At 49.1% G+C, this 281686-nt stretch overlaps 2 protein-coding genes across 38 annotated transcripts; both read right to left on the reverse strand.

The window, feature by feature from the left end:
• Positions 1-30994: 30994 nt before the first annotated feature.
• Positions 30995-55369, reverse strand: aebp2 (AE binding protein 2). 2 transcript variants are annotated; one of them, XM_072715147.1, is made up of 9 exons: positions 54305-55369; positions 45358-45559; positions 44807-44914; positions 44465-44651; positions 43828-43952; positions 38411-38478; positions 34105-34218; positions 32245-32274; positions 30995-31770 (listed from the first exon to the last, which is right to left on the reverse strand). In XM_072715147.1, exons 1-9 carry the CDS (start codon positions 55012-55014, stop codon positions 31758-31760), a joined length of 1557 nt encoding a protein of 518 aa, XP_072571248.1. In that variant the 5' UTR covers positions 55015-55369; the 3' UTR covers positions 30995-31757. The 2 variants fall into 2 exon arrangements, with proteins under 2 accessions (XP_072571248.1, XP_072571226.1); XM_072715125.1 differs by having other exon boundaries at positions 45358-45568; positions 54305-55368.
• Positions 55370-61047: 5678 nt separating this feature from the next.
• Positions 61048-181279, reverse strand: plekha5 (pleckstrin homology domain containing, family A member 5). Of its 36 annotated transcripts, none has more exons than XM_072714219.1 (31): positions 181155-181279; positions 180965-181041; positions 180122-180179; positions 114230-114313; positions 110126-110164; positions 106536-106656; positions 106337-106441; positions 104544-104616; positions 101426-101526; positions 98771-98886; positions 96852-97298; positions 94691-95165; positions 93442-93525; positions 91653-91772; positions 90139-90192; positions 88492-88572; positions 85669-85731; positions 84305-84385; positions 81203-81352; positions 78800-78901; positions 76143-76254; positions 73172-73215; positions 72695-72874; positions 71963-72083; positions 71787-71887; positions 71341-71523; positions 70131-70256; positions 68775-68890; positions 68142-68284; positions 63990-64092; positions 61048-62144 (listed from the first exon to the last, which is right to left on the reverse strand). In XM_072714219.1, exons 1-30 carry the CDS (start codon positions 181244-181246, stop codon positions 63998-64000), a joined length of 3744 nt encoding a protein of 1247 aa, XP_072570320.1. In that variant the 5' UTR covers positions 181247-181279; the 3' UTR covers positions 61048-62144; positions 63990-63997. The 36 variants fall into 36 exon arrangements, 31 of the variants coding, with proteins under 31 accessions (XP_072570320.1, XP_072570295.1, XP_072570339.1 ...); XM_072714194.1 differs by having other exon boundaries at positions 71341-71526; XM_072714238.1 differs by lacking the exon at positions 110126-110164.
• Positions 181280-281686: the final 100407 nt, after the last annotated feature.

The raw sequence follows: 281686 nt of genomic DNA on the forward strand, positions 1-281686 counted from the left end.
CTACCTCCCCTGGCCCAAAACTGTAATGCAGTACAGTTCCTGAGCATTTGGGACACAGTAGGGCTATGGATTCCCTGACAGATTCAGATTCAGGGGCCTTGAATATGTACAATTATTAAATTTGGGGGGTCGGGAGGCCCAGAATTTCCAGCTATATCCCTGCTAAACATACCCTGGCTTAAGTATGATGCAGATTCTGCCTGCAGCTGGACAGATTTTTAGGGTGAGCTCCACCCCGTACACCGGGGGGTCCATGGGAGCCTGCCGAATAGCAGAGAGAATGCACTCTCTGTTCAGTGACCCAGCACCAAAACGGTATGCATGGGGGGAGCTTGCAGATGTGAAGGAGGCTGACACTGTTACACTCAAATCCTACACTCCCATTGTTATACTTGCACTGCTACACTCACAATCTACACTCCCATTGCTATACTTGCACTGCTACACTCACACCGCTACACTCATAGTCTACACTCCCATTGCTATACTTGCACTGCTACACTCACAATCTACACTCCCATTGCTATACTTGCACTGCTACACTCCCATTGCTATACTTGCACTGCGACACTCACACTGCTACACTCACAGTCTACACTCCCATTGCTATACTTGCACTACTACACTCACAATCTACACTCCCATTGCTATACTTGCACTGCTACACTCACACTGCTACACTCACAGTCTACACTCCCATTGCTATACTTGTACTGCTACACTCATTTATCACACTGTGGGGGGGGGGGGGGGGGACTCAAAAGAATTCAAAGGTGGCTTTTATGTGACTATTTTTTTCCTTTCATAAGCATAGGCTGGGGGAGGACACAAAAGAATTCAAAGGTGGCTTTTATGTGACTATTTTTTTCCTTTCATAAGCATAGGCTGGGCGATATTACCTCAAATCAATACCACCATTAATTGAACATTTTACCTCGAATATGATGAACAATTATTGTTTTTTTGTTTGTTTTATTGCAGTCATATTTCACTGACAAGGTCTGTACTGTAAAAAAAGCTGGGATATTTTTTCTAATGAAAAACTGTAGATCTTTATTATTTTAAACTAATTGTTGGAAACACAGAGATGAACCATTTGTGGTTATTTATTGCAAATTTTAAACAACTGAAATCAAAGCATAATTCGCTTGAAAAGAAAACATCTTATGAAAAAGGTCACATTTTAGTTTTACTGTAAAAAGCAAGTTCCCTAAAAAAGTCGAAAATAAAGTTTGCATTTCTTGCAAATAAAATAAACTGCAGTGGAAACAGCTTATAGTGATCACGTCTGTCAAATTACTTAACTGTGTATAATTCAAATACGCTATAACACAGCACAGTACTGTATAGTATACATAAAATACAGCTTAATTTAGTTTCGCTGCTGCAACTGGGTGGCTCGTTTTTGGCAGTTTATCATAAGTTTTTTTGTTTTTTGAGTTATTTAAACAGTTTTTGTACAGGAATGATTCTGTACCGCGGTAGCTTTATCATCCATATATATTTATCATTCGTCAGTATGACCGCGGTCACTATAAGTGCTATTACCTCTGATCGCTGAAATTGTTTTTCGCAGTGTTTACATCTGACCGCTTTTTGTTCGGTGTCGCCTTCACTAAAGCCACAATGTGTCCAAACGAACTACACGGCATTTTTTATTGGTACAAGCTGCTGGATTGTTCAGTCGTCTCGGTGTTTGAGTTCGCCTCCATGTTGCGTCCATGTGACTGGACGGGACGGAGCCACGTGACAGCACAGGCGGTAGTATGTTTTTATGGGGCTAGGCAATTAATCGAAAGTTAATCAAAAATGTCATTCAAAACCTCTAATCGACGTAATCTTGCCCATGTACTGTAGGTTACGTGGTTTTTTTTTAATTTAATTCTGCTAATATTTACCCCAGTGTGTGTTCATGTACTGTCTCAATCAGCTCATTAAATTTCCTGGATTGTTGCAGAGATCCAAAGCTACCTGAAAAGGGGAGTTTGGAAAGGAGATCACCAGTGGTAGTATGTGTGTTTTTTTTCCCTGTTAAACAAAGCTACACGAGAATAAAGGCAGTATAACAGATTACGCGGTTTGCAGGTTTGACACGGTAAAAGTAGGAACAGTTCTTGGAACAGGGGGCTACGTTTTTTTCAATGGAGAGCATGGTCTTCAAAAGATGGTACTAACAGGGTTGTTGAAAACATATTTTGCTGGAATTCTCAAACTGGTGGTGTGGGGTGCCCCCTGTCATGAGCCAGGGTTCCTGGGGTAGACTGCAGGTGCACCGTGAACCAGCGTCAGATCACTGCTTTATGGATTATGGATGAATTGAAGGACAGACAGCTGAAATTTCTGAAGCAAAATATATTTTTTTAAAAATGACTACTACAAAAACAACCTAATTCCTCAGCTGTGTTTTTGTTCAAGAGCAACAGCCCACACAGGTGTACCAAGCACTCAGTGCACGTTAATCATTAACCAGGTTAATTAACCCACACAGGTGTACCAAGCACTCAGTGCACGTTAATCATTAACCAGGTTAATTAACCCACACAGGTGTACCAAGCACTCAGTGCACGTTAATCATTAACCAGGTTAATTAACCCACACAGGTGTACCAAGCACTCAGTGCAAGTTAATCATTAACCAGGTTAATTAACCCACACAGGTGTACCAAGCACTCAGTGCACGTTAATCATTAACCAGGTTAATTAACCCACGCAGGTGTACCAAGCACTCAGTGCACGTTAATCATTAACCAGGTTAATTAAACAGTTTCACTCCATATCCCTGAAAAAAAAAATGTGTTGGAGTCATTTTCAGTTCTACTGACAATGACAGGGTATGTTTCACAAAGGAAAAGCATCTATGTTACAGAAAATGCCGAATTTAATGCATCCTGTTAGGCTGACAGACAGAGGACAAGCTGCTCTGTCTCAAAGAGACATGTCCATTTTCTGTCATTATCTCAGCTTTGGACAAGTGTCCATGATCAGACACAAACTCACACGCTTGGCACTAGCTTTGCTTTAGCCGTCGTCCCCCAGTGTTGGCACCTCTGGGTCGGTGCCGGGAAGCATGTCATGTGACAGACTGCAGTACTGGTGTTTAGTACCACTCAGGCCGTGCAGCTGCGTGGGACCCCTAAAGTCTGAGGGCCCCCTGTTGGCCACCAACAGTTACTACACCAGCAGCCCCAGAACAACAATCGGCAGGATCTGCTTGTCCCACTCATTCTGGCCTGTGTCCTTCATAACAAGCCTGCTAGCCAAACGTCATCAAATGACAGTCACAAGGTGACACTTCCCGTGTTTGAGCAAATCAGCCTCAACCTGCAGCCACTGTGAATCGACCCGTCCTTCACACATCTTTGTGACACCGTCATAACACCCCCATCACCACACAGGACCCCATCAGGCATGCAAGGTCAGCCCCAGAACATCTTCTCAATAAATAAAGGCTTTTAAAAGACACCAAAAATATGAGCTTGGGCATGTTTCTGAAGATCAGCTGGCTGATTTGAGTGTCATGGTCTTCCTGTGGAGACTTATGGAAAATAACTGAGACACAATCAACTACACACTAGAGGAGCAGCGGAAGATGTCAAAGAACAGTTAAAACATCATCAGAAAAAATATCCCCAATTCTGGGTCAAGATATTAAATATCACCATTAGGCTATAATTTTTATGTCCAGCAGAAAATGCAGCTGTGAAGCCACTTCCATTCATCATGGCAGGCTGCTTCTGAATAAATCATCTCATGGAAAGTTTGCTCTTTTCCCCAAAATTGTGACTAACCGGCCCAGCAGTCACTACTCTGCCCATCACCTTTTTATTCATCTTAGTAATTTAAGTTTCATTCCTACCGAACACGGTGCCATTCATTAACGAGCAGGCAAGTGAGCGGGCAGCCTTTCAGCAGGGTCCTCGCCGTTGGGCACAGAGAGACGCTGTGCCAAATTCACCTCGAATTGCCCGTTACTAGAGAATGGCAAGGACTCAAAAAACACGGAGTGCAACATCCCAAATCGTACATTAGGGGGAAGTAAGGATGGACATTCAGCAGTAGAACTGAAAGACAATCCATTCGCTGCATCCTCAACTGATTCAGGTGACAGCTCTGTGTTTATGAGTAATTCAAAATCAATAAAAAGCCTTATATAACTTTCAAAACCTTATACAACAACTGACCAAGAACAGAATCTCAAATCAACAGTATATGTTGTGTTTTAACCTTAAAATTAGAAAATGTCACATTATTGCAGGTGATGAATCAAAGACAGAAAATACAAGCAAAAACCTTTGAATGGTGGGTTTGTCCTCTGCACCCCTGAAGCTGGTTGCTGAACTCAACCCAGTTCATTCGGAGCTTCACCAAGAAGCAGGCTAACACTGGGACACTTAACAGCTTTAGCAAATGATTCGTTTGGATTCTCTTAGCTACTCAAACTCAAGAACAAAGAACAGGTCCCCCCTGCCCTTCACATTCATTCGCCGAAAATCTTCTGACTGTGATGTTTTGCACGATTTTCCACTTGGAATATAGTCATGCAAGTTGTCCAGAAACAATGTCACGTCAACGTTCAGCGATTCAAAGAGGAGGGCAAAAACATGCATGCGGACAAAAAAATTATAATAAATGTTCCGCCCTCTTTGCATATCCTTCAAAATGGAAAATATTACGCTTACAGATCCAGTACTTAGCAGGGTGTGACCACAGAGAGAGAGAGCTTCAAGTCTTTAAAGGGAAGCCAGGAGATCCAGACGTGTGTCATGGCAGAGAGAAGAGTTAGGACAACAGGACAGGATGGAGGAATGGAAGCAGGCAGCAACCCTACCTTATAGACCCTACAAGTCATCCTGTAGGGCTATTGGGCTCCAGTTCACACCATCATTTCCCACTCTGTCAGTACTGGTCAGTGTCTTGGGATAAGTGAGGGCAGGGTCACCATCTGCATGGTTTGGGCTGGCCACTCTGTACGCTATGCATCCGCAGGTGAACAGACCGCCTTACAAGGCCCGCGCTTCACTATGCCGGTCCGATGACAGCTGGACAGCTCTACCAGATGGCAAGCAGCCATATGCTGTGAATCTCTTGATGTCGGAGAGGAGCGCTGGCATGGAGCTCTCTCTCCCTATGCTGCTTTGGACCTGCAGCATCAACCTCACATGGGACCTCATCCTCTGAACTTCATCAGTGACCCCTGGAAGACCACCCCCGAGACGCACGGCTTGGCTCTCCTGGAGAAGCAGGCGCATGCACCTCCAAGAAGATTCCCTGCCAGACTCTCAAAAGGCCTCGTGAAAAATGGCCAAAAACCCGACAGCATCAACAAACAAAGAGACCTTTCACCTCATGGTGAAGGATAACAGCTTCGGTGCCTGAGTGCAAAAACAGAAAGACATGACATCACCTTCCATCTCCAGGAGAAATTATGTCCGGGACTTCAAAGAGGAGCCCTGTTTCTAGAATAAGGCTGGGAGCCATAAAGACTGGAACTCAGGACTAAAAACGACTGGATGCATTAACCAGGCGATTCATTCAGAGCCTGGCGGAGGAGACCAGTGACGCTGACTCTGTTCATGCTGCTGCATGGCTGGCCAGTCCACTACCGACAGGTGCTGTGCTTTCCATTGGCGGAAAAAATTAAAATGAAATACAAGCACGTTTTCAGCTCTGCCTCACCATGTTTTCTTCTGTTTTACAGTATGCAGCAGTTCAGTATTGTTTCCATGTTTTGCTCATTGCAAAAGCCAGTGCCAGTCATATGAGACAACAATACTTTTGAACACATAAGAAATGTGTAGCTTTTTGAAAGGACATGCAGACTCTGGGTAAACATTGTACATGCCAAGAAACAGCAGCCATTTTTGTTTAATAAGGAACAGTAAATTCTGTGAACCTGAATAGGATAAATGGTTGGAAGATGGACTGATGGATGCAGGAAATAGAGACAATGGATGTTAAGGAATAGAGGCAAACTGGGCAACAGCCCAAACCCACATCCATCCGCTGGGGTGTGTTTGTCACTAGACCGACATGGTGTGAGAGTTCTCATCAGAAGCACCAGAGGTGAACAGGCATTTCATCCCCTCAAGTAAGATCCAGAAACACCAGAGAAGGTGAGAAATTAAGCATTTATCCTGGATCTACTGTCCAGAGGAACACCAAAGTTTTATCATCAGTCAGCACCAAGGGCCAAGGTAACCACCACATGGATACATGCACTCCAGCATTGTGGTTCTAGCTGTCTGCTGGCTATTCTTGGTGTACATGCAGTGACTGTCCAGGCCCCTGAAGAAATTACACTATAACACACAATGTACATCTGTCTAGGCTGTTAGCTAAGTGTATACAGCATAATGTAAATTGTAAATAGAGACAGATCCAGAGGAAAGGCCATCAAGCTGCCTCATAATGGCCCAGCAAAACGGTGGTGCTCTTCGCTGACAGCAAAGACCCTCCAGAGCACCTTACCTTTCTCTGCTAAACAGAGGACTAGCGCCCCCCGGCTCCTACCCCTGACCCTGACCCTATCACAGCTCCGGAGCAATGGAAGGTGGGACTATGCAATACATGAAGATCAAATTTGTTCAAAGCACTACGGGGCAGTGCTCAATAAATGGTAAATTAAACTGATTTATACCGCGGCTATGGTAAATACTATATTCTTTCTTCTCTCTCTGTCTCTCACACTCTCTCTGTCTCTCTTTCTCTCTCTAGCTATCATTCTCTGGAATAACATTTTTTTTTTCCACTTTGTTCACATGAACCATTTGATCAGTCCAGAGATGTCACATGGCTGTTGATTGTTTCAATGGTAAGTTAACGGGCTTGGCACTTCCAGAGAGTAGCCTGACAAGACATGCTATCCTTATATCCTTATATCCTATAACGAATTGCAACATTATTAAATTCTAATTGAAATAAATTAACTGTGAGTAGTTTATTCTATTGTTATTTTTTCATTAGTCATGGTACAAGTGGGATAAACCACTTTGAGGTGTGCAGTTGTACGAACTCCAACTTTAGCCTAGTGGCCTGATTCTTAATTGTCGTTACTTATTTTCATTTAACTGCACACCTTGTCGTGGTTTACCCTGTACCTAAATTGGTAGATATACTGATCAGTTGGTTCATGTGAACAAAGCGAAAAAAAAAATCCAAAATGTTATTCCAGAGAATGAGAGAGAGAAAGAGAGACAGAGAGTGAGAGACAGAGGGAGATGAAAGAGCACACAAAAGAGAAAGAAAGAGAAAATGGTGTTGGAATGAATTCTTTGGAAAGAATGCCACACCATTGTTCAAAGGCCTTGTGCTGATTATGTACAGATATTATTTTCATGCGATAACAATAAACGCTTTATCTCTGATGTCCATAACTGATGGAGTAAATGGGCATGTTAGCGATTAACAGCCCCTTCTTCCCTGTGAAGGCCAGTGAAAAGATGGAGCCCTCAGCTCTCACTGCCAGTGTCCAAAGTGCTGTTATTTACGAGCATCTGACTGAGTGTTAGCACCGGTCAAGTAGGGCTGGGGGGTGAGCCGACCTAACCCAGGAAGAGGGGGTGGGACCAATACGGGGCAGCTGGCTTTTTATTGGTCTGTTCACAGGCAATCATTTTTGCATCTGCACTTACTCGGAACAATAGAGGCCAGAGCAGGAGTGTACCACTTCAGAAAGAGAGAACAGATACACAGAACACGGAACGATACAGGCCAGAGCAGGAGTGTACCACTTCAGAAACAGAGAACAAATACACAGAACACGGAACGATACAGGCCAGAGCAGGAGTGTACCACTTCAGAAAGAGAGAACAGATACACAGGACCCGGAACGATACAGGCCAGAGCAGGAGTGTACCACTTCAGAAAGAGAGAACAGATACACCGGACCCGGAACGATACAGGCCAGAGCAGGAGTGTACCACTTCAGAAAGAGAGAACAGATACACCGGACCCGGAACGATACAGGCCAGAGCAGGAGTGTACCACTTCAGAAAGAGAGAACAGATACACAGGACCCGGAACGATACAGGCCAGAGCAGGAGTGTACCACTTCAGAAAGAGAGACCAGATACACAGGACCCGGAACGATACAGGCCAGAGCAGGAGTGTACCACTTCAGAAAGAGAGAACAGATACACCGGACCCGGAACGATACAGGCCAGAGCAGGAGTGTACCACTTCAGAAAGAGAGAACAGATGCACAGGCTTAGTGAGAACAAAAATGAGCACCAGGAACAGGAAAAACACTCAGCATGTGACAAGAAAAGCTTGTTCCTCCCTCTTTTCACACCACCTTGTATATAAGTATTTAAGAAAATAAGTTCAGTATATAAGTATGGTCATACCAGGGCCAGTGTGCATGACTGTTAGGCCCGGGACATTACTACCATGTGCCCCCCCTTGGACCTAGGCCTGGTATAACAGCACCAGCTGCCCAGCTGCATATATATATATATATATATATATATATATATATATATATATATATATCCAATCAAAATGATTCATATTTAAAAATATTATTTTTGAAATGTACAAGCTTATTTTGCAAAATATTTTCCTGATGACAAGCTTCTGTTAATATTATCACAGCAACATAATGGGACACGAACAGAATGATCAGCTGAATTTGTTTGGCTATCTTATAAAGATAATCAGTATTTAAAAAACAAAAAACAAACAAGCTACGTTAGCAGGGATCTGTGGGAGTATTTGCCACTTAGTGCAGCGTTAAACACAGCATTTGCGCATATCGCATATAAGCAAACAGCCACGTAATGAATTACAAACCTCACCCACGCTGTGAGAGAGTTTACAAAAGGGAAGGGGACTGAAAAAGGCAGGAACTGCATGTCAGCGCAATGGCAGCACGTTCGGCAAGGCTGGTGTAACCACGGACACAGGACCAGGCAGTGCTGACATCACCGGGCGTCCAGGCTCACTGCCAGGCCTGAATCCTGCTCCCTCCCACACAGCAGGGAAACTGCGTCACTGGAGCCGGGGGCGCTGGTTTGGCTGCCAGCAGAGCAGACAGACACGCTTGGACGCCGCCCAAGGCCAATTTACTATAGGACTGAGTCAGGTGTTTGGTAATCCTATAGGATGTTTTTGCTGGGGGCGAGGAGCAAGCAGATAAAGGATAGAATGCCAGATAGTGAGTCGGAGGAGAGAAGAAGTGTAAGAGAGATAGAGAAAAAAGAGAGGGAATAAAGGACGGCAGAAGGGGCAGCGTGGTGAGCCAAGGCCAGAGGGGTCTTCTCTAACATCAGCCATTATTTCATGGGACCTGGGATGTGGCTCAGTGGTTTAGGACACTGTACCTGATCACAGGAGGTTGGTGGTTTGAATCCCAGGGTCTGCAGAGTGATTTTGGTATTGGGCTCCTGAATGAGGCCCTTACCCTACAATCGCTACAAGGACTGTTTGGCCCTGCTTTCGGAACTGTACATTTCTTTGGATAGTAGTGTCTGCTAAAAATAAATTTAAAATATTCATTGTCAAGTTCTACTCTGGGGGTTGGTGTGTAATGGCAGGCAGAACAGTCACATAAACATCCACCCTGTGAGTAGGGGATGGGTAACCACTGAAATGACATGCAATCAGAGCACATCCCTCTTTCGGACTGATGGCATTCACCCAAACTGGGTGGGTAGCCGAATGCTATCAGCTAGCATGCAGTACTCTGTTCAGACTGCACCATGAGATTGAATACTTACATCCAGAGATAGTTGCGAGAACTCAATAACTCCAGTTATTATTACTACCAGACTTAGGGACAGTCAAGATAACACTCAACAAATTTATGGGGTGAATTATAATAATCTTAGATTCATACACACAAAAATCACCAGCTGCTACCCTAACCCTAACCCTAACCCTAACCCCTGCACATTGAGTATGACACCCTTGAATGCGAGATCTCTTATAAACAAGACATTTCTTATTAATGACCTGATTTTAGACAATAATCTTGATTGCATGTTTTTGACTGATACATGGCTTAGTACTGATGGACCAGCCATCCTTCTGGAAGCCTCACCGCCAAGTTACAGCTTGTTGTACTTCACCAGGAAAGGAAAAAGGGAGGGGGTACGGCAACCAACCCTCAGCCTCACTTGTTTTTAAAGTCATTACATTTAAAACATCTTTGGAACGTCATTCTGCAGCTCTCCTATACTATATATGACGATTTACAGACCACCCAAACAATGCACCTCATTCGTCTCAGATTTCTCTCAATTAATTTCAATTATTCATGTCAACTATGACAGAATTATCATTTTAGATGATTTTAACTTGCACGTGTACAATCAGTCAGACTCGTTTGCTACAGAATTCTTAGGTTTGTATGGATTTTATTTAGCACGTTACTCAGCCCACTCATAATAGAGGACTCACATTTAGATCTTGTAATAACCCTTGGCCTGTCTTCTGCTGTGGATGTAGGCTTGTCTGATCACACATGTGTCTTTTTTTACTGTAAATAGTTCTATACAAAAAAATTTCAAAAATTAGGAAGTGCTACTGAAGTGGCTGTAGATTTTATTGACCTTTTACAGGACACTCCTGCAAACATTTACTCTCCTCTTGTGATTTTATTGTGGATAGGTTTAACAGTAGACTACGGTCAACCCTTGACAAGGTTGCCCCACTAACTTAAAAAGATAAGAGTCAATCCGACACCCCCATGGAGAAATGAAGAAATTGAGGACAATAGAACATAAGATGTGGAATAGCAGAAAGAAGATAGAGAGAACAAAATAAATTAACAGTCAGTTACCAAATTTACCAAGAACAGCTGAGTATTTACAGTAAGGCAATTAAACACGGTAGACAAGCTCACTTCTCAAAATTGATAACCAACCACCAGAACAATCCTAATATCCTCAACCATTGACCGTTGAATTAATCATGTTCTTACAAAGTCTAGCAGTATGTCTACCAACTCCAAATGCTAATATTTTGCAGTTCACTTCAGTAGTAAAATGGACACTATTACGTTGAATCTAACACCCTGTCAGTATAAGAACTTTAAGATCCCAGAACCTTTGTCTTTGCATGAGGAAACACTGCTGGAACTTGTCCTGGGTGATGCTGAGATGCTTGGCAAAGTCACATCACAACTGAAATCAGCAACCTGCTCTATGGATCCTATTCCCACAACTTAAAGACATCTAACGGCTATTTTACCGAAGATTTACTTACCATTGTTCATCATTCTATTCAGATGGGTGTCTTCCCTAATGCCTGTGAAACCTTCATGGTTAAACCCCTTCTGAAGAGAAACAATTTACAGTTGCAAGAAAAAGTATGTGAACCCTTTGGGATTACGTGGAGTTTTGCATGAATTGGTCATAAAATGTGCTCTGATCTTCATCTAAGTCACAACAATAGAAAAACACAGTCTACTTAAAATAATACTACACAAACATGTGTTTTCATGTTTTTATTGAACATAACATGTAAACATTCACAGTGCAGGGTGGAAAAAGTATGTGAACCTTTGGACTTAATAACTGGTTGACCCTCCTTTGGCAGCAATAACCTCAACCAAACGTTTCCTGTAGTTGCAGATCAGACCTGCACAACGATCTGGAGTAATTTTGGACCACTTCTCTTCACAAAACTGTTTCAGTGTAGCAATATTCTTGGGATGTCTGGTGTGAATCGCTCTCTTAAGGTCATGCCACAGCATTTCAATCGGGTTGAGGTTAGGACTCTGACTGGGCCACTCCAGAAGGCATATTTTGTTCTGTTGAAGCCATTCTTTTGTTGAATTACTTGTATGCTTTGGGTCATTGTCCTGTTGCATCACCCATCCTCTGCGGAGCTTCAGTTGGCGGACAGATGGTCTTACGTTTTCCTGCAAAATGTCTTGATAAACTCTGGAATTCATTTTTCCATCAATGACAACAATCCGTCCAGGCCCTGAGGCAGCAAAGCAGCCCCAAACCATGATGCTCCCTCCGCCATGTTTTACAGTGGGGATGAGGTCTTGATGTTGGTGTGCTGAGCCTTTTTTTCTCCACACATAGTGTTGTGTGTTTTTTCCAAACAACTCAATTTTGGTTTCATCTGTCCACTGAATATTTTGCCAGTAGTGCTGTGGAACATCCAGGTGCTCTTTTGCAAACTTCAAACGTGCTGCAATATTTTTTTTGGACAGCAATGGCTTCCTCCGCGGTGTCCTCCCATGTACTCCATTCTTGTTTAATGTTTTCCTTATTGTAGATGTGTCAACAAAAATGCTAGCATGTGCCAGAGATTTCTGTAAGCCTTTAGCTGACACTCTGGGATTCTTCTTCACCTCATTAAGCATTCTGCGCTGTGCTCTCGCAGTCATCTTTACAGGATGACCACGCCTAGGGAGAGTAGCAACAGTGCTGAACTTCTTCCATTTGTAGACAGTCTGTCTTACCGTGGACACATGAACATCAAGGCTTTTGGAGATACTTTTGTAACCCTTTCCAGCTTCATGCAAGTCAACAATTCTTGATCGTAGGTCTTCTGAGAGCACTTTTCTGCGAGGCATGGTCAGGCAGGGCTTCTTGACACCAGTAAACCCAAAACTGGTGTGTGTGTTTTAAAGGGCAGGACAGCTTTCAGCAACACATCCAATATCATCACACTGATTGGATTCAAGGTTGGTTTACTCCTGCCTCCAATTAGCTCTTGGAGAAGGCATTAGGCTAGGGGTTCACATACTTTTTCCACCCTGCACTGTGAATGTTTACATGTTATGTTCAATAAAAACATGAAAACATATAATGTTTGTGTAGTATTATTTTAAGCAGACTGTGTTTTTCTATTGTTCTGACTTAGATGAAGATCAGAGCACATTTTATGACCAATTCATGAAAAAACTCCACGTAATCCCAAAGGGTTCACATACTTTTTCTTGCAATTGTAGATGCCACATGTCTTAATAACTACAGACCGGTATCCAATCTGCCATTTTAAAGTAAAATTTTAGAGAAGTTTACTTTTTAAAATTTTATGAATTCTCACAATATTTATGAAAAATACCAATCTGGTTTTCAGACCAGTCATGGTACATAGACAGCACTAGTCAAGACTGTAAATGACCTTTGGTCCAATATGGATACTGGAATAATCTGAGTACTAGTACTACTTGATTTTAGTGCAACCTTGGAAACAGTAGTCATTGGATTCTTTTAGATAGACTTAACAAAATGATTGTTTACATCGCTAAGCCAGGACCAAGAGATGTCCTTTTTTAACAACATTTTAGATACTAAGTCATGGATGGCCAAGAACTTTGCCAAGAGCTCCTCTTTGGATTGCCACCTTATCGTGGTGGAGGGGTTTGCGTGCCTCCGTGAACCTGGGGGCTAGGTTGTCGGGGGCAATAGCCCCTGGTAGGGTCTCCCAAGGCAAAAAGGTCCCAGGGGAGGGGCCAGACAAAGAGCAATCCAAAAGAACCCCATGAAAAAGTCAAAAACTAAAGTCCCGTTTCCCTCGCCCGGACTAGGGTCACCGGGGCCCCACCCTGGAGCCAGGCCTGGGGGAGGGGCCCGTTGGCGAGCGCCTGGTGGCCGGGCCTTGGCCCGTGGGGCCCGGCCGGGCACAGCCCGAAAGAGGCACGCGGGACTGTCCCCAGGTGGGCCCACCACCCGCAAGGGGAATGTCAGGGGTTCGGTGCATTGTGGATCAGGTGGCGACCAAGGGAGGCCCTGGCGGTCCGATCCCCGGCTGACAAAACTGGCTTTCGGGACATGGAATGTCACCTCTCTGGTGGGGAAGGATCCTGAGCTTGTGCGTGAGGTTGAGAGGTATCGACTAGATATAGTCGGGCTCACCTCAATGCATAGCTTGGATTCTGGAACCAATCTCCTGGAGAGGGGCTGGACGCTCTTTTACTCTGGAGTTGCGGCGGGTGAGCGACGGCGGGCTGGGGTAGGGCTATTGGTGGCCCCACAGCTCGGTGCATTAACATCGGAGTTTACCCCGGTGAACGAGAGGGCTGTTTCCCTGCGCCTTCGGGTCGGGGATAGATCTCTGACTGTCATCTGCGCTTATGCGCCGAATGTCAGTTCGGAGTACCCGGCCTTCTTGGATTCCCTTAGCTGTATGCTATTTGGTGTGCCGCGGGGGGATTCCATCGTTTTGCTGGGGGACTTCAACGCTCACGTGGGCAATGACAGTGTGACCTGGAAGGGGGTGATTGGGAGGAACGGCCTCCCTTATCTGAATCCGAGTGGTGTTCTGTTATTGGACTTCTGTGCAATGCATGGTTTGTCCATAACGAACACCATGTTCGAGCATAAGGGTGTCCATAAGTGGACATGGTACGAACATGCCCGGGGCTACAGGTCGATGATCGATTTTATAATCGTATCAACTGATCTGCGGCCTTCCGTCTTGGACACTCGGGTAAAGAGAGGGGCAGAGCTGTCAACTGATCACCACCTGGTGATGAGTTGGCTCAGGTGGCGGGGGAGGAAGCCGGTCAGACCTGGTAGGCCCAAGCGTATAGTGAGGGTCTGCTGGGAACGTCTGGCAGAGGCTCCTGTTCGCTGGAGCTTTAACTCGTGCCTCCGGCAGAATTCCGACTGCATGCCGGGGGAGGTAGGGGACATTGAGTCTGAATGGACATTGTTCCGGACCTCCATTGTGGAAGCGGCCGTACGGAGCTGTGGCTGCAGGGTGGTCGGTGCCTGTCGTGGCGGTAACCCCCGTACCCGATGGTGGACACCAGAGGTGAGGGGGGCCGTGAAGCTGAAGAAGGAGGCTTACCGGGAATTATTAGCCCGGGGGTCTCCGGAGGCAGCTGACGGGTACCGGCGGGCCAGGCGGAACGCGGCTCGGGCGGTCGCAGAAGCAAAAACCCGGGCGTGGGAGGAGTTCAGTGAGGCCATGGAAAGTGACTTTCGGTCGGCCTCAAAAAGGTTCTGGCAAACCATACGGAGTATCAGGAGGGGGAAGCAGCTACTGGTTCCTACTATTTATACTGGGGGGGGGGGGCTGTTGACCTCACCTGGGGACATCATCCGGAGGTGGAAGGAATACTTTGAGGACCTCCTCAACCCTGCCTCAGATACATCTACGCATACTGCCTTTGAGACATCTGAGGGCGCAGAGCTCGAGGGTGCTGGGGGGGGCTTGCCCATCACTGAGGCTGAGGTGGCCGCGGCGGTTAAACAACTCCGTGGTGGCCGGGCCCCGGGGTTGGACGAGATCCGCCCGGAGTACCTGAAGGCTCTGGATGTTGTGGGGCTGTCGTGGCTGACATGCCTTCTCAACAGTGCGTGGAGGTCAGGGACAGTGCCGCTGGATTGGCAGACCGGAGTGGTGGTCCCCTTATTTAAGAAAGGGGACCGGAGGGTGTGTTCCAACTACAGGGGGATCACACTTCTCAGCCTCCCTGGGAAGGTCTATTCCAGGGTACTGGAGAGGAGGGTGAGATCGATAGTCGAATTTCGGATTCAGGAGGAACAATGCGGTTTTCGTCCTGGTCGTGGAACACTGGACCAGCCTTATACCCTTGCAGGGGTACTGGAGGGGGCCTGGGAGTTTGCCTATCCAGTCTACATGTGTTTTGTGGATTTGGAAAAGGCTTACGACCGGGTTCCCCGAGGTGCTCTGTGGGGGGTGCTTCGAGAGTATGGGGTCCGGGGTCCACTGTTGTGGGTGATCCGGTCCCTGTATGAACGGAGCAGAAGCTTGGTCCGCATTGCCGGCAATAAGTCGGACGTGTTCCAGGTGCGTGTTGGGCTCCGCCAGGGCTGCCCTTTGTCATCGGTCCTGTTTATCATATTTATGGACAGGATTTCTAGGCGCAGCCAAGGCGTCGAGGGTGTCCAGTTTGGTGACCTCAGGATTGCCTCGCTGCTTTTTGCAGACGATGTCGTCCTGTTGGCTTCATCTGCTGGGGATATTTACTTATTTAACTATTTACTTGATTATTCTTTATTTACTTATTTGTAACTGTCTTTCATGTCTTTTGTCCCTTTATTTTACATAGTTTGGTGAGGCTGGCAGTGAGGGTGGGTTGATATTGTTTGTATCATGTAAAGCACTTTGAGTTGCATTGTGTTTGTAGGAAAAATGTTATATAAATAACGTCTGACTGATTGATTGATTGATTATCTGCATTGAAACTCTGATGTTTCTGGTGTTGAATTATGCAAAACTTTCACAGATGCTTCTTTAAAGAGTAAAAAACCATCAACATGCAATTAGTAGCTAAAATAATTCATTTCATATTCTTGGGAGAAACATTTATGGGCATTAAAATGTAATATTCAGAGACATAGTTTTGTTGTACATCCAGGCCAATGAGTCAGTTGTTAGAAGAAGGTTGTAAAGAATGTTCCCCGAATGTGAACCCAGGGAAGGAGGCATGAGAAAGCCTGCAGACAGCGCTGTTCATCCGCAGATAACACGGGGCATCCTGTGACGACACAGGTGGGCACAGCCTGGGGAAGGGGCTTTACAGCTCGCTGCTGACCACAAAGTGAAAAATGCGGTCAGTCACCTTCACAATACTGGATACGAGTGCTATGTCTGTTCACCTTTGACCCCTGTGACACTCATGATGAATCACACGAATTTGTGTGTTGGGGCACTGTTCCCTGGGTGTCGTTTAGGGAGAGAATAGCTTCTGTAACATGGCACAGCCCCTGGTGGCCAACAGACCCTCCTGAAATGCCCTTTGAAGTATGACATCATTCACGGCATCAAGTAGAGGTCGTCGTCTTTCACCCCAAAAGCCAGCAGGGGGCCTCAATTCTGCAAGTAGCTAATAGACCACATGCAAAAATGTGAGTGAGTGATTCAAAACTTTTTAATCTCACATGAAGAGCATGCATGCTAGAAGATCAACCTTCCGGAAGGTTCACTCAGCACATAGAGAAGCTCCATGTGCTCTGATCCATTCTTCTGACTGCCATCCAGCAGGGGATGAGCGATTTGTGCACAGGCAGCAGAGTCGAGTCCTCTGCCCTCACACCACACGCACGTCAACATACCTGCACATAGGGGGCACTGCAGCGCTGATACGGCTAATGACAGATTTGGACCAGAACAGAACTGAGCTGGGATTTTTGGTCCTTCCATTCAAACTTCTGTCCACTGGGCTTTCTCATGCACAGTATAAGCTGACAGACACACAGTGCAGGGGGCTGTAAGAGTGAGACTAAACTCCACAAGTGTAAATATGTACAGCTCAAAGCCGTAGAAGAAAAGCAAACACTTTTGAAAAAGACAACGGCTTGCTTTGCACAAAAGCATGATATGTCCCAAAATTTATGCCTTAATAGCCTCTTAATTTTTTTTCTAAAAATCACCAAAAAAACCTCTGAAAATGAAAATAAATGACTTGGGGTTGGACCGGAGAGAGACGGATGCCCTGAGGGGACGGTGTGGCCCCCCTTCTATTCCTGCGAATTCCGTGTTTACCAGAGCAAGACGCAGGCTGAGGGGGGGGTGGGGGCGCGTCCCGATGAAAAGTGGTCTGTTTCTCCCCCCACCTCCTGCACACATTGGGTTCCACGGCACCCTGCGTCACAGCAGCTGCTGCCCGGATTATAATAAACAGAGCTGTGCGGGTAGGAGCCGTGGCTCCTGTTTTATTTGGACACACATCAGTCGGGCCTGCCTCATTAGGATGGGGGTGTCATTTGAAATCCATCCCCCACCCCCATGCTTTTTGAGGAGCTGGTGGCAGCTTTGGCTCCCAGGATCAGGGCATGATGGCAGAGTGAGACCCTCATGTGTCCTATTCACACTCCATCAGTCTCCTTTTTCTGTTTTTATAAAACTCATCCTCATATTTTCATCCCTCTCATAAGGTCTTCTCCCTCCCGTCTTCTCTAGAACTGTGCAGACGGTGCTAACAGACTCGATTTCCCCCACCCTCGCCGAGACATAATGGCAGAAGATTGTGCCACATTTCCTGCCCCCCACAGCAAGAGGCCTTCGTCACACTGCCGCTTTGCCGCTGGCGCCGTGACTCTGACATTCCGCACACTTTCCTAGATCAGCAGAACTGTCGCCGTGGCGACCAGATTCTAGAGCACAGGACAGTGAATGGAGAGCTCCGGGCCCCAAAAAACATGGAGTGGGCTTTCCCGTAAAGCTCCGCTCCCTGGGGAAATGGGCCATTTTTTCTAATCCAGTGTAAACAAACACACTGCACTGCGTGTCATTAGCCCCGGCCTCGTCGCACTTCTGGCCCAGCTCTTTGCAGGAGATGCTTCTATCTCCACTGTGATTCGAGCATCACGGCTTGCGTGAATGTTAATGAGGAGCAGCATGGGAAATCCGTCGCTCAGATACGCTCACGGCCCTTCGTGGCCCATCAGCTTCACCATCAATGTGGGGTCGACCCAGACAACAGGTCACCGTTACATCGGAAAGCATGTTTGTTTTGGTCCATAACAAGAAGCTAAATGATGAATCTCGTTCCGAAGGGCTGGTGTCAAAATGAGCCATGTTTATGTGGTTGGGGGGTTGGTGGTAATTATGATCAGTGGGGAGGAAATAGCCACCAGGGGGCAGTGTGTACTCTAAAGAGGGGGGGATGAGTGATGGGGTCCACAGGGGGCAGGATGGGTCCGCACAGAGCCATGAACACAGAGACATGGCACAAAGTCAAGCAGAGAGACACAGACATACTGTATAGCCATGCACATAGACACAGACAAGAGCCACAGCACAGAGACATGGACAGAGAGACACAGACACAGAGCCATGCACTCGGCCATGCACACAGAGCCACGTACAGAGACACAGACACAGAGCCATGGCACAGTGATATGGACACAGCTCAGGGGCTCAACACTAGTCACACAGGCGGGCTGAGGGCAGTCAGCTCAGGGGCTCAACACCAGTCACACAGGGACCTGAGGGCGGTCAGCTCAGGGGCTCAACACCAGTCACACAGGGACCTGAGGGCGGTCAGCTGTGGGACTCAAGAGTGGTCTCCGAAATGTTTCCTAATGTTTTTCAGCATAGAACTGCTACAGTAACCTTTCCAAATATATTAAGAATTTAAAGAATGAACAACTTGCTGTTAAAGGAGCTATACATTGCCAGAAATGAGTACGATATTCAGCGATGTTGCTAGAGCTTGCAGTGAATCCATATCACAGCACAAAATTGGAAACATGTACAGTTTCCTGCTTCCTGTGAGATTCTGCTGGCTTAGACCCTCCGTGACGTCATCAGGCCAGTATTAGAAAGCTTAATGTGAAATAGCATGTTACTCCTTGGCCTCCTCCATACACTCAGTTGATCTTCTGACTGCAGAACAGCCAGAGACCCAGACGGACTAAACAGACACGACTGCTTAACAATCGCTGCTAAAAGCCAAGGTCGCTTTTTGAAACCCCTTGCACTGATGACACGTCCCTCGAGCGTGCCTAGTCTCCTGCTTTTTCAACCCTGGGACCAGCCTTTATAAAGCAAATGACAGCTGTCATTTTTAATCTAAAGTAAACACCTGCCGTTCAGAAATGGGCCTGAGCAGTCACCATGACAGAGACATTTTTATATTTTGTCTGCGCTGCAGGATTGGGGCCAGCCGTACATTTTCTTTAATGTTTTATGAAGGAGGCAAGAATCCCAATGTGAGCATCAGAAAAGAGGCAAAGGCAGGGAAGATGTTCTGTCATCAATTTTGGGGTAAAGAAATGCACACAGAGGAGACCTGAAGGCATAGATGAGTGTCGTACATAAACAAGGAGCACACACATGCAGACGAGATCACCCGCTGCACCACGAACACACGCTGCATACGGTGAGGATCACAGCAAACTGGACCGTAACATCAGAGCCACAACCCCCAAAAAAAGGACAGAAAATTGCAACTGATACATCAAATGTCTTCAGGAAGGGAAACATCGGTGCTAAAATTATTACAGAGACAACGCTTTTTGGTTCAAATGTCATTTCCTTTCCAATATACTTTTTTTCCCACCACTTTCCGAGTTTCTTCATATCGTCAGACGAATGGGGGCTCTCTCACGCAGCCTGGGTGTCTAATCCTCAGGCAGAAGAAGCTGGCCGACTAAAATGGTGCATGTGTTGGCATTTACGAAACCCCTCTAGGACTTGGACAGACGCATGTGGTGACGTCATCCAAGTGCAGATGCACTTCTTGATAAGTAACAGAGGGCTAAGTGATCATGGCGGCATGGCCGTTTTCTGAGATGGGATGTCTGAAATGGACAGGAACAGGAACAGCGCCCTCCCTAACACCGCTGTGGCTCTTTTGGGGATGTGACAGTGATCCAAGGTTCAAAACAGTAAGCAAAGTGTGGGCATAAAATGACATTATACTGTCCAATCAGCTACCAACATGCATGCCTTCTTCTCAAAGTTAAAAATATAACGCAAAAACCATCAGGCATCAGTGTTAGTCACATGAAAGAGAATTCTACAACCATTAGATACATGGAAGCATAAGAACAAATTGTGGTGCAGTGGCCTACTCTTACCAACAAACAAATGCAGTGCACACAAAGGGGTTTATGGGTATTGTAGTTCTTCACACACTCAGAGGTCTGCATGCTGCAACCGTGACAATCAGACCCCCCCCCACACCGGTGGCCCACATACTCACATGCCTGTGGCACTCATATAATCAGAATCAGCTCAGCAAGGTCCCCTGTGATGTATGCGCATGTACGTGACCACACACACACAGACACACACACACACAGAGTTCAAGGTGAATACCCCCTTCTCCCCGCCGTCTCTGACAGCAGGCTCCCTTTGCATGCGAGCGCTGCATCACTGCCTGCGTCAGACCCACTGCAGCAGTGGAGGTGGGGCTCAGCCTGCGGCAGTGTCGCAGGACGCATTCCACAGCCCACTGAACATGCACCAAAAGCATAACCGGGAACAGGCTTGCGAGCCACAGAGACACGCCAGGAGTCCGAGATAGAGGAGGTCATCTTTGCCAGGATTCCCCCGCGTTACCCAGATGGGGGTGGTGTAAGATGGGGGATGCTCCCCAAGCCGAGTCCAATCTCACGCCTTCCGGAACGTGACCCAGGTACTCAGCCATTCCTGCTCCAACACACAAACAGCCGTCAGACGCGCTCTGGCAGCCAGCGTGTCACAGGGGACAGAACACAGCACTAGCAGCTGGAATCGTTTATTAAAATGACACACGTGTCCAATTACTCATCCGACAGCCCCCAGCTCATCCACGCCGGGGCTCTGTTTGCTGTTTATGGCTCTAGCTGTTAAGCTTTCACCATCCAGCACCTTATTTCACACGTTCACCAGCTACGACCTTAATGCTTCTCAGATGGAACTGTATCATCAGGTCTGGCTTGTCGTCTTTTAGCAAGAAATAAGTGTTTCTTATTTCTTAGTGTTTCTTAAGAACGGCTGTGTCTTTACCACGCTGAGCTGTAAGAACTACGGTAAGAGCTCTAAAAAGTGAAAAGTGTCCTTTTAGACGCTGTTCTTTATTTTCATTAATCGTTTTCATCCAATCACATTTTATCTCATTTGTCAAGAATAAGTACGAAGTACAACATTCATCCAAAGAGTAAAAGCTGCTCACACAACTATGTCCCTAAATTGAAAATGTTATTTTTTAAATATTTTATGTAGACTCATTGCACCACCTAAATACTGCGAAGAGGAAGGGCAGCCCCGCATCACCAGTACTTCATGCTATTTGCTGTGCCTGCTGTGGCTAATGCCTTGTTAAATGGATTAAACCTTTTCAGCATTAGTTTTGCATCAGGGAGGATGCAGACGCTGACGGACACAACGCGCCTCTGCTGGATCCTGCTCCCCGGGGCCCTCAGGAGCCGCACTCATGTTTGCGATTTCATATCAACTATTCTACATGGATCTAAGCAGGGGAAGGGATCTGTATCACATCACCTTTATAGCTGCAGAAACCCTTCTTCCTCAGAGAGGCTTCGACAAGACTGCACAGGCTATCCCACTGCTACACAGGCTATGCCACTGCTACACAGGCCATCCCACTGCTACACAGGCTATGCCACTGCTACACAGGCCATCCCACTGCTACACAGGCTATGCCACTGCTACACATGCCATGCCACTGCTACACAGGCCATCCCACTGCTACACAGGCTATGCCACTGCTACACAGGCCATCCCACTGCTACACAGGCCATCCCACTGCTACACAGGCTATCACACAATTATACTACACAGAGTGCACAAATTTGATGCAGCCTTGCCAGGCTTTTCACGGTTCTCCCATCAGGGATTCCTTTGTGTCAGGAGATACGAGGGCAGTTAAAAAAGTAACTCCTGGATCTGAAAATCTTTATAGGTCTGAAACAAAAGCTCTGTTTCTTATTTCAGCCATGTGGAGCTAAGTGTTACATCTGTTTCTAAAACCACTATGGAAAAACTTGACATTGTCGTCTGATGTTTTGCTTGGATGCACCTTGCTAAAATTACCCAAATGGTTGCTCTGTTGTTATTTTGAGCTTTCCTGTTTTACCGTAATTCGCCCGAAAAATAGTAAAACACTAATCTTGACCAAATTTTCAGATACGGAAATATGCTGACGTTTTAAACAAACATCCTAAAAGGTCTTGCCTTCAGTCATTTGAACAACTGTTTACAAGTTTATTTATAATTTTGAGCAGTCCTTGTGCTGGTGGCAGGACACACCGATTGTACTCAACCATAATATGCCCCCAGTACTGTACGTGGTTCCTTTTAATACATCAGTGAGGGCATTTCTCACCTTTGACCTTTAAGCATAGATGTACACAATGCTCACTAGATCTGCTGCAACCATAATCTGTAAGGAATCTACAAATATTTGTTGAAAACTGTGCATGTGTATATCTGTTAGAAAGTTTTATGTACACTGTCACCCATTGTTCACTTAAGTTATTGGGTACCAGTCATTTTTAAAATTGGGGTGCGGGGGAGGGATTAACAGATTGGTAGTAAATTTCAAGCGTAACACTTTTCCCGTATGCTGTGTATGCTGTTGTCTTTCAGACTGTTACAAACCTGAGAAACGTGCATGCCGGTAATCACAGCACATCCTGACTTTCAGACAGTGAGGAGGATGGGAAACGGAAAAATAGTAACACAAATGGAAATGAAGGGTTATACATTTTTTTTGCTGAATGCAAAATATCCCACATAGAATTCTGTGGCTGCCTTCCAACTGTGTGCAGCGATGCCTCACACCTTGAGGGCCGGGGGCTCGGCTCCGCGTTGGGTCCGCATGCACTTCCTGGATCGTGCAGGTTCCCTCCTGCAGTCCAAAGACACACGGTCAGGTTAATCGGAGTCTTAAAAGAGCCTGTAGTGTATGACTGTGTATCTATATGTGCTGGACTGTATCTGCTGCCTTGTGCCCTGTGTTTCCTGGAACAGTCCAGGAACTGTGACCCTCAACTGGAGATACGTTTTATGCAAGAAGGACATACATTTTTTGGTACAGAGAGTATTAGTCTATCCAGAACCGGTCCTCCATCCACTAAGATGCACTGTGATTAGCAGTATGCATGCTTGTCAGGCCTATAACTGTCTGAAATACATTTCCCAACAAAGGGAATGTTCAGTGCGAAGTACCACAGTACACAAGAAGAACACTTCCATGTGTAAACACTGAACAAACCCGGCTTCGCACAAAACGAAATGCGTGCCACCTGGCACAAGTGTGTTGTGTATTTCAACCGCTGAGCACATCCAGCAAAGAGGCTGCCCCTCGTCATGGAAACGTGCAAACCCTGACCCCAACAGCAAGACGGATTAGCATAACACACATCATAATTAGCCAAGGCCTGTCACCTGGCTTGCAGGGAAAACAGGAAAGGACAAATTACGGAACAGACCGCAGGGCAGGACTGTCAGACCTTTGGAACGGGCAGCACAGACAGCAGAGGCAGCGATAATGATGCTGCTCAGCTGTATCCACAAGCCGCGGGGCTTAGAGCAGGGATGAGCAAATACGACACGGAAAAACTGCATTGTGGTGATGATGACAGGCAGACAGATGTACAGAAAACAGGGGACATGCTCACACACGAAAGCGCAGCCTGGGGCAGACGCTGGCCAGACATGTGCACTGCTGACCACGGCGCTCGTTAACGGGGCAAAGCGAGGGTATGATAAAGCTGCCTGCCAGGGATGCCAGCAGGAATAAAGCCACAGAACTGGCACAGAGGAGGGCATCACAGAGGAGGAGAGCACAGAGGAGGAGAGCACAGAGGAGAGCAGCACAGAGGAGAGCAGCACAGAGGAGGGGCATCACAGAGGAGAGCAGCACAGAGGAGGAGGGCAGCACAGAGGAGGAGAGCAGCCCAGAGGAGGGCATCACAGAGGAGGAGAGCACAGAGGAGGGGCATCACAGAGGAAGGCATCACAGAGGAGGGCATCACAGAGGAGGAGAACACAGAGGAGAGCAGCACAGAGGAGGAGAGCACAGAGGAGGAGAGCAGCACAGAGGAGGGCATCACAGAGAAGGGCATCACAGAGGAGGGCATCACAGAGGAGGAGAGCACAGAGGAGGACAATGCCAATGAGTGTGTGTGTGGAAAATTAAGCCATTATACAAGGAGACAGAACACTCACAACAAAGAGGTGTCAGGGATGAGGATGATGTAGATGTTTGTACCTCTCTCTCTCTCTCCCTGGTCCTGCCCCAGAAGAGAGGAAACACTGAGAAGGTGGCTGCAGGTGAAATGATGAGGGATCACACCAGACCGGCTTGTGCCAAAGTGTCAGTTGACCCTGTGACGCGTGTAAATGAGGGAAATGCAGGCAGCACCCTGGAACATGTCCATACCTGACATGGTTTTGTGAACGAAGGGTCAAATAAATCCCTGCAGGAATTGGGTGTTAGGGTCCTTCAGGGACCCAATGCTGCCCACTCTGCCCACTCCAGCATGTGAACCATGGCCTTCTGATGACAAGCAGGACACAAGGCCAGGACCGTGGACTGAAGAGCTCCTCTCATGTGGAGATGGATCATTGGGATCATTGATGTGCACCCGGCTTGTCAGATTGGTGTGTCTTCATGCTTTAGCACTTCAGTCAGTGTGGGGGTGTGGAGGGGGTGGGTGAGTATAGTGTAGTATGGAGTATGGCGGAGATCACCCTGAGCCCTAACTTTCTGGTTTAGTGTGCTGGGCAGATTTACCTGTGAGACACATGGCCTGCAGTCACAGTGAGAATTAGGGGCATTAGGGGGCACCTAAGAGAGGCGCTGTCTGGCGATGGGTCTCGCCCCAATAAAGCCCTCACAGAACCGTGAGCTGGTATTTCCGACATGCCGACAACCCCAGTCAGCACTACAGCAAACATGAAGATGCATGTTTTTCGTTGAAGTTATTAAAAAAAACATTCAGGACAGTGGGAAACTCCTTAATGAAAAGCAGGGACAGACCCACAGTAATAACAATTAATCAGTGTAGAAGAGCACCCCTAGAGGTCAGCTAAGAGGGAAATTCTGGCTCGTGTTGTCGTGGCAACAGATTCCTTACTTTCTTAGCTGGATGCATTTGAAGCTGTATTACATAATGAACATTTCTCAAAACAAGGGATTAAATCCATCATGTATTAATAAAACAGCATATTTATCACTTGGCAAGGCTAACATCCATTTGACAAGGTTAACGTCCATTATGAACCCAAGAATCTTGTCAGGGTTTGTCGTCGTCTTGACGGTCAGGATCAGGTGACAGCTGTATGGCTAACCGCCTACACACACACTCTCAGACTTGCGTAAACAAAGAAAGATTTTCATAGGGGAAGAAAAACGATTGTTTATAGCATATACCGTGAACTGATGCCAGAGCTTTCAGTCCACATTGAAGGATGGTTCTGCCCTGCTTGCTTTGGAAAGGCCCCATGGGAATGAGAGGCCCAAAGATACTTTTCCCCGGCCCGAGTAGAGCTCCTTCACTAACCATGTTCCCCATGGACCCGATTCCTGTCCGTCACATACGCTGACCATTCAGTGAACGTCTCCAACATTGCAATGAAAGAGCATTAAGAGAGGCCTTGTATGGTTTCATGCGACGGATGAGAATGGGGACACGGATGTTTGAGGAAGGATCCTGGGGCGGTCTCATTCTCAAACAAGTGCCCATAAAATCAAATAAATAAAATGCAAGTCTTGTGGTTTAAGTGCAGGCAACACATAGATTTTGCCGCCATTCTTCCTGTCTTCTGGGACGTGACCACTGATCCCAGCTACAATGCAACACAGATGAGAACCAGCACTGACCCCTCTGACGGTCGGCTGGGGGGCCGCAAACCCATTCCGTGCTGGGACATGGGGGCGACCCAAGAGGCATATGAGAGCTGACAGCGAGTGCAGTTTCACTCCAGCACATCCGGAACATATTTGTTCCCATTTTTTGGTCCAAACGCTGGACGTGTACCAGGGGGATTAAGTGAGCAGGACTGAACGAGTGACAGATGGCTCCATGGCTGGACGAGGATGTGGCACCTGTCCACGGCTCATGACAGGCGGGTATGTCCCCCTTGCCCCAAGGGACAGCTGGCCATTGGAGCCACGTTACTCTGACTCACGTTCGCCCCCTGGAACACAAACACGGGTTGCGAGCAGATTCCCATTTAAGGCACCCGATCTCATAATGAACTATCACCATCGATCTGACAGCTGTTTTCAGCAAATATGAGCCGATAGATCAAGAGCGTGAGAATGGAGTCTCTCCACTTTATTTATTTATTTTCCCTGTCTCCGGAGCCCAGGGCGGAGAGCAGCGTAACGCGGACGCATGAAGGATGAGTGACGTACAAAGTTTACCATCCAAAATACCACCCTTGACATGTGTGCCAGCTTGCAGTTACCTGCTGGAGAGAGAGAGCAGTGCAGACAGCCGACAGCATGCCTTAATAAACACAATCGAATCACTGGCAAAGGAACGACAGCTGCAATTCATCAATTTGCCATCACTTAATGGACGCAAATGGTCCCTTAAGGGAGGAATATGAACACAGGTGCACACAACCTATATGTATATAAAAATACCTGACATCCTCTTCCCGAAGTGCAGGAACAAATGAGACCTGAACAATGCTTTACCTAATGGCAAAGTTCTGTATAAACATTTGAGAAACCCCTGATTTAGACAAACTGTTGACACTCTGGAAATAAGGTTTTCGAAATGCAGGTGCGGTGACAGTGTTCCAGGCTGGTTGAGCGTGATTTATGACTGAGTAACTCTTCAAAGATCCCTGCCATTGCTCATGGTGCAGTAATTCCTCACAGACCCCAACTCTAAATAAGAGACTGATGGGGGTGTGGGGACCACACAGGATGGTGGGGAGGGGTGTCGCTTTCAGGTGAACAAGGCCACAACAGAAGACGTGACGTCACCACTCGCCTGACAGCGAAAGAACATCCAGGCTGATTGTTCGCTGTCTGAGACACTGGTAAAATTGTGGTCTGAACACAGCATCCTGTACAGTTCATGTATGCAGGGACATGCTTAAGAAATGCTTGGACATTTGCAAACTGTGCCGATTAGGTCACGGTAAAAGCTGGTTTTATCACACACGAACGCACGCGGATAGCGCAAGACCGACCGGATGTGTGGACCTGTGCCGTATGGATGAACAACACGGGCAGCACCACAGACACGAAAGTTACAGCCAGGCAACGTCACAGTGGAATAGGTGGGGGACCTTCTCACAGTCCTCTCTTGTGCTGCCCCAGGGAATTGTGGGATTGCCTGCAGCCTTGCTCCTCTGACTTCTTTGGCTCTCGAGAGAATTGGACCCTTCTGTTTCAGATTGAGACGGCTATTATTGGGCTGCTTCCTGAGAATGATGCCAGCACTGTCTGTCTATTTCTGAGATCAACAGCAGCAATCCTACAGTTTTCCCATCTCGCAGCAGGGTCACATCAGCTCTGTGTTTATTTGCGGTTGTTAATTTAATCACTAGGAAGGAAGCTCTCTTGTTAAGCACATACATGCAAAGCAGTGTTTAACAATTCACATTGTAATGTACACACCTCGCAACATTGAAAAATGTGTTCTTCAAAACAGGGCCGCAATAATCAGAACCATAAACAGAGGTTACACATTTATATTTTGTTTCATTTTAGCTTGTTTTAGTTTGTTAGATAGATTGAAATCAACAGGTCAAAAGCGACATACCAGAGGGCTTGTTATGGCTTCCTAGAAAATTTGCAAACACGAATAAACTGGCTTAGTTCAGACTCAATCCACAAAATAAACTGAGTGGCAGAATTAAAGAGGCGGAACGGCAAACTCCTCAATGTCAAGTTTAATCAATGATTTAAACTCCAGTTAGCTGAATGCACACATAACCATTATCACGCATCGAATAACCAAACCACATTTAATCAATGGTTTGGCCACTTTATCATTTATTCCCAGAAGCAGATGTGCTCTTTCTGAGTGGTAAGCAGCCAGCAGCAAAGTCCACTCGCCAGCCAATCAGCTTCTGCAGAACAGGTGTATTAAAAGGACAGGACACTTAAACCTACAGCTTTGAAAACAAGGCTGAATAAGGCCTTGGGCCCGCGGGCCATGAAGAGGGGTCACCATCCATCTGTCAGCCTCTCCTCCACTATTCACCATGATTCTGAAGCTCCTGGTTCCCCATATGACAGCTCATCTTTACACTAGAACCACAGCAATGGGAAGGAAAAAAATGACGTGGAGGAAAGTGGAGGAACAGGAAAACAGGCCGAGGCTGGCATGGGCGAAGCAGAGCCCTGTGCTGCACAACCACACCAGGGAGCCCGAGAGACCCTCGGCCTTCCTGCAGGTCTGAAAGGGGACGCACACGACCGCACTCAGCACGCTTCAAAGGCTCAGTGTGACCTCAGGGTGGCGATACATTTAATCTGTTTCATCTGAGCCATTACCCTGAGCTGCCCGCTGGGACTATTCTCAGCGCATTATGAGCGCGGCTCTTATGCTTTTGCTTACTCTGTACATGCTTTCATGTCACATGACCGCCCCAGCAGGTAGCTCAACGTGACAGGGTCCCCGTGAATCAGTTTGTGTGGGGGGGTCTTCTTCAGTCCTAAGAGCTTTGGCCAGATGTTTCCTTAAAAAGACTAGTCTTGTTTATATAGCATTGGTGCCCGGAGCTGTCAGAGCAGTTACTCACCCCGAGTAATGGGGTCTTCACTCACCCCGAACCCGCGATGGGGTCCTCACTCACCCCGAACCTGCGATGGGGTCCTACAAGATCATTTACGCCGGAACACAAACATACAAACTGAAACAGCACGTCCAGCACACATGCAGAGACTCACGCAGTCAGTCAGAGCTCATGCATACATACACAAGAAGGCATTTAGCAGACATGTTAATCCAAAGTGAGAAAGCAGAGTCAGACAATCCCTGGAGCAATCAGGGGTCAAGGGCCTCGCTCTGGGGCCAAAAGGCGACATCCATGGGATTCGCACCAGCGACCTTCTGATTACAGACCCAGCACCCTAATCCGCAAAGCCACACACCAGCTGCATGAAGAGACACACGCGTCAGGCTCTTACATATTTATCTTTTTAACTTATTTTTCTGATGAGCATAAATCCACAGGACCTCAAACATTTGGACCTGACCTACCAAAAAACCCTGGATTATGTAAATGATGGGGGCCCTGCACGGAGACAGCGATGGAACCACACTCAGCATGCCGGCCGGCTCTACATGCTTCCAGGTGCGTTTCAGAGCCTCCTGCTACCTGCCCCCACATAATCACATCCAAATTTGCCTTTAAACACACCATCGGTACAAGTTTTATATGAAAACAGCATTGTTGTATAGTAGTCTGCCTGTTCTCAGTAATAGCTCAGCAACTGGAAGTCACTGTTAACCACAGGCTGTGTAAGCACCAGCCAAGGAAGTCAAGAAGCTATTTAAACAAATGTATATATAGCCAATTTTCCCCTTTTAAAGAATTTTGCCTCTATGTGCCATGTAGCACTTATTAAGCTAGCACTCATATTCCGAGAACTTGGAACGGGACAAGGAAGTGCAAAGCCAGAGATGGACTTATTATCTCTGCTCTTGACAGAAGAGCTGAATGTCTGACAGACGGCCACAGGGTCGGCTGACTGGCCAGCGGGGGAAGGCCCATGTTTTTGTAAGCGGTGAGAATGGGCCGCGATTCCGATTCTGCACACGAGCCCCCCTGGAGAGAGCGGCTGGGATCCAGGTACCCGTCAGGAAACGGGGGGGAACAGCAGCGCCGGACTGGAGGCCAAAGCCACCCTATTGCCAGATTTCATGCTTGTGCAGTGTACCGACAGTCAAGCAGAGGCAGACAAAATGGTCCTGCTGGCAAATAGGGACATACATGTATTTTTAACACCTCCCTTCAGGGCTGTTCTTTGCATATTAACAAATGAAGGGCTGGTGCCAAAACACAGGAGTTTGCAGTTGTTAGGGTCTAAAGGGCAGCTAACCTGGAGCAGAGGTGTTAATCCATCCTTTCCGGAAGTCTCCGTCCCTAGAGGAAGCATGCGGGTGGGGCGTCGGCCACTGCAGGCCGCTCTCTGACCGGAGCGCAGGTGCCTTCCGAACACATGGACCCTGTTTTCAGAGGCAGCCCTGCCTTCACACGTGGTTTTCAGAGTCCTGCCTCTGAGTCGGAGCCGCTGGCTCACGCCGTTCTCCGGGCCACATCATGCAGTCAGACTGGCCCGCAGCGAGCGGGAAGTCAACACATTTCAAGATTATATTTGAGAAGTATCTACTGAGCCTGGAATCTAGACAGTTTGTAGGGGTACACTGCCTATATTGAAGCTAAAAAATGAGAAAGCCAAACAAGGACATCAAAGAAGGCTTATGGTTAGCAGAACAGGAAGTGCCTGAAGATCTTCCCGTACATCCCATTCAGGAGATTGCCTATGAAAAGCTAATTCTGATGCCTTTTCATCAAAGCCCCCCTGACACCTGGACCTCCATACACCAGGGTTCCCCTGGGTCCCAAACCCCAATTTCACTCAAGTGACACTTACTGGACTCAGAGAAACAGAGGCGGCAGAAAGGTCAAAGGGAATACACAGTTTATTGTTTTTAACCATTATTACTATGCTTTTTTATGCCATTCCAAGTAAATGAGGCCAGGGAGCCTGAACTTAAAGTCAAGCAAATTAATACTGTTCATTCGGGAAAGTCGTCTCGGAGGCGGAGATGACAGACGAGGCGTTCGCACGGAGACGGCGGCGCGGGGGGATCCAGCGCCAAGCACCACTGCCAGCCACAACACAGCACAGTCGCCAAATAAAGGGCACCTCTGACTCATCGCTTTGTTTAGACATCTAGTCCGAAACTAATGAAGACTTAACCCCGTCCCTAACACATTATATACAATTAAACGTCGCTTCCTAAGTGGAGAGAAGGAAAAGACCAAATCTACAGTACAGTTTCATTGTATAAAAATATATATTACAAATTTGCAAAATATTTACAAGCACTACTGTCTGTAAACGTGTCTATAGATTCCTACAGGACCGACGTGTCACACACTTGTGAAAGGGGGACACTTTACACCTAGCAGTAGTAACATAAACAACAACGAACCGACCCTAAACATCGCCCTCTAGTTCAACAATTAAGACTTTGATAAATGTGTCATCAATCTCAAGAACAAATCAAACTGCAAACTTTGCTGCAATTCAGGAATTGTGAAGGAAGAGATGTGAGGATGAAGCACATTTTCTGGGTCTCAGTTCCAATTGGCTGCCCTCGTCTCCTCCAGACACTCTGGGAACAGCATGGGGGGGGGCGGGGCGGGGGCCTTCTTCGGAGTCTAGAAAAACATTCTAAAAGAAGAGAGGGTCACTTTAGTTCCTCATTCAGGAAGCCATTCCTTAGAAAAATGAATACAAATTAAGAAATTCCAAACGGCTGATGCTCATAATCATGGGGGGCGGGGGGGTGGTTTAAACATTTACTCAAGCCCAAAATTTGGTGAACAGATTAATATTTTAATAATTAATATTTTAGGCATACCACTACTAATGAGGGGCATATTGTGACACCCAACAGTTGGTGATCTGTATAAATTCGACATATCCTTATGCCTTATAAACATGTCGGACTTTAAACTGCAAAACAAAATAGTCGCATCGTGTGTACTCCGCTATTCGAATTTAATAAACACGAGGACATGCTAACTGTGTTCAGGCCCTTCCCTGCTCCGGAAGCTGTATATACAGCGCAGCTAATGCAGTGTGATGCAGTGAAGGAGGAGGCCACGCCCACCGCTGCTACTTAAACTCCCAGCAATGGCTTACCTCCGGTTCAGCCGCTTCTGTGGCAGCGTTCTGGGGAAACACAACAAAGAGGGAGCATGAAGGGACCATCGGATGCAAGACGAACATCATCGTGCAACCGGAACAGACGGCGGCATTTTGCTGATTAACAAGAGAACCTTCCTGTCAACAGGTCAAGAAAATCAAAAAGCTCTAGTGCTTCGGGAGGAGCCACAATAGCAAAAAGGTTGGTCTCGCCCATGGCAGGAAGAGAGGTTGACGGCCTGCTGTCGTCTAAACTGCCCTCCAGGATGGGGAGCCTCCACACAGACAGCCCCCTCTGTAGCGCTTCCATTGGGTCAGTGCCTCCTAAACTAGCCAGAATCTCCCTCCTGCTTATTCATCCCCATGTGATTATGTTTAGCAGACCATCCTGGCTGGTGCTCTCCGGTAACACGCCTACATCACATGAGCTCATTCCGCTAACCAATCTACAGGTTCTAACATGCAAATGTAGGAGGAACATGGTGCCAAGATCATGAACGGCCTGAGCATGAGCCCAAGACCTCCTCCCCAGCAGGAGAGACCTCCTCCCCAGCAGGAGAGACCTCCTCCCCAGCAGGAGTGGCCTGATCAGGCTGTGGAATGGAAGAACATGGTCTGCTAGGGAAAGCTGGAGAGAGATAGTGGTGTGTGACAAAGAGCCTCCCCCTCTCACACAGGGACACTGTTCCTGTTCCGGACACTGAACCATCCAAAACTGTGGCACACATGGTTTTGCCACATTACTCCCACAGATTACGTCGCTTTCCCATTACGACCTTCGCATGGACATTTTCTCAATTTGCTTCCACTCTGCTAGAGGGCCCCCAAAGGCACAGTCCTCCCACTCAGACCTACAGCGCTGCTCTTTTAGGAACTTCCCAAATCACCAGGATGCAGAAACAAACCAAACCAGCCGGGCCCAACATGCAAGTATAAAGGTGCCCAGTGCATTTATCAAGTCCAGCAGAACCTACACTGAGGGCACGTACAAGAATGAGCTTCATCTCTGTCATAGTTAGAGATCCCAACGTCATAATGAAGAAAAGCACACGAAGACGGCAGCCAAAGGCGCATCACTCATCAATCTGAAGTCAAATTGTTTGTCAAGTAAAGGTCATCCAGGGCTCACCGGAGCCCAGGAATGCTGGGAGAGCTGGGATGGGCTCCGCGTCACAGGCGGGCACTAGCAGGGAGTCTGAGGTGTGTTATTCATTAGCTGCTGTTCTGTATTAGCCAGACCTCACCGGGAAGCGGCGGGACACAGCAAAGGTCATGGGGGGGGGGGGGGGGGGGGGGGACTGTTTTCATTGGCCTCCTGCTCCAGAAAGATCCGCCTGCAGGTGACAAAGGCCCAGATTCAGCCCACACAACTCTCCTTGGGTGCAGGGGCGGGGGGGGGGCATCCGACGTCAGCATAGGAAAGGAGGGCAGAGGACTTAACTGGCCCATTAACGCTGTGAGGAGCGGCAGTCAGATACACACACCTACCTACCCAGCAGGGGCACGGCCGTCCTCATAGCACTTCTATTACTAGACTAACAGAAGGGCCAATAGAGACATTCCTCACACATGCCAGCAAAGGACTGGAGGCTGTGTACTGGGAATACTGGGCATGAAAAGAATTCTGACTCTTGACCTTAGCAGAGAGCAGTAATAGGAAAGTTTGGGAAGCGTGAGCAGCCCGACGATGCCCATCAAGTACTGGCTGGTTCACCATCGGGGCATTCAGCCACAGCCCAGGAGCTGCAGAGAACCTCACCAGTTTTGGTCCCTTCCCCATGCTCCGCCCCCCCCCCCCACGTCGGTCCTGGCAAAATGCAGCCTCACTGCACATGCGCTCAGGCGGCCGGCACTCACCTATAGATGTTGGGGTCCAGCAGCACGGCCGTGTCGTGTGGAAGCTGAGATAAGTGCACCACCTTCGTCTTCAGCTGCGGCCTGTCAGTCTCACTCACCCACACGTCTGGCAAACTAAAGGGAGAGGGAGAGAATCATGGCATGGTCAGACCAGAGCCTCTCGGACGCCCGAAAGTATGTCACGGATCCTGCTGGCCAAGTCTGACCCGGACACAGAGAAAGTTGCCCGCTTTGGGCACACATGCGTTAGGGTTTATATGTGTACGATGGTGACTGCGAATCATGTGAGCAGCACCCCCCACTGGTAAATCCCTGTCACAGAGAGCCCCCAGGTACTGTCTACAGATCTTAAAGTACAAATTAAGCTACCATTCCCTGGGGGGGTGGGGGACTTGGGGGGTGGGGGGGGGACAGTGTAAAACAGTGTCTGTCCAAGAGGGAGATCGACAAGTAAACATTTAATTCCTGTTCCTGCACAGCCAGCGGAGAAAATCAAAATAATCCATGGAGAAAGTATCTCTAAGTGCAGGGAGCGCAGAGGCAGTGGGTGGCCCATCTCAGCATGACAATGTGCAGGAGCAAAACACACACAGGGCCTGTGGAGACAGGGTAAGGTGAGGAGACTAAACAGAGGCAGCACTGGAGAGAAGGAGTCCGGACTCACACCTCCACTCACAGGGAAAAAAGAATGATGATTTACAGCAGGCCAAACCAGGGTCTGAGCGCGAACACGGCGTAGACGACGACCGAGTCTGGTCACGTTCCAAAAACAACGCCGAGCGACGTCAAGACACATGCGTCCGCACAAAAGCTGGCGTGTTCAGTCGTAGGAAAAGCGGACAGACTCCAGGCCAGGACACGCTTGGGGGTGAGCGCTGTGCACCGGCCAGAACGCGGACAGGCTAACAGAACAGCGCCACACCTGGGTGGAATGACGTACTCAAACAAGAGAAGGCTAACCTAAGAGAACCAGGAGAGGCATAAAATAAACAGCCCCCCAGGAACTGAAGAACCCCCTGGGGGCTGCAATAACTGCACACAAATCAGACCTTCTCAGGACTTGCCATAACAACTGTGCTATCGACTAATGACCCACTGAAACAAGATCTTCTGGTATAAAGGATGCGCGTGCATGTGTGTTTGCACGGACTGATGAGAATTAAACCATGTGCAGGCAGGGGGAGGAACTTCTGAAGGAGCATCGTACCCAACACCAGCTGAGGAATGATCCTTGCAGGAGGGAGATTCTGTCCTTGGGTTCTGCCTCTTAGTGCGATACATTCAACAGACTGGCTGTGAGGGGCCACAGGCCCAGCCCGCCACTACAAGCCACAGTGCTGTTTGGCTGGATTTTTTCTCTGACCCATTTATAAAATTATATTAAAAATGAAGTCTCCAGAGAGAAAAACCTTTCCACATTATTGTCGAGCACACTTCCTGCATTCCTCTGGCTCGGATCGACGGTTGACAAGGGCTGTAATCCCAGGAAGCGCTACACCAAAGGAAGAATCCCCTTGCCTGTCCAACACCACTAGGGGAACCAACACAAACCAGCTCATTTGAAAATCAATCAATTCTAATTAAGGCAATGAGGGTCGGATTGCTAAAGCAGTCTGTCCGTCAGCAGGCCTGCCCATCCAAACTGTAAGACTGGTTTACGGAACAGCTTCTGCAGAGTGTCAGTGGGATCACCATTCTGCCTTCACATCCAATTAGAAACCATTTAAATCTATACTAATAATTAAATAGCCCATATGTCTGTCTTAATCACATGAACAGTATCTACCTTCTTAAATTACCGTATAACCATGAGGGCACTGCAGTTTTCACACAAGTCCGTGTTGACGTTAATGTATTTGCTCTTTATACAAACACCTTGAGTCACCTTTCTTAGGAAGGTTATGGCCTGAAATCTGCAGTCTAATTCCTCCTACAGTACAGACTTGCTGTGGTGGTGGGACTGCATTAATCACATGACTGATATCACACTGCTTGCCTCCTCAAAGCTGGTTGTATGAGCAATCAACACGTACTGCTTTGTTTCACAAATGGGTGTTGCTCCGTGACACCAGGGCTGGTACAGTGCTGCCCATCGTCAGGCTCTCAGCCCTGTCTGCTTCCGGGACCGACTGATCCAGCTCTTGATCCTCACTTATACGTCACTTTGGACAAACATGTCTACTAAATGAGTAAATGTAATATAAATCCGGCATTCACCTTAAGTGGGACTCTTCTCGTGGGAAAATATCGCAGGATCCTCTTGCAGAGTAATTTCATGTTAAATCAACCTCAGCTACCACATCAGAATCAAAAATCAGCGTAAAATTTTGAACCAGCAGGCTTAAAGAATGTCACCCAGACATTTCCTAAAAATGAACGATTCTGGACTGAAATGTGAATGTTCAATCTGAAGAGGACGTTCTGCAGATGTTCACCAGCACGGTACCGAAGCCCCTCTACCTCAGTGCCGCACAGCCTCCCCAGGTGACGTCAAAAGGGCTCTAGAATTCCAGCCGCCCGCGGCTCCAACGTCAGCCAGCGGTGTCGGGTTCCGCATCCAGCTGACGACTGAAGACGAGCAAACCTCATTTTCCTCTGTCTCGAATGACTGAGCACCATCAGGGTCATCCTGCCTGCCTCAAGGGGCCTGCAGCACAGTGCATGAAGCAGCTAGCTATCTTCTCATGCTGCTTTATGACTAGGAAGGCCAGTTGGCTAAAGGGACAGAGAGAAAGAGAGAGAGACAGAGAGAGGGAGACAGAGAGAGGGAGAGGGAGACAGACGGAGAGGGAGACAGAGACAGACGGAGAGGGAGACAGAGACAGACGGAGAGGGAGACAGAGACAGACGGAGAGGGAGACAGAGACAGACGGAGAGGGAGACAGAGACAGAGAGAGAGAGGGAGACAGAGAAAGAGAGGGAGACAGAGAAAGAGAGGGAGACAGAGAAAGAGAGGGAGACAGAGAAAGAGAGGGAGACAGAGAAAGAGAGGGAGACAGAGAAAGAGAGAGGGAGACGGAGACAGAGAGAGGGAGACAGAGACAGAAAGAGGGAGACAGAGACAGAAAGAGGGAGACAGAGACAGAAAGAGGGAGACAGAGACAAAGAGAGAGAGACGGAGAAAGAGACAGACAGAGTGCCTGTCCATCTATCCATCAATGAAACAGGCCTCATTGCTACCCCCCCCCCCCCAAAGGGAAAAAAAAAAACAGGGAGCTGCCATCATGTGGACACAAGCTGACAAAGGCTCAGACTAATCACTGCTACCTCTGCGTGACCTTTGCCGTTCACTTCAATAAGACCAAAGTTTAGCATGCAGAGTTGAATCAGGTGTGGCACAAAACACAAAACAGCAGCACCCCCCCCTGAAGGGTCTGGCCGCCTGACGAGAGGCAGTATCCGCATTTATCCTGTTTCCAGGTTGCTGAAATTACACTTAACTATCAAATTTACTCTGCTGCCTCTACAGGGGACACGCTGGTATCATCTGCTGGGATCATCTGCTAAGCCCCCCACCCTGCGCCACCCCCCGGCCCCCACTACCAGCCTCATTAAAAAAATTTAAAAAAACCACAAGGACCAATCCGTCTCAGCTATATGTGTATATGGTCGTATATGAGGCCATAGAAGTCATGTGATCAACGTTACACGCTGCCCCACCATCACAGAGTCTCAAAGAAAACCAAAGATGTGGAAATTTAATTCACACAGATGCCTGAGTAACTGCGTTACTTTGCTGCCAAGTAATTAAAAACACACACACACACACACACACACACACACACACACACACACAAAATGAAAAATATTAAAAAAAGGTCTGCACTGGGAGTATAATCCGGGATGTGCCATGCTAAATATTTCGGATGTCCCCCCCATGCCCATTCACTCCCCCTTGCGCCTCCCACGATCAGAAGCTGGAAAGGGGTGTGGCCTCACCAGCCTCTACGTTGCCTCAGTCACCAGAACTGACCAATCGTGTGCTGAAAATTTTAACAGACTAATCAGACCATTTGTTCAAAATACAGCAGGACTTAGAGGACCTGCGCTGAAATACACATCATCTCCTTAAACTGAAAGTGAAACTTCGAAATGTAAACCAGCAGCCCTAACTTTGTGGAGAGGTGACAGGGCGTACGGAGATGGACAAACAGGCTGCAAACTGCACAAAACCACACACCTGAACCACTACCGTTCATGAACGAGCAGTAATGTCAGTGATGAGGTCACCATCTCGCGACTAACGCAGGGTAAACAGCGCCGACGCCGGTAGGGGGCGCGGCCAGTGTAGGCGGGCAGTACTCACATGTCTTCTGGAGTCCAATGAAGGAGGACCTTGACCTTCCCAGAATCCTCCTTTCGCCTCGCTATTACCTGGGAGAGAGAGGGGGTTCAATCAAAGCCATTTCCCAGGATGCATAACAGAATGACAGACACACTTCAGCTTCTCTATTTGACACCTAATATATTTAGTAGTCAGTTTTATCCAAAGCAACACACAATCGAGAAAGCAGGGTCACTAGCACTTAAGGGCCTCACTCAGGGGCCCAATAGTGACATCATTCTACCGACCCCGTGATTCAAACCGGTGACCTTCCGATGACAGGCACAGCACCCTAGCCCAGGAGACACACGCCAATCCACATCACATGTGAGAGTCCAGAGCCCGACCCATTAAGCGCACAGGTGGGATATACCCCAGCCACTCTTTATAGCCAGGGCCCGGTCCGCACGGCACACGGGGTTTCTGATAAGAGCGCCGACGTGAGGGGGAACAGCAGACCCGGCAAGGAAAAGCGCCACATAAACCAGTGCCGAAGCCGCAGGCCAAGCAAGTGCAGACATGTTAGGAGAACATCTCCCAAAGGGCGAGATCCTACACCAGCAGCTTAAAGAATGTGCTTCACATTTTACATTTACATTTATTTGGCAGATGCTGTTAATCCCAAAAGACACTTTCTTTTGAGAAAGCAGCGTCAGACAGTTCCTGGAGCAACTGCGGATTAAGGGCCTCGCTCAGGAGCCCAATGGTGACATCACTCTGATGAGTCTGGGACTTGAACCCATGACCTTCTGACACTGTGCTCTAACCCAAACACAGCCCCCGTTTTATGTTCGGATATTATCAAGGTTTATCATTAAAAGTAGGGATGTACTGATTGCAATTTTCTTGGCCAATCCCGATTACCGATTTTTTGGTATGTGCGATTGGCCGACACCAATTTTTCCAATACTGATTTTTGCCCCGAGAACAGCAAATACATACAAAAATCACATTTTCTTCACCTCAAAACTTTATTTTCATAAACTCTTATTAAACTTTACAATTTCAAATAAATTAAACTAAAACAAACTACAACTAAAGTAGTGGACACCCCTGGCTTATACCAACGAACGACAGCACAGACTGCTGGCTTATACCAGCACAGACTGCTGGCTTATACCAACGAAAGACAGCACAGACTGCTGGCTCCTAGATGGCTTCCAACATGCTTTTCTTTGCTAGCTTCTACAAACTCAGCGTGTTCACTGGGGTGATGTGTTTTTAAATGTCTAATTAAATTTGCTGTGTTAAATGTCTTTGTGTTGGTTTCCCCAGGGTGTACCTGGCCCTTACACTTGCTGCAGATAGCGAATTTTGATTTATTGTGCATGCGCAAGATCGGTTCGTAATCGGAAATACGTGAGACTGATCGGCCGACCACCGATCAGGCCGATCAGGCTGAAAATTGGCCCATTCCGATCACTGGCCGATTGATCTGTTCCCTAATTCAAAGTGTAACAACACAACCCAGACCTGAACTGCTTGTGTCAGCCATGTTCGGTGGAGCCCGGAGGACCCGCCTGAGGTAAGCGCTACCCATCTGGACACAAGGCAGACACCCAGCCAGGCTGTCCTAACACACAATGGAAGGCACACACAAGCCAGCCGTGACGGAGCACAGTGTATCCCTCTCTGGGCCGTTCCATTCTTACTGGGTGAAATGGTTTGACACCACTGGACCACCGCTTACTGGAAAAACAGTCATTTCGGGGGCCGCGTTTCCTGCTGTTTCAACTCACAGCACAGGCGATAAAGCAGAAATCCTCTTTCACTGAAAAGAGGTGGGGGGGAGGGGGAGCAAATCCCACGTCAGAGTTTTATTTTAACGCACCTATTTATACTGCAGCCGCGCCAAAGCTCGCGAAGCATGCTTCTTACGCACATGAACTATAAAAATAAAACTCACTCAGGAGACTTAAAAGGCATTCATGAAAAGTGGCTGAAGGACAGTAATCTGTTTGGTGATGAGGGGGGAGTGAGGAGCTTTCAGCTGGGGAAAGTTATTTCATCTGAACATGAAAAACAATCACTTTCTATTGCAGTCCAGCTGCAGCTGAGATGATCAATGCACTGCAGGCTGGGGGCAAATTGGGAGAAATTTGGGGAAACCATGTCGCAAGTGGGAGATGGGCCCAAGCTGCTCGGGTGCCTCTCATTGGCTGGAGAACCCAGACCAACGTCAGGCTGGTTCTCACTGGAGCTCTGCACACCGCTGGCCCCGCCCCCTGCTCCCACCCAGCCACTCACTGATGTCTGACCCAAACATGGCAGCTTCCTGGCCGCCTCTGCAGAACCCTTTAAACACACAGGGCCCGCCATCAGTGGGCCATCAGCAGTTTGTACTCGGGTACCAGTGCAGTGGTGTGGAGGCTCTCTCCACGGCTGCACTACCAGCAGCCCTGCTGGCGTCTCCCTGGGAAACCGTGATACGGGCCACAATTAGCGAGGCTCGTGCGCGCATGGGGCTGGGGGGCGGGGGGGGGCCAGGAGGAGCCGGGAGATAGAGTGGTTTTCCACATTAGTGCTCTGACGTCTGTCCAGCTAACCAGTTTTTTTTTCTTTTTTTAATAAAAGCCACAGCACACGACTTTGCAGCTGCTGCCTGAACAGGAACGCAGCAACACTTGGGGTGTGCTGAACAGAGCTGCTCGAAAGGGGGGGGGACTGCATTAACCCCCCCCTCACACTTAGTCTGGCCCAAACTTAACTCACGCGGCCCAGCCACACTCCCCTCATGCCCCTTGGAGGAGTCCTGCCCTGCCCCCACACTCCTGTTTGTTATGCTACCGGCAGAGGAACTCCAGTTATTTGCGGGGGGGGGGATGTTCTCCGTAATTAAGGGACCTGAGGGCTTGGCACACCAAAGGGGGCCACGATGGCGCCACAGCGCCACCAACAGACAATGGGCTGCATCTCTAAGGGACGGGAGAGGACTGCAAACAGCATGGAGTGTTTTACACACAAGGCAACCTGGGCCAGTTCAACATGCTGGAAATAACAATAACGGGCAACCAGAATGCAGCCAGCAAGGCAGCTTTCAGAGCACCTGAGCCCTAACAGCAAGTCGGAAGCGTGCGATGTGTTTAACCAGCACGACGACAGTGATCTGCATGCCCCGAAGCCAACCAGGCCCAGCCAATGAGAGAGCCTGATGGGGGGGGGGGTGTTTGTTGATGAAAGAAGTTTCAGATCAGAGAAGCGCAGACAAGAGAAAGAGCAGCATGTCTAATTTAGAAGCCCCTGACTTTGACGTGCCAGAGGTGAGCAATGACGCACTTTGGAAGTAAAACAAAAACATTTAAATCGGCACTCGGCTCGGACGTCTAGAGGAGCCCGCGAGCAGTGTCTGTGCTGCAGCCCGGGCTTCCTTCACCTGCGTGTGGAGGACGTGCTCCCCTGGTCTATTTTACCCACCACCTCCTGCTGGTGAAGAGAGCCTCGGAAGTTGGGCTAAGTTTTTGCCTGCAGTTCAATCAATGCCACCCAGGCTCCTCCTGCTCATCTCCATCATGCCCGGACTGACACCATCCTGCCTGTGTTTGTCTCCTGATTCTCCCAGGAATCTCTCAAGCGGCGGGAGAGGCCCAGTGCAGCTTCGGCGACATACCTCGACCCGCCACACCACTAACACACAGGGCCTCCATGTCTAAAACATGCTGGTCTGCTGGGCTAGCTGGCCAGTACTGCTAACATGCTAATGCGCGAGTCACACAGGCCCACAGCAGCCTGCCCAGGTAAATGCCCCCCCCCCTTCCACGTGAGGCGGATCATCCTTTCGAAACCCAGCTGCACATCATCTCTGCATATTTCACTTGACGTGCACTGACAGACAAAAACAGGGTCTCTCTCAACAGAACAGAGCTCTTCGCAGATGAATCCCAGCATGAATTTGACATGCCTATGCAGCAGCCTCTGAGAAGGCTGTGTACATGCTCGTTTACCATACTGCGAGACAAAGCCCCACTATTACATCACAGAAATCAAAGATCTGTCATTCTGCCTCATAACCATCGCTACGGTCCTGCAGAAATAATCGGAGCTCTCTGCACAGGTACAAGAAGGCCCTCTTAAGTCCTGCCAAACTCAAGAAAAACACTCTGGTAGCTTTTAACATTCTAGACCAACAGAAAGTAAACTCACTACAGTTCTCAAACACGGGCAGGTAACCACAATGTAAAATGTAAAGTTAGAAAGGCATCAACACTAATGCGCTGATCATGCACACAACATGATGGGGATATGTCCAGAATCCGGTAACACTAGTCTTAGCAGGGACACAAAGCAGACTTAAAGCAGAAAGATGGATGACCTGTTCTTCTTCCTCAACAATAGAAAAAGAAATCTTCTACTTTAAAACACTCACAAGGGACCACACTGCCCTCTAATGTACAACCAAGTGAACTGCAGGAACTGAATGCAGAATGTATTCCATTTATACCAGGCTTAAAAAAAATTGGCAAGGACTAATTGGAGAATAAGAACATAAGAAATTTACAAACGAGAGGAGGCCTTTTGGCCCATCAAGCTCGTTTGGGGAGAACTTAGCTAATATCTCAGAGTTGTTAAAATCTTATCTAGCTCTGATTTAAAGGAACCCCGGGTTTTAGCTTCCGCTACACTAGCAGGAAGACTATTCCATACTCTAACTACACGCTGTGTAAAGAAGTGCTTCCTCAAGTTCGTTTTAAAATGTTCTCCCGCTATGCTGGTCTCTCTTTTAAATTAAGAAAGAAACTACCTTACAATGAAAGTATGCATCCATTGGACAGGGACTATGAGAAGCTGGATATTTATGAATGAGGTGTGACAGGCCATGGATAATGCAATCTCACGGGTCCATGTGAGTCCATGCACAAAACCCCTCCAGAGTGGCTTTAAAATGCCCCCCCCCCTCCCAAAAATGATGCCTTCAGCACTAATCAGAGTGCTCTCATTCAGAAACGCGGCTGTACAGTGGATTAGGCTTTTAGATTACGGCGGGGGTGGGAACCCACATGTTGTACACTCAAGATAGAGCACTTTACATATTAAAGAAGTCATCCAAAAAAAAATCCAAAACACTGCCCCCATCTCCAAAAAAAAAACCACCCAGCAAACATTATGAATGGTGCTGCAGCGCCATTAATAAAACTAACTCTGCTGCCACCTGCAGGCTGGACTGGGAACACAGTGATTCTCCTCCAAATCACTGACCCTCACCCTCCAAGTGCCTCAGCTCACAGGCAGATAAACAGATGAGGGTGACGACAGACGGCTGTAGCAGGTTAGTTTCAATTGCTATAGCAAGATGAGCAGAAGACAGAAACATTCACTGCAAACATTTTCAGATACAGCCATTCAGAAAAAAAGGGCACGTCTCCAGACTGCGGGGAGCCCCCCCAAGGGGCCCAGCACCTCACCGTGCTGTGAAAGACCACGCTGTGACCGCTGCCCAGGCTCTCGATGTGCGTGGCCAGGTTCAGGCAGATGGCTCGGTGCCTAATGGCGTCCATGGTCTGGGCGTCGAAGAAGTCATGTGGTCGTGCTGTGGGGGGGGGGGGGGTAGAGGGGCCATCATCACACACAGGAACATGCCTCCTCAAAGCCCCAGATGGAGCTATAGCAGAGACGCGGAGACGCAGACAGCACACCTCACGCACACCCTCAGCACGGGAGAGAGCTGACAGACCATCAGACACACAGGGACGCACACGGGGCCTGACAGGACAGGCGGCTTTACAGAGATGGCAGGCAGAAAACCAACCACTCGGCCAGGCTACAAAGGGTCATGTGACAGACAGCCATGTCACACACGGGGAGGGCAAGGACGGCAGATATGGAGGATGACATCGCCGTCTTCCGCAGGCCCAATGCAACAGCCAAGACAGGCTGCGGAGCTCAGCCCAGAGGACAGTGGGACACCTCAGGGCAAAAGTGCATGTGCTTGAGGAAAGTACTTCAAAAGATATGGTTAAATCTCACAAAAGGGGAGGGGCTGAAACTATGGAGCACCCAATCGGCATGACAGCGATAGCGGCGGTAAAAGCGGCTGCGTACGCAGGGAGCGTCGGCGCTTGTTCCTCAGCTTCTTCCTCTTGTTGATGCCCGCTTTGGAGGGCGACTCCTCCTTGCCCTTGGGCTGGCTGGACACCTTGGAGGAGTTCTGTTGGCTGAAGTGGGTGGGTACGTGGCGCGCCAGCCCCCCCTGGGAGGCGAAGCTGGCATTGCAGCCGCCGACCACGCACTGTGGGGGGAGGGGAGGGAGACTGGGGGTCAGGAGTCAATCCCGCACCAACAGACGGGGGCGTGAGTATCAGCATGACACAGTGAGGAGCTGCACTGACACCGAGGCCACGCGAGGGAACCCCAAGAGCGCGGGGGGGGACACGGACGGCGTACCTTAAAGGGCTTGTCGCCGCTGTGTGTCAGCATGTGCCGCTGGAGCCAGCTCTGGCTGGTGGAGGGAGTGTTGTACACCTTGCAGCCCTTCCAGAGGCAAACGAAGACCTGGGGAAGAGACAGAGTCAGGCGGGCAGGTTCGTGAAAATCCTCCTGACAGCAGCAAAATGCTTCAAACAGACCCCCCCCCCCCCCCCCCTCCCCTATAGCAACAGGGATACTCAGCTGGCATCTTCAAAGCAAACCTCTACAATGAGGACACACACTTTCTGCTGCAGTCAATACTCAAACACTAGTAACAAACTGCAAACTTACTCATGCCAGACACTAGTTTAATGCTACGAATGCAAGAGACTTGCTCCTTCTTCCTAAGGGTAACCCAAAGGTTACAGGGAGTTTAGCTGCTTAGACAAGAAAAATGCCCCCACTAATGACTGGCGAAAGGAACATGCAGGCTCTCTCTACACTCCAGGGTCCTCAGGAACACGGAGACGGGGGAAAGCGAGTGTGTGACAGACACATGAAGAGGGAAGGGGGCGAGCAGGACTGACCCCCCCACGCTGGCCATCGACGTGCACACCACGGATGTGCTCTGCCAGGTCGGGGCTGGAGCTGAAGCAGGCGGGGCAGCGGTCCCAGCAGCAGGCATAGGCCACACCCTTAGTGGAGGAGGGGGCGGTCCCGCCCTGGCCGTTCATCATGGCCGGCGTGGATCGTCCGCTGGACGCCGTGCTGTCCATGTCCATCAGGGTGCTGCTGATGCTGCCCAGGGGGGGGGGGGGGGGGGGGGGGGAGAGGAACAGAGCTGCGTGAGACGACTGTCACACCCTCCCTAACCCACTCTACACCAAGGCAGCCTGTGAGCCAGAAAATACGCCCACACCCTGCAAATGAGCCAGTTTGGAAGCCGCAGACATATCAATGAGCCAGAAAGAAGTCCAGCTTCCTCAAGCAGCATGAGGCTTTGTGCTGTGGGATTATTCAGCATTGCTCTGAATGTGCCCCCTCTGCTTATGTCCCCATGGATGACAGTCACACTCAGACACGCCATAGCATCACACCAGCTTTCATTACTGCACCTGACGGTTCTATCACCAAACCACAGAAGCCACTGTGGAGCCGAAGCCAAGACCAAACCCCAGAGTATAATTTTCAGCCACTACTTCCTTTGCTGCCTTGTTTCCCCACATCACAGGAAATGTACGGCCCAAAGCATGTAACTAGGTACCACTATGTTTCTGAAGAACAAAGAAATAGAAGTTTGTATATTTCAAAAGAACTCTCTAAAACACGATACAAACAATTTCTGAGCTTAAACGTACTAATTAGTTTCTGGACATGCATCTTTTCTTGAGAAGTACATAACAAACTGACAGTCTACCTGCCAACCTGGCACCTTGCTACTGAGTCAGTAGTACTGACACACCTAATGAGTTTCACTGATGAAGATCAGAGGCAATACTGATAGTAGGAACCCTGGAGAATGATTGTTATATAGAATTTTCCTAAAATACTGGAAGATCCAGAAAGTTTCCAGATTTTAGCTTGAAGATATGAGCGTTTCTGGCAAATGTCAGTCGTTACTTTCCTATAGATATTTGTACAGCCCACTTCAAAGTCAGAAAACCTCTTTAAAATATTGTGCTGGTCTCATCAAACATCCATAACAATATTTAGCCGTGTTCCATGAATGGCTTTGAGCCAGTGTATGCTTGAAGCTGAAGTCATTCAAGCTAGTAAACCGGAGAATTATACAATTACCATTTTGTCATATTTTATGGCACGCAGTTAGCATTACTGCCTGCAACTCCTTTTAGAAGAGTAGACCGAACCAGATTGGAGGCATTGTCCCGCTTATCCACAGACTTGAAAGCCTCTTGCAAGTTGCACACAATTTTACCAGCCTCAGGATTGGTAACAAGACCTGCTGTTTGAAAGTGTTTTTTAGTGTTTGGAGATGCCGAACTGATCATCTTTGAAACAGTCTTTGACCTTGTCCCTGGGGACATTTTGTTCAAATTGCTGAACACTCCATGTTGAAGAGGCCATTTGTATGAACGAGATGAAAACTGATTTGGTACAGGCAGAGGTTGTTGGGGTGTGCTTTGGGTTTCACCAGTAGGGGACAGTCCACTTGGAAATGGCATCGATTGATCGTTAGCTGTCATGATCGATACAGATTCACTGGTCAAAATTTCAGGCCCAGCATTTTGGGGGAACCCATTTGACGGCACCGGTTGATTGTCCAGTGGCTGTTCACTTATATCGATTCCTTTCTCAAACCAGTAGGCCTTCTTTTTTCTTTCCCGGTCTTTTTTCCGAATAGCCTGCTTCTTTTGCCAACTTTGCTCTTTTCTATGCTTTGAATGCCATCGTTTGTATTGTTTGTTTAATGCTTGCTTTCCCTCGGGTGACTTGCGTTTCTTTTCTCGCAGCGCATTAATTCGAAGCCGTTCACTTTCTAAGTGTTCTTTTCGTTCTGCTACTGACATTGCCTGCTTCTGCCCCTGTCTCTGGAGACGCTTCCGTGCTGCCGGGATCATTGGTTCCTTTTTTTTCCTTGACCTTTCCCTCAGTCTGAGCTTTTGCAGCCCTTAATTTCACCCTCAGACCATACTTTTTTGGTGCCATGGTGCTGAAAAAATAAACAAATAGTATGAACATCTTCAAGGCAAGAGTAGAATCAAAGGCATGAGTACAATTAGTGCCCTTTTTAGTTTGGAATTTGTCTGCCCCTTTTTCAGCGTAGTTCTACCGCTCTTGAAATACTCACTGACTTTGTCTGAAAATGCTACATGCAACTGTAGGGCTTTGTGTACATTGCAACACATCATGCAAACGTGGCCGAGGCTTGTGGTTCAATTACCTTATAAGTGACTCAAACATTGCTCTGGCACAAAAATGACCTTTTCAGAAAGTTAGATGTAAACATTTGTGATGCTTTTCTATAGTCACAGGGTCATTTTAACACAAATTTTGTTGACACCTTGATTGGTATAAAAAACAATAGACCTTGATTATCAAGGTCATGGATAGATGGCAGCACTACCTTGAGACCCTCATGTGGTGACCCCTAACACCAAAGACAGTAACTTAATTGATTATGGATGTGGAAGAACCATGTATATTGGTCAAACTAACCCCTTGCAGCTGTTAAAAAAATGTGACGTACAGCCGGAGAAATTGGTTTATGCCTATTTCACATATTTTTCCAAACTTGTAATTAAAACTCAGGTGATATGTAACCTTTGGTATAATCAATACTAGGCATAAGTAAAATTAGATTTTGAACACTTACCAGACCAGAGAGACATTGAAACATAAAACGTGACGTACATGACCAGCCATTTTTCAGTTAGGCGTTGAAGAAAAACTTCTGCCCTCGGTACATTGATTGTTGTATCCATAAAAAAGGTACAGGCACATGGTCTATTTCCAATTAAAACAAGTACCCGAGTGCTTACCTGTTCTAAACCAATATGCCAGGAAATAAGATCACTGTTAATGAAGGAAAAACCTGGAAATCAATTAGTGTAACCTTATTGGCTAGTATATTTCTACTTGATTGACAAAAGCAAGAAAATTGCCAAATTTCAAACACACATATATCTGAAGGAATTAAGATGAAAAAGGACTGTCTTTTGATGACTAGAGTAAAATTAGCCAGAAACACTGAAATTCCAGGCACAATATCTTGGCTCTCCTTGATCAGAACATGAGAAAAGTATACATTTTAAGATTCAGTATCATGTTTTCTAAAACCTCAAAGTAATTACAACAGTGTTTAATCATTTAGAAAGGAACTGCAGCTTGAAAGCTAGAACCAACCCCTCAAAATACTGGTGGTACCTAGTTACATGCTTTTAGCCGTGTGTTCTGCATGCGATCAACTGACCCGTCCACCGGATCGGGACAACGGCCTGGCATCCGCCTGAACAAACCTGCGAACAATATTTTCTAAATCATTAGGAATGAAGAATCGACCTGGAAGCCCTATATTCTGACAGCCCAGACAACAGGAGAGAGGGAGACAGTCAGCGGCACCAGGAGAGCATGGGAGACAGAAGCAAGCAGCACAGCGTCACAGCAGAGGCCTCTGTCCTCCCTCCACAAGAGGCATCAGTCCTCACATCCAGAGCAAAACACAGCAGCCAGCTTTCAAAATTGCCCCTACAGCTGGGCGGACCCACCCAGGCAGCCAATCAGGAAGCGGCAGCGCTTGCGACCAGACAGCGGCCTGCAGCACTTAGCCGACACCGTAAATAGACTTTCTCCAGTCTTACAAGACCCAGTTTTGCGATGTGCATAAGGGGGGTGATGGGGGTCTGCTGGGACTCCCAATGGGAAGAGGCCGGAAGGCAAGGCCAGCTGCGTTAAACTGCGAGCTGCCCAGATCTCTGCTTGGGCACAGTCACGCGCTTCCCTGGGGAAAAGAGGGGCCTGTTCACTTCTGAGCCTGTTAGTCACGTAAGCAGGAGGGCACTATGCGAGTCCTGCGAGGGGCAAGCCGTCCATGACAGAGACGCTGAACGCGGCTCTGAATCAGCTACTCATCTGAGCTACCAGTTTAAGTGTCAAATTAAATTAATAAAAAAAACGCTAACTTGTATTTCTGCTGATGGGTGGCACAACAGAGAGCCGATCATTCTGAATCGAGATTATTTTGCTCAATTTTTCTGCCACCAAGGTTCCCAGATGCTGCTGCCCAGCGGGGAGGGGGGGGAACGAGCAGCCCTACAGCTTCAGGTCGGAACATTAAAAGATGCATCTCTCTTGGTGGTCTCAAGCATCTGTGTGGTGTTTCAGAGGAACAACAAGTTCCACTGCCCATACAGCCAGATCACCCAGATATGATTTTTAAAGTGAGCCTCTCATGGGAAATGTTTGTCATGGCTCATAAAAACCGGCGATTATTACACTACGTTTCCACTATCACACAAGGGCATGGAGCATTTCAAAACCCACTCATGAAAACTGGAAAGAACAGTGACAAGTAAATTGAAGAAATGGGACTTTTACCCACTACGAAAATCTAAAACTGAGGTGGCAGAGGCTTCAAAAAGAAAAAAGAAAGAAAAAGAAAAAAAAACTGCTGAGCTAAAATAATATCAGGGCTGAGAGGTGATTCAGCTCGACTAGGAAAGTACCTCCAGATGACATGGAGCAAACCTTTACCAAAACCAAAAACATCTTCATGAGGTTTCTGTCATCTTCTCGTCCTCATTGCCCATCCCCATGAACACTCCCACTTTATGAAGCAGACAAGGGTATGAACCGCGCACGCACACACACACACACACACGCACACAGACTTCTAAAAAACAATGAGCCAAAAGCCTGATTCCATTTGGCCTTACAGTGTTGGAGGCCACTGTAGTCAAACACTAACTGTAAGCACTGGGTGACAAGGAGGCTCCACTTACACTGAAACTGATCTGCACCATCGCCCAAGCTGGTCCGACCCCCAGAGTCCAGTTCGTTTGAATAGCGTGATGGGTCTGTAACATGCATGGGTGCGGTACGCTTAACCATACCCTGACCCACTTGGAGAGGTGGGCCAGAGCACGATCAGTCAGACTTGGGCCCAGTACGGATGAAGTGTGATTGCTAACCATGCTCAGGTACAGAACACAGTGATGCATGGAAACATGTACACTATACATGAACCAGAAGGAATGAATCAGGCAGGCTGTACAGACCGGGGCTTTTTTTTTCCATGTAAAACTGCAGTGGCAATGATTAGTGTGTAAAGAGATCACTGGGGGCTCGGGGAGAAGGGGGTCAGAATGGATACGATTCGCTACACGGATTTTGGGAGGGCTCTGTGCTGAAGGAAGGAAAAAAAACACATGGAAACAAAACTGTCAAACGTACTTCTTCCATGATCAAACTCATCACCATTACACTCTACTGTAAAAAAAAACGTGAACAGTATAAGTGCCTACGAAGGTTACAGCTTTTTTTGCTTTCTTCTGTTCATCTGCTCAATGTACAAAAAAAAATCCCATGCAGCGCATGCAATTCTGACATAGGATATAATCTGCAATTGCAGTTCCTGCAATGATTCAGATATATTTAGTCTGTGGTTCTGATTCAGTGATTACCAATACATTGCATAAGTATTGGCTGTAATAGTGTAATTAGTACCAGTACTAAAAAGCGTACCATGGTACCACATTTATAAAGCCGTTTGGTATTACATCTTTAGTACCGGTATTTCCGTGCAACACTAGTTCTGCACTAACAGATATTTGGTAAAAAGTGGGACTGTTTTCTTATTGGTGCACCATGAGTAAATAAAAATTACTGCTTTGCATACTTGAGAAGTCTGTGTGTCTCATTGTGCAAAAAATGACTCCAAATTAGCCACAAAATAAGGACATTAATGATGAATTCCATTCTGCTGTGAAATTATAACGCTCTGGCACGGTACAAAACAACTAGGCTAAGTGAGAGTGTGAGTGCCCACTTACAGGGAGGGGAGGGCCCCAAACAGCCACTGTCAGTCTCACTCTCGCCTGGGCAAACATACCCGGGGTGTGAAGCCTGTTCAAGAGGAATGAGGATTGCCGCAAAGACACAGTGCAGTGACACACTTAGTCAAACTGGTTAAGAACACCGATGACATCACACTGAAAGCTGGAGCGCGCGCACGCGCACACACACACACACACACACACACATGGCCCTGGGTCAATTACTCCTCTAAAAAAGTGCAGAGATTCAATATACAAACCGGGGGAAAATCAATGTCACATCCTGAACGCATTCCACACAAGAGCTCTTAGCGCCGCCCCCCCCCCACCCACTAAACAAGGAACGGGGGCCCAACACATTAAAGACATTAAATGTCTCTTTCCTTTTGACACAAATTGCCCCCTAAGGACAGTTAATGAGTATGACAACAGCAGTGGAAGAAGGCTGCTTTTCCACTGACGCTAGTGGGGTTTCCCGCAAGCGTCAGGCCCGACTGAGCCACAGCTCACCCTCCTGACGGCTCTGAAGGAGTAGCCCCCTGGAGGCGAGATGATGCCTGCCCCCCCTCCCAGACCCCGGGAGACCGGGCCTTTGGCTGTTACAGCAGGCCCACGGTTCAAAAAGCCGCTCTACAGAGTCATCTGCCTTAAAAGGGATGTTTGCAAAGAGAGCTGCTGAACCTAAACCACAATGAAGAAAAAATATATAATGCATAGAAGTCAGGCCAAACTGATCACTGACTAAATTAATATCTAATGGGGGGGGGGTGCTTCACTTGTCTGACAGGGTTTGCACTGAAAAAACACTGAAGCCATTTTATTCAGCTCAAAACTACAGCATGAGGCTTATCTTATACCTTGTACACGACTGGGGGGGGGGGGGGGGGGGGGAAGAGAAGCAAAGATCCTGGGGACATAATGAATGAGGCTTCACGCTGCCCGATGGCCATTTGCTGTCTCTCTCTAGGCACATGCAGACATGGAGCTGCACTGCAGACTGCCGCTTTCGATACCACACCGGTGTATCAGGGGTCTTTCCAAGTGGGGTATCAATTTCACTCCAAAAAAAGCATGTGGGCTTCCGACACAACACTGAGCGGTCATATCTTTAAGCATCTTACAAACGTAAGCAAACTTAGTAGATAAAATCTCAAGTGTAACACGCCGACATTCATTTGTATTAAACATAACGTCAGATTTTATCATAAATCAGTTGGGTTCCCTTCAGGAACGCTGTTCTGTGAGCCACACAGAAGCACGCCAGGGCACCCGCGGTCTACTGGCCCCTGAGGAGCAGACTACAGTCGCCTGGTGGTGTTGTGGGTGCATGCAGTCAAGCTTGCCTCCACTGAGGACTGATGTCGTCCTTCCTTCAACTTGTCACAGCTTTAAGACGTTGGCGTTAATGTGTACCAAAAAAAAAAAAACTTTCAAAAGAACTTTCAACATCTTTCAGTGGAAAAGACGTTCCTAGAACATCTTTGGTGTTACTTAAATAGAAAGAAGAAGAATCCATTCTATTTAAAAATAATTAATATCTTGGAATATCTTTTGGTGGTACCTAAATAGAACAGATAAAGATCAAATCATTTAACTGTCACAGTTGCTCTTGATTCCAATATTCAGATCTCACTCTTCTTGGTAGGAACATCTGTTCTTTAGTCATTTCTTCAAATCTATGCTTAAGAGAAATGTTTTGCCTTCTTTCAAAAACAGCATCATTAAATCAGTTCACTGTGCATGATTTTTTTTTCTCTACAATATACATAAAAAAAAAACTTTAAAGTACAGGCATCGCAACTGTAAGGATAAATCATTCTAATAATCTTTTTAAATCATCCAAACCACAATATAATTAAGGTTAACCGCTTCATAACCATATGATTTTCACAACAATATGTTTACAACATTGGAGATGCTGTGTTTTAAAATCACTTTCTTGTCCTGATCTTTATATAATTATGTTACTACTGCTAAAGTTAAAATACCACAAAACTGTACATTTTTCAAGGAGAAAGCCTGCTATCACTCTGATTAAGATGCGCTATTTGGGAGGAAAGTCACAGTGAGACCACAGTGAAACACAATGGATATTCAGCTGTGGGATAAGGCAGAAGAGCCTTGTGGCCAGACTCGAGTCCAGGTTCTCAGCCACACGGCAGCTGCCATGCGTCTGACGCCAGCCCCTGCATGCCCCTCCTGCTTCCCCGGCGAGCCAGCAACAAGCGGGTGAGACATAAGGGCAATGCCAAGGAAAAGTGCATTCATTCATTCTGCAAAGTGTCATTCATATGTACTTACAAGGTTGAATAGCTGCTTCACACATGAATGAATGTTTGAGTTCACGTTTGAGTCATTGCAAGAATCACCCCACCACCAGTTTTCTTTGTACACCTTATAAATTTCTTTAAATGCACACACAATCTCTTACACATTACTGCAATACTATACTTAAAAGCACAACTTTAACCTGCACGCGGGATACATTTCATGGTCTAAGCAGTATATACAATATAGTCGTAACAATGTTCCATAATATCAGCCAGAAAGCCAGTTAAACAACAAAACTGGTAGGAGGGCAGCTTCCCGTAGCCCATTTGACACCAAACCGTAATTGGGGCCAAAGCAGGTCGCAACTTACAACTGAGGGCTGTGTGCTTATACTGACGAGATAACTATGCAATAACAACCAGATCATAGAAGTACTAACATTAAAAAACATCACTGAAAGGTGAGAAGGTGAGACCTGCTTGTAACACGCTGGATCTACCGTCCACGTCCGTCCGCCCGGGCGCTGTCAGACCTGCCGGTGAGCCGAGGCTCTTTGGGGCTTCCTGCGCTCTCATTCAGACCGGGGGTCGAGGCGCTGACCTCTCCCTCCATTTGTCATGTTAAACTGGTGACAGTGATGAAAAGCCGGGACCCCCCCCACCTCCCCCGTGGTGACACGACGAGACTGGGGGGCCCACCGGCGAGCGGAGCGACCCTAGCAACTGGGGATATGGCGGTTCCCCGCACTGACCTGTCCTCGGAGTCCATGCGGCTGAGAGGCTCCCCGTCCGATGATGACATCTCCACGCTGGCTCGCCTCTTGTCACCGCCAGCACGGTGGCTCCCTCCCCCGGCGCTTTTCCCCGCCGTATCGTCGCCTTTGCCCTTAACGCGGTCGCCCGGCGAGGACTCGCTCTCATCTCTTTGTTCCCTCTTCGGCTCCTTCTCCGTCCCGTCCCCGGCGTCGCTGCAGCTAGCCGGACTCTGCTGCTCCGGGCTCTCCCCGGCTCCCGTGAGCTCGCACACCATTTCCTCCTCTTCCTCCTCCTCGTCGTCGTCGCCGGCTCCCATCGCTCTGACTGCGGCTACCACCTCGCCGGCGTCGGGCGCGACCAAAGCCCGGTCGTCCCTTCCCTCGGAGTCTTTCTCGACATCTCCTTCCATTTTTACAGCTTCACTGTCACCAGACCCTCGCTCTGTGTCCCGCAAGCCCCCCTTCTCTTCCTGGGCCTCCATTTTCAGCGGCGTCTCGTCACGGGTACTCGGCTGCGGAGAGCCCTGTCGGACACTATCGGTCGCAATGGCAGCCATCTTTGAGCGTCCTGTGGCTCGCGGAGCTCTTTCAGACACACGCGCACGAACCGCCCCCCACCCCACGCGGGTTCGCACGCCGACGCGGTGGAGGGGAGGGGAGGGGTCGAGCCTGGCCGTGACGTAGTGTCCCTGTCGTGTCGAACGCATGCACGTGTCCTGGGAGGCGGCAGCAAGGCGGTCGCTTTGAAATCGCAAAGTATTTTTATAGATACGAATCGTTGTCTACGTCGAGACCATAAAGCATCATGGATGTACTTTAAGCGCTGAAACTAAAGCGAATTTTCGTTTTCCACGACAATCATGACACGTAACTATATGTTGTAAAAAAATAGCGCGCACTATACACACAACATTCCTTTAAATCCTGTCACCGAGCGTGATCAAACCCAAGTCGTATTAATCATACGCGTGGTTATGCAGGTGATGATGGTTGTGCGCTGAAAAACACTCAAACAGCGAAACCATTGCAGTACTCATTCCCCTCAGCTCTGTACGTGCCTGTAATCACGTTGTTTCAGCGTGATGCACCAATGCATTGTGGTCCTTGAAGTCCACCATCACAGACTGGGAAACTAGGAGGCACATTTCGTTCTCTAGACCCAGGTTGCGGGTCATTTCTTAGTCAAAATGAACCTTACACATTTCAGTTACTTTTAATTAATAATCAATAAATAATTATGTTCCACAGGACTTTCCGTAATGAACTAATGGAATCTATGTGGAATTAGGCTACCTAACATCTGACAAATATGGGATGTCCAGATAGGATTTCTACAGTCAGCAATGTGCCATGCATAGATATTTAAAATATATCAACATAATTTTAGAAAATTAAGCTTCCGAACTGGCTCCAAATGGACCCAGTGATGTTTTATGTTTAAACGCGGCCTAACGCAGCGTTAAGAAGCCGCTTTCAAAGAGCACTGTACTCAGAAAACAAACAGCAGAGGGCGCTGTAACTCCTGCATCAAGACCCTCCTGTTTATGACGACCAATTTTCGTTCGTGATACTAATTACATAATTTAATAATTACATATTTAGGGTGCTAAATATGCTGAACATGCAGAACGCAGGTATAGATTAAAGTAATTTGAAAACAAAACAACAAAAATTCTTCATGCCTTTACCATATTACAGCCTCTCTGTTTCTTTGCCTGTGATAGGTCGGCTCACATCCAGGGTTGTTCCCTGCCTTGCGCCTGTAGTCTGCAGGATAGGCTCTGGACCCCCTGCGACTGTGGATAACCAGTTACAGACAATGGATGGATGGATTTTTTTCCCAATTGGAGCAATCATATAGTTTTGCCTAAAAACCACTCAAATTTTGTAATCGGAGTCTATAGAAGTCTTTCAGCCCAGAGCTCATGTCTATAGGAGCCAGACTTCCCACTGGGTTGTTCAGCTTTTGGTTTCTATGGTTTCTCGACTGCTATTTTCTGAGGCAGAGGGCACATTCAAAGCCCCAGGCTCCAGTAAGAGTAATGTGGAGCAGACAGTGCAACAAGGTAAAAACATATATTTTAATGACAGCTATTAACAGAAGAGTGACAGTCTCGTAGTGTGATTCAAAGGCCTAATGACAGCAAAGGAGAAGTCACTGCTCAAGGTAATTTCGAGGAAATTTCAGTAGAACTGTTTGAGCCAACCTTATCTACACAGACCACAGCATATTTTAAAGTCAAATAAAAGGTACTATCCATAAAGAATATGTAGTTATCCTTATGTATAACTTGTCTGTAGTTTTGCCTGTGGGATTAAAATATTCCTTGAACATTATTTGAATGCACATTTGCTTACAAATACAATTCCTTTTCCATTTTTAGCCCTGGTCTCTTCTGGACTCTTCTGGACTGAAGCAATAAGGGAGTGTTTGTTTTTAATTAATTGTTTACATTCATCAAGTAAATCCAAGTGGGCTTCAGTACGATACCATCCATATACAGGTATAGAGCGGCCAAGTGGGCTTTATTATGATACCACCCATGTACAGGTATAGAGCGGCCAAGTTGGCTTTATTATGATACCTCCCATGTACAGGTATAGAGCGGCCAAGTGGGCTTTATTATGATACCGCCCATGTACAGGTATAGAGCGGCCAAGTGGGCTTTATTATGATACCTCCCATGTACAGGTATAGAGCGGCCAAGTGGGCTTTATTATGATACCGCCCATGTACAGGTATAGAGCGGCCAAGTGGGCTTTATTATGATACCGCCCATGTACAGGTATAGAGCGGCCAAGTTGGCTTTATTATGATACCTCCCATGTACAGGTATAGAGCGGCCAAGTGGGCTTTATTATGATACCGCCCATGTACAGGTATAGAGCGGCCAAGTGGGCTTTATTATGATACCTCCCATGTACAGGTATAGAGCGGCCAAGTGGGCTTTATTATGATACCGCCCATGTACTGGGTGGCATGAAATAACTTTTCCCCCAGGACCACAGTGTGACATACAGACACTGAGGGCTTCACAGTGCTTCAAAGTGCAAAAACACAGGACAGGGTGATGCAGGGGGGCTGCACACAGGGGCTTATATACACAGTGCCTCAAAAGTTGTATGTGAACAATAAAAAATTATGTAGAAGCAAAAACACTAGAAGAGTATCAGATGACTGACAGTAATAAATAAATAATAATAAGGTAAAGTGACAGGTGTATGGGGGAGGCGTGGGTGGTGGGGGGGGGGGGGGTGTTGAGTGCTGAGTGCTGAACAGTGCCCAGCAGTTATGCAAAGTCTTCCTATGTCAGTTAGTGCTTAGAATGAGAACATAAGGAAACTAAATCTTCTACCAATTATGTGCCTCGTTGCACAGACATTTTTTTTTGCACCAAATTCCTGATATGGAGTAGACTTTCCTAACAAGAAATGCACATTTTAAAACAGTCTAGGACAGAACAAATAATCAAACAAAGAGACACAAACATCTTTATAAGATGCAAAAATATACAATTTTTATGACTGTTTTTAGAAATTAGTTTTAAAACGTCATTTTCAAACAAAGACCTCTGTAGCGGCTTACGATAAAATCTGAATGACATCGAGTAAGAGTTTTCGGCACTGAAATGGCACAGATCTGACCCCGACCCAGGAACTGACTCAGTCAGCACCCACACATCAACAAGCGGAGGCTCCCCTTGTCACTTCACCTAAGGACCTTATTGTGCCCCCCTCTAGCGCCCTCCACAGGTTACATCCTCAGTCATCTGAATATTTTATAGCTGTGTGTCTGAATGTGGAGGACGGCGCCTCCTGGGATAACCATGTCTCACCAAAAATGGGCAGACGGAGCCAGAGGACGCTTCAGTCCCCTCTGCACTTCAAAGCCAGACCCCCCAGAGAGACACCCGACAGCCTTTTAGCACCAGTGACAACGCAGGCATTGTTTTTCACGGCCAGATTCGATTCTGTTAGGGTGGCTCTCATTCTGATCTGGAAGCTGTGTTGGGTGCTTTGATGTTCAGTTAGATGAACATGCTAATCTCCAGTTTCCCTACACCCAACCCCTAAAGAGGCTGATACATGGAAATAAATAAGATTTAGGCATCACCATGCTCTCACCAGGTTTTTCAGTTGACAGATTTAACTACTGACAACAACAAAGGTCTGTCTGCCTTGTTTGCCATGTATAAAGGAAGAAAAGAAACTTACAGCCAGCTGTGCTTCAAAGACACGTGAAGTTCAAAGCAAGAGGTTTCTGGACTTTTGCTCTAAGGAAGAATCTGAAGAGCCCCCTCCCTCCCCCCAAACTGAACCCTCACTTGCCATTTGCACAATTTTATCTGCACCTTATATCTGCTGTGTTTACCATGCACTGCTCAGCTCCATTTCAGTATCTCAGTAGACGCGGTCTCATCTATGGAGACATGCTGATATCTGTATGTATATGTTAAAATGCGTATCTGTTTCTAGCCTGTACTTTTAATTCATGTACATCTGGACAACTTACATATAATTTGGATGACGTATGTCTAATTTATGTATAACGCTGGTATAGTGATTTTGGTGCCAACAATGTCTGAACAGTTTTAGTTTATGGTACTGATTAAGAATATGACTTCGGTTTTGCCAGATTGGCTCTAGTTTCTGAGATATTTAATAGTTAATAAATTAATTAATGCAACACATTTGAAAAGCATTCAGAATTGCAAGAATATTTTTATTTTAGTTACAACTAGTAAGTAAACAGTCTAACATCATATAAAAAAGAAATTAAAAATATCTAACAGTGACAGGAGAAAGTTATGATTTGATTAATACAAAATTAGTTATTGTTACTAATGTCAATGCTTCAAAAAACGCTGTTTATGTGATTTCCTTGTATGTGTCATCAGGACAATCACGTAGGAGACCCCAACAGTAGTCTGCCATCATGTGTATGTCCCAACTGCCTTGATATCTCTCCTCCATCACCTTCATATCCTGGTGGAACCTCTCACCTTGTTCCTCGCTGAAGTCTCCAAGGTTATCTGGAAATCTGTTTAAATGGCTATGGAGATCATGCTCATGTTAACTCCCAAATATCTGAAATTAGCAAGCATATCTTGCACCAATTCTTCATTATTGTCTGCTCTGTGATTACCCAAGTAGTTCTTCACAACAGAGACAAAACTCTTCCAGACCGAAGCCTGTGTCATTCATGCATTTGGTAAAATTGGATTGTTGATGCAGGCTCTTCTTGATGAAGTCATAATTTTTACATGTACAGTATTTATATATTTATTAAGACAGAACTTTTTGGGTATAAACCATGATTGGGTTGATAAACTTATACTGTAGCAGACTTCTTTCCTCTGCAAATTCACAGATGAATTCTGGCTTCAAAAAGTCGCTTTTGTAGCATTGTAGGCCTACAAATTGAAATACAAAATAATTATATGGGATATTTCATTACCTTAGACACTGTTAGAGAGTCAAAAGAGACCAAAAGCTATTGCATTTGTCATCACACACAAGTCGCATTGGGGGAATGCATTATTTTCATGGATATCCATTATCTCAAAAACTAGAACCAATTCAGCACTCTAAAAATACCCTAAATCTATTCAAAAAACCTTGGCACCTTAATTTTTTTTTTCATGTAGACCTGTGTAATTTATATAACCCCCCCCCATCCTCCACGTCTCGCATGTCCTGGTGAAGTCGCATTTCTCTTTTCATTTACCAATGTGCCCACATGTGTTCATGACCATAACAATTGAATCGATCTCACAGCCCTCATTCCTTGTGTTCCTCTGCCTACTTCTGAAGTTAAATTATAGGCAATTTCAGTGGGATTGATGGTCTTGGCATCCCTGGTATGTCTGGGCCACGGTGCTGGTACCAGAAGGCACCACGGCCTCGCCCAGAGCCAAGCCGTCTTCGGCAGATCATCGCTGACTGTTCCTCTCTGTATTGAGCACATACATAGTAAGAAGTCATTACAACAGACAAAAGGGAGATTGATTTTTTTATCCTGATTCCATGTTGGTAAACAGTCTATGTTTGCAAATGGGCTCATTAGACCACTGTGGGTGTTTTGCACAAGGTGCTAAATCCTCAGCAGATGCAGTTTGTCCAGGAACTGTGAGGTCTCTGCTGCTCGATTGGCCACCCCTTAGCCTCCAAGTCTTGACAAATCCACAAACATACTGAATGGCATCTATTGAATTGTTTTCAGCTCAGAACAATGAAAGACTGATCGCCGTGGTGACCAGAGGGAGACCTGCTGATGTCACCACACATCATTTACATGCATTTAGGTGGCTTTGATGAAGATTTCCTTTGTTTTCCCTTACACCCTGAATTTGGTGGCACAGAAATAAAATGTCATTTGCATTTCCTACCAAAGTCATCTATAAAAACAGCGGGTTTAAGGTGAAAGGCAGACCACCCTCACATACATTGAACTGTAATCCAACTAGTGGCCAGCCACTCTGCCCATATAACAGGGGTAATGATGAGTAGTTACTGCACTCAGGAGTGGAGCGAGACCACAGTGCCAAGCAGGCTGGAAGGACAGAGGAGACCCCAGATTTAAACCCTCTGCTTACCTCGGCAGTTTGAAGCTCAGAATCAGTCCTGCGAATGAATTAAATGCGGGAAGCAGGATTTATCATTTGCTGCGGCACTGCAGAAGAGCCTGATCTGGCTCCGGACCTTCACAGCAAACAGCAGGAACTGGTACCACACCAGAGTAAGAAGGGCAACATTTATTTAACATGATATAAAACAGATGCGGTTATGAACATTTGCATATGCACTCTAATAATTAGCCTCTTACAGTTACAGCAGCTTTGTTGTTGTTGCACGGTATACAGTTTATACACAATGGGCTCTCTGTAATTACACTTTGTACACAAAACCAAAGTCTTGCATAAGCAAACCTTGGGTATTGCTTTTACATGTGCTATTCTCCTCTCCGATTCCAAGTCTCCCCCAGCTGGTAGGAAATGGAACTGCGACAGAAACTCTGGAAAGTGGTGTCTCACTCTATCCAAGCACATCTCAGCCATTGAAGATGCAGAGAAGCGGGTTCGATGCCGTGACATTCGTGTGTGTCGGCTACAGTGTGGTCGAGACTGCAGGTGATCCCACATATACATACTAGTAACCCGAAAAAATATTACAAATCTGTCTATCTGCAGCAATAAAGTGGCACCTTATTGAATTAAAAATCAACTATATATTTATATATATACTTTTAATATATAAAAAACAAAAAGGTGGTTTACAAAACAAGGCAGTAAAAGTCCAAAGTGTGACAAATAAAAAATAAAAAAAAGGATTAAACTTGTAAAAATGAACACTGGCTGGATTAAAATAAGAAATTAAATACAAAGCAGAGAATCACTATTGCTGCTTGGCTGAAGTACAGTTGGCATAGTGTCAGTGTCAGAGTGAATCTGGTCTCCAAATCAGGAGTGACCTGCACTGGGAAAGATCACTACTGTCCTTCAACTCAACTGCCGGAAACTGGTAAAACTCATTAACAACAGTAATAATAATAATAATAATAATAATAATAATAATATGATGATGATGATGTTGGTGACAGAATAAGGTCCTCTCCTTTCCATGCTGCCCCCTGCTGGCACAGAGTCTCAGGTGGGAGCTGGAAGATGCCAGAGGTCAGTCAGAGGAGCCCGTCTGCCTGGCGGTAGGCTCCCTAAAGTGCGTGTCATGGATGCGCTGTGCAGGTTGCCCTGGGGCCAGGAAGCGCGATGGGGGAGGGCCTGTCACCTCCGTCCCAGAAGCCCTCATGTGTATGTCTTACCGGAGGCCAGGGCTTGGACTGTGGGGGGAGGGACAGTCACAGGATGCACATTAAAATAACGACCCCGGATGTAAAAGGTAGACGTGGCCATTAAGTCTGTTAAACACCACGAGGCTGGAGGTCTGATTATGAGCAGACGATCGCTGATACGTCATGGCCACTGTCAACATGGACAGAATACAGATCTGCTAAAAAAACAAACAAAAAAACACACTATCTACCACAACTCATGAGTGTTTTTACTGATAAGAGAAGCCAAAGATCATGCAAAGTTCTGTTCTCTGTTAAGTTTGTCATCCTCTGTGTCTTAAAAACTTGAAAATTATGGAACTTTGCCTGTTTCTTGGAGAAAATCATATCTGTAACTGCCAATCTGAACAACAGAAACTCAAACTCTGATGTCAAAGGGAGAAGCAGAGGAGAGGAACTTCCAGGAAGAGCCCAGGGACCAGCTGATGTTTCGCAGGGTAACTGAGCTGCCTGTTGCCAGGCTCACTGGTGGCACCCTCAGAGCTCGCTGTGACTTTATGGGCTAACAGCTGCACTGCTCCTTGTTCTCAGGCAGACATCAGCAGCGGCCTGCTTTGCAAACCCAAACCATGCAGACCCCTAACATACAGACCCCTACCATGACTTCAGAGCAGTTAAGAAGGGGCCTAAGCCCCCAGTCACCCCGACGCAACACTTAGAAAATCACGCTGGCATGAGGCCTGCCAGCACTCCTTACCGGCGTACATCCTGAGCACACGCCGGCCACGAGGCCTGCCAGCACTCCTTACCGGCGTACATCCTGAGCACACACCGGCCACATGAGGCCTGCCAGCACTCCTTACCGGCGTACACCCTGAGCACACACTGGCCACATGAGGCCAGCCAGCACTCCTTACCGGCGTACACCCTGAGCACACGCTGGCCACATAAGGCCTGCCAGCACTCCTTACCGGCGTACACCCCGAGCACACGCCGGCCACGAGGCCTGCCAGCACTCCTTACCGGCAGTACACCCCGAGCACACGCCGGCCACATGAGGCCTGCCAGCACTCCTTACCGGCAGTACACCCCGAGCACACGCCGGCCACATGAGGCCTGCCAGCACTCCTTACCGGCAGTACACCCCGAGCACACGCCGGCCACATGAGGCCTGCCAGCACTCCTTACCGGCAGTACACCCCGAGCACACGCCGGCCACATGAGGCCTGCCAGCACTCCTTACCGGCGTACACCCCGAGCACACGCCGGCCACGAGGCCTGCCAGCACTCCTTACCGGCAGTACACCCCGAGCACACGCCGGCCACATGAGGCCTGCCAGCACTCCTTACCGGCGTACACCCCGAGCACACGCCGGCCACGCATCTCTGTTGGCCTGTGCTGGACAGAGCTGCTTGGCCCCCGTCCTGAGGCACCTTCCTGGGCCTTTCTGACCTCCCTATTCTGCTCTGAAGATGCCTCTACCACAATGACAATTCGTTGCTGCAGTTGCTGGCCCGGGAAAAGGCTGCCTTTGGCTTGGCAAGTTAAAAGCTCGATTAATCTGGACCTCCTGGCTTGCAGGAGGAATCACGGACACCCTCTCTGGGTTGGAAATGTACATACACTGGGTCCGATCCGGCCAGTTGTCCCGACAGATATGCCCTGCAGACCATGTCTCTTCATAGCATATAAACGGATGAGAAGACTCTAGCTACCCTGCGACTGGATGAGTAGATACTATGTGTGTGGTCACATAAAGGCAAGCGGACCCCTTAAAATGGACCTCTTAAGAAAAAAAGCAGCAGAGCAGGTATTAGCAGGTTTGCTACTAGAGGCTAAAACACATGCAAAGCTATGGAACGGTTTTTTGTTTAAAAAAAAAAAGTGCTTACTGTTGCCACTACACACACATGAAGTGGGAACCATCAGCCAGCAGGGGGGGTGGCGGAGGAGATGGAGATGTTGGGGACTGAGGCGGAGAGGACAGGCTTTTCGCTGCAAACAGCCAAACACACAGAGATAAACAAGCATGTCAGTAATTAACCTTCTCACTCCAGAGATGGGCTAAAAACAAGTAATTATGGTAGGAAACAGGAGGCTGTTGGTTCGAGTCCCAGATTGAAAAAGCAGAATCAGATAGTCTTTGGAGCAATTACGGGTTAGGGGCCTTGATAAAGGGTTCAACATAAAATGACTCTGCAGACCCTGGGGTTAGAACCGGCAACCTTCCGATCGCAGGCACAGCACCATAACCTGCGGAACCACATACTGCCCTCCACATTTAACATTTGTCTTCAACATATTCCAGTAATAGTGTAAAAGCCCCCTGAGGCTGAGGGACATGGCTCCATAACCCTGGTTTGACAGGACGGATAACAGAGCAGAACAATCACAGCATCGCTAAAGACCGCAGCTGATGGCGCGGGGGGACGCCTTCACTGGCGGCGTAAAGCCGGCCCGCATCTCCGATGCAGCAGGGCTAAGGACCGCAGCTGATGGTGCGGGGGGACGCCTTCACTGGTGGCGTAAAGCCGGTCCGCATTTGCGATGCAGCAGGGCTAAAGACCGCAGCTGATGGCGTGGGGGGACGCCTTCACTGGTGGCCGAAAGCCGGTCCGCATCTCCGATGCAGCAGGGCTAAAGACCGCAGCTGATGGCGCGGGGGGACGCCTTCACTGGTGGCCGAAAGCCGGCCCGCATCTCCGATGCAGCAGGGCTAAAGACCGCAGCTGATGGCGCGGGGGGACGCCTTCACTGGCGGCGTAAAGCCGGCCCGCATCTCCGATGCAGCAGGGCTAAAGACCGCAGCTGATGGCGCGGGGGGACGCCTTCACTGGTGGCGTAAAGCCGGTCCGCATTTGCGATGCAGCAGGGCTAAAGACCGCAGCTGATGGCGTGTGGGGACACCTTCACTCACGGCTGAAAGCCGGCCCACATCTGCGATGCAGAAGGGCTAAAGACCGCAGCTGATGGCGCGGGGGGACGCCTTCACTGGCGGCCGAAAGCCGGCCCGCATCTCCGATGCAGCAGGGCTAAAGACCGCAGTTGATGGCGTGGGGGGACGCCTTCACTGGCGGCCGAAAGCCGGCCCGCATCTCCGATGCAGCAGGGCTAAAGACCGCAGCTGATGGCGCGGGGGGACGCCTTCACTGGCGGCGTAAAGCCGGCCCGCATCTCCGATGCAGCAGGGCTAAAGACCGCAGCTGATGGCGCGGGGGGACGCCTTCACTGGCGGCGTAAAGCCGGCCCGCATCTCTGATGCAGCAGGGCTAAAGACCGCAGTTGATGGCGTGTGGGGACGCCTTCACTGGCGGAGTAAAGCCGGCCTGCATCTCTGATGCAGCAGGGCTAAAGACCGCAGCTGATGGCGTGTGGGGATGCCTTCACTGGCGGAGTAAAGCCGGACCGCATCTGCGATGCAGCAGGGCTAAAGACCGCAGCTGATGGCGCGGGGGGACGCCTTCACTGGCGGCGTAAAGCCGGCCCGCATCTCCGATGCAGCAGGGCTAAAGACCGCAGCTGATGGCGCGGGGGGACGCCTTCACTGGTGGCGTAAAGCCGGTCCGCATTTGCGATGCAGCAGGGCTAAAGACCGCAGCTGATGGCGTGGGGGGACGCCTTCACTGGTGGCCGAAAGCCGGTCCGCATCTCCGATGCAGCAGGGCTAAAGACCGCAGCTGATGGCGCGGGGGGACGCCTTCACTGGCGGCGTAAAGCCGGCCCGCATCTCCGATGCAGCAGGGCTAAAGACCGCAGTTGATGGCGTGTGGGGATGCCTTCACTGGCTCTCACACATGTAAAAAAAAAAATGAGAGAAAAAAAAAAAAAACAGGTCAGGCAGCGGACGACGAAGGAGGAGAGGCAACCGGGCAAAAGGTGGAAATTGGCACTGGACAGCGCAGAAGGATGAGCACATGGCACAAGGCAAGATGAGCTATTCTGGGCTGGGAAGGCAGGATCCTTCTTCAGTTAGTAAGTTTACATGCACAGCTAAGTTGACTTATGGTTATAGCTACGCCATTTAATTGGAATGCTGTCCTTGGCCCAGCATACATATACGGGAGGGGAATCGATTTATTGACCGAAGTATGACTCCGCTACAGTAGGTGGCGATATGGCTCCTTTCAGCTGGTTAGTATTGGGCTTTTTCTGGTCAGCCTATTACGCTACAGATATAAAAAAATAAATAGATGAATAATGGATGCAAGGACAAATTAAGTAAGACAAGTTTTAATTTCGATCTGGTCAGAAGAACGGATACAAGATCAGGGTAGCATAAGAAAAAAAGTATTTTGTAGAATATACTATGATATACTACATAATCTTGAAAAGGAATAATTATTTAAATCGCAAAGCTTGCTATGCTTTTTTTTCCCTATGACAGAGTAAAAATGTTTTAGCGAGACAAACTGATACCAAGGACTTAAAAATTGTACCAAACTGAAGGTAAGAAAAAGCCTGATCTTAATCTAGCTAGAATCGGACGTGCATAACATACGATGTTGGTATTAATACTGTACGTCGTCCAGTCCTACTGCAGCCATTTTTCTAATTTAGTACAAAATACTTGCCTTGCGTTGTAATGTCATTTGACGCCGGTACCAGTTTTTACAGCAGTAGAAAACCAACAACTTGAAGTACCGTCCTTTTGGTACCTTCTTGAAGTACTAAAAGTACGGTACCTGTTGTGGTGGAAAAGTGCCCTTTAGTTGAGCGGTGAATTGGACAGCTTTACAGCGCTGTACATCTGGAACGTGCTCTGCTATGCTCCAAGCTTCTTCTGCTACTTCCGGGTCAAAATCGGAGGGGGAAACTGTGGAGCACGATGCAGAGCGCCTAGGCCAGCTTGGGTCCGATTGAAGGTATGCATGCAGGAGTAAATCGAGTCCCATGCAGTAGCGTTATCTGGGTGTCTTTGTCCGACAGAGAAATTTGATTTAGTATGATTTCAGACTAACATGTTTTAGTCGGACTAACACAATAATTTGGTATTCTTAGTGTGCATGTAAACGTACTGACTTACCATGGTAAGGAGGACAAACTCAAGGATAAACGGACCCACACTCAAGGAAGTTTTACAGACCACTGGGCGGAGGGGGGTGGAGCTGGGGTGCAGTGAGCCGTATGATTTGGGGAATTATTTTAGCTTTTATTTGAATTTTTAGCAAGGACTGTTCAAGAACACCAAGTTGAAAGGATTTATTTGGATAAAAAAGGAAATTAAAAATCTTTGAAAAGTAATGAATTTCAGGCTGGTTAACAATGCATTCAAAATGGGGATTATGGCTTTTGGGGAGAGTTAAATCTTACCAAATCTTCAAGAGACAGTAAAAATGTGTTTTGGACCTGATGGGTTTCAGAAATGCATTGGAGTGCGACTGGGTACAGTTTGATCCTGACTAAGACTCCATCCTGCAATGTAACTACCACATTTTTCAAGCTGGAACATTTAACTACATGATAAGTTTTTGGGTTTCAAACATACATCTATAGACTATAAAATTATATCTATATCTTCATCTCTGAAGCTCCTCTAAACCCTAATCATGCCTGGCTGCTGTATTGGCATTGTCACCTCTCCTACCTACCAGCAACATGCTAGTTTAAATGCCTCTATATAAGCTTAGTCCTGATTGGTAGCAGCACCTGAACCATTCCCTCCCCACCTGCCACTAGGTTAAATGACTCAAAATAAGGCTGTCCCTGATTGGTTGTTGTACTGGCACCACCCCCTGCCCACCTGCCACTAATTTACTAGTTTAAATGCCTCTATATCAGCTTATTTCTGATTAACTGCTGCACCTGCACTGCTCCCTCCCCACCTGCCACTAGGTTAAATGATTCGAAATAAAGCTGTCCCCGATTGGTTGCTGTATTGGCACCGCCCCCTGCCCACCTGCCACTAGGTTAAATGATTCGAAATAAGGCTGTCCCCGATTGGTTGCTGTATTGGCACCGCCCCCTGCCCACCTGCCACTAGGTTAAATGATTCGAAATAAGGCTGTCCCCGATTGGTTGCTGTATTGGCACCGCCCCCTGCCCACCTGCCACCAGCTTGCTGCGTTTCGAGGCCTCGGCTGCCAGCTCGTAGCTGATGTTGATCATCTTCTCCTGCTCCAGCGTGCCGGCTTCTCCCTCCGTCTCGTCCTCGGGACTTAGGGACATGGGCGGCAGTGCGTTCTGCAGGCTGGCAAGAGGACATCGGGACGGTGGGAACAGGAGACTGTGTACCAGTGTACTAAAATGTCAGCAGGTCCCTAAAACCGTCTGGACGGGGCTCCCTGTGATATTGTCTCTGGACAGGCAGACGATGCAGGCTGCGTTAAACAATGAGAGGCGGATGCCAGGCAGCCTTTAAAGAAATCACTCCTAGGCTGGCATTCAGACTCAAATGTCACCCCACAATCAGGCAGGGATGCGGAGTGCTTTATGTGGAAGGCCTCACCGAGGGCCCCCTCCCCCCGCCCCCTCCCTAAAAGGCCGTTTGAGTGACATGTGGGGTGGCTTCCGCTGCACTGATCTCTACCACTGATCTCGCAAGCAGTGTCTCGTCTTCCAGCTTATTTTCCTGGTGCAGAAAATGCCATGTCGTTTGGCTGCATTTGCGTGAAGAGACACAGAAACGAGCACAGGCTTTCCCTCCCCAGGTCCCCGCCCCCCAGGACAGCGAGCCTTGCCTGGTCTTGGCAATGAGCGCTTTGATTCTCTCCACTTTCTCCTGCCTTTCAGCTTCCTCCTCCGGGCTGGACTCTGGGCACTGCTCTCGGATCAGCACCTTTTCTGGCTCACAGAGCTGTGGCATGGGAACACAAGGCCGGAGGCACAGGGAAAGGAAACGGAGTGTGAGAGTAACACAGTGTCAGACTGTGTCAAAGTGAGACACGGTATCAAACTGTGACAATGTCCATAGCGTTAAACTGCACAAAACTGACTCAGACTATTATAGAGTGGCACACTATCCAGCTATGTCAAACTGTGACAGTGCCCATAATGTCAAAATGTGTGCAAAACAGTGGCTAAATGACTTCCGCTAAAGCAGAACCGATAGTGTTTTCTGGCATCACGGATCCCAGGAAGACGACTGAGCGGTCCCCTGGACCAGCCACTGCAATTCACTGGAACACCGCACCAAATGCTCAGGAGTGACAGGCAGAATGAAGGAATCTCACTCACACAGAAAAGATTGGAATAAACATAGTTACGGACGTAAGTTTTTATTTTTATTTATGTATTACCTTTAAAAACAAACACCAGCAAATTAACTATGTAGCCAGATATGGATTGTGCAAATATAGTTATAGATAATTTATGTATTTAGGTGTATCTTTGTTGGGCTAAATTTTGATCAAATATCCCCACAGAAACAGTCGTTTTGGGGAGGAGCTTGCACAATGTAAACGTGCTCCTGTATGTCTGCGGACATCCCAATTCAGGGAGGCGAATGAAGGATAGCCCGGGGCTGGGCGTGGCTTTTAAAAATACAGCAGAAATACCTGATAGAGTAGTATAATGTCTAGACAGTATGACAGCAGAAATACCTGATAGAGTAGTATAATGTCTAGACAGTATGACAGCAGAAAGCGGCGGTAACATTTGTCGACCAGGACTCGAAGGCAGCGTGTGGCTCAGTAAACTAAGCCTGTGATCAGCAGGTCGCCAGTTCGAGCCCAGCCTCAGCACGTCTGCATGTCCTTGAGCAAGGCCCTCAAACCCCAGCTCCCTGGGCGCCGTTACAGGTGGCTGCCCTTCATGGCCAGCTTGCTCTCACCTACAGAGAGCAAGTTGGGGGAGACATATGGGCGATCAATGAAGTATCAATTATTATTATTAGAGAGCGACTGTGAAATTTGCCAGCAGAGAGATGGAAGTAAGACTTCTTGCTAGCTGCTGAATGGTGGAACGACAGACCTGAGACACTGCGCATCATTCCTGTGTCAGGAAGCTGCTGTCAGCTTATGGGAGACTGGGAACTGCAGGACAGGTGAGATATCCGCCGCTATGTGTGAGCACGTACATATGCGGAGACGTCGTACCTCTGGTCCCGCCTCGGTGTCCTCGGGCCTTCCCACTTCCCTGTGGCGTGCTGTCTCCTCCACTGGAGGCTCCTGCTCCTTCAGCTCCAGGGTGTCTCTGCACTGCAACTCGTCCTTCTTACGGCTCTGGCAGAGTGAGAGAATGGTCAGTGACAAGCAAAGCCACTCATATTTATTCATTTAGCTTAAACTAAATAATGCAAAGATGATATACATCTGGAGAAAGCAGGGTCAGCCAGTTCCTGGAGTGACTGGGGGTTAAGGGCCCTGCTCAAGGTCCTAACTGTAACATCACTGTGCCGACCCTGGGATCTGAACCAGTGCCAACCTTCAAATTACAAGTACAGCGTCCTACCCTGCTAAGCCACGCAACACTGCCAATGAGCCCCTTTAACTACTGACAGCAGCCACACAATTTCTGCTCACTCAGAGCATTGGACTGATGGTAAACAACTATGAAACACTTTGCAATGAACCGGAACTGCTCCGGATACAGTGTTTCAAGAAGCCAGAACCGCTCCGGATACAGTGTTGCAAGGAGCCGGAACTATTCCCGATACGGTGCTGCAAGGATCAGGAACCGCTCTCGATACAGTGCTGCAAGGAGCCGGAACCGCTCCCGATACAGTGCTGCAAGGAGCCAGAACTGCTCCCGATACAGTGCTGCAAGGAGCCAGAACTGCTCCCGATACAGTGCTGCAAGGAGCCAGAACTGCTCCCGATACAGTGCTGCAAGGAGCCAGAACTGCTCCTGATACAATGCCTTAAAAACTGAGCCGTCCCGACCCCTGAGAGGCTATAACCACAGAGGCACCAAAGCCAGGACGTAAACATCGCTTGCTGTGCACGGCAGACAGCCGGGGCGAAACCTTCCATCCTCTGCGTAATTAAATTATCCAGACGCTCTGCACGCGTGTTCCTGCCAATCAGTGGCGAGACGGCATAGCCGAAGCCGCCCTCCCCATCCGTGATGAGGCGCCGGACTGGACAGCTGAGGGATGCGCAGAGGCATCTTACAGGGCTGAAGGTCACCCAGGGCAGCCCTATCATATTGCCAAGATTAATTATTCTATTCCGTTTTCAGAGGCCTTGTCATTTTTATTGTTGTTTTGCAGTTTTATCCATCCATCCATTCCAGTCACTGAGGTCCCTGACGTCCTGCACAGGGTATATGCCCCCCACCGTCACAGTCTGCCATCTGGGGCAGTACCTGCAGGGTGATGGGAGGTGTGTGGGAGGGGGCGGAGTCCTCCTGGCCCACCACGCCCTTCTTCTTGTCCCTGAGCAGGGCCTGCTGGTGCCTCCGGATCCGCTCCAGCTGCTCCTCCAGGCTCATGCGAGGTCGCGTGCACTCTGACCCCCCCGGCTGCTCCACAGCACTCTGGGGGCGATCCTGCTGCGGGTGGGAGGGGAAAGGGCGGAGCTCATCATTGGCTGAGAACTGACATGCCCACACTCTGGACTGCACTGAGCATGGACATGCAGAAGCGGCTGATGCTGGAACATTCCACACCGCCTGCTCACCCTGTTAGATATATTATTTAATTGTGTTAAATCAGTTGTCAAGGAGCCACAGAAAGCAGAATTAAGGCAGCAGAGAGGCCAGCAGGGGGCAGCACACAGTTAGCCAGCATGACCAGTAGAGGGCAGCCTTACCGTTTTGGAGTCAGGCTTCTTGCTCTTCCTCAGGGTGACGTAGGATGCGATGGTGGCCGATTCAGGCATGGGGGACACTATGCCGACAGGGTAGGGGATTCCTGAGAGAGGCGACAGGTGATCACCCGGGCCGTTATAGCCAAGGCTCCCCGTGTGCGGGCCCCTGGGGGCCTCACCTTTGGGGTTGGTCGGCTCTGCTTCCGCCACCTGCTCGGCCTTCTCCTCCCCGTTGGTCTCGTCCACCTCGGCCACCGTTGTCAGCTCCGGCTCGCTCTTGTACAGCCTGTAGTCCGGACCCTGATGGGCGGGAAGCTGACTGAGCACAGATGGACACCCCCTACAGGGTGGCAAAAGCAGGATGTGTACAGCGGCGGGGCCACAGGGACACTGGCCCCAGCGGATTGGCCCCCAAAGTGCCCCCTTGTCCTGTCACTCACTGATTCAAAGCATAATACTGCCTAATGATAAGGCTGGACCCCCTGTGCAAATTATGGCTGGGCGAGAGACTCTGAGACCTAGTTAAGATAATCAAGTATGTCTGCTTCAAAACACGGGGAGACAGACTGAATCTGAGCAAGAGAACAACACAGGTCTCATTGTTGGTTCAATGCAGTGATTTCTAATGAATTTTATGCAAATATTCACAGCCACTCAAATATGGTCACGGCGTTTGCATCCACTTGTATAGATGACGGGAAAATGGTCAGGGGGAGAAATGGAAGAAATATGGAACGATAAATGAGGACGTGGTGGAATCATGAACTCAGAGGAGGCTTGGAGATGATCGTGTGAGCCATCGAGGTCAAGGGTGGGGGGGGTCACATGACGAGGCGGCAGTGAGAGAGGGGGGCTGAGGGGAGGAGATGGAAACCGCCGGGCAGTGGGGGGGGGTCAGCGTGAGCGCTTACGCCATGCGCCCCGTTCCTCTGGCCTGCCTTGCGCTCCTCCGGCCGGTGCAGAGGCTGTCGTGTCACGTGCAGCTGTCCGCCGCCCGGGTTGGGGGGGGGCGGCGGCGCCACCGCACATGGCCTCTCGCTGATGTCATAGGACTGGGGGAGGGGCGGCCGCGGCGGCACGCCATCCTCTTCCTAAAGGCGACAGAGAGGTTCGGTGTAACGGCTCCCCCTGCCTGATGAGGCCGCCACTGCACCCTGGCAATGTGGCCGCCTGAAGCGATCCAGGAAGCCGCTCGCGTCGAGATCTCAGGGGTCCTCACATTAGTGACACGTTTGGGGGGGGGGGGGGGCGTTACGCGATGGCTGATCCCGTCTCTCCTCCTGCCTGTTGTGCCCCCTGCGATTCGTGCGTGTGAGAGTGCACCACAACACTATTTTACCACCAGAACCAAATCATTTCTCAGAATCGATCATCACGAAGAGACTCACCTCGCTCTTATATTTACTGGAGACAGGTTTCGAACCCAGGGCACCTAAAATGAAAAAAGTTCTTGAACATGCTGAACATACTTGTCAAGATCATCTGAATTATTATAACAGAAAACCATATTAAAAAGTTTTCAGAATTTTATAAAAAGGTGTACTGAATGAACATATACCTGGTTAGACTATTACATTAATAAATACATAAGGCTGTTCGAAAGGCCACCAGAATTTGGAGCTGTCTGGGTAATTAATATATTAAAGTTAATTTACACAAACTGCTAATTTGTAAGAGTAACACAGAGGACAGTAAATCAGGAACCATGACAGCATTTTGTGCCTCTGCACAGGTGGGGGGTAACAATCAGCCAACCTTAAGATTCTGTGCTTTAAAACACTGGACAGATGCAGTGTTTGGCTACTATGGCGAAGCTGAAGAATCACTGACTCGGAGACAGAGGCGGTATCGGGGGACACTGAGCAGGAGCCTCGGTGACGGAGGCTGCGGATCACGCCGCGTGACGATGACATGATGCCTGCATGGAGCACTGGAGGTGCAGGAACATGAGGGAACGTGCAAGAAAACGTCAATGAGCTGACTGCAGTCGTCAAGCCAAGGCCTGAGCCGGCAGGACCGTCAGCTAGAGTTTGTGAGGAACTTCACAAAGGGGGTCACTGTGGTGACATTGCAGTGCATGACCCCTTCTTACATCTAACACTGAATCTTTGCGAAGCAACAGAAAGATCACACAAGGTGGTCTACTGAGCTGTGGGGAACGGCCTGATGATTCACTGAGCCACCCAATATCCTATTATAACAGATGGACAAGCAAGTCCTCCCTGCTGGGAAAAGCACTGCTCACTCTTTCATGGTGTGGACTGCATTGTTCCAGCATGATCTAGGCTCACACGGCGATTTCGAAGGCAAAGTAATTGCCAATAGGTATGAAGCTATCTTGAGTGATTCACCCATGACTAAAGCTACATTTACATTGATTTACCAGAAGTTTTTTCCAAAGCTACACGGAGCTTGGGGGCAGAGAAGAGGGCGAGCCGGCATCCGGGCCCAGCAGTCAGGTGATTAGAGTGCCAGTCATGGGATGTGAACCCATGAACTTCCGGGGGCACAGACTCCAAACCCAAAGTTCCAAGCCCCCCACACAGAACAGAGCCTCTAACCATGCGTCATCACAGAGCAGATCAATGAGCATCAATACAACGTTCTAGGACCATCTCAGTCACCTGACCTCTACCCAACACGCACAGCTGCCTGGGAGGCGGAGCATGAGACTGCCCTCAGCACCAGGATATCCAGAGTATCCTGACTGAGGAGAGCATCACTGCAGCCGAGTATCCTGACTGAGGAGAGCATCACTGCAGCCGAGTATCCTGACTGAGGAGAGCATCACTGCAGCCGAGTATCCTGACTGAGGAGAGCATCACTGCAGCCGAATATCCTGACTGAGGAGAGCATCACTGCAGCCGAGAATCCTGACTGAGGAGAGCATCACTGCAGCCGAGTATCCTGACTGAGGAGAGCATCACTGCAGCCGAGTATCCTGACTGAGGAGAGCATCACTGCAGCCGAGAATCCTGACTGAGGAGCATCACTGCAGCCGAGTATCCTGACTGAGGAGAGCATCACTGCAGCCGAGTATCCTGACTGAGGAGAGCATCACTGCAGCCGAGTATCCTGACTGAGGAGAGCATCACTGCAGCCGAGTATCCTGACTGAGGAGAGCATCACTGCAGCCGAGTATCCTGACTGAGGAGAGCATCAGAACTCCTAAGTCTGCAATTACATCAGGCTAAACTGCTTCGCCAAGGCCAAACACTGTAAGTGCGTATTATATCAAAACTGAGGTATGGCCGAAATCGAGTCTCAGACTCTCTTTTATCTTGGTATTAAAGAAAACAAACTCATTTATCTACCCAAGACTCACACGGGACCCTTTTTCTCAGTTTCAGTGTCAGCGTGGTGACTGTGTTTCGCCTTTATGGGACAGGAGAGGTGACTGGGCAGAGCGTGTGTGTGTTTATGTACACAGGCAGAGCGTGTGTGTGTGTATGTACACAGGCAGAGCGTGTGTGTGTGTGTGTATGTACACAGGCAGAGCGTGTGTGTGTATGTACACAGGCAGAGCGTGTGTGTGTTTATGTACACAGGCAGAGCGTGTGTGTCTGTTTATGTACACAGGCAGAGCGTGTGTGTGTGTGTATGTACACAGGCAGAGCGTGTGTGTGTGTGTATGTACACAGGCAGAGCGTGTGTGTCTGTTTATGTACACAGGCAGAGCGTGTGTGTGTGTGTATGTACACAGGCAGAGCGTGTGTGTGTGTTTATGTGCACAGGCAGAGCGTGTGTGTGTGTTTATGTACACAGGCAGAGCGTGTGTGTCTGTTTATGTACACAGGCAGAGCGTGTGTGTCTGTTTATGTACACAGGCAGAGCGTGTGTGTGTTTATGTACACAGGCAGAGCATGTGTGTGTGTTTATGTACACAGGCAGAGCGTGTGTGTGTGTTTATGTACACAGGCAGAGCGTGTGTGTGTGTGTATGTACACAGGCAGAGCGTGTGCGTGTGTGTTTATGTACACAGGCAGAGCGTGTGCGTGTGTGTTTATGTACACAGGCAGAGCGTGTGTGTGTGTGTTTATGTACACAGGCAGAGCGTGTGTGTGTGTTTATGTACACAGGCAGAGCGTGTGTGTGTGTTTATGTACACAGGCAGAGCGTGTGTGTGTGTGTTTATGTACACAGGCAGAGCGTGTGTGTGTGTTTATGTACACAGGCAGAGCGTGTGTGTGTGTTTATGTACACAGGCAGAGCGTGTGTGTGTGTGTATGTACACAGGCAGAGCGTGTGCGTGTGTGTTTATGTACACAGGCAGAGCGTGTGTGTGTGTGTTTATGTACACAGGCAGAGCGTGTGTGTGTGTGTTTATGTACACAGGCTGCTGCTCCAGCCGACACACACCTGTGCTGTCCACACTCCTCTGAGGTTTGCTCTTGCTCAAGGCCTCCATCACATCCTGGATCCTCCACAGCTCCTTCTGGATCTGCCCGTGTTGCTGGCTGGGGGTGTCTGTCTGTGAGCACACACACGCACACACACGCACACGCACGCACGCACACACACAGACCAAGGTCACTCTCTAATACAAAATGACTCAAATTATTCCTTAGCAAAGTGCTCTGAAAAAGCAATATGCCTTAAAATAAACAGTTAAGTGGCTCTTATTTTCTTTTCCATAAAGTCCAGACCAGTAGGAGTAGAAGCGAAAACACCTCTGATCTCATGGCTGCACTGCAATTTACTCTACAGGCTAGAAACTAGGGCCCCTTCTTCGGGCCCCTGATCTGATCCACTGCATATTCATATCTGCCGATTCAGAGTCCCGAGCAGATCTTTTAATAAATATGCAAATATACTGTACATACACATACAGTAGGTGTTCGTGAATTCCTCGTCTGAGTAAGCCAGGCCATTTCGCAATATTTTCCCTTACAATGTTTCAGTAAGTGCCTGATTAGATTCGCTATATTAAATGACGGTCTGTCACAACCTTCTCTCGGAATTATGGCATTGCAAACATCTCAGGTAGCTGTCGGGCTACTTTGAGTTGCCAATTTAAAGAGTTTCCACATGACTGACATCCCGATAGTTTGTAGTTTCAAGATACGTGCCTGAGGCTTACTGCACCATGTGACGGAACCTTACAATCTGTGCAACTGACATAAATTAGGTGGACTAGAGAAATTAAATGGATCAGGGTTTGGTAGCAGATACCATCAAAAAAAAAAATGCCTGGATCAGTCCTGATTGCAAACTTTATTGGCTCAGAACATTACTGCTTGAAATCATATAGGATGCAAATAGTCAAATACAGACTCGTTGCAAATGCTGTCTAAATTCCTTGTTCTCTGGGGCCACCCAAATCTCCAGGGCTCTGTGATCTGCACCACAATGCTGGCTATGAATGGCAGCCTACATCTGATCAGTATTCTGCAGACCTCAATAAGCTCTGCTGCCTTCATTCTGGTTTCCCTCGCACCCGTGCGGGTCCGCAGACTCTCCACAAAGCCACGCCCCCTCAAGTCCCAGAATAATCCCTGCTGAGTTGACCTTCACTCTCTTAACCTGTTAATTAATTTTACGCGCCTGGAAGCACTTTTAATCCAGCCAGCCTGAACCACGCCACGGTCGCCGTCTCAAACTGGCGGAGGATGCAGGAAGAGACCAAATTTTCCCCTCTTTTAATTATCAACTCTTGTGAAGAGAAAAATCCCCAAGAAACAGAAGAGCGGGTGGGAGTGACTGACTCATTCAGGTGTGAAGGCAGCAGAGGCGCTTTAAATCTGCCTCTCTGAGAAGTGCATCACTGCAGCCGAGTATCCTGACTGAGGAGAGCATCACTGCAGCCGAGTATCCTGACTGAGGAGAGCATCACTGCAGCCGAGAATCCTGACTGAGGAGAGCATCACTGCAGCCGAGAATCCTGACTGAGGAGAGCATCACTGCAGCCGAGAATCCTGACTGAGGAGAGCATCACTGCAGTCGAGTATCCTGACTGAGGAGAGCATCACTGCAGCCGAGTATCCTGACTGAGGAGAGCATCACTGCAGCCGAGTATCCTGACTGAGGAGAGCATCACTGCAGCCGAGTATCCTGACTGAGGAGAGCATCACTGCAGCCGAGTATCCTGACTGAGGAGAGCATCACTGCAGCCGAGAATCCTGACTGAGGAGCATTACTGCAGCAGAGTATCCTGACTGAGGAGAGCATCACTGCAGCCGAGTATCCTGACTGAGGAGAACATCACTGCAGCCGAGTATTCTGACTGAGGAGAGCATCACTGCAGCCGAGTATCCTGACTGAGGAGAGCATCACTGCAGCCGAGAATCCTGACTGAGGAGCATTACTGCAGCCGAGTATCCTGACTGAGGAGAGCATCACTGCAGCCGAATATCTTGACTGAGGAGCATTATTGCAGCCGAGTATCCTGACTGAGGAGCATCACTGCAGCCGAGTATCCTGACTGAGGAGAGCATCACTGCAGCCGAGTATCCTGACTGAGGAGAGCATTACTGATGATGCATTCCTCTGGGGTCTTGGGCATAATTGCCCGCATCGTTTCCAAGACGGGCCCCTTCTGAAGGACACAGAGGGCTTCGGTGCTCTCGTAGCCTAAGGCGCGAACCCGAGCTCCAGCCAATGGGCTGCATGAGGAACACCATGGAGGTTCTTCCTCACAAAAAATGCTTCTACCTAAGACTGGTATTCTCTTACAATGGTTGCCAGTCATTGTGATTTTAACATCCCACTTTCCCTTTTGATTCTAATTCACATAACGCATTATTAAATATCTATGACACGTTCCCAAGTGTCACACGACGCCACACTTATAATGACACACACAAGCGGCCGGTTACCATTTGTAAAGGGAGCATTCACCTGAAATCAGCACTGAAATCCCAAGTGCTTCCTATAGCCATTTCTACAGCAAAATGCTTCCACTTCTGGGATTCATAAGCAGCTACAGTGAAAGTGAAGAGACCTGGAATGTTCTCGCTTCCATTCCTCCTCAGACTCTGATCATGCCAGAATGTTCCAGCAGTGAGGGGGTGGAGTACCTGCAGCCCCCCCAGGGCCTCCAGCTGCTCCGTCAGGCGACTCTTGGAGAGCGAGACGTCCCCCTCCAGCCGCTCATACTCCCTCCACGAGCGCTCCAGCTCCTGAAGGGCGTCACCACGTCTAGTGAGCCACTGTCCCCAACTAACAGTGTCTGATAACGACACCAGGATGCCGGCTCTCCTGCAACGCGCTGGTCTCACTTAGCCGGAGGTATAAATAAAAGCAGCTTTAGTTATGCCCTGTTTGCACCCTGATACTGTGGTCATGTGACATGGCATTTATTTGGTGATGTTCCTTCAGTAGCAGATCAGATAGTAACAGAATGCTTTGTGCGCTACACATAAACCATTGGCAGAAATAAAACGTACCAATATACCTGTAAAAATATGTTTTAGCATCTGTATTTGTCATATTTGGGATAGATAAAACATACTGCTTGTCCTGACTGGTATCGGAAACCGTGGTCTGACTAAAGGCTGGGTCATACTTCTCCGTGTGTGTACCAGCGGACGTGTCCATTCGAGGATCTATGACGTTTGACGTCATTGTGGGCCTTCGCGGACGAACACCTGCTGCACTCCAAATTTGTGTCTGCACAGCGATGTACGTGTGGCTCTGGACACACTGTGCACGATCGATTCGCTAGTGTCCGCATTAAATACCAACATGGATGCTTCTGACAAGCGCTGGGGTAGTTTGCAAACTCTACAGACTAATTTGCAAGGTAATAAATACACGTAAAGCTGAAACTCTCTGATTTTTTAAAGCATAGAGAAACTGACACAAACCTCACTGCTGTGGTGTGTGTGCAGGGAATATCAGAATAATAATGAATATTATTATTAAAAATATAAATACAATATGTTGTGTGCATGTGCAAAGTATGCGGCTTGACCAGAGAACTATGCCAGGTGTATGAGGGCGCGGAGTGAGCAGAGTATGGTGTATGCCAGGTGTGTGTGGGGTGTGGAGTGAGCGGAGTATGGTGTATACCAGGTGTGTGAGGGCGTGGAGTGAGCAGAGTATGGTGTATGCCAGGTGTGTGAGGGCGCGGAGTGAGCAGAGTATGGTGTATGCCAGCTGTGTGCGGGGCGTGGAGTGAGCGGAGTATGGTGTATGCCAGGTGTGTGCGGGGCGTGGAGCGAGCGGAGTATGGTGTATACCAGGTGTGTGAGGGCGTGGAGTGAGCAGAGTATGGTGTATGCCAGGTGTGTGAGGGCGCGGAGTGAGCAGAGTATGGTGTATGCCAGCTGTGTGCGGGGCGTGGAGTGAGCGGAGTATGGTGTATGCCAGGTGTGTGCGGGGCGTGGAGCGAGCGGAGTATGGTGTATGCCAGGTGTGTGCGGGGCGTGCAGCGAGCGGAGTATGGTGTATGCCAGGTGTGTGCGGGGCGTGCAGTGAGCGGAGTATGGTGTATGCCAGGTGTGTGCGGGGCGTGGAGTGAGCGGAGTATGGTGTATGCCAGGTGTGTGCGGGGCGTGCAGCGAGCGGAGTATGGTGTATGCCAGGTGTGTGCGGGGCGTGCAGCGAGCGGAGTATGGTGTATGCCAGGTGTGTGAGGGCGTGGAGTGAGCGGAGTATGGTGTATGCCAGGTGTGTGCGGGGCGTGCAGTGAGCGGAGTATGGTGTATGCCAGGTGTGTGCGGGGCGTGCAGTGAGCGGAGTATGGTGTATGCCAGGTGTGTGAGGGCGTGGAGTGAGCGGAGTATGGTGTATGCTAGGTGTGTGCGGGGCGTGCAGTGAGCGGAGTATGGTGTATGCCAGGTGTGTGAGGGCGTGGAGTGAGCGGAGTATGGTGTATGCCAGGTGTGTGCGGGGCGTGCAGCGAGCGGAGTATGGTGTATGCCAGGTGTGTGAGGGCGTGGAGTGAGCGGAGTATGGTGTATGCCAGGTGTGTGCGGGGCGTGCAGCGAGCGGAGTATGGTGTATGCCAGGTGTGTGAGGGCGTGGAGTGAGCGGAGTATGGTGTATGCCAGGTGTGTGCGGGGCGTGCAGCGAGCGGAGTATGGTGTATGCCAGGTGTGTGAGGGCGTGGAGTGAGCGGAGTATGGTGTATGCCAGGTGTGTGCGGGGCGTGCAGTGAGCGGAGTATGGTGTATGCCAGGTGTGTGCGGGGCGTGCAGTGAGCGGAGTATGGTGTATGCCAGGTGTGTGAGGGCGTGGAGTGAGCGGAGTATGGTGTATGCCAGGTGTGTGCGGGGCGTGCAGTGAGCGGAGTATGGTGTATGCCAGGTGTGTGAGGGCGTGGAGTGAGCGGAGTATGGTGTATGCCAGGTGTGTGCGGGGCGTGCAGTGAGCGGAGTATGGTGTATGCCAGGTGTGTGTGGGGTGAGGTGTGTGTAAAGCGTGGCGTGGCATATGCCAGGTGTGAGCAGGGTGTGGCGTGGGCAGGGGTCACTCACTGTGGTGACGCGTGACAGCTCTCGGCAGGTGCTGAGCAGGCCGCTCTGTAGCACGTCTCGCTGCTGCACCACACTCTGCACCGCAGCCGGATTCTCTGCACTCATCTCGATCTCCTGGCTGGCGGACAGCAGCGCCGTCTCCAGGGTGTGCTGAGGGCGACATAGAGGCCCCACCCTGTCAGGTGGCACACATGTCCTCCCCAGGAGCACTCAGCTAGGCCGGTGTGAGTCTACACCGGGGCACTGATGCAGAAATTTTGACTAATACTGATAACTGATATTTTTATCTCATATCCCCGATATGATACCCTGAGATCCACAAATACGTAGCGAGACTGATGTGCAAGACGTTGCCTGTGTTATACACTCACCTAAAGGATTATTAGGAACACCTGTTCAATTTCTCATTAATGCAATTATCTAATCAACCAATCACATGGCAGTTGCTTCAATGCATTTAAGACAATCTCCTGAACTCCAAACTGAATGTCAGAATGGGAAAGAAAGGTGATTTAAGCAATTTTGAGCGTGGCATGGTTGTTGGTGCCAGACGGGCCGGTCTGAGTATTTCACAATCTGCTCAGTTACTGGGATTTTCATGCACAACCATTTCTAGGGTTTACAAAGAATGGTGTGCAAAGGGAAAAACATCCAGTATGCGGCAGTCCTGTGGGCGACAATGCCTTGTTGATGCTAGAGGTCAAAGGAGAATGGGCCGACTGATTCAAGCTGATAGAAGAGCAACTTTGACTGAAATAACCACTCGTTACAACCGAGGTATGCAGCAAAGCATTTGTGAAGCCACAACACGCACAACCTTGAGGCGGATGGGCTACAACAGCAGAAGACCCCACCGGGTACCACTCATCTCCACTACAAATAGGAAAAAGAGGCTACAATTTGCACGAGCTCACCAAAATTGGACAGTTGAAGACTGGAAAAATGTTGCCTGGTCTGATGAGTCTCGATTTCTGTTGAGACATTCAAATGGTAGAGTCAGAATTTGGCGTAAACAGAATGAGAACATGGATCCATCATGCCTTGTTACCACTGTGCAGGCTGGTGGTGGTGGTGTAATGGTGTGGGGTATGTTTTCTTGGCACACTTTAGGCCCCTTAGTGCCAATTGGGCATCGTTTAAAACTCTGGGGTCGAGTATGTCGTCGGCGACATCGCGTACTTTTCGCGTCTATTTCAGTTTATATCTCGCTGAAATCTTAATGTAGAATCATGAAAAAAACGCTGGATAAATCCGTAATCTGTCTTCTTTTCAAAACGTCCATTGTCGGAAGTATTAAAGTTTTTTTAATTAGGTTAAATCGGCAAAAAAGTAAACCTTGTCATCTTACTTTGTTTTACCTGCATCGGGGGCGTGTATACCGCTCTCACCTGAAGATCGCTATTCACATTCTAAATAGCCGCATTAGCGCGTATTCAAATCGCATTCGCATGGTAATTTGATTAACAGCGCAACGGTGAAACGCGATCCAGATACATCCCCTTCAGCGCCATAAAAGGGGGTTGGGGACGTGGCCAGGTGACAATGGCTCATTCATACACATGAAAGTTGCTACATATTCAATGAAAGGAGCCAAAAATAGTTACATGAGTTAGGTTTTTCTTATTTATTTATCCAAATGAATGTTGCAACTACACCATTTAGTCATCTTCATGTAGCCAAGACTTTGGTGATCAGATATCTGGGATCAAAACAAACTGCCAGCATTGCTTACTATGTACTTTTATAATGTTTCTGCAAGTGTTCCAAACTGCATTTTGCAATGTCTATACTTTGAATGTCAAATTACAAACTTCACATAAATTTGACATATTTACAAAGTACACTAAGATTAAGATGAGTTTGTTGCCAAACCAAATATATAAGAAATAATTTATTTGTCATGAATTATGATATTTTATGATATTTGAAGAAATGTGTGATCATGCCCCAGTCAGTGAAAGTGTGTTTCCTACCGCTAGGCTCCAGAGGGTTAAATGCCACGGCCTACCTGAGCATTGTTTCTGACCATGTCCATCCCTTTATGACCACCATGTACCCATCCTCTGATGGCTACTTCCAGTAGGATAATGCACCATAAAAGCTCGAATCATTTCAAATTGGTTTCTTGAACATGACAATGAGTTCACTGTACTAAAATGGCCCCCACAGTCACCAGATCTCAACCCAATAGAGCATCTTTGGGATGTGGTGGAACGGGAGCTTCGTGCCCTGGATGTGCATCCCACAAATCTCCATCAACTGCAAGATGCTATCCTATCAATATGGGCCAACATTTCTAAAGAATGCTTTCAGCACCTTGTTGAATCAATGCCACGTAGAATTAAGGCAGTTCTGAAGGCGAAAGGGGGTCAAACACCGTATTAGTATGGTGTTCCTAATAATCCTTTAGGTGAGTATATGTTGCTTCACACATTCATGGGATCTTTAGAGGTAGTGAAACATCAGCGAAGTAGAGCCGACTTGGGGGTCTGTAGCGAGTGTCTAAGTGGGGAAGGAGTCGACTAAAACCCTCATTTCCTCTGCACAGAAAATGACTGATCGCCCAATGCAATCATCACCATTATTTTAGTAGTTATGTCTTTAGCTCTTGAGCTGTTAACATTTAATATTGACTAAAGTCTAAATATCAGCTGGCATTATAGATCAAGACTGACACACACTCACACATGTTTGTACTCATATCTTTGTGGGGACTCTCCATTCATTTCTATAGGAAAATCGCTTATACCAGCCCTAACCTTAACCATAAGTAACCAAACAAAATAAGACTTTTGGCATTTTTACTTTTTTGATTGCATTCACAGATCTTTGTGGGGACCTGGAAAATGGTCCCCACAATGTAAAAAAACAGGTTTTTAATCACATTGTGAGGGCCATTTGGTCCCCACAATGTAATATAAACATAATCCACACACACACACACACACATGTGCACACACAGGCACCGAGAATGGAGAATTTATACGTAGACCTGATGTCATGTAGACCTGATGTCATGTAGACCTGATCCAGAAGGAGCAGGTCCGCATACAAATAAGCGCATGGCAGCGACTGCTGCTAACAGCAGGGACAGACGCGCACCTTCTCCCTGTGAAGCTGCCGCAGCTTCTCCTCCTGGGTCCTCAGCACCTTGTCCTGCTCACACAGTCTGCTCAACTTTGCCTGGAAGCAGACAGGTCAGAGGTCGGGGGGGGGGGGGGGTACAGCAGGTTTTATGGATCATAATTCACTGATGAAAATAGACATAGACAAACAGTCACACACCACCAGGAAGTCAGGAGACACCTTCTTGGTTTTTTACTTAATTTATTCTATGATTATAATCATGTGCAGATGACAGCAGCATACCAGATCAGATCCCAGATCAGATCCCAGATCAGATCCCAGATCAGATCCCAGACCGCAAGCCAGTATATTATTGTAGTGACACAGGCCAAGACGACCATCTTCAGGAGAGCAACTTGATGATGATAAATAATAAATAATAATAATAATAATAATATCAACAACAACACTTTATTGATCCTCATGGGGAAATTCTCTTCTGGCCTGCCCCATTCTGCTCTCCATGACACACATGTAGGTGAGATTGAGCTTGGCAGCGAAGGGCAGCCACCGGCGGTGCCCATGGCGTTGGGGGTAAAGGTCTTTCTCCAAGGCCCACAGACATGTGGCTACTCTGCCGAGGCCGGGGCTCGAACCAGCGACCTTCTGATCACAGAGGCTTAGGCTGCCTGTCCCGCATGCGTCCCATGGCTCTGAGCAGCATGGTGACATCAGCTCCCAACGCATGGGATTCGCAAGCTGAGCATCAAGAATCAAGCCGAACTGGGAGATAAGAGCCGCATTCACTGGCTTTGACAGAGGAGGAGAGCTGGGATGAGCTGGGCCTCCTAAAAAATTAGTACATGAAAGCAGTGCGACTTTTAAAAGATCCATTTTCTTTTCTTCTTTGAAGGGGTTTAATTGCTTGGAACAGCTTATTAAAACTGCGAAAGGGGAGCGAAGCTGGAAATGTTTTCTCATCTCCTATTACTTTCCCAATTAACTTTAAATGTCAACAGCGCTGCTCCATCATTAAGGAGCCGACCGCGCCACAGCCGGCCACTTCAGTAATGGGCTGCTCTGGCTTGTCCTTAGCATGTCAACGCGCTCTGCGGGGAAAGAGTCGCAAACCAGATAATCGGTTACTTTCCAAAGCCAGATTCTCTGCGGCCATGACATTCTGTCTGTTTTCACAAACCGCCTTCCCCAGCGGCATTACAGACAGCAGGAATCCCATCCGGCTGCCACTGACCATCACTGCAGGCTTTTTCCTATAAGGTCTCCATACACCCCATAATACACAAGACATCTGTACTACTTTCTTCCTTTAAATTCAGGAACAGATACTGAACAATCCAGATCACACTATGAAATACTGATTCTGGCTTTGAACAACTTACATCGACGTCGGGTTCCTCGGATCTGTAAATAAAAGCGTTTTCTCTGTAGGCCTCCGGGTTCATCTGCGGAAACATAAACCCAGTTAGAGATTTTCACACCCACTAAGGGAAAACAGGGGTCTTTCACAAGCCATACTTAATCCCCATGTATGAATTTATACATTTTTCACTTAAATTGGGTCCCAATTTCCCCCAGTTTTGGGTCAGATGGCATTTTTCTGGATAATCTGGCCTGAACCGCCACGCGAGCTTGATGGTGCTGTAGTCAGCGTTTAGGGGCCACGGGAGCCAGGAGCCCCGAATGACTGCAGCACGTTATTGATTAGAGACCTTTCCTGCGGTAAACAACGGCTGTCGTCCTGGGCCCACTCAGGCCAAGGCTCACCCACACAGCACTAATGAGGGAGCCGCAGGCCCGAGGGGTGGGGGGGCACCGTAATGGCGTATGGCAAACAGCTTTAGGGGCAGACGGGGCTCAAGATATCAAAGCTGCGCCTACGACCGGGACCAATATAACATGTAACGGGAGGGGAGACAGTCATAAGAGTCTGATTCGATTTACAGGGGGCAAGAAGACTAAAACGCCAATTTATACCTTTAGCTACAAATGAGAGATAGACAGAGCCAATCAACACGCGTAACCCGGGTCACCTGACTCTCCCCCCTGAGATGGCCCCACCCCCTCCTTTTGACGATCACCATCATTACACCAATTAGCTGGAGTGTAAAACTAAAGCACATAAAAACGGAGTGAAAATCTCCATTACTGGAAGATGGCAATTAGGGCACATTAATTAGTCAGCACTCTGTGTCCACAGTGGTTAACGGAGCATTTGTCCACTTAGAGTCCTTAGACCCTAGAGCTGGAAGATTCATAAACCAAATGTTTTTGGTAGTGGGAGTATTTCTAAATCATTTAACAATTCAGGCTAAAAGGGCAAAAGTTTGATTACATATCTAAAAGATGTCTTCCTCCCAGCGAACCTGCAGCAGTTCTGAGGGCACACAGTAAGCTGGTATCAGAGGACATCCGTCCCCCTGTAGCTCTGCTGTGCCTTTCAGTGCCAAAAAGACCCCCGATTCCACCCCCCCCATCTCATTTACTCAGGAAACTGGTGTCTTCATCAAAAACATTCCGGCGAAACTCTGCGATGACCACATAAATATATGAACCCTGAATGGTCAGAAATGTGTGTAAACACACACACACACACACACACACACACACACACACACAGATGCCCGCAGACATTATTAACAGCATAATACATTTGCACAGCACAAAGCGCGTCAACATGCTGAAGGGGCATGTCGTGGCGTTCTGCTGAGCATGCAGATGTAGTCTGGTGGGGGGGTGGGTTTGGTGCAAATGGAGGCACAGCTGGTGCTGTGTCACATGTCACAGAAGTGAGCAGCAACCCTATTTAAACCACAGGCAGAAAAGCAGCAAAGTTTGTGGCCCCCTCATTAGCCATCACTCACAGAGGGGGGCGGAGAAAGAGTGCGGCCAGGGCCAATGAGCTGCCATTTCACAGAAATACCCACCTCCAATTGGTGGAAATCTACTGGCTGTGATCTCACCTCTCCCTTGGTGTGAATGGGCCCTGACAGCAAAGGACAGATGAAGCTTCCTGTCCTGTTAAGGCCCCTTTTTGCGAGTCCATGGCCACAATCGCTGGAATCGTGCCATCGCTCTTTCCATTGGCGTCTCATCCTTCTTTCAGGCCTTTTAGTGAAATCATTACCACAGACTTTTCATCATCTCAGAGGCTAAGGCAGACAGAGCTGCTCTGTGCTTCGGCGATGGTTTTGGATAGTGTATCAGCGGCATTTAAAGGGCGGGGTAAACATTATTGGCCAAACAGGGCCCTACTTCTGGGGTTTGTTATGAAGTACAGCGAGCCGCCCGGTCATTAGTCTCTCATCAGGGGGGCTGGACGGCCAGCTGCCAGACAGGACAGCGAGGACCTGCTTCGGAATGGGGGGGCGCAGCCTTCTTAACACTGCTCATTTATCCCACTCGTTTCCTTTTCATTATTTATGTTTGACGATAATTTCACAGCTCTGGGGGAGGGGGGATACCCACATAATTACAGCCCACCCGGTAATGGCCTCGGCAGCCTGATTAATGAAACCTGCCACAGCGCTCTGGGCAAATGACGCTTTCATACATTTACGGGTGCAAGCCGGGGGGGGGTCTGCCCCCATTACAGGCCGGATGTGACATCACAGCCGCGGCTGGATGCCAGGCTGCAGGCACGAGTGGCTGTCCATCTAACACCCACTTCAGGGGGTCTCTAAAGGTACAGGCTTGCTTGCCAGCCATGTATCATTTCACCACTCCATCCATCCATCCATCCCACTTTTCCCCTACAGGCTCGTGCCAATAACACGTAATCTGGATAGGAAACCAGACACAATCCCATAATTCCTATTTAACGCAATTTACTTATGCCTGCTGACAGTTGATCTCTTTTGAGGCGTGACCATCAGAGCTGCGACGCTGATCCTCACTCATGCGAGCATGATGCGGCCTTTATAAACTACAGCGCCCCCCAGTGGCCACACGATGGCGACCCCAATCGGCGAAGTGGAGCTGGAGCGTGCAGCACACAGAGCAAGCCATGCCCACGTGGACACAACCTCCTCCGCCAAGAAGCCGTGGAATGGGATGTGCTCCGACAAACACCATACAGGAGGTAGAATGCCATGGTAACGGCTGGTGGACTGAACCACTGATATAACAGGGAGGGGGGTTCTGAGTTTCATGACAAGGATGGGGAAGCGGGGGGGGGGGTAAGGAGTCACTTGCCAGGCCCTTACTTGTTGGTATAGTTGAGGTCGTGGTGCAGAGTTCTCGATCATAGTGTGAATCATGATGATTAATGGTTCGTTCTCTTTCATCTAGTTCAAATCGGGAGGAGCAATTGTCAGTCATATCAGTTAAAAGATGAAAAGAAAAAAAAAAACAAGAACCATTATTCTAGGTTGAGAAGGCAAGGCTGGCGAACATCTAAGCGAACATCTAAGCATTAAGCCTGAAGCAGACATGTTGAGAGGCCAACCTGCACTGGAGTGATGGCAGTCACTCTAAGGCAAGTACAAAAGGTCAAAGGTCAGGCTCTTCACCTCAAACCCGGAGGACCTTTCTGTGGCAGGTTGGTCAGGGGACACAAACAACCCCAAAACACCTCCAGTGGCCAAATCACTTTGATGGAACTGAGATAATTTAGCAAATGTTATTAAACGACCTGCGAGTGCAAAAACTGATTACAGAATCTAAAAACAACAGCGGTGAAGTACCTGGCACGGCCCACAAGCCCAACATACATTTTGCAATCGCAGAAGAAAGGAAGGAAAAGGTACCGACTTGTTTATCCAGTGACCTTGTGCGACAGAAGGACATAGGCCAACAGAAAGCAGGGTGAAGCTGCATTCCTCCAGATGTGCTTTTTAAACCCTGAAACGGTCGTCGTGAATGCCAGGCGTCTGACATAAGGCCTAATTTCAGCAGAGCAGCACAGACGCCCGCTTGTATAATAACGGCGTAATAAAAACTGCCTGTTCCTCTAAAGTAGGGGTTCTCGAAGTCCAGACTGTGGACTGAACCGCAAGTTGATCTGGACCCAGCTGATAATGCATGTTATGAATCCATATGGTTAACGTATATAACTGGTTCTTTAGCACACAAATACAGTGCAGAACCACCAACCCCCCCCCCCCCCCATCATAATCGTCATAGTCGAAATAATCAGTGGGGGTTATAAAGTTCCCCTTATTGTTAGATATTAATGCTGAGTTCATGAAATGCCGTTTTGTTCTTGAGAACCGTTCCGGACCTCTGATTTTGAACAAAAATCTGATGTGGACCTTTGATCAAAAAGTTTGAGAACCCCTGCCCTAAGGGACGTGCCACATGTTATATTCTCACATACAGTTTTTTTTATGAGCCGTGTTTGCTATTCAGCCCCTCACAGAAACACCAAGACGTGGCTCTCGCCCAACATCAGATAATCCTCCTGGGGATTAAAAGAGTTTTTGATGTAGTGGAGGCACGCTGTCCTGTTACGCCAGGATCTCCGGGGGCACGGGCAAAACACTCGCATCGATCTTTTTAGCCGAAGCCCCAGCATAACTCAACACCGTCTGACAGAACAAGCAGGAATGGAGGTAGGTCTGCAGATGGAGGGTGGAGACCGTATTTTACAATGTGATCATATCACCTTTGGTCAGAAAAAACGTGGGAATGCAAACAAAATCTGAGAGATGGCAGAAATGACAGTGAGCAGATCAAATTTTCACCACAATTTTCTCTGGTCCAGACGGGGTAAAACAGACACTCAGCTGGCAGGGTGGGAGGGGGGTTTAAAAATCAACCTCAAAACGTATCTTCCACAGAGACACCATCACACTGGACACTCAGAGCAGCCAATCAGGGCTCAGAAGCCAACAGAGAAGAACGTCCCCCACCTGGCTGTCCAGATACATGAGGCTCCTTTGAAGGTGACGGGAGAGAATCTCATTCTAGCAGCAGGAGCAGTGAGGAGAGGCACGGTGGAGAGGAGCCAGGAAAAGGGGAGCAAGGAGAGGCAAGAAAACAGAGCAGGAGCAAGAAAAGAAGCAGAGAATCAGTTCAGGTGGTGTGCTTATCATTCTGGCCCAGGGGTCACAGCAGATCTGCTTAACCAGCAGCGGCTAATGCCCCATGGTCACTGCAGACCTGCCCAACCAGTGGTGGCTAATGCCCCATGGTCACTGCAGACCTGCCCAACCAGTGGTGGCTAATGCCCCATGGTCACTGCAGACCTGCCCAACCAGTGGTGGCTAATGCCCCATGGTCACTGCAGACCTGCCCAACCAGTGGTGGCTAATGCCCCATGGTCACTGCAGACCTGCCCAACCAGTGGTGGCTAATGCCCCATGGTCACAGCAGACCTGCCCAACCAGTGGCGGCAAATGCCCAGGGGTTACAGCAGACCTGCCCAACCAGTGGCGGCAAATGCCCAGGGGTTACAGCAGACCTGCCCAACCAGTGGCGGCTAATGCCCCATGGTCACAGCAGATCTGCCCAACCAGTGGTGGCTAATGCCCCATGGTCACAGCATATCTGCCCAACCAGTGGTGGCTAATGCCCAGGGGTTACAGCAGATCTGCCCAACCAGTGGCGGCTAATGCCCCATGGTCACAGCAGATCTGCCCAACCAGTGGTGGCTAATGCCCCATGGTCACAGCAGATCTGCCCAACCAGTGGTGGCTAATGCCCCATGGTCACTGCAGACCTGCCCAACCAGTGGCGGCTTATGCCCCGGAGTCACAGCAGATCAGACCAATCAGCAACGACTAATGCTCTGGGGTCACAGCAAGTGCAGACAGAATCTGTGGATACGGGGCAGTGCAGCAAAGAACCAAGGAGAGAACTGGCCAAATGAAAGTGAAAGTAAAGCGACAGAAGCAACACACCGGAAGCGGACCGTGCTGCAACAGAAAGGGGGGGGAACGGCACATGCAGCAGGACATCACTGTGACAGGAATCACCGTTAACCCCTGAACACCTGAGAGTGCCGGTGATGGCCGGCACAGCCAGTGACGTCTAGAGGCAATTGGAAGGTGGTTGCGATCACCATGGCTTCCCTGGTAAAGCAAGCCCCCCAACACAATTCCACAATCGACAAATAGCCTGGTTATCCCATCCTGTAAGCTGGTGGCACTGCCTCGTCATGGCCTCATGCTCCATGTCTCAGTGACTCATGATTCAAGGGTTAATAGCAATTAATTGACCATGAAGAAAAAAGCGTGGGATCTGCCGTCATTACAAAAAATAAACAAACAAGCAAACAAGAATACAAACAAAAGGCAAGACGGAAGCCACCCAATCAGCAAGCTCATCATCATCGTAATTATCATCACCACCAGCATCATCAGGGCAACAGCAGCATCCAAACAGGCTCTGGAGCACAGAGGGCCCCCGGAGGCCAGTGGCTGACCTTGGGCGCGGCGCCGTCAAGGCCGAGCTGCATGAGCTGGGCCAGTGTGTGCTCCCGGAGGCTGCTCAGCTCCGCCTGCTGCCTCCGCAGCTTGATCAGAAGCAGCGTCAGCTCCTCGGGCTGCGGGGGCGTGGCGGGGACAGCGAGTTAGCCGGGGGCATACTCCCCCTGCAGGCCCGGAGGACTCTCTGCGCTCAGCTGATGGTATCCCTGTTATTATGCAGCTGCTCCTTTTTTGGGATCAGAATACATCCTGCTTGTCACATTCCCTTCAGAGGTGATAGAAGTCACATTCCATGAGGCCACGCCCCCCAAAAAGTGGAGCATCAATGACTGGTGCCGTTAATCAACACCATCAGCACACGGTGACCGCAAGCCGCTTATCAATACCCTTCCGGGAACTACAGAGACCAGTACGACCAGGTCCGGCTGCCTGCGTGTCTGTGAGCCTCATAATTACATCTCTGTTATAGCTACACAGGGACTCGTGCAGATGTCAATCTCCTGCCAGTTCTCTTACACATGTTAGTTAATTCTAGGCTATCTGCCTTATTCTCCTGTCTTCGTACATCGACAAGGACATAATGGATGCTTAAGTACAGAGCTGAAGGGCTCCTTCAGGGCACTCACACTTTTAGACACCCTAACAATTTTCTTATTACGGAAAAAAAAGACCCATATACACCATATATGGGCATATAGCGTGTGACCCTGGGACACACGGCCCACACACGCAGCTCTCCAAAAGCTAAAGCCATAAAGCCTTTTCACTTCAGCAGCAGGACATGTACAGAAATGACACAGACAGCAGCAGTAAGTGCAGGCTAGCTGTGTCACCGGCAGCAGGGCTCTGTCAAAAGCAGTCTGTACCGGCACTCTGGACCATTCACAATGCGGCTTGATTACATCACAGTGTTCAGCTTTTAAAGACATCACCAAGGGGCCCTTTTGCTTTGAAAAACACTTAATCGGACATTAGCTCAACTCGGAGACGCGAATCTGATATTCCCATAGAGCACTGCTCCTTTGAAAAGTGGAATTCGCAGAGGTTGACATGGTGCCCTCATTCAGTGCCGGACATCTTCACTAGGTTAGTATATAGACCCCACTCAGCAAAAGCTGTGCACATCATCCTTGGCGTAGGTTCCATTTATACCGCACAGATTTCATTTGCTGGTTATTGTTGAGAAGTATACTTTTTTTTAAAAAAGGTGAAATTTACACAAAAGGGCCAAGTGTGTACATCCTTTGGTAGAGTGGATTAGCCCAGAGCTGAACACATTTCTCTTACACTCCTCTGTGGGATGCTGGGCTGGCGAATGGCAGACACACAGACAATAGGGGGAAAAAAAGACTTAATGTATGTAAAAATAGAGCCCGCTAAGACATTGGGGAGATTAATCGGTCAGATTGCCCACAATGCACTTGGGGATGCCACAGTTCAACACTGATTAGTCATTAGTACTAGCAGAACAGATGAGGCCTTATAAGAAGGAGGAGACAATCTGCTTATAGTAAAGAGGAAAGCCTGGGCCGACTCCCCACAGCCCCCTCTAATCTCCTAGCTGTCCCTCTTATGGCTCACAGAATAACGGCGTATTCCCCCAACTACAGACACGGGACAAACTAAACCGCGGTGTTTTTGGGTAGGAAGTGGATTTAGAAGATGACATGAATTCATTTTTATTTTTTTAAACTGTGGGGTGGTTGTGGTGATAGAGGACCCCTCCCTTCTCAAGATGGGAAGAGACAGCTGGGGGGGGGGGGGGGGGGGGAGGACTACACTCACCGTCTTGCCCTGCAGGGACTGTGAAGTGATGGTCGGTATGTGGACACCGGCCGGTCCTGGTCTCCTGTCTGGGGGGTAGGCATACTGGGGTGGGGGGGGGGGGGGGGGTTGTCAGAAAATTAGAGCCCTCTCACTGCAATAAAGGAAAAGCTGACAGCATGGGAGGGTTAGGAACCTGAGGGGGCAAAGAAGAGGATTCAGAATAGTTTATTCCTTAATCACAAAGACTACAGCTCAGCACTGACCAAAGAACACTCACAGAAAAAAAATAAATAAAAATCACAGAAATACCTTGATAATGGTTTAATTAAAACTATTTAAAATAAAGTCCTAAAGTACTTTACTATAATGTTCCTTTCTGCTCTGGATAGAATGAAACAGAAAGTGTCACAAACAGGAACCGAATTATCAGAAAGGTCGTCCGTAATCAGCACATACAATCCAGAGAATGACAACATATAATCCAGGGCAGCTGATTGGATAATTGGTGTGTCACTCAGAGAACGAGCCAGAGCCATTTCAGGCAGTCTGTCGTGAGAGGCATCCGTAAGCCTCACGCACAAAGCAAGCCGCTTGTTTCCGCTGCAGCAGGTAGCAAGGGCTTTCCGAGGGGACGCCCCGCTTAGCCGACAGACACCCGCGACACGGCTGTAAACACCAAGGTCTTCTATCCTTTCCGGTTTTAGGACGAGGCAACAGACCACAGGATGGGGGCTTTTAGCCAAGAAACGGCACAATTACACCAACAGAGAACTACGTTTGGCAAAACTCCCGAGCTTGTATTATCCGCTGGTCTAGTGTGAGAAAACGAGGCGGGGGAAGATGCAGACGTTAGCCTGCAGCCGTTTATTGCAGGGATTTCAGGGCTTTAAGAGTACTTCTGTATTAGCAAGAACAATCTGAACTGGGTATCTGGTAAGTGAATCCATTTAAAGGGACACGTGCAAAAACATTTAGTGCTATCCAGTAGGTTTCAGCGGTATCTAATTTTTCATATGGTATTTTGACAGTATTTTCAAACACAATGTTATTCTATTAATTTGAAATCTTGGGTTCCCCCACAGTATAATTTGCCCAAAACACAGCAGTATATCTTAAATACTGGTATTTTAGATGAACTGCACAGTATAACATATAACCGTAATATACCATATTACCACAACATACCGTAATGTACTGCATTACCGTAATATACCACATCTCAGGAAGAGAGAGGGCCGGCCCGACCCACCCCGAGGCCCGCTGGTACCTTGGTGAGGTGCGCCCGGTGGTGCCGCTCGATGGTCAGGTCCCCCCGGTAGCTGGGCGAGGACACCTCGGAGCGGGAGCCCACGTTGAAGGAGCGCAGTGGCGAGTAGCCCTGGTAGACGGCCAGCGAGCCATGTGAGGGCGATGGCGGGATGGAGTGGCCAGTGTGCTCCGACAGGTTCACCATGGTGCGGGGGGAGGGCAGCGTGCCGTAGGGGGCCACCGTGGGGAGGGGCACCCGACCGTAGGCCTGCCGCTGCTGCCACTCGTACAGCTGCCACATGGTGTCGTCACGCATGGAGCGGCGCTTATCTGCCGCTGGGGGGCGCTCGTACAGCGACGCCGACATGCCGCATACACTGTCGGGCCGCGCCACACTGTTCCGGGGCAGTGTGCGGTAGCCCTCAGGGTAGCGGGGGGTTGCTGGGGCCCGGTGGCTGGGCATGTTGCGCGGGAGCGTCTGGTATGATGTGATGCTGTGGGGGGGGGGGAGGTTTGGGGCATTACGACTGGACTGCACTCTCAGAAAAGGCCATAGCTCATCAGGAAGCTCTCCAGCTAATTACAGGTATTATATTTCTGCTTAAAGAGACATGCTAATTTAATTATCAAGAGAAAATGAATGAGCTTCAGTGGCTTAATATCCCCGAAGAGGGATGCTGCCCTTCCGGAGCACAGGTGCTGTAAACACATTACATTATATTTATTTAGCAGACGCTTTCATCCAAAGTGACGTACGATTTTGACAAAGCAGGGTCAGACAGCCCCTGGAGCAACTGGCATTTAAGAGCCTCGCTCAACTGAAGGGTGACATCATTCTGCTGACCCTGGGATTCGAACCAGTGACCTTCTAATCACAACCCGCTGAGCCACATGCTGCCCTCTTTTTCAACAAAATGTGGTATTTTCAGAGGTACGAGCTTCAAATACTCATCAGGGGTGTGAACACAAACAGTATGATGCTGAAACTCCTGGGTAGTTTGAAGGGGTGAGTTTGCGACGGGCTAAAGACACCCCAAGGACAAGACGGAGCAGAGTCGATCTCCAAGCCGGCGGCCCAGAAAATGGGGCCAAACTCCCTGATAACGATCGAGGGAAGACAGCACTGGGCTGAGAATCCCAAGCGGGTCATTTGACAATTGGATCAGCGAGAGGCAGGCAGAGGGGCGATGCGGATTTAGGCTGTTTAGGTGCAAGTCTCACAGTTAATGTTTTTTACGCCTTCATTAATCCCTGGGGCAGGGGCAAGAAAAACAAGACGAATGTGGAGGGAGTGAAGCTGTTAAGCTCTGAGAGGCAAGCATCAGGCGGGTGGGGGTTTGAGAGGGAGGGAAATCGATAGAGTGCCAGTGGCGGCTAAAGCTCACCCGCAGATGGGAGGCACACTGCGCCTGGCCACGGACTCTCCAGCTAACCGCACAACGCCCTGGAGACGGGCATCTTTACACGCTGCTCCTGGGCCCACCCCGGCCACCACGCTGGCGAGGAGGGGAGCGGTATTGATGGCCTGGGGGGTTTCTTCCTTTCATGGGAATGACACTTTGATCCCGCTGTGTTTCCCCCCTTCCTTGGGTGCCCCCAAAAATATTACCCACAGGCATTCCTGAACGGGCTTCCCGACGAATCCCAGACTGGCTGCTCCCCCCAGTGTATCTGTGCGTGTCCAAGATCGTGAGCATGCCCCCCCCCCCCCGTAAATGTCAGGCTCACAAGTCTATCTGCGCAAACGCTATGCTGGGAGCCGAACCCTCGCAGGAGCTGCAACCAGGAGGGAAAAGGGAAGAAGCAGGGGTCTGGAAAATACAACGCTGCAGCAATCAGTCTGGCAGAGCAGCCGAGGCCGTCATTAAGCATCATAACAGATGGCAAGCCTGTACTTATTCACAAGCTGGGAGAGGCGTCAGGAAGTGGTGGAGACATGAGACCCTGTGCCGCTCAGACAAACATGGCGGGTCAGCCACACATAGCCATCCTGACAGATGCGCACACACAGCAGCGTTCTGACAGAATGGCCCAACCTTATTAGCCAATGACACATTTTGAATCTAAGTGACAGGGGAGGGGACACTATGGGGGCCAATCAGCTCTGAGCAGGGGTCTGGCCCTGTATACATGCCTGTGGGGATGAGACACACACACACACACACACACACACGTCCCACCTCCTCGTCTCCTCCTCTTGGCTCCTCCCCCTCTGGGTTCTGACCCACTGCTCCAGCTGCTGCATGGAGTTGGTCCTTTGCAGGACTTGCTGTGGCTCGTGCTGGGGGTCCTGGCTGCACCCCCTTTGTGTCGGCCCATCGCCCAGCTCCCCTGTGCCGCAGTCCACAGTCCTGTCCCCAGAGCCGTTCACCTGTGGTGCCCTCTGCTGTCTGCCGCCATCAGCCAGGAGGGGCTGCAGCCTGACGCTGTTGATCTTGGTCAGAGCCCGCTCTGCCTGCTCCTTCTGGAAGCCATAGCGCTCGGCGTCACACCTTCGCTGCTCCTCGGGCCGCTCTACCTCGCGGTTCCGCTCATTGTTGTGTGCCTCGGGTCGGGTCAGCAGCCGGTGGTTCAGCACGTTATTCATGTCCTGCGGGTGGCGCTGCTCCAGTTTCAGCTTCTCCAGCCTGGGGGGTTGGGGATGAGGGGCAGGAGTTACCACTTAACTGATGGTACTGTGCGAGTCTGACGCTGTCTGGTATGACACACATGGGAAAGTCATCAGGCACTGCAGGAATCCAACCCCGTCTGGTATGACACACATGGGAACATCAACAGGCACTGCATAAGTCTGACCCCATACGGTATCACACTCGTGGGATAGTCATCGGGCACTGTGTGAGTCCGAACCCATACGGTATCACACATGCGGGATAATCACCTGGCACTGCAGGAATCCGACCTCGTCCGGTATGACACATGCAGGATAGTCATCCGGCACTGTGTGAGTCCGAACCCATACGGTATCACACATGCGGGATAATCACCTGGCACTGCAGGAATCCGACCCCGTCCGGTATGACACATGCAGGATAGTCATCCGGCACTGCGCGAGTCTGACCCAATTCCCTATCACACAGGCGGGACAGTTATCCGGTACTCCCTGGGTCTGACCCCATTCGCTATCACAGACACGGGACAGTCATCCGGTACTCCCTGGGTCTGACCCCATTCGCTATCACAGACACGGGACAGTCATCCGGTACTCCCCGAGTCTGACCCCATTCCCTATCACACAGGTGGGACAGTCATCAAGCATTCCAAGCATCAAAGCCTGTCCTGTATCACACAAGCAAGACAGTCTCAGGCCTCCTGAAAGAGCGGGGCAACACAAGCCACTCTTCCAACCTGAATAACTGCTTCCAAGCCGGGTTTGGACCCAACAGCAGACTGTAAATCCAGCAGAAAACATGCTCTGTTCATTAGCCTAGAGAGCGTGTATACACACACACACATGCAGACACCAACACCAACACACACACACACACACACACACAACACATACATGACCGAGGGGGCGCCCAAGACTGGAGACAAGGTTATCCCCCACCACTCGCCACACAGAAATGGGTCACATATTGCAATCCACGTCACTTAATGGAGTTCCCAGTCTGCGGTCACAGCAGCCAAACCAGAACCAGAACCTCAGGCATTACCTCATCATCTTACCAGGGGCTACACACCCCACACTAAGTGAAGTGGCAGAACTGTGCTGCAGTAGTGTTTTCTGTGGGGGGGGGGGGGGTAGGTAACGTTGCTTGGGGACCAGCAACAAGATGACTAAGTGTATTGAGCCGAAATAGAGCTCCGCTGAAAATTACTGACCCCACAACAAAGCGGGATTAAAAATATCATTGTGGCGGATGTGGGATGTTTTCCACTTGTGCCTGTGTAAGTCAGGCAGTGCTGAGAGGTTCTGCAGCGTACTGGGGATTATTCCAGAAAGCGAGACGTCAAGGATGGCATGGCCCCCAGTGTCCCTGGGGCGAACTCCTCGTGACTGACGTTTCCAGGACATTCTCGATGCACTCTGCAAGCGTACAGCCCAGGGCCCTGGGAGAAAGGCCAGCGCCCCCCAGAGGGAGAGGGAAGCACGTACCTCCGGACTGGTTCCGTGTGCACCAGGGCAGCATCCGTCATCACCTTCATCCATGACTCCATGTCTTTGGCCGTATCCGTGCAGAAGTAATAGGTCCGCATGTTGGGGTGCGTGGCCTGGGAGGAGAGAGCAGCCCTGTGGAACCGGGGGGAGTGAGGAGGACTCCGGTTAACACACTCTCACACCCAGTCAGACCCCTTATGTTCACAACAGTTGCTGGTCTTATTACAGCTGAGTCCCACGGAGGTCTTTATGGTAAATTAAATCCTGGATGGACAGATCTACAGACAGACAAACGAAGAGCACATTTCCAAAACTCACTCGGTCCATTTTTGTTGTTTTTTTTTGTTGCCAAAGGACTAAAGTCAGGGTTCCTCATCATATGCTACAACAGCCCTATTCAATAGGCGGCCCACGGGCCAAAACCGGCCCATCAGTCATTTTGGACCGGCCTGCTGACTACCTCTTATTTATTAAATAGCTGCAATTTAACTGTAAGCGCAACAGTTTATAACATTTTACGGGACGTCGCACAGCTGTTTACGCTCTTGATTGAAGGTTTATGACAGTTTACAACAGCGGGAACATGTCGCATTCAAAAGAGAAAAGACGTAAGGTTGACAGCGAAAATAGAAAATTTAACAACGAGTGGACTGATAAGTATGCACACATACAAAATGCTGAGGGAAAACCCATGTGCCTTGTCTGTCTTGTCATATGCTCGGTAAATAAAGAATACAATGTGCAGAGGCACTTCAAGACGACTCACACTAACTTTGATAATGAATATCCCCCGGGCTCAGAGGCTCGACGGACAAAAATAAAGACACTGACACAAAACTACCAGCAAAGTTGTGTGGTTTTCACCCGAACCTGCACTTTGCAGCAGAAAGCTACAACAGCATCTCTCCGAATTGCATGGATACTGACTAAAAATAAAAGACCATTTACAGATGCTGAAACAGTAAAAGAATGCATACAAGCTGCTGTCGAGGAGGTGGTAACGGATGAAAAAGTGAAAGAGCAAGTTATATCTTCGATTAAATCAATCCCGCTGTCCGATACAACAGCTGCGAGAAGGGTGGACGTTTTAGCTACGGATGTTTTTGACACTCTTTTTAATCAACTGAGGAAGGCTGATTTCATATCCCTGGCTGTGGATGAATCCACAGACAACACGGATGTAGCTCAACTTTGTATGTTTGTGCGATTTTTCGATGGTCACTGTTTCAAAGAGGACATATTGGGATTAATACCACTGGAAGGGAATACAACAGGAGAAATACTCTTCCAGAAGATTGTTGATTTTTTTCAAGAGAACGGACTGGACTTGGAGTGAGTTTATGACTGTGACATTTGCTCTTATTTGCACAAAATTGTAATTATTGTTTTCTAGACTTTATTTTATTTAAGCAAAAGCAAATACTGTCACTGTGAGTTTGTGACTCAGATGTCTGTTAAAATTAAAGCTGGCTATGTTTTGCAGTTTTTATTATTTGCACTAGAAGCCAGTGGTTAATGCTATTTGACTCATTTAAATAAAATGTTGAAAATGCAGTGGTGCTTTGTATTAATGGGGTACAATACAAGAAATACAGAGAAATGTGCGGCCCACTGGCAAAAGCCGTATGACAATTTGGCCCAATGAAAAATCTAATTGAATACCCCTGTGCTACAAGGTCGGGAATCAAATCTCACTCAGTTCTCTGATGAAGAACTTTCGTTAAATTTTCCACTCTCACTAAGTCCACCAAAACTTTCTCGAAAACTTATCACATGGAATGAGTGAGTTTTGGAAAGTTGCCCACCAGTTGGTTATGCAGTATCAGCCTTTGGGCTGTTTTCTCTGAGGTGAATAATCCAACTGTAAAACATGTATGTACACGCACAAGCACACATACTGTACATGAACATACACACACATGCACGCACATGGAATGTTAAAAGGCTCAGGTATGTAGCCAAAATCTTTTTAAAAATCATTTCCACATGAATATATTCAAAAACTTATTCAGCCATGAAACAAGAAACAAAACAATCAAAAGTTATTCACAGAAAGCTGCGAGAAGCCAGAGCATCTATATTCATGAGTGTCTTGCGGTCTGTAAGACAGAGAGGCGAGATCCATCCTATCTGATTGGACTTACAATGACGGTGCGGCGATCGTCAGGAAGACGGGTCAAATACGGCCCGATTCGGCCTCGTGGAAGACGGATCCGAGTGTGGCGGGTGGGGATGGGGAGAGAGAAAATAACAGTTGAATTCACACGTTAGCAAATCCAAACTTGGCATGGCCGACGGGCAGAGCCTGCTCTGGGGGCAGAGCACCTCCAGCTTTCTGTAACACATAGCCCCTTGGCCCCAGGTCAGTGATGGGGCGCCTTTCTCTCGTGTTTCTCTTTGTGTTTCCCAGCCGTGCAGACTGTTCTGCTGTCACCAATTACAGAGTGTGAATTATACCCGAAGGAGCTGCTCAAAGCTCCCCCTTACATTTCTACACCACACCACCCTTGGGGCTCTTAAGGGGGGGCAGCGCATACGGCCAGAACGCGGGAGCTAAGAAGAGCCACCGGATGGCTGCTCCCGCCCCCCCAGTGGCCCGACCAAAAACACCCCATGCTGAACAAGGGAGAGGAGCAGCGAGAGGGGGCTGACCTTGAAGCCGTATTTCCTGCTGATGTGGTCCTCCACAGACAGCATGGATATGTGGAAACTGGGCAGAAGGATGCTTCCCAGGATTCCCTCTTCCTTGTCATCTACAAGAAAACCGACACATATGGACACGCCATACACACCATAAACAGCACGACAAACTCAAGGCTGTGTGTGTAAACACTATGTTCAGGAGCAGTCAGCCACATTAATGCCTGTATCACTGTTCATTTCATTGGGGGGGGGGAAATCGCAGCCTTGGCTTTTTCTGACACCCATCTGTCTTTCACCCTCTAATTGGCAAAAACCGCAGCGCCACACAAACAGCAGAATATCTATTTTGACGTGACGGCTGATTCAGAAGGTTTACTCAGGAAGTATCTGAATCCTCAGCTTTCATAGGAGCCATCTGTGCCATCCCATAATAACAGAGACACACACAGTGAAAAACACAAACAGCAGCGCAGCCCAGCACCTCCTACCAGCAGCCACAGGGGAGCCGTCCACTTCCAAACCGGCATGTTACTATGTGATAAACAGGAGCCATCCAGCTGAACGAGCTGGTGACGTGTGGCTGCCATTGAGATGCAGGGGGTCTGGCACCAGGTGCGAGTAACTTGCTGGGAGTTGGAGCCCAGGCTGATCTGGGCCACTCGTTGGGTTTATCTCCAGGCCCTACCATGATTAATTCATCTGGTGAGAGATGGCAGGCGTCTCCGGGCAAGCTCCAACTTTATGGGGGTAGCTACTCCAGCTTTATGGGGGTAGCTACTCCAGCTTTATGGGGGTAGCTACTCCAGCTTTATGGGGGTAGCTACTCCATCTGTATAGGAGTGGTGGTGGCTACTCCAGCTTTATAGGAGTGGTGGTGGCTACTCCAGCTTTATAGGAGTGGTGGTGGCTACTCCAGCTTTATAGGGGTGGTGGTGGCTTCTCCAGCTTTATAGGGGTGGTGGTGGCTTCTCCAGCTTTATGGGGTAGCTACTCCAGCTTTATGGGGGTGGCTACTCCAGCTTTCCAGAACAGATTAACCAGAAGAGCTCACAACCCAAACATCAAGGCACAGAGTAAATCACACGAAGCCCCATCCGCATGGGCTGATCAGTCACCAGCCTCACGATCAGAGACACAGGAGGCAACGAAGCCGGCCATCCCATAATAACCGAGGGGGCCCTGCTAGAGGGCTGCTAGAGGCGCCACCCAGAGAAGCGCTTCAGGCAGGACGCGGCAGGGGGCAGAGACCGTTGCTTACGGCCATGGTTACAATCACCGGGGTTAGTCTACACCCATAACCAGATTCCTCAATATTCTCCATGAACCAGAGACACCCAACCGACAAGTAAGGAGGGGGAACCAGGGGATAGAAGGAAAGAGAGAGAAAGAGTTAGCAAATGAAAGATAGGAAAGCAAAATTAGGAACAATACAGTGAGAGGAAGCGAGTGATGAAGAGGACAGAGAGAGAGGGAAAAATCCAGCTGTCCTCATGATCCCTGGCAGAGGAAAGCTTCACCATCTTCTGGGTGGCCTTCAGCCCGAGATGGACATACGGAGCGGCTTACTGAGGCGCGGACTTGACTTAATGGCAGGAGTCATGGGAATGAAAGGACTGCAGCAGAAGGGGGCCCTGAGACGGCCATTTCCCGTCCCCCCCTCACGGCCAAGGGGCTTGCAGGTCAGCTGCCTCAGAGGGCTTAAGAGGAGGACCTACAGGAAAACAGCCCAAACCAAGCCCTGACTTTAGAAGTTTCCCGCTATAAAAGATTCATGTGATTTATTCCTTTTAGGTTCCAAACACAGGCTCTCCTTTCCTGGGTGAGGGACCTCCTGGGATGACCTCTGACCCGATGGGCCCCTGGAGCAAGATCATCGCAGGTCACGGTGCGGTTTGGACATGGACCTCCTAACAACATCCACCGACAGCCACATTTTCGTTACTTTCCCATGTCTCATAATCGGGATGTATTCTTCAACTGGAAGACGTAACTTCGGAGAAGTCATAAACCCTGAAGAGCAGTTTGTCACTCATTATACGTGAAAAATTTGTGCGACCATATCAAGAATGAATCTTTATAGTCATGGTGAAATTCCTAACTGCAATTTAGGCCGGAAAAATTCTAAAGAAATTGGATATTCACACAATAAAAAACAGCAGAGAAATGGCAGCACCCTCTGCATTAAGATAACACCATGTAACGTGGCCATATTAACGAACGTAAAGGCCAGACATATTCTCTGCTTCAGGCCTGGTTCTGAAAAGGTTAACTGGAGAGCTACAGTGACAGACTGTCAGGAGATGTTCCACGCTGATGACAGTGAAATGGGGGGGGGGGGGGGGGGGCTGCTGGCACTAATTATTTATTGGACAGAGCTAATAGGGCTCCAAGAATGGAATGATCATTAGATGATTCACACGGCCGAATGGAAAGCGGGGAGAAAGGCGGCATGACGCCTTGGTGTGAGCGGCTGGGCAGAGCACAGGAACCCAAACAGAGCATCCAAAGCTAAATATGAACATTCAGGTTACTTAGCATGTCCCAGCTGCAGTCCCACTGACCGGTGCTACGCTAACATACAGACCGGAATGGCTCATTTGCAAAGGCAGAGCGCCTGTGATCGGAAGCCCTGTCACCAAGAATCATTTATTCATCGTTTTATTTATTTTGAAAATGCTTTTATCCAAAGTGACTTTTTTTGTGAAGGCGGGGTCAGACTGACCCTGGGCCAGCTGGGGTTAAGCACCTCGCTCAGGGGCTCACTGGTGAAACTACTATTGCAACCCTGGGATATGAAGAGGCGACCTTCCGATCACAGGCGCAGCGCCCTCACCCGCTGAGCCTTCTGCCAGGAGAGGATGTGTGAATCTGGGCACGGCGGGGTGCACGTCACCAGGGCTAACGGGCACCGTTTCACACCTCTGCAAAGCTGTGAACTGCAGCTACACACAAAGTGCAATTTTTTAACGGAAAGACCCCCCTGGGAAAGCGAGGCTGATGGAAACGGCTAGGAAGTCTCGCACTTTGGCTGGGCGCTGTTACAATTTAATTATTAAAAAAGTCGTGAAAAAACTGAAAGCTGTGCATGCGGCGACTGGCCCAGGAGGCCGCGGGGCGGAGCACTCACCCCTGTAGTAAAACAGACACATGTCGGACAGCACGAACCATCGCTTCTTCCAGAGCTTCATCCCCGTGCTGTCCTGCGGTGGGGAACAACAGCAGATGTGGTCACTTCCCTGTCCCTCCTGCTTCCCCTCGCTCTGCTGCCTCTGGCCCCCTTCTATTCTAACTGCAGCGAATTGGCCTGGTTATCTGTGCCAAACCAGATATGCGGGGCTTTGTTCCCCCTGTGCCCCAAGAGATGATGGTATCTTCCAGCTCTGCTTCCCTATCTGCAGCCATGGTTTGGTGTTTACTTAAAGTATTACATCGTCAGCTTCATCCTCTGCCTGCTTTTTCCAATATCTTTGGCCGAGTAATGATTTACGCTCCACAAACCGGATCTTAGGGGGAGGGGGGGTGCAGATGACCTGCTTGCTCTCCTTGACATCAGCCGAGCTCCTACAGAGCTGCCGGGATTGCGCTCTCCTCCAAGCCAGTAACGCCTCTTCATGGGGTGCCCATACAGCCCACTGACTGGAAGGGGAGTACTGGGGCCCAGGTGCATTATGGACTATACAGCTATTAGTGTGCTCCAATGCCCAGGTCAGAAACATCTATAACTCAGATAAGTCTGGCAGGAAAGCTAAGGACGCTTTTCCACTGCACCAAGTACGGTACTTTTGGTATTTTCGCTTTTCCACTGACTTCCATTCGAGTACCAGTACCAAAAGTACCAAACCAGCTGGGTACTTCTTTGGTACGTCAGTACTTTGGGGTGGGAAACGCTTTCTTTGTCAATTGGTTATGCAAATATCCTGCCTCTGAAACACAATACAAACGGAGCCTTGAAAACAGCTGTGAACTCAGAAAATAATGATAAACAAAGTGTTAAAAAATGCGATCTGGTCTCAGAGAATGCAAGCAGTGCTCATGCAAAAGCAGTGGAGTTTTTTTCCTATGACATGAGTCCCCCATGCTATAATGTACATATGGAACTGAAAGTAAGAAACAGCCTTGTCTTAATCTAGCTGAATAGCAATGTAAGAACTGAATGTGCATGACATGCGATGTTGGTATTAATACCACACATTGTCCAGCCCTATAATATGCTACAATCATTTTTCAAATTCAGTACAACACACTCCGCCTTGCAGTGTGATGTCATTTGGAGCCGGTATCACTTCTTATGCCAGTTGTAAACCAACACCTTGAAGTGCCAAAAGTATGGAACCTGTTGTGGTGGACAAGCACCCTTTGTGTTTCTGCTGACCCACTAGGCCTGGACTCTGGAGGTTCTGTGCAGAATTTGCAACAGAGGTAATCACACGATGGCGCAATGAAACCGATTCCGAGCAAATCGTGAGTCTCGAAATACGTCTTTCCATCAAAGTTAGACGTTTTCCCATTAACCAATCAGAAAAGGTGCAATTTGCATTGCCTGGTGAATCCCAGCCAAACATGATATTCCTGCAGATACCCAAAGGACATAACACACACACAGAGGGGAAAAAAAGGGACCAGTCTCACCCCCCCCCCACCCCCCCGCACCAACCCACAGACACATTTCCAGCACATTCTGCACTGGAAGCCATTGTGCCCCTCAAACTGGCAACACTCTTAAGAACTGAGTGTAAATTCTCCCTCACAGCAGTTTGAAACACCGCTCCTATATCAAGTCCTTCCTAACTCAGTGGCAGAAAGGGTAATGTTCCACAATCTCACAGGGAATTGTGGGGAATGGTGAAATACTGACTGTGAAATAATCACACACTAGGAAATAAAACATAAAATGAAAAACAGTTGTATTTTTAAGCATACCTGTTTGTAAAGCCACCCACTCTTAACAACTGGAGCGTTGGGGTTCCTCTTTATGGAGTTGGACCTCTTTCCAAAATTGTGCACTTTTTTTGATGGCCTTGACGTCTGAAGATAGGAAACATGAATACTTGTTAATAGACACTCCCCGGCCAATGGAGGCACAGAAAGGAAGCGAATGGAATGTGACAGGGGGGCGCACCCTGGCCACGGGGCTGCCTGTGTGGGCCGTGTGATCCGAGCCGCCCGTGTAGTTGGACGCCTCGCTCATGGTGCTCAGCGGTCGCTCCTTCTTCTCGTTGGCTGGGGCTTTCGGAGCAGGTCTGGGTGGGAGGGACGGGAAAGTGGGATGAGGAACTGGACCTGAACAAGGGCACTGGGATATGGCATGATGTGACCCCCGCAGCTCGGCGAGGCCATGTCTCAGACAGCCCAAGCAGAGAGCGACAGGCGAGGAGCACAGAAAAAGCAGAAGCCGAAACAGCTACAGCTGATGCAGCTCTGCACTTCTAACCTCAATGACAGGTAGGCCTACATCACGGGAATCCCCCATCTAACCTCTGTGACAGGCAGGCCTGCATTACGGGAATCCCCCATCTAACCTCTGTGACAGGCAGGCCTGCATTACGGGAATCCCCCATCTAACCTCTGTGACAGGCAGGCCTGCATCATGGGAATCCCCATCTAACCTCTGTGACAGGCAGGCCTGCATTACGGGAACCCCCATCTAACCTCTGTGACAGGCAGGCCTGCATCATGGGAATCCCCATCTAACCTCTGTGACAGGCAGGCCTGCATCACGGGAACCCCCATCTAACCTCTGTGACAGGCAGGCCTGCATCACAGGAATCCTCCATCTAACTTCTGTGACAGACAGGCCTGCATTACAGGAATCCCCCAGCCACGGAAAAATACAAACATCCTTGAACGGCTTCATTCCATCTTAAACACTGAAATGAGTTTAAAGAGGCCTGATCTTCCTGGAACATATCGCGTGATGTGCAGTACAGTGCTATCGCCTGGAGGAAAACACAGTACCTGTAACAAAGAGGGCAGTGACACAGTCAGGTGATGGAGGTCAGTCCATGTCATACACACACAGTTTGTTGGGACCCTCCATTAATTTCTATGAGAAGAACCCTCATCCCAACATGACGACCCTAACCCCGCCAAGCTGCAACCTTAACCCCACCCAGCTGTAACCTTAACCGTAAGTAACCAAACAAAACACAAGATTTCTGGCCATTTTAGCAAGCATCTAGTAAGAGGTTGGAGGCGATGTTGGTTTCTGGAAGCTTTGAATACACAAAAAATGTTGCACCAAGGCTGGAACAAAAATACATTTAGATAATTGCACAGATAAAAAAAGGTCATTTCTATCCGGCTGAAGGATAAAGTGCCCCCCTATCATAAAATGGTACAGGCCAGTTCTCCACACTCCGTACACCCAACCAGGTTAATTCACATTCCCTGACCTGATCTTTAAACACTGACCACTCACGGGAGCGAGGCGTATCCATCAGGAGCCTTGCAGGGGTGCCGCTGAGCCCCCAGCTCCTCTCCAGCCGGCCCCTCTCACCGTTTGTCTCCTAATTAAGCAAGGCGCATTAACAACCTCAATATGCCCGGAGATAAATACAGTTCAGAAGCAGCGGTGTGGCAGCAGGTGGGGTCATCACCCGTCCTCTGCATGGTGCGGTCATGGCTGATGCTGATTGGAGGATGTGTGGGTCTCTCTAATGCTACAGTGATTCTACACATGGTATAAATTTTGGTGGTTCCAGCATATCAGAAACAGCCACCTTCCTGGCATTTTCATGGATTACAGTGCATAGATCAGGGGTTCTCAAATCCGGATGCAGACAGAACTGCAAGTTAATCCGAACCCAGGCAATGATGCATGTTATGAATCAACTTGGTAAACGTAAAAAGTTAATGTAGTTTGAAGTACAGAAATACACCCCCCCCCCCCCATGACAGAGTTGAAATGATCAGCGAGGGTTAAAAACTTCCCATTTCTGTTATATATTAAAGGTAATCACAAAAGTTCATGAAATGCTGTGTTGTTACCGTTTTTACTGAAAATACTGTTGCGGACTTCAGACTTTGAAAAAGAATCTGATGCGGATCTTTGATCAAAAAGTTTGCGAACCCCTGGCCTAGAGGTCACAGAGAGTGGTGTGATGAACAAAAACCATGCAGGCAGAAGGTGTCTGACGCCAAAACCACCCTGGGGAATGGGAGAGGTCAGAGGAGCGCAGCCAGACTCATTACAACTAACAGGAAGGCCACAAGTGCAAAAATAACAGCACAGTACTACACTGCTATGGAGAAAGACTCAGAAAGCAAAATTCATGTAACTCAGAAGTGCCTCTGGAGACAAAGAGGCACCTACCTTACATTAGATATTATATGTTGGCTCTGGGTGTTTGAGCATGCGAGTGAGTGTCGTGTAAACTGTATCTGAATAGGCGAGGAAGAGGCTCGGAGCTCGTGGGTCACTGTAAATTATTTGTGTAGCTCATGAAGATACCTTTTTATATTTTCTGTTGAGTGCATCTCATATGGAGAAGCAGCTAGTCCCTAAATGGCAGGAATAGGCAGCAACACATGCACGCACACGCACATCTACAAACACATGCAAGGTACAAGCAGCGTTGCATGCATGCACATGCACACACGCATGCACATGCACACACGAGACACAAACAGCAATGCATGCATGCACACACACATACGCGCACATGCAAGGCACAAGCAGCGACGCATGCATGCACACACGTGCACACACAACACAGACAGCAATGCATGCAAGCACACGTGTATATACACGCACATCCAAGGTTCAGGCAGCGGCGCATGCATGTGCACACACACACATGCAAGAAACAGGCAGTGAGGCATGCATGCACATATACATGCATGCGCAAGGTACATGCAGCGACACATGCATCAACATGCACAAACACAAGGTACAGGCAGCGATGCATGCATGAACGTGCACGCACGGACACAATGTACAGGCAGTGACACACGCATGCACATGCATACACACACGCAAGGTACAGGCAGTGACGCATACATGCACATGCGCATATACACGCACATGCAAAGTACAGACAGTGAAAAAGTAATCAAATCAAAGTGAGAGCGGCAGAGATGCAGGAGGATGCACTGACGCGGTTACGGGAGTAAGGCTGCCATGGGATGGGGCTGTGACTGTGTGAGAAGAGACACGCTTCTCACATTTCAAACTCAATCTGTTCACACCCCGCGCCTGGGGGGGCTGACTCTGCAGATGTCTTAATGTCGGGGGTATTTAAGAACAGAGCACCATGTATCCCATCGTGTGTGAACTGGCATGCTAAGGATCAGCTTCACAAAGAGAGAGGCTTTGTTTGCACATGGGGACCCTTAGTATGTCCCCTGTAACATTCATGTCACACTGCTCTCCTGTAACTATCTGCCTTCCCTGATTAGCCAGATGCAACATCCCCTTTAAAAGTACACCTGTCCCTTTAAAAAGTCTGAGCCGTCCTTCAAAATTAGCGAAATTTCGGATGGTGGCAGCTGCTAGCTGAAGCCGACAGAGGAAGCAAGATTCACGACTGAATATGAGCCAGGCGGAGCTGAGCAGCGCAGAAAGGAGGTGTGTCAGGCAGGGGCAGGGGGGCGTCAGCGTTAGGAGCCGAAGACAGAGGTCAATAGGAGAAAAGCAGCAGCAAGACAGAGACGGTCTCGCCTTCAGAGGACGAGAGACAGGGAGCATCCAGGAGCGCAGCTGAATATTACCTGCTTATTACAGGGTGAACCAGTTTCCCATAATTCAGGCTAAAAACAGAAAAGGGGAAAAAAACACATGAACGATTGCAGGAAACGGAGCATCCACAGGAAAACGCTGAAATACACAGCAAAATCACGGCCACAATTGGGAAGCACCCGGCAGACCACAGCGAAGACAGAGCGAGCCTTTAAAATGCAGCACAGAGCGCCTGTGCATGCTGGGTATTTAAGTCAGTAAATCAGCCTGCATCCTCTCCCCATCTTCCTCACTGAATACCCCCCCCCCCCCCCCCCCCGTCACTGACTGTTATTGGGATTGTTTACACTCGTATCCGCAGTTTGCACTGGCCAGGCCTCCGGGGTGAAATGTGGATGGGGGTGAGAAAAGGAGAGGAAAGTGGATCCCAGCGGACAAGGGGTACAGCCCCCCTCCCTTTTGGCAAGTGGTGGTGAGGGTCCCGTTGGCCACACAATCTGTCACAAGCAAACTGCCGGCATGAATTTTACATGGGCAGTCTGCGGAGCGGAACCGGGGGCCGGAGCCCGGGTGCCAAGCGGAGATGATGCGTCCAGATTACAGAGTCAACAAAGGGATGGAGCCGGACAGAATATCAGCCTGGCGCATTACTGCTGACATCACGCTGCTCCAAACAGACCCCCCTACTCACCAGGGCCGACCCACCAAACAGACCCCCCTACTCACCAGGGCCGACCCACCAAACAGACCCCCCTACTCACCAGGGCCGACCCACCAAACAGACCCCCCCTACTCACCAGGGCCGACCCACCAAACAGACTCCCCTACTCACCAGGGCCGACCCACCACAATACCCATCGTAATTTTCGAAACAGCTTTCATATGTAAATAAGGACTGTGGGGCGGCGGGTAAACAGCCTGTAGGGGGCGCCCTCCATCTCCTGTGGGAGGCTCCTACTCATCCCAAGCCAGGTGATGAATGCAGGTTTCTGGCTGGTCTCCGGTCATACGAGCGTGTGCTCAGAGCCTCGCCAAGCGATTAGAGATGCCATGGGCGGGGCTTCGGGGGGGCGACACCTGCACTGATGCGGCTTGGCATGCAGCAAAGAGAAAGCGGCGTGTGCAGAAACGCCAGGCAGACCGGAGCCAGCGTGACGTCACACGCGGGGACGGGCTACTCAGGCTGATTCACACATGCCAGAGCGCAGCGGGGCCCAGCAATGCCTGTGAAGTAACCCAACCCCCAGCAAAGTGGTCAAAGAAAATGACGGAAAAAGAAATATACGAAAGGTGAAACTTTTCATCATCTGCGAATGTGTCCCTTTCTTGGTATTCTGGAAACATCTTGACATCCACAGTAAAACCTCAAGGCGACGTCATAAATGCCAGGCGGATTACATGTGGCTTTGTCAGGGTGGTCCCACCCCCGCTACAGGGGTAATGGGGGGACAAACCCTGAAGCAGAGAGACGCAGCTCTCTGAGTGTCTGCACTAACCTGCTCATCTTTTGGGGCCCACTGATGTATAACGTGATTCCCGAGCTGCTCCCCTCGCGGGGGCCAAGCTGGGGGTAACTCAGTAGCCTTGGGATGCTGGGTCTGAGATTCAGCACTCCATAAACCTTCAGTGTCTCTGCCGATCGCCCAGTTATTCTGAGATTATCTCCGGCCAAAACAGAAGCTAATAAAACTGCTCAGTACAAAGACACGACACAGACGATACAGAAAGCAGATCTTTGCAGTGTTTACACTGCAGCAAATGAATTTACCTGCCTGCAGTCAGTGGAACTTTTTTAGTTTTCAGTGAAACGGTTGTGGGGGAGAGTAAGCCCTTCGGAGGGACAGGGGGTCCGGGGATGGGGGCCGCGTGGCGTCACCGGCACAGAGATGCTAATCTTAGCCTCTGCTAATCCTCATCCATGTCATGGCTGCCACTGGCCGCTCTACCGTCCGTTCGTTTTGCTACACCTTTCCTCATCCATGCAGCTCCTGCCAGAGGGCCGCACACAATGGCGCTGAAACCCAGCTGGCGGGCAGCAGATCTCTAATCCCATCCTGGTACGAGGACGGCAGATATGAAGACAAAGGCCTGGGGACTGTGGTGGCTGGCTGCTCAGGCGGGGGGAGGAAAAGAGGGAAAAGTAAAGATTTATCTGGGGGGGGGAGGGGCTGTGACGGTGGGTGGCCTTCAGTAGTGACAGGGTGTGGGGGGGCCACGTCCCGCTGCAGCCGCGTCCAAACACAGCCTCTCACGCCTCCCTGTTCCACAGCCATGTCCATTCACACGCCTCCCCGTTCCACAGCCATGTCCATTCACACGCCTCCCCGTTCCACAGCCATGTCCATTCACACGCCTCCCCGTTCCACAGCCATGTCCATTCACACGCCTCCCCGTTCCACAGCCATGTCCATTCACACGCCTCCCTGTTCCACAGCCATGTCCATTCACACGCCTCCCCGTTCCACAGCCATGTCCATTCACACGCCTCCCCGTTCCACAGCCATGTCCATTCACACGCCTCCCCGTTCCACAGCCATGTCCATTCACACGCCTCCCCGTTCCACAGCCATGTCCATTCACACGCCTCCCTGTTCCACAGCCATGTCCATTCACACGCCTCCCTGTTCCACAGCCATGTCCATTCACACGCCTCCCTGTTCCACAGCCATGTCCATTCACACGCCTCCCTGTTCCACAGCCATGTCCATTCACACGCCTCCCTGTTCCACAGCCATGTCCATTCACACGCCTCCCTGTTCCACAGCCATGTCCATTCACACGCCTCCCCGTTCCACAGCCATGTCCATTCACACGCCTCCCCGTTCCACAGCCATGTCCATTCACACGCCTCCCCGTTCCACAGCCATGTCCATTCACACGCCTCCCCGTTCCACAGCCATGTCCATTCACACGCCTCCCTGTTCCACAGCCATGTCCATTCACACGCCTCCCTGTTCCACAGCCATGTCCATTCACACGCCTCCCCGTTCCACAGCCATGTCCATTCACACGCCTCCCTATTCCGGGTTCATGGACTTTCAGCGTGGGGGAGGGGACTACGGATATTGCTAGGGATTTCTTTTTTCCATAATGATATCTCCCAAAGAGGATAATGTAAAATAGCCCGGCACTCTCGGTGCCAGGGAACGTTCCGGGATATCTTGTTTAAGGATAGCCACCCTGGGTCGGGAAAAGGTCAAAGCTGAATGTACATTTTACTCTATTTTTACTGTTCTTCCAAAAATCAGCTGAAAATGATCTTTAAAAGATTAAACACCGGTCAGCAAACTGGTCACAGGTATATGTACATTAATTGGCTCTATGTCCGTCGGAGTTAGTTATAGAAACCATCTTGGATAAACTCTAATAATAATCATAATAATAATTCTCATCTCTTCTCACAGCCTGCGTGTGAGCCGAGAATGGCAGACGTGTGACAGTCCCTTTCTGGCTCCTGCTGGATGGCTGTCAGTGAAATGGCACAGGATCCAGAGCCTGCAGATAGGGAACCCAATTACAGCTCCAGTTATTTTTAACAAATTTCTAAATACAAATTATTTTTTATAAATACCCTCCATTCACTCTGCCCATGACATCATGCAGGGGGTGGGGTGGGAATGGAGCCGCTGGGGGTAGAGGGGAGACAAACGCCCCTGGAATTTGGGGTGGTGACCGCGGCCTCTCGCTCCATCCGTCTCACACATGCTTTCCTGCTGGGGGCTACCAGGTCCCGTGCAAATCACACGGAGTTCAGGCTTCCTCAGCGTCCATCTCACACGTGGCTTCAGATGTAGATTTTCCCAGAGTGCCGCCTTCACTGCAGCTGCCTTCACTGCAGCTGCCTTCACTGCAGCTGCCTTCACTGCAGCTGCCTTCACTGCAGCTGCCTTCACTGCAGCTGCCTTCACTGCAGCTGCCTTCACTGCAGCTGCCTTCACTCCTTCAGGCTCAAAGACACGACCGCCGACCCCCAGCATCTTATCAGCCAGCAAAGACGGAGATTCTCTCTGAGGCCGTCACTGTGCCCGACATGCAGAGGAGCACGTTGGTCTCACTGAAACTGGCGTTTAAGGTTAATGGGGTAGGGGGGCCTGCAGGAACGGGCCGGACGCCGCAGATGAAATACAGATACTTACTGTTCGTTGACCACAAAGATGCAGTTGTCTTGCGAAGGAGAGCCGGAGACGGGGTGCTTGCAGGTCACCTTCCGCTCATTGTGACTGGGGACAGAGAGAGAGAGGGCGGGTCAGCGTCTTAGGGGAGCAGAGAGGGGAGGGGCTGAGGGGGATGGCCTTGCCTCCCTATTAGCAGAGGCCACACCCACCATCGGGGACAGGAGCGGCTGGCTCTGTGCACCTTGGGACTTTCAGGCAGATATATGTCTCCAGATACAGGGGAAAAAACCAAACGCACAAAGAACAAAAACAGCGCAGGCTTCCATTAGACTGCCCAGGAAAGGTATCAGCTTCCAGAACCTCAAACAAGGGCAAAGAAGCAAGAATTTGTGGTCCAGCACAAACACACACTGAGACACACACGCACAGACACAGACAGATACACACACACAGAGACACAGACAGACACACATACACACAGACACAGACAGACACAGACAGATACACACACACAGACACAGACAGACACACGCAGACACAGATAGACACAGACAGATACACACACACAGACACAGACAGACACACACAGACACAGACAGACACACGCAGACACAGATAGACACACACATACACACACACGGAGACACAGACAGACACACACAGACACACAGAGACACAGACAAAAAAAATAAAGTGAAATCTGTCAGTGCTGTAATAAATCTGCAAAATGAGGATGACATCAGGTTCTCCAGTGGACAGGAGGACACAGAGAGAGACAGAAAGCAGCGACAGCACAGCTCGGCGCCCCCTGCCCTCGACCCCGGAAACGGCAGACAGCGGCTCCACCAACCTGGTGCAGCGCGTGGTGCTGAACTTCAGCATCTCCGACCTGCTCGGAACACTGTGCATCCAATCTGTCCCGGTTTAAAGCAAACCTGCTCGCTGCTACAGGCAGCCACACTCTGGCCAGGAGAGCGCTGGAGACCATTCTACCCCCAACCCCGCCTCGATTAAGGCTTCTTTATGTCAAGATACAAAAACAGCTCCAGCGTGAGCGTCAGCAGCCTTGTGAGGTCCTCGGGCGGCTTCCACTGTCTCCCGGCTGCCAACGAGGGACAACAGACTCGTGCGTCTGACTGCAGCAGGCCAGGGGAAGACATGGCTCTGCTCAATCGAAGCAGATCAAACTCTGGGGGGGCAGTAATGAGAAAGCAGCCAGCCCATTAAAAAGTACAGCAGATGAAAGCATGGGGTTTACACTCCTTTCATAGCTGATAGCGAACTAATTAAAGAAGCCGGTGGATTGATGTCTACCTGCCCCACCCCAGCAGGAGACCCCAAAAAAGCGTTTATATGGGCTGGGCCTAGAGGAGGCTGGAAGGGGCCATGCGAGGGTTTTCTTTCAGCCCCTGGAAGGAGGCCTGAGCCCAGGCTGAGTCTGTAATTAACCGCAGGCAGAGCGGCGCTCCAGTGGTCACCGGGCAGACATGCGGCACCAGGCGGCTTTGGCTCGCGGCCGGGGTCGCACTCGGACGCCCGCGCCGCGCTCAGAGAGGGAGGGGGTGGATGCGTATGCCGCCGGGCCGTCCTGGGACCCCGCCCATTGCCAAAGGTGGCATTACTGCCTTAACAAAACCTGTCAGCGCTGCTGTGGTTCATTATAAACAAGCAACTTTAAATGCTAATGAATCGACAATAACAATTACAAGCATATAGGGCCATATGTACAGTACCTGGTGCCTTAATCTGCCAGCCTGCCAGCCAAGAGCAAACCAGGCTGTCAAACAGCCCACAAAAGACACAGGAAGAGACGCCCAAGCCGGAGCGAGACGCCCAAGCCGGAGCGAGACCCGTCTGCCGGGACGCAAACCCGCAGAGAGTGACTGTCAGAGGCAGAGCTGCACATGCTGCACATCACCTTCATTCCAGACACTTTTACACACATACATACATACAGGTTATTTGTGTAACTAAATCAACATTAAACAAAAACATTTGCTAGTCTGCCCCAGAGAACTGAAGTACCAAAAAACATACCCCAGCTGGTTTGGAACTTTTGGTACTGGTATTTTGGTACTTGAACCTGACCAGAAGTCAAAGGAAAATGAAAACTACCGAACTTTTAGCACCAAAAGTACAGTACCCGGTGCAGTGCCCCAGGGCTCCCTGAAGAGGGTATGTTCTTGCCGCTGCGATATGAAGCATGTAATTACTGTTTCACGTCAAAATCAAAACCAGCCGAGGATGGAAAGACCACAGAGCTGCCATTCTGGATTTTTCCAGAAAGCAGAGCGGAACGTGGACTCCTTACTGGGCTGTCATCTCGGTGCTCCTAAGTGGTACTGACGTTGAAGTACTGTTTCATGTCCTCCACCAACTCAACAGTGGCAAAAAAAAAGAACCCAAGAAACCGGAAAGATATGAGTAAAAAGGAGTCACTTCAGCGTTCCTAGAACACAAGGAGCAGGTCTCCCAAGCTGCAGAGAGCCGGCACAGACTCACCTGAGGAGAACACGGACCTGGGCGAAAGAAGCGCAGCTGAAAGGAACGGCAGGGAGCGAGGTGACCAGGGGCAGCCTGATCAGTCAACCTGACGAGGAGCAACCCTCTCATCTGTGTGTACAAAGCAGGGGCCGCAGGCCAGGGCCCCCCCCAACACGCAAAACCCGGTGCTTCAGCGCCTCCAGGACTCACAATCGGCATGCCTCTGCTCTGCACAGCACTCCTCCAGGCCGGCCGTCAAGCCATTTTCATCAGAGCAGAGGATAAAAAGGCTGCATGATGTTTTTCTCCAGCTTCATTTTTAAACGGCATCACGTGGGCCTCTTAGGATGCAGTCTGCGGCCGGTTCGTGCAGACTGCCAAGCAGAAGGGCCACAAGTGACTCATCGCTTCCCTCCTCCCCGCATTTGTATTTGCTAATTATTTATAATAATAGTAAGAATAATCACCATAACAATGTGTTCCTTCTTCGGTCAGCAGAGGGCAGGCTCTCTGAGAGAATAGCCGCCCAGCACGATTAGCAAGATTAGCAGTAATTACAGCCTCCTTAGCCTGGGCCCGTATCCCCCTGTGCCAAGACGCTTTGCTGCTGCCACACCGGGTGGTCCTCTGCTGCAATGAGAGCAAACAGCAAGAAGCACTCTGTAATTAATCACGTTCAGCACCTACAGCTTCACCTGGGGGCTGAGAGACACTGCCGCTAATGCTGGCGCTAGTGCTATTGATGCCGCCAACACTACAGCTACACTGCCGCTAATGCTAACGCTACAGCTACACTGCCGCTAACACTACAGCTACACTGCCGCTAATGCTGGCGCTAGTGCTATTGATGCCGCCAACACTACAGCTACACTGCCGCTAATGCTAACGCTACAGCTACACTGCCGCTAACACTACAGCTACACTGCCGCTAATGCTGGCGCTAGTGCTATTGATGCCGCCAACACTACAGCTACACTGCCGCTAATGCTAACGCTACAGCTACACTGCCGCTAACACTACAGCTACACTGCCGCTAATGCTAACGCTACAGCTACTAATGCTGCTAATGCTAATGCTGCTGGTATACTGCCACTAGTGCTACTGCTACGCTGCCGCTAATGCTACTGGTGCTGATACTGCTACACTACTGCTAATGCTATAGCTGCTGCAACTGATGCTGCTACCATTACACTGCTACTTCCACTGCCAGGGGCGTAGCAAGAAATTGTGGGTGCCCCAAACTGGCGTATACATTACTTTTTGTATTCAGGGGTCCTTATAAAGCAGCGGTCCTCAGTCACCGGGCAGCAGAGCATTTGCTAGCGGGTCGCACAGAAATAACAAAAACCTTTTAATTATTATATTTCCATTTCGTTGACTGAAGTCAGCAGGGTGTTTTGTTTTGAAAAATGAGCAGATCATCTCCTCACCATTTCCATCTGTGCCTCTTTCACAGTTTTGATTTCAGGTATAAACAGGTAGATACAGTGTTGTTTTGATAATATTGCACATGCATATGCGCAGCATCTACCAGGTTTGCGACTGGACGTGCATCTTTGCAGGCACCATATTGGTCACGAGTCACTACTGCGCCCCTGGGTGGGGCCCCTGTAAAGTGCTGGGCCCCCTGAATCTGCCGGGGTATCCGTGCCCCTACTGCGCCCCTGGGTAGGGCCCCTGTAATACATCTGTCATTTATTTTTGTATTTCAGGAAAACAGAGCACACAATCCCAGGTGGCAAAGAGCACGAAGATGTGCCTTTGGAGGTTTGCATTTTTATGCCCCCTAAACTATGCCCGTCACCTTCATTATTACCCATAGACATTAACACCAGTATCATCATGTTAACTGAAAGTGTGCCAATCCATAAATACATGAGCGAGAACACGATGGAGCAGCATATTAAAAACAAATAAGCAACATGATGCACTTTCCTGCAGCTTGATGGAAACCCAAAAGGCTTCTAAAAAAAACATGGCATCTCTAAGGGGCGGGCGCCAGGGTAAGGCACAGCTAAACCTTTAAATCCTTCAAAAATGACACCAGCCAGACCTCATTGTTCAGTATACATTGTGTATTTATGTTCATTTTTAAGGTGTCACAATTCCAAGGTCTTGTTTTGGCATCAAGTGCAGAATTTATGGCTTCTGTTGGCAGACCACAAATGACACGTCACACGTTTCCACTTTTAAGACGCTGTGGGAGACCAAGCCTGGAATTACGGTGCGAATCGAATGCAGAGTGACTCAGTGACGCGGAGAGCTTAACAGTCAGCGACGGCAGCCAGCTCTCCGAAGGCCCCCGCCGGTCTGCTGAGCCCCTCCCGTGCCCAAAACAGAGTTGTTGGGCGAGACAGCGTTTCCGTGGCAACACGTGTGTGTTGGGGCTCAGATTCCAAGGAGCCACTGAAGTGGCTTTGCATGGTTGAGGTCACCCCTGGGGTTAGGGTGCCTGCAAGCTTTCAATTAAATAAATAAAAAAACAAAAATAGGCAACCAGAGAAACGGAAAACCATAGAACTTTCCAAGCTAAAGTTTTCCCTTATTCTAAAACCACTATGAGTTATGACATTTTAATACTGGGGTAAAATTCAGCAGATTCATATGACTTACAGATTACTACCATAGGCAGCCTAAGGACCAGGGCATTTCACGCTGTCCATCACGGTCCCCGTGCGACAGCCCATTGACCACCCCCCCCCCCATCTCAGGACGCCACTGGGGTCAGGGGGCAGATATGCCAGCTCACCTGCTTTAAAATGCAGCCTGACCCCTGCTGCTGTCTGCCTGCTCTCATCGGGAAAAAACCCCTCAAGAGTGAGCTGTACATAAAACACCCCACCCACCACGGCCAGAGCTGCCGTGTTAACATACATATGACTTGTACCTCTGTTCTCCCACGTGGGGAGGGTCACTATCAAAGGGATTGCTCACTAGTGCTACAGAATCAGATTTGTGTCAATATTATTTAAAAAAACTTCTATCAACCAAAAATAATAATTCGAGATAAAAAAACTTACTGAAACAAAATTGTGGGACCTAAGCAGGATAAAGCTGCCCCCCCCATATGTCTCAGACTACAGTAAAGAGAGATGATGGTGACAGTCAAAATGCCACTGAATACCAATGGGACAGCTCCATAGGGTGACGCCTCACTCAACCTCCACTGATTCACTTGCTGCACCAGACAACATATGGGACACTGAGCTGTCACTCAAACTCATTAGCCAATGGGAAAGAACTCCTGAAAAACCCACCCATGCAAGAGCAAAAAGCCAAGCAGCGCAATCAAGAGAGCAGGCAGCGTAACCAGCAAGCCGACAGTGAGGCCTAAAGTCTGATCAGCGAGAAAGAGGCAGAGGGAACTAAGCAAAAGGATCTATTATCAAAAAGGTAAAAGAACAGGGGTAAGTTTCCCGAAGCCTTCTCAACACTGTCATCTGTAAGTTCTAGGTTAAAAGACACAATTTACAAACAACACAGCATTAAGGAGACTTTGGGAAACTCACCCCAGTGGTTTACACGAATACACACTTTGTTTGCAAGTTATAAATCACACTTTTTATGTTTCAGCTCATTTCAAATAATTCTCTAATTATTTTTGATTACGGTATGACCAAAAATTTGTGTCATTGTATTTTTACTGCATTCTAACTGTATATTTGGCTCCATATAGACATGTTTTATTGACTATTACAGTATATTTCACTTGGTAACAAAATGATTATTTATATACGGAGAATTATTGTGTTACAAAGTTATAACTGATAACAAGAAAGGGGTCCCATCTCAATACACTCTGCACATCCATCCATAGTGCTTCTGAGCGTGAACAGTATTATACACTCAGTGATTTGGATGTAATTTGGTACACGTGCAGACCAGCGATGGGCATGTAAATGATTTGATTTGCATGGAGCTGGCGCACCTAGTCAGCAGACACAGAGGACGCCTCGTAGACGCATTAGAAAGCATTACCAGCACAAATTAGATAGGGGGTCACATTGTGGGTTTGCATGAGGCCGGGTAGTCTATCGTGCAATTGCCCGGCGTGTGGGGCATGCAGATGTCACAGTCGCCTTATGTCGGAACCAATGGGCACGTAAGGGCACCCACACACGTCGTAAAGGTTCTGGTCTCCCAAGACAGACCTCAAAGGGAGGATCATCATCTTGGGCGGCAAGCATTACAGAACCCCATGACGATCTGCACCTGCCATCCAGACACAGGTACTGGACTCTCTACAGCAGCCCCCTTGCCACCCTGCGCCGTCTCTCTGCTGGAATCAGCTGGACTATGGGTTCACCATCCCGTGCAAAGGCTGTCGTTAACACCAGCACAGAGACCGCTACGTTTAGAGAGGTGCCATAACCGGGAGGCATGGACTGATGACGAGTGGCGTGTTCAGCGATGAGTCTCGGTTCTGCGTTACCACAGATGACCATCGTGTGCGAGTATGGCGGCGCCGAGGGGCCAATCCTGCCAGACAACGCCTGTCCACACCCGGCACGTGTCTATGGCGCAGATTCATTTAATTTCCAGCACTTCGTCTGGGTGCTTAACTTTTTTTTGTCACTGAGTGTATAATTTGCTGCCTACTGAAGTGTTACACCTATTTGAGCTACGCTGTGGTTTGCCGGAATGTAAAAAGAATCATACTGTACAGGCAATTTAAACCGGTACACTGGACGGACCGGCATTGTCTCCAGCACTATTTTGGTTGATATTTAAGAAGCTTTGATAACAGTCAAATCTGATGCCATAGAAGTACTACGGTTTGGCGGACAGACAGGGGGCGATAATCAGCAGCAGCAGCATTCGGTATTCAGCCTTACAAACAGTCCTGAAAAGACACCCTATAAGATGCTCACGGTACCCCAGCAACACATCGGCATCAGCCAACACCGCCTTATGGGAACCTGAACGCCACAGAGTTCTGCGTCCATACTGAATCCTCCAGGGCGATGCTGGGATCCTCCTCTGCACCTGGAACACAGGGGAGCTACAGGGGAGCTACAGGGATGCACAATGCGTGTAGCCTCCCTGCCACCCCCACAAACCTATAAACAAACACTCTCCTTCCTGAATAAACTGATATTTATTAGTTTTAATTAAACGCCTTTCAAGCGGCTTTGGGGTCTAATGAGTCACGCCCACGGAGGGGATTTCAGGTGGCGGGAATCGGAGGGGGCAGAATCGTCAGCCTTTCGCGGGGGCTGACAAGAGCCCCATGCCCCTCTGCAGAGGTGCTTAATGAAACAGCTCAGGCTAAGTGTGTGAAATCGAAGAGCATTCCGCACCCCACTTACTCAGACGCGTAGCCGTCCTTGGCTGAAGACTCGCAGAGAATTCCTTTGCGATTGGGGACCGTCTCGAAACCACAGAAAGATTTAAGACGCTTCAAAAACGTGCCCACACACACGTCGAAGATTATGAATGAAAAACCGCAACATGATCAAAGCGAAATATGAAGCAAACCGAAGGCAGCGTCTACACAAAAAGCTGAGTGATGAAAAGCAAAGGTGAGAGACACCCTAACATCACCGGCTTCGGTGAGAGGCACATCTCTGTAGCCAGGAGCCAAATACTGAGGGGGGGGGGAGGGCAATGTGGGAGCGGATTATAAGACAGTCCGTTAACCTAAGGCTGGGCGATATCACATAGATATTATTTCGCACATGCACAATAATCACCAGGACTTCAGATGTTGGGCAGAACAGTTTTTGCTGTATGAATGTGTATTTACACCCATAATTTGGTAAGCAGATTAGCAGTACGGCTAAAGTATTGATGAATATCCAAATGATACCTACCGGAGAATATCAATGACACCTTCTCCAACCCTCCTTATAAACCCCTCCTACTACACAGTGCCCCTCCTACTCGACACTCAGCTCCCGGCTGCCCCAATAAATACTCAATGTGGATAAGGGTGACCAAAAGAACAAATCAGAGAAGCGAAAGAGAAGAAAATGACTGGAGGAGCTCCCAGCTAAATGCTGGACAGCGATGTGTGTGCCTTTCCAGTGTTCAACTCTCACACTGGTCAAAGAAAGGCTGAAAAGAGCGACCCCTGCTGGATGATATGAGCCTAACCTGCCACCACCTCTACTACTCTACCAGTCACCTTCTCATCATGTCAAAGACATCAAAGTGACGCCAACTCCTCCCCACGGCTCAGGACTAAGTCTTAGTGCTCCTAGAATGGAAACAGCTATGGCTGAATAAATGGAAAACCAGGCAGTGCATGGGAACTCAACAACAGTCCTACATGAAGTCCAGTATCAAGGCTAATCAAGCTGCGCTCAGCAGACGTCCATTGCAGACGCTGCAGCTGCGAGGCCCAGCTATGCAGGTGCTGTCTGGCGTTGCCTTCAGCAGGATTTAGGCTGTTTCAGGGTAGGACGCCCACTTGAGACAACCAGAGCCCTAGTGAAAACCACACAGACACATTTGCTCATTCTTAATTACGGGTCTTCTTTGTGCCGGTGTTCAGTGTGAAGATGCATGACATCAAGCAAGATCACAGGAACACAGCGAACTGGCCTTCATGTGGAACATCATGCCCATTACACATGGAGGGGGTTTAACATACATGAATACTGTAAATCCTCTTAAGCATTTTCAGTTCAATCCTATAGACCAGAGCTATTCAACTCACGGTCCTCAAGGTCTGAGCCATGCTGATTTTCCAGCATTCCTTTACCTGTGAGCAGGGGATGAAGCTTCTGTGGCCAATCAGAATCAGTAATTATTAAACCAACTACCTGGGAGAATTGAAAACAAGGTCTGGATTTGCATTCGAGGTCCAGATTTGAAGATCCCTGCTATAGACCTAGGGATTAAAAAACAAATGATTAACTACAGCGGGGAAAATAAGTATTGAACGCATCAACATTTTCCTCAGTAAATATATTTCTAAAGGATCTATTGACATGAAATTTACACCAGATGTTGGTAACAAATCAAGTAATCCACACATACAAAGAAATTAAAACAAATAAGTACATATATTAAGTTATGTGAAATAAAGTGAAATGACACAGGGAATAAGTATTGAACACATGAAGAACAGGAGGTGCAAAAAGGCACGGAAAGCCAAGAAACCAGCTGAAATCTGTCAATATTTAGAAAGAAATCCTGCCCCCTATCAGTGCAAATTAATATCAGCTGGTTTAGTCCTAATTGATGGCTTATAAAAAGGTTTCTCATTACCAAGGTGTCACACAAGAAGCATCTCATGATGTGTAAAAGCAAAGAGCTCACTCAAGACCTTCGCGACCTGATTGCTGCAAAACATACTGATGGCATCGGTCACAGACGTATTTCTAAACTTCTGAATGCTCCAGTGAGCACTCTTGTGGTTATAATCCGGAAGTGGAAAGAACATCAATTCATTAACCGGCCACGACCAGGTGCTCCTCGCAAGATTTCTGACAGAGGAGTCAAAAGAATAATCAGGAGAGCCAAGGACGACTTGCGGAGAGCTTCAGAAAGACCTGGAATTAGCAGGTGCAGTTGTTTCAAAGAAAACAATAAGTAATGCACTCAACCGCCATGGCCTCTATGCACATTCACCGTGCAAGACTCCACTGCTGAAGAAAAAGCATATTGAAGCTTGTTTAAAGTTTGCCGCACAACATCTGGACAAATCAATGAAATGCTGGGAGAATATAGTCCAGTCAGATGAGACAAAATTAAACTCCTTGTATGTTATACAGTAGCACACACCATGTTTGGAGGAGAAATGTCACTGCACATCACCCCAAAAACACCATCCCAACAGTGAAGTTTGGGGATGGGAACATCATGGTGCGGGGCTGTTTTTCAGCATATGGTACTAGTAGACTTCATATAATTGAAGGAAGGATGAATGGAGAAATGAAGCGAGACATTTAGGGTCCCAAAGATGAAACAAGGGTGGACATTTCAGCAAGGCAATGATCCCAAACACGCAGCCAAGGAAGCTCTCAATCGGTTTCAGAGAAAGAAAATAAAGCTGCTAGAATGGCCCAGTCAGTCACAAGACTTGAATCCAGTTGAAAATTTATGGAAAGAACTAAAGATCAGAGTTCATAGGAGAGACCCTATAAACATCAAGATTTGAAGACTGGAAGAATAAGCCAAAATCACACCTGAGCAATGCATGCGACTAGTTTCTCTATACAGGAGGCGTCTTAAAGCTGTCATTACCAACAAAGGCTTTTCTACTAAGTATTAAATACATTTCAGTAAGCGTGTTAAATACTTATTCCCTGTGTCATTTCACTTTATTTCATATAACTTAATCTATGTACTTATTTGTTTTGATTTCTTTGTATGTGTGGATTACTTGGGTTGTTACCGACGTCTGTTGTAAATTTCATGTCAATAGATCCTTTAGAAATATATTTACTGAGGAAAATGTTGACGCGTTCAATACTTATTTTCCCAGCTGTATATTAGATTACTATGCATTATCATCTGGAGCTTGATGCTCCTGCAACTAGTGTCTTGGTTACAGGCTTCTCTCCTCAAAGATTGTTGTGAGGATTTTCTGCTCTTGGTACCAGCAGAGAGGTCAGGGAGACTTAGGCAGCATGACAGTCTGCTGTATGAGGAGTGCAAAGGCAGAACGAACAGGTGACAATGAAAATAACTGGTTCTTTTCTAGGCTTTATTTTAATTACCATGAAGTCTCCATACTGTTAAATTGCAACAAGGCACACATGCAAGAAGGCTGCCAAGTCTGCAGGCTGAATTCCTCCATTTTCCCCTTCAGAACCGAAGGTTCTTGCATGGAGTCTGGGTATCTCTCACTGGCATCCCATCTAGGGTTTAGCCCAGCCTAGTACCCTGCGCTGCCCGGGCCAGGCTCCAGCCCCTGTCCACTAAGCACCTAGATGGATGGTGTACAACCAAGACTGCATTTCAGACAGCAGTCAAGGTCTCCAGTCCAAGGAGTCCATGGAGAGAAAAAAGACAAAAAACTAAATCAAACAGTTTTTAAAGATCAGATAAGAAAGGCGATATCTGCCAGTGCTGTCAGAGATCCACACAGTGATTATTCATTGACCTGGTATTTTTATTGGTAAGTAGGGGGCAAATACACCTCTGTCCTATCAAAACAGGGAACGAGACCTTGGCACAACTAAAGGCAACAGCATATGAAGATCTTGTTCTCTTTCCAGGGCTCACAGCAGAGATGCCAACTGCAATCTGGCGTGACATTCTGTCATAAAGAGAGCAAGCAAACCAAGATAATTACTCATACTTCATGAAGGTTACAGAGTGTATTTATAACTGTAAAAATTTATGACTGATTGCAGATTTTTTTCTCAAGCACTTTGAATAGCTGCTGCCAGATTGCTAAAAATAAAAAAGGATGAATTCACAAAAACAAGAATGAATTTACAAGGCAGAACAAACAAGCAAGCAAAACAACTCCCGCCAGAAGATCCAGAAGCTGTTTAAGATTCTGTCACGCTAACAGTTGGCCAGGGTACTACGAGCAGAATGGCCTTTAGCAGGAACATCTAAACATCACTTTCTCCAAAAGCATCATTAATTCCCTCTCTTCTGCAATCTCACGGCCCCAGAAAGCCACAGATACCTGCTTATGCTCCTGCGGTATGGCCTGTTTCGAGCCCCTAATTTCATTACTGAATCTTTGTCTAGACGAAGCACAGCTGAATGCAAGCTTTGTGTCGCCCTCCAGAGGAGAGACTGAACATTGCCCCCGAAGCAGCCCAGGCGATGGTGACCCTGAGGCCCCAGCCATTACTTGACAAAAGGAGGGGGGGGGGGGGTTACAAATACTCTGATTCTGTGATGCTAATGGGTAGCAAAAGTGATAAACAATGACTGGAGCAGTAACAAGGGCATTCATATGAGCCCCATACACAAGGAATTAAGCTCGAAAAAATGAAAAGGTTTAAAAAGTACAATAATAATTACATAACAGGGACCCAGGGACGTGTGACACATGCCGTCACATAGAGCAGGGGACAGGAAAGGGGAGCATGCACCCCCCTGGAGATGGCATATTGACACTCCCCGATAACAGAAGTCATCTGGCTGCACAGAATAAAATCGGCGAAATGCTTAAGATAATCAGATGCTGTCATTTGTTTTACCTTGAGATGAAAAAGAGAAACAAAAATAGCTACACACAGAGTCGCCAGGGACAGACGAATGCAGCGGCACACAGAGTCGCCAGGGACAGACGAATGCAGCTGCACACAGAGTCGCCAGGGACAGACGAATGCAGCTACACACAGAGTCGCCAGGGACAGACGAATGCAGCTGCACAAAGAGTCGCCAGGGACAGACGAATGCAGCTGCACAAAGAGTCGCCAGGGACAGACGAATGCAGCTGCACACAGAGTCGCCAGGGACAGACGAATGCAGCTGCACAAAGAGTCGCCAGGGACAGACGAATGCAGCTACACACAGAGTCGCCAGGGACAGACGAATGCAGCTGCACAAAGAGTCGCCAGGGACAGACGAATGCAGCTACACACAGAGTCGCCAGGGACAGACGAATGCAGCTGCACACAGTCGCCAGGGACAGACGAATGCAGCTGCACACAGAGTCGCCAGGGACAGACGAATGCAGCTGCACACAGAGTCGCCAGGGACAGACGAATGCAGCTGCACACAGAGTCGCCAGGGACAGACGAATGCAGCTGCACACAGAGTCGCCAGGGACAGACGAATGCAGCTACACACAGAGTCGCCAGGGACAGACGAATGCAGCTGCACACAGAGTCGCCAGGGACAGACGAATGCAGCTGCACACAGAGTCGCCAGGGACAGACGAATGCAGCTACACACAGAGTCGCCAGGGACAGACGAATGCAGCTGCACAAAGAGTCGCCAGGGACAGACGAATGCAGCTACACACAGAGTCGCCAGGGACAGACGAATGCAGCTGCACACAGTCGCCAGGGACAGACGAATGCAGCTGCACACAGAGTCGCCAGGGACAGACGAATGCAGCTGCACACAGAGTCGCCAGGGACAGACGAATGCAGCTGCACACAGAGTCGCCAGGGACAGACGAATGCAGCTGCACACAGAGTCGCCAGGGACAGACGAATGCAGCTGCACACAGAGTCGCCAGGGACAGACGAATGCAGCTACACACAGAGTCGCCAGGGACAGACGAATGCAGCTGCACACACTCAGCCGCAGAGCCTTTGCTAAGTGGCCCCAGACCTCGCCCCTCCTCAACGCCGCACAGGGCATGTGCACTACTCAGCTCTACGGGGGGGGGGGGGGGGGGTCAGTAGGAAGATCAAAAGTTTGCAGCTCCCTGATTTTATCCCACAAGGAGACACCCCCCACCTCCATGGCTACTGGACGTTGCTCTGACTTAACCTGACGAGACACACACCATGAATTAGTACAGTCCCCCCCCCCATCCCCTTGGGCAGATTAAATTACAGCGGCTACATTTCCTCGCTTCACAAACCCCGTGATGTGAAATAAATAAATTATGAGTTGGAGTAGGGATTTCACTCACTTCTGGCATGACACGCGGCTGTGGCGTTTCGGGGGAGGGGGTGCTGTTATTCATTTGCCCCCCCCACTCAAACCAGGAATATTTACATTGCTTTTGGTTCACCTTCTGTTTTAAATAAATAAACAGAGTGATAGCAGGCAGCAGTTCTGCGCCTCCAGCACACAGAGCCAGAAGAGCGTTAATAATGGAAGGAAACAGAGCAACCCCCCCCCCCCCCACAACACGTACACTGAGCTGTTCTGGTCAATGTCTGTTGGTCCTGACCGGGTCAGTGGCCGCACTGGGCCAGAGCAGCGGAGCCCATCCAAACCCACAGCACTGACAGGCCACTGTGGATCAACTGCCAGCACTGGAACTCAGCGACGCGGCCCTGATACACGCAGAGAACTCACTCAACACTGGCACTCAGTCTGTACTGCACAGAGCTACTGCAGAGCACTGAAAAGGAGTTGGGCACATGTCAGGCAGTGGTCTAATGGCAACCTGGGCTCCACACACCACTAATCAGGTCCCCTGGGCGCGCACACACACACACACACACACAATAAACCACTGCTTTATCCAGCAGCCTAAATTGACTTGCCTAAACACAACAGAGAACATAACCCATAATGGCCTGTGCCCAGCAAATCTGGTACAAACCGGTATTACGGTTTTATTGACTCTGCTTGAACCTATAATTGCCAAATGGAACAAGAAGGTTTTGGACTAGCACCAAACAGCCCATATTAAAATAAAAAAGCAGACACACTACACCAAAAATGCTGAAATTATTTCACAACATAAGCATCAACCAAACATGAAAAAAATAAGTGAACTAAACGAAGGCTGACCATTGGGAGCAGACCAGGGAACCATCTCCCTGATTTACTGGTTTCCACAAAGGCCATCGGAGCCAAAAATGGAAACCCACACGCTGGGGGTGAAAATGAAGGAGGCGGATTTTTATGGTCTGCGGTCCAGGATTTAGATGGATGGAAAGAATTCGAGTAAAGTGAGCTCGGTGGCGCCCCCTACTGATCACACGTCAAGCCAAGCAGAGAAACAGCAGCGGTCCGCTGAGAGCTATTCCCAGCCATACCCGACGCATCCAAACCAGTCAGCGGCAAGGCGGCGTTTAACTGCAATTAGGACACGGCGAAAAGGAGTCGATGCCCCAGTTTAATTACCGCCTCCTCGCTCTTACAGTCATAATTAGGAGGTGAAATGAGAGGAACGCTAGACACTGGCTGCGGGCCCAATGCTCTAGTCAACTTATTAGCGTTAACTAGCGTGAACAAAAATACCATCGCAAAACTCAAATGTTACTGTGAAGCAGGACATTTTCGGGCGTGCGTAACAGCGCGGAGATAAATAGCCTACATGATAACTTCTCAAACGAAAAAGTTACATAGTCGGATAGAAGTGATTTAAGCAATGAACTTCACTGAACTTCAACAAAACTACCCGTAAATCAAGGCGGCAAACGTCTTATAATGCAGTTAAACACGCAATCACTGTAGACTACAGCATACGGTACACGCCAAAGCGTATTACCAGAAGCAAGCCGAGAGTCATATATAAACTAACAAACTATTAACTACTCGGCTCCCGCGGCATATTTTCCGCACAAGTTTCAGTTTGACAAAAGCTATAGAACATCCGTTCATCGAATCCATGCATCCCGTTTCGAGTCGTGAAAAAGCGCTCAGATGCACATGGAAAACAGTATTTCATGTTAAACACTGTGATGATATGACTATTTATACAAGTAGACAAAATAGCTGTTTCTTAATTAAACAATTGATTATACCGTAATGATAATAGATGCCCGATCCCGTAATTGGAATCTGATATTTTAAATGCAAGAATAGTTTATCTGCTCTCCACAACGTGATCTGGAGATGTACGTTTCAATCAGATAAACCCCTTAAACAAATTCTTAAATACAAGCGCAAATGAAACATCTATATAAAGTACTAATCGGTTACGACATTTCCAATAAATTATAATTAACATAACCCGCAGACACATCCATATATTTACCGCAGGCTTACTTACGAAGACAATCTTGGGTGAACTGGAGGACAGCGGCGTGCGTGAGTCGGCTATCCAGCTGCCAGGCATCAGAGCTCTGCAGATCCCCTCGGAAGCCGCTCCCGATGTGCTTTCAGGCGTCCGCGCCGAGGAGGATAAACCCGCCCGGCTGTCAGTCCGCCTTCGCGCTCGGCTGCGCCCGTCGCCGACCCCGGAACCCGAACCCGAACCCGAAACCGGCCTGACGTCACCGCCCCCGGCACATCAAAGCAGTCTGCCCCCTAAGTGTATAAAATATAACATCAGACGGAGAACCAGCCAAGGTCAATTTTTTGAACGAAAACGAGAGGAAACTGGATCATGGTGGTGCTGTCAGGGGGCAATGGGGCGACGTAACGGTGACCGTCACCCGTAACCAAAAAGTGATCCCAGCAAAAAGAGAAAATAATCGCCGGACTGACTCAGTAACAGGCTTCTTCCTACAAGACTGTCCTCATTGTCCCCCACCCCAAGCAACATAACCAGCTCCAAAGATTCATTAAAGTGTCAATTAAAAGTAGAACAGAACCACATAAAATGTAATTAAAAACAGAAGTCCTTTGTTTTTTCTGTTAATGTAAACATGGCCCGAAGTTCTAGGGATAAGACTTTTTTTTCCTTATCGGATTATCATCGTTACCAAGTGTAAATGGATGGCGGAGACCCCAGAGGCGCAGCCGTAAAGCCCAAATCCGAAGCAGCGCTATCCTAAATAAATCAGGTCCACCTTCCCCTATGCTACGAGTCTCAGGAGCAGGCAAGCGGCTCCAGCTCCGGCCTGTCACTCCGGGCCATCGTCGTGCCTCTATCCACCGGACCACCATGGCCAGCCTCTTCTTCAGAGGAGCCTCCGATATGAGAGGCGTCGATATGAGAGGGCCGTGCACTAACGGACACTCATGCCGGGATTGTTTCGGCAGCCGCACACAGAGAAACCAACAGGCATCCCGACAAGAAGAAAAAACGAAAAGGAGCCGCGCAGCATGCATCGTGAATTCATCTTAGTCAAAGGTCAGCTACATTTCGGCTCCTCCGCCCACGTCTGTGTGACGAATTACGGCTCCATTAGCGCAGTCATGTATCACACAAACGCAGCTGTTTCTGACATTTACTACCCTTCGGTGAAATGTGTTTACAAAATTCAAAGGAAGCACTTATTGGAACCACAGCAGCAGGAAGCGTGCAAGAAGGTGGATATATGGATAAAAGTGACAGTGATGAAACCACAGTAAAATCCCGCTAAATATCAATTCAATGTGTTAGATAATGGCTGCTTGGAGTGTAATGTTGTAACTTTAATTATGAAGGTAATTATGACGGCCCTGATGATTCGACAACACTTTTGGCCAAATTAATACTATTTTTTAAACGGCCAAACTCCTGCTTTGGAAACTGGATATTATGGGATGGGGGTTAAGTTGTGTAGGTGCTGTATGCTGTGTCCTAGAGTAGTGGCTGCCTTTGAGAAAAATAAACACAAATACTTTATTAAAAAAGACTTATTCTAAAGCAGTTTTAGCTAGTTTTAACTTATTTATTCAATGTGCAGTTCCCCACACTCTAATCAAGTATTTATTAGAAACATCTGTGTGAAGGTGAAACAATGTGAAGAACATACATAACCATAGATATAAATGTGTGTGTAGAATGGCCCTTGCTGTCAGGGAGTGAAGAACATACATAACCATAGATATAAATGTGTGTGTAGAATGGCCCTTGCTGTCAGGGAGTGAAGAACATACATAACCATAGATATAAATGTGTGTGTAGAATGGCCCTTGCTGTCAGGGAGTTGGCTGCCAGGGATTCATGTGGCTGAGCAGCTACACTGCACTATGCAAACTTATCTTTGTGGGGACTCTTCATTCATTTCTATGTTAAAAAGCCTTCTAATCCCAGCTACAATAACCTTAACTCCTACCCAGCCCTAAGCTTAACCATAAGTAACCAATGAATATCCAAGACTTGGCATTTTTCTTTCTTGATTGTACATATTTTTAAAAGTGGAGTTTCTCTTTGTGGGGATCGAAAAAAATGTCCTCCCAAGGTCAAAATAACAGGTTTTTATCACAATGTGGGGGACATTTGGTGCCCATAATGTAATATATACACATGAGCACACAGACACTGACACATGCAGCCTGAAACGTTTTGCCAGGAAGTCGTCCACAGCACAATTGGCTGCCCTGAACAGCTTCTGGGTGACAGAGCATCCCTCTGATGAAGGGCCAGACGCTGTGAATAACCCTGCCGACAGCCGCGCTCCCGAATCAGGCACAGGCTACCGCACACCCTGCCGACAGCCGCACTCCCGAATCAGGCACAGGTTACCGCACACCCTGCCGACAGCCGCACTCCCGAATCAGGCACAGGTTACCGCACACCCTGCCGACAGCCGCGCTCCCGAATCAGGCACAGGTTACCGCACACCCTGCCGACAGCCGCGCTCCCGAATCAGGCACAGGCTACCGCACACCCTGCCGACAGCCGCGCTCCCGAATCAGGCACAGGTTACCGCACACCCTGCCGACAGCCGCGCTCCCGAATCAGGCACAGGTTACCGCACACCCTGCCGACAGCCGCGCTCCCGAATCAGGCACAGGTTACCGCACACCCTGCCGACAGCCGCGCTCCCGAATCAGGCACAGGTTGCCGCACACCCTGCCGACAGCCGCGCTCCCGAATCAGGCACAGGTTACCGCACACCCTGCCGACAGCCGCGCTCCCGAATCAGGCACAGGTTACCGCACACCCTGCCGACAGCCGCGCTCCCGAATCAGGCACAGGTTACCGCACACCCTGCCGACAGCCGCGCTCCCGAATCAGGCACAGGTTACCGCACACCCTGCCGACAGCCGCGCTCCCGAATCAGGCACAGGTTACCGCACACCCTGCCGACAGCCGCGCTCCCGAATCAGGCACAGGTTACCGCACACCCTGCCGACAGCCGCGCTCCCGAATCAGGCACAGGTTACCGCACACCCTGCCGACAGCCGCGCTCCCGAATCAGGCACAGGTTACCGCACACCCTGCCGACAGCCGCGCTCCCGAATCAGGCACAGGTTACCGCACACCCTGCCGACAGCCGCGCTCCCGAATCAGGCACAGGTTACCGCACACCCTGCCGACAGCCGCGCTCCCGAATCAGGCACAGGTTGCCGCACACCCTGCCGACAGCCGCGCTCCCGAATCAGGCACAGGTTGCCGCACAGCCTGCCGACAGCAGCGCTCCCGGATCAGGCACAGGTTACCGCACACCCTGCCGACAGCCGCGCTCCCGAATCAGGCACAGGTTACCGCACACCCTGCCGACAGCCGCGCTCCCGAATCAGGCACAGTTTTCGGCCTCAGTTACAAATAAAAACAATTTAGCAGATTGTATTAAAAGTTAACCCTTTCAGCTCTGCCAGGAGACACAGCTGTGGGTCTCGTTCCAGCAGTAGACTTGTCCATCAGATTTCTTTGCCACAAACTTGTCAGTGAAATGAAATCTTCAGCGTCTTTGCTGCTTCTAAAGTGCTTCAAGGTCTGGGATGCGAGCTGCTGCGTTTTCAATGTCGTTCCCATGTGGCGTGATGTGCTGTACGCTTTATGTCACCAACCATCTGGAAAATCGATCCCCAAGCTCCAGGTCCGGTGCCAACTTCCTCCAAGATTCCGCTGTACTTCCCAACAAACCATTCTGCCCTCTATTTTCAAGCCCTGCTGTGGCTTGGCAGAAGAGAAACATCTCTGCAACTTGATAATTATTATATTATTAGGATGATGCATGACGCAGCCCTTGAGCCAAAATGAACATTTGGCAGCAAGGCAGATAAGTTCGATTTTGGTCTCTGCAGACCGCGAAATCATCTTCTGCATGGACTCTGACTCTCCCACATGGCCGTCGGCAAACGTCAGCGGAGAGATGATATGCGCCTCATTTCTAACAAAGGCTTCCTTTCCGCGACCCTCTCTTAAGCCCCAGGGACCAGTGCACAGTTGTTGAAGCAAAAGGGGTTGAGCACTTAGGCAATGACTTAATTTCTGTTTTTGGCTAATAGACCATTATGATTCATTTACCATTAACTATACAGTACTCAGAATCACAATAAATCCGACACTCATTAATGTGTTTTTGTGCTAAATTTGGTGCCGATTAAGATGGTGATCCGCAGCTCAAGCCGACTCGTCTGACGATGTCGGGGATCTTCACAGCACCACGCCACAGATATTGCTGAACACAACCCAACATCTCCAATCATACAGTGCTCAGTGGGGGCAGGGGTGGGCGTCCCTGAAATCTGATATGAGGATGTACGGGCAGGGGGCTATTCTAGGATTTTTTAAGGTGGGGGGCATAAGAGGGGCCATAATACGTACCGAGAAGCCAAGCCTATCCTTAGCCAATGATATGTTTTAAAAAGTGACAGGGGAGAAGGGCAATCAGCTTTCGGCTGTGCATGTGCCCCCATCCCTTTGTTATGTACGTCTGCTGTGATTTAAGCTAAGGGTCTGAGTAGAGCGGAGGTCAGTGTGTCACTGCTACCAGCAAAGGGGTGAGACACAGACACACATACACACACACACACACATACACACACACATACACACACACATACACACACACACACACATACACACACATACAGACACACACACACACAGACACACACACACACACACACACACACATACAGTCACACACACACATACACACATACACATACAGACACACATACACACACATACAGTCACACACACACACATACACACACACATACACACACATACACACACACACACACACAGACACACACACACACACACACACACACATACAGTCACACACACACATACACACATACACACATACACACACATACAGTCACACACACACATACACACACACACACACACATACACACATACACACACATACAGTCACACACACACATACACACACACACACACACATACACACATACACACACATACAGTCACACACACACACATACACACACACACACACATACACACACATACAGTCACACACACACACATACACACACACATACACACACACACACACATACACACACATACAGTCACACACACACACATACACACACACGCACACACACACACACGCACACACACATACACACACACACACACACACATACACACACACATACAGTCACACACACAGACACACATACAGACACACATAGACAGACAGACAGACAGACACACACATACACACAACAGACCTCAATGCAGCTACAAGGTGTTTGCTCAGGACTGGATGGCAAACACAAGCTTCACGTTGTCAGGGTAACAGGTAAGTGGGCCTTGCCAACTACGGCGTTTACAGCGTCCTTCAGCTCCGAGGACAGAGGTGGATAATCAGGATGCGGGATGACAGTTAAGAGTCCAGCCCCCGGGGCTGGATGCTGAGGGGCTGGGGGGGGGGAGGGGAGTACTTAATACACATTAATGGGATGGTGCCCTTTCGGCTGTCAGTCAGCCTGGGCCGGGTTTAAGCAAATTTCAGCAAAAACAAAAACAGCAGGTATTCCTCTGGATTCATCCAGTGCAGGACAGGATTCTGCAGGAACAGAAGGAGCTCATACAGGCTTCACTATTGGTATGCTTCACAGTTAATCACCTGTGAAAAACAGGGTCACTATTAAAAAAATGTATTAGTAACACTTAAAACCCGGTGCAGAGAAAAATGAAAAAGATGGCAGGACAGAAAGCACAGAAGACAAAGCCTAAAAAATTAGGTGTCCTTTTTGCATCCGCCGTCAAATGAATTTTTAGTTGAATACAGAATTTAGTAAGATATTTTGTTATATCTGTAAAATAACATAAAACTGAGCATTAAGATTCAGTTTTGGTTTAGTGTTTTTTCGCCCCTGTTTTACCAGACATTTCAATTATTTATCAGACTGGTGCAGGGGGAACTTCACTCATAAATAACACTGATAAGAATGACACTGACATAAATTCCCCCAAGAAAAACAACATTAATATTTAATATTTAATTGTGCTGCTCACATAACCACCGGGACGGTGGGTCATCCTAATTTCCTGCTTCTGGACGGTGAAGCGGGCTTCCTGTTTGCAGCTCCTGTCCAGTCTGGCCCGCCCCGCCCACCCTCAAAACTGGTGGATCCTCTAAACCAAAAGGTTTACACTACAGCACGGAGTGGCTCGTTTTTATTTATTTTTACCACACTTCACACGCTGACTGATGACGGAGGACACAAAGCCCCTGTCACCTTACCTCTGAGCCGTCCCACTGCGAAGCGTCCGCTACCCTGACATGCCGGCCCAGCAGTTTATCCCTGTGATGTGCGCGCGTACGCTGCCGCTGGTGGGGAGTGGTCTGCCCGTTAGCCGGAGCCCGTTAGCCGGAGCCCGTTAGCCGGACCTGACCGTTAGCCGGAGCCCGTTAGCCGGAGTCCGTTAGCCGGAGCCCGTTAGCCGGACCTGACCGTTAGCCGGAGCCCGTTAGCCGGACCTGACCGTTAGCCGGAGCCCGTTAGCCGGAGCCCGTTAGCCGGACCTGACCGTTATGTAAGGTGCCATGGAGAGTGGCTCTCGGAAGGCTGTGGTCCACGTCCGTGTGTGGGAGTGCACCTGTGACGAGCGGCGGCTACCCCCCCCTTACCTACATCCGATCAGCCGCTGCTCTGTCAGGGCCTGGTGTACGGCACCGCCGCCGGAGTGCAGAAGGGAACGATCCGGCAGGCCCTGGCCGCCATCTTCTTGGCAACCTTCCACGCTCTACATCCCCATGGATTTATAAGTACTGGACTCACACAGATCAGCGAGGTGAGGCCTGCAACTCCGGCCTGGTCCCGGGGGGCGGGGGGGGAGTCGATTAGGCTGAGAAAAAGCAGAGCTAACAGCTGACCGCCTCCCCCATTCGCTGACGCATTTGTGAAGCTCTTGATCTATTTAAAAAAAGCGACAGGAAGCACGACCTGACCCAGGTGGGCCCGGCTGGCACGGCCGGGGGGGTGGGGATCGGGAGGAGGCGTGATTCTGACAGCGGGGATCCGCCCACGCCGAGGTGAGCGCCAGGCCAGCTCGCTGTCGGGGGAAGGGCGCCAGCCCTTTAAGATGCGGGGTTCTGCCTAGTGGGGGCACAGCGACCTTCCTGGGGGGTTCGGGTTATCACCAGCCTAGGGAGAGCTCATTCTGGCTGTGCATATTTTACTGGCACACAGTGAATGCCCCCCGGGACTGCACCGTCCTTGCCACTGGGTAGGGGCGGGGCCATGGCCTCCCAAATCTCTGCCCGGGGCATTCAGCAGCACATAAAGGCCAGGGGTGGCACGGCGGAAAGGGGAGGGTGAGAGGGATCTAAGGTTAAACAGGAAAAGCTCTGGGCTCCATACGCCTTCAAAGAAAAAAAAAAACATACCAAGTGAAGTCTGGCCCAAAATAGCTGAGTGTCTATCAACTTGTTTAGTCACATCAGAGCGAGGCAGGGATCTGATCGGTGGGTGTGAGCCGGGAGAAGCCAGTGGGAATCCCGTGCAGGGCTGCATTATTCGCAGGGATGGGGGTGCGTGCGGGGGGCACCGCTTAGGCCCGTTCAGAAGGAAGTCTTTTCTGGGCCCTCAAAGGATGAGACAGAGAGTCAAGAAGCCGATGCCTGAAATGACTAACTAGTACGATCAGACCAGTAACTAACCACAGGACGGTAGGCGGACACAGACCAGCGGGTTGGCGATCTCCCAGTACAATCAAGCCAGTAACTAACCACAGGATGGTAGGCGGACACAGACAAGCGGGTTGGCGATCTCCCAGTATGATCAAACCAGTAACTAACCACAGGACGGTAGGCGGACACAGACAAGCGGGTTGGCGATCTCCCAGTATGATCAGACCAGTAACTAACCACAGGACGGTAGGCGGACACAGACAAGCGGGTCGGCGATCTCCCAGTATGATCAGACCAGTAACTAACCACAGTACAGCAGGCAGACACAGACCAGCGGGTCGGCGATCTCCCAGTACAATCAAACCAGTAACTAACCAGCAGACACAGAGCAAACTGCCTCACCCCGCACAGACTGCCAGAGACCGCAGGCACACCCCCAAACTGCAGCCCCCAGTCTCGGGGGGGCAGTGAGGCGCTCTCTGCTGGAATTATGCCTCCCACGCTTCATGTGGACACCTAAGCTGTCCCACTGCAATGCCCATGTCAGTGAAGGTCACAGCCGGGTAGGGGGCACTGGACACCAATTACAAAGTATGAATATGAGCCTTTGTGCACATTAAATTAGAGCAGCATTCTAATTTCACATTTAATCCACATTAAACTTATATAAAATTTGTTTGCATTACATTTGTCTGTCTTCACTTTATGTACCTTGCTGCGTTATGCACAAGAATTTCCTATTGGGATCATATTTTTGCAGTTTTTGAAATTTATTATTATTATTATTATTATTATTAGGGAATGTAAAAGACTAAAGGTCTTTTACACCCTATCTGCAGTATTTTGGTAAAGCTGACTAAACCGAACTAAAGAGAGATTACGGAAGATGGGGAGACGAAGGCGGTTATCAGAGCCTGTTGGGCTGCCAGCGGGGGGGGGGGGGGCACGCTGCCGGCGGGGGGGGGGGGTACGCATCCCCGTCTGGCTGAGACGTGGACTCCGTAGGTATTAGGGGACTGTGTGCTCGCTGTGTGATGTCACCTCATTCCTGTGATGTCACCTCATTCCTGTGATGTCACCTCATTCCTGTAACACCTTCCACACTCGTAACCATGCCGCGTCACCCGAGCCCTTCGTACCTGTGTCCCGCCAGTAAAGCATGTCACCGTGTCAGCTCTGCCCTACACCTGGCTCTCAAACCCGTGCCAGTTGCACGTCCTGCAGAGCGTCAGACATGAGACACGGAGGCGGGCGGGGGGGCGGGGGGGCTGGGCAGGATGCGTGCCGGCAGGGTCACTGTGGCAATGTCACACGCTCGGGTGCTTGGGGGCGGCAGAGTCGCAGCCTGTCAATGCGACCCGTTGTCCAGGCGCCTGGGCAGGATCTGCCACTGCCCCCCCAGGGACCCCAACTCAGCGGAGCTGCGGGGACTCAAACACACGCCTTTGTTCCCCCGTGGGAACGAAACAAAGCAGGAGATTCTTAGGATACTGGGACCATGAGACTGACAGCAGGAGGAGGAGTGTGTGTGTGTGTGTGTGTGTGTTTGTGTGTGTGTGTGTGTGTGTGTTTGTGTGTGTTTGTGTGTGTGTGTGTGTCTGTGTGTGTCTGTGTGTGTCTGTGTGTGTGTGTGGGGTCAGCGTATCTCTTTTTTATCCTAAGCCCAGACTGTGGAAAGCAGACATTTCAAAAATTTCAGTGGGACTTGCATGGTTAGCTGGGGAGTGACAGTTACAAACCGAGAATCTCGATTCTGATCCGTAACGCTGCTTCGTGGGCATCTGCAGCACACGTGGAGCGTGTGCACATGGGCATATGACAAGTCTGCTGCCACGCTGATCTCACAGCCCCATACGACACACTGATTGGCTCTCTGTGATTCTTTTCACAGTGGAAGTGGAAGAGGCAAAGGTTCCCGCTCGTGAAATTTAATCAGCGTGAGTATTCAGTTTTTACGGGAAGTAATCAGGTCGCTCGCTCTCTGGGACAAAACGCTGCTTCTCAGGAACGGCCAGTGAGCCCAGGTGGATGGGCAGAGCGCCGGCTGGGATTGGGTTCATGGCCACGCCACCTCAGGGATGAGTGGGGGCGGGGCTGGCGTGTCGGGGGATGAAACGGCGCCTCCTACAGACCGTGTCTCCGCTTAATGCAGATGGACTTGACCAGTTAGTGAGGGTGTGGCAGGCATGGGATACACACACACACACACACACACACACTGCACAGGGTGGGCTGATCGAAATGGGGGGTGAGGGGAGATGAGTCCAGTCTTTTTGGGTGTCAGTAACTCAACTAGCAAAGTTTAATTTAAAACGGGGGGGGGGGTCCTGATTCTGGGGAGGAGACAGTCAGCCTGGCTGGTTTAGCGAATCATGCAGACGCCTCAACAGCTCGCAGTCTGTCAGTGTCGGCACCAGCGAGAGACTTGCCGACCCAACAGCGGTGCCATGTGGTGAGTAACCGTAAGTGTACTGACATGTAACCCCCTGCACCCCCCAGGCATCACCCTCAATGGAGCTCCGTTATCGGTCCTGCCCCTCTGACCGCCGAACGACCCGACGTTGACTGCGGAGCTGCCCCAGGTTAGCCGGCGTGCTAACGACCGTAATTACAGCCCAGGGCCATGGATTTGCGAACGCACTAATTACACATTGAAAATCCTCCATTATCTGTGCTGCAAGTTTGATTTATGCAATGGGGAGGGAGGCGGGGAACAGCCACTGGGGGGGGGGATTAATCCAGTCTGTGTGGGTGTGGCAGGCGGACGCGCCACACCAATGAGGATCATCCCCATGCTGAGGGATGCTGAGACTGACCGGGATCAGTGCCGCTTCCCGAGCTTGCCCAGTGCCGGGGTGCGGGACGGAGCCCAAACGACGTGAACAGGCCTCCTCATGCGTCCCACCCCCACCCCGTCCCAGAGTCCAGTCATGCATTTCTCAGAGTAGCGCGGTTCTGCAGGCCTGAGCCATGGGGAGTCCTGCTCCTCCAGGCTTGACCCCCGTACCCGGGCGGCCCGTCAATCCCGAGCTGCAGTCAGATACAGACTATGTTAGTGATTTACAAAGTCCCAGGGAGCTAATTCCAAGATCCCAAGCCTTCATAGGGAAATCGGCGGCTGATCAGCCCAGTAAATACCAGGAAGACGACTTATCCTCCTGGCTGTACAACAGGAAGGATCATTCCTGAAATTCCAGAAGTTAATGAGTATCCCAAAGGAGCCTGGTGTGTTTAAAATGCACAAGCAATTACACGATAAATAAGCATCAGATACAACAGCGATGAACGATTAAAAACCCCAGACTCTACCAGCCACACGTGCAGACAGGAATACACAGATACTGTGTGTAGGCACAGGCAGCAAAGAGGGGGGGGGGCTGGAGCAAAGCTGATCATCAGCATCCAACCCCAAAGGACGACACACTTCTTACTACAGCTCAGTTAACAGGAGGCTTTACCTGTCATCTCCATGACAACACATCAGGCACTCGAGAATGAATGGACGAAGGTATGAGGGGTGCGAGGAAGCGAGGAGCACGCATCGGCCAGGACGGGGACAGAACCTCTGAGACCCGAATGGGCTAGATGCTTCCAGAACATGTGACATTCAAAGCGTGGTTATTAGGATATTTAGCGAGCACTACTCACTTCATGGAACCGTCTGCCCCCTCAACCCCTCATGCTGAAGGCTGACTCCCTCCTCACACTCATAATCAATCTCTCAGCACAACAACATGAGGGAGGGGTGTGTGTGTGTGTGGGGGGGGGGGGCAATTTACACAGTGTTTACTGTGATCAGGTATCGAGTGCAGAAGAGGTGGGGGGTAGATCTGCCGCCGGGACAGCAAGATCCTGGCATGTGCATCGCGGGGGGGGGTTTACAGCCTGAATCACAGATGGAGATGGTTTCCATGCGAATCGTAGGGACTCTTTTCAGGTGGGTGAGCTTTCTGGACTAAAAAAGAGGTCAGAATTACAGTGTGACTTCAGACACCAAGAGCTCACAAAAGCTCCGTTATGAAACATTTTTAAATCACCGCTCCCCCACCCCCCCCCCCCCCGCAGCCCGCTCTGCCTGCTGGTGGCTCCTGATATTGCCTGTCCGCTCCTGGGGACACAAACAGGGCTCAAGCAAAGGTCTCTGTGTTTAAAGCCGTCCCCGAGTACGTGTCACTCCGAAGCCGTCCCCGTCCCCGAGTACGTGTCACTCCGAAGCCGTCCCCGTCCCCGAGTACGTGTCACTCCGAAGCCGTCCCCATCCCCGAGTACGTGTCACTCCGAAGCCGTCCCCGTCCCTGAGTAATAACTGTAATAACTCAAATATGAACCAAGGTTTCAAGTATTTTCAATCCCTGCCCCCACGCTGCAAAGTCTTAGATAAAAATTAAGTAAAAACAAAAAAGGACAAACTTTCCTTTGCTGCCTTCTACAAAATCAGACGAACAAACCGAAGTGTGTCTGACTGAATGGCTGTATGATCTGTACATCGAACCCTGACACACAGCATGTGCCCATGGAGCAAACGTGCTGACTGACCTGACATCAGCACACTCACAGATACACGCACACTCACAGGCACACTCATAGACACACACACTCACAGACACACACACTCACGCACACTCACAAACACACACACACTCACAGACACACACACGCACATTCACAGCACACATGCACGCACACGGCAGGTTATCGACTCAGCATGTAAACACACATTCACTCTCAATCTCCCAGCTCACTCCGGCTCCCTACAAATTCCACACCGAGCGTGAGCACTAAGAGGGAATCGGCACCGTGCCGAAGGAGGCTGCACGCGGAGCGCAGTAGCACCACCTTGGAGCTGCTCCTCCGGACAGCCCCCCGAGGAGCAGGAGGAAGAGGAGCAGAGCAGCAGCTATCCATTCACATGCCTCCAGGATGCCCGGCTCTCTGGTATATGCAGACAGCACAGGCTGTTCACATGACAGCACACGCAGTCACACACGCATGTACGGATATACAGATTCATATGCATGTTCAAGTACCAGTACACATCTACGGATGCACACAAACAGACAAGTGAACACAGTCTGTTTGAAGAAGTACACCCACACACACACACGCAAGCAGGCACACACAGATACTCACACACACGCAAGCAGGCACACACAGATACTCACACACACGCAAGCACGCACACACACACACAGATACACACACACACACACACACAGATGCAAGAGCGCTTCTGCTTACCAGTGAAGGTTGTCCTGTGAATTTGGTGTCAACCAGCAGCTGAAGGAAGTGAGGAAGTGAGCGGCACATTCTGTCTCTCTCTCTCTCTCCCACTCTTTTTCTCCCTTTCTCTCTCTCCTACTGTCTCTCCCTCTCCCTTTCACACTCTCTCCCTCTCCCACTCTCTCCCTCACTCTCTCATTCTCTCTTCCTCTCCCACTCTCTCCCTCTCCCCCCCCCCCACTCTTTCACCCTCCCTCCCTCCCTCTCTCCCCCTCCCCCTCTCCCCCTCCCCGTGTGTGTGTCCCTGTGCCTGCCTGCATGTGTGCCTAAATGCTGACGTCCCCCAGGAATCGCATGCCTCTTCTTCCAGGGGACAGTGACAGAAGGCCAGCGGCTCTGAAGTGTCCTCACTCTCCGCTGCGGCTCTGGCTCCACGATCTCAGGAGCTATATGCCGACAGAGCCGGTGTGAGCATGCTCACTAGCTGCCGGGGGTGGGGGGCAGGGGGCGGGGGCAGCTTCACTGTGCCTCCATCAGAGCCCCATCAGCTCTGCGACCCCGTGGCCCACTTTGAAAAAACCCAGGCAATCCAAAGCGAGAGCATGCGGCCAGGGGGGAGAAGGGTATCGATCGGCTAATCCAGATTACGCAGGCGGGGGGCCGGGGGCTTGCCCGCCCTGTCCCACTTAGCCCAGGCCCCTGGCGATGGCCATCCTTCCAATCACCACCGACGCTGGGACACCACAGACGACCGGCAGAGCAGTAACTGGGTCAGAGAGGTACGGCGCAGAGAGTGAGAGCAGAGCAGGGGAACAGGGGCAGTGCACAGGCTGAGAGCTGGGGGCGGAGGGGTGGGGAGCAGAGGGCTGGGGGCAGAGAACTGGGGGCAGAGGGCAGGGGGCAGGGGGCAGAGGGGTGGGGAGCAGAGGGGTGGGGGCAGAGAGCTGGAGGCAGAGGGGTGGGGAGCAGAGGCCTGGGGGCAGAGAGCTGGAGGCAGAGGGGTGGGGAGCAGAGGGCTGGGGGCAGAGGGCTGGGGGCAGAGAGCTGGGGGCAGAGGGGTGGGGAGCAGAGGGCTGGAGGCAGATTGGTGGGGAGCAGAGAGCTGGGGGCAGAGGGGTGGGGAGCAGAGGGCTGGGGGCAGATTGGTGGGGAGCAGAGAGCTGGGGGCAGAGGGGTGGGGAGCAGAGGGCTGGGGGGGGGGGGGTAGAGACATGGCGGGCAGAGGGGTGGGGAGCAGGGGTCCTAACTGATGCCTGTCACAGACGGAATTCCGTTTATAAAAGCGCAGGTTTTCGGTTGAATGACTGAGACCCCCCATGATCTGAAAGAAGATCTGAAGCCTTTCTCTCTGGTCCACCAGCAGCACTGATCTCTGGGGGGGGGGGGGGGGGATGGCAGATGGGAGGTGAGGTCATTAACCAAGGAGAGCTTGGAACTGTAAAATACTCTCACTGATTTGACCCTTGGACAGGTCACCTGTTCAAAATAAGAGTGCCTGCGCAGAAAGAGGATATGGACATTCACTGCTCATAACTGCATAAATATGGACACTCACTGCTCATAACTGCACAGAAATGGACATTCAGTGTTCAAAACTGCACAGAAATGGACATTCAGTGTTCAAAACTGCACAGAAATGGACACCAACTGCTCATAACTACACAGATATGGACACTAACTACTCATAATTGCACAGATATGGACACTAACACCGCATAACTGCACAGAAATGGACACTAACTGCTCATAACTGCATAGATTTGGACACTAACTGCTCATAACTGCCCAGATATGGACACTAACTGCTCATAACTGCCCAGATATGGACACTAACTGCTCATAACTGCCCAGATATGGACAGTAACTGCTCATAACTGCATGGATACGGACACTAAGTGCTCATAACTGCAGGACACGGGCCTTCACTGGTTATAACTGTACAAAAATGTTGCCTTGAAGCCAACACACCACCCCCTGGCTGTGGCACCGATCCTCATCTCGGGGTGCCCCCCTGACACACACATAAGGTAGGCTGATGCATTGGCCGGGGGGACCTATGGAGTGCTTGGATTCAAATCCCATAAGCAGTCGCACCTAGGGCGAGTAGGACAGACTCTGCTGCTATTGCCATGGAAACCCCCCCCCCCCCATACAAAGTCTTACCACAGATGGAAAATGGCACAAAAGCCTCTCGGGTTTATGGTGGAAACAGGCTGGTGGACAGAGCCTTAATCTCCCTTGGTGATGTAGAACTGGCAGTAGACAGCGATGATTAATAAAAATACAGACGTGACGACCTGCTACTGCCCATTGGGTCAGGATTGCCACCCCCACTCCACGAGCTTAGAGCGTGCTGAGGCGACCAGCCCCCCGGGGCTGCACGGCCTCTCTGATCAGCTATACTGAGCGGAACCGTGGCTTTTGGCTTCTCAATTATTCAGATATTTTTACAAGAACCGGACATCAAATTTTAAAATGTGATCTTCACGCAGAGGAATAAAGAAACCGGAAATCATGTAGGAGCTGAGAGATTGAGCACAAGCTGATAATGCATGTCACCCACCAAGAAAGGCCGCACTATACTATCACCATTTTATTTTCTTTTTAATTTAATACCAGACTCTTTCTGTCTCTCTCTGCGACACGACACACGGAGGCCCAGCCAGCGGACGACACCAGCGCCCCGTAGCTGAGAGATACAGAGTGTGCGATCGATCACTCTTTCTGTCTCTCTCTGCGACACGACACACGGAGGCCCAGCCGGCGGACGACACCAGCGCCCCGTAGCTGAGAGATACAGAGTGTGCGATCGATCACTCTTTCTGTCTCTCTCTGCGACACGACACACGGAGGCCCAGCCGGCGGACGACACCAGCGCCCCGTAGCTGAGAGATACAGAGTGTGCGATCGATCACTCTTTCTGTCTCTCTCTGCGACACGACACACGGAGGCCCAGCCGGCGGACGACACCAGCGCCCCGTAGCTGAGAGATACAGAGTGTGCGATCGATCACTCTTTCTGTCTCTCTCTGCGACACGACACACGGAGGCCCAGCCAGCGGACGACACCAGCGCCCCGGAGCTGAGAGATATGAAGCGTCCGATCAATAGCTACCGCTGCAGACGGAAAAAGTGCTTAACCTCCAGGGCTGACAGGGAGAACATGGGACAGGGCTGACAGGGAGAACATGGGACAGGGCTGACACCTCCTGAGACCCAGACAGCTCTTTGCTGAGGCTCTCTAACTGAACTGAGCAACAAAGGGCTCTGCAGGGCGGCTTATAAGAGCGGCCATGTTGCCTTTTTAATGCGGGGGTGTTTTCACCACGTCATGCCGATACATCGGCATCGCACTGCAGCAGCTCTACGTCTGTGGCCTAGCGTACATTTAACCCTTTACGCGCTGGTGGGAATCAGTGCAAATGTAAAAGTCACATGACCAACATCAGGAGACGCAGAATTTCCAGAAGCCTAACCCTCCCTGCCAAGACCACACACACACAGATTAGCGTATCAGGCGTGAAAACCTGACAGTAAATATTCCGGCTATCGGGACTGATGGTGCACGTGACTGCAGATTCAGGAAGAGAGTGCTTTGGCAACGAGGGGCTGACTGAGAGAATGTCCGTGGAGATAACGAGTGCATTTTAATTAGACTTTTTGGTATCATAGAGCTGTGTGCCAAAGTTTGAATAGATGTTGGATTCGGGTCGACCTTTCAGTTGTGACAGAATCCATGCTGCAGGAGGACTGGGGACACTGGCCTGCTGTGTGGTTCCTGCGTCCCAGTGCGTTGCATGTCGCACACAGCCTCAGCCTCACAGCCTCAGCCTCACAGCCTCAGAGGAGAGGGGTGACCACCCCTCCACCAGCTCCCACATATCGCTGACTTCTCTCACGGCCTCTGCTTTAACAGGCCGCACAGCAGCGAGCCAGTGCCTCTCGCTAATGGGCTACAAACATCATCCGCTGTGGCAAAAAACAGCAAAGCTTATTCAACACCGCCCCCTGGTGGTCATTCGGCAGAAGGACTGCAGTTTGACAATCTTAAAAACACCTGATTTTCTGATTATCAACTACAAAACTTAATTGGAAAAGATATTAACTGAGCTGTGTGATATGTTCCCAGGAGAGAGGGCTGTGGTCTCCCGATTGGCTGGTCATCAGGAATTCATGGTCATTCTCCTGCCGTGAGGGTCCATGTCCCATGGTGACCTCTGCTCCTCATCTCTCTCTCACTCCCCCTTTTTCAAGCCTCACCCTGACAGATCCCATGACCATCCCCCCTCCGCTTCTGGGTCAGTCTGACGCCTGTGTGCCTCACAGCCTGTGCACGGCGTGCTGCTGTGCAGCACTGTTCCTGCACTAGCTCCACACCTGGGCTTGTTTTCCTAGCAAATAAAATGGATGCAGCCAAAATAAGACTACATCTGTTCCCGGGGTTGTTCTCTCACAAGGATTCTTATTACACTGTGTGTGTGTGTGTGTGTGTAGGGATGTGGGGGTGGTGGTGAGCTCTTAGGTACGACGTGGGAACCAGCATGATACCTAACATCAGTATTAAAGCAGCTCAGTGAAAGGGGAAAAATAAGCATTTTGGTGGAAGCCTTGCAGAGCACTGGGCAGACAGCAGAGGGCGCAGTCTCACACACACACACACACACACACCTAGCAGCGCACAGGGTGGTCAGCTTGTGTGAAACACCGCAGCCGAGCCAGGCAGGACCTGGAGGCCTGGGGTCCTGCACAGCATGTGCCTCTGAAAGCCTCTGAGGCCTTTCATCCCGTCACGAAAGGCAAAAGTGTTTTTAGTGGAACGCTGGTGTCAGTGACTAAACAGTAATGAAGACAAAAAAACGCAGAAATCTCAGCAAATCTAAGAAACATTTTATGCGAATTTAGCAAGGGAGCATTTGGCCCCTGTGTGAATAATAAGCTGGGTGCTACTGCCTCCCGCTGGTTAAAATCTGTCATTGCACACGGAGTGAGGCAGACACACTGCAGGAAATGGCTCTCGAAGCCTTTCATCATCACAGTTCTATTCTGTTCAGTGCTCTCATTTCCTGTTATAAGGGATTCGTCACGTTCGCCGCATTTCCTTTGAAATCCATCGGGAAAAGACGTGTCTGAAAACAGCAGGCCATCCAGCCATGTTTGCCAGCCGCAGAGCTCCACGTCTCAAGCTCCGTTTCCTCCCTTTATCATCTTAGATTTTGAGGAAAACAACAGTAATCAAGGTGGGGGAGGGGTAGAGCGGACTGGGGAAGCACGTTTCCCCGTGGCGATCGATGCCAGGGGAACAGAGTGCCCCATCTGAGGGTCACTAAATCTGAACCTAAATAAAAAATCCATAAGTAATTAACAGCAGAGCCAGAAGGTAAGGGTCACACCGAGCACACCGATGTGTGGAAATGGTACTCCTATTCAACACACACACACACACACACACACACACACACACACACAGGCCACAGCACGCATACCCGCACCCCAGACACACACATCACAAACCCAACCATGACATTTGAACTGTAGTTCACATCGATCACTTCAAAACCTAAGCTGGCAGACAGGCACAGTGGGAGGAAACCCTACTGACCACAAAACGATCACTCCCACGATTCTGGAGATTGGTTCACAGACACGGCACTGTGAAAGACGGGTGGGAAGTGGATTTGAAACATCCCACGTTCCGAGACGAGTGGATACCTCTGAGAATTTCCAATGCTGCATTCGAAGATCACCCACACGCAGCCAAGATCTTTTATCAGAACACCGAACCCCAGTACACAGCCAGCACAGGCTGATGGGGACAGCACACAATGAACAACAGAACACAGCCAGCACAGGCTGATCGGGACAGCACACAGAGAATGCCAACACACAGCCAGCACAGGCTGATCAGGACAGCACACAATGAACAACAGCACACAAACAGCACAGGCTGATCAGTACAGTACACAATGAACAACAGCACACAGCCAGCACAGGCTGATCGGGACAGCACACAATGAACAACAGCACTCAGCCACCACAAGCTGATTAGGACAGCACACAGATAATGCCAACACACAGCCAGCACAGGCTGATCAGAACACCACACAGAGAATGCCAACACACAGCCAGCACAGGCTGATAAGAACACCACACAGTCAGCAACAGCACACAGGCAACACAGGCTGATTAGGACAGCACACAATGAACAACAGAACACAACCAGCATAGGCTGATCAGGACAGCACACAGTGAACACCAGAACACAGTCAGCACAGGATGATTGGTACAGCACACAGTCAATGCCAATACATTGCCACCACAGACTAATCAAGACAGCACACAGTGAACACCAGAACACAGTCAGCACAGGATGATCAGTACAGCACACAATGAACAACAGCACACAGCCAGCACAGGCTGACTGGGACAGCACACATTGAATGCCAATACACTGCCACCACAGGTTGATCAGGACAGCACACAGTGAACACCAGCACACAGCCAGCACAGGCAGATACACAGAGTAGTCCTGCATCTCAGGCCCCATCTCTGTCCACTATGATGGCAGCTGTGTGAGCAGCTCCTCCAACAGCTAAGCTTTTTACTCACATATTCATTTTAGCAGTCGCGGTCCCCAGAGGACTATGTGAATGAGAGCCCTGTTTACAGCTCACAGGACTCGGTGTTTAACACACTGAACACAAATAAATATCCAGTTTACTCAGCTGGATGTTTTGTACAGTAGCTATTTGGGTTGGGAACTTCACACAACAGTGGCGGCAATGATATATCCACTCCTAGGATTTATACTAGAAATATTTTGTCACAGAACCCAGCCGCAATGTATGGGTAGTATGGCCCTCTCACAGCGCACAGGGAGTACAGCACAGGATCCTGACAGAGCCCTCTCACAGCGCACAGGGAGTACAGCACAGGATCCTGATAGAGCCCTCTCACAGCGCACAGGGAGTACAGCACAGGATCCTGACAGAGCCCTCTCACAGCACACAGGGAGTACAGCACAGGATCCTGACAGAGCCCTCTAACAGCTCACAGGGAGTGCAGCACAGGATCCTGACAGAGCCCTCTCACAGGGCACAGGGAGTACAGCACAGGATCCTGACAGAGCCTTCTCACAGCACACAGGGAGTACAGCACAGGATCCTGACAGGGCCCTCTCACAGCACACAGGGAGTACAGCACAGGATCCTGACAGAGCCCTCTCACAGCACACAGGGAGTACAGCACAGGATCCTGACAGGGCCCTCTCACAGCACACAGAGAGTACAGCACAGGATCCTGACAGAGCCCTCTCACAGCGCACAGGGAGTACAGCACAGGATCCTGACAGGGCCCTCTCACAGCACACAGGGAGTACAGCACAGGATCCTGACAGTGCCCTCTCACAGCGCACAGGGAGTACAGCACAGGATCCTGACAGAGCCCTCTCACAGCGCACAGGGAGTACAGCTCAGGATCCTGACAGAGCCCTCTCACAGCCCACAGAGAGTACAGCACAGGATCCTGACAGAGCCCTCTCACAGCACACAGGGAGTACAGCACAGGATCCTGACAGAGCCCTCTCACAGCCCAAAGAGAGTACAGCACAGGATCCTGACAGGGCCCTCTCACAGCACACAGGGAGTACAGCACAGGATCCTGACAGAGCCCTCTCACAGCCCACAGAGAGTACAGCACAGGATCCTGACAGAGCCCTCTCACAGCACACAGGGAGTACAGCACAGCATCCTGACAGGGCCCTCTCACAGCACACAGTGAGTATAGCACAGGATCCTGACAGAGCCCTATCACAGCACACAAGGAGTACAGCACAGGATCCTGACAGAGCCCTCTCACAGCACACAGGGAGTACAGCACAGGATCCTGACAGAGCCCTCTCACAGCACACAGGGAGTGCAGCACAGGATCCTGACAGGGCCCTCTCACAGCACACAGGGAGTACAGCACAGGATCCTGACAGAGCCCTCTCACAGCACACAGGGAGTACAGCACAGGATCCTGACAGAGCCCTCTCACAGCACAGACTCTCCACTTAACTATCTTTTAAAATCCTCCCCCAAACATCTCATTCAGCCTTGACTGGGACCCGCTAAAGGCGTTAATTCCACCTTTATCACACAGAATGTCCCTGTGGTGCTTAATGAGAACTGCCCGTTCCATTAAATCCTTTCAGAAAAACTCCCTCATTATAACATTACAATCACAATTAAACAAAAAGCATAGAGATAATGGATAGAATATATCATAGAAGAAATGACGAAATCAGCAAAATCTAAAAAAGTTTACCCATCATAATGTGTGTGATGGTAGGAAGAAGACGAGAATCAGAATGTCTTTAGGACACGGAATAAGAGACTTGTGAACGAATTCAACGCCTACTCTTTTTCTGGCTATAAAACTGAAATAAAAATCAGAGCACATTCATATGGAAAGCGGGTTCCAGCTGTATTTATTGTGGAAGCAGATGTGGAGGGAAACACGGCTAATCCATGCAGGTGCTGCTGTCACAGAAACAAGTTGTTTCAGCACCAACGCAGGTTGAATTAGCCAGATCCCTCCCCAGTCCATAAAAGCTGGGTTTGGAGCACATTGAGAAAACAGCTATTCTGCGATGGCTGGCTGCAATAACACAGAAAGGTCTTTCCCATAAAGCCTGAGGGCTTCACCATTTTTTGAAGGCTTCAGGAAGAGGCATAGCCACAGCCCTGGTCTGTTTACCATTTAGCGGCCTGTTAGACACCAACTGCACCCTAAAGGTCATGGGAGTAGCCCTGGGTCACCAAGCACTTTCCTGCGAACCTTGACACGTTCCTGCCCACTGGAAGCCGCCAAGCACTTTACCACAGACCTTTACTCACACCTGCCCACTGGAAGCCACTGAGCAATGTAACGCAGTCCTTTACTGATTCCTGCCCACTGGAAGCCAGTGAGCACTTTAACGTGGACCTTTACTGATTCCTGCCCACTGGAAGCCGGTGAGCACTTTAACGAGGACCTTTACTGATTCCTGCCCACTGGAAGCCAGGGAGCACTTTAACGTGGACCTTTACTGATTCCTGCCCACTGGAAGCCAGTGAGCACTTTAACGAGGACCTTTACTGATTCCTGCCCACTGGAAGCCGGTGAGCACTTTAACGTGGACCTTTACTGATTCCTGCCCACTGGAAGCCGGTGAGCACTTTAACGTGGACCTTTACTGATTCCTGCCCACTGGAAGCCGGTGAGCAATTTAACGCAGACCTGTACTCACTCCTGCCCAAAAGAAGTTGTACAGTGGCACTGACTGCTCCCCTCTGCTGTGCCCAGTGTGAGCTCCTCTTTCATGGATCACAGAGCACTTCCGGTGACAACCCCCCCCCCCCTCACCGCAATTCCAGGGCCTTGAGCCCCCACGGCAGAATTATCACTCCATCGTACTGTTCTTCTGACATATGTAGAATTCTGAAGGTGTTTCTCTCACACACCAAACCAATATCACAATAATATTTTTGAATGAATAAATGAATGAATGAATGAATGAATGAATGACACAATGACCAAATGCTCTCTTACAAGAAAATGATTAAATACATAAAGAAAGAACCACTTAGCCACCAGTCCCCCTGACTGGCAGACTGGGCGGTTTTCCCAGACCATCCTCTTGTACCGCTGGCTCTCTATTCAGCTGTACAGTGACTGCAGAAGCCATAACATGAACTATCTGTGGGGCTCCATTGTGATTTGGAGTAGTTTTAGTTAGGAAGCGGTGTGCAGCTCAGAAAGATATGGATCCACGCCTGTATCCTGAAGGTCATTTTCCAGGCCAGTCTCTGGTCATTTCAGCTCTTCCTAACAGGAAATAAGCAGCTTTACCCAGAAAAGCTTCAGCTACAAAACGAGACGTGCAGCTGCAAAATCCCCAAGACGGGGGTTGTACTCTTATCAATTACAGGATTTTCCCAAGGTGCTTGCTGAAGATTTACAACATCAAAGTCAACTTTTACTTCAGAAACCTTAGTTATGTATGTCAAAGACTTTAAAAAGCTCTTGTTCTGACTGGAAATGAGGACAAAATGAGCAGGTACCTTAGAGACACAGCTTGTGTGCCTGGTAACCGCTGCCCTGCTCTGATAACTGACATCTATTTGGAATTCTACACCAAAACCACAAGAGCATCAAAAGCAAACTGTTTACTGAGACAGCAGCAGGTGCCATAGCGGATGAGGAGCGAGAATCTTAAACCAGACGTCCCTAGCGGAGCAACAGCAGTTCAAATCAGCTTCAGCTCAGCGAACCAACGGTTGATCAATAGTGGAACATGGCGGCCGCCTTATTAGGTACATCTCGTAGTGCCTGGTAGGACCCACTTCTGCCTGCACAACTGCTTCAAGGGTAGATGAGTGGTGCGTTGAGGGAAGTCACTCTGCACACCAGTGCTGTAATGAGCTGTTAGATAGAGGGGTATATGTGGCATGTTTCTCCAAGCCCCAAGAGCTGCTGGGATCATCCTGGTGTCAAACAATCCAGTCCCAATTCTCCAGCACCATTGCCTTGTGCCATTTGTGGGAGGGTGGATCACTTTCTCAGACATTTCACAGTGGCTGGGCTTACAGAAAACACTGTGTGGGTCACACTGATGAAGCTTTACAGCGCTGCATCTCAGGCAAGAAGACTTTTGATAATCACTGCAGAGAGGGTGTGTGCATGGAGCGGATAGCAAGTCATTGTTACCTGTGTGAAAGAGCCATATCTGAGAAAAATGGGATTCTGCCTTCTGATGACAGCAGGGACTGAAATCACAGACAGCTATTGACAGGAACTGCATGCAAAAGCCGGGGACTCTGAGTGCTGCACGGCCGGGGACTGTGACCGAGGTGCAGCCGGGGACTCTGAGTGCTGCACGGCTGGGGACTCTGACCGAGGTGCAGCCGGGGACTCTGAGTGCTGCACGGCCGGGGACTCTGAGCGCTGCACGGCCGGGGACTCTGAGCGCTGCACGGCCGGGGACTCTGACCGAGGTGCGGCCGGGGACTCTGAATGCTACGCAGCTGGGGACCCTGAGCGCGGCCTGGCCGGGGACTCTGAGTACAACGCGGCCAGGGACTCTGAGCGCGGCGCAGCGGGGGATGCTGAGCGCGGCCTGGCCGAGGACTCTAAGCGCTGTGCGGCCGCGGACTCTGACCGAAGCGCGGCTGGGGACTCTGACCGAAGCGCGGCTGGGGACTCTGAGCGAAGTGCGGCAGGGGGCGCTGAGCGTTGTGCGGCCGGGGACTCTGACCGCGGCCTGGCCGGGGACTCTGAGCGAAGCGTGGCGGGGGACTCTGAGTGTGGCCTGGCCGGGGACTCTGAGTGCGGCGCGGCGGGGGACTCTGAGTGTGGCCTGGCCGGGGACTCTGAGTGCGGCGCGGCGGGGGACTCTGAGCGAAGCGTGGCGGGGGACTCTGAGTGTGGCCTGGCGGGGGACTCTGAGTGCGGCGCGGCGGGGGACTCTGAGTGCGGCGCGGCGGGGGACTCTGAGTGCGGCGCGGCCAGCACAGGCTTTACTGCATACGCCGGCAATACAGACCTAAATGGCTTCAACTCCCAGTCGCTCTGCAATAAATAATGCAGGAGCCAGTTGGCCCTTGAAATTCAGACAGACGGTACAGAAAGCAGATTCCTTTGCAGCAGCTGATGGTTTGATGTGTATAGGAAGACTTCTGAATTCCATGTGCAGAGAGCATACCTTAAGGGCAGGGGGAGCACCTTAAGGGCAGGGGGAGCACCTTAAGGGCAGATATCGTTTCGATTTAAATTGCGGCGTTTCCTGATTTCAACTCGACTGCAAACCTGCAGCTGTTCCATTGTGGGTGGTTTGCGGCTCAGTGGGTTAGGAGGCTGTGCTTTTGAGCGGAATGTTGTTGGTTGAAATCCTAGAGCAGACACAGTAATTTTACCATTAGGTCCCTGAGCAAAGCCCTTAACCCCCCAAGTGCTCCAAGGACTGTCCAACTCTGGTTTCTCAATTGGCTGTTACTTTGGTTAAAAGCATTTACTGAGTAAATGATTTCCCTATGACAGGCGCGCACACACACACACACACACACACACACACACATGGCCAGCTGAGGGTCACATGCACACTCTCTACTGGCCATTCAGCCATTCTCTTATCACTGAACATTCATGAAGAAGTCCTTTGAGCCGAAAGCCGCCGTCCACATGAGCAGCATTAGGCGACGGCAAAATTTATTCAGCATGAAAGCCTACTAAGGCAGATGATGCAAATCCTCAGCTGTACAAATAACACGGCTGACAACACCGGAAGATGTAATTAAAGGTTCGGTAATTAGCAGGCAGGTAAACAAACCACCAAGTGGCCGGAGTTCATAACGGTGGGAATGTGGAACTTCGGCGGTTTGCGAGTGCAGTGCTACTCGGAGATCAGCGAACACAGGCATGCGATAAACAATGCGATGTAATGCGGCGTTAGGCAGGCAATGCAGGCCGTGTGCTCTGCGAAAGGCAGCTCAGATGTGGTTCAGACCGGCCACACAGCCGCTGTGTCGCCTGCCAAGGGCACAGCTGCCCAGCCCTGCATCAGCCACGGAGACAAAATGTTCACAGGCGCAGTTGGGAGACATTCTGCCAGCTTGGGCTCCGCTTTGCAGAGAAATCGAACATGTGTAGCGGCACACAGCAGCAGGCAGGGGGCGATCACACAGCTACTCCTCCCCAACCTCACACAGATATACAAACAAACACGGTGTACATTATGATTTATTGGGTGCTAATTACAGCTAATACATCTGTGACATTAGCTGTTTTATAGTAATTTTTCAAGTAGGAGTTGGGAGATTTTCAAGTTGTGAGTTATGGGGAATGCATCAATACATCAGAATGTGATACTACTAATATCGATGCATATCACAGGTTCTTTCTTGTCTCCGTGCATTTCAGCCAATCAGATAGTGGCCAGCTGGGTTTGGTCACACTTTCAGCGCTGCTAGTAAACAGTGTCTTGTCATCATGGGTATGCACGTCCTGATTTGGCAGAGTTAACTGGGTCAACAAGGGAGGGACTTGCATTTCACTTTTTTAACCAATCACAGTCTTCATCATATGACATCATCACATTAATTAAAACCAGTGTTTTCTGTTAAGCGGCAAGGCGCAAAGATTTGATAAGTACCTGTTTTACTGTGTGTGCTTTTTGTTAAGGGCCATTTCATGGATACAAAGCACAGCAACATGCCGTCCTGCGAAGGCTGTACGGGGCAGTGTAAGGGCGCGTCTTTGTCTATGAAGTGCTGATAATAATAAAAAGGCTCCGCCTCCTGATCAGAAACAGAGGCGGAGCCTGCTGAGGGATGCACCACCCAGGTCAGGTGACTGCATGGCTTGCAAGCCTTGAGTTTGAAAATGAGAAAAAAATGGACCAATGTGGTGATGTCATACACCGGAGACTGTGATTGGTTAAAGAAGTGACACGCAAGCCCCTCCCTGGGTGACCCAGGGACATGTCAAACTCTGGATGTCCACGTGAGTATGGGTCGGGCATATATTCTCGCAAATTTTACCACGGAAAAGCCTCTGGCTTGCGGTTCAGCTCACTTCTTGGTGGTAGTGGAAAAGCACCATTCAAGATCACTGCAGACCGACAAGGCACTTAACACAGTAACACAGATACAGGTGATTTCATAAGGAGATAGAGACACAATAAAATCTGAGGTGCCAAACTCACAGCCGGCCAGCAGAGGGCACCTAAAGAGAAGAATCAGGAGTGATAGAATGTCCAGAAAACGTTTTATGAAGCATTTATCTGCTCTGTGCAACCTACGCCAGATAAATTATGAAAACCCTCCAAGCCCCTTCTGTTACACATCCTCCGTGAAATCAGGTGCAGCCAGTTACCTTCGGAATCGCACAATAAGTTCACCTGTACACTGTAATCATGCTTCACAAAATCTCAGAATAACCATACTTGTCTCTGAAAGGCACCACGTTTAGCTTCAGTGTTCGAAGCAGCGACAGACCCGTGAACAGCAGGCAGTTTTCAGAAGAGCCTCGCCTGAGCCGGCATAAGCCAGGGAACAGGCACAAAAAAAACCTCTTACATCCTTTGATGAACAGTCAAGTGGATCATTAAATGGAAAGTATAAAGCAGCGGCCAACATCTGCTTAGCGCAGGGTGTCCTGTGACACGGAGTATCGGGGTAGCGGGGTGGTGGACAGAGCAGTCACAGAGAGACCAGCCATGACTCTCAGAGGTTAACGGGCAGCACGGCTCAGATCAGAGGAACCGTCTGTGTCCACAATAGCTAAAATACTCTCATACATCATGGAGGGGAGGAGGCAGCAAGGGGACCTGTGTAAAATCCCGCTTTCAATACGAGTCTGTCACAAACTCAACACGGCATTGCCAAGGTAACAAGACTCCTTGCACGCCGTGCGGTGATGCAGGCCTATCACGGCATTGCCAAGGTAACAAGACTCCTTGCACACCGTGCGGGGATGCAGGCCTATCACGGCATTGCCAAGGTAACAAGACTCCTTGCACGCCGTGCGTTGATGCAGGCCTATCACGGCATTGCCAAGGTAACAAGACGCCTTGCACCCCGTGCGGTGATGCAGGCCTATCGTTCTGCATGGAAGCATGAAAACCAAGGGAGGTCAACCTCGCAACGGGACACGGACTCAAAAAACACGGTGTCCAAAAAACAGCAAAGCAGAGGGTTCTGGAGCAGTTAACACATAGTTAATCAAAGGGGTTAGTGCTTAATCAACCAGGATAAGTTCTATTTGTGATCCTGTAACAGTTCTGACTAGTCAGCAGCGTGTGCCTCGGTGAGCTATGCCTCTATGCCTGTAATCCGAAGGTCACCGGTTCGAGCCCTGCCTCAGCATGTCTGTGGGTCCTTCAGCAAGGCTCTCGACTCCCAGCTCCCTGGGTGCTACACCAGTTGGCTGCCCTTCATGGTCAGCTTGCTCTCACCTACAGAGAGCAGGCTGGGGGAGGTGTAAAGAGAATTTCCCATGGGGATGAATGAAGTATCTATTATTCCCTTAATAGCAGGCTGTAGCCTTCTGATATATTTATATTTTTGGTGGCTGCTTAAATACAGAGTTTAGTTTAGTACTGTTCTCTCTGTATGTGATACTGTTAAAGGTGTTTATTCACATAAACAGAACATATACAATCAACCCCGAATGTAAACACAACAGAGAATCGAAGGCACTGTGTCACGGTTCGAGATGGGGGCTCATTAATGTAGCCACTGATGCTCGCTGTTGTAGGTTAAGGGCTTTGGGATTTTTTTGCAGGCATATTGTTGAGCGCTTGAGGTCACCTTTTGCTGCTAAGCACAATTAATAAATGATGCTCCACTTAAAAATAAAAACTCCCATTTTCACCCAATCGTGCCAAACTGGAAAGCAAACATTTCCTAATGCCCTACACGCTGTGCTGAGCAGAGTAACGCACTAGGAGAGTGTTAATCACTCAGCTCCACCCACAGTGCTGCAAACACCCTATCAGGGACAGCAGCCCATCAAGACTCAGTCCCCGGTGCACCAATAGGGAGTCACCACACAGAATTAATGTGTTTCACCTCACAACCGATACAGTGGTGCATTACGAGGCACAGTGGAAAAGCCAGAATCATGTCTGATGCACATACAAAAAAACAGAGATCTGCTTCGGAGGGGTGTGTGAATAAAACACAGGAAGGGGCTAAACTCCACTGAGCCCACACCTGACTGTCAAGGCAAAACCCAGCCTGGAAATATGACCACATCATCAGAGAGCTCCTTCTCAGTCGGGCTTATGAACATACAACAAGGAAGTGCTTAACTGACCAATTTTATTACCAGCTGGGAAGCCTGTCGATTCCCCGCGACAGATCTTTACCAAAAAGAAAAACGGGAAAATCACATTTATCTACCAGCATGACGCTCACTTTAAATTAGATCAATAAATCAACCACCTGAGTCTCTCCATTGCTGCCTACAGGAATCCTGGGTCACTGCCGGGTGTTGGGGGGGCACCCTGACCCTGAGCCTCAAGCCGAGACTCCGGCAGAGCAGAGGAGCCGCCCAAAGGGGGTCGGGCAGAGCAGAGGAGCCGCCCAAAGGGGGCCGGGCAGAGCAGAGGAGCCGCCCACGAGGGCCAGGCAGAGCAGAGGAGCCGCCCAAAGGGGGTCGGGCAGAGCAGAGGAGCCACCCAAAGGGGGCCGGGCAGAGCAGAGGAGCCACCCCAAGGGGGGTCGGGCAGAGCAGAGGAGCCACCCCAAGGGGGGTCGGGCAGAGCAGAGGAGCCGTCCAAAGGGGGCCGGGTAGAGCAGAGGAGCCGCCCAAAGGGGGTCGGGCAGAGCAGAGGAGCCGCCCAAAGGGGGGTCGGGCAGAGCAGAGGAGCCGCCCAAAGGGGGTCGGGCAGAGCAGAGGAGCCACCCCAAGGGGGGTCGGGCAGAGCAGAGGAGCCACCCCAAGGGGGGTCGGGCAGAGCAGAGGAGCCGCCCAAAGGGGGTCGGGCAGAGCAGAGGAGCCGCCCAAAGGGGGCCGGGCAGAGCAGAGGAGCCGCCCGATACATGGCCAAAAAGGGCATGCAGGGACGCGACACCAAAAGGCAAGGTGCCCCATCTGGTACTACGGATGCAGTGATTAGCATATCCCTGACATTAGTGCATCCCGAAGTGGGCTGGTAGGCACATGGGACCCCGCGCTGCCCTTTTCAAAGATGCGTTTTCGCATTCCGAAAGGTCATTGTGAAGACAAGTAAGATACAGTCAGGGACACAAACATTATGCGTGTTCGGGACACCTGAAGAAGACGGAACAGAGAGGGGGTGATGAGGTCATCACACACATTACGGGGTCAGGCAGGTCAGCGATGTCAGACCGCAAGACAACAGGCGCTACAATCCAGAGCAGCTAGTAAACAAATATCTGCTGTGAAAGAACTTGCTAGGAATTGAGTTTCTCTTCATGCTGGTTAGCACTGTTCAGCAGGAGTCTCTCAGCGCCAGGAAACCATCAAGCTCATAAGGTCCATTTTGAAGCCTAGCAGGAGATGTGGGTATCAACACCATTCAGCAAAAGTATCTTTAAAAATTGCTTCTGTAAGGAAAGAGAACACATCCAGGAATTAGCGGGATGAAATGAGGATTTTGTTAACAGATTGGTTTCAGCAAAGCTCTCTCTGCCTGGCCATGGCATAGGCAGTCTCACGCATCCTCAACACAGCTTAATTAGCAAACCAGTAACTAATTAACACTCAAGTGGCAATTCGTTGAATAACAGGCTTGTCTCAGGACATCACCACTCTCCCCACTTCTTATGCAGTAAGAAAACACTGGAAATTCCTTTCCATTCTCATCTGGATTCACCCCTTTATAACCGGAACCTTCAGGAAGCTGGTCTTGCGGGAACAGGGGGCCGCGACAATCATCAAACTGCACCATGCTCAGTCGACCAATCGTGTAACAAAACAACAAAGGAAGCTAATAAAACACACCTCACTTATAAGGCAGGACACATCTTGCTCACAAAAGATGCTAGCAGATGGTTACGAATAACAAACACATCATTTCAGATTCAATGAAGTTAGTATGACAAATTCAAACAGTAATTTGACTCTGCCATTGCTGACCGAAAACCTAGAACCTTCTGTGGAAAAAGTACAACATGCACTCAGCATTATTGGAGTATTGATCATTGTTGAACCGGTCCAAGTTCGCCTTAAACTATGCTGGAATTATTGACATTTTTCAATGCAAAGTCTCCTAGAATAACACAGCATCTGCATGTGACCCAGCTCATTTCCGCTGCCATATAAAACATCACAATAAGCATTTTACTTCACAGAGGCTCCACTCCAGCTACACGGAGGTAAGTCTCTCCGGAGCCTGTCTGCTTTTTGCAGGCTAACATTACCCATCAAATCCATTCATCGTTTGCAGGCTTATCAAACCAGTTCCAGCTGTCACTGTTCACCTAGTGCTCCACGGCTTACGAGGTTAAGGCTAGTCTGTGTCTCTCTGCAGCCCATGGATGATAGGCTCCCTCTTTGAGTCTTGTTCCTCAGAAGGTTTCTTCCTACATTGGGACTTTTCCTTGCCACTGTTGCTTCTGGCTTGCTCACTGGGGGCTTTGGGCAGGGATAATAGAATGTTCTTTCAGACAATGTAATATTGTGGAAATACTCTGTACAAATAAAATTGAACTGAATTAAACTGAATTGAGCATAAATAAGCACACGCTGACAGATACCTCCAGTGATTCTACATGACGCTGAGAGAAGGCATTCGGCAGGTCGGTGAGAAAGGGCAATTTGACTCAGAATTTCACAGGTGAAAAGCTGTACTGCAGATTCCGATAATAAAGGTTCACAGGTAACGAAATAACCGAGTCAAAAGTGCAAGCTGATTTATCAAATCTGACTATGACCATGTGTCCTTTTCTCTCTGATAAAAATGAAATACGAGTGTGCAGAGGTTTTACGCGTCCAGATTTCACACTGGAGAATGACAGGCAGTTGAATAGCTGCCTTGTACGCCTTCAGGTTGACTCCTACGTTTTGTCAGAAGGCAGCCCAAAGCCACGCTGACTCCAGCTCCCATTCATCTTCTAGGGTTCGGTACATAAAGGACGTGGCGTCGCCGAGGCCAGAGAAGCTGCCCGGATCTTCACACCACAATTGTTTCTTGACCAGGTCATCAAAGTTCAAAGCATTATCCTCAGTTTTCCAGGTAGCAATAACCTTTTTGATGGCATTTTTATAAAGCCATACTGGCCCTCTAACAGGAGATCCTGATCCCTTTGTATCTCTTTGTGTCGTTAAATAATCCCAGAGAATTTTTACAATGCTTCAAACGAGGTGACACACCTTCCTGATACTGAGCTGATGATGTTTTCATTAATTCCATCATATCAATGTTGACATTGTTGTATTTTACCGTCAGGCGTCTGTGAAATTGCTCTCCATGCGCTCATAAAAAAAATCCCAAACCGTCTATAACAATTTTTAACCTTGTGGGTAAAAAAAGAGATTCTGTCTGAATGTTGAGTCCGCAGATAAAGAAAAAATCTGTCAAACGTTCCGCTGCACACATCTTCTTCCTTTGTCACCGAGATGGTGTCTGTCTCTCCTCCTTAAGTTAACCAGTCACACGCCAAAGCTTTTCCGGCATCCTTGGCTGCAGCTGCAAAGTGTCTGCAGGGGTGCCTGGGGCAGGAGGCCTAAGAAACAGTGACACAGATGCATTTATTGGGGCTTTATATATAGAGCAGAAACACAGAGGTATGATGAATGGCTTTCTCGTGCCCTGTAGCTGGTGCTGTTGCACAAGCAGTCTTCTGAGGGAGCACCTACTGCATGTCGTCAGCAGCAGCATAAAGGTGTGGCCGGTGGGGGCATGAGATCCAGACACTCAGGTAGAAGAATCTCCATCTCTCGCACGTACACAAAGCGCACCATGGCGGTAATTCCATAACGTCCAAAAAAAAAGAGCAATTGGTGTGTGGCTCAGCTGGTTAGGATACTGTGCCTGTGATCAGAAGGTTGCTGGTTCAAATCCCATGGTCACCAGAATGATTTTACCAGTGGGCCCTGATCCAAAGTAACATGCAATTGAGAAGGCAGGGTCAGGCAGGGTCAGACAGTGTCCCTGAAACAACCAGGATTAAGGGTCCAACAGTGAACTCACTTTCCCAACCATAGGAGCCAGCGAACTCATTATCATGGGAATGCCCCCAAACCAGCAGAGCCACGCACTGCTCACATCAGGACCCCCCTCTCAAATAAAAAAACAGAACTCATATTCCAAAGCTGAATGAGAGTGAAGCTGGCTTCCTGCCAAACATGTTGCCCAGGTGAGCATCTCCTACTAACATTTCATAACTTACATCCAGCTCCTTCAGGACAGTGCATATCATCAGGAGACAGATCAAACAGTCCACAAGGCATGAGGGTCACGGTAGCCTGCGAGGATCGTGGGTGTAGACCCAAATGGAATCAGCTGGTGCCTTTTCTGCTGGCTGATGATAGGTGTGTGGCTGACTTCTGCAGGTCCTGAGTGTCTCATGCTCACCTGGAATGTGTTCACCGCTTTGCTGGGTATGAACTTCCAGGACACAGCAGTGCGGCAGACAGAGGAAAATCAAATCCCAGGGTCACCAGAATCTTCCTCCTGCCTCCCCCCCCCCCCTTTACCCAACTTAATTATACAATTTGGGTCCAAAATCCAACAATGATCATTCAGTTTTTTTCCTTGCAGGTCTATTCAGCAGTTCGTGAGCTGATTTGTCCAGTTTAACACACAAACACAAACGATGCCTGGGCCGTGTACCGCATGGCACTCTTTGTTTGGACCTGTGTATTCTTTCCTGTTTAAGGTGCAAATCTTAACAAACAGAATGCCGTTAACCCAGTTCTGGTGACATTTCAAGCCACCATCCTCATAATCCTCTGCTTTTATATACAAAAAAACTACAGTTTAAAATATAAAATCCACTACAAACCGTATGAATCTTGAAACAACTTTTGGCTCCAACTGTCGCTACTTTTGTTTTTTCTTCCAGAAATAAAACTTGTGACCCGCCTGCCACCGAACACAGCAGTGGCGTTAGAGAGGGCCTGCCTGTCAGGGGGTCTCAGCAGGAAATAAGCGATTTAAACACTCATCACACCCAGCAGAACATCATGAGCCCGGAATACAAATTCAAACAAAACAGGGTACAACGTCTTTAACAAGCTAAACGGCCTTAAAAAAAACAACAACATCCACTTCCAGTTGCTGGTGTCCCATCCGGATGCACTAATTGTGTTTCTTTTCACTGTGATTGTTATTCTGTGCTTGTTAGTCTTTGAGCAATGGGGGCATGAAAAGAGACCCCCCCTCCCCAAAGTACTGAGGGTCCCACCAGGCAGTAACTAATTCTAATCTGTAGGTTTGTGATAAGAGACCAAAATCTCATGGTGCTTCAGTTCAACACACTCAGAATAGAGGTGGCGAGCGAGAGCCTCATGTGAACATGTGGAGGACGTAAACGAAACGGAAAACCCAAGAATGTAAAAAGTTTGCATCGGTGCGTATAATTCAATTAAGCATATTTATCACTGTGTGTTTACTCATCTTCTTATTGGATATTTTAAAACGCTCCCAGATCAAGGGGATGACATCTCCGCAAGACTGATTGCAAGGAAGCAGCCTGGTAAACTGAGAATTTACCCCCCTTATGATGAAATTGGTACTTTCCGGTAATTAGTGCTTTGACTTCTGGCCAGGAACCATTACACAAGGTGGGGAGGGGTAACCCGCCGTGTTGTGAAAACAACTGGGTGCAGCTTTCGTCTCTGTTGTGCTGTCGCTGGCCCAGTGGCTGTCCAAGGCCTGTGGCGGCACTGTGTTTGACCGCTGTCCCCCCCCCCAACGACTGGCCCGGTTAGCGGAGAATATGGCAGATTAAAGACCTGTGAATTGTAGCCAGTCGAGTCTCTCCTGACAGGCAGGGGAGTGGAAGCGGATATGGACATAGACACACACATACACACACACACACACACATGTATGCACACACACACACACACACGCAGAGACAGAAAGGTCAGAGGCCCAGGCCGAATCATCACTTCTTCCCTGGGCTCTCAGGCAGTTGGACTGCTGAGAGCGTGAATCCTTGCTGGAGCCCTGCCCAGTTTCTGTGCTGTCCTTAATGTGCCATGGGGGAGAGGGGGGGCACTGCTGCGTCAGTCTGACCCAGTCACTGAGGCCGCTGGGGTCACACCTGAGCCAGCAGGCCACTAGGCCAGGTCTGTGAAGAGTACAGCACAGTCTGAGGGGAGCTGAGGTCCATGAAAGACCCAGTACTGCCTGGCAGCCCCAAGAACGGAGTGGCGGGCGCGAACAGCAAGGCCAGGAGCTGCATCAGGGAAGGGGGCAGGGCTGCACACTGGGAATGCATCCCCTTGCCTGCTGACAAACTGGGAAACTTGGCAGCCATAGTCCCTGCACACCTCTCCCAGCATCTGGCCCTAGTGCCAGTTTCAGCTGGCTGCTTGTGTGCATATTATGGGATTTCTCTTAAAGGGCCAACGATTTACTCTTCATCTCCTTAGAGAGCTCACAATTTTTTCTGGAGCGTCATGGGCCTGGACTCACCTGGGACTCAGACCAATAACCCTCTGGTTTAGCTTCTGAATGAATATGCTACCTGCTTTTACAGCACGTCGCTGTATCCCAGGGAAGAATGTATTTCCGTAAATGACACAGCTGTGAGAAAAGGAATGGCAGAAATCACTGTCACGTGATACGTGGAAGATCTCCCCCCAGCAGGGAGACACCCAGTGTGGCCGCATCCGCGCACTGCACCCATACAGACTGGGCTTAAGGAGATGCCCCCCAGTCAGGAGCTGGGTTACAAAGCCGAATTGTAGAATGGCGGAGGGGGACGCCGGCAGTTCAGGGGTCCTCTCGGCACACAGTGACAACACAGCGCAGTGTAGTGTTTCTGCGGTGAGGACATTTCCTGCAGAGGCTGACATCTGCAGGGACATCAAAGATTTCAGGAGGGAGCTAGTTCAGACTGATCAGGCTATGGATCATGGTGGTGTTCATTGGGAGGAAGCCCTATTCCAGTACCTCACACATCCCAGACGTGTGAAACAGTCACGGCTCCCCAAGTGCCACGGCCCATAAACCCCAGCTCTCCTATCACAATCATTCATTAACAGTCACGATTTAAGCAAAGTCACAAGCTGACCGCACGCTCCGTAATTAAGGCTTAGCGCGGGAAAACCGCCACCATGTGGAGGGAACAGAACCGGACTGTGACAGTTCATCGTCTGGTTCAGTAAGGGAGATTATGGGCTTACTGCTTAATTTACCAGGACAAAAGCAAGGGCAATGAAACACAGAGCAATAAAAGCACGTGAACAGGGCGGGGCCCAGACTGATTCATGGGCACTGCTGGGGGAGCACATAAAGACAGCATCATAAAGGTGACCCTCTGCCAGCTTACGTGAGGATGCATGTGACACGAAAAACAAATAAATACACAAATACTCACTCGCATTCCCACAAAAGCTCCATCCAGGTGGCCAGTGGTGATGGTCTTATTCTTAAATGAGCAGAAGACACCATTAATTTGAAGAGCTCTTTTATTAATTGCAAATTAAACTATACACCTAAAATACTCAGAGCCTGACAATTGATCGATGGCAACCCTTTACCTTTAAAGGAGGTTTCTGTAGGCACACTGGCCTCAGAGACCGTGCTCACCAGTTCGCGGGGTTTGAGGGTACTGAGCCTTGGCAAAATGACACATCTCTGAACCGGAAAACACAGCGTCAGTGTGAGCAGCCTCTGCTGAGAAGACAACACTGCTCCCTCCAATAAGGACCACATGAGCCATGTAACCAAGGCATGATCAAGGCATCATCATGGAGTAACCATGGTGTAACCAAGGCATGACCACAGTGTCACCATAGTGTTACGAAAGCATGACCACAGTGTCACCATGGAGTAACCATGGTGTAACCAAGGCATGACCACAGCGTCACCATAGTGTTATGAATGCATGGCCACAGTGTCACCATGGAGTAACCATGGTGTAACCAAGGCATGACCACAGTGTTACGAAGGCATGACCACAGTGTCACCATGGAGTAACCATGGTGTAACCAAGGCATGACCACAGCGTCACCATAGTGTTATGAATGCATGGCCACAGTGTCACCATGGAGTAACCATGGTGTAACCAAGGCATGACCACAGTGTTACGAAGGCATGACCACAGTGTCACCATGGAGTAACCATGGTGTAACCAAGGCATGACCACAGCGTCACCATAGTGTTATGAATGCATGGCCACAGTGTCACCATGGAGTAACCATGGTGTAACCAAGGCATGACCACAGTGTTACGAAGGCATGACCACAGTGTCACCATGGAGTAACCATGGTGTAACCAAGGCATGACCACAGTGTTACGAAGGCATGACCACAGTGTCACCATGGAGTAACCATAGTGTAACCAAGGCATGACCACAGCGTCACCATAGTGTTATGAATGCATGGCCACAGTGTCACAATGGAGTAACCATGGTGTAACCAAGGCATGACCACAGTGTTACGAAGGCATGACCACAGTGTCACCATGGAGTAACCATGGTGTAACCAAGGCATGACCACAGTGTTACGAAGGCATGACCACAGTGTCACCATGGAGTAACCATAGTGTAACCAAGGCATGACCACAGCGTCACCATAGTGTTATGAATGCATGGCCACAGTGTCACCATGGAGTAACCATGGTGTAACCAAGGCATGACCACAGTGTTACGAAGGCATGACCACAGTGTCACCATGGAGTAACCATGGTGTAACCAAGGCATGACCACAGTGTTACGAAGGCATGACCACAGTGTCACCATGGAGTAACCATAGTGTAACCAAGGCATGACCACAGCGTCACCATAGTGTTATGAATGCATGACCACAGCGTCACCATGGAGTAACCATGGTGTAACCAAGGCATGACCACAGCGTCACCATAGTGTTATGAAGGCATGATCACAGCGTCACCATGGAGTAACCAAGGCATGACCACGGCATTACCATGGGGTAACCAAGACATGATCACGGCATTACCAATGGAGTAACCATTGTGTAACCAAGGCATAACCATGCTGTAACCAAGGGGTGACCACAGCATAACCATGGGTAACTGAGTTGTAGAACCTCCAGAAGGCAGCACGGGCTCTTTCGACTCTGGTGTGCAGGAAGAGGCTTCATCCGGTACCCCCCACCCCCTGGCGAGCATGCCAAAAGGCTCATCCCAAGTGCACGCTCATACAACGTCAAGCCCACAGCTTTCAGAAACGCAGATGTCGCAAGATAAATGCATGTCGAAGAGTGTGTATGATGTCACACAAAGAAAATTACACCTCGCCGCTGTGTCACATCGCTCGCTGTCAGAGTTACACATGCACAATTAGCCTGAAGCGTGCGATCACGTAGGGGGTGGGGGGGGGGGATTGCGCTGGCTTCCCATACCCAAATTCCGGTGTGTCGTATTACCGCCTCCTTTGACGGAAGCTGGTTCATTCCGCTCCGCTTCCCCGTGCAATTATGTCATTATGTACTCCGGTCGGCCGACAGGCAGCTTGTTGAGGGGGCAGCTGTTCGTACCTGGCTTTCTGAAAACATTTCACAAGCGTGCCACACATGGCCAGGAGTGACCCTGTGACCTTTGCTGGGAAGCTGATCTAGGACTCACAGAGGATGACCCCTCCCATCACACTGCTCCACCCACCTGTTTCAACACACTCCTTTCACGTAGACAGGCACAGAAACAGGATTTCGGGGTCATGGTTATGCTCAGAGAGGCCATTGAATAGATCTGATGAAAGGCTCACTGGTTCAGAAAGGGCCCCTCCTTCCCAGAATGCATCACACTGAACGGGTTTGGTGAGAAATTGCATATGATCATCAGAGTTTCTAACACATGCTTTCTGTGTGGTGAGGACCTGATGCTAGGCTACATGGGTCACAAGGTGTACCAGAATGACCCGACACTGGTGATCAACCCCTTTAGCCAAAAATGCTGTAAAAACAGAGCTGATGTCACAAAAATTATATTTAACCAAAATTATATTAATTTAATATTAATTATATTTGCAAAATCTGAGCTCTCAGGAGCCACCAGCGGGGCCACCACATGAGCTCTCAGTCCCCTACAATGAGGGTACAGGAGCCACCAGCGGGGCGACCACATGAGCTCTCAGTCCCCTACAATGAGGGTACAGGAGCCACCAGCGGGGCGACCACATGAGCTCTCAGTCCCCTACAATGAGGGTACAGGAGTCACCAGCGGGGCGACCACATGAGCTCTCAGTCCCCTACAATGAGGGTACAGGAGCCACCAGCGGGGCGACCACATGAGCTCTCAGCCCCCTACAATGAGGGTACAGGAGCCACCAGCGGGGCGACCACATGAGCTCTCAGTCCCCTACAATGAGGGTACAGGAGTCACCAGCGGGGCGACCACATGAGCTCTCAGTCCCCTACAATGAGGGTACAGGAGCCACCAGCGGGGCGACCACATGAGCTCTCAGCCCCCTACAATGAGGGTACAGGAGCCACCAGCGGGGCGACCACATGAGCTCTCAGTCCCAGACAATGAGGGTACAGGAGCCACCAGCGGGGCGACCACATGAGCTCTCAGTCCCCTACAATGAGGGTACAGGAGCCACCAGCGGGGCGACCACATGAGCTCTCAGTCCCAGACAATGAGGGTACAGGAGCCACCAGCGGGGCGACCACATGAGCTCTCAGTCCCCTACAATGAGGGTACAGGAGCCACCAGCGTGGCGACCACATGAGCTCTCAGTCCCCTACAATGAGGGTACAGGAGCCACCAGCGGGGCGACCACATGAGCTCTCAGCCCCCTACAATGAGGGTACAGGAGCCACCAGCGGGGAGACCACATGAGCTCTCAGTCCCCTACAATGAGGGTACAGGAGCCACCAGCGGGGCGACCACATGAGCTCTCAGTCCCCTACAATGAGGGTACAGGAGCCACCAGCGGGGCCACCACATGAGCTCTCAGTCCCCTACAATGAGGGTACAGGAGCCACCAGCGGGGCGACCACATGAGCTCTCAGTCCCCTACAATGAGGGTACAGGAGCCACCAGCGGGGCGACCACATGAGCTCTCAGTCCCCTACAATGAGGGTACAGGAGCCACCAGCGGGGCGACCACATGAGCTCTCAGTCCCCTACAATGAGGGTACAGGAGCCACCAGCGGGGCGACCACATGAGCTCTCAGTCCCCTACAATGAGGGTACAGGAGCCACCAGCGGGGCGACCACATGAGCTCTCAGCCCCCTACAATGAGGGTACAGGAGCCACCAGCGGGGAGACCACATGAGCTCTCAGTCCCCTACAATGAGGGTACAGGAGCCACCAGCGGGGCGACCACATGAGCTCTCAGTCCCCTACAATGAGGGTACAGGAGCCACCAGCGGGGCGACCACATGAGCTCTCAGTCCCCTACAATGAGGGTACAGGAGCCACCAGCGGGGCGACCACATGAGCTCTCAGTCCCCTACACTGGAATGCCTTGGGCTGCTCACCCCTCCCAGCCCACCTCGCTGCCGTCACACAAGGGATTCTCCAGTTCCACAGCAAAAAAGCTATGACGTGGCGAGGGACTATGTCATGCCCCCCCCTCGGGCTTGCTAAGGCCTCTCCCCCGCCTCCGCACGTCTGATGGCTACGGTCAATCGGGCGACCAGTGGCAGGCTCCCCCAGCAAAAAAGGTGGCTCTTGGGCCTCCATCCCAGGAAGCTGTCACATTTTGGGCATCTCCTCCACCTCCCCACGTCAGGTCTCTATGGTCAATCGGGCGGCCAGTGGCAGTCTTCCTTAGCAAGCAGGCAGACCTCGGGCCTCTCCCCCGCCTCCCCACGTCTGACGCCTACGGTCAATCGGGCGACCAGTGGCAGGCTTCCTTAGCGAGCAGGCAGACCTCGGGCCTCCATCCCATCTCCCCACGTCAGACTGCTATGGCGGGCAGCCAGCGGCAGGCTTCCTCAGCGAGTAGGTGGATCTCGGGCCTCTCCCCCGCCTCTCCCATTTACCACACAGCACTGCCACTTTCTGGAGCACAGAGAAAGTCCCTCTTTAGCCTTAAATGTCACACCATGAAATGAGGATGCAGTCAGCCCCACTTAGCCTGCAGATCTCAGATAAAGCCTTTTCATTTTGGAGCAGCGCGGCCGGAATCTCCACAAGCAGACGGGCAAAGGGGCATCGCTGACGCACAGCCTGGGCGTGCGACAGTCACAGCATGACAGAGTGCATCCGGCATGCTGCTGTGTTAGCACGCTATGGCACCTTCTATTGACTCTGGGACTCTGAGGCAGTCTGGAGTCAAAGTCAGCAGGGAAGTGGAAGCCAAAAACATAAAGGGGAGCTGGCTTTTTTTATATTCTGAGGTGTGTCAGTATGTGCTATAAGCTCCCCACTCAGGAAAACAAGAAGAAAGCATGGCAAACCTGTGCCCCACAGCAGCCCGTGCTGTCAGAGCCTCGGGAATGTACCACTGTCCTCAGACCCGGTGGGGGGAGGGGTTCTGAACATGAGCTCTTAAAAGCCGGCACATTGCAAAAGTAAACACACACTCCGCCTCCAGCCACCCAGCCCTCCCCCGTCTGCTAATTTAATTATTCAGTGACACATCTAATCTAAGGCAGCCGGCGTCAAATATTGAAACTTGACGTCCAGGGAGTTGTCATGAGTGTGTATCAGTCTTGTGATGCTGCTCTAGAACCCGCCGTTTGCCAAACACCCAAAGCCACCTGCTTAGATGTTTGGTTTATTACAGCCAGGCGTTGTTACTCATGCCAAACAATGTTACTTATGTTCTCATTTTTTTTTGTTTGTGAGAAAACACTTAACATCATTTTCCCAATACGTGCGATCGCATGTGTATTTGTAATGATGTTTTGCTCCGGTCTCGTCTGAAACGTTTTACTGAATAATTAAAATATCCCTCCATGATTCGACATGCAAATGGCACTGGAGCCATCGGCAGATCTCAGCATAAAGTGCAGACTCAATACAAGCTTGAATGTAACACCAGAACCTGCACCCCCAACACCATGTAAACATTGTAGGGGTGGGAATACAGCCCAAAACACAATGACCCTCTGCTAGTTTTAAAGGCTGCCCCTGTTTCCACTCAATACCAGCTATCAGCTACCCATCCTCATTCATCCTTTCCAGCAGACTGCGATTCATTTGCCCGATACTCCTTAATGAAATCAGACAGGCCCATGCGAGACAAGGAGGGAATCGACAGATCTCCTTGGCTAGAGTGTGATCAGCCAGTCCAAATGGGCCTGATTCTAAAGGATCTTGTATAAACCCTTTAAGTGCACATGAGGAAGGCGCGGTATGGGCCTAATCTCAGGTGCCTGGCTGAGCTCTCCGTCGGATTACGCAGGACGCACTAATGGAATCATTCAGACTCCCCAAAGGTATTATTTAATTATGCCGTCACGCTTCCTTCAGTACAGGAAACACTCAGTCAGAATTAATATTCTGTCCTGGTTACTCTGTGGTTACTCCATTAATACTTACACAAAGTTATGCAGCCAAACCTGACAAACGAGGATATAATGGCTCAAAACAATGACAAAGAGACTCTAGTCAAAAGAACAAAAACAAGATAAATACATATAAAAGCAGCCATCATCGCTCCTGGCCCAGCACGAGGTTCCATCCAAGCACAGGGTATGACACAACAGGGGCCACCCACTCGGGCTCGTGGATGATCAGGGACTGTGCTGAGACCTCCCCCCACCTCAGATACTGGGCATTAAACATCAGACCGCCTGACTTGAAGGTTACTATCACAGTAAGTGGATTCAAGTGCTGCTTAAGTGACTGGCCCCATCTCTGGGTTGCAGCGAAGCATGCTTAGAGACACTGGACTCGCTCCCAGGACACACCCTGCTGCACACATGCTACCTATCACATCCCTGATGTCAACTGCAATTATCATTTCACGTTAGGATTATGGGTAGTGTTGCCATATGATGAAGTAATTGTGAATAAGAACTGTAGATGAGTCACAGTCATGCAAATACATACACAAATTTATGCATACGTACACATATATACACAAGATATAAAATTAAGAGCTGTAGAAATATGCATTTATTTATAGGAATATACAGTATGTATTTATCCAGTGTAAGCAGTGCACGTGAACAGAACAGAAAATGTTCTGGAATCATTTGGCAGAATGTTCCAGCTATCAGTATCTGTTCACCAGTAGTCGCATGCTAGCCTGGTTGCTTCGAGCTGGGAAAGCCTTCAGCTGTCTCATCGAACCCAGAGGACCCTCAGCTGGGTGTCACCGGCCTTAGGGACGAGGGGCCAGATGTGGTCCCAACCACACAGAGTGAGCTAATCCTAAACACGAAGCGGCACTGTGAGCGGACACGAGCCAGTGCTCAACTGGCCCAGCTGCTGCTCGAGCTCAGCGCCCAGCCGGCACTGTTACACAACAGGGCCACGACCTGCACTCCAGCGCCACCTGTCTGCTGTCTGGCGACTCGCAGACACCATATAACAGCACCGCGTTTCGGGGCTGGACAACGGAGCCCTGGCCACCTCTGTGAATCCCAATTGGATCGCCGAACACGACCTCCACTGTCAGTCACGACTCAGAGCCGACCCGAGTCATGTTCTGGCTGAGGTCTGGGCGGGAGGGGGGAGGGCACCGCAGATGGCCTTACAGCTGTCTATGTAGATTGGGGGGCAGGGGGTAGATACCATGAAAATCAGACATTTGTCCTCTGTTGCATCTGCAGATCTATGTGCGATTTAGCAAGGGAGAGAACGGAGGGAGAGCAAAAGAGAGAGAAAGAGAGAGAGACCCTGCACTATGCTTGTCTCACCATCCCAATGTGCAGAAAAACGAGTGGTGATTAATTCAGCCATTTAAGCAGCGCCACCCCTTCATCTGAGCAATTTACAGCAATACCTGTTATAAGGATGGAGACAGACACACACACAGGCACACGGACACGACAGCTGGCCCGGCCACCTTTCTCACTGATAAAACCTCACATCATGAAGCCAAACACCAGGCCCCCAGAATGCACAGATTATGGAGAGTGTCAGCACCCCACTCGGTGGTTCCAGTAATCCCACCCAACACTGCAGATCACTCTAAGCAAGAGAACTGCTCTCAAATCAGAGGCGTAGATTTGGTTGTGGATGGTAGGCATTTGTCCCTACCAATATCATGGGAGTATCATGTGTGTTTTAGGGGGGGGGGGTTTCAGGGCGGACTGGGTCCCTTTCGATGTTGAAACCAAACCTATGGCCTTGTCTCAAACATTTGCGGCTTAGCGGGAATGACAAGGGTGCTTACAGCATGTGTGCCCCTTGCAGCAACCGACACGTGTGGGGACCAGGCTAATCTGTCGCATTACTTGGAGGATCCCTTGCAGGAATCCATCACAGCTACAGTATGAAGTGGAAGCACTGAGTCTCCTGGGTGCAGTTTATGGACGGGGGTGGGGGTGTCAGCACCGGGCTCAACCGGGTTAGGTGGTGCCGCTCCATGCAGCTTTGTGGCGCCTATGAGGGGCTCATGACTCCGAGACATACTGAGCAGCCAGTCCAGCCGGTCGGCTATCATGACCAGAACATCCACTCTAAAGCCCTGGAGCTACAAACCAACAAAACCGCCAACAGCATCAGACTGGTTTCTCTGGCATTCACCTAACCCAGTGCTTCTCAGTCTAGTCCTTGGGGACCCCCCAGTCAGCCCACATTTTTGTTCCCTCCCCATCTCCCAGCCAATCACTGATTTCCTGGTATAGGTGGGCTGGGAGCTGGGAAGGAGCGAAAAGAAGGACTGTCTGGTGGTCCCCAAGGACTGGGTCGAGAAATACTAACCCTAACCCATCAAGGGACCAAAAGAGCTAAGATCTAACCGTTATTAGCAAAAATACAGTGTCTTCTACAGTCATAGCAACATAACATAACAAACAGCCTTTTAAACGAATTTGAGCAGAGATCTTTAACAGACCCGATTAGTCGTAGGGTGATATGGCTGTATTCTCATGTGAACAAATTACTGTGTGTGAACCTTATTACCTGTAACATGAGGAAGACACTTCTCACCAGATCAGACAGCATGATTAATTATCCCAGTGGGCAAGCCAGACAGCACTGAGAGCACCACTATGCAAGAAGGAAGTGTTTCCTAAAGATATGTGTACAACAGGAGCAAGCACATTGCAACTACAACCAAAGAAGCAGGTTCAAGTCCCAGCATTCTGAATAAAAATGAGCGACAAGCAGCTAGAAGACTGACCAGCCAAGCTGTCTACTGGGCAAGAAACCAGAAGATCACCTTAAATAGAGCCAGAGGCCTCATAAAGATGCCATTCTCAGGAGTAGGACCTCTTATAGCTACGAGCCGCACCTGTCCACTGTAGGAGTCCCACCAGCACATTCTTTTGGCCCAACTCATCCTAATTCCCAGCAAGCTCTGCCTCATTAAGCCCACTGTTTACTTACACAACGGCCAGCTCCAAAAGCAAAGACGCAATCGCGAATCATAATTCAGGATGAAAGCGGCAGGGGATAGATGCTGGGGGACAGACAATCAGAGAACATGACTGATTCATTACCGTGCTCCCCGGAGAGCCGCTTCGAAAACAGGCGGCCGGCCAGCCGCGATACCATTTGTCTGAGAAGTAGATCACATAGATGCTCCTTAGCCCAATGGCGGAATGGGAAACGTAGCCAGCGAAACTGCAGTGTGAAAATCTGCTCCGCATTAGGACCTTGTTAGAAACTGCCAGCCCCGATGGGAAAAAGCAGACATTAGCATCCTCAGTGAACCTGGGCAGTCCTACCTGTGACCCACGATCCACCAACTCACCTTGTGTTTACACAAAAAAAAATCAAATAAATAAATAAAAACTCAGTAAGCAGAAATGATGCCATTAGCAACAGTTGCTAGGCTCCTTAGGAGGCATCCAAAGAAAAACAACAAAAAGGTAACGAACACATGACATAAAAATAATGTGGTCCAGAGTAAGAATAAATGGTAACCAAACAGGCCAGTCTTTAATTCAACTGATGCTTCATTAACAGCACGATATGGTGGAGAGGGCATCGGAATGGTGTCTGATCAACAAAGAAGCATTTAGGCTTAGTAGCACTTTACTGGAGACATAGACAATGTGGTACTGTATGCTTACTTAATGCGTTCATTAACCATTAACTAAGTGTTAAGTAAGCATGTACTACTACATTATTTGTGTCCCCTAAGTAAAGTGGGACCTTAGGGCTCTATAGTGCATAAGACTGCGTGCCATACTGGATCAGCCACTTACACATTATTAAGGGAAGTGAAGTTACATAAATGCCATTTTTGCCCAATACCTTCATTTACCCATATGAATCTCCCTTAAATCGGAATATCAAAAGCAAATGCAAAATATAAAGCACGATTCTCAGATTTTATGCATATATTCATAGAATATGGTGCAAAAATATGGATGGCGATTCATTGCATATTGTGTACTGCATTGCATTCATTTATTATTGTTTACAGGATTTAGAAATGACCAACATTACCTACTTGTGATATAACACACACAAAAAAACATCACTAAATCCGTCCAGCCATCCTTTAGTCATTTATCCCGGTCAGGGTCACAGGGGCATCGCAAGCCTTTCCCAGGCAGCACCGGGCACCAGGCAGGGAACACCCTGGATGGGATGCCAGTCCATCACAGGACACAAGGTGAGGGACACCCTGGATGGGATGCCAGTCCATCACAGGACACAAGGTGAGGGACACCCTGGATGGGATGCCAGTCCATCACAGGACACAAGGTGAGAGACACCCTGGATGGGATGCCAGTCTATCACAGGACACAAGGTGAGGGTGAGGGACACCCTGGATGGGATTCCAGTCCATCACAGGACACAAGGTGAGGGACACCCTGGATGGGATGCCAGTCTATCACAAGGTGGATTAACGTGCCACAAAATCATTCCATGTGGGAAATTCAGAGATGCTAGTTATGTTAAATGCAAGTCTTTGGACTGCAGGAGGATACCTAAGAACCCAGCAGAGACCCACACAACACTGGGACAACATGCAAACTCCACACATACCGGAGACAGAGGCCTGGGTGAGCAGACGTTGGTTTGTCATTATAACAGACATTATATCTTTGTGGGGACTCTCCATTCATTCTATGGGGAGAAGTCTAATCCCAACATGGCAACCCTAACCCCTACCCAGCCCTAACCTTAACCATAAGTAACCAAACAAAACATGAGACTTTTGGCTTTTTTTGTTTTGTGATTGCATTCACAGATCTTTTGGAAAAATGGTCCCTGCAACATCAAAATAACAGGCTTTTATGCAGATTTTTAGGCAAAACTGGGCTGGTCCACCTCTGACTTGCTGGCCAGCTCTGACTCAGCTTATCAGTAATATAAGCAGGAGTGAAACAGTGTTCCAGGTGTGCAGTGAGCAGGCGACAGTCTTACACAGCAGAGCTCTTAGGGGGTCGGTCCAATGTGCATGTGTTACAGTGGGATGGCAACCAGCATCCTCTGTTCAGGGGCCTGGTGTCACAAGCTGGCGACCCAGCACCGGGGGGGGGGGGGGGGGCGCTAACACTCCCGGGGGGGGGGGCTCCCCCTCGCCCTTCTCACACTAGCCCGGTCATCCCTCCCAAATCGCCCTGGGCCTTCAAGGACAATCATGCCCCCCCTCACAGCTGTGCCTGTCGCCAGCTACTCCCTCAATTACCCCCCACCACCACCAGCAGCTCCAGGACACAGATGAGGCAGCAGAAATTTAGACTCCCCCATGGGGAAGACGGAGCAGAGTGTGACAGGCGACCTTTAGTGGCGTTCCCCTGTTCACTTCCACCTGACGTGGACATGCAAGGCTGCCAGCTCCCTACGCCTTCCTTTACGCTCGGCCCGCTCCACCGGAGATTCCTGTTAACGTCAGGATGGTGCTGATGCTGTGTGAATCAAGAATGGACCACGTCTTCCTCCTACTGGCATGGGGGGGGCAGATAAGGGGACATCCTAGTGTAGTGAAAGGCATATCTGGCAGAGGGACAATGGGCACCAGGAGCTGGAGAAGCTCCACAGATTCCCAGACGACAGATGCCCTCGAGCTCTCTGCTTTCTGCTGGGGACTCAGCTCCAGCTCGTCTTCTCACCACGTTTTTTTTGTCCTTCTCAGCCTTTTCTGATTTCCTTCATTCCCTCCTCAAATCCAAAGTGCCACCGCTGCCCCCCCCCCTCCATCCCTGCATCATCAGACCCCATGTCCAGGCCTGTGTATCAGGTTCGAACCTCTATCGGATGTTCCTGTGTTTTCTCCTTTAAGATATGAAACAGCGGCTTTCCCCCAGGGAAACACACACACACAAACACACACACATCTTGGCAGCGAGGGAAACAGACGAATTTGGAAGCAACTTTGGAAGCAACCGGGTGCTTGGATACATAAGCCTCATTCCCTCAGTGTCCTACGGTGAGTCCCCAGAATACCAAACGGCCCCTAATCTCCGGGTCTCTGCCATCAGCTGCTGATGTAACATGAGTAACACAATCAGAAAAAAAATAATTACCATTATATGCAAATTAATTATGCTAATAAGCTAAAATAATCAATGCTATTACTATTATTATCATTACATACGTCAATAAACAGTATCAGCATGACCTGATCATCTGCAGTAACATGACTGGGAGCAGAAACCAATTCAATTCAATTCAATTTTATTTATATAGCGCATTTTCAGAATATTATATTGTCTCAAAGTGCTTTACATTGTCCCTGTCCAAAGCCCCCAGTGAGCAATCCAGAGGTGACAGTGGCAAGGAAAAACTCCTTAGAAGAAAGGAACACTCGGAGGAACCAGACAAGTGTGTTTCCTAAGATGATTAGACAGATAGGCAGACAGAATACCAGGTTGGAAGGGGGGAGCCCTTCTGCAATTTTCCAGAAAGAATCTGGTGTCGTCCAACCGTCCAACCAGTGGCTCTCAGACCTGTCACACGGCAACCAAGGTCCAAGTGATGGAGACAGAGAGGGATGGATGGCCTGTCAGAAGGTTGGCTGACACTCTAAAGCCCATCTGAATGTGTGCGTGTGTGCGAAGGGGGGGGGGGCAATATGACATTGAAGCCCATTAGATCCGGCCACCAAGGCAGTGAACTGAGTCACATCTGGAAGAAGAGAAGGCCACACTAACAGACACAGCCCTCCTGAGTGACACGGTATGAACTGCACCTGTTAATAAGACGCCGTTGTCCCCTACAGTCTGCAACAAGGTTTCACACCTGGCATGAAGAGGGGACACACCCCCCTCCCCTCAGCAACCAATGTCTCCTGATCCAGGTCTCCGTCTCCGCCTGTGACCGTCACTGTCATCAGATCATGAGAGAATACACCCAGTGCTGTTTTGCGGAGCATTGGAGATGCATAAAAAAATCCAGAGGGACACGGCACTTTAATTTCTCTTCAGTGGATTTCCCGGCACGTACCGCCTCAGCCCTTCATCGAGACACTCCAGCCCTCAAAGCACCTGGGTCCCTCCCCCTCCACCTTATCTCTTTATTAGCTGAACATCTAGGGACGCACACTAAGTGCACATCTCAGTTAGGCGCTAATCGGCTCTCTGGGCACGGATCACCAGGTGCCCGCTGCTGCTTGTTGTTCTTCTGGATGTCACGAGCCAGCAGGAATGGTCACTTGGTCAGCAGTCAGACGTCCCGCTCGTTTAACAGCTGATTATTCCCTAGTCTCTCTGGCAGAGGTCAAAGCCATTGTTTATTCACCCTCTTGAGCAAATCCAAGTATAAAACACATTAATGCAGAGAGACCTGATTCAGCTCGATGTAAAATGTAAAAATGACAGTATCAGCAAACAAACTCAGCCATATTTTACAGCAAAGACGAACCAGACTGTGGAATGTTACCAAACATTCAGCAGAACCTGAAAACACTGTAAGTGGCTCCGGATATGGGAGAAGGGCAGTCCATTCAGAGACGGCAAAGGCATGTCCACCAATAATGTAAACAGTGATAAGGCCATGTGGGAAATATATTTATCACTGAAGCTATGAAACACCCACAAAACACGAGGCATCAGTCAGGTAAGGATGCATCCTGGGGCAGAGAACAAGGGGAGGACACTCACACGGAGCGAAACGCTCAGCCACGGGAGATCGAAGTCTCACCAGCTTGTCAAACCCCGTGCAATAAAAAATGGAAAGGCTTACTTCGAGGGATGGGGAGGATACTTAGAACTCATAAAACACTGTGGGGGGGGGGGGGGGGGCAACGCACCAGGCAATGTGGGGGGGGGGCAAAGGGGTGGAAATGCAGAATTGAGAGGCTTCAAGGCACCTTGACACTTGGTAATTCCCACTTACTTTATAAAGCACCTGGCTCCCTCAAAGGTGAATCCTTCCTCCCATCCAGTTGGTAAATCTATAACGGAAGAAAGTAAATTAAAAAAAAAACAGATGTCAGATTAGATAGATAGATAGATAGATAGATAGATAGATGGATGGATGGATGGATGGATGGATGGATGGATGGATGGATGGATGGCTGCACAGCAGCAACGAGAGATTCGCGGCCAAAGCAGCGGCGGCGGCAGCATAGCGGACGGTGCCGCCTGAGGACACGTATCCGCCGCCCGCCGCGTCCCCGGTCCGCAGTGCCATCACACGGAGCATCGTGCGATTCCGCGAAGATGCCACGCAGCGCCCTCACCTCTCTGTCCCCCCCCGTCACCATCTACACCCGCCGGTATTCTTGCAGACGAGCGCTCCGGGTTTTTGGGGCTGCCTCAGCAGAAGCCGCCGTGTCCCCCCCCCCCCCCTCTCCGGTGGTACGGTACTCCAATGCGGCGCGGGTGCGCGGCGGCGAGCCGTCCGCCTCCGCTACCCATCACACCGCGGCAGGCTCCGCGGGATGCCTCCCCGCGAGCCGGCATTACCGTAGCAGCCGAGCTCACGCCGCCCCGCGTCACAAGCCGGACCTGACAAAAACCCAAACTTTGCGGCGACTTCGCTCTGTCGCCAGGTACCGCTGGCGGGCGCCGTCCAGCTGCCGTCCAGCTGTCGTGTCCGGTGCTTCCAGGACGAATAACGGTACTGACAGCCGGTAGGGACGGAGCCGGGCAGGGGGCGGACTCGTCCTTAAGCCCTAACCGATAAGTGAACCTGGGAGGAGCGCCGGGGCTCCGAGGCGAACTTGGGAATATTTACCGGGAGTTTTCCGGTGGCCGGTGCTGACGGCCTCCACCGTTGTCGGATGGAGCCAGGTTGTGCTCTTTGCTTCTTCACTGTTGGCGAGACATGGGGGGGAAAGGTGTAAGAAATGCAAGAGAGACTAAGTTGAACATTCGGGCCGGAACCAGGCGAGCACGTCCGATTTTCGTGTCCACTTCATATTTACTTGATGAAGAAGATGCGTCCGTCCCGCGTAACACCATAACTCCATGAAGACGGCAGGCAGGACAGCCACTCCGGGTTCAGATCCGCCGCCATGTCTGGCAATCTACCGAGATTGAAGTGCGCGTCGCCGCGCCGCTCGCGCGTGCCCGGAAACCCTGGCAACCGTCCTTAGAAGCGAGCAGGGGGAAAGCGAGCCTCTGGGGGGCGGGAGCGTGCCTGCGGAGCGCGGCACGTTACCCTGGTACTCGATGCGATCGGGGATGTGAGAATGTAGGGATGACGGATCCGTATGTGCTTTCACCTCTAGTACGGAGAACGAGGCATCCCGAGAGTGCTTAGAGTAGCATTACAATAATAATAATAAAAAAAAGACCAGGATCTGCTATATACATTTTAACGATATATTGCACGTTTTGTAAATATGCGAGAAATACCACTATTTAATTTCGTCGTTCGTTCATTTTTCTTCACGAGAAAATCGCCGAATGACTATTTCTCAGTCTCAATCTTTTTATACCAGCTATGCGCCAATGTTTTAAAATCTGCTTATGGATTACTGCTGATTATATGGCTATATTGCTTAGGACAAAGTCAATAAACCCTCAATGTCTAAGAGAGCGTGGAGCATTAGGGCTCACGCCTATGCAAAGATATGTATGGATGGTGTGTCAAACATTTCTTAAAACTGACGAAAAACAGGAGTGCCTTGATTTCAAATGAAACCGTTTATTCTTCGTTGTAATCAAACGGAAATCCAACGGGAGCCACGTAGTCAGTTATTAACGACCGCACTTCTGCATTTGAGGAGAAATTCTTCAAACCTTGCTGTATAACATATTTGTATGATGGTATTAAAGTGTATGTATTTCACTGATTTTCCAACCTTTTTGGCTTTAGTGAGTCAACAGGGAGAAATTCCAGACTTAATCACATAGTATTGGGCTGGCTAATACAGCGCAGTAGCACAACTGATACCTTCTCTTATTAAAATGAAATCCCCACATGCACATTCGTATGCTACGAATTACGTTGTTTTCCACAATCAAAAGCGTTTTCAAAAATTTCACAGTGAAGGTGTTTTTGCTCCAGTGATGCCTCTTGCATGCTCAGTGTCGCTGGCAGAGTGTGATGGTTCAATAGGTCTTGGGCACTGATCCACTTTGGCATCTCCTAAACTTTTTATGACACAGTGTGAAATAGTTGTGAATTGCTGTTAAATTGTGACTGGTGTAATTTCCAACGAAGAAAAGGAATCAGACCTGCACAGGACCATTTATTTATTACGTCACCCTATCCTCCACTGAGCAATTGCATATTTATGCTTTAAGAGACAGCCATGATATCTTCTTCACCACTTTTCCTGGTGATGGTCGCGCTGGAAGCATGCTAAGCAGGTCAGACTAGACCTCTTACTGAAGCCCTGGACTGGTGCTGGTTCAAGAAGCAAGTTTGTGATTTTGTTCATCCATACACGGGAAGCCTTACTCAAACCATCCAGTCAGCAGCATGTAACAGAATTTGACAGCACACTCACAAAACATCAAACGAGTATCCAAATAATAACTACATTTTTAAAATGGCTGAAATAAGAAATTTTGGCTGAATTAAGTACAATGTAGAGTTATTCTGTCCAGCAAAGCATTCTGGGGGTTCTACAAATATTGCCCAGGCATCTGGGAGATACAGCCCCTCCAGCATGTGCTGGGTCTGCCCGGTGGGACGTGCCCAGAAATGCTCCCTTGTCGTTTTGTCTAACAGCCATGATGGGGGGGAGGGGGGGCATCCATACAGTAAATAACTTAGGAGACTTTCAAAGCAGAGCTGCCTTTTCAAAGGTACATCCAATAGTCTTAGGGAGAACAGAAAAGTGTTTCACCATTATTTTAAATGAATATTTCCATTACCTTGGACTGTTTGAACTGTTTCCGTGGTGACGGGAAACAAGGCTGCGTTGGCAGTGGCACGTCGGAGAAATGTGATGCCATTCTGGAGGAGGCCTCTGTCCCGAGCGCCTCACCATGAATTGCACCATTACGAGAATTAAAGCAAACACAGGGAGCAGGAAGCCATGCAGCGGCAAAGCAGATTAGAACCATCCATCAAACCACTTCAGTGCCACTCTGTAAGGGAAAGTTTCTCAGCAAAAAGGGGAAATTTCCATGTCCTCTTCCAACAACCATGATGGCCCCTGTGCGCCGACTTCAAACTCACTTACTTGCAGAAATCGAAACACATAATTTCTACTACCTGTTCAAAATGGCATTTTTCTGTGGCTATTAAAACCTCATTTGCAGACACCATTGTGGATTATAAATTATGTATGATCCTGTTACACAGACAAAATGTAAAATTCTCAGGGTTATATCTGATGGCAAATTTGTCAGCTCCAAGCAACTAAGCCACCCCCTTTACCCACATCCCTAATATAACCTAACCAGTTAGTCATCATAACCAGTTGTCAGCGCCCAACATGCCCTTATACCCACATCATCTTGTACCTGTACCAGGTGAGTAGCCCTTAAAAATGGCTGTAGCAAACCATGCTGCAAGTACTGAAAAACTGCAAAACAAGCCTTATGTTTCGTTGTAATACGCGGCTGAGGACCATTTACTAACAAAGCATTTTCTGTGTCAGTCTTTTATTGAGTAATGTCATTTACTGCCATTGACAGAAATATAAAATGATGATTTGTTTGCCGTCACACTCCTGTTTGTTCTCCATACCCTTCAGCTTCGCCCTCCGCTCTCCAAGCCTAAATTCAGTCAGCATTCCTGGGTAATGTTTCATGTAATTTGCCGTTTTAAAACGGACACCAATTGTAAATGTTTAGCTGAGTAATCCTCCAACAAAAACTGTCTTCAAAAGCAAAGAACATTTTGCCCGGTATTCAGAGTAGAGAAAAGTTTGTACACATTATGACTGCTAATGAGATCTCGGTCTGGCCTGCCTTTGATGTACCTTTTGAAGTGCGGCAGAGAGATTTTTGCTGATAGCATAGACTGGGACATCCTCAGAAAGCTGGATGGAGGACGGACTACCTGTTACCTCTGTGGTTTATCCCAGCCCGTCTCTCCTCAACACTCCACTCCTCCTCCTTAATTAAGCAGGCACACTCCCCTACCCCCCTACCCCCCTACCCCTGCTTGCCTGCCCTCTAATTTCCCCATTAGAAGTTGTGACTGCACATCAAGATCCTCCATCCGGATATAGACTGTTAAGCAGAATGGGATGAACATTTAGCACCTAAGAAAAGCAAAATCAGCCACATAAAACTGTTTGGGCCACGTTGAGCCAAAGGCCGAATTCCCTCACCTCAGGCTGACCCCCATAATCCCCCCCCACCAGCCACAACACCTACAGCAGTGTTTAAAGATGTCAGAGTTAATTAAGCATGGTATTCATCAGGTCAGTCTGCCCGCGGGGCTGTGAGGAATGAGCATTGTTCTGCTCTCGGACAGCAGGAGAATCCACTCTGTGTGCTGCTTTGGACAAATGGCCACAGCTTGGCGACGTCCAGCCTTCCGCCGCAACAACTTCCTTCCTGTTAATCTCACACAGCTCCCAACGATAAAGGCCAATTAGGTAATGAATGGGCTGCGTCACCCACAGAGGGCTGAGCAGGAATGTTAAAGCGGGCCCTCCTCCGGGCCCCGGGGCCGAAGTGGCGGCCGCACAGTGACCCCAGAGGGCTGAGTGGGAATGCCAAATCGGGCCCTCCTCCGGGCCCCGGGGCCGAAGTGGCGGCCGCACAGTGACCCCAGAGGGCTGAATGGGAATGCCAAATCGGGCCCCGCTCCGGGCCCCGGGGCCGAAGTGGCGGTCGCAGTGACCCCAGAGGGCTGAGTGGGAATGCCAAATCGGGCCCCGCTCCGGGCCCCGGGGCCGAAGTGGCGGCCGCACAGTGACCCCAGAGGGCTGAGTGGGAATGCCAAATCGGGCCCCGCTCCGGGCCCCGGGGCCGAAGTGGCGGCCGCACAGTGACCCCAGAGGGCTGAGTGGGAATGCCAAATCGGGCCCCGCTCCGGGCCCCGGGGCCGAAGTGGCGGCCGCACAGTGACCCCAGAGGGCTGAATGGGAATGCCAAATCGGGCCCCGCTCTAGGCCCCGGGGCCGAAGTGGCGGTCGCACAGTGACCCCAGAGGGCTGAGCGGGAAATCGCGCCCTGCTCCGGGGCCAAAGTAGCGGCCGCACAGAGCCTGGTCCCCATGAAAGCCGTCTGCACCTTAACTGAACTGCTGCCGACTGTCTGCTCTGGTTCAGCGAATGATGGAGTGCAAATTTCCCAGAGACTGAATTTCCCAAAAACAGGAAAGTGGCTCGACGGATGTGAAATATCCAGTTGGTGCTGAAAGTGGGTTGGCGTGACGTCACGTGAGTGACAGGCCATCCTTAAATCACACTGTTATCACACTTCCTACAGCTACAGTACTGTGCAAAAAGGCAGAGGCAGTCAATGAAATGTTTAAAGTTATTTACCTGGGTAATAAGTGTGAATTTGCTCAGAAAAAAACACAATTTAGCATTAAAACATATGCAAATTAAGAGTTTTGTTCTCAAAAAAAATTCTGCTCTCCAGAAAAATATCTTGTTCAACAGCTAGATGAGGATCTTTTCAGCCCCAAACCTCACCTCAGCCATTCCATATATTTGTTAAATTTCACCACCAGCTCTCAATTAATTAACTTAATTAGTTAAATAACTCAATGAGGTATTGATTAGACAAACATGATATGCGAGCGGTGGAGTCACAAAAATAAATGGGTGTATCGAATGGTGGCTGCGAATCCTGGGGTGACTTTAGGAGGGGGTTTGAAACAGCTAAACTAACACACTTTGACAGATGTAATATCGTACTTTTACAACAACATGAAGATTATTTAAATAACATTTCCTTTGGCTGCCAAAGACTTTTGCATAATACTGTACGCAACAACCTTTCCAATAAGCACGTATCCATCAGTATAGTGAACCTGAACCAAGGTTCACACACACACACACACACACACACACACAATATATTGCCAAAAGGGGGACACCCCTCCGAATCATTGAATGTTCCACTTCCATAGCCACAGGTGTATAAAATCAAGCACCTAGACATGCAGACTGCTTCTACAAACATTTGTGAAAGAATGGGTCACTCTCAGGAGCTCAGTGAATTCAAGCGTGGTACCGTGATAGGATGCCATCTGTGCAATAAGTCCATTTGTGAAATTTCCTCACTACTAAATATTCCATGGTCAACTGTTAGTGGTATTATAACAAAGTGGAAGCAATTAGGAACAACAGCAACTCAGCCACAGAGTGACAGGCCACGTAAAATCACAGAGCGGGGACAACGCATGCTGAGGCGCACAGTGTGCAGAAGTTGCCAACTGTCTGCAGAGCTTCATGTGGTCTTCAGATTAGTGCGTAGAGAACTTTATGGAATGGGTTTCTATGGCCAAGCAGCTGCATCCAAGCCTTACATCAAGTGCAATGCAAAGCGTCGGATACAGTGGACTCTAGGGCAGTGGAGACGTGTTATCTCAAGTGACAAATCACGTCTCTCTGTCTGGCAATTCGATGGAGGAGTCTGGGTTTGGCAGTTGCCAGGAGAATGGTACTTGCCTTACTGCTTTGTGCCAAGTGTAGTTTGGTGGAGGGGGGATTATGGTATGGGGTTGTTTTTCAAGGGTTGGGCTTGGCCCCATAGTTACAGTGAAAGGAACTCTTAATGCTGCAGCATTCAAAGCCATTTTGGACAATTTCATGCTCCCAAATTTGTTTGGACAGTTTGGGGATGGTCCCTTCTTGTTCCAACATGACTGCGCATCACTGCACAAAGCAAAGTCCATAAGGACAGGGATGATCGAGTCTGGTGTGGAGGAACATCACTGGCCTGCACAGAGCCCTGACCTCAACCTGATAGAACACCTTTGTTATGAAATAGAGCAGAGACTGTGAGCCAGACCTTCTCGTCCAACATCAGTGCCTGACCACACAAATGCTCTCCTGGAAGTATAGTCAACAATTTACATAAACACTCTTCTAAACCTTGTGGACAGCCTCCCAGAAGAACTGAAGCTGTCATAGCTGCAAAGGGTGGGCCAATTCCATAGTAAAGCCTATGTATTAAGAATGCAATGTCATTAAAGTTCATGTGTGTGTAAAGGCAGGTGCCCCAATATAGTGTATATACTGTATAATATATATGTATACACACACATACACATGCATACACACCCCCATCCATTTTCTGAAACTGCTTATCCAGGGTTGCAGGGGTCCAGAGCCTATCCCAGAAGCTACGGGCGCAAGGCAGGGAGCAACCCAGGATGCACACACACACACACACACACACAGTATTACACACACACACACACACAGTATTACACACACATACACACACAGGTTTGTAAGTATATCTTTTATGGAGACTCTCCATTCATTTCTATGATAAAAACTCTAATCCCAACATGGCAACCCTAACCCCTACCCAGCCCTAACCTTAACCATAAGTAAGCAAACAAATACGAGACTTGTTGTACTTTTAGTTTTTTGACTGCATTCACAGATCATTGTGGGGACCTGAAAAATGGTCCTCACAATGTCAAAATAATAGGCTTTTGTCACCTTGCAGGGTACATGGAGATGATTGCTGTTGTTGGTTCACAGTACACACATATGCAGTTTTGGAGTATTGCGGTGGGTATATATATCACACACATGTATGCTCAGAAATATAGAGTGTGTGCCTGCATTTTTGATTAAGCCGCAGTAGTAATGGGTGGCTCACTTCTGCTCCCTCCCTGCTTGGCGCGTCTCTGGCTGATGAGTGGTTGCCTGGTTCCTCATTAGGTTGTGGCAATGTTGGGTGGGCGGACGCCTGACCCTACTGGCTCTCTGAGATCACCCCCCCCCCCTCCCCAAAAACAGCAGGGCCAAATCCCCAGCCTCGTCTACCTCAGCCCATTTAGAAAGATGGGAACAAACTGGTTCCAGACGCTTCCTTATTTCTGCTTGCTAGTAAACAACTTCTGGTGTAACCGCTGTCAGTAGGTACTAGGGCATGGCCGAGTTAGTTTCTGACATGAACACAGGTTTTGTGGGGCTAAAAATTCTGATACCCAGTAATTACATTTTATGTGGTCAAGAATGAAACAGACACCAGAAGTTTTTAGTGAACTGTCCCTCACTTGGCGATATGTCAATTTCTTCAACTAAATAGTAGAAACTTACAAAAGTCTCACAAAATGTATAAATGTATAAAACAGCACTAATATGCATCCTTTACATTAAAACAACTGAATGTCTGTTCAGGATAGCTTTAACAGGACTGGGTAGCTTTAGCGGGGCAGGATAGCTTTAACAGGAAGGGACAACAGGATAAGAGAGGATAGCTTTAACAAGGTGGGTTAACTGTAACAGGATGGAATATCTTTAACAGGACAGCATAGCTTTAACAGGGCAGGATAGTTTTAACAGGACAGCATAGCTTTAACAGGAGGGTATAGCTTTAAAAGGATGGGATATCTTTAGCAGAGCAGGATAGCTTTAGCAGGACGGGATAGCTTTAATAGTATGGGATAGCTTTAGCAAGACAGCTTAGCTTTAACAGGGCAGGATAGCTTTAACAGGACTGGGTAGCTTTAGCGGGGCAGGATAGCTTTAACAGGATGGGATAGCTTTAGCAGAGCAGGATAGCTTTAGCGGGGCAGGATAGCTTTAACAGGACAGCATAGCTTTAACAGGAGGGTATAGCTTTAACAGGAGGGTATAGCTTTAATAGGACAGGATATCTTTACCAGGACAGGCTAGCTTTAACAGGAGGGGACAGCTTTAACAGGACAGGATAGCTTTAATGATGGGATAGCTTTAGCAGGATGGGATAGCCATAGCAGGGCAGGATAGCTTTAGCAGGATGGGGTAGCTTTAGCAGGATGGGGTAGCTTTAACAGGACAGGATAGCTTTAGCAGGATGGGGTAGCTTTAGCAGGATGGGGTAGCTTTAACAGGACAGCATAGCTTTAGCAGGATGGGATAGCTTTAGCAGGATGGGGTAGCTTTAGCAGGATGGGGTAGCTTTAACAGGACAGCATAGCTTTAGCAGGATGGGGTAGCTTTAGCAGGATGGGGTAGCTTTAACAGGACAGGATAGCTTTAGCAGGATGGGATAGCTTTAGCAGGATGGGGTAGCTTTAGCAGGATGGGGTAGCTTTAACAGGACAGCATAGCTTTAACAGGGCAGGATAGTTTTAACAGGGCAGGATAGTTTTAACAGAACGGGATAGCTTTAGGAGAGCAGGATAGCTTTAGCAGGACGGGATAGCTTTAACAGGACAGCATAGCTTTAGCAGGATGGGGTAGCTTTAACAGGACAGCATAGTTTTAACAGGGCAGGATAGTTTTAACAGAACGGGATAGCTTTAGGAGAGCAGGATAGCTTTAGCAGGATGGGGTAGCTTTAGCAGGGCAGGATAGCTTTAGCAGGATGGGGTAGCTTTAGCAGGGCAGGATAGCTTTAGCAGGATGGGGTAGCTTTAGCAGGACAGGATAGCTTTAGCAGGACAGGATAGCTTTAGCGGGATGGGGTAGCTTTAGCAGGACAGGATAGCTTTAGCAGGACGGGATAGCTTTAGCAGGATGGGGTAGCTTTAGCAGGATGGGGTAGCTTTAGCAGGACAGGATAGCTTTAGCAGGATGGGGTAGCTTTAGCAGGATGGGGTAGCTTTAGCAGGACAGGATACCTTTAACAGGACTGCATAGCTTAAACAGGGCGGGATAGCTTTAGCAGGACAGGATAGCTTTAGCAGGATGGGGTAGCTTTAGCAGGATGGGGTAGCTTTAGCAGGACAGCATAGCTTTAACAGGACTGCATAGCTTAAACAGGGCGGGATAGGTTTACAGGATGGGATAGCTTTAACACCATAGTGAAATACCATACTTCCATTCATAGCCAACCACAAACAACTCTTTAGCCAAATTTATTATGCAGCATGAAGAATAGCTTCCCAGTGTCTTCCTAGTGACAGAGCTCTCTCCCACTATAAATGTTTAAAGACACATTACTGGCACTTTATCAATACCGACAGATTTTATTGGCCGAAAGTTATATTGCCCGAGCTTCAGACCTTTGTGCCCACATAGACATGTATTTTTGTTCATTTGTACAGGAACCTTAAATCTTTTCTTACCTGAGTTACTACACAAATGAGTTCATTTTGAATCTCAAGGATTGCCTAATTGGATATTGATAGGAAGTTTTTTGGTTCTGGGGCTGCCGAATCTCTTCTGTGCTTTACTGGTTTTTGGGTTGTATTTCTGTTACAATTGATTACATTTAGCCGTCGCTTCATGTCTGAAATGTTCCTGGAATAACAAGCTCTCGCTGTCGGCGATTCGCACATAATCTTTCCGTTTCAACAATGCCACAGTAATTACAACTGAAATTTAATGATGTGATAAACGCAGAAAAGTGTAGCGAGTCTGTACGCCTTGTGAGGCAGACCAAGGTGGCAAGGGAACAAAGGTGTCAATTTAAATTAGGAAACAAACAGAGAAGATTATCAGCATGAACCCTGAGGTAATTAACCGACAGAATGTTTGACAGCTTCCAGAGTTAAACGGTCTTTCTTAAAATATGAGAGAAGACATACGGCACTTTCCATTAAAAAAACTCAGACTAGAATCACTCGTTGCCACTAGGGACAGGGATTAAATAATGACAAATTCATAAATAAATCAGAACGTGAAGGTCTCTCACATCCATTGTGTCTACAGGCTCCAGTCAGAAATGCATTGGCCACAGTTACAGGACAAAATTAAAAGCATTCAGTTCAGTAATTCCTATTGATTATAGCATTCTCCAATCATTTTAGGGTCAGTTCAAAACAACTACTTTATGCGAACACAATTTATAAACATATATTTAAACAATAAACTGTACGCAGACAACTAAATAGCAGCTTATGTCTAAGACCAAGGTGGTGAGTGCCAGAATATGTAAACAAAGGTCATGAGGTTAGATGGTTCAGAGTAAGGAGATTTCTTGACATTATGTTAAGACATTGTAGAACAGTAACATTTGGCTTGTCCCACATATCTGCGATGTATTCAACAGACCCAGGAACAGCATTAATCGTGTTGCTGGCCTGCAGGGGTGATTTGATCATAATCAACTTCCCGCAAAATAGGAAAAGAACAGATAAATATTTAGTAGGTTGCATGGAATGAGGTGTCTGAGGGGGGGCTGAATTTATGCCATACAGAGACATCAGCCATGAGAGCTTGACCAGACACTTCACTGATTACACACACACAGACACCCACACACACACACACACACACAAACACACATACATACACAGATACATAAAACACACAAAGACACAGATAAACACACACGCAGTTGCATAAACACACACACACACAAAAACACACAGATACATAAAAACATAAACAGAGACACAGACACACAGAACCTGTGGTGTCCAGCAACAGCACCTTAGCACAGGGGGGTGAGCAGCATCAGCACTCTGTCCACCACTGCCTGCAATTCAGCGGCGCTAAAGCAGCCTTTATCAATAGGAATTAACTGTTGTGTCAACTCTCTGGCTTAAACTTGAATTGAATTGAATTGAATTGAACTGAATTGAATTGAACTTTATTTGCCATTTGCAGTACAAGTACATTGGAATTCTTGCACAGTTCCCTACATCAAGATTTAAAGAAAAATAACAAAACACTGCATTTGAAATCAACAAGACTATTCAAGTCTTCTTTCACTATTATTAAATAGATTTTAAAAGATACGAGTCGCACCTTTAGAGATCAGACATGCACAGACACACTGAGAATCACAAACGCAGCCTTGGCTGCTTCATTACCAGTGACTCGTTACCTTAAGGCTGTCGGTTCCAGCTTCCTCTGCTTCCTCTAGCTTGCTTCTCTTGGATGAGAAACTTCCAGCGAGTCTGTGGGGGCCCACGTTAACTCGTAGGGAGGGATGGACTGATGCGAGCAGGTCACTTGACACACATTGGAAGGCTTCTGCTGCTAAGTGGCTGTTTCCACCCTGCCTACCATTTCCCCATCATTGCCAGTGCGATCCTTTTCCTGGGGTTCATTCCTAGGGCCACATCTTTTGTTTCATTTCAATGCAGGCAATGATTGTTGTGCAGCAGGCGTTTTCTGAAACATCCCGTTTATTTTGTGTGAATGGGGTTGTTGTGAAGGTCATTGTGAGACTGGTTGTGGTTGTAGCAAAGGCTGGGGGGATGGGGGGGAGGGGTCCTCAGCTCTCCCTGAACCCACCCATTCAATTTACACCAAAAAAAACCAAGGTCATTTGAGACCCTGCCCAGTTCCCTACCAGAGAGGAGAAGCACTGCGACAAAAAGAGGAAGGTAACAGCCCCGAGCGTGACAGCCCCGAGCGTGACAGCCCCGAGCGTGACAGCCCCGAGCGTGACAGCCCCGAGTGTAACAGCCCCGAGCGTGACAGCCCCGAGCGTGACAGCCCCGAGCGTAACAGCCCCGAGCGTAACAGCCCCAAGCGTAACAGCCCCGAGCGTAAGAGCCCCGAGCGTGACAGCCCCGAGCGTAACAGCCCCGAGCGTGACAGCCCCGAGCGTAACAGCCCCGAGCGTAACAGCCCGAGTGTAACAGCCCCAAGCTTAACAGCCCCAAGCGTGACAGCCCCAAGCTTAACAGCCCCCAGCGTAACAGCCCCGAGCGTAACAGCCCCGAGCGTAACAGCCCGAGTGTAACAGCCCCAAGCTTAACAGCCCCAAGCGTGACAGCCCCGAGTGTAACAGCCCCGAGCGTGACAGCCCCAAGCGTAACAGCCCCCAGCGTAACAGCCCCGAGCGTAACAGCCCCGAGCGTAACAGCCCGAGTGTAACAGCCCCAAGCTTAACAGCCCCAAGCGTGACAGCCCCGAGTGTAACAGCCCCGAGTGTAACAGCCCCCAGCGTAACAGCCCGAGTGTAACAGCTCCAAGCGTAACAGCCCCGAGCGTAACAGCCCGAGTGTAACAGCCCCAAGCTTAACAGCCCCAAGCGTGACAGCCCCGAGTGTAACAGCCCCGAGTGTAACAGCCCCCAGCGTAACAGCCCGAGTGTAACAGCTCCAAGCGTAACAGCCCCGAGCGTAACAGCCCCGAGCGTAACAGCCCGAGTGTAACAGCCCCAAGCTTAACAGCCCCCAGCGTAACAGCCCCGAGTGTAACAGCCCCGAGCGTAACAGCCTCGAGCGTAACAGCCCCCAGCGTAACAGCCCCGAGCGTAACAGCCCGAGTGTAACAGCCCCAAGCTTAACAGCCCCAAGCGTGACAGCCCCGAGTGTAACAGCCCCGAGAGTGACAGCCCCGAGTGTAACAGCCCCGAGAGTGACAGCCCCGAGTGTAACAGCCCCGAGCGTAACAGCCCAGAGCCCTGAGTGTAACAGGTCAGTCTCTCAGCTTGTGGTCGGGCTGTTTGAGGACAGAATTATGGGAAATCACCTTCCTGCCTTGTTATACATTAATCCATATGATATGATTTCTTCTTTATTATGGAAACTTGGTGTCTTCCCCAGGGTCTGGATCGAAGGCAATGATTTCAAAACAAGCAGGGGGGGGGGGGGGGGTCGGTAAGCACGAGCTGCCCCCAGCTGGGGGCTCTCCGGGGTAGCAGTTTCCAGCAACCAGGGTTTTCCCATCGATGGATGAGGTACTCCCACTTCCCTAAGCAAAAAGTGTGCTGGGAAGGATTTCAAACAGTTCTGCCTCTCTTACACGTTTCCTTCTTTTCTGGTTCTCACATGCATGTCATTAGGTTGGTAAAAGCTTACGCATTGTAGTTTCATAATATTGTATTTTGAGGAAAGGCCTCAGTTATTTTCTGGCTCTACTTGCTTATAGCTACTGAAACCAAAACGCAAAGACACCCCTGCAGGCAGGGCGAATGAATCTACTGACAAATCCTGTTTTCTAAATCGATGAATGCAGCAGACAATCGAACTGGGGTGTGGAGTGTGGTTTACTGAATACAGCTTTACTTTCCTTTTCTGGGAAATGTTTCCTTCATGATTTTTTATCTTCCTGGGTACTGCTGGTTATGATTATCATCAATAAATAAAGTACACAGTACCAGTGAAAGGTTTGGACACACCTGCTTTTAAAGCATTTGTCTTTCTTTTGACAATGAAGTAATACATACCAAATACTCTTACGACCAAGAAAAGTTTACATCTCAAAATATTCTCCAATTTTAGACTCTTCCAGAGATGTAGCCACCTGGGATGCTTCTCCAACAGCCCTGAAGGAGTGTCCATAAGTTCTGGGCACAGGTTGGCTCCCTTGCCCTTACTCTGTGACCCCACTGATCCCAAATCAGCCCAGTAGGGTTTAGGTGGGGGGAGTGTGGGGGCCTGGTCATCTGTCACAGCACTCCATCTCTTTGCTTATTCACAGGATGATACAGTACTTACATAAGCTCGAGGTGTGCTGAGGGTCGTCATCTTGTTGAAAAACAAATATTTTTAGTAGGTGTTTGATTAATTTATATTAAGTTATTTAAAATAGTCAGTGGTGTTTTCACTAGGGCTACAGCTGTGTGATGTTGCAGTCTTGAACGGTCCCACCACATGTCATCCTGTGCTGGGTGTCAGAAATCCAACAGAGCCAAATGATGGTAACCCTAGTGTCAGGGCTCGGCAAGGAAGCAGCAGAGCAAGCCGTGCTTACGGGTAATCAGGGGTTTATTTGAGAAAGCGACAGACAAGCAGGGACATCCAACGTGACAATACATCAATGACGGATCTCGGGAAGACTGACTCAGACACGGACTAAATACTATAGACAAGCCGAAACAACAAGGAACAGCTGGGCACGATCGGGAAAGAACACGTGGAGAATGAGGGGGCGTGGCACACATCAGGAGCGGACGGAACGGATCATGACAGAACCCCCCCCCAAAGGCGCGCACACCGGGCGCGCCTGGGAGGAGGCGACGGACGAGACCGGGGAACAGGACCTAGAAGACAAAAGCAAAACGTCAACGAGACACTGGAAACAGGACTGAGGCACAGAACAGGAACAAGGACCAGAAAAACGACATGACCTGACACAAGACAGGGAACGCAGACAGGCAGATCAAGAAAGGAGACAGAGAGGGGACAGAAAATGAAGGAACAAAAGGGCCGGGAGTGAACACGGGAGGCACAGAGGGACGAGAAAAGGCAGGACGAGCAAAGGGACCAGAAGGGAACGGAGGAGGCACAGAGGGACGAGGAACCGAGACAGGAGGAACAAAGGGACGAGGAGACGGAACAAAGGGAGGAGAAAGAATAGGGCGAGCTCGAGGGAACCCAGGCGGGCGAGGGAAGGCAGCCGCAGGGGCCACAGGTGGAAGGGAGACCGGAGCAGGAAGGGACCACACAGGGGAGACGGAGACAGACGTAGGGACCGACAAAGGACACAAGGAGGGAGCAGGAGGGAACACTGGCGCAGGAGGAGGCGTAGCCGGAGCCAGGGTAGTCGCCCTCCGACGCCCAGCCGAAGTGGGAGGGCCCGGAGGCGGCCGACGAGGCGCCGACGGAGGGACCACAGGAGGGCGACGAGGCACCGGAGGGGGATCCGGAGGCGACAGCCGAGCCGGAGCCGTAGGACCCGCAGGCAGCCACCGAACCACGGCAAGGGGGCGCACGGGCGAGCCAGGAGTCAGGGTAGGCGGGACCAGGGACCGACGTCTGTGTCCCCGTCCCTTACGGGAAACAGACAGGCGCGGTCCTGGGGTGTGTCGGCCTTGCTGAGGCAAGGGTGAGGGAGTCAAGAGGGAGGGCAGTGTAGGGCGAGCAGAAGTCAAAGCCTCCGAAGAGGCAACAGGAGGGGCAGTCAGAGCCGCGGGCGTGGCCGCAGGCAGGGCAGCCAAAGCTGCGGGCGTGGCCGCAGGCGGGGCAGCCAGAGCCGCGGGCGTGGCCGCAGACGGGGCAGCCAGAGCCGCGGGCGTGGCCGCAGACGGGGCAGCCAGAGCCGCGGGCGTGGCCGCAGGCGGGGCAGCCAGAGCAGCGGGCGTGGCCGCAGGCGGGGCAGCCGGAGCCACGGGCGTGGCCGCGGGCGGGGCAGCCAGAGCGACGGCCTGAGACGGGGCCGCGGACCTGGCTGTGGCAGCGGGCGGAGCCGCGGGTGCGGCCGGCTGGACCGGCGAGCAGGGCTGGGCCGGCGAGCAGGGCTGGGCCGGCTGGACCGGCGAGCAGGGCTGGGCCGGCTGGACCGGCGAACCGGGCTTGGGCGTCGGCAGGACAGGCGAGACAGGCACGTCAGGTGCCGGCGGGACAGGCGAGACAGGCACTTCAGGTGCCGGCAGGACAGGCATGACAGGCAGTTCAGGTGCCAGCAGGACAGGCGTGACAGGCAGTTCAGGCAGGACAGGCGGGTCAGGCCGTGCTGCTGGCTTCGCAGCGGCGGCATCAGCAGCAGGCGGTGCCGCGAGCAGACCGGCGGCGGCAGCAGGCAGCGCAGCCGTGGGCAGATCGGCGGCGGCAGCAGGCAGCGCAGCCGCGGGCGGATCGGCGGCAGCTGCAGCAGGCAGCGCAGCCGCGGGCGGATCGGCGGCAGCAGCAGGCGGTGCCGCGGGCAGAACGGCGGCAGCAGCAGCAGGCGGTGCCGCGGGCAGAGCGGCGACGGCAGCAGCAGCTACAGCAGGCGCGGGCAGGTGCGGAGCAGGCAGGTCCGGAATAGGCGCCAGGATTGGCGCTGGGCGTGCAGGCGCTGCCCCTTTAAGGGCCTTGGGGATCCGGGGAATAGAGTCCCTGACGGCCCTGGCCCCTTTAAGGGCTAGCCGTGTGCCCTGGAAGGGGAAAGTCGCCTGCGATGGCCGGATAGCAGCAGCGAGACAGGCATCAAGCTGCTGCGGTGCCGCGGGCAGAGAGGCGGCAGCTGCAGCAGGCAGCGCAGCCGCGGGCAGTGTGGCGTCAGCAGCCGTTGTTGCTGCAGGCGGTGCAGCGGCGATGTCATCCCCGGCAGGGAGTAAGGAGCAGGCCCCCAAGAACAGCGTCGGGGCGGCTGCTTCCCCTTTCCCCTTCCGCTTCTTCTTCTTCTTGCGGCTGGGGCATGACGATTGCGGCGGGGTTGCCTCGGAGAGGGCGAGCGGCTGAAGCCGCTTCTCCGTAACCCTGTCAAAGAGCTGTCGGAGGTTCTCGCGAACCTCCGCCATGACAGGCGCTGCCGTGAGCGGGGTTACCTCCTGGAGGAGGGTCCCGCTTTTACTGGCCAAGTCCAACAATCCGGTGTCCTCCCGGACCTCCGGTTGGTGAAGCCAGTACAACACCTCGCGAAGCAGATCGATGCGCTGGTCATCGACCTGCGGAGGTGCGTTGGGGAGATCTGTCATTCTGTCAGGGCTCGGCAAGGAAGCAGCAGAGCAAGCCGTGCTTACGGGTAATCAGGGGTTTATTTGAGAAAGCGACAGACAAGCAGGGACATCCAACGTGACAATACATCAATGACGGATCTCGGGAAGACTGACTCAGACACGGACTAAATACTATAGACAAGCCGAAACAACAAGGAACAGCTGGGCACGATCGGGAAAGAACACGTGGAGAATGAGGGGGCGTGGCACACATCAGGAGCGGACGGAACGGATCATGACACCTAGGGGGCAGGGGGCCTCTTTGGGAAATTCAACAAGCCCACAGAGTATTTATTTCAACTTTAGCTACACTGCATTAATAAAATAAAGCTTTTTGCTTTTTAAATGGGCCCACTGTCCATTTCACAGGTCAGCCGTCGTTTTTTAAAGGTACGTTTCTGAGCTGCTTCAAAGCCTCAGATTTTTCATGCCCGTTTCTCTCTTTGAAGGTGAAAAGCACCATCAGCCTAATGATATGACCATTCCTCCCCCCCAATCGTGGATGTGCAACTGCTTCAAAGCAAAACATCTCACCGAATCAAGAGATAGAGCAAAAAAGCATGGTGGGCAGGCTGGCCCATCTCCAAAAGGTGGGGGTTCACATTCCTGAGGTGTACTGAGGAGCGATAAGGCCAGTAGGCTTGCAGTTGTCATTCACTCCTTCCTAATCCACAATGTCACACAGGAATATTCCTTGAGGCAGCATAGAGAGAGATACTGAGAGAGCGGAAGAGAGTGAGATTCTTAGCAGAAGATTGACAGTCAGCATCAGAAAGATGGTCCCATGATGAGGATCCATGACCTCAACAAACAGACCGATACTCACGCCTCAGTCACAGTACTGCACGAGAAACTGGACCACCTGCTCCCAGCGGACACTTAGACCAAAATTATGAACATTAAATAAATTCTTACATATTTATATTCTATTTATTTCTGGTTCTCATATTACAACCAAAAGGATCAAAATTTCATACTAGTGTATGGGTCATAATACTGAATACAGTGTCCTTGAGCAAGACACCGAACCCCAAATTGCTCCCGGTGTGCAGGTTGGTGCCTTGCCACCGGTGTGTGAATGTGTGTGTGGATGGGTGAATGTGAGGCAAAAACTGTACAGCGCTTTGAGTGCTCGAAGGAGTACAAAATGCACTATATAAATGCAGTCCATTTACCATTTATCAAAACAGATATTTTGATTTTGATTATTCGGCTAAATAATGTGAATTTACTCGTCTCAGAGGCAATTAATGTTTCTAATAACCCATCCATTTTTCAGCTACTTGCCCCGCAGAGAGCACAGGCCTGAAGCCTACGCCAGGGAGCACAGGTCAAAGGGCGGGGGCCTGCTCCGGTGTGGGGTGCCAGGCCGTCACATGGCTCACGACAGTCATACATCCAATCACAAACTATGGTCAGGATAGAGACGCTAGTTCCCCCTAACCCTAACCCTAAGCCTAATTGTAAGCCTAACCCTAACCCTAAGCTTAACCTGACCCAAACCCCAATCTCAAACCCTAACCCAACAAAGCAGAAGAATAAAGGAAACAAACCTGGCAAAAGCACAGCAGAGTTGATAACAGCAGTTTGAAGGCCAGAGCATCACTCATCTCCGGAAGAACTCCAGACCAGGAAAAGAAGTCCTGTGGCCTGTACTACGAAGCGGGGTTACTGGCTTATCGGGGTAACATGTCGGATTTAAGGTAGTCTGGGCAAAATGTAAGTGAACGATTATGAAGTCCATTTCAACTGTGGTACCTTAAATCTGACAAGTTACCCCGATAAGCCAGTAACGCCGCTTCGTAGTACAGGCCACTGGTCCAAGCGAGGAGAATGAAGTACATGGAGGACACCTGCAGAACATGGGCAGATCATGGGCAGGACATGGGAAGAACATGGGCAGGACATGGGCAGAACATGGGCAGGTCATGGGCAGGACATGGGCAGAACATGGGCAGAACATGGGCAGGACATGGGCAGAACATGGGCAGGACATGGGCAGAACATGGGCAGATCATGGGCAGGACATGGGCTGAACATGGACAGATCATGGGCAGAACATGGACATATCATGGGCAGAACATGGGCAGATCATGGGCAGGACATGATTAATTTTTTGGACCTCTGAAAGCTGTTCTAGGCCTCAGCTCTGAGAGTTTAAGTAGCCTACCTGTGAGACAGACGGTTTCTATGGTGTTTATAGCGATTCTTATCACACTCGCTCAAAGAATCCGCACTCCGAAATCTATTTATAAGGCCTGTGTTTGACAATATTGTGACACAGCTGTCATTGCCATTTCAATAGGAGTCCTGTTTAATCTCTGAAGTGGAAAACAATGCCCGACTGCTAATGCAATTACACAAATCTGTGAGAAAAAAATGTAAATGTAAAACATAATTTAAAGTAATTCAGCTGATTTGGGGATATTGATGGAATGTGAAGTATTTATGGCATTTATAATTTATGGGTTTACATTTTTCCCTGCTGGTCCAAATGCATTCTGTTCAATTCAGTCTATAAAACAGAACACTTTGCTTTGTTTCAGCGCCTGTCTCAGGAAATAAGAAAGGGGGAAGGGAACTGTGAGTCAGTTTCTGCAGCAGTGATGTGCCCATAGCCTGAATCAACCTGCATCCTTTCCCCTGCTTTAAAAAATGTTAAATCCTGGGTTCCTTTTTGTTCACTTTGGTTTGAAGACGTCCAGAAACACCCAGCATGCATTGCAGTTACAGTATGTTCGAATTTGGTGATCTGTGGTCATTGTTGACACACCACAGAACACTCTGCACAACAACAAAATGTGTCCTCTGCATTTAACCCATATGTGACATAGCAGGGGGCAGCTAATTCAGCCCCCGGGGAAGAGTGCTTGGGGGCGGTACCTTGCTCAGGGCACCTCAATCATACCTTGCTGGTCAGGGATTTGAACCAGCAATCTTTCAATTACAAGTGCACTTCCCTAACCATTAAGACACCATTGCACTACAGCATCTCCTAGGATGTGAACTGACATTGAACGTAAGTAACAGGAGCACAATGAGATGCCTGAAACCTAGCAGAAGGCCACACCAAATTTACATAACTCTGAATCTAAATCTATCGATCTTTGACAGGCGATTTAAAACTGAGGTATGGTGGGCTGGAGTCTGTTCTGTATTCAAGCCAGAACATTTCCTTTTCATTCATTTCCTTTTGAAGTTGGTAAAATGGTACGATCATATTGTGTGAAAGGCTTCAATGATAAGTCCCACTATTTATATTAAACCCAAAATTAAGTATTAACTCAAATAAAGGAACTGAATTTTCCTTCCCATTTTATCCACCTACAGTTTAAGAAATCATGTTTTATCCTGCTTGTCACTTTTAATTCTGTTGTACATTTTAGAATTACTTTTGTCCCAGTCTTGCATGAACAATAAAGCATGTATAATGACATTATTCATAAATGTGTTGTTCATGACTGCCCTTTATCAACATCGCAATAGCCAAATTACGCATGGAAACCAAATGATGTTCACACAGGCTCTGGCTTAATGCTTGGTGCTGTCTGGTCAGCAGTGCAATCTTGCAATAGTGAAAATGTTTGTAAATCAGTGGTATACAGTGACAATGTGTATGTACTGTAAACAAGCACAGTAATTATGTAACATCTTCAAGTATCTGCACATGTGTGTAAACAGACAAAGAACTAAATGCAGTGTCTCATTGTGTAACATAAGTAGGATTTATAGTTACTGAATTATGCTGGTATATGCACTTATATTTTTGTGCAGTCATTTATTGTTGACCATTTCGGCAAATAATGATGTCTGGCATCAATACTGAGTGTGTCTCTATACAGTGTCCTGGCTGAGTGTGTCCCTATGCAGTGTCCTGGCTGAGTGTGTCCCTATACAGTATCCTGGCTGAGTGTGTCCCTATGCAGTGTCCTAGCTGAGTGTGTCCCTATGCAGTGTCCTGGCTGAGTGTGTCCCTATACAGTATCCTGGCTGAGTGTGTCCCTATGCAGTGTCCTGGCTGAGTGTGTCCCTATACAGTGTCCTGGTTGAGTGTGTCCCTATGCAGTGTCCTTGCTGACTGTGTCCCTATGCAGTGTCCTGGCTGAGTGTGTCCCTATACAGTATCCTGGCTGAGTGTGTCCCTATGCAGTGTCCTGGCTGAGTGTGTCCCTATACAGTGTCCTGGCTGAGTGTGTCCCTATGCAGTGTCCTGGCTGAGTGTGTCCCTATGCAGTGTCCTGGCTGAGTGTGTCCCTATACAGTATCCTGGCTGAGTGTGTCCCTATGCAGTGTCCTGGCTGAGTGTGTCCCTATACAGTGTCCTTGCTGACTGTGTCCCTATACAGTATCCTTGCTGACTGTGTCCCTATGCAGTGTCCTGGCTGAGTGTGTCCCTATACAGTGTCCTTGCTGACTGTGTCTCTATGCAGTGTCCTGGTTGAGTGTGTCCCTATACAGTGTCCTTGCTGACTGTGTCCCTATACAGTGTCCTGGCTGAGTGTGTCCCTATGCAGTGTCCTTGCTGACTGTGTCCCTATACAGTGTCCTGGCTGAGTTTGTCCCTGTACAGTGTCCTGGCTGAGTTTGTCCTTCCAAAATGGCGCCTCAGTGACAAACATACACAACTGACTGACAAAGACTGATTTATCACACATTCTGATTCGTTGCCAAACCAAACCAGATTTCCATATCCCATACCAAATTTCCATATTCTTTCCCCATCAATGAAATGGTTAACTGTGTTGTCTCTGTCTAGCCTTAAAATGTCATATTAATTTAATGTCTCAGTATTTATATACTATATGTTACTTCTCATTTGCACTGTGACCAATAAGAACAATACTTCAGCTCTGTGTGTGACTCCACGTATCATATATCTCAAGCTGACAATGAAAGACATGTTGACTTTGCTCTTACATTATGAATGGATGTACCTGTGTAGTACGCAGCGTCTAACATATGGAAGTATGCCACCACAAAACAGGAACTTATGTCAGGAACAGAAACAGCCAATGAAGGAAGCCGATTATCAACAAGCCCCCCCTACCTCCATTATAGGCCAATGGAGGGATGCCAATTTATGCAAATTAACCCCCAGTTAACGTCCTTGCTTTCTGGTTTGAGATCTGGGTTCATCTCCACCAAAAAGCAGCAGGCACAAGGGCCGAAACCTCGTTTGATGACATCATTCACTGGAGAGGACCCCCACCATCACCACCATGCAAGGCCACGGATCTATGAGAATGTCAGCTCCACCCAATATGCCCACCCCCCTCCTGCGGCACAGGTCACAGTGCTATCCCAGCCAGACTGCTAACCAATCCGGATAAGAAAGATACGGCAAAGCAAAGCATGTGGAGCTTTTAGCGCATGGTAATTAGCACGGTGATCACAGCCGTCTAGGTTACCGTTATCATTTTGGGGTTTCCTGCGGGGCCTGATCTGTTCAGAACAGCGTCTCGCTGTGTGAAGCGGATACCGGCTCCAGGCTGAAAGCAGAAGCAAACCCGGCTCCTTGCTGAACACATTCTCCTTCACGGAATTATACTACACATCGTTCCATGTCTGCTCATTACCTATTTGCTGGAAATATGTGTATTTTTCATGATGTTATACATCGACGTTCTTTGTTTTATAATAGTAATATTTTCAACTGGTTTCCCTCTGATGCTGAATTTAGCAAAAATGATTGTCTAGGCAGCATGATGAAACGTCCCCGTGTGGCACAAACGACCGCTGTACTGTTTCAGACATTTCAAAGCCAATGAGTCCCTGTAATGCTACTGCAAAGACATCAAAATGTTCATTCTAGGCTCATTGCATTAGAAGCCTCGACGTTTCACAAAGCAGCTGCTTTTTGCTGGTGCAGGCCGGCGTGTGCCAGAGCAGCTCCGGGATTCAAACCTCTCCCTGATCAGTGAGGGAACAGGCAAGGTGCCTCACAGCTAGAATCTCCAGAGGACAGAGACCACAGGGCAAATCCAACCAGAGAGCAGCTGCCGCTTCACACTCCAGCGTTTAGTTCGGCATGGATTCCGGCAATTTCCGCCAGCAGTGACCAAGCATTTGCACGAGTATGAGTACACTGGAACACTTCTTTTGGCATATCTCATCATGCTCTCCTGAGAGACACAGACAGACACATATTCATACAGGTGAGAGCGAAGCTGGGGATCTGAGCACAGGGTCAGGCTATTTATCCAGTGTCCCTGGAGCATTTTGGAGGGTTAATGACCTTGTTCAAGGGCCCAACAGCAGTGTGATTATTCTGCCAAGCACCAGATTTTATCCAGCACCCTTGCAGACACAGACACTGAGGCTGAGCTTCATGCCGCCCTTGTCGGTTTTTGGGTGTTTGTGGAGGGAGCATCAAATACAGCATGGACATAATAATCAGCTCATACAAGGACCAAACCTAGGGGTTTTTTTTTGTATTTTTGCCCAAGATCTGAGATCTGCCAGATTGGTTATTAAGCCTCATCTGCCCCCAGCATCTGTGCTGAGAAGCCAAACTTTAAGCCAGCAGTCCCCCCCCCCCCTCATCCCCATCACCTCCCCCCAGATTTGACAAAAACACAAACACAAACAATTGAGCAAACAAGCCTGCAGTCCCTGTGCCGCACACATTCCTATCCCCGTCAGAAACCATGTGAGACATGGGGGGGGGGGGGGTCAGTGTCGGGGGGGGGGGGGCCTTGGTTATCACCAACCCGCCCCCTCACCTTCTTCTGGCTGCCAAGCTTCTGAGGAAGGTTAGAGAAACGGCCAAATTGCATCTTTAGTTCCCAGTTTAATAAAAATTCGAGCAACGATTCAAGAGGGTTCGGCCTCTAAAGGTGCATTTAAACTGCATTGCTGTGGACCTCCTGCCCAGAGCTGTGCTGTTTGCCTTTTCACCATGTCCTCAGCTCTCAGCAGGGTCAAAGGTCAAAGATCCCTCGTAGCAGGTCTGAGCTGAGCTGCACCTCTGTGGTTACATATATATATATATATATATATATTTCAAATATTCAGGCTGCTGTTACCCATTTTTCCCTCACTGTTTTACTTGTTAATCCATCCAACCATTTTCTGTAACTGCTTATCCTATTCAAGGTTGCGGGGGGTCCGTAGCCGATCCCAGAGGCTGCGGCCAGAAGGCAGGGACTCGCTAATCCTCCAAGCAAAATCTATTACCCTCCATTTGTTCTGAGCCATTAGGTAAGATGCATACAAAGACATGCAGTGATCACCCGAGTGGGACAAAGAGGCAGGGATAAGGCCACGCCCTTAAGGAAGGGTGCACATCAGCCCCCAGCGACTGTGAGGTCCACCGGCTCCCTACCCTCAGCTAGGCATCATTCTGGCTCAATCTTACGGCAGGGGCGTATCCAGGGGCGGGGCACTGAAAGCTGATTGGCCCTCAGAGTAAGCCTTCCCCTGTAATTCAAAGATTAAAAACATATCATTGGCTAATAATAAGTTTAGCCCCTCTGTATGAATTATAGCCCCTCTTAAGTCCTCCCACCTTGAAAGAATCCCAGAAGCCCCCCTGCTTACTAGTGTCACCTGGGTACGCCCACCACAGCGACCCCATGGCTGCATGGCTGCATTGCTGCATGGCTGCATGGCTGCATGGCTGCTGACGGTGGCCAGTTCATCAGCCCTCAGCATGTCGCAGCTTCGCATGTCGGTTCAGGGAAATTCTAACAGTACTTAGTGGCCACAGAATCCTCTGGGGACCCGAGGATTTACTGCAATGGAGAGCCATGCTGCAGCAGGAAAACCCCAGAGCGACAGAACTCATCAGTTAGACGATATCCCTAAAAGACAAATCATTTGATTTTAATGCTTATGGAGATACCAATATATTAACTTGATGTCTCCTGTCCTGCAGAGATTTTGAGGTTTTACTCATTTTATTTAGCAGATGCTAAATAAAATGTTCCGTAATTTTTTAGAGAGACAGTCAGACAGTGACTGGGGGTTAAGGGCCTCGCTCAGGGGCCCAATGGTGACATCACTCTGGGGGTTAAGGGCCTCGCTCAGGGGCCCAACGGTGACATCACTCTGGGGGTTAAGGGCCTCACTCAGGGGCCCAACGGTGACATCACTCTGGGGGTTAAGGGCCTCGCTCAGGGGCCCAACGGTGACATCACTCTGGGGGTTAAGGGCTTCACTCAGGGGCCCGAAGGTGACATCACTCTGGGGGTTAAGGGCCTCGCTCAGGGGCCCAACGGTGACATCACTCTGGGGGTTAAGGGCCTCACCTTTCCGATCTCAGACATGATCCTAACCCAATGAGGAGCATGACACCCCCATATAATGTAATACTATTGACTAATTAAATATTATTAATTAACTAATACGTGACTTCTCATGAATATTACTTTAAAGTTTCATTAAGACACTGCAATGGGCTGCCATACTGGGCCCAGCACGCGTGGCCACGATTGCTTCCCGGGATGGGGTCCCGATTACCCCAGTGACCCTGTACTCACTGGACGACGGGTGGATGAAATTTATTAAGAATTAGGAAAACCATTTAGTACATAAGAACATAAGACATTTACATTTACATAAGACAGCTTGCGCTACACTAGCAGGAAGACTATTTCATACTCTAACTACACGCTGTGTAAAGAAGTGTTTTCTCAAATCCAGTTTGAAATGTTCTCCCACTAATTTCCACCTATGGCCACGAGTTCTTGTATTTAAACTAATATTAAAGTGGCCATTTGGCTGAACAGCATCCAGACCCATTAGAATCTTATAGACCTGGATCATGTCCCCCTTTAGTCTCCTTTGCGGGCGGCTGAACAGATTTAGCTCAGCTAACCTCTCATTATAAGACAAAATTATTACTAATATCAGTAATAATTACTATTTAGTACTAGTGCATCAGAGAAAATCTTCATTGTTTGCCTTCTACTGTAACTGGGCCCTTTGCGTTTGTCCATCTGTCCAGCATTGTCAATCCCTCTGCAATTTCACACCCATGTCACAAACATTCTCTGCATTAACTGGTACACTGTGCTTTACAAGTCAGTCAAATTCTTTTTTAACTTCAAGGCAGTCCTTTCTAATAGTTTTCATTACAAAACACCATGATATACTACTCCAGGAAAATTAATTCACAACTGGCCTGACTTGTTCGTAAGTCTGAGGCGTGTCGTAGCTGTGCTCCGCCGTTCACAGCCTGCGCTGGTGTTTTATGGGGAGAATTAAACGAATAAGTAATCTTCCGTCCTTTGGGTTTCTCCTGATGGTTTTATGGGGATGTGAAGAGTTTTAGCTCTCACACTGACTCATCACTGCCATCATACATCCAGCCTTTCCACTTCTCTCCCTAATACGGTGAAAAAAAAGTCACACCAGTGATTTGAATGAGACAGAATTGAAAAACAGCATGAGCATTAAACACACGAGCCAAAGACGAAAAGGTACGGCCAGCAACAACAACCGGGAAAACAGAGTGTCATTTAATTATTCAAGTTTGACTTTCTAATGACTGACAAAAAGCACATTTCCTGGAATATTATTTTCTGATTATTATTTAAATCAAATATATTCAAATTACACGACTTTCCTTTGTCCAGGGCTACAATTTTCATGAAATATACATATGGCATCGTACCTGACTAAAGAGAACTTTGAATATCCTTCCATGAATATGAAGGAGGCAACTCTCTGTGCCTGATGTTACTCTCTGACTGGAGCAGGTGGTAGAAACTCCGCATTTCCTGCGGCCCCACAGGCCGCGGTGGGGCATGTTTGGACCACGTCCAACCAAACTGCAGGAAGGAATGCGCTGATATCCAGGCTAGCACCGCCCACAGTTGCCTTAAACTGAGTCAAACATACAGCCGCCTTCATTTGCCTATAATCCTTGGGCAGCTCTTAGGTTACGAAGAATGTGACTAATTGGAGGGATCGTCTGTAAAACACTGAAACTGAAAATGTGAATTTTTACCATTGCATGAGGAATAACATTGATAGCAGTACACTGATCAGATACTCATCTAAAAACTGCCCGTTAAACTGCTGCAATTGAATCTGTATTTGCACCAGATAACCCAGATGACGTGCCCTCTGAAGCAGTGCACCCTGCCTGCTTAAAATGCGGCTACTGTACACCTGTGTCACAACTCTGCTTTTCATCCCCTTAGAGAAAATGAACGTGAAAAGTCAACGGCCCCAAAGCATGAGTGTGCAGGTTAATTGATGTTTCAATACTACAGCACTAACTTATTATAGGGTTACAGAGACCTCCTGACAGGAATAATAATAATAATAAACATAAATACACAATAAATTACACGAGACTCATAAAATAGAAGAAGGGACAGTGAAAAAATAAATGATTTTCCACTTAATGTTTCAGCACAATAATAAATATAAAATTATGGATATTAGCAATATTAAAACGGAAGGACTTCAAAGTCCTTTTAAAAGGGCAGTTGTTTCCCATAGAAACACATCGTTTTCAGGAATGTTAGTGTTTCCTGGGTTTCCAGGTTTTCTTTGCCTGCTTTGTCTGTGTTTGTATATTATTATTGTATATTTATTATGGTGTGTTGGATTTCTCCTATTGTGAAGCATCCTTGAGTTTGAGAAAGGGGCTATATAACAAATAAAATCATCATTACTATTATTATTATTATTATTATTATTATTATTAGATGTTGAGGAAGAGAATTTCACACTTTGCACGCAAAATAACTAAAAGCTGACTCCCCGCTTTTCGGTCTACATTTATGGATGATGAGGTGCGTATTATTTAATGAGCACAGAGATCTCACAGGGACACACCTGGTAATCATATAAAACAAATCAATCCCATACTGCACCTGCAACCAGCTGTCATGAGTGTGTCGAATAAAACTCTGGCCGCTGTGCTGCGGACGTGTGGCTGGTCTCTAACAGTGTACTTAGCTCACATATCTACTCGCTCCCAGAACCGTCTGGGGTTCCCCGAGGACCGGCTTGAGGAACACTAGAATATCAGATTTGTCCTCTTTTGAGGTGAACACCCGAAATATCTGACGTGACTTGGCACCGGGGAAATCTCAAGTCTCACCCATGTGCCTTTTCTGACAGACACAAGTGCATAGATAACACACCCGAATGATAAATCAGGAGCAGCGCCCCCTGGGAACTGGGCAGGGAAATGCCTCTTCAAAATCTCACTATAACAAAGAAAATAACAGAATAAATGATTCTTTCGCTTCTAAAGAAGACTCATTGTAAGAATAATAAAAAAAGAGTACAATTCATTGAATATAAGAGCAGGTCATTACGCCCACATTACATATTAATTGAATTTGCTGTTGCTTAATTGGGCTTAATCCCATTCCACTGCAGCATCAGCACTACTGAAGTTGTTATACTTCTCTGCTAATTGTTTTGTTAAATATAATTATTAGGTGAAATGATAGAGGCAGTGATAGAGTCCTGGCTACTGGCACATACAATTTCACAGAAAGAGTGATTTGTAATTTTCCTTTTACTTCACACATAATGGCTGCAGGCTCCCGCCAAACCCACCAAACCCTCCACCAAACATCCCATTGAACCTCCCACCAAAGCCACCACCAAATCCACCATGAAACCCACCATCAAATCCACCACCAAACCCACCATCAAACCTACCACCAAACACGCCACCAAAGCAATCACCAAACCCCCCATTCTACACCTCTATGTATTTGACAGCAGTGTTTTCTAACCCAGTCCTTGAGGACCCACAGCAGTCCATGTTTTTGCCCCCTCTCTGGTTCCTGCCAGACAATCCACATTTTTGCTCCCCAGCAGGATTCTGGGAGGGAGCAAAAAAGTGGACTGGCTGCAGGTGCCCGAGGACTGGATTGGGAAACACTGGTTTATGGTTTAGGAGTCTGCAGAGGTATTTACATTTTCGGCATTAGACTTGCATGGTTATCAGAGTCAGAGTCCAACGAATTGCAGCAAAGTTTTAGGAAGGTTGATGGTCTACACATTTACCCGATGAAGGAAGTTGTGCAGGGGCTGTTTGTGTGACAGAGGGGAGATGATGTTGCCGAACAGCCGCCCTAAAAGCAAACAACATTAAGCCCAATGTGAAGATGCTATAAGTAAAGAGTCGGAGGCTTACTGACAGGCCGATGAGGGGGTGTCACATCCCACTATATTGTAAAGGATTCTGACAGGATCATATGGGTCCGCTGACAAGGTGAGGACACCAGCAGACCTCTGGATGGAGCTGTTCTCTGTCACTGCTGGGGAATCTTTTCATAGGTCTCGAGAGACAGCCACCAACCCTCACGAATCTGACTCAACTATCAGCAAAGCACGTTGGCATTTGAGTAGAACAAATGAATCATGTGGTAGATTTTGATATGAAGCGGCAGGGACCATGACAAGAGGCCATAATCCCACATCCCACCCCCCTAACATCCATCCTATCTGCACTCGGGTGGGGTGGGGGGGGGGGGGGGGGGTGGGCGGGGACTCATAGAGGCAGGATGCTTGGAACCCCTGAAATTAACCTCTCCAGTCAGATCAGAGCAGCCCTAAGACTGTTGGCAGGGGGGCAGTGGTGGGGGGCTGACCGTGAGGGAACAGACACTGAGCCACAGCGAGAGGAAGGGGAAAGATTGAGGAATGGAGAACAGGGTTGGCAAACATGGCTGAACTCATGGCGGAGCAGTTTAAACAGGTCAGGCGTGTAATATTAATGTTTAACGCACATTCAGTCTGACAGAGCTGCTCCACCAAGTTCCCTATGTTATAAAATGATAATGAACCAAAGTAACGTTAAAGCAATTCATATTCATCAAGAAGGCACACACACACACACACACACACACATATATATATATATATATATATATATATATATATATATATATATATATATATATATATACCGTAGTCAGTTCTTGTAGGCTGGGTGTCAGAATTATTTTAACTGCCCCAGCTTCTACAAGTCAGAGACAAAGCCCCCAGGAAAACATTAATTCTCAGAGCCTGCCCCCTCCATCCTCCATCCCTCACTATAAGGAACTGCAAAGGAGGATTGACGTATGAAAAGGGGGCAGCTCGTTACTCCACGCTGTCGCATGCCTGGCGAATCAGCCGCACACAGTATGCCAGCGATGCGGTTTCACAACAAGCATGAACAAAAACTTCGCCCATTCCATTGTTATTAGAACGCATCTCCACCCAACTTAAGTTGGCCAGAAAACCAAATGTCGAGATGACAAACTGCTCTTTCAATGGTTTTGTCTGCATACAATCTTCTGGTCATTTAAACTGAGGCCATAATCGGGTCATTAGGAGAAATGTCCCAATTAGCTGCTACAGTAGAGTTGGGGAGAGTGTCAGCTTTCTTATGCCTGTGTGACAGAACAGCATGACGATGGCTAATCAGTGTCCCTCCACCAAAGCTCAAGAGGAACACCAGACTGGCCCAAATGCAGAAACGTGCCTCAAGACAGCTGATACATATAGGCATGGTAGCTACTCTGCACCATGACTGATTTCTGCTCTGGGCATATTCCACAATGGCATGCTGCCATCAATACACTCCGCTCCCAAGCACAAAGAGTCATCACAATGCATGAAAGATGGGCCCTTGAGCGTCTCACCTTGGATATACACAAAAACAGCCTTTTAGAAGGAGCTGGCGGGAAGCAGGAGCCATTTCTATTAGGCCTGGATTCATTAGGCAGCCATTTTATGACCATTTACCATAAAGTGAATATTGTCATGATGCTGTTTGTAGGGCAAAGGAGAGAGATGGACGGGACAGGAATAATTCCCAGTCAGGTGTATGAACTTCGGCATATTGTGTTACGGCTCCTTTGTAAACAATGAAACGGTCGTCCCAAGGAGATAAGCGAAGTGAATAGGAATCTCTCAGGGAGTCGCGGATGGTGGCAGCGGGTCATTTGTTTACTGTCTAACGGGCATCACTTCAGGACACAAGGTGCCTCCTGCATGTCCACGCTCGCTGTGGACTTCAGCCCCACCTTCAGCCTCACCTTCAACCATTCCCCCTGGCCCAAGGAGGCGGAGTTTCCCCAAGCAAGAAAAACATGACCGGACGGTGATATTTTCCCCAGTAAGAGTTTAAGCAAAGCTTTATACAAGAATCTTTTAGTCAGTAGGCTTATTCACCCTACATTACTGTAGGTGCATTTATGTGACAATCATATATATCAGGGATTTTCAGCCTGGGATACCAGATCCAGGGGGTCCAGACCAAGCAGGGGATGGATGGATGGATGGATGGATGGAGGATGGATGGCTTAGCCCCCCAGGTCAGAATGACAGTAAGGAATATTAAAACTCTCTCCCAGGTTCTCAGTTACTCATGTGATCACACGTTATGGGGCCGCTTGCTCAGGTCTGTTTTCATCAGGGGTCCTTGAGTTACAAATGGCTGAAAAAGGCCGATATATCTGAAGAGCCCCGGGACCCTGGCCAGGGTGAGCAGCCAGAATGGCTGGGTGTGTATGAGCTGCTGGGTTCAGATTGGTCCTAGAGTTCGTGTGGAATCAACCGAAATGCTCCGCTAAGCCAACTGCATTCCGGTTACACATCGGGCAGCTCAATCGTTAGGTCTAAGCTCCCTTACTCCAGCACCACTGGAATAAACGGTTACTGATATTAGGTGGAGATGTGTAGCTGTAAGCCTTTTTTTCAGTCTGCAGCCTGTAATTTCTTTAGCCTGTAGAATATCCTTGATAAGATCCCTCAACACGATCAGCATGGTGACTGACAAGTGGAACTGGAAGATAAGGGTTTGATGATGCTCCTGCAATACGCTCCAAAACCAACAGGTAATTGGAAGTAGATTGAGCTGTCAGGTCACCTGGAGCATTAAAAGGACTGAGAAGGTCCAAGGCAGAGAATGACACTGCAGTTACCCATGAGCAGGGGAGAGGACCGACAACTAGCTAGCAGCCGGAATAAAGGTTTGTCCATTGGTTTTCATTTTGCTAGAAGCACTTAATCAGCGATACACAAGCCAGCTCTATCGCATACATGAAGAGGACAGTCAGTTTTCTTAATACTATTTCCACATGACGCTGACAGGGATGCACTCATTCCCAGGCACATCTGTTTGTCACTCTTATTTTCCCATGCGGTGATCTCGAAATAACCATACAGTGTGGGAAGATGGACTCATGACTTGACCCCAAGTCCAGACGAAATTCCAGAGGTGGATGGAGATTTCCGTCCGCAGCAAGACTCTCATCTCGATTTATCATACTGTGAGGTAACCATCTCATGTCAGTGTTGGTTGTTGCTGACCTCACATGCAGTCAAATCGTCAGATATGACAAAGTCCCACGCTTCACGCGACCTCCTCTCTCGGTGGCGTACCTTGGCAAGGGCAAAACGGCCAGTCGCCCAGGGTGGCATTTTCTGAGGGGGCGCCGACTTAGAAAGCCGCCAGCCCCCTGCCTCAGCCACCACTGTTTATCCCTCTCAAAGAGTCCCACGCAGGCCCATAAGTTTTTAGCTGGAGAATGATTTGCTTTGCTCAGTAGATTCAAGACCTTTTGAGATGTCATACTGAGAGAAAAAATAATTTGCTCTGATTGTTGGTGTCAGCAGTTTGGATGTCTTAAGGCTATTTTTGAGTTTAAAGCCTCACATCAAAAGAAACTCACAAGAACAGAGAGTGGAATAATGGTGCTGAGATACAGCTTGTGCATTTATGATATTGTGTAGGAAAGGGAAACTAGACTAGGGAACATCTACAGGGCGCCAATTGGGAGCCAGGGCAGTGCACGTCCAAGGTCCTGCCACGGACCGAGGGGACTGGAAATCCCAAGATGCTAATCAAAGCCGGCCGGCAGATCCAGATGTGGGAGCAGTTACAGAAGTCAGGATGGTGGGAGATCATGGCTGAGTCCTGCTGGAGAGAGGAGCTGGTTGTACAGTAGTTAGATGGGGCTTTACATAAATAAAGAGTATTCAGAATTCCCAGTTGGCAGCTAAACAACTCAAAGGGAGTCCTACCATCAGAACTATACATTATGATCTGTAAATACAGTGCTCATGCCAGAAATGGAATGAAAATGAAGACGCTGAGCCTTTGGATTGGATCCTGCCAGCGCCATGCTTTGGACATCAGTGGGCAATTATTGTAAAAGAGTGATTTAATTGTTGTCATGTTCTCACACTTGTGGCCAATGTTAGTATTAGAGTCTATGGCAAGCTGCTTTACTGAAACAGCTGTGATCAATGCCCTGGGGGGGGGGGGGGGGGCAGCTATGTGTGTGAAATGCCTCTATCCCACCAGAATTCCCTCTGGGGAGAAGCAGGGGGCACTGGCTGTCGTCGGGCTCGTGTGCAGCCGCCCGAGACCGAAGTCTGGGTCCTTCTGCAGACACCAGTCACAGATTCCGCCACAGACGGGAGTTCTTTTGACGGTCCCCTTCCTTAGAGGAGCTTATTCTTACTTTAATGGCTCTGCAGGCTAACACATCCCACTACGGTGCGTGTGTGCAAAGCCCTTCCTGTCCTGTCGAGAGCCATATTCACAAGCACTAAACTGACTGCATGTGTATTTATGCATTAAGGCTTTGAAGGCCTTAGTCTGAGTCTGGCTCAGAACATGCCCACATTTCGGCTGCGACTCCAGAACAAATTGTGAAGGTCTTGACCGTCATAAACGTATCCAGTCATCAGAGGCATCACTGACAAAATATCACATTGGCCCCTCAGTACATTTTGCTGATTGCACCCCCAAACTTGTATTTATATTAAGTGCTGGGCCCCCAGTGTACCCATGCCCCTTCGACGGCCCGGTCAGTCATTGTTAGCATTTTGTGAAGCTCCATCACACGCTAGTCCAGCATTAGCTGGTCTTATACGCCCTTCTTTCTGAAACCTGACTTCGCTCTCGGCCACTGCCTTTACCGTACACCTCTATCCAAAGCGTGTCTGGGGTCTTCAATTACTGGCCTTGTGCCCCTGATTTTACAAAGGAGCAGAGCTTCTGCAGAATTGAAAATGATTTTCTCATAGCTACCAGAGAAAGTCGGTCCCAGTTCCAAAGTTGGTTTTGCTGAAGCCATACAAGTCTTTCCTGGTGACACTTAGAGGACTCTGAATGACTTTCCTAGTCCTGAACTTTCAGCATGGGATGATAAGATAGACAGACAATTACTGTATTATCTTTTTGGCAACTTGGTTATCGATGTCTGGTCAATTATGGAGCCGTTTCCCAAAAAGCAATATCTATGGTGTGGGGAAGGAAAACATTTATAAAGTGTCAAAACACTTTGAGTATATAGCACTGAGGTAAATTATGTTAGCATCAGTTTTTATAGAACTAAAAAGATTATGTCATATGAAAAAATGGTCAATGGCACCATGTGGCATTTAAAGGACCAAACCACAAATGCATGAAACACCACTTCAGTTTATGTCATTCATTTATTTAAACTGAAAGAAATCACCTGGAAATGCACACTGTCTTTTATTCAAGACTACCTGGGAAATCAGAGGCCTTGAACCGTCATCTGCAGTGAACGACTCACCAAACAAAGCTCATGCCCTTTGTTAGAAGATTATCAATTTTTTAAAAGGGAAAATAAGAAAGAAACCAAAACATCACTTGAACGTCTGCAGATGGCAATAAAAGCTTGCACAGCTACAGAGTAGCCTTAGCATGCAGCTACGAGTACGTGTAGCCAGCTGATTGGTGCGAAAGCTAATTGGGTACCTGTGGACAGAGGTGGAAATTTCAGGTCCAGAAAGTAAAAATCCAGTACAAAATTTTGTTTCAACCAACCATTGGAGCATAAAGAGTCACAGATACAGGTACTCAGCTGATTGGTTGAAGCAAAATCATGAACTGGATTTTTACTTTCTGGGCCTGAAACTTCCACCTCTGCCTGTGGAATCCAAAAGCAGGGCGAATGTGTGGTTGGGGATGCAAGGCTTCAGGCAGAAAAGTGCCTCCTGTACATCTACCGTGTGTTTTCACATCAAGTGTGTAAGCTGAGCAGGCCACTAGTCGCTAGGCCTTCCCCACTCACACAGATGACTTTCCATGTGCGTTGGACTACTGGAGTATTAACTTTAATTCCGTACTGATACCTCGACATAAAGTCTTGGCTTCGTTGGCATAGTGCTTGGAGGGAGTGTGCCAGTTATCATCGAGGGGAGGGGCTGGTGTGTCGGAAGTGTGGTGCCGTGTTTTTGGCAAACGCAGGATGTGCACCGTACATGTGACATTTATTTATGATTTGGGGCAATGTATAAAAATATTGCTGTCAAGTCAATATTGTAAACGTCAATTATTTAGGACCTGTACGCCCAAGAGAGACAAAATGTTCCAGTGTGAACAAGAGCGTGGGCTTTGACACAAGGTTAGAATCATGGTTCCCTTCACAGAAAGGAGCGTTGGCACTAGGGCTGTGAGCGTTAGCAAATTATATGGTGCAGAGTTCAGGAAATAGAAGGTTTCCCCAGTTCCAGTGCAGGAGGAGGTTTAGCTGCCTGCCAAACTGTAGAATGGCAGTGTGTTCCCAGTTTGTTAAATGCGATGCAGTTGTGGAAATGGACTCAGGATTCTACAGGAGAATCTGCATAGTCCTCTGACCCTCCATCTCATAAACAGGGCTGGTCTTCTATGGGTTACTGTGGCTAAGCAAAATCTTAGCCATTCTTGTATTAATTGACAGAAAGCCAAGTGGGCTTTATTATGGTACCATCTATATACAGGTATAGAGCGGCCAAGCGGGCTTTATTATGATACCATCCATATACAGGTATAGAGCGGCCAAGTGGGCTTTATTATGATACCACCCATATACAGGTATAGAGCGGCCAAGCGGGCTTTATTATGATACCATCCATATACAGGTATAGAGCGGCCAAGCGGGCTTTATTATGATACCACCCATATACAGGTATAGAGCGGCCAAGCGGGCTTTATTATGATACCATCCATATACAGGTATAGAGCGGCCAAGCGGGCTTTATTATGATACCACCCATATACAGGTATAGAGCGGCCAAGCGGGCTTTATTATGATACCATCCATATACAGGTATAGAGCGGCCAAGCGGGCTTTATTATGATACCACCCATATACAGGTATAGAGCGGCCAAGCGGGCTTTATTATGATACCACCCATATACAGGTATAGAGCGGCCAAGCGGGCTTTATTATGATACCACCCATATACAGGTATAGAGCGGCCAAGCGGGCTTTATTATGATACCACCCATATACAGGTATAGAGCGGCCAAGCGGGCTTTATTATGATACCACCCATATACAGGTATAGAGCGGCCAAGTGGGCTTTATTATGATACCATCCATATACAGGTATAGAGCGGCCAAGCGGGCTTTATTATGATACCACCCATATACAGGTATAGAGCGGCCAAGTGGGCTTTATTATGATACCGCCCATGTACAGGTATAGAGCGGCCAAGTGGGCTTTATTATGATACCTTCCATATACAGGTATAGAGTGGCCAAGCGGGCTTTATTATGATACCATCCATATACAGGTATAGAGCGGCCAAGTGGGCTTTATTATGATACCATCCATATACAGGTATAGAGTGGCCAAGTGGGCTTTATTATGATACCGCCCATATACAGGTATAGAGCGGCCAAGTGGGCTTTATTATGATACCATCCATATACAGGTATAGAGCGGCCAAGTGGGCTTTATTATGATACCGCCCATATACAGGTATAGAGCGGCCAAGTGGGCTTTATTATGATACCATCCATATACAGGTATAGAGCGGCCAAGCGGGCTTTATTATGATACCACCCATATACAGGTATAGAGCGGCCAAGTGGGCTTTATTATGATACCGCCCATATACAGGTATAGAGCGACCAAGTGGGCTTTATTATGATACCGCCCATGTAAAGGTATAGAGCGACCAAGTGGGCTTTATTATGATACCGCCCATGTAAAGGTATAGAGCGGCCAAGTGGGCTTTATTATGATACCACCCATATACAGGTATAGAGTGGCCAAGTGGGCTTTATTATGATACCGGCCATATACAGGTATAGAGTGGCCAAGTGGGCTTTATTATGATACCGCCCATATACAGGTATAGAGCGGCCAAGTGGGCTTTATTATGATACCGGCCATATACAGGTATAGAGTGGCCAAGTGGGCTTTATTATGATACCGGCCATATACAGGTATAGAGTGGCCAAGTGGGCTTTATTATGATACCGGCCATATACAGGTATAGAGTGGCCAAGTGGGCTTTATTATGATACCGGCCATATACAGGTATAGAGTGGCTAAGTGGGCTTTATTATGATACCGGCCATATACAGGTATAGAGCGACCAAGTGGGCTTTATTATGATACCGCCCATGTACAGGTATAGAGTGGCATTACCATGGTGCGAAATACAGACAGTGAGTGTCAAAGGGGAAGGTTTCACAGTACTGAGACTGTAGAAACACAGGACAGTGCGAAACTGGAGGGATGGACACAGGGGCTTATATACATGGTGCAATGTGTGTCTAGTGTATGGTGCAGTGTCTGTCTAGTGTATGGTTCAGTGTATCCTGCAGTGTGCATGCAGTGTATGCTGCAGTGTATTTGGATGTTAACAAGAAGACAACATCAGCATAACAAAGTGGAATAAATATAGAGGTTGCAAAAACTAATAATCAATAAATTTTGTTACTTATGGATTGGAGAGAAAGAGATACAGGCTGCTGGTTGTTAAGGAAGCTTGTTAAGCTATTAATACATGGAGTTAACAAGCGTTTGTTACACATCTACTTTGTACCTGTGGAACACTGCGGATGGTTAAGGGCATCCAGATTTTAAGACAGACGAGGACATGCATACAGGAATAATACAAGCCTAAAATAAAGATGATAAACTCACAGAAATATTTGTAAGGCATTCTCCAAAAAAAGTTTTGTTGCTGTCAAACATTTTGAAACACAACTTGAATATTTTTAGTAAAACACAAGACGTGAATTTCTTTTTTTTTCCCTGAGAAAATACAAAAACACTTTTGTTCGGTGACATGATACAATGCAGGGCTGCAGGTAGGAACAGCTGTTTTTCTGCGAGCTGTTTGTGTTGAAGGATTTGAACGTGCTTGTTTGAAGCACACAAAAAGGAATCAGGCTGCTATGAATCAGGCAGAGAATAAATATAGCGAGGGTCACATGCTCATCGATCGGAAATATCTGACAGGAAGTGGAAAAACAGCTTCAGCTGAAGACAGAGCAACGCGACAGCGGGATCTCAGAAGAGCAGACCCTGGTTTTTCTCAGGGATCGTTCAGTTTTCCAGAATGAGGGAGGAGGCAAGGTGTACAACAGAAACGGGGGGGAAATGGCACTCAGCAGGGCTGGGGAAATGGAATGAGGCTGTGGTTGATTGGGATGGCCAAGGTTCCTCAGGCTGGGGATTACTGAGGACAAAGGGAAACATGCGCTCATTTACATAAACCAGAGGAACAAGTCATGCCAGAAAATTCGACAAACCCATGTGATCACCTGACCGCCCCCACCTCCCCCCAACAAAAGCTTCCATCTCAGTCCTGTTGAGAAATTGCATTTTGATTCTCTTCATTCTCTACAAAATTTAAATCCATCCATCCATCCATCCATCATCTGCCGCTTGTCCGGGGTTCGGGTCGCGGGGGTAGCAGCTTCAGTAGAGGCACCCAGACCTCCCTCTCCCCAGCTAACCCCACCAGCTCCTCGGGGGGTACACCGAGGCGTTCCCAGGCCAGCCGAGAGATATAATCCCTCCAGCGAGTCCTGGGCCTGCCCCGGGGCCTCCTCCCTGTAGGACATGCACGGAAAACCTCTCCGGGTAGCCGCCCAGGAGGCATCCGCACCAGATGTCCAAACCACCTCAACTGGCTCCTTTCGACGTGAAGAAGCAGCGGTTCTACTCTGAGGCCCTCCCGGATATCCGAACTTCTCACCCTATCCCTAAGGGAGAGCCCAGACACCCTGCGGAGAAACCTCATTTCGGCCGCTTGTATTCGCGATCTCGTTCTTTCGGTCATTACCCATAACTCATGACCATAGGTGAGGGTAGGGACAAAGATGGACCAATAGATCGAGAGCTTGGCTTTTTGGCTCAGTTCTTTCTTAGCCACGACGGACCGGTTAAGCGCCTGCAGAACTGCAGACGCCGCTCCGATCCGTCTATCCAGCTCCCGATCTCGCCTACCCTCACTCGAGAACAAGACCCCGAGATACTTAAACTCCTCCACTTGAGGCAGTACGTCTTCCCCAACCCGAAGAGGGCAAACCACCCGTTTCCGGCTGAGAACCATGGTCTCGGACTTGGAGGTGCTAATCCTCATCCCTGCCGCTTCGCACTCGGCTGCGAACCGCCCCAGTGCCTGCTGGAGATCCCCAGCAGATGAAGCCAGCAGGACAACATCGTCTGCAAAAAGCAGCGAGGCAATCCTGAGGTCACCAAACTGGACACCCTCGACGCCTTGGCTGCGCCTAGAAATCCTGTCCATAAATATGATAAACAGGACCGATGACAAAGGGCAGCCCTGGCGGAGCCCAACACGCACCTGGAACACGTCCGACTTATTGCCGGCAATGCGGACCAAGCTTCTGCTCCGTTCGTACAGGGACCGGATCGCCCACAACAGTGGACCCCGGACCCCATACTCTCGAAGCACCCCCCACAGAGCACCTCGGGGAACCCGGTCGTAAGCCTTTTCCAAATCCACAAAACACATGTAGACTGGATAGGCAAACTCCCAGGCCCCCTCCAGTACCCTTGCAAGGGTATAAAGCTGGTCCAGCGTTCCACGACCAGGACGAAAACCGCATTGTTCCTCCTGAATCCGAGATTCGACTATCGATCTCACCCTCCTCTCCAGTACCCCGGAATAGACTTTCCCAGGGAGGCTGAGAAGTGTGATCCCCCTGTAGTTGGAACACACCCTCCGGTCCCCTTTCTTAAATAAGGGGACCACCACCCCGGTCTGCCAATCCAGCGGCACTCTCCCTGACCTCCACGCACTGTTGAGAAGGCGTGTCAGCCACGACAGCCCCACAACATCTAGAGCCTTCAGGTACTCCGGGCGGATCTCGTCCACCCCCGGGGCCCGGCCACCACGGAGTTGTTTAACCACCCTGGCCACCTCAGCCTCAGTGATGGGCAAGCCCCCCCAAGCACCCTCGGGCTCTGTGCCCTCAGATGTCTCAAAGGCAGTATGCGTAGACGTATCTGAGGCAGGGTTGAGGAGGTCCTCAAAGTATTCCTTCCACCTCCGGATGATGTCCCCAGGTGAGGACAACAGCCCCCCCACCCCACTATAAATAGTAGGAACCAGGAGCTGCTTCCCCCTCCTGATACTCCGTATGGTTTGCCAGAACCTTTTTGAGGCCGACCGAAAGTCACTTTCCATGGCCTCACCGAACTCCTCCCACGTCCGGGTTTTTGCTTCTGCGACCGCCCGAGCCGCGTTCCGCCTGGCCCGCCGGTACCCGTCAGCTGCCTCCGGAGACCCCCGGGCTAATAATTCCCGGTAAGCCTCCTTCTTCAGCTTCACGGCCCCCCTCACCTCTGGTGTCCACCATCGGGTACGGGGGTTACCGCCACGACAGGCACCGACCACCCTGCAGCCACAGCTCCGTATGGCCGCTTCCACAATGGAGGTCCGGAACAGTGTCCATTCAGACTCAATGTCCCCTACCTCCCCCGGCATGCAGTCGGAATTCTGCCGGAGGCACGAGTTAAAGCTCCAGCGAACAGGAGCCTCTGCCAGACGTTCCCAGCAAACCCTCACTATGCGCTTGGGCCTACCAGGTCTGACCGGCTTCCTCCCCCGCCACCTGAGCCAACTCATCACCAGGTGGTGATCAGTTGACAGCTCTGCCCCTCTCTTTACCCGAGTGTCCAAGACGGAGGGCCGCAGATCAGTTGATACGATTATAAAATCGATCATCGACCTGTAGCCCCGGGCATGTTCGTACCATGTCCACTTATGGACACCCTTATGCTCGAACATGGTGTTCGTTATGGACAAACCATGCATTGCACAGAAGTCCAACAACAGAACACCACTCGGATTCAGATCAGGGAGGCCGTTCCTCCCAATCACCCCCTTCCAGGTCACACTGTCATTGCCCACGTGAGCGTTGAAGTCCCCCAGCAAAACAATGGAATCCCCCCGCGGCACGCCAAATAGCATACCGCTAAGGGAATCCAAGAAGGCCGGGTACTCCGAACTGACATTCGGCGCATAAGCGCAGATGACAGTCAGAGACCTATCCCCGACCCGAAGGCGCAGGGAAACAGCCCTCTCGTTCACCGGGGTAAACTCCGGTGTTAATGCACCGAGCTGTGGGGCCACCAATAGCCCCACCCCAGCCCGGCGTCGCTCACCCGCCGCAACTCCAGAGTAAAAGAGCGTCCAGCCCCTCTCCAGGAGATTGGTTCCAGAACCCAAGCTATGCGTTGAGGTGAGCCCGACTATATCTAGTCGATACCTCTCAACCTCACGCACAAGCTCAGGCTCCTTCCCCACCAGAGAGGTGACATTCCATGTCCCGAAAGCCAGTTTTGTCAGCCGGGGATCGGACCGCCAGGGCCTCCCTTGGCCGCCACCCGATCCACAATGCACCGAACCCCTGACATTCCCCTTGTGGGTGGTGGGCCCACCTGGGGACAGTCCCGCGTGCCTCTTTCGGGCTGTGCCCGGCCGGGCCCCACGGGCCAAGGCCCGGCCACCAGGCGCTCGCCAACGGGCCCCTCCCCCAGGCCTGGCTCCAGGGTGGGGCCCCGGTGACCCTAGTCCGGGCGAGGGAAACGGGACTTTGCTTTTAAACTTTTTCATGGGGTTCTTTTGGATTGCCCTTTGTCTGGCCCCTCCCCTGGGACCTTTTTACCTTGGGAGACCCTACCAGGGGTTATTGCCCCCGACAACCTAGCCCCCAGGTTCACGGAGGCACGCAAACCCCTCCACCACGTTAAGGTGGCAATCCAAGGAGGAGCAAAAAATTTAAATCCCTGATCTCATTTCTGTCTGCAGTAACCAGAGCCTCCTGCATCTTCTCCATTATGGACCAACGATCTACTTCAGTGAAACAGTGCAATGGGCTGCCAGATGGTGTTCTTGCTGTGGAAGGACCGGCCTTGTCTGCCACACGCTTGATGGCTCTCTGCGATGGTCAAGCCTCCAAGTGGCTCTCATTGATGGTGGAGTTTTGAGAAAGCCATCAGTGAGACTGAATGTCAGACATGTGTGTGTGTGTGTGTGTGTGTGTGTGTGTGTGTGTGTGTGTGTGTGCATTGTGTGTGAAGGCACAGGCGCTTGCAGGTGAGGAGAGTGGAAATGCGGCTCAGGCGTGAGTTCCATATTCACCAAGACTTAGCTGCTTGTGTATTTTAAAACGTGACCCAGATCGTCGACTGAAGAGACTCACAGGTTGCTCCTGAGGAGAACAAGAGAGCACTGGGTGAATGGCTCACCGACAGCACACCTGTTCACCATTGTTTACCTGAGTGCACACTGCCACCCTGCTATTTCTCCCACAGCAACAGCAGTCACCCCAGGCTCATTATGTTGACTGCTCTCCAGTCTATTCGGTGAACAGGTCCCTAAGTGGCATTTAAAGTCCAGTTCTTACTCTGAGTAATGGTGTTGATGTTGCTTTGACAGAACCCTAAAAGCCCGAAGGTGTTTCATTTTCATTTCCTCTCCGGGGATAAAACAGAGGTATCACTAGTTTCAGAATATTACTACTATATTATATCGTTAAGCCTGGTGCCTTGAAGAAATGCCCGGAATTATGCAAGTCCAAGCAAATCTTAAATTCAGCATTCCCGTTTGAGGAACATTCTAGAACTGTGAGCAATAGATTGGATCAGGCAAAGCTTTACATATTAAAATAAGGCAGTGATGCAGAACAGTGAACAAACTGAATATCTGTGGGGATCTTTAGTTACAGCACAGAAGATTACTGTCTGATGTGCAAAAGTTTTGTATGACTTTGTGACACTATTGTGTGATAATATGCATAATTATAGCATTTTTAGATTTTTAAATAAATGGACAAGAGAAAACTAGGCCTTTGATTGATTGATTGATTGAGTGATCTGCCCTGTTTTAGTGTGTACATATATAATAAAACATAATTATTATGTTAACTAAAACAATGAAGACGGGGAATAAACAGTACCCAGTGCTGGAGAAAAAAATGAAGGAGTGAGACCTCATGAAAATAATCTGTGAAAATGATTGTAAATATAATTTACATGGTGGTTCTGTGGTGAGCACCACTGCCTGGCACCTCCATGTCGACCTGCCGTAGCCATGTCAGCGAGCACATGACAAATGAGAGGCAGACCTTTTAACTAATGAAGACCACATGCTGTCACATGACCTCAGGCGCCACCAATCATGGCATGTTGGCTCTGTGACTGATGAAGGGCAGCAGGACGTTCCTGCTCATGTTTACCTGAAACATCATTTCAGAATCCCATCACCATGGAACATAGACCTGTTTGCTTTGAGAACTCACAAAAGCCTTTTTGAATTTAGAAGAAATAAGATGTGGTGATCCATAATCCACTACTATTCTGTGATCAACTTTGTAAGCTCTGTGACCTTCAGTCTTTATTTGCAACAGATTTCCCAAGGATAATTCCTTTGGGCAAATATCCAGTTGAACTTACCCTGAAAGAAAAAAGTGTATCTTCAACCTTTCTAAGTAACTCATGATTTTATTGATTATCGACCCATGTATCATAAAGTGACTGTCATGGGTTAGTGCCCCATCCTGAGTTATTCCCTGATTTGCACCAGTTGCTTCTGGGATAGGCTCTGCACAGGACAAGTGGGGAAGGTTAATACTTGAGATTTTCGGCCCTGTGACAGTGTATCTTATTGGGCCCCCAACCCAGACCGATTCAACTATGTTCCAAAAAATTTATGGCCCCTGTCATTCTGGGGCTTTGGAATCGTCCTCCCTCCGGCTGTTTAATGGCGCTGCTACAAGCAGGTAAGGAAAATGAATGAATGAATGAATGAATGACTGAATGAATGAATGAATGAATGAATGAATGAATATAACAAGGTAGCAGATCAGCAGCCTGGAAGGGACCTTCCTCTTTGATTTAAGTGCCAAGCTTGGAGCTATTTTCTGGACTGTGCAGGAACTCTCATGGTCTTAGTTGTTGTCAGACAGGAGCCCTTTCCCCCCTCCCTCTGTCACAATAAGACAAACAGCCTAGAATTGATTTAAGGGAAGCGTAACTATCTGGGATGAAAGCAAGTTGTACTTTACCAACTTCCTGAGTACCCAAAACAAGAACTGAATGGCATGTGATGTACTAAATCTTCCTTATTGATATTTTCCTTTTTTCTATTTTCTGTCATTTTTTCTATTAGTACTAAAGAGGATATTCTTTGTTCAATGGCACAAACAGCGCAATGTGTTATATCACCCACTTGCAGGTTTGAGGAGAGAGAATATAAGGACCGATATCTCAAGAATACTAGAGTTGACACTGTACTAGGAGGGAGTTGCATTGTTGTAGACTCATCTTTTACAAATGAAAAGTGACAGAGGCCTGGGGACAACAAGCTTTTAAACTCCCCCGTATGGTATGATTAATCCCCTGTAGTGGGGAAAGTGGGAATCAGAAGAGTTTGGTGATACTGTGCTGAGGGGTGTTGTTCCATGAGGCAGAACTGCCGTGTTTTTATAGCCAGTCCTCCAGGATGAGCTCATGTAGGCCCCAAAAAGATCCTGGATGTACCAAGATAATAGAAATTCTTCATTTTAAATCATTATTGTTAACAATTGAATCTTCAAGTAGATTCAGGAGGGATGTTTTGAGTCTATCCCAGTGCAACCAATTACACATAGTCAAACAAGTTTACTCTTAGGCCAAAAAGGAGTTCCTGAGTTCCAGAATCCTTTGCAGACTGAGAATTCCACTCACAGCATTTCACCTAAGCGCAGTCCCTCCTGTCACGCCCGACTCGTCCGATCCTCCTGTGTGCCACGTCCCCCTCGTTACCTCGTGTTACTACCCAATTGTCATCACCTGTTCCTTGTTATTTCCTGCCTATCTGGTGTATTTAGTCCGCGTCTGTATCTGTATTCCCTAGTTCCGTCATGGAAGTTGTTTGTCGTTGCTTGAAGTTCGCCGCTGTCTGCCCCGTTTTGCCTAATAAACCCCGTTTGCCTGTCTGTACGGCTCAACTCGCCTGCTTTCTGGCTCGTCTGCTCCACCGATCGCAACACCTCCATGTTTTCTCTCATTTTGACGTTCCAGTATGGAGACTCTGTCCTGGTGAAATTCATCCAATGTGCTCCAAGTGAAAGATCATGTCCCAATATTCCCACAAGGAATGCAAAAAATATATTGCAGTCGTTCGCCATGGAATATTGATTTAAAGCAATTTATTTGAGGGTAAAATTATTAATGTGCATATTGTAAAACAAGTCTTTCCATGGTGTCAAGTGCAAGATAAAAAATACACTGCTGACTACCACACACACACACACACACAAAAACCTGTTCCCTTCCTGTCTCTGGATTCACTCTGAATTTTCGCCTTTTTATAATCCCTATTACTAGAAGGATGACATTTTTAATGTGAATTCTAATCATCCACTCATCTTTTAATCTGCTGCTAATTAAAGCTACCTGGGACGGCGAGGGAATCCTGAGCACTCGACAGATGGATGCGCTTTGCATCACTGTATTAGACAGATAATGGCGTCCATTAAATACCTTTAGCCCTTAGAGCCCTTTGGCCTGAATGTCATCAAGGGTCTGTCCTGCGATAACCTGTAGGGGGTGCCATGAGCATCACTGGGCACAGAGGCCATATTTCATTATAGATGTTTACTGTCTACTTTACTGTCAACTATGAGGCAAAGGTCTTGTTTAATAGAGACGTTATATGGGAATACAGGCTAGAGAAAAGCTTCATTGTAGAAGCATGAACTGCACTGAGTGTAAGTTGAAAGCATCCTCAAAAGATCCTAAATGCATAAGACTCATTTCTGACCGCAGATCATTAAAAACTGTGACACAATGGAACCATGGTACTATAGTTAGGTTTGTACTGATTAATATTAACAATACAATTCAATTTTTGAAATGAAATGTGCCATAATGGTATATGTCAGTTAAACTAGGCACATCCATATACTGATTTTCAACAAAGTTTTTATATTTGTGTCAAGCTGTGTCTCTTCTTTTATTTCGGCATAATATCTGGGGATCGGGAACTTGCAGGCTTTGGCCATTAGGGGGCGTTTAAGGTGAGGTCAAAAGACACCCACCATCACTGGAAACTACAACTGCTAACTGACTACAGGAAATAACTGTCACTCTAAATGAGCAGTATTTAGCAGAGGCTTTTGTCAAGTGAGGCGAAGAGCACATTGCAAACATTCCTGCTGTCAAGAAGTTTGCTAGGCATTAGTGCAGCAAGGCTGAGTTTCCAGTGAATACCCAGGTATAGCATAAGCTGAGCCTAATAAGACTGATCAAGGACCAGAAGCGAAACGCAAGAATATTCAGTGAATGGGAGACATCGCGCTAGTGGAGGTGTTCCTGGAACAGATGGGTCTTGAGGCATTTCTTGAAGGTAGAGAGTCTGATAACTGGATGTGATTGGGCAGCTCATTCCACCACTGGGGAACCACACGGGAGGATAGAGCAGGTACCAGCCCCCAGAACTAATTAAAAATGGGGCATTGCTGACCTCACACATAATAACATGGTTTCTGAAGGCTTTAGCCCTGCCTGCGACGGAGAGACATTCGGCCGGGAAGGCCCAGAATGTGGGTGCGGCGCAAGAGGTCACGCATGTCGCATTTCAAGCTCACGCTGAAAGAAGATGAAGTGTGGAGGTGAGGCACAATCACCATACTCTGTAAAGGGAAAAGCAATTTCTCCTCCGTAAAACACCTCTTTCACACTTGGTGCTGTAGCACGGTCACATTCATGAATAACACATAAGCATAACTGATCCAGTACAGATCATTTGACAAACTGACTCAAGACTCTGACCAAACTTGAAGACTTGAAACGATTATAAATAAGGAAATCCCTGCAGGGATTTGAGACTTTAGCAAAAATCCTTGATGGACAGTAATAACACATGTATTCTCTTGTCTCCTAAATCCCTTAAAATTGCATTTTAGTGTTGTATTTACAAACAGATAATAAAGGAGAACACATTTGGTTGGTCCTAGAGGAGGCAAATAAGTTCTTTCGCACAATGATCACTGTCTTGACATTATAATCAATCTTTTAGCTGGAGGGGCTCACAGTGATTTCGGGTGAAGACTGTTTGAGGGCAGTGGGGACATAATTGTATTTCAAATAACTGCCATTCTGCAGAAGGCCTAGTCCCCCACTGGATCTCGGAGAATGACTCTATTTTAGAACTTTTGCTCCACTGCTAATCGAAGGTTTAATTTTAACGCACCCTGCTTTTTAAAATTGGAACCAGTTGTGGCACTCTGTCGTGTTCAAGGGCACCACAACATTGTTCTTCCGGCAGAGCTGGACTCGTCAGCCTTGGCCTGACCCACTTTGATACATAGCTGGCTCTGTGTGGACACTGAAGCTCTCTCCCTCACTGCAGCGAGCGCAGGAGAAAGCCTGCCCCGGCTTTGGCTCCTTGTGACCTGGCTGTTCTAGAGAATGTCTCCCCCCGTAACTCCACCCTCCCACATGGTTTGGGCTCTTCTCACTTTCAAGGCTGCAGCAAGTCAAAAATATCCACACACCGCGAAATGCATAGACATGGCTGTGGAATAGATAGAAACACCCGGAAGTTTAGGTATAACTAGGTACTTTGCCACCTGGCACTGCTTTTATGAGAGAGTTACAATGGAAATTCCAATAGCACACATTGTCTGTGCTACTCGCTGTCATCTGCTATTGCTAAACCCAAACGACAAAGAACATGATGGCGCTAATGCGGTCAAATAAGACAGTTACTGGCACATTTGAGGAGCCTACATGGAAGTTCTCCTTAATCCATTCCAGATGGGCACAGCAAATGAGAGGATTTCATTTAAAACTTACGAGGATGATAACAATCCACTGCACAGAGCAGGTCTTTGGTGCTGCGTGTGGTCTTTGGTACTGCATGTGGTCTTTGGTGCTGCATGTGGTCTTTGGTGCTGCATGTTCTTTAGCTGTTTATCGGGCTCCATGCTGGCAAAAATATGGGATCCTCGATGGCTGCTTTTTGATCTTAATCAGAGGCTACTGACTTGCCTCTCCTGACCTATCTCTGCTCCAGGGAGGTCAGTACAACAGTGGCCAGAACTCCCCCTAAATGGAAGGTAACTGGGTGACAGGGCCTGCTCTAGCTATAGGGACAAACATGGCCGGCTCATGCTATAGATACTGTAGAACCATGGCTGACTGTAACTATAGGCAGAAACATGGACGGCTCAAGCAATAGGCAGAACCATGGCTGACTGTAACTATGGCACAAACATGGCCATAGGCAGAAACAATTTCTGAGAAACGTTCTTTGTCAAAGTAGTATGTCATCGTGGTACCGTTCATGTACTGTCTCATTCATACTGAGGATTTGGAAGAATGTAATATATCGTCCAGGTCCCGTTCGCTTACTGTGTCATCCTTACTGAGGATTTGGCAGACTGTAGTATGTCGTCCGGGTACCATCCGTGTACTGTCTCATCCATACTGAGTATTTAGCAGACTGTAGTATGTCGTCCGGGTACCATTCGTGTACTGTCTCATCCATACTGAGGATTTAGCAGACTGTAGTATGTCGTCCGGGTACCATTCGTGTACTGTCTCATCCATACTGAGTATTTAGCAGACTGTAGTATGTCGTTCGGGTACCATTCGTGTACTGTCTCATCCATACTGAGTATTTAGCAGACTGTAGTATGATGTCCGGGTACCATTCGTGTACTGTCTCATCCATACTGAGTATTTAGCAGACTGTAGTATGTCGTCCGGGTACCATTCGTGTACTGTCTCATCCATACTGAGGATTTAGCAGACTGTAGTATGTCGTCCGGGTACCATTCGTGTACTGTCTCATCCATACTGAGGATTTAGCAGACTGTAGTATGTCGTCCGGGTACCATTCGTGTACTGTCTCATCCATACTGAGGATTTAGCAGACTGTAGTATGTTGTCCGGGTACCATTCGTGTACTGTCTCATCCATACTGAGGATTTAGCAGACTGTAGTATGTCATCAAGGCACCATATGCACACTGTCTAATTCCACACTAAAGATTTGGCAGAATCTAGTATGTCACCCAGGTACCATTCGCATACTGTTTCATCCACACTGAGGATTTAGCAGAATGCAATATGTCATCCAGGTACCGCACTGTCTCATCCATACTGTGGATTTGGACAAACTGCTCATGTTGCATACTATACTTCACCTACTGCATAGCAAACAAGTTCTTCTTTGTCCAAGTCATGTGACAATGATGTGTGCCAGGTGGAGCTTACTGGGCCCAGGAATCCCCTTGCCAGCATGTCTTGCTGCAGGTGCCCACAGAGTTTGATCACTGTGTTCATTGCAGCTGCTGCACTCAGCAGAAATGAAAAAATACATAAAACAAATCCTGGCACTCTAAACCCAAATGTGAAAATGCGTGAGGGCCAAATGCATGCTTGGGGTATCCCTGCGGTTATTAATGACTCCAATTTAATTCCTGGCTTGTCATAGGCAGAGTTTTCTGCTAAAAGGCTAGGGGTCAAAGGATTAGCTAATAGCATGCTAACGCAATAGCTTGCATAGCTCAGTTAGATTTTACAAAGGAAATACCACACTGATCTTTTACAATTTCCATTTACACACACAGAACTGGGCAGCATTTGACCCTGAAATGAATGCGGTGTGAGAAAACAGTAAAGCCCCTGGCAGCCACCATACCAGCCTGGCTGCATCTGTGAAGTATAAAATCAAGTCGTCATACTTCATTACTCAGCCACAGTTTGCTAAACAAGGAAACATTCTTGTGATTCAGTCCGGTAGTTTTCTTGACATAATATTTTATATTTTAATAATATTTTAATGAGCCACTGGGAAAATTATGAAATATTCATGATTTAGGTGGTTATTTTTTGCAGTGTCAGTGCTCTCAAATATGCTGTCACTGACAGGTGTACAGGTGTAATTCACACAGAGCATAACAACCGATTCCTTTTACTTAGAACTGAAGACATAATTTATACACTTGCTGCAGTAAAGCAGTAGGACCAGCTTGCTGAAAAAATCTGTAAGAAATGAAGCTAAATTGTCAAGGAACGTCTAGATGCTAGCCTCCCTTGTTTGGGGCTTTCTAACAGTGGGTGAAAGGTTTAACTTCCAAAACACTTACAGAAATATAGTGAGCCCAGCTTTAGTCTGTTTTCCTTTATGAAATGCTGGACAGTTTCCTGCATGTGCACACAGTCCAAACAGCAGAACATCATAGTCATAAAGCCATTTCAGTCATATCCTTGTTTGTCTGTGAGAATTATGGAACCCACTTAAGTTCTAAATTATAGGGCTTGAGTAAATAATAAAATAGCTCATTAAATTATTTAATGGCTAGCCCCTTTGTTTTAAATGGCATCTTAATTATCTAATTGAACCCACCATTGATCAATAAAGTCATACAGGGTATAGCTAGGACCAAACATCTCATTTTAATTAGTGACAGGCCCAGCTGAAGAACATTTTCCCCAGTGAAGTTCCTGGAAATTTCACTATGCTTTATCTTAGGCTCTGTTTCGCTTTCCTTTCAGCAGAATTTTACAGCCTCTACAAAGGGTCAACCCCTGCAGGACATGTGGGTAACAGGCTGCCATTCATGAGGTTCAGCTGAAAAGCTCAGGAGATGTCACCTCATTTATGATTTATTCAAAGCTCATTCCCACCACGTCTCTGCCCTTTGTGTGTGAGAGAGGACTCAGTAACACCATTCTTATGCCCTGGCTGGCTTTACACCTATTTGTATTTGACTAATTTCAGAGAAAAGAAAAAGATTGCCCCCCCAACATCAAAGGAAGCCCTACCTGTTCTTTTAAATATTGAACTTGAGGGAGAAAAAAAAATGCTTTTGCAATTTACAGCTGTGAGTCTACAATTGAGAGTTCATAGTTCCTGGGGTAGGTCTACTGCAGGCCAGGCTGCCAGATTTGTGGTCTGATGAAGACTTTTATCTGTTTATCTAGCATTTATTTTATATCGAAGACATTTAAATCCAGTCATTGAAATTTTGTTACATTGTCACTCTGTGACAATTTTGTTCGTTTTCCCAATTTTGTTTGTGACGCATTCTTAAATCATGTGAATTGTCCACTAAGTGCAAAAAATATATTGGGAAGTTCCCAGGATAGTATAGAGGCGAAATTGCTTTCATGTGAAGAATTAAAAATATCTGGATGTTTTAATTTATCCTGTATATTTCCTCCCACTATCAGATTTGCATAAGTATGTAAGGAAAATTGCATGAATAATTTCACATCTGAAGGGCATTAAAAAAATAAAAACCTTGACATGATTTTGACTGTTTTATAAAGGGCGACCACCCTGTGTCCTGTTATTTTAATGCTTTAATGATGGGTGGAAAATGAAGGAGCATTCAAAACAGCAGCACACACCCAGGCTCACAGGCATTAATTACGAGTAAATGCCAAAATGCACAATTAGGTGAAAAAGAAGAGGGAAGATTGCAGATGACATCAGTGCATTTATTACAGCTAAGAAACACAATATTAATTCTTACTTTTTTTGGGCTTGCTGCAAAAATGCAAATTGGTTCTTCTGATTTTGGAGAGTATGAAAGAAAGTAATCGGTGCCAGTGATGATCCAGTGCTTAATACGTCAGTGAGGGACAGCTGCATCTGCTAATGTCTACTGTATACAGTATATAAGCCATCGGTCTCGAGACCTTCGGTCTAGAAGCTTTTGATTTACCACTTGAACTACGTTCCTACCCTCACCTGTGGTCACAAGCTTTGAGTAGCTACGGAACGAATGAGATAGTGGATAGAAGTGGCAGAAATGTGTTTCCTCTGCGGGGTGTCTGGGCTCAGCTTAGAGAGGGTGAGAAGCTCAGACATTCAGGAGAGACTCAAAGTAGAGGTGCTGCTCCTCTGCATCGTAAGGAGTCAGCTGAGGTGGTTCAGGCATCTATCTATAATGCCTCCTGGACGGCTCCCTGGGGAGGTGTTTCGGGCATGTCCAACCGGGAGGAGACCCCGAGGCAGACCCAGGACACGCTGGAGAGATTACATCTCTTGGCTGGCCTGGGAACGCCTTGGTATCCCCTGGGGGAGCTGAATGAGGTGGCTGGGGAGAGGGAGGTCTGGGCATCCCTGCTTAGACTGCTTCCCCCATGACCCCACCCTGGATAAGCAGCGGAAAATGATTGGATGGATTGATGGATGGATGGACAGTCTAAATGGTAAATGGTAAATGGACTGCATTTATATAGCGCTTTTCTACTCCTACGAGTACTCAAAGCGCTTTACAATACATGCCTCACATTCACCCATCCACACTCACATTCACACACCAGTGGCGAGTCTAGGGACTCAGAGTGTGGCTTCATGAGGAACTATGGGGAAGAGAATGGAGAATGTTCATCACCGTGGTGCTCATCACTGTGGTGTTCTTCACCGTGGTGCTCATCACTGTGATGTTCATTACTGTGGTGTTCTTCACCGTGGTGCTCATCACCGTGGTGTTCATTACTGTGGTGCTCATCACCGTGGTGCTCATCACCGTGGTGTTCATTACTGTGGTGCTCATCACCGTGGTGTTCTTCACCGTGGTGCTCATCACCGTGGTGTTCTTCACCGTGGTGCTCATCACTGTGATGTTCATTACTGTGGTGTTCTTCACCGTGGTGCTCATCACCGTGGTGTTCATTACTGTGGTGCTCATCACCGTGGTGTTCATTACTGTGGTGCTCATCACCGTGGTGTTCTTCACCGTGGTGCTCATCACCGTGGTGCTCATCACTGTGGTGTTCATTACCGTGGTGTTCTTCACCATGGTGCTCATCGCCGTGGTGCTCATCACTGTGGTGTTCATTACTGTGGTGCTCATCATGGGCCAAATGGCTGCATGCAGTAAACCTTGTCCATTAGCCACCAGTAATAGGGGATATTTTAATGTCTGGAGTCTGGTTCCTCTTAAAATAAAAGGAAATTCATGCACAGTCTTAGTGTCACACCCTGCTCCGTACGATCCCGATGTGTGCCACGCCCCCCTCATTACCTCGTGTTCAATCCTGATTGTGCTCGCCTGTGTCCTATTAAGTCTAGCTTGTCTTGTGTATTTAGTCCGTGTCTAAGTCAGTAGTCCCCAGTTCCGTCATTGTATTGTTCTGGATGTTCGTTCCTGTCTTCCCTCGCCTAATAAAACCCCGTTTGTCCGTATTGACGGCTCCGATCGCCTGCTTTTCGGCTCGCCCGACCTTGAATCCTGACAGAATGACGGAACTCTCAAACAACGCGACGCAGCAGGGCGACGACCTCTGGCTCGTCCTGCTGCATGAGGTCGCGTACTGGGGAGAGCAGCCGGAGATCCAGGAAGACCCCACGCTATTCGGCTTAGTCGAACGGAGCCGGGATCTCCTCCAGGAAGTAAACCCTGTGACAGAGGAGCGCATTCTGGCGGAGGTGCGCTCCCTGCTGCTCCAGCTGGTCCACCAATTCCGGGCGAAGCGGTTCCAGCCCCTCGCCGGTACTGAGACAACGTCACAGCCTCCTACAGCTTCCGGGCGGCGCAAGAAGAAGAAGCGAAGGGGTAAAGCCGAAGAAGCTGCCCCGACGCTCTTCGTGGGGGCTTGCTCGCTTCTCCCTGCCTGGGACGATCTGCCAGCGGCTGCGCTGTCTGCTGCCGCCGCCGATCTGCCCGCGGCTGCGCTGCCTGCTGCCGCCGCCGGTCTGCCCGCGGCTGCGCTGCCTGCTGCCGCCGCCGGTCTGCCCGCGGCTGCGCTGCCTGCTGCCGCCGCCGATCTGCCCGCGGCTGCACCGCCTGCTGCTGATGCCGCCGCTTTGCCGGCTGCACCGCCGGCTGCTGATGCCGCCGCTTTGCCCGCGGCACCGCCTGCTGCTGATGCCGCCGCTCTGCCCGCGGCACTGCTTGACCCGCCGGTCCAGCCTGACCCGCCTGTCTTGCTTGTCCCGCCTGACCCGCCTGCTGCCGCCGCCGATCTGCCCGCGGCTGCGCTGCCTGCTGCCGCCGCTGATCTGCCCGCGGCTGCACCGCCGGCTGCTGATGCCGCCGCTTTGCCCGCGGCACCGCCTGCTGCTGATGCCGCCGCTCTGCCCGCGGCACTGCCGGACCCGCCTGTCCAGCCTGACTCGCCTGTCTTACTTGACCCACCTGACCCGCTTGTCCTGCCTGACCTGCCTGCGGTTCCTGCAGCTGCCACCACTCTGGCTGCAGCACCCGCTGCGGCGCCCCCTGCTGGCCGCGTGATGGCGGCGCCCACGACGGCGCCCCCTGCTGGCCGCGTGATGGCGGCACCCCCTGGTGACCAGGAACCAAGGGTGCCCGCTGCAGCTCCGAATGAGGTGCCCGCCGAGGCGCCCCCTGCTGGCCGCACACCCGAGGTGCCCTCTGAGGTGCCCCGTGCTGGCCACGTGACGGCGGCGCCCGTCCTACCAGCACCTGAACTGCCTGTCTCGCCTGTTCTGCCGGCACCTGAACTGCCTGTCTCGCCTGTTCTGCCGGCTCTTGAACTGCCTGTCTCGCCTGCCCTGCCGGCTCCTGTCCTGCCTGTCTCGCCTGCCCTGCCGGCTCCTGTCCTGCCTGTCTCGCCTGCCATGCCGGCTCCTGTCCTGCCTGTCTCGCCTGCCATGCCGGCTCCTGTCCTGCCTGTCTCGCCTGCCCTGCCGGCTCCTGTCCTGCCTGTCTCGCCTGCCCTGCCGGCTCCTGTCCTGCCTGTCTCGCCTGTCCTGTCCGGCCAGCCCTGCTCACCGGCAGTCGCACCGGCGGAGGATGACGCCGCTCTGCCCGCGGCGCCCCCTGCTGGCCGCACGCCAGCGGAGGATGACGCCGCTCTGCCCGCGGCGCCCCCTGCTGGACACCTGCCCGCGGCCCTGCCTGAGGCCGCCTCTCCCGTCTTGCCCGCGGCCCTGCTTGAGGCCGCCTCTCCAGTCCTGCCCGGCCCGCCTGCGGCCACGCCCGCGGCCCCGGCTGCATCACCTGCAGCCACGCCCCCTGCTCTGCCCGAGTCTACACCCTCGGGCACCTCCTTCCTGACTCCCTCGCCCTTACCCCGGCAAAGCCGACGCCCCCCAGGACCCCGCCTCTCCGTCTCCAGCAAGGGACGGGGACATAGGCGTAGGGCCCGGGTCCCGCCCGCCCTGCCCCCTGGCTCGCCCGTTCAGCCCCTGGCTGTGGCTCGGTGGCTGCCTGCGGGTCCTCCGGCTCGGGGTCGGCGGTCGCCGCCGGGTCCCCCCCTGGATCCTCGGTGCTGGTCCTCGGTCCCTCCTCCGGCTCCATGTCGGTCGCCTCCGGGCCCCCCTGCTCCGGCTGGGCGTCGGACGGCGCCTTCGCCGGCTCCGGCTGCGCCTCCGCCTGCCGCGGCTTCCCCCTTTTGCCTGCCTGCACCGGTGTTCCCTCCTGCTCCCTCCGTGTCCCCTCCGTCACTCCCTCGTCCCGTTCCCTTGGCCCCTGGGTGGTCCCCTTCAGCTCCCTTCTCCCTCCCGCCTGCGGCCCCTCCGGCCGCTGCCCGTCGCCCGCCTGGGCTCCCTCGTGCTCCCCTTGTTCCTCCTCCCTTTCCGTTTGTCCCGCCTGTCTCTGCTCCTCGTCCCTTTGTTCCTCCTCCGTTCACTCCTGGCCCTTTTGTTCCGCCTGTCTCCCCTTCTGTGTCTCCCTTCCTTGTTTGCCTGTCTGCCTTCCCTGTTCTGTGTCGTCTCTTGTCCTTCCTCTCGTCCTTGGTCTTCTTCTGTGTCTCCATCCTGTTCCCTGGTTTTGGTTGACGTTCTGTTTTGTTTTCCAGGTCCTGTTTTCCCGGTTCGTCTCGTCCGTCGCCTCTCCTCTGGCGCGCCCGGTGTGCGCGCCTTTGGGGGGGGGTTCTGTCACACCCTGCTCCGTACGATCCCGATGTGTGCCACGCCCCCCTCATTACCTCGTGTTCAATCCTGATTGTGCTCGCCTGTGTCCTATTAAGTCTAGCTTGTCTTGTGTATTTAGTCCGTGTCTAAGTCAGTAGTCCCCAGTTCCGTCATTGTATTGTTCTGGATGTTCGTTCCTGTCTTCCCTCGCCTAATAAAACCCCGTTTGTCCGTATTGACGGCTCCGATCGCCTGCTTTTCGGCTCGCCCGACCTTGAATCCTGACACTTAGCTTGATGGACAAAAAAAATATTGAATCTATGTCTTCCACACACAACTGGAAACATACTCTAACAAATAGGGACACACCTTGAATGTGTGGCCATTGGCTGTTCTGGCCATACATCTCAAACAACAATGGCTTAAAAACATAAATTTCCTACCATTTCAGACACTTATATGGTTCCTGAGTCTATGACCGGAAGGTCGCCAGTTAAAATCCCAAATTTGGCAGAGTGATGTCACCATTGGGTCCTTCAGCAAGGCCCTTAACCCCTAATTGCTGCAGGGACTGTCTGACCCTGCTTCCTCATAAAAGAGGTGCGTCACTTTGGATAAAAGCAACTGCTAAATAAATAAAATGTAATGTAAACAAGCATGAGCAATATTCAAAGCCTGAGGACTGGTCATCTGACAGAGTGAAGTGGTGTGGGATGGCGCAGGTCGCCAGAAGTGGGTGAATGTGGGGAGGAGGAGCTTCTCGGCAGCAGGAGATGGACCCCTTTTACACTTCAAGGAGCTCCTGGCTTTTCCTCCCACTTGGAGGACAGGCCTGGACAGTCCCCAGCAGCCAGACGCGGTGACACAGTTACAGGCCGCTTATGGAGCCTCCTCCTCCTCTTATTTTTACATGCAAATGTTGTTCACTATAAATCTCACTCCCACCGAAGGTGACAGTGTTATTAATCCGTCATGGGTGTGCCCTCGGAGCGTTGCATTCTTTGGAGTCTGCTCTCACTCTTCTGAAAAAGAGGAGTATCACCGCGGGCTCGATCGTCAGCCAGTCACAGATGAATAACCGACAGAAAAAATACATGCTCTGTTTTATCATTATTATTATTTATTATTATTATTATGATTAATAATAATAATAAATTGATGATAATAATAATAATAATAATATAGTATCGGCAAGGATTGAGTATCCCAGCATGCTCGCAGGCCTTGTGTATAGTCCTGTGTTTGTCCTGTATATGGCCCTGTGTATATGTCCTGTAAATAGCCCTGAGTGTGTTCTGTATATAGCCCTGTGTGTGTCTTGAATATAGCCCTGTGTATGTCCTGTAAATAGCCCCGTGTGTCCTGTATATAGCCCTGTGTGTGTCCTGAATATAGCCCTGTGTATGTCCTGTAAATAGCCCCGTGTGTCCTGTATATAGCCCTGTGTATGTCTTGTAAATAGCCCTGTGTGTGTCCTGAATATAGCCCTGTGTATGTCCTGTAAATAGCCCTGTGTGTGTCCTGTATATAGCCCTGTGTATGTCCTGTAGATGGCCCTGTGTGTGTCCTGAATATAACCCGGTTTATGTCCTGTAAATAGCCCCGTGTGTCCTGTATATAGCCCTGTGTATGTCTTGTAAATAGCCCTGTGTGTGTCCTGAATATAGCCCTATGTATGTCCTGTAAATAGCCCTGTGTGTATCCTGTAAATAGCCATGTGTATGTCCTGTAAATAGCCCTGTGTGTGTCCTGTAAATAGCCATGTGTATGTCCTGTATATAGCCCTGTGTATGTCCTGTAGATGGCCCTGTGTGTGTCCTGTAAATAGCCCTGTGTGTGTCCTGTAAATAGCCCTGTGTATGTCCTGTATATAGCCCTGTGTGTGTCCTGTATATAGCCCTGTGTATGTCTTGTAAATAGCCTTGTGATTACTTGTGCTCCTGACTGTCGCATGTACCATTACCTGTGTCCTATGTGTAATCCTGACATGCTCTAATGTTGTGTAACTACCCACAGTGTATGCGCCTTACTGTCCTTAGTGTGAGTTCCCCATGTTTCTCTATCATTCAGAATTGCTGTGGTGTTGCATTAGTGCACTCCTTTTCAGGACTACACCTCCTCATGTTTGTTTGCCGCCAATATTATGATGCCTCGATCTGCCTGGCACCACAATAGTTTAATCAATTAATATTCCATAATATAATGTTTTTCATAATTCTGTTTGTGTACCTTTTTATTTCTTAGCTCTGCATTTACTTTCAGTCTCTGCACCTTGTTATTTGGCACACAATGTATGTTTGTCTGTTCTCTACATTCCTTGCTGCTGCATGGACAAGAATTTCCCTCTAATGTAATTTAATCTAATCTAATCTAAATGAGACAAAAGAGACACGAGGTTACTCCTGTAAATGTAGCTACGTCTGTGCATGTAGGCAGGAGATGTTCCTGTGTGTACATTTCTGGAGGAAAGAGTGAAAATGTGAAAGAGTGCCCACTCACCGGAAGAATGCCACACGCTGCCCCCCATTTCAGTTCTTCAGAAATCATCCATGTCATGGGCCTGTGTGTGAATTGGTTTTAAACCAGGACTCTTCTGTCCTTAGAGAGATTTTAAATGTATTTACCGACTTAACCCATGCCCGCTATTCATATGGACTTCTTCCTAAAAAGAGGCCCGATTTTCAGTAAACAGTGCAAACAAAGCTCTGAAATCGGGAAAGGTGACGTGGATCCGCTATGAGGAATTTGGTTCTCCTGCGGATCCATTCAGGATAGATTTTCACCGGAGGTTTTGCATCAAAGGACAGATCTAATGGTACACATGTTGTTTGTCCACATCAGGCATTGGGACAAACTATCGCCCAAACTATCCCAATTTGAGAAAAACAATGTCAGCCGCAGCTCCTACAGGTTGTGATTTACTCTGCAGCTGTGTTAGCCAACCTAGCAGTGCAAATAAGATTAAATAATTCTGTCCAAGTTCACAGCGAATGACTGTGATTCCTTATGCTTCCCTTGACATGACCTGACATGAGCGTTAGACAGAGTTCTTTATCTGGGAGTCACGCTGAAAATCATAGATACTGAAATATTGGTGAGCTGGTCTCCAGCCCTATCAGGGCTCCTATCGGCAGAAGGACGGGGAGATTCCTCCCCAGGATCAAAGCCAAGGCAATATCATTATAAAGGTAATATACCTGTCAACTATGTGTGAACTCCCATGTTTTTTCTCAGATTATATTAAATCTCACTAGGTTGCTAAGATCATGATTTTTTATTTTTTTTTGCCCATCTGCACAGCTGGATTTTTTAACCCATTTATATGGCTGGATATTTTACATGAATAGTTCCGGTTACGTACCTCGCATAAGGGTCAAACAGCAGACCCCATTTACAGAAATCAGGTTATGCCCCTAACTGCTGTGCTACCTGCCAGGGTTTGTGTTGAGCACCTCATTAAATATCTGTGCTCACTGCGGCCACTAGCTTGCAGTGGTTCCACTCGCTAAGCCGACATACCCTATGATCATAGCAGTGACGACCCCCAGTCAGAGTGACTGACACCCAATGAATGCAGAGTAGTTAGTCGGGGGGTATTTGTTTTGACACAGACATAATTTATTCTGCGCCCCCCCCACCCTGGTGTGTAGCCCCCTTTAACGCCCCCAGAGCACACGCCTTTTTCAGCCACTCTAGGCATACTGCTGGTACTGCAGCTAAAGATGGAGCAGCTAAAGAGGCTGATTCTTCTGACCAGTGGGGCACGGGGAAAAAAAAATCTGACAGCAACTTCAGCTAAAAACTAATTAATCTTCCACGCCGAAGGGGATGAGGCCCAAAAGAGGCAAAGATATATTACTTTTCCTGGGCTTGAGAGAGGAAGAAGGCGATTATCAGAATTCAGGCCGTGGCGTCGTATGAGAAAAGTGTCTGTAAAACAGAGACTGAGGTGTGAACTCGTCTGGCCCACAGCCGTGCCACGGTGATGTTTTACACAGTTGGGTTATCAGAGAAAAGCAGCAGACATTCATTTTATCTTTCTGATTCTCGCTGGGCTCTTGTTTGTGGACGGAGATGGTTGGGGCCACTTGATTTGTTGTTCCAGACAAGAGACACGACATTTCGCGGGCAGCACTCCTGTTTAGACAAGCAGTCTGTCTTCTGCACCGATGGACGACGTCCCCCGCTGCCAGTGTGGGAGCTGCAGATCGACGCCAAAGTCAGCCTTGTGAGTTATTTCATGTTATAACAAAGCGGTTGAACGTTTGAAAATCGGGGATTTTTCCTATTGGGTTGAATTTGAATATTCAAGTATAGTTGTTCTAAACCAAACCAGCTGGACAAATGAATGATTGGACAGGATGTTGTCCTCTTTTACAGGAAACTATGTCTCAGAGACAAAGTCAGTAAGACTCAAGAAAATTTGAGAAAAGGCTGTAAATGTCAATACTAATTTCAATAGAAAAAATACATTTACATTTATTTCATTTAGCAGACATTTTTGTCCAAAGTGAGGTACAGTTGAGGCAAATAGCACATTACAGACATAGGGCTGTGGAGGAGTCAGCTAGGCATGAGTGCAGCCGGGCCGAGCTCGCAGTGACGGGTGTGAGTGCAGCCAGGCTGAGCTCCCAGTGACGGGTGCGAGTGCAGCCAGGCTGAGCTCCCAGTGACGGGTGTGAGTGCAGCCATGCTGAGCTCCCAGTGACGGGTGTGAGTGCAGCCGGGCCGAGCTCCCAGTGACGGGTGTGAGTGCAGCCAGGGTGAGCTCCCAGTGACGGGTATGAGTGCAGCCAGGCTGAGCTCCCAGTGACGGGTATGAGTGCAGGCAGGCTGAGCTCCCAGTGACAGGTGTGAGTGCAGCCATGCTTAGCTCCCAGTGACGGCCAAGGTACAGGATAATCAGGACTGGAGCAGGAGCGACACAACAACATCTAACAAAGTGAGAATCTAATAAGACTGCTATTCAAATAAGAACAAACACAATACCTGCTTCATCAGTGAGACACCTGCTATCTTTGTGTGAGGTAAAACTATTTAGGGGGAGACCGTGTTTTATTTTCATTTTGAAAGCTCACCAGGAACAAAAAGTCTCGGTTGACGGAACACTGTATCAGTAGCTACTGTGCAGTTAATGCAGTGTCCGCAGCTCACAGGGTTTTTCCCAGATGATACCGCAGCCATCAGGAATGTTCACCCAGGAGTCCCTGGCTCATGGACGTCCGGCCCCAGCAAGCAGGACAATGGCAGGCCGCTCCTGCTGGCCTGGCCTGGGTGTGGGCTGAGAGGAGCGAAGCCAGACTCTTGGCGTTTGAAGGAAAAGAAGAAGAAGATGATACCTCTATTGCCACTGTACAAATACAATGAAATACCATTTAGAGCAAGCCTGTAGACACCAAAGGGGCAGTAGAAAGAGTGGCATCTACGCTGAGAGCTCAGGGCCACTGCGACCACGTACCGCCATCTATACACACAAAGACAAAGGCAGCTGCACGGCCAGGTCAGGATAATCAGGCATATTCACTGGACAAGATCATTTAAGCATATGGCAGCGTAGGTACAACGCAGTGCAGTTGCCCTTTGGATCACAGGCTGAATCACTGGTATGCAGCAGAAGAGTCTCAATCAGCTCAGACTATAACACACTCTGGATTTCTCAAGGAGCGTGCTCTCAGCCTTAGCAGATCATTCCGCCCGTTCACCCGCCTCGCTCTCGACACTTCTGAAGCGAAACTGAGATGCACACAACAGGGATTTTAGACACGTGGGGACAAACCATGAGAAGCTCAGTGTAGGACCATTTAGAGGAGGATCCGCTGATCAAGAGGCCAGATCTGCCCGGCCTGTGGAAACAGCCTGGCAGCTGAGAGCATTTTCACTGGAGCTGCATTTTCACTGGAGCCGCCTTGATAGTCGTATGAGACCCAGCCGGCTGTGACCTGGCCACCATTACACACCAAACACAAGCTGAAACATTAGAGGCCTCCCAGAGCAGGGTCACAGGGTGACATGGGGAGTGATGCTGCACTTCTGTCACCCCCGCAGGCCAGTGAAATGCAGTGAGCAGAGTCTGCAAAACAATTTGGGGATTCTGATGCAAAAGGTTGCTGTGTGACTCATGGGAGAACAAAACCAGCGATTATCTCCTTTTAAGGTGTTACAGCTCCTCCGTGTACTACGGTACGCTTTAGGAAGGTCTACGACATTGTACAGTGACACAAATGACATAGTGTCATGGGCAAGGCCAGCATGGGGAAGAGAAGCAGAAACAGGCTGGCGAGTGGCACAGCAGCCGGAGTCTCTGTGCCCGTGGTGATAAGGTGCTGGTTAGAGCCCCACCCTCAGCAGAGCCGTCACATGGCTGTGTGCCCCGAGCAAGGCCCCTACCCCCCTCTCTGCACTGTGACCCCCCCCAAGCTATAGAGAGCAAGATGGGGTAGGCAGAGAGAAGAATTCAAGTGTACCTGTACACTTGAAAATGGCCAATTCAGGGGGGTGTTCCACGAAGCTTAGCCAAATTACTTGCTGGATTTAAGGTAGTCTGGGCTAAATTTAAGTGAACAAAAATAAAGTCCATTTAACCCAGACTACCTTAAATCTAAGCAATCTTGCTAAGCAAGAAATCCTGCTTTATGGAACACCCCTGAAAGACACGGAGATAAACAAAAAGACATCAGATCACAGGAGCTGTGGTCAGGCAGCAAGGTCAGTAGCATATAATCTGGTACAAGAGGAAACAAATTCAGTCTAACTTCTCACATACAGTGAAGTTGAAGTCGAGCGAGCTGAATGGGAGGGGTCTGCAGATGACTGCACCCCACTTCATGACACCTTAACCCCCCCATCTTTCATTTATATATCAATCTGGCCATGTGATGCGGAGCTTATGAAGTCATAAGGGTGCATTAAGCTGCAGGAAATGGATGATTTGTGTCACACATCTAACAACAAAGTTGTTCTGGTTAATCACAGGTCATGCCTTATGAAAATTCACTATGGTTTCCTATGGTTTTTATGCAGTAACCATAGTTTTACTATGGTACCTCATGGTACTTTGGTACTACACATAGTACTACCATGGTTTGGAAAGACCATGGTAAAACAAAAACCATGGTAAAACAAAAACCATGGTTTATGACCAAGATTATGGTTTAACTGTAGCGAAACCATGATAAAACCATAGTCATGGTTTCCATAGTTACCCAAAAAAACATGAAAAACGGCAAACCATTGTAAACCATGGTTATTTAATCATAGTAAAACCATGGTTAATTTTCGTAAGGGATAGGGTTGCACTTACGGATCTGTTTGGTGACATGCCAAGGAATTCAACCAGGGGGCGCCGGTAAGCACAAGCCTGAAAGCCAAGGATTGAAAGATAAGCAACTATAAAAGCTGGGCCAGCGAGGAATGAAAAGGAAACTTCCTCGCATGGCTCTCAGTTTCTGTGTTATTTATCAACACGATCAGACTCTGTGTGCTGGCTGAAGATCTTTAATTTCACCAGTAAATGCTCCCAGATTCATCTTTAATGAATTCACAGATGACACAAGTCTTTTATTTTCCCATCAGTCACAGGAAGAATGAAAGTGGTGTTCCATTGTGAAGGGGCGGTTATCAGTGTGGGGGGGCTGAATACACCTGGAAACATCTCCGATTCCCTGGTATTTGGTGCCCTGCTACACAGATATTAAGTTACACCCAAAAGCTTGCACTTAAATGGAGATTTTAGAATTCTCTAACCTTACACTTTCTGGGAGCTGAATACCAAGCATTTAGGAGAGGGCCTTAAAGCCTCAAAATCCACTTTTCTGGCAGACCATAGCCGGTTCCCAATGAGGTCATCAATCACTGAATAACAGGTAATTCGTTTCAGGGTTTAAAATCAAAATCTGACCAGGCATATAAGGTAGGATGTAGTAAGCGGAGGAGCTGTGTGCCATCTCAGTACACACCTTGCCAGTGCCCCTGTTCGCACAATAGCACTTGTGCACTGTGACGTCACATGGCCTTGATTCATGGGGGTCTTCCTCAGATATTCACTCTATTTCTACTCCACCTGGCTCACGGACGCACTGCCCCAGAAAGCAGCAAGCCACTGTGTAAATACCATTAGATGTATGTCTGTCAGAGCGCTCACTTGGTGAATTTACCCTGGGTTTACTACTTAGTAACCCAGAGTTTGCGTTTTATTGGCCACCATGTTCAGATAATGATCAGCTTGATAAGAATGAGGGGACAGGACACACTGTCCTTCCTGAGATCGTTATGAAGACATGCTGTCCTTCGTGAGATCGCGATGAAGACACGTGTCCTTCGTGAGATCGCGATGAAGACAAGCTGTCCTTCCCGAGATCGTGATGAAGATAAGCTGTCCTTCCTGAGATCGAGATGAAGACACACTGTCTTTCGTGAGATCGCGATGAAGACAAGCTGTCCTTCGTGAGATCGCGATGAAGACATGCTGTTCTAACTGATATCGTGATGAAGACATGGTGTCTTTCCTGAGATCACGATGAAGACACGCTGTTTTTCCTGAGATCACGATGAAGACACGCTGTCCTTCCTGAGATCGCAATAAAGACACGCTGTCTTTCCTGAGATTGAGATGAAGACACGTTGTCTTTCCTGAGATCACGATGAAGACACGCTGTCCTTCCTGAGATCACGATGAAGGCACGCTGTCCTTCCTGAGATCACCATGAAGACACGCTGTCCTTCCTGAGATCGCGATGAAGACACGCTGTCCTTCCTGAGATCGCGATGAAGACACGCTGTCCATCCTGAGATCGCGATGAAGACACGCAGTCTTTCCTGAGATCACGATGAAGACACGTTGTCCATCCTGAGATCGCGATGAAGACACGTTGTCCATCCTGAGATCGCGATGAAGACACGCTGTCCATCCTGAGATCGCGATGAAGACACGCTTTCCTTCCTGAGATTGAGATGAAGACACGCTGTCCTTCCTGAGATCGAGATGAAGACACGCTGTCCTTCCTGAGATCGAGATGAAGACACGCCGTCCTTCCTGAGATCGAGATGAAGACACGCTTTCCTTCCTGAGATCGAGATGAAGACACGCCGTCCTTCCTGAGATCGAGATGAAGACACGCTTTCCTTCCTGAGATCGAGATGAAGACACGCCGTCCTTCCTGAGATCGAGATGAAGACACGCTTTCCTTCCTGAGATCGAGATGAAGACACGCTGTCCTTCCTGAGATCGAGATGAAGACACGCTGTCCTTCGTGAGATTGATGCTGCAGCAGAAATCAATGATTTTGTCAAAATGACATAAAACGAAAAGGCAGTATTAACTACCTCTGCATTTTAGACACGGCCACCATGACACATTGTCTGAGTTCTCGCTGGAAAGTGGAATTACTGATGAGCTAAATGTTTGCGATGTGCCCGTTTACAGCGGCTGCCCGCGGCCCTCTATCTCGCCGGCCTAGAGATCTCACTCCTGGCAAAGCAGCAGAACTGCACAAACAGAGTGATCACAGCGTAAGATGAGGATGAGGATTTGCAGCTCCAAACGTCCTCCAGGGTCTGGACAAAGAATATTGTGTGTGTGTGTGTGTGTGTGTGTGTGTGGGGGGGGGGGGGGGGGTTGCTCTACTGATGGACCTTATGAAACAGAATGTTCTTAAAGAATACTGCAGACAGGTGATGACACAGCCCCAGTGAAGCACTGGAATAACAGGAAATGGGGCAAGTGCATAAGTGTGTGTCCAAGTTCACCAGAAACCCCCATAAAGGGTTTCTTATGCTGGCTACATAGCTGCAGCACTGAGCTCCGGTGCTTATGGGCGTACTGTTAAACATAATCCATTAGAGCCACAACCCGTAGCAGCAAGTTCCAAGTTATACAAACAAAAAAGGCACTTCAGTTGACTGAGCAGAGCAAAATCGATCCTGCAAAAATAGGATGAAGAATTAGCCCTGACTGCATTTCCACAGGCTGCATTTTAAATACGGGAAACGTTGTTCTGCTTTGGTGACAGCTATGCATGCATGCAAAAAAAGCCATGCTTCATCAATGCATGACACGGTAGAGATCAACAGGCACATAATTTAAAGGGTAAAATGCTTTATCATATGCTATGCTAAGGTACAAACTCAATTTCTCATTTTCTGCACACATTAATGCAGACGCCGGTTAATTATGTGTCAAAATAGCTGTTCTCAAGCAGTACTATTTGCATGGTTACAATAGTGATGTCATACCTGTCCAATGGTGTCAGCTCTCAGAGGGAATCCGAGGCCCGTTCCCAGAATGCACTGCTCAAACCAACTGTCCAAACCATCACAATCAACCAGCTTTTGATGGGCAGCACTTAAGATACGTGCTTAATGCCGTGTTCCATTTGAACCCGGAAATTCCAAGATCCTAGTCAGAATTTTCAACTGGAACGCCCCCTGACACAACCCCGAGCAAAAATCCAAGGTGGCTGCCCCCTTTATCAACAGAAGTTGAAGCTTTAGTTTTATACTGTTCATTAGCAGTTACAGTACATCATATTTGTGGCTCATTAAATTGGTCGTACACACAATACTGTGTTTACGGAGTTTTATGCGCGAAACACCATGTAATGTCTTGTTATCAACTGATGTTGCTAACAATAGCTAACAATTAACAAGGCAGGAAATGGATTTCATGCTTAGTCGGATTATTTGTTGGATTTAAGGTAATCCGGGCTAAATGTAAGCGAACAAAGATAAAGCCCATTTACACTGAGGTACCTTAAATCCAACAAGTTGTCCAGCTAAGCAAGAAATCTTGCTTTTTGAAACGGGTCCCTGATATTGTTAAATGGTTTTCTGACTTGTTGTACTGTAACGCTGCTAACTTGTGTGTGACGTCATTCCCAGCTCCGAGTTCCGACCTCTGAGGTAAATTAAACACAGCATAACTCTTACAAAATAAGTCAAATAACTATCATGCTGTTTTTTAATATACATTTTGTAGTTGACAGCTGGAATTATTTTGTTGTGGAGATACTGGTGTAACACCAGTTCAGTGGAGATGAACATGCAGTGTGTGTGCATACAGTATTAGTCCCAGGCAGATGGAGACTCATTACCTTGCCTGTGTCAATACAGAAACACGTTAACATGTGATTTACAAAAGTTATCACAAATTATAAGATATATTCACACATATATCTTAATGAAGCGTATGTGAGGTGTATAGCACCTACCATTACCAGTAATATTTTGCATTAATGCTTCCCTCAGCCTGTTTTCTCATTTATTTTTTTAGCACAGTGCTGTTTAAAGGCAGCTTTCACCAGGGTGATGTCTGAACAGTATACAAAAGCACCCCCCCCCCCCACCCATACATCCATAAGCAATAAGGTTATGGAAGCCCTGTCCCCTGAGAGCTGTCTTTATGGTGTGCAGGACAACGAGGAAGGCCCAACCTTCCTCCCAGAGGACTGAGATCCAGCACATTTCCTGCTGCTACGTGTCAGGACAGAAAAGGCTGTCAGTCTTCCAGCTTACATGAGCTTCTCCAGATGGAGCAAATGGAGCCCTCTGCCAATGAAATGGCAGCACAGTGGGTGATTGACAGGTATGAGATTAATGGCAGGTATGAGGTGAGCTCCGCTGGGACTGATCTGGGCTCAGCTATGTGTTGATGTCATTGTCAGACTTTTTAGCTGCTTCTTGCTTGGTGTAATTTTGCCCTTGTCTGCATCATTCAGTAAACAATTTAGCAAGAGCTTCCAGAGAAGTGTTTAAAGAAAAGAAAACATTCAGAAAAGGCCTGTGCTTTTTTATTTTTTCAAAACTGTAAAACGCTGCTGACTACTCAGCGATAGACAGTAACACAGCGACTGTCTAATTCGACTGTCTGAGGAACCAATTTGTCCGGCAGCCATGAACGCCTGCCTGTTCTAATTAAATACTGCAGACCCAGCAAGTCGCTTTTGTGTTTGTGCAAGACACCTAACAAGACACACGCAGTCACAGAATTGTCCAGTCTCCCCTGGTTCGTTCTATTAAGTCCTCATTTGTGCCAGTTTTCTGGGAATGCGACTCCTAATCCCACAATGTCCTGGAATTGCTCCGGATGGATTCATCGCTGCTTTCCACAAAAACACGAAGCTGGGGGAAATGGGGGGGGGGATTTGGAGCAGGTTGATCAGCAGGGGTTTAAAGCCACAGTTGCTTGACTGATAAACCTACTTGTTTGGGCTAAAGCTAATACAGAAAAGGCCCGTTTCTGTCCACAAAAGCCCAGGTACAAAGAGAAAGAAGGAAAGCAAGTAATTATCTGGATGGCATGAGAGCTCTTGTGTAGTATGTGGCTGTAGCAAATCCCTACATCTACAGCTGTCACCAGGACATCAGGTACCTGATTAAAAGTAGTACTGATGAGTAACTTAGGTCCAAGTAAATCCTGTGACAGAAGCAGCGGTCAGAATACAAGATGAAAAAAACATATTTGAAGAGAGCTTCATGACTGGGTTGGCGTTACCAATGATTGCTGTAATGGCAGAATTGTTCTGGGTTAAAGGTTTTTATGTCTATTTTCCATTTTGCTTGACAGTATAATGCCTATGCAATAAAGACCATTGTCCCTTGATGGAAAAGTTTCAATTTGCCCTAGCAGATGTCAAAGGAAAGAAATTATTAAAAAGCACCAGTGATTTTGCTCAGGTAGTTAGCTGGATGGTATTGGAATTCAGCCCTGAATACTTCCTTTGTGGCCTTCAGCTACGTGTGTTTGATTTCAATGTTGTATAATTTACTCCATTCTGGTCCTTCCCTGGCAGCCAAGAAAAAGAATCTCATGACTTTTGAGTGGTTCTTCAGCTACATATTGTCCAATGCCTGTTCTGTCCTTGACCAGAAGAACACAGAAGTGGACTGAGACACGGACAGCTGCCATTTCATTACTTCATCTCATCCTCTCACAGGACCTACAGCGCCAGTCAAAAGTCTGGACACACCTACAATCATTATAATGACCCTCAGCGCACCTTGAGTTTATATAAGTACTGTATTATCCTGTGAATAAGCAAAGAGATGGAGTGCTGTGACAGATGACCAGGCCCCCACACTCCCCCCACCTAAACCCTACTGGGCTGATTTGGGATCAGTGGGGTCACAGAGTAAGGGCAAGGGAGCCAACCTGTGCCCAGAACTTATGGACACTCCTTCAGGGCTGTTGGAGAAGCATCCCAGGTGGCTACATCTGGAAGATGGTTGAAAGAAGTCCAAGAGTCCGCAACGCTGCAATTGAAGCAAAAGGGGGCTATTTTGAAGAGTCTAAAATCCGAGAATATTTTGAGATCTTGGTTGTTGCAATATCTGATATGTATGACTTCATTGCCTCAAGGCCTTTTACTATAAGATGAATAACAGCTAAAACAGAGACAAATGCAGGTGTGTCCAGAACTTTAACTGGCACTGTACCTCGGTGCTGACCAGCGATTCAGAAAGACTCACCTACTTACCCACCCCAGGTGGATCTCACATTGATCACCGGCAGTCATTTTGTTTTAGTAGATGCTTCACAACATGTATTGTAAGCAAATAACAACACTGGGGTTCCTGTCTTTATTGAAACCTAAATTGCACCTATTACCTTTAGACATGTTCCCCAGATTTCACCGGCACTCATTCCCTGGCTCTCTGTGTTTTTACCTCATCGCTCATACACAAGACCTTCACAACATCCAATTATCAATGCAAACCTGCATTATATATCAGCTGCTAAAAGGAAACAAAACTCCCCCCCCCCCCCGCTCATACACCAGCCATCATGGCACAAGTCTGTCCCCTCTGCCTTATACCACACATTAAATGTGAATCCATATATTGACGCCCAGTGAAATTTAATCTTCCGCCCAGCTTCCAATTCCACAGGTACCAGTTGAAATCGTATGAATTAACTCCGTATTGACAAGTCAGGAATTCGTTTTTATTCATAACTGAGCATGCAGAGTTGCCATGGATACAGAAGGAGAGAAAAATTCAGGAGTGGTGACTGTGAGACAACTACTGCATCCGAGACGATCTCTATTCATTTTTGTTGCTGCTGTGAGAAGATGATATACCCATCCTTCTGATGAATAGCACACGTAGAAAAGGGCACAGAGGATCATACTTTTACCCATAATTATCTTGTGAGGAATTAAAATGTATTTAGAAATTCAGGCTTTCACCAAAAAAAAAACAACTTTGAGAAGTTGAGTTGTGGAAAATTGCTGGGTGAAAAATGGTATGTAATTTTTGTACTGCCTTGCATTAAGATCATGGTTAAACTGGTTTATGATGTAACTGCAGTCGACCAGATTGGCCGACCAGTGGCAGCCAGCTCTACAGCAGCATAATTACCAAACGGAGCGCAGGCACATTCCAACCCACTGCTAAAAACACGCCACACTCTTGAAATGGATACAGTCAACACTGTCAGGGCAACCAGCTCCCCACACACCGGCCATGCCGCGTGTCTTTCATGTAGCTGTCTGTGAAAAAACTGCTTACATGCAATTATTTTTAAATTTTATGGACAAGTGCTTGTCTGTTGGCTAATTTTGCCTGCCAAGAGTCAGGATTCTCCAAACCTCGACTGACCGCTTTATTAAGCTTGTTACCTACAAAGCGAACCTTGTGGATCTGAGCCCCTGGAAACAAACAGTTCTACGGGTTGCTGCAGGAGTCTAGGGGTGTTCTGGACCACTGCATTGGGTTTATATGCCACTGGCCACTGCATGGACTCAGCGCAGTGCTACGTGGAGCTAGCTTGTGGCTCTGGCTCTGTACAGCTGTACGGAGACTGGCTACAGCAGTGCTACCTTAGACAAATGGGTATATTAATGCCCTCCCCCCGACAGCGGCTGATGATGGCATCAGTGGTTATGGGTTTCTCATAAGCACCCCCCGTAAATGGCAGCGTGTCTGAGCGTGGTCTCAGTCCCCTCGTAAAGGGTTTTAAGCAGTGTGGTTCTCCCTGCATCCCCGAAGGCTCCCGTCTGCTGCACTCAAAAGTCCTTCCTAAAACATCCAAAGGAATGGCTGACGGTAGCAGAAAGTTTTATTTCCCCCGAGCCCCGAGAAGATGGTCCTTGATATTCAGCCCTCTGTCTTAGCCGTGCGCTTAGGAATTTTACGAGTGTCGTCAGTGAAACTCCCGTAATTATTCTGTTTTCAGATTCAGGTTCTTTTTTTTTTAATATTAGGCCAGTTATTTTATTGGCTGTTGCTTGGTGATGCGTAGCTCGCATGTTCTCCCTGTGCTTCTCTGGGGACGCTTTCCTCTCACTGTCCAAGATGCGCGGTTAGGCTGACTGGTGTCTATAAATCACTCAGATCTCGTGTGTGAGTGTGTGTGGTGGCTGTGATGGACAGCCGTGCCGTCCAGGGTGTACCCCTGCCTCGTGCTCCATGCCGCTTGGGATATAGGCTAGGCGTGCAGAAGGACGACCGATGGATGAACAGACATTTGTTGTTCATTGACAAGAAGAGGATCCAATCATCAGATCATGCACAGTTCTGACAATAGGCCATTAGGATAGGCTCATTTGCTGTATATTTTTATACAAATAATAAATAGTCCACAGAACCAGGCAAAGCCCCGCATGATCCTCCCTATCTAGGGGCTAAATTAAGCAGCTGTAGGAATTAGTTGTCAGTCGGTTGAGCAATTAGTGCCACTTACCACAAACCCTGGAATTAAATGTTGGATCAGCTTGACTGCTGGGAGGGGGTGGAGTGGGCAGTAGGGGGAAGGGAAGCTCTCCAGCAGACTGAAAGTGGCAGCTCTGTGGGCTTCCGTGCTGCAGGAGATGTGGAGCCGAAAACCGGGATCCAGGACAAGGACTCGCTGACCTCTGCTGGCCTGGAGGACTGCCGCCCACTAGCGTACCAGGTTGAGCAGAAGCAAGCAGCCAGAACAGGGAACAGGAACCTGGACCCGTGAGCGAATCGGTCCCTGCTGTTTCAGCCTCGAGCGTAATAAGCTAACCCTAATCGCTCCAATGGGAAGATCCAGCTCCAAGCTGTGTGGGTTGTGTCGGATGAGCGAATCTGCCAAGAGACCGTGTGACCGTGAGGAAGTGAAGCAGGGGGGAGGCCTGTCACGGACGAGTGCTCGACGCCGAGGAACGTGACCGACTCTCAGGGTGGTCGCTGGCAGAAGAGCGGCTTGATTTAGTGCCCAGGAAGAGCGTTTAAAATTTGGTACATTTATTTAGGCAGGCTAAGCAGCACATGGCTATGTGAGCACTGGCGAGGGGAGGCGCACGTGGCAGGTTGATATAGTGAGCAGCCCAAAGCAGGCTTTGCCCTACACGCATAGTGCACATGGGTGATATGCCACAGCCATCCAGGCCACAGCCAATACAGGCCTGTCCTGGGTCAGATCCCCGTACCACACAGGCCTGTCCTGGGTCAGATCCCCGTACCACACAGGCCTGTCCTGGGTCAGATCCCCGTACCACACAGACCTGTACTTGGTCAGATCCCCGTACCACACAGGCCTGTCCTTGGTCAGATCCCAGTACCACACAGGCCTGTCCTGGGTCAGATCCCCGTACCACACAGGCCTGTCCTTGGTCAGATCCCCGTACCACACAGGCCTGTCCTGGGTCAGATCCCCGTACCACACAGACCTGTCCTTGGTCAGATCCCCGTACCACACAGGCTTGTCCTGGGTCAGATCCCCGTACGACACAGGCCTGTCCTGGGTCAGATCCCTGTACCACACAGACCTGTCCTTGGTCAGATCCCCGTACCACACAGGCCTGTCCTTGGTCAGATCCCCGTACCACACAGACCTGTCCTGGGTCAGATCCCCGTACCACACAGACCTGTCCTTGGTCAGATCCCCGTACCACACAGGCCTGTCCTGGGTCAGCTCCCTGTACCACACAGACCTGTCCTGGGTCAGATCCCCGTTCCACACAGGCCTGTCCTGGGTCAGATCCCTGTATTACACGGGCCTCTACTTGATTGCCTGTCTCTGGGAAGTAGGTTTTGTTTCAGGGACGGTAATCAAGGTGCTTGGATCAGGATCAGCCCAATCTCCTCCTTTCTTTTAGGGCTTGTGTGTGCCAGGTGGGTCTTTGTCCTCACAGGAGCTGGCATGGAGTAGGTTCAAATGGGAGGGGTGTGAGAGAATGAATGGTAAAGGAGATAAAGTGGAAGAGTGCATGAGAGATATACTGAACACAAACAATTACAATAAATGCACTTCAAAACTCATTTAGCTGCATTGAAACAGCTCTGTGCCTTGCTGGAGCAGAGATTTAATGTCCTTATCCAATAGAATTTTATTAATTGGAAAGTTGTTAGACATTTATAGGCATTATTGATATTTACCCATGTTGGTTATGATCCAGGAAGGGTTTTACTTTTGCAAATGTAGCCAAAGATAATTTAACTCAACTACACAGAGGAAGGCTCTCCAATGCCAACTGGTTGTTTGATTGCTATATTTGTTATTTGCTATTCATTCACCTCTAGGTTCTCCAGTTGGCCATTGCTGGTGGTTCTCCAGTTGGCCATTGCCGGTGGTTCTCCAGTTGGCCATTGCCGGTGGTTCTCCAGTTGGCCTTTACCTCTAGTTCTCTAGTTGGCCCTTATCAGTAGTTTCCCAGTTGGCCCTTATCAGTAGTTTGCCAGTGCTGCCCCACAAAAGAAAAACACAGTAACTATGCTGACACTGAAACTGAGAAAAGGGACTTTTTTACTGTCCCCTCATAGGTGTAGTAGGTAGACAAATGGTTGTGAGAGCCTAAGAGAAGCCATTTCAGTAATAACTCAGTTGTGATTTTCCTGGTGTTTTTCCTGTGTGTGGCAGAGCGGTGCAACAGTCATGGTGTTTTTCCTGTGTGCGGCAGAGCGGTGCATCGGTCATGGTGTTTTTCCTGTGTGGTAGAGCGGTGCATCAGTCATGGTGTTTTTCCTGTGTGCGGCAGAGCGGTGCATCGGTCATGGTGTTTTTCCTGTGTGCGGCAGAGCGGTGCATCGGTCATGGTGTTTTTCCTGTGTGGTAGAGCGGTGCATCGGTCATGGTGTTTTTCCTGTGTGGTAGAGCGGTGCATCGGTCATGGTGTTTTTCCTGTGTGCGGCAGAGCGGTGCATCGGTCATGGTGTTTTTCCTGTGTGCGGCAGAGCGGTGCATCGGTGATGGTGTTTTTCCTGTGTCCGGCAGAGCGGTGCATCGGTGATGGTGTTTTTCCTGTGTGCGGCAGAGCGGTGCATCGGTCATGGTGTTTTTCCTGTGTGCGGCAGAGCGGTGAATCGGTCATGGTGTTTTTCCTGTGTGCGGCAGAGCGGTGCATCGGTCATGGTGTTTTTCCTGTGTGCGGCAGAGCGGTGCATCGGTGATGGTGTTTTTCCTGTGTGCGGCAGAGCGGTGCATCGGTCATGGTGTTTTTCCTGTGTGCGGCAGAGCGGTGAATCGGTCATGGTGTTTTTCCTGTGTGCGGCAGAGCGGTGCAACGGTCATGGTGTTTTTCCTGTGTGCGGCAGAGCGGTGCATCGGTCATGGTGTTTTTCCTGTGTGCGGCAGAGCGGTGAATCGGTCATGGTGTTTTTCCTGTGTGCGGCAGAGCGGTGAATCGGTCATGGTGTTTTTCCTGTGTGCGGCAGAGCGGTGCATCGGTCATGGTGTTTTTCCTGTGTGCGGCAGAGCGGTGCATCAGTTGGCCCTCGTCGGTGTGGGAGCTGCTTTTTCCAAACGGGTCTGGCTGCAGCCGCTCAGAACGTGCACTCTCAGCCATCTGCACGCTCAGCCACTGATGTCATGTGCACTCTCAGCCATCTGCACGCTCAGCCACAGACGTCAGGTGCACTCTCAGCCATAACAGGAAGTGCAACCAGGGAATCGTTTCCTATTTGCTAAGTTAGTGCTAATGAAGTGTAAAAATGGTACGTTTTCGACGTACTGTCTTGCCAATTATGAACGATATGAGATATTCTTAATCATGTTAACATGTGCATATTTAAGTTGTTTGGCTGGCCGTTGTTGGTTTATTTAAAATGTTAGATTTTAAATACCAGATCAAGTTAATCAAACTAAATGCTTGCTTGTTATTCTTACAATTATTAGCATTGTGGCCGTGGTAGCGTAGCAAGAGCAATGATGTTTAGACCCTGCTACTTTATTTTTCCCGCTGTTATTCCAAGGAAAAATTTATTGTGCAACCATCATAACTCACTAACGGGCACACATGCATGTTCCCTAATTCTGTAGAACCACTGTGTCACGATCGGCGAAGGAGGCAAGCAGGGAAGCAGGAGAGCAAGCCAGGACTTCAGGTAAACTGGGTTTAAAGCACAAGAGACGGACATCGACGGACAATACAATGACGGATCTGGCATACATGGGGAGACGTGGACTCATATACACAGGACAAGGCAAAAGAAACAGGAAACAGCTGGGCACGATCGGGGAAGCACACGTGGATAATGAGGGGGCGTGGCACACACTAGGAGCGGACGGAGCGGGGCGTGACACACTGTTACATACATACATATATGTATGACATATAAAATAATATTAATAAAAGATGGATGGGAAAAAAACAAAGAACACTGGACACGACATCAGGAATCAAACGTTTATTTTTTCAGATAAGAAATTTTAAAAACTAAACTAAACAAACCAATAAGAACATCTCATTTAAATAACCCCCGTGTATGATAATAAACATGTCTCGTCTTGCCATAAGGAGACTGAGAAACGTTCTCCTCAAGACCACACGAACAACTAAAAACTATATGCTGGAAACTAAGACATTCACAAGGTAACTCCATGAAAAGCTCTGTAAAAGTAGGAATGTGTCTATTTCGCCGTAACATAACGTGAGTTAATTGGCTAGTAGTTGCCTTAACTGAAAAAATTCACTCCAGTCAGAGAAAAAAGTTACAAACGCACTACATTGCAATAATGTATGGCATGAAATAAACTTGTAACTATATAATTCAGTAATACAAATAATAAACCTTAACATACCGTTCACATTGGCCTCAAGAACTAAGTTAGTGCTTGATTCCCCTGCACTTCCTGTTGTGGCTGAGCATGCACCTGACGTCTGTGGCTGAGCGTGCAGATGGCTGAGCGTGCAGATGGCTGAGCGTGCAGATGGCTGAGCGTGCAGATGGCTGAGCGTGCAGATGGCTGAGAGTGCAGATGGCTGAGCGTGCAGATGGCTGAGAGTGCAGATGGCTGAGCGTGCAGATGGCTGAGAGTGCAGATGGCTGAGCGTGCAGATGGCTGAGCGTGCAGATGGCTGAGCGTGCAGATGGCTGAGAGTGCAGATGGCTGAGAGTGCAGATGGCTGAGAGTGCACCTGACGTCTGTGGCTGAAAGTGCACGTTCTGAGTGGCTGCAGTCAGACCCTTCTTGCTTTTTTAGCAGATGCTGCCAGGTCTTTTAGTGGCTGATTCTGACTGCACTTGTCTTCGCGTTGCTCATAATCTGCCCTATTAATAATCATTTGACATGATGTGTTCTTGTCTGCATCCTATGTTTGTGCCTCCGTGTGGCCTCCAGAGAAGAAACCAACTGCCGGCTGGGGCAAACCTGGCCATTCATACCTTTTCGCAAAGTCATGGGCATAGCAATTCATGTTGGCATGGGGAAATCACCAGAGAGGCACAGCTTTCAGTGTGAACAAACATATCAAAAAGGCTGAGACGTGGACACATGAATGCCAAGGGGCAACATATTTCATCCCAAGTGCCCTTGTATGTTCCTGCTGCTACAGGGACATTCCATTCCCGAGGTCTTCATGCATCATGCGGCAGATTCAGAGGCAGCGGCTGAATTACTCCGGCGCATTTTAGAGGAACCGTACGCAGCACCGGCCCCCTGCCCCCTCCCCTTACTGTCAATCCCCAGGAAATATTGGCACATTCTGGAACTTGACCAAATTTAAATAAATAGCGGGCAAACAAACTCAAGCAGGATTTTAACAGCTTTGTGTCCTCGGGTGTCTCTGCAAATGATACAATGGCTCAGATCATCGCATGTCCTGCGCAGCTCGCTGGTCCAGCAGTCTCAGAGACGCATAACACAAATAAAAAACTAATCAGTTAATCAGCCGCATAATTAACCACGCATTATCTTATTAAATGCCAAATCTCTCTGCAACTCTCGTCCATTAGAGCCTTGTTGGCTTTTGGGGCAGGTTTGGGTTGTGGAGAAGGCAGTCGCTGTAATAATGACAGTGAAACCTGCTTTGAAGACCCCTGAAGTAGACGCAGACGTGTTTGTGCTGCTGTGCAGCAAATTGAATTCATGTACCGTAAGATAACTAGCAACAGGTGTGGTCTTGGTTGGATGACACCGTTGGGTATTGTTGAGTACTTTCCTATATATGTTGAGTACTTTCCTATATATTAATGTGCAAAATATAACTAGAAAGCAGGATGTTTTCTACGTCCTTGACAACATTAGACCCTCTAGCTCCTCCACAGTGTAGCAATGTCTTGATGCCGCTGACAGATTGCGGCAAAATATCCCTGTCAACCGAGCCACCTCACTGAATGTGTCATGATTTCAGGCTCTTTTCTGGCATTCGAAAACATCTATGGACTGTGGTCTTCAGAGACTCTGCTCATTACAGACAGAGCATAAGCATGACTGTGCCCAAGGCAAACCTCCCCCCGATACATGGTGGTATAAACTGCTCATTTGCCACTAAATGGACTCTTTCACCTGAAAAATAACTGTGGTCCTCAATATTACTAGCATATTATGAACCAATGATTTACTGAAGGTGATAGAATCACAGTACTGTAAGCAAGTGGACAAAAGGCTGTAGTTCAGCTATTGCCATGCTCTGTCATTCTGTTCCACTGCCCCCCTCCTCAGCAAGAGGTAGAGGCCCAATTCTTCACCTCCATCCTTGATTTTAAGGTGCTGAACAGCGGCCTGGATGGCAGCTTAAGGTGCTGAACAGCGGCCTGGATGGCAGCTTAAGGTGCTGAACAGCGGCCTGGATGGCAGCTTAAGGTGCTGAACAGCGGCCTGGATGGCAGCTTAAGGTGCTGAACAGCGGCCTGGATGGCAGCTTAAGGTGCTGAACAGCGGCCTGGATGGCAGCTTAAGGTGCTGAACAGCGGCCTGGATGGCAGCTTAAGGTGCTGAACAGCGGCCTGGATGGCAGCTTAAGGTGCTGAACAGCGGCCTGGATGGCAGCTTAAGGTGCTGAACAGCGGCCTGGATGGCAGCTTAAGGTGCTGAACAGCGGCCTGGATGGCAGCTTAAGGTGCTGAACAGCGGCCTGGATGGCAGCTTAAGGTGCTGAACAGCGGCCTGGATGGCAGCTTAAGGTGCTGAACAGCGGCCTGGATGGCAGCTTAAGGTGCTGAACAGCAGCCTGAATGGCAGCAGGCCTAGAGAGCCACCTGTCCAAAGATGTGACCTAATCTGCCTCTGAGCCCATCAAACGCACTTCAGCAAACACCAATCTAAACAAGAACCTCATCAAAATGTCTCTAACTAATTATCGCTCATGTTCAGCATCAAGCTTTCTGCTGTAGGTCTATTACCAACAGAATTACTTAAACATCACTTAAGCACACATTTACCCTTCTGGAACCTTCTGTTAGACATTGCCATTTCCTGCACATAGTTGATTGGCACCATTCATGAACAGCGGAGGAATACAGCTGTTAGCTGAGACAAACAACAAACACAAGGAGAAACTTACAAAGACCATAAGTAACCCAGTTAGCTCCCTGATGCAGGTACTGTACCTGTGTGTTTCTGTATTCATGGCCCAGTGATAATAGGCAGCGATGATCAGTGATGTAGGCAAAGCTTTGAAAAGTTATATATTACAGAGTACAGAGGCAGAATTAATACTCTTCATAGCTAGGAGGTTACAGCAAGTTCTGTCCCCGCTGGCTTGTGATCCTTTAAGAGGCATTAGCGCATTCAGATGCGGGTGACACGGTGGATTCCTAATCTGCGTGGAGACTGTTAGACTTGATGGACAGAGTGTCAAAAAAGAGAGGATTTAGCGCTGCCTTGAATGGCAGACAGAGTGCGCTACCGCTGCCTCTGAATTGCACCTTGATGTGGTCTTAACATGGCCTGAGAATCACGTATCATTTGGAGGGAAGTGCTGCACATCAAGGCAGCCATTTACATTCCAGTGATGCTGAAGCTCAGGGATTCTCGGGAGAGATCTGCCAAAGAGGACCTGCAGAACCAAGCTTGAGCAGTTTTATTAAAATACTATACTCCTTTGAAGTCTTTGTAGCATGACTTCAAGAAATATTAGTGCACAGAAGACAGTGAAATGCACTTCTCTTCTGTGAAAGTGTTTCAGGGCTATTGACTGAGGGGACGTGGGTGGTGATGGGGGTTGGTGCAGGCATCATCTTCACGATGTCAACCTCGCCCTTGAGAGAATGCTAAGTGATGGGATGTCCTCAGACAGAGCATGGCAGCAGTGTCAGGTTTGAGTACCACATGGCTCGACTTTACATTCACCAGCAGAGAATTCCTGAAAGTGTGGGCTAACTCACTAGACAGCCTGGTGGTTTGTTCCTGTCAAATTAAAACGATGAGGATTTCATGAGGGAAAAATTACAGGAGTGAACAGTGGGGTGGGGAAGTACTGTTGAAATTCCACTTTACGAGCACAAAATGGAGTTGGAACAGAGTTAAGATAACCATTATGCCAGTATGAGATAACCATTATGCCAGTATGAGATTACCCTTTTGCCAGTATGAGATAACCATTATGCCAGTATGAGATAACCATTATGCCAGTATGAGATAACCATTATGCCAGTATGAGATTACCCTTTTGCCAGTATGAGATAACCATTATGCCAGTATGAGATTACCCTTTTGCCAGTATGAGATAACCATTATGCCAGTATGAGATTACCATTATGCCAGTATGAGATGACCCTTTTGCCAGTATGAGATAACCATTATGCCAGTATGAGATTACCCTTTTGCCAGTATGAGATAACCATTATGCCAGTATGAGATTACCCTTTTGCCAATATGAGATAACCATTATGCCAGTATGAGATAACCATTATGCCAGTATGAGATGACCCTTTTGCCAGTATGAGATAAGGGCTCAAGGCTTCAGTGGAATGTGGTTCTTCTAGCGGACAAGGGATGTACAGATTCATAATAAACACTGTGGCCTAGACATGAATTAACAAATAAATACAGACCTACAATTACCTGCTGCTTCCTCCTGAACATAACCCCCCTCAGATTTCCTTTGAGGATGCATGTACTCTCTCGTTTCCCATTTTAGCCTTCTGCCTGCCCGACTAGGTCGCATAAATTATTACCTGGCCCCGTCCTACGTATTCGGGGGAGAGCAGAATGCATTTCGCAATAATTTACATGGTGTGCTACTGTAGCAGGAGAAAACGACCTTCAAGGCTGAAATAGTGGGTCACGTTTTCGCTCATTTGCCTCTGCATTTCTGCGGAGAGACTTTGGGATGATCACACAATTTCAGGCCACACCCTCCAGTAGGGGTGTCACACAGACCCCAAAGTCAGGGGTGGGACAGTGGATGAGGAACGACAGCTGGTCCGAGGGATTGACACTGGTTGAGTAGTGTGAAAGCACTGTGAGAAGAAGGAAAAAATCCAGAGAGATTCCAGAGTTTCAAGTGAAATTCATTAATCTAAAACCAAATACTGTTCGGCCCAATGGCTACTTCAATATTAGTTTAAATACTAGAACGTGTGGCCATAAGTGGAAATTAGCAGGAGAACATTTTAAAATGAATTTGAGAAAGCACTTCTTTACACAGCGTGTAGTTAGAGTATGGAATAGTCTTCCTGCTAGTGTAGCGGAAACTAAAACCCCGGGTTCATTTAAATCAGAGCTAGATAAGATTTTAACAACTCTGAGCTATTAGTTAAGTTCTCCCCAAACGAGCTTGATGGGCCAAATGGCCTCCTCTCGTGTGTAAATTTCTTATGTTCCTATGTTCAAAATTTGGAATACTGATCTAAAGCAGCTTTGATCACTGGTCCTGGAGCATAGGGTTAGGTCTCCAGTCCATCCAAGCACTTACAGTAAGCACTTGGTTGTACTCAAATTTCATGTTAATTGGACTAATTCGGACTAATTGAGGATGCTGAAGCAGATCTGAAAGACATGCACACACTAAGACCACTTGGAAAGTTCATGATCCATCAATAATCAGAACAATTAAAACAATTCATAAGGTCATGAGGAGGTACTGCCTGCTTCTCTGAAGGCTAAAGAAGTCTGTGGATAGGAATGTAAGCGGGATCCCATGACCTTCTAACTCCACTGCACTGCGTAGCCATCAGTACAGACATGAGGTTCTGGTTGGAAAAGGATCAGCTGGGTCCAGGGCCAAACACAGGGGTGCAGCTGGAAGCTGGGGCCCCCACCCTGCTCAACCTGCACTGCAAAACATATCATTGGCAAATGATTCGGTTGGCCGCTCTGTATGAATTATGGTCATCTCATGCCCCCTACCTTAAAAAAAACTCCCTTGACTGACTCTAAGGAGACGCCGTCGTTGTCTGAGGTCATGATTTTTCCTCCATATGTCTAAACCCATCATTGAGCCACATCTAAACCATTATGGAGACCTTAGGTCATTCTTGCCGGCCGGCTGTCCGACGCGACACGGGGAGATGGCTCACTGTGGGGACTGGCCTGGCTGCTGAGCTCCAGTGCTGAGACAGGGGCTCTGCGTTTCATTTTGTATAACGAAAACTGCCTGGAACCAGGCGAAAGGAGAAGAGAGAATCTCTGCATCTCTGTAGAGCTTTGTTTCACGATTACGGGCCCAGCAAGAGTTTCCCTAACCCAGAGATGAAGCCGTCTGTCTCGTCTGGAGCGCCAGACATCACATCAAACCCCACCTAAGTTTCTGGGGAAACTGCATGTGCTGTGAAGACTAAAATGCCTCACTTGGTAAAAAGTCCTGCTTTACTTGCGCTGTTGGGTGTGAATGTGATAGGAAGAGTTTGGGATAGAGTGCAATCAGCACCCCAGCTGTGGTGTGGACTATGAATCACGATTATGGGTGCATCTTATGGGGTTAGATTACTGTATTTTACTTTCAGGGTCTGGGTTTGGTAAAGTTACATTTTGGATTAAGTCAGTGTCACCTTATTTATCATCTGGTTTAATCCATTTAAATATCGACGTAATGATATGCTCGCATAGTGCACAGATTACAGATGACTGTGTGTCCTGTAATTAATTTAGACTTCTCACGCTCTAATGTAAGTGTAATGCATCCCAATCTATTAAAATTATAGTATAAAAGTTTTAAAGTAATACAGTTGTTCAGCATGTCTAAACAGATTATTATCACAAATGCCTCTTGGTAAAATAAAAAAAGTAATTAAATTTTGCCATGGAAATTGTAAGTCTGTTTCAGTTAAAACAGGCAATTATGAAATGATTTGAAACACCGTGTGTAGCCAGCAGTGTTTCTTCAAGTGTATCTGACGCAATCTGCGTTCGCATGAAGTCTACGCAGGAACTCGTGTGAGGCTTTCCCAGCATCCACTGTGACGTTCACGCAGAGCAGCATTTCTCAGGCCGGTCCTCAGGACGCACAGACAGTCCAACTTTTCACCCGGGAGCAAAAACATGCACCGATTGTGGGTCCCCAAGGACCGGATTGAGAAACACTGATGTAGAGAATGAGGACTGTTACGTGCCGTAAGTTTTGGTTACGTGCCGTAAGGGATATGTGCCGTAAGTTTCGGGTACGTGCCGTAAGTGTTACGTGCCATAAGTTCAGGAGGATGCCTGCAGGTCCTTCGGACGTCCTGCCCACTCGCCGATTGGTCGCCCGCCCCCTCGACTCCGCCCTCAGGACCTGACCCCGCCTCCCTTGCCCTCGGAGCCGTTTCCGGTTCGCCAGCTGAAGAGTTCGCCGCTTCGTCCCTTCGTCTGCCCGCTACTTGCTTCTCGCCTGCTAGCTCGCTCTCTGTTCGCTTTTGCTTTGTTTGATTGATCGTGTATGACTGTTTTGCCCTTGACTTCCGATTCTCGCCTCGCCCTTATTTGTACTTTCGCCTTTGTTTCTGATTGCTTGATTGGTTTTGGACTTTCGCCTGTGTTTCGACTTCGCCTCTCGGTTTTCCCTTTTGATACCTTTGCCTCGGCTTGGTGTTTCGTGTTTCACTAGGTGTGTAGGGAGTGTCTGCCTTTTTTGGTTTATTCGTTAACGTGGGGATTATTGTTTGTTTGGTCAGGGAGATAGATTTAGGCATTGTTGTTTCGTTTCACCATTTTCTTTGTGTTCACTTAGGTAGCTCAGCTTGGGTTACTCGGTAGATGTGCTTTTGTTTGTTTCTTTGGCCTTTGTCACTCCTGACGTTCGTTACACCTAGTGTTTGTATTGTGTTTGTGAAAAACTATAAAAAAAACTATAAAAAAAGACTCCCTCTGTGTCCCGTGTTCCCTTCTCCTAGCCCTAGTTGTCCTGTCCTCCCCAATCCCTCCTTCCCTTTCACTTTGTTGCGGTCCAACCCTAGACTGGATCGTAACAAAATTGGGGGCTCGTCCTTTCCTTCTTTCCCTTTCGTGCTTGTCTGGCGGATTTTTTTTGTGTGGGGGGGTGTTGTGGTGATTGCAGTAATCGTGATGGCCCAATTCGACCTTGTTGCGTTCACCCTTTACCCCACACTCGAACAATTTGATGTGTGCCGCAAGGATGATCTGCTACAGATAGCAGACTTCTTTAACATTTTGGTTCCCGCTGAGGCTTCCAAGCGGGTTGTTAAGCAAATTCTGCTCGATGAATTGGTTCAGCAAGGTATACTGCCTGAGTTGGGTGGATCCCCTAGTGTTGCTGCCACCCCGGTTCGGATGTCTGCTGTAGCGGAGGCCAGCAGCGACGATCCAGGGAGTGGACACCGCATGGATCTTGGAGATCCCCGCTCAACCAGGGAGGACCTACTGCTGACGATTAAGCTACGGGAGCTCGAGCTTGAGATTAAGAGACAGGAGTACCAGGCTCAGCTACTCCGTGTCCGGGCTATGGAGATGGAGGCTGAGAAGGAGCTGGAGTTACGTCGGATGAGCATGGGCGACCAAAAACCAATGCCTCTTCCGCGTAAGGTACCCACACCAGGTACACCTCCACCCGCAGCTCGCTCCGCCCGAGACCAGGCTGACGCCCAAGACGCTCCTAGACCCCGTCCCCGGTCTCCCTTGAGCTCGCCTGTCTCCCCGGAAATTGGTAGATCGAGCTTTGATGTGAGCCGACACATCGGTCTTGTTCCTGTGTTTCGGGAAAATGAGGTAGACGCCTACTTTTCCATTTTTGAGCGCATTGCTATGACATTGAACTGGCCCAAACACCTTTGGTCATTGTTACTGCAATGTAAGCTTGTGGGTAAGGCACAGGAGGTTTGTTCGGCTCTTGCGTTAGAGCAGAGCCTAGATTACGACATTGTGAAGGCTACTGTGCTTCGCGCTTATGAGTTAGTGCCGGAAGCTTATCGGCAGAACTTTCGAAAGCTTCCCAAATCCGCCAGCCAAACATACGTGGAGTTCGCACGCGAGAAAGCCGTCTTATTTGATAAGTGGTGCGGCGCTAGTGGTGTGTTTAACCACGACCAGCTTAAGGAACTGGTCCTGTTAGAAGAATTTAAGAACTGTGTTCCTGATCGAGTGGTAGTGTACTTGAATGAGCAAAAGGTCACTTCGCTAACTGAAGCTGCCACCCTCGCTGACGAGTTCGTTTTGACCCACAAAACTGTGTTTGCTCCGATTCCTTTGCCTCGTAAAACTCGTCCGATTGTAACCTCCCCTTCGCAAGCGTCTCCACCACCCGTGGAGAAACGCGAGTGTTTCTATTGCCACGAAGTGGGCCATATTATATCTGTTTGTCCTGTGTTAAAGCGCAAGGAAGCTCGATCAGCAGCTAGGAAAGTAAATGTTGCTGCCTGCCCCGACAGTTCTTCGTCCTCCTCCTCTCGCGTTGATGCTGCTTTCGAACCATTTGTATTTACTGGTTCGGTTTCGCTCAGTGAGATGGATGCTCGGCACCCTGTGACTATCCTGCGGGATACGGGAGCCGCTCAGTCATTCTTGGTGGAAGGAGTTATTCCCCTATGTGACAAAACGTACTGTGGTACGGATGTGTTGGTGCAGGGAATTGATTTATGTGTGGCTGGAGTTCCCCTGCACACCGTTTATTTGTGTACTCCCGATTTCTCGGGATACGTGCGAGTAGCTGTCCAGCCCCAGTTACCTGTCCCAGGCATTACGTTTATTCTTGGGAATGACATAGCGGGGAAGAGAATCGTTCCTCTACCCGAAGTCGTTCTGGACCCTGTGCTGTGTGAAAATGATGTAGCGGTGGAACACCCGACGGTGTTTCCTGCGTGTGTGCTTACTCGTGCACAGCGGCGCCAGCTTGCCGACATTGACCTCGAGGACACGTTCATGTCCGTGCCAGTGTTGGATAAACCTTCGAAGGTTGAGTCTGTGACCCCGGATCCTAATCACTCTGTTCCCTCCCCTGAAGTTCCGTTCTGTTTGTTTTCTTATGTTTATTTTGTGGTTTTTGTTGTTTTTTGTTTGGGATCTGTGTATATTGGTGACCCGTGTGGGTTCACTCTTGTGTGGGGGGGTGTTACGTGCCGTAAGTTTTGGTTACGTGCCGTAAGGGATATGTGCCGTAAGTTTCGGGTACGTGCCGTAAGTGTTACGTGCCATAAGTTCAGGAGGATGCCTGCAGGTCCTTCGGACGTCCTGCCCACTCGCCGATTGGTCGCCCGCCCCCTCGACTCCGCCCTCAGGACCTGACCCCGCCTCCCTTGCCCTCGGAGCCGTTTCCGGTTCGCCAGCTGAAGAGTTCGCCGCTTCGTCCCTTCGTCTGCCCGCTACTTGCTTCTCGCCTGCTAGCTCGCTCTCTGTTCGCTTTTGCTTTGTTTGATTGATCGTGTATGACTGTTTTGCCCTTGACTTCCGATTCTCGCCTCGCCCTTATTTGTACTTTCGCCTTTGTTTCTGATTGCTTGATTGGTTTTGGACTTTCGCCTGTGTTTCGACTTCGCCTCTCGGTTTTCCCTTTTGATACCTTTGCCTCGGCTTGGTGTTTCGTGTTTCACTAGGTGTGTAGGGAGTGTCTGCCTTTTTTGGTTTATTCGTTAACGTGGGGATTATTGTTTGTTTGGTCAGGGAGATAGATTTAGGCATTGTTGTTTCGTTTCACCATTTTCTTTGTGTTCACTTAGGTAGCTCAGCTTGGGTTACTCGGTAGATGTGCTTTTGTTTGTTTCTTTGGCCTTTGTCACTCCTGACGTTCGTTACACCTAGTGTTTGTATTGTGTTTGTGAAAAACTATAAAAAAAACTATAAAAAAAGACTCCCTCTGTGTCCCGTGTTCCCTTCTCCTAGCCCTAGTTGTCCTGTCCTCCCCAATCCCTCCTTCCCTTTCACTTTGTTGCGGTCCAACCCTAGACTGGATCGTAACAGGACTGAGGAAGAGGAGACAGTCGCAACATAGAGTGATAACGGGAAAAGTGGGGCTGTTTACTACCACTCAAAGCGCACATTATCAAGGGGTCCCCTGCTGTCCACAACAGTCACTACAATAAAAATGAAATAAATATTTGTTATATTTGTTTCCTAGGAGGTGCTGAAGCAGCATGTTCTGCTAACCAGCTAGCTAGCTACTATCTTCGGACTTTACTCGCTAGCTGCTTATTTAGTTTTTGAAACATCTGGAGGGGGGACGACAAATTTTTGAGTTGAGCAGCATAAACAAGTGGGCCCCTGAGTGGGAGGGCCTGCAGGAAGCCTCTAATGCATCCTTCACGGGCCTCGTGATGCTCCGCCCCCTCATGGGCAGAGAGTCAGGGGACTGCTGTTGGCAGGGGAGCCGATACTCATTGCACGTGTGTCCCGCCCACTCAGCGCCGGCCGTGAGGAGAGCCGGGCAGCACAGGAGCGGGGGTGGGGCTTTGTGGGTTTTTATTTTCACATGGTTGGGAAAAGAAGCTGGGATGTATCGCATGTTGGGCAGAGTGCTGGTTTAAGTGACAGCCAGAATCCAGCATTACCACCCTCGCCTGTTAATCTGTGAAAATCCGATCCCTGCGTTCAGGCAGTTCCTGTAGGTACTTCAGAACTGAGGGAAGGCTTGTGTACAGTGCTGGAAGTTGGCTGCAAGCCAGGGCAGTGCAGGCAGGTGTTTAGGGTCACGACAGATCAACACGAGTACTTGTGCATCACAAATGACGGCAGGAGATCAGATGTCAAGCTGAGCCTTTCTGAGCCACGAGAGGCTGTGTTCACGGCCAAAGTTCACGCGCCACAGGAGAAGTCAGGCACTTGGAAAATCACAAACTCTCCTTCGGCGTGGAGTAAGGAGGATGGGAAAGAAGTGGCACAAAGAACCAACGTGACATCACACAACAAACACCAGCGGTCTTGATATTTAATGTTAACAGCACAGATTTGAAAGTGTAATTATGAGATGCCCCCAATTAATGAACAGTCTATAAATGAAACACATACCACGCAAAAGGAAGAATTACCCAAAGCCAGCATCCCACCACAAGGCCAGTAAATAACTTGTGTGCCTCGCAGATCCCATGTTAACTGGGCATATCCCCCCCCCCAGCTGTGTAAATAAACCCAGCACCCCCAGCAAGCCTATAACCCCCACTCTCAGCTGGTTTGATGTCCTAATTAGAGGTCTGGGAATCAGTGAGAGTGCGAACGGCAGGACTCATCCGAGCATTGCTACATAACACACGGAACATTAAAAGATGAAACACAGCATGAAGAAGCTGTCATTTAAACATGTTCCTGTACCGCGGCCTTGCACCTGCATGGATTGAGGGTTTGAATCCTACCTGCGCTCTGTGTGTGTGTTTGTGTGTCTGTGTGTATGTTCCATCTGCACTGAAACAAGCGCAATCATACATGATTAAGTGAGCAGTAAGTAAATTTTTTTGCACAAACTGTGTAAAATGCTATTTAGCTACATACAGGCCAGCAACAGGGAAAAGGCTGTTGGAAGCAGCTCTTCCATATCTGCCATGTTGGAATACCGTTTATTTCCATGTAGGGTGATCAGTCAGATAATCAGAGAATGTATTTAGCGGGATCAAATCATGGATGAGCCCCGTGATGAGTCGGGACCAATTAGAGCACCGTTTCCGTCTTCATACAGGTAAGTCATCGTTTTCATTCATCCACACTGCAACACTAAACCGGAATTCTTGTAAATATATATATATGTAAGTATAAGTATAATAAGCAAGGTAAGTGTTTTTTTTGGGTTTTTTTTGCCTATGCTTCAAGTACAAGGTACTAAGGACAATGAGTGTGTCCTGATAAGGAGAATGGGAAGAAGAAAGGAGCAGAGAGAAAGCGGGAGGAGGAAGAGCAGCGGGACAGCAAGGAAGAGGAAGAGGAGGGCCTAGACAATGCAGAGGAATCAAGAAAATGCGGCTCTCCAGACCTTCAATAGGCTGCACTTTAGTCAACGAACACATTCTGCAACCTGTATTCCCCACATCCATGCTTCTACACGCTTTATTTTCACCGAGCTGTATCACCGCTTTTACCTCCCACTACACTATTGTTGTATTTGCTGTACTTCATTACTGCTGTTGTGGGATGAGTTTTTCGCTGACCTGCTCTTACCAAGTCTCAAGTCTCAGGAAAAGAAAGTAAGGTTTCTGAGGAGGACCTGAACTATGAACAGCGTGGTCCGTTAGCGTAAAACATCACAAGCAAGTGTGGCTGGAATCGGGCCCTTCTGTGAGGATGATCATCTTTCCCAGGTCCCATCAGGGGCCTTCGGTCTAATTAAGATGGATGATCTTGCGTTTCAAAACCACCCACAGCTCCAAATCCGCTGGGTGAGGTGAGTCCGCTCAGAACCATTTGGACAAGCTGCTTCAGAGAATTATTTAGTGGAGAGATGCAGGCTGTTTGTTTTTTTTTTTTTGTTATTATTTTTCAGTAAATATCAACAGAAACACCACCATTGTGAAGTCACAGAAGATCTTTCTGAGCTTGTTGAAGGCAGGAAGCTTGATGGGAATTTTGTTTGTGATGCATCAGCTCATTTCATTGGCTAACCTCTGACCACCTGACCTCAAAAGAACTTCATATCAAGCAGTAGAGCTTTCAGCTAAATAATTAAAAGCTAATATTTCTCTTTAGATCATCAAACCAGTGAGTCATGATTGGCTTGACACGATATTTATTTCAATGCTCTCCGGGTTAAGGTTTTATGAATAATTCGATGCGATAAGTGTGCATCTTTGGTGATGTCTTCAAGGCAAGAGCTGCAGATTGGCTTTTCTGAGTGGGATCTTCTGCTCTAGTTCCCAGAATAAATCGGAGCCAGTGTCCCGTTTCTCTGAAAAGTCACAGAACGGTAGCCGGCTGTTGCTATTTTCAGCATCAGTCCTGCATTACCGACTATTAAGGAATTGACAACTACAGCACATTAAGGAAATGTATTCAGAAGGCCTCCTGAGTCTAAATTAAAGATAAGCAGAAAATTAAAGATGAAAGACCAGTGGCTCTGCTTTTTTCCATATTAATTCTATAACGCCGATGTCTTCCTGAAACACTTCGGAGTCACAGACCCACAGTGAAATATTTGATTGACACCTCAGTTTCCTGTGCAAGGGAAAGAGAAGAATCGGAAGGCTGAGACATATTTCACATCGCTAAGCCTGTGACAGCTTTCCCAATATAAATGCTAGATACAGACTCTTTCAGCTGTAGACTAAACGCCAGTCTGGGACACATTTCCCTGGTTTCCACCACTACAGAACCCATGTTGGTGCTGGTGCCAGCCCGCATTTCCACCGACTTCAAAAAAGTACAGAACGGAAATGTTACGTAGGCGGAAGTGAGAGTAAAGTTTCATATGCATTCCGTTTTTTAGATTCATTTTGATCTGTTTCAGATTATAAGTTTTTAAGCTGCCGAACCAAAAGGAAAAGTATGACTCGTCGAGCTGTCTTTATTGCCAGTATCCACTTTTGTCTCCTCAAAGGCTCCCATCTGTCTGTGTTAGTTTATTCTTTATTCTCGCTCTGTGTTTTACCGCTGTCCTTTTACAGATCGCGCAATAAAAGGTTTGGATGGGATTGCCATTACTAGATTTCGCTGATGTTATGATGCCAAATTCTGAGACCCGCTTTTCTGTTTTTTCTGGCCCAGGGTCCATTTTTTTGTGGTGGAAATGCTACTTCCGGCACCGGCTCCAGCACTACGTTGGTGGAAACGAGACGTGTTGGAGCCATGGTCTGATCCTGGGAAAGCTAAGGTGGACGAGTGCCCATGGTGGCGTCTTCTGAGGGGGTGCAGACCACCTTGGCTACCCAGGCATGAAAAAGTTAAACTGAGCAGTGAAATTTGCCAAGGGGGGGCACCAGAGGAAAAACTTGCCTTGGGCACCTCATGAGCTTTGAACAGCACTGGGTACAACAAACCAGTATCTGTAGAGCAACAACGGTGAGAACTGCACAGGACCATGAGCTCCTTCACTGCAGGAACCAGACACTGAGAGCAGGAAGCAGCTGGTACCTTCTGATCAATCCTCTCAATCGTTATATCAGACCTGCTCAAGCCTCAAGCTCCTCACTCTCGAATGATGAATCAGACCCCTCTCTCCCCCCGACATCTGCAACCCCCCCTCATACCGTGACCCTGAGAGCTCAGAAACATTCTGGTTGCCTGTCGTTTAGCATGCTATCCAAGCGCATCTTCATCCAGTGACACCAAGGGCCTCTGACTTGGGGCCGCTTCAGGCCGATCCTGGTACTGCGTGTTTACTGCACACCTCAGATGTGCTCAGCGGGTATAATGCACAGTTAGCAGATCCAGATCCAGCTGTATTTATTACACACATTCACAGCACAGATTATTATTATTAGTACTCAATAATTAGCAGTTATAAGATTAAGGTATATTTATAAACGAGATTTTTTTAAAAATCATCAGTCCAGATCATTGCGGTGTTAACAGCAGAATGGGCACTTTGCATAGCACAATTACATCCTTTCACTTGTCAGACACTTCTGTCCAACGTTACTTATGAGTTAAGAGCATTAAGTATGGAAACCGGCAGGGTATGTACAGTTTGCAGTTTGCAGTTTGCAGTTTGCACCCACCCACAGGTGCATGACTACGTACAGTAGGACAAAGTGGAATCCTGTGAGTGCAAAGTAACCCCACTGCACAGCACAAAGAGACGCACATCAGGAAGTGAACATTCTTCTCTCGATGACCTTTCTCAGTCATGTAGGAGTTAGTGTTTGAAAGCACAAGCCTAAGACCGCATCCTGCCATCCAAGCTGAACTATTGTGTCCCATTGACCCTCAGCCATTCCTGCTGATGTGATGTAACGTCCCTCCCAAGTGGACGACAACATGAAGACTCCTGACTGTTCCTCTGTCATTCCCCGCCTGCTGCTCTCACCCATCCTTGCTCATCATGGGTAGCGCCACCTTCAGACGTGCTGTGTGACTGCGCTTTCAGTGTGGCTAATGGATCTTAGCTAAACAGACAAAGAGCATATGTAACAACCAGCCATCGTCAAGCACAAGAGAAGCATATTGTATTGACCAGCTTTTCCCAATCTGCCCCTCGGGGACCAGCAGACGATTCACGTTTTGCTCCCTCACAGCTCCCAGAGGACCGAACTGGGAAACACTGGTGTTGACAATCACTATATCATGGTTTTAAAAAAGGACAAATGCTTCCACTGTCATTTTTGCAGCTCTCAGTCTGGACTCGCCCCCTACAATCAGAGTTGATATATGCATATGACTAATACATGTGATTCCACATCTTAGACCTGCATGCAAGTCATCTGTTTCACTAGAAATATGACTCCTTCTGACTCCCAGTGAATCACTGTCTTCAGCCCACATGTACTTCATCTACTTATATGTATAAGTGACTCTCGCAGTTAAGAATCTCTGACCGATACTGGAAACAGAGGTACTCAGCAACGCTGCTGTAACACAACCTACCTCACATCCATCCATCTTCTAATCGCTTATCCCACACAGGATCACAGGGCGGCCTGGTGCCTGTGGTGGGCAGCACAGGGCACCAGGCTGGGGTACACCCTGGGCGGGATGCCAGGGCGGCCTGGAGCCTATGCCGGGCAGCACAGGGCACCAGGCTGGGGTACACCCTGGGCGGGATGCCAGGGCGGCCTGGAGCCTATGCCATGCAGCACAGGGCACACCAGGCTGGGGTACACCCTGGGCGGGATGCCAGGGCGGCCTGGAGCCTATGCCGGGCAGCACAGGGCACCAGGCTGGGGTACACCCTGGGCGGGATGCCAGGGCGGCCTGGAGCCTATGCCGGGCAGCACAGGGCACACCAGGCTGGGGTACACCCTGGGCAGGATGCCAGTGCATCACAGGGCACATGCACAGACACACTACAGGAAATCTAGCAGAGGTGGAAATTTCAGGTCCAGAAAGTAAAATTCTATCAGACCAAGATTTTGACTCGACCAACTGAGTACTCTCTGTGATTGTGACTCTTCTGCGTTCCATTTGCCTTGGGATCTGGTTTTCGGATTCTGAGATTATGTTACATCCGCTAAAAACTCGGGGAAAGCCCGTTCCATCTGCCACAGAAGTAACAATACCATGGACCCATATGAAAAAGCAAGATTTTTTGCTTCACCGGACAACTTGTCGGATTTAAGGTACCTCAGTTTAAATGGCCTTTATCTTCGTTCACTTACAATTAGCCCAAACTACCTTAAATCTGACAAATAATCTGACTATCATGAAATCCAATTCTAGCTTGGTTAATTGTTAGCCATTCTTAGCAATATCAGTTGATAACACATTACACGTCGTGCTTTACGTATAAAACTCCGTAGCAACACATCCACAGATAAGTTGGACGGTATAGTGTGTGACCGATTTCATGAGCCACAAATGAGAAGTAGTGCTTAAACAGGATAAAACTACAACTTTCCCTTCTGTTGATAAAAGGCGCAGCCACCTTGGATTCTGAACTCGGGATCCTCTGTCCGAGATATTTCTCGGATCTCCGAGAAATGGGAGCGCGCATGTCGTCACTTCTGGCTTCAAAACTCGGAATCCGAGTTCCGAAGGGCAAATGGAACGCACCATTATACTCAACTCATTGGTTGAAACAAAATCTCGGCTGGGATTTGAACTTTCCGAACCTGATCATTCCACCTCTGAAATCTAGGCCCAACAACTGGACCAGGGAAGGAAACCGAAGTTCTCTAAGGAATCTCATGGGTAACAAGCAGTTTCCATGCAGACACACTGGAGGTGGGATTCGAACCGCTACCCTGGTGGTGTGCAGCCACAGTGCTACCTTACATCCTCTTTGTTATGTTTACAGCACATATATGACACAGAGAGCCGAGTGGAAAAATAAAACAGAATCACTGGCCCTTTAAGGGCTGGCATACTGGTTGCGGTCCGTGTGAGTGCAGTGATATCACTGATGCAGTAAAGAGGGCAGTAGTGGTGGCACTAATGCTGATGGCTGAGCTACCTGCTTCTCACATGGCAGAGATGTTTGCTTATTGACACCAAGCCCAGTTCTACCTACCGAGCAACAATACAGCAACAATACACTATTATGTAATAAGCATGTTTCATCTGAAATAGCAGGAATCCAGGCAGACTAGCTCACCTCACCAAGAAAGCCAGAGGACTTAAGCAAAGGGGTGCATGTGAAGGACAGATAGGGGTATAAACGGGGCAGGTCCATGACGTGGGAGGGGGCAGGTCCATGACGTGGGAGGGGGGCAGGTCCATGACGTGGGAGGGGGCAGGTCCATGACATGGGAGGGGGCAGGTCCATGGCGTGGGAGGGGGGCAGGTCCATGACGTGGGAGGGGGGCAGGTCCATGACGTGGGAGGGGGGCAGGTCCATGACGTGGGAGGGAGGCAGGTCCATGGCGTGGGAGGGGGCAGGTCCATGACGTGGGAGGGGGTCAGGTCCATGACGTGGGAGGGGGCAGGTCCATGACGTGGGAGGGGGGCAGGTCCATGGCGTGGGAGGGAGGCAGGTCCATGGCGTGGGAGGGGGCAGGTCCATGACGTGGGAGGGGGGCAGGTCCATGACGTGGGAGGGGGGCAAAGCTCAGGGTTTTTTTTTCCTTTTGTCTTTTTTTTCTGACGTAGCTTTCAGAGCCGGGGAGAGACACAGAGATGGGGGATTAAAAAGGAACACTCCCCTGGACATCTAATTCCATGCTCTGCTGTGACTGTGCGTGTGTGAGTACAAGCGTGTGTGAGTACGAGCGTGTGTGAGTACGAGCGTGTGTGAGTATGAGCATATATGAGGCTGTCAGCTGAGTGACTGTGTAATAAACACACACACACACAGGTTTGTAATTATATCTTTGTGGGGACTCTCCATTCATTTCTATGGGGAAAACTCTAATCCCAACATGATGACCTTAACCCCAAACCAGCCCTAACCTTAACCATAAGTAGGCAAACAAAAGACAAAACTTTTGGCATTTTTAGTTTTTTGATTGCATTCACAGATCTTTGTGGGGACCTGAAAAATGATCCCCACAATGTCAAAAGAACTTGTTTTTTAATCCCCCCCCCCCCCCCCCCCACACACGGTCACACAGAAAAAGTTCTCACTGCCAACAGAGAAGATATACTCAGCTACTGTGAGCAGAGGTTTTAAATATTGAATGTGTTGTTGTGGCAACTTCAAGTCAACATGGGCAGAATTTGAAATAAATCTTTTTTTCTTGTTTTAGGGAAAAAGCATGGTGTAGAATTTCCTTTAGCTCGTGTCATCATGTCAGGAAAGATGCTCTCTCTCTGCTGTACGGTTTCATTAGGCGCATTGCATGTGCATACAGGCTGCAAACTTTATCCTTACACGCTAAAATCAGACCTCTTATGAGCTGGTGGGCAAGAGCTTGACAAATGCGGACGTCAGCCTCTGCGTCACGGGAAATGTCTTGCATTAGTGCTTTTTATCTAAGGGCTCCAGGAGGGCAACTGGAGAACAGGGCACAGATTAATCAGGTATGAATGATTCATGTTGCTGGGGGAGGAACGCGGCAAAAGAAATGACACTCAGTGTCTGCCATTTAAAGCAGTCATTGTTAAACGGGCCCAGCGCCATGACACCATCTGTTAGAGAGTAGCTGGAGGAGGTCCAGTGTCCACCAAAGACCTGGTGTTTGGCTACTATCCAGCCATCCATCATCGAGTCATAAACTTCGGCTTGAGTTAAAGTTCTTGTGCTACCTAAAGTGGGAACCTATTGGACGGACAGGCAGAGGCGTGGAAGTATGTACCGGCGCCGTCTCTCCTAAACCCAAGGTGCGGTCACGGATGGCTAGGCGGCCTACATCCGAGTGCCCGCCAGCTCTGGGCAGGATGTCAATCATGTGGCCCAAAACTGACTCCCGATAAGCCAGTCCAGCATTGGATTATCCCGGGTCAAAGGCGGGGAAGCCTGGAGACAGCACCCTTGTGGTGCTTTTCCACTGGCATAGAGGAACCGAGCCGTGCCTGAGCTAGCAAGTCTGTGAGAATCATCTTATATTAGCATCAAATGCTATGGGAATTAGCATTCTCTTGCGTAATATTGCATTACGAATCCATTTCATGCAGCCTTTTTACTAGTATTTTTTTAAGTAGGAGGTTATTGGGAATTCATCAATACATGTGTGATACTTCTAATAATGAATAATATACAGAATATGCCATTTTTTCCTTCAGATAATCCATGTGCAGAACACTAGAATCCCCATGCATTTCGACCAATCAGATGCTGGTAATGCAACCAGTTCGGTTTGGTCATGCTTTCGATCTTGCTAGTAAGCAGGACCATGTCAGCGCGGGTACGGCTCGGATAACTTATAATGGAAAAGCATCAGTTCACGGTACAGTTCGTGATGCAGTTTGCAGTGCAGCTTGGGCATGGCTCGGATCTTGCTGCCAGTGGAAAAGCGTGATTAGATTCTACTCATGGCCATCGTTTTACAGTCCATCAGCTGATCTTCAAAAGGTTCCTATGGGGTAACTTCTAACTCAACTGAGCTGTGTGTGGCAGGGGGGGTTTGATTCTCACCAGCACGGAGGAGAGGCTTTCAGTGCCACGTCGCATGCAGGGCAGTGTAGCTGAGGCTTTCAGTGCCACGTCGCATGCAGGGCAGTGTAGCTGAGGCTTTCAGTGCCAGGTCGCATGCAGGGCAGTGTAGCTGAGGCTTTCAGTGCCACGTCGCATGCAGGGCAGTGTAGCTGAGGCTTTCAGTGCCAGGTCGCATGCAGGGCAGTGTAGCTGAGGCTTTCTGTGCCACGTCGCATGCAGGGCAGTGTAGCTGAGGCTTTCAGTGCCAGGTCGCATGCAGGGCAGTGTAGCTGAGGCTTTCTGTGCCACGTCGCATGCAGGGCAGTGTAGCTGAGGCTTTCGGTGCCACGTCGCATGCAGGACAGTATTGCTGAGATCATTTGCTTGGCACTGCTGCTGGATGGGGCCATTGTGAATGTAAAGCACTTCCCACTTTCTGAAGCAGACTGCCATCCCTTCAGAGACTCTGGACTTCCACTGCCGGTGTCTGCCAATGGACCAGAACAACAGCTGTTTCCATAACAACGGCAACCATGACTACATCCTCAAGCCCAGGCGAGGGGACCTTTGGCACTTCCATCTCCGCACCCATTCACCTGTTAGCAATGTTACAGTAGGGACAGGGACATCCTCGCAACACTTTACAGTCTTGGGGGCTTTGTTAGGGTCCCCAGATTTTCTAGCTGCCCCCTGTCTGTTAGTGAAGGTACTGCACCCCGCTGCACACAGTAGGGACGTTTCTTCACCTTGGATCTGGAGGGAGAGTGGAATGAAGGTAGCGAAAAATCTGCCCCTCCATCAAATTACCCACTGTAGCCATGCAGCAGGTACCAGCCTTTATGCTACCATGATGATTATTTCATCATGAGCTATTTCCTGTTTGGTTATAAGTAGCCTCAGTAGTCGCTCTTTAATAAGCATGTTCCAGAGTTCTAGAGAAGCGTGCACCGATGCTGTGTCCATGTCATCAGCGGCTCAGTGTGGGAGGGCCAGACACCGGGCTGCTGGCAGTGTGGGTGGAGATCACGTGACGGCCCTGAGTTAATCAGGCAGCCCGAGAGCACATCTCTCCCCCACCGGATTGGGGGGGCCTGGCTGCCTGCCTCTGCCGTCAGTACAGGAAGCAGCGAGCAGCCCCTCCGCGCTTTCGCAGGAGCCTCTCTGCTGCTCAGCGATGTTTGATCAGATAATCGATCCCCATGACACAGCAGCTGTCACTCAGAAGCTCAGCTTTCGGGGTCTGTACGCCCCCAGATTCCTAGCAGCCCCTCACTGCTTCATTCCGGAGTCCTTATTTAAGATAGATCATACAGTTTACAATAAAAAGGGACACATGTTGTGTCTTCATAATCGACCTGTCGTGTTGTTTACCGTGTGCTATGAGATGCCCATTTCGGCTGGGTTGATGGTAAACGCTTCACCATTCTCAGGATACAGATACATTAGCGCCAGTCCACTGAGGTAATATAAGCAGCTAAAGCAGAGAGAAATCATTCCCCAGCTATATGAATTCTCCGCCTCCCTTTCCACCGAGCAGAATGTACTTTCCGCAAGAGCATGGAAGTTTGCGCTCCAGTTTATTCAGCACCGACTATTCACACTGGCACTGACCTCAACAGGAGTCACTCGTGGGTAAATTCTGAGCCCGAGATGAAAGGAAACGCTTATCTTAAGGCCCAAGAAGGACCCGAGCTAAACCAAGTCCTCAGTAATGCCGAGCAAATATTACATACCCAGTGAGGTCCAACCAACAACCTCAGTTCATGTTAAATCCCAGACACTGTAAAATACCAGACGGAGGGTCTTGACTTGCTCGGCCTGGGGTGACTTTTGTCAGAGAAGGGATCAGCGTGCCCCGAATGCTCGGCCCATCAGCGTGCCCCCAACACCAACCCATCAGTGTGCCCCGAACTCCTGGCCCATCAGCGTGCCCCCAACACCCGGGCCATCAGCATGCCCCAAACACCCGGCCCATCAGCGTGCCCCCAACGCCAACCCATCAGTGTGCCCCAAACTCCTGGCCCATCAGCGTGCCCCAAACTCCCGGGCCATCAGCATGCCCCAAACGCCCGGCCCATCAGCGTGCCCCAAACTCCCGGCCCATCAGCGTGCCCCCAACGCCCGCCTCATCAGTGTGCCCCCAACGCCAACCCATCAGCGTGCCCCCAACACCCGGGCCATCAGCATGCCCCAAACGCCCGGCCCATCAGCGTGCCCCAAACTCCCGGCCCATCAGCGTGCCCCCAACGCCCGCCTCATCAGTGTGCCCCCAACGCCAACCCATCAGCGTGCCCCAAACTCCCAGGCCATCAGCATGCCCCAAACGCCCAGCCCATCAGCGTGCCCCAAACTCCCGGTCCATAAGCATGCCCCAAACTCCCGGCCCATCAGCGTGCCCCCAACGCCCGCCTCATCAGTGTGCCCCCAACGCCAACCCATCAGTGTGCCCCAAACTCCCGGCCCATCAGCGTGCCCCCAACACCCGGGCCCTCAGCATGCCCCAAACGCCCAGCCCATCAGCGTGCCCCAAACGCCCGGCCCATCAGCGTGCCCCAAACGCCCGGCCCATCAGCGTGCCCCAAACGCCCGGCGCATCAGCGTGCCCCCAACGCCCGCCTCATCAGTGTGCCCCCAATGCCCTCCCCATCATTGTGCCCCGAACTTCCGGCCCATCAGCATTTTTAGTTTTTTGATTGCTTTCACAGATTTATACACAAAATTGAGGTAATTCTTGTGGGGACCGAAAAAATGTACCTACATGGCAAAAGGTTACAGTTTTTTTGTATCATAGTGTAGGGAAATCTAGTCCCCACAATGTGATAATTACAGCAACACACAAAGACACAAATACATCCAGGGTGAAGGTAATCTGACCACAGGAGAATATTACTACATGCAGAGTGGGATATGTCTGTGACAAGTTAATCAACCACACTTCACACTCAATAAACTAAGAAACTACCCTTACATTAGGGCTAAACAGATCTGTTTGAAAGTAATTACAACAATCACAGAGTCCTCGAACCCAGGACCAGGGGCCGGTAGGAGATCACAAGCGAGTTTGAAAAATGACTGACTACACCCGTGGCATCATGTGTGATCTCATGCACCCGACGGGCTTTCCGGAATGATGAGGAAGAAACTGCTGCAGAAGTCATTATCAAAATGGAAAATACTTAAAAAAAAAATAAAAAATCAGTCCACGTAATGAAATTGTGTGTCGCATTATAGGAGGGAGTGCTGATAATGAGCAGTCTGGCTACGGATGGAGTCCGCGACCGTTAACATGCTTTTGAGAATTCTTTTCTCTCTATTTTTAGGTGCCGGCAGCTGACAGGTCAGAAAACAGTTCCACTTCTGCCTTACAGATCGTGTATGTGAGAGATACATAATTCATTAAAGAGCTATTTACAGCCTGACCTGGTCCATTCATCATGGACCCCCCCCCCCCCCCCCAACCCCAACCCTGCCCTCCATGCCGTGGCGTCAGATGCATCTGTAACAATGATTTTAAAAAGCCGACCAGACTTCTGACGTGAGACATCAGCTCCCCTCCCCCCACCCCACCCCACCCCCCCACCGGGATGGCGGAGCAGGGATCCATGTCTCTTCTCTGCATTCCCAGCCCCCGGCATTGCCGCACTGCCACACTCATTACCAGCCGGACGAGTCCCGTGGGGTCAGTGCTGCGCTGGGCTGGGGTGGGGGGGGGGGGGTGCACTGCTTCCCGTGTGAAACACTGCCACCTACCTTCAGTATCTGGTATAACCTCATTCGGGCACCAAAATTCCATGTAGTCAATGTGGTTAGCCTGCCACGTAGGGGTCGCCCTTTCTTTAAAGCCTAAAATATGCCAGGTACCGGGATTCACTCGTTCTCAAACATAAACATGTTTGCCAGAGGATGTTACGTTTTCTTGTTTGCTGTTCATTTAATTTACAGCTTTGTGGTAAGAGTATGAACACAGACCATGCAGTCACAGGAAACAAATTGATGTGCAAAATCCAAGCCACTAGAAATGGATTAATGGGCAGCAAACTGCATTGTAATGAGTGATTAATTATGTAATTTGAGGGTCAGATTTCAGTTTGTCATGAGTTCATAAGAATGTGGGTGAGTGATGCAATGTGACTTCATTTAGGGAGAAAAACAAAGGGAAACAAGCAGCCTGCGATCTCAGCAATTCTCAGTACCTGAGTCAACAATCCGGTCTGGGTTACTGGGCCGAAGCAAGACAGAGTGCAGCGTTCAGCCGAAAAGAGACGCGCGAGGTCAGTAGATACAGGGGTCACCTGCCTCTCCTTTCCATGTCACATGACTATCCTGCCCCCTCCCGCTTCACCCTTGATTATAGTTTAAACGATTTACTTCAGGGAGGAGTTTCTTCCTCAGTGAGGACACACGCACACGCAGAACTCCTCCATGGACTTGTGCTTTTGGTTCTGTTCTCCAGGGCTACCTCGGAATCCTCAGCCATAATTAAGATGCTGACACAGAGGATTCTCCGCCTCCGCTCACATCACCCCCGTCCCTCGTGTTTACCGCCACGGGACACAGAGCGTTTGCTTTCAGGCCAGGACGTGATCTCATCCATCCTTAGCCCGGGTAACAAGGTCGCACCCAGAGCTGACTGACGGACGATATCTCATTCACAGGGTTTTAGAGGGCTGGTGGCTTCACAGAGTGCTCATCCATTATGGGTGCAGAGGGGGGCTCCCACCACATCCCCATCCTTCAGCCAGCCCCCCCAGCGCCATCTCCACCACCCTGCCCCATCCGTCCTCACAAAAGTCATGTAGGATTGTACTCTCACTGAGCTCTGTGCTCCTACCTTTATCAAACCCTATCCACAATGCACCACAACCCAGGCAAACCTGATCAGATGGGAAGGGCCATAATTCATACAGGGGGAGCCAACCTTATTATTAGCCAATGATGTGTTTTGAATCGGTGAGTTACAGGGAGGGGGCACTCGGGGGGCCAATCAGCTTTCAGCTGGGGCCGGTGCCCCTGTATTCCCAGAAGAGGCAGAGGCAGAGGCAGAGCCAGCTCAGGCCTGA

Source organism: Paramormyrops kingsleyae, chromosome 1 (assembly GCF_048594095.1).
Source record: "Paramormyrops kingsleyae isolate MSU_618 chromosome 1, PKINGS_0.4, whole genome shotgun sequence".
Lineage (NCBI taxonomy): Eukaryota > Metazoa > Chordata > Actinopteri > Osteoglossiformes > Mormyridae > Paramormyrops > Paramormyrops kingsleyae.

Bases quoted from the DNA above. Each gene is read 5' to 3' on its own strand.
- aebp2 (XM_072715125.1), bottom strand. From the start codon at position 55,014: ATGCGTTCGACACGACAGGGACACTACGTCACGGCCAGGCTCGACCCC. The intron at 38,479-43,827 runs GTGAGGTGCTGG...TCTCTCTCCCAG, and splicing joins GCGTGGTCTTTCACAGCACG to GTAATAGCGAGGCGAAAGGA. The intron at 34,219-38,410 runs GTGAGTACTGCC...CTCTCCCTTTAG, and splicing joins CATTGGACTCCAGAAGACAT to TTTGCCAGACGTGTGGGTGA.
- plekha5 (XM_072714037.1), bottom strand. From the start codon at position 181,246: ATGGCGGCGGATCTGAACCCGGAGTGGCTGTCCTGCCTGCCGTCTTCA. The intron at 110,165-114,229 runs GTAAGTATCTGT...TTCTGTTTTTAG, and splicing joins ATCTTTGTGGTCAACGAACA to CCTGAATTATGGGAAACTGG. The intron at 81,353-84,304 runs GTGCGCGTCTGT...TGTCGCCCTCAG, and splicing joins GGCAGCTTCACAGGGAGAAG to CACACCCTGGAGACGGCGCT.